Source organism: Macaca nemestrina, chromosome 10 (genome assembly GCF_043159975.1).
Source record: "Macaca nemestrina isolate mMacNem1 chromosome 10, mMacNem.hap1, whole genome shotgun sequence".
Classification (NCBI taxonomy): Eukaryota; Metazoa; Chordata; class Mammalia; order Primates; family Cercopithecidae; genus Macaca; species Macaca nemestrina.
The window spans coordinates 26,738,416-27,026,773 of NC_092134.1; the positions used below are offsets into that span (position 1 = coordinate 26,738,416).

The 288,358-nt window shown below is 41.5% G+C and overlaps 3 protein-coding genes across 9 annotated transcripts; 1 reads left to right on the plus strand and 2 right to left on the minus strand.

Annotated features, from left to right (window-relative positions):
* Positions 1-21,441: 21,441 nt before the first annotated feature.
* On the minus strand, positions 21,442-158,173 carry LOC105497691 (RNA polymerase III subunit B). 2 transcript variants are annotated; one of them, XM_011768973.3, is made up of 28 exons: positions 157,778-158,173; positions 151,793-151,825; positions 149,163-149,219; positions 149,013-149,077; positions 146,383-146,458; positions 146,048-146,148; positions 140,150-140,241; positions 138,238-138,355; positions 136,511-136,619; positions 123,575-123,697; positions 116,874-116,993; positions 111,981-112,115; positions 96,406-96,567; positions 93,270-93,470; positions 91,265-91,427; positions 89,873-90,026; positions 85,994-86,068; positions 85,351-85,449; positions 78,564-78,691; positions 70,587-70,796; positions 68,017-68,175; positions 65,894-66,011; positions 61,637-61,779; positions 35,667-35,770; positions 34,912-35,078; positions 30,450-30,563; positions 27,640-27,813; positions 21,442-22,211 (listed from the first exon to the last, which is right to left on the minus strand). In XM_011768973.3, the coding sequence occupies exons 1-28, from the start codon at positions 157,847-157,849 to the stop codon at positions 22,082-22,084; spliced, it is 3,402 nt and encodes a 1,133-aa protein (XP_011767275.1). In that variant the 5' UTR covers positions 157,850-158,173; the 3' UTR covers positions 21,442-22,081. The 2 variants fall into 2 exon arrangements, with proteins under 2 accessions (XP_011767275.1, XP_011767276.1); XM_011768974.2 differs by lacking the exon at positions 157,778-158,173 and adding an exon at positions 157,510-157,623.
* An 8,430-nt stretch (positions 158,174-166,603) lies between these two features.
* Positions 166,604-211,302, minus strand: LOC105497692 (t-complex 11 like 2). 6 transcript variants are annotated; one of them, XM_024797932.2, is made up of 13 exons: positions 210,496-211,302; positions 209,517-209,655; positions 206,028-206,116; positions 204,320-204,466; positions 204,031-204,222; positions 200,836-200,971; positions 197,148-197,268; positions 194,100-194,320; positions 192,158-192,294; positions 180,038-180,225; positions 179,651-179,832; positions 174,924-175,096; positions 166,604-169,655 (listed from the first exon to the last, which is right to left on the minus strand). In XM_024797932.2, the coding sequence occupies exons 5-13, from the start codon at positions 204,185-204,187 to the stop codon at positions 169,411-169,413; spliced, it is 1,560 nt and encodes a 519-aa protein (XP_024653700.1). In that variant the 5' UTR covers positions 204,188-204,222; positions 204,320-204,466; positions 206,028-206,116; positions 209,517-209,655; positions 210,496-211,302; the 3' UTR covers positions 166,604-169,410. The 6 variants fall into 6 exon arrangements, with proteins under 6 accessions (XP_024653700.1, XP_011767279.1, XP_070927297.1 ...); XM_011768977.3 differs by lacking the exon at positions 204,320-204,466 and having other exon boundaries at positions 210,808-211,302; XM_071071196.1 differs by lacking the exon at positions 204,320-204,466.
* A 55,671-nt stretch (positions 211,303-266,973) lies between these two features.
* Positions 266,974-277,115, plus strand: LOC105497693 (cytoskeleton associated protein 4). Its single transcript, XM_011768982.3, has 2 exons — positions 266,974-267,625; positions 274,644-277,115. Exons 1-2 carry the CDS (start codon positions 267,158-267,160, stop codon positions 275,967-275,969), a joined length of 1,794 nt encoding a protein of 597 aa, XP_011767284.2. The 5' UTR covers positions 266,974-267,157; the 3' UTR covers positions 275,970-277,115.
* The last annotated feature ends 11,243 nt before the right edge of the window (positions 277,116-288,358 follow it).

The window sequence follows — 288,358 nt, forward strand, 5'->3', positions numbered from 1 at the left end:
AGGAATATACCTAACCAAGGAGTCGAAAGACCTCTACAGGGAAAACTACAAAACACTGCTGAAAGAAATCATAGATGACACAACCAAATGGAAACATATCCCATGCTCATGGATGGGTAAAATCAATATTGTGAAAATGACCATACTGTCAAAAGCAAACTATAAATTCAGTGCAATCACTATCAAAATACCATCATCATTCTTCACAGAATTAGAAAAAAAAATTCAAAAATTCATATGGAATCAAAAAAGAGCCCATATAGCCAAAGCAAGACTAAGCAAAAAGAACAAATCTGGAGGTATAATACTACCTAATTTCAAACTATACTATAAGGCCATGGTCACCAAAACAGTGTAGTACTGGTATAAAAATAGGCACATAGACCAATGGAACAGAATAGATAACCCAGAAATAAACCTGAATACTTACAGCCAACTGATCTTTGACAAAGCAAACAAAAACAAAGTGGGGAAAGGACACTCTTTTCAACAAATGGTGCTGGGATAATTGGCTAGCCACATGTAGGAGAATGACACTGTATCCTCATTTCTCACCTTATACAAAAATCAACTCAAGATGGATTAAGGACTTAAATCTATGACCTGAAACTATAAAAATTCTAGAAGATAACATTGGAAAAACCCTTCTAGACATTGGCTTAGGCAATGATTTCATGACCAAGAACCCAAAAGCAAATGCAATAAAAACAAAGATGAATAGCTGGGACTTAAACTAAATAGCTTTTGCACAACAAAAGGAACAGTCAGCAGAGTAAACGGACAACCCACAGGCTGGGAGAAAATCTTCACAACCTATATATCTGACAAAGGACTAATATCCAAAATCTACAATGAACTCAAATAAGTAAAAAAAAAAAAAAAAAAAAAAGCAAACAATCCCATCAAAAAGTGGGCTAAGGACACGAATAGACAATTCTCAAAAGAAGATATACAAATGGCCAACAAACGTATTTTTAAAACACTCAATATCACTAATGATCAGGGAAATGCAAATCAAAACCACAATGTGATACCACCTTACTCCTACAAGAAAGGCCATAATAAAAAAATAAAAAAAACAATAGATGTTGGCATGGATACGGTGATCAGCAAACACTTCTATACTGCTGGTAGGAATGTAAACTAGTACAGCCACTACGGAAAACAGTGTGGAGATTCCTTAAAGAGCTAAAAGTGGAACTACCATTTGATTTTGCAATCCCACTTCTGTGTATCTACCCAGAGGAAAAGAAGTCATTGCATGAAAAAGATACTTTCACACACGTTTATAGCAGCACAATTCACAATTGCAAAATGGTAGAACCAACCCAAATGCACATCAATCAATGAGTGGATAAAGAAACTGTGGTGTACACACACACACACACACACACACACACACACACGCACACACAGTGGAATATTATTCGGCCATAAAAAGGAACGAAGTATTTGCAGTGACCTGGATTAGCTTGGAGACTATTATTTTAAGTTAAATAACTCAGGAATTGAAAACCAAACATCGTATGTCCTCACTGATATGTGGGAGCAAAGCTATGAGGATGCAAAGGCATAAGAATGATGCAATGGACTGTGGGGACTTGGGGGGAAGAGTGGGAGGGGGTGAGGGATAAAAGACTACAAATACAGTGCAGTGTATACTGCTTGGGTGATGGGTGCACCACTAAAAAACTTACTCATGTAACCAAATACCACCTGTACCCCAATCACTTATGAAAAAAGAACTCTAAAAAAGAAAAACTAGTAGTATTCACAATTCTATCACCCATTGTTGCTGTCATTATTTCACTTGTCTATATACTATAATCAACCAATAAATTACTATTCTTTAAAAAATTACTTTTTCAATCAATTAAGAAATATCTTTTATTTTACTTTCATTTATTCCTTCTCTAATGCTCTTTTCTTTGTGTAGATGCAAGTTTCTGAACTATATTATCTCCTTCCTGAAGAAATTCTTTTAACATTCATATTGGGCAGCTTTCCTGGTGATGAATTTCCTTAGATTTTGTTTGTCTGAGAAAGTCCTTATTTTTCTTCACTATTGAAGGATAGTTTTACTGAATATAGAATTCTAGATCAGTAGTCTTTTTCTTTGAACATCTGAAATATTTCATTCCACTCTTCTTGCTTGCACAGTTTCTAATGGGAAACCCATCGTAAGTCTTATCCTTGTTATTTTACAGGGAAGATTCTTTTCCCCCTCTGGATTCTTTCAAGAGTCTCTATTTGTCTTTATTTTTCTGCAGTCTGACTACAGACTATATGCCTGGGTGTAGTTTTTTGGTTTTTATTCTAGTTGGTGTTCACCAAATTTCTTGGCTCTGTGGTTTGGTGTCTGTGATTAATTTTGGAAAGCTTTCAGCCATTATCATTTCAAATATTTCTTTTGCTGTGTGCTGATATCTCCATTATGCATATGTTCAGAAATTCTGAAATTCTTTCACAGTTCTTGGAGGTTCTGCTCTGCTTCTTTCTTCTCTCTCCCCACTTCCATCTTTGCATTTCTTTTCTTTTTTTTTGAGACAGAGTCTAGCTCTGTTGCCCAGGCTGGAGTGCAATGGTGCAACTTTGGCTCACTGCAACCTCTGCCTCCCAGGTTCAAGCGACTCCCCTGTCTCAGCCTCCCAAGTAGCTGGGATTACAGGTGTCCACCATCACGTCTGGCTAATTTTTGTATTTTTAGTAGAGATGGGGGTTTCACCATGTTGGCCAGGCTTGTCTCGAACTCCTGACCTCAAGTGATCCACCCACCTTGGCCTCCCAAAGTGCTGGGATTGCAGGCGTGAGCCACCACATCTGGCCCATCTTTGCATTTCTATTTAGGAAGTTTCTATTGATCTATCTTCAAGTTCATTGATTCGCTCCTTGGCTGTGTTGAGTCTTCTATGAACCCAATGAAGGCTTTCTTCATTTATGTTAGTATATTTTTGATCTCTAAAATTTTCTTTTAATTCTTTCTTTGAATTTCCATCTCTTCTTCTTACATTGCCCATTCTTGTATTTTGGCTACTTTTTGCATTACAGCTCTTAACATGTTAATCACAGTTATTTTAAATTCTCTTTGTGGTAATTCCAACATCTGTGTCATATCTGAGTCTGGTTCAGATGCTTGCTTTGTTTTTTTCAGATTGTGTTTTCTTGCTGTTGGTGGGCTTGTAGGTTTTTGTTGAAGTTGGACAGGACATGTTGTATTGGGTAATAGGAACAGAGCCTTTACTGTGAGGATTATGTTAATCTGGTTAGGAGTTGGGCTGTGTGTAATGTTTGCTGTAGCTATAGGTGTCAGGGGATTCAAATTCCTCTAGTGTTCTTGTTTTTGTCTACTCTCTTGACTTTGGGCTTCCCTAAGTAGCCCTCATCAGAGAGTCTGTGTCTTGCAGTTCTTTCAGCTATAATCCACTGTGATTGTATCGGAGCCCTGTTGGAGTGGTGGTATGGTGTGGGGGAGGGGAAGCATTCTATAACCTTATGATTAAATCTCAGTGTTCTAGTGGGCTGCGTCCCTGACCTGTGACTGTCACAGGTGTTTCTCTATTGGCATAGATTTTCCCCTCTGAGTCAGAGGAAGTTAGAGGGAGCTAAAGAGGGAGGAATGCTCTTCCCCTCAAGTGGGATAAAGCTCTGGTATAGTCCTTTCCCTTGGAGAAAGGTTCAGGGTATCTAATTCTTCCTGATTTAAGCTAGAGGGTTCTTGGTCATGGAGAACACTCTAGTTGTATTTCACAATAACTCTTCCCCTGCCCCTGCCAGAGCCATGAGGAGATCCTTCTGGCATCTTAACCGTGGCAATCTGGTGGGCTTACTGGAAGTAGAGCCCACAAAAATGTGAGGGACTCCTAAAACCAAAAGCCCCAGAAACTTCTCTCTCTCAGGCTAGTCCACACTTCCCTTCTAGGAAGTCATGAAAATTACCATTTAAATTTTCCCATCCCTTGGTTTCTGCTCCAGGTAAGCAGATCTCAGATGTGTCTCTGCATTCGCCTATGTCTCTAGATTTCAGGATGGCAGTTTGCTCTACATATCGAGTTCTCTGATGGGCCCAAGAAAAATTGTTACTTTTCAGTTTATTCTGTTTTTTCTTGTTGCAAGAATAGAAATGACAGACTCTGTATTCTTTATATGTAAGAGCTGAATCTGAAAGACCCCTAATTCTTTTTAACACTTTGGTCACATCTGTGTCATGTACAGGATCCTAGATAAGCCAGCACAAATGTAGCCATTATACTGAAGGGACTGGGCTCTACTAAGTACAGTTAAAACTACTTTCTCCAGCAGTCCTTTTTTTTGTTGTTGTTGAGACGGAGTCTCGCTCTGTCGCCCAGGCTGGAGTGAGTGGTACAATCTCGGCTCACTGCAAGTTCTGCCTCTCGGGTTCATGCCATTCTCCTGCCTCAGCCTCCCGAGGAGCTGGGACTACAGGTGCCTGCCATCACGCCCGGCTAGTTTTTTGTATTTTTAGTAGAGATGGGGTTTCAGAAGTCTCTTTAGATCTGCTGTGGGCTAATTATTTTCCCAGCTCTGGATGAAATGTCAGGCAAGATTAATTGCTTTCTAGCCGGTATTAGATTAAAAAATTTTAAATCTAATTTGTATTTTCAAAGCCTTAAGGAAAGAGGTAAAGAAGCTCCTGCAGTATTAAGTGAAAAAAGGGAAAACAGTATGTAATATAGGATCCCATTGGAAGAGAGACCCACTTCTCTATATATTACTATAGTGGAGTCTCATGGATATAATGCTGGGTGAAGAAATCAAGGCGTAGTAGTATATTTCTGGTTTTCAAAAAGGATAATATATGCAAGTATTTTTAAAACAATAAAAATATTAACATAAAACAATTAAATGGTTACCTACAGGGTAACAAGGACAGGTATAGAAGCCAGAGTTGTTTCAATATGACTTGCATTATAAATTTAACTTTGAAACCACATAAATATTTCACCTTAATATAAAATTAAATAAAAATCAAATTCCTAAAAATCCAAATCAAATTAAACAAATAAACCTAACTTTATATACTATTGGTGATGACCTCACAGAGAACAATTCTAAGTCACTATACAACCAGTCATTTGACTATGTATCCCTAGTATGATATCTTGTAGAAACAGAATTGTAGCTTGGTGTGGTGGCTCTCGCCTGTAATCCCAGCACATGGTGAAACCCCGTCTCTATAAAAATGCATAAATTAGTTGGGTGTGGTGGCACGTGCCTGTAATCCCAGCTCCTCAGGTGGCTGAGGCATGAGAACCTCTTGAACCTAGGAGGTGGAGGTTGCAAGCAAGTTGAGATCACGCCATTGCACTCTAGCCTGGGCAACAAAGCGAGACCCTGTCTTAAAAAAAAAAATGTAAAGCCACAAAAATATTACACTCTCATTAGTAATCATATTGGTGGTGGTAATGCTGATATTGCTGTCCTAAGACAGTTATGCATATATTCTGGGACAGCAACTAAGTAATTATGTTGGTGGTGTTGAGAACTTGGTACTGGGAGTCTTATTGAAAGAGAAAGGGTAAATTTTGATTGTTTATAAGATTGATGCAATTAAGAAAACCTTGTAGTCCTGAATAAGAATGGGAAACATTGGTATGAACTTGATGTATTCTCTCTCGCTCGCTTTCTTTCCCTCTCTCAGCCAATTTGTGCTGCTACAACAAAATATCTGAGAAATGTACAAGGAACAAAAATTTATTTCTGACAGTTCTGAAGGCTGGGAAGTCCAAGATCAAGGCACTAGCATTTCGTCTGGTGAGGACTTTCTCTCTGTGACTTTGCATGACAGAATGCAGAAGGGCAAGGTCACCAAAAAAGGCATAAGGCTTCTTTTAAAGAGGCCTTAATCTCAATCATGAGGGAGCCACCCTCATGGCCCAATCACCTCTTAAGGGACCCACCTCTTATATCACATTGGCAACACTTGAATTTTGAAGGGGACACATTCAGACCATAGCTTGCTCTCTCTCTCTCTCTCTCTCTCTCTCTCATCTATCTATCTTAGCTTTAACCATCAAAAAGGTCTGGAACCAATTACCTGCTCAGCAGTACTGTTTCGCTAACACCTAGATTGTGGTCTTGAAATATTTCTCTCTCTCTCTCTCACACACACACACACACACACACACACACACACAAACACACACACACAAACTAGGCTCATTTAGAGAAAAGGTTGGGTTCAGGCCTGGGACAGGAAATGTACAATGGGAGACTGGAACATCATGTCATACTTGAAAGCAAGGAAATTTCCAAGTGCTACTGAGTTTGTATCGAAAGGGCTCAGGGGACATTTTGAACAGCTTGTCCTGGCCAAAGAGGGAATAATCTGAGCATCAGAAGAATAATAACTGCAATGGATTGGGATGATGCAATATGTTTAGTTCATGAGTTCACAAGGATTCCCCCCCAAACTCATTGGCTCCCACTGAAGGATGCTAGGGAACTAACTCATTATTTTGACAACTGGTGAGTAAAGGAAAAGAATAAAACATGTATCCAGCCTTTATTATATGAAATAAGCTTCTGGGTAGGCAAATAATTCATGAAAGGAAGTTTCTCTAAAAAGGTGTATCCTAGCTAATAAATGAAGAAATGATAGAATTAGCATAGCACCGTTTTGCACCCTCTATTAAATTAATGGAGCTAAGTATTGTGCATGAGTGGCTGCTGACATCACAAAAAAAGGAACAAAACATGCGTGCCTCCTGCGGGAAGGCCACACCCCCTATGAATGAGTCTTGTCACAAAAATCAAACTTGATCCAATTGAGCCTTTAGTTCTAACCGCAGACTTACAGAAGACACAGAATACAGAAAAACATGTTGAACTCTACTAAAGGAATGCAATTGGCAAAGTACGAATTATAGGAAACTTTTAAATCTATATGACAAAGGATATGGGTTCTTCAAGAAATAAACTGCAAATAAGAGGAGGAGATGGGGACCTGGGAGACAGAAGAGACCAGTACAGATTATAAGAGAATTCAAAGATTTGTTAACTAATGTTAATTATTTGGATTCCAGTTCTAACAAATATCTGGGAAAAAACATTTATGAGACGATTGGAAAATTTGAATACAAACTGGATATTTGATGACAGTAAGAAACTATTGTTAATTGCTATTATGACAATTATATTGTGAGGTTCTTTTTTTTAAGAGTCACTTTAGTGGTATATATTGAAATATTTATGGGTGAAATGATATTTGTAAACCTGGGATTTGTTTCAATATTCTAGGAGGAGAAGGTAGATGGGGTCATGGATACAAACCTAGCAATGAGTTGATAATCATTGCATTTGGGTGATGGATACATGAGGGTCCACTATGCCATATTCTCTAGTTATGTAAATATTTGGAATTTTTCATGGTTAAGGTTGAAAAGGTGTGTGTGTGTGTGTGTGTGTATGTGTGTGCGCCTGCATTTATATAACTATATATAGAAAAAGTTTTGGATGCCAATTTGCTTTACTTTTATAAAATATTTTACATTATAAAGTAATGCATATGTGATGTCATAAAATACAAAAATAAGTACATGAAGTAAACGTAACTGAACAAAAATGAAAACAAGAAAAGTTCTTTTCCTAAAGTCCTTCCTCTTCTCCCTCCCTCATCACACTCTTAACAATTTGTAGTTCAATCTCGGTGTATTTTTGTACCTTGCTGAATCTCTTTCTCCCCGCCTGTGTGTGTCTATCATCTGTCTCTTTATATATCTACCTACTTATGTACCCATCTACCCATCTTTTTTTTTTTTTTTTAATAAAAATGAGACTTTATTTCCTAAGTCTCTTTTTCCTTCCCACTGTGAAACTTAGAGAGTTTTCAGTATTACTAGGTAGGGCTGTGACTGTCCTCTGTGTAAAGCTGCACAGTACTCCACTGTATGGACTACACTGAAATGTTAACAATTGGTATTGGTGATGAGATTATGGGTAACTTGAATTACTGTCTTTCTGCCTATCTGCAGTTGGTCCACAATACCATGCATTTTTTGTAGAGTACTGTATTTAAAGCACCCCCTGCTGTGGGAAGGAATTATGGATCTCCATCACCTTGGTCTCAGAAGTTTGGGGTTTTCAAAACTTAAGGCACTTCTGTATCTAAGAATAAATCCCTAATACAAGAGATCTCCTCAGAATGGTCTTTGGCCATAAAACCCAGATGGTGGTCCCAGCGATGAGGGATCAACGGCCTTCCAACTTGGGTCCCAATGAAGATTTATCATTAGAAGCTGCTCCTGGAAGTCAGGGAGGTGAAAGGGTCAAGGAAATCTCTTGGCAGCAGCCGGGAGAGTATGAAAGCACATACACACATACACACACACATATGCAGACACACACATACACACACACATACATGAGACTGTCTTCCTAGACCTGCTATAAAAGGGATGACTCAGCATTATTTACAAGTTGCTTCCAGTTTAAAGTCTGCATCGCTGAAGAAGAATTTGAAGAATACCCGGATAGCACTGAGGCCATGGGTGGCATACCGTGTTTGGGTCCTTGAACACATTCTGCAGAACATTCCAGAGCTTTCTGACAAAGGGGGAGAGGTGGTAGAGTAGGCTTGGATCCAAGTCTGGCTCAGGCACTTACTACTGGGTAACACTGGGCAAATCACTCAATCTCACAAAACTGAGATAATATTTACCTCACAGGGCTGTGGTGTGAGTAAAATGGGATTGTGAATGCGCACCCTGGATCCTCCATAATCAGAGTGATTAATAGATAACCAGTAACAAAATTTTATCCTGCAGTGGGCCTATAACAAGCTTAGCTCAAAATTGATTTTGCATTTCTTACACATATGGAGAATTTTGTATTAAGACATTTCTCCCAATCACATCAGGTTAGAAGGGAATAAAATGGAGGAGAATAATGTCAACCTGGCAGGGTTGGGTGGTGGGATCCTCTATATAAAGGGATTAGCCCCTAGTACGTGCTCAGTAAGCTTAAGGTTCCTTCTGCAGCAGTATTGGTCAAGTTGGTCAAAGTCCAAACTGTGCAAGTTGTGGGGAGGACAGCATGTTCTTCTGTCACCCTCCCCTCACCATAAATCCCAAAGCCTCCATTAAGCGGGTGGTGAGGCGTGGGGTCTGCTCACTTTGCCTCTCTTTAGCTGCCCTTATCCCGCCCTCCTGATCCTCATCAATGTCCTCAGGGGCCTGAGAAGACAGGTTAGGGAATCACATTCATCTTGATAGGAATCAGGTGCGCATGAATGATCCTCCCAGGTGACTTGCACCAGCACACCGGAGGCCACACAAAGGCCAGTGGTGTCTTCTAGGTTTGTTTGCCTCTGTTAGACACTGAGTGGGCAATTAGGAGCGCTAAGGCACCATATTAAACAGCCTCCTGTTGCTCCCTCTTCTAGTGCCTTTAATCCCTGCCGCCTTCATGCCCTTGAATCAGCTCTCACAGCCTGGCGGGATCCACTGGACTTGCAGACTTCATCTTCCTGGTCCTCTTCACATTCCGACTCGTGACCTCCCTCCTACTTAGAAACCCTCTTCCCTTGGCCTCTGGACTCTGCTGTTTTCTGGCTTTCATTTGCTGCCCCAACTTGGACTTCTTGGAAGGTGCCTCTCTCTGCCCATCCCCCACATGCTGGGGTCCTCAGGGTTCATTTCTGGCCCTCTTCCCTTCTCCGGAGCAGGTGTGTGTGACATTCTTTCTGTGCCCACAATCACCGATGACTTCCCAATCTACCTGGGCAGCCCCTGCCTCTCATTTCCAGATGGGCCACTAACGCAGGGGTCCTGGAGGCACCCAACTCCGTATGTGCCACACAGAACATATTATAGCATGTCTGCCACTCGCTCCTTGCCTTGGGGGTTCACTACCCACTTGGCGGTCTAGGCTGTAACTTCAGAGTGCCCTTGATTCCTCTCTCACTGCCTGCAAAGTCCTGTCAGCTCTACTTTCTGATGCTCTCACTTCCAGACCCACCCAGGACCATCTGCCCTTGGCAAATGTCCACTCATTCTTCAAAAGTCAGCTCTGGCAGCCACCTCCTCTGGAAAACCTGCCCTGCCTGCACTGGAGCCCCCACTATAGGACACTTCAGGCAGCTTCCCCTCCTGTATGACACAGAAATCTAGTCTGTTATTTTCTACAGCAGGCATTTAAGCAGTTTCAAGTGAAAATCCCATAAAGTCAAAATCATCCTTGAAGATAACTTAAACAGCTCATAACTGGGACAGTGGCTATTTGTTTGGTTGAACACCCAGTGGGACAGTACTTTCCATTTAGGGTCTATAAGGTACAAAAAAACTCAAAACTATCCATGATCTTAACTCCAGAGATTCACACTAGAGCAGAGATGCTCGCGAGAGGCATGAGGAGACCGAAGACTACATTCCACTCAACCTGGGCTCAACTATGGCAGGGGTGTAGACGAGGGATGGCAGTGGTTTTGTCTGCCTTGTTTAAATACTACCCTTTTCCTTTTAAATGCTGAGCGTGTAATTGAATTTGCCAAAGTTACATAGATGAATGGCGGCCTCCTCTTGCTGGTAGCTTCTCTATCTTCTCTCCTAGTTCTGAGCACCCAGAGGGCAGGGACATCATCTAACTCCTTCCTATAGCCCCAGAACCTAGTAGAGCATCCCTTCCGAGAAGAGACACAGAGAACGTTGACTGAACGGATAAGTCATAAAACTTCTCCTTGAACCTCTCCAGAGATGTGGAACTCCATAGAAAATGGAACAACCCATTCTGTCATCTGAACAAATAAAGTGGACCTACTGGTTCAAGGTCTCTATTAGCTTACCATGATTCTAACTGGAATTAATGACAGGAAGTAGGGTTCCCAAAGAAGAGTTGGTTGGTAGATAGTAGTATTTCTTTGAAGACTCTCTTGTGGTTGGACCCAACTCATTGATGGGCTCTGGATGTGCTTCAATGGCGGGTCGGATTGCTCCTCTCTTCCCTAATTCAGGTCTAACAAGATGAGCCCCATTTAAAAAGGCAGGGCAGTTATCCTTTAAGTGAGCACAGTGACTCTTCACAGAAGGACTGATTTTAATAGCCCAGTGCAAGACCTCCTTTAAGGTACAGAATGATTCTGGCACATCAGTTAAGTGTTACACAAAACAGACGCGAGTGTTCAAAATCAAAGGCGTTTTTCACTCACGTGAAAAGGGATCAGTAAGCCGCATGAAAACTGGGGTGTGTAAAAGTCTCCAGGGCCTCTGTCCACAGCAGGAAAAGCTCAGAGCAGATTGGACACAGAGGGAGGCAACCTCAGCCGCCCATAACTCAAGAGATAGAAGGCAGTGATCTTCCTGCACTGCCTCTGTTTCATGTGCGGGCTCCTGCCTCTGATCTTATGGCGGTTGCCTAATTGCCAGTGACTGTTTCTGTGGACACGAGGGTCTGCTAAATGTGTAAGGCCTGCATTTTTCCAGGGGAGACTTTTTCCTTTGCACATAAGCCAAAGATTCCTTTATATACAAATTCCTTCTTATGCAGGTCATCAGATTCTTATGTGGGGAGCATTAATGCTGTGTTCAATGCACACAGTTGAATATAGACATTATATATAAAATCTGGTAATATGAGGCAGTGTGGACACTGGATGGGAAGACCAACAATGTCATATGCATGTCTTCAATTTCTTTCACACATAAGACTGTACTCCCTAAGTCAGTGCTAGGTAAATACTTTAAGCTGTTTTGTTTCTGAGAGTGGAGATTGCTTTACTTTCAGTCAACCACACCCTTTGACCCAGTCTCCATTGTAACCAAAAGTAAACATTTAGAAATTTTTGAACAAAAATTTAAACTTACTTCTCCAACAAAGACGAAACCCTACCCTTAGCATGAGAGGCTGTCCCACTTAGGTAACCAATCACATAGCTGGATTGAACTTAATCTAAAAAGAGGGGAAAATGCCATTATAGAGGGATGGAAATTACGTTTCATAAGGAAGCCACTTTCAAGTAATCATGATGAGAGCTGGTACTTATTGAGCTTTGTTATGTGCTCAATTGATTGATTCAATTAATCTATGAGTAGGTACTATTATTATTATGGGAGACAGCGTCTTGCTCTGTTGCCCAGGCTAGAGTGCAGTGGCATGATCATAGCTAACTGCAGCCTCAAAGTCCTGGACTCAAGTGATCCTCCCACCCTCAGCCTCTTGAGTATCTGGTACTACAAGTATATACCACCACGCCTGGCTAATTTAAAAAAAAAAAAAAAAAAAAGTGTGACCCGGCACAGTGGCTCATGCCTGTAATCCCAGCACTTTGGGAGGCCAAGGTGGGTGGATCAGGAGGTCAGGAGATCGAGACCATCCTGGCTAATACGGTGAAACCCTGTCTGTACTAAAAATAAAAAAATTAGCTGGGCGTGGTGGCAGGCGCCTGTAGTCCCAGCTACTTGGGAGGCTGAGGCAGGAGAATGGCATGAACCTGAGAGGCAGAGCTTGCAGTGAGCTGAGATAGTGCCACTGCAGTCCAGCCTGGGTGACAGAGCGAGACTCCGTCTCAAAAAAAAAAAAAAAAAAATTGTAGATGAAGGGTCTTGCTATGTTGCCCAGGCTGATCTTGAACTCCTGGGTCCAAGTGATCCTCTTACCTTGGCCTCCCAAAGTGCTGGGATTACAGGCATGAGCCACCATACTGGGCGAGTAGGCACTATTACCTCATTTTTACAGATGAGGAAACTGAGGCAAAATAATCTGCCCGAGATCATAGAAGTTAGCAGGTTGTGGAGGTAGGATTTGAAGGCAGCCAATTTGATTGCAGAGTTCTTGCTCTCGACCACAGCATGCTCCTGCCTCACAGCTGATGGGTTGTGGCTGTCAGAGCTTGGTGTTCAGGAGTCTGAGGTCAAATTCAGGTTTAGCACGAGAGACTGGCATGAGCGATTAGGGAGCCACCGAGAATGGGAGCACATATACGTGTATTTGCCATCTCCGACTTTATTTAAATCATAAAGTCCTATGACATCTGTACTATCAGAACTGTGCGTGTCTCATAATCTCTATAAATATTTACTCCTGGATTTTGGTAACATCTGACACTGAATAAGGTAATTAGAATAACTCTCCCTGCAGGCAGAGCAGGTAGTAAATCACAAATAGCCTCCTGTTTCATTGTCTGGACCGATGTTTCCATATTTCAGGTCCTGACAGGTTATAGACATACTTGAGACATGCAAGGCCCAGAGTAATGACAAAGGAAACCTTCCCGTAACTCACAAAGAGAGTTGTTGATGCTGAGATTTCTGTGCTGGGGACCCAGCTCTACTGCTGTCATGTTAAAATGCAAGCAGGACTTTAGTGTGCATGGAAGAGGACCCTCCCTAGGAGTTTCAAGCCCGTTTGTTCCCATAGGGCCATTCGAGGCAGAATTTTCAGCGCTGGGGTGAAGTGGGAGCTGAACAGTCCCTGCCACATGGCAGGCGGGCAGATGCAAGGCTGAGGGATGATTGAGTAAATGATGAAAATCAGCATATGTCCTTGACAAAAACAAAAAATAGGCTAGATTTAGGACAAAATCAAGCTGGGGGGCATATGTGAATGACAATGGAGATGATGACTGATCTTATTTTTAGGACTATAACATTATCAACAGATATATAAAAGTACAGTGTATAACAGGAATGAAACTTATTTAACTTAATGACCAACATATGATTGGCTGCAGCTTGAGCTGATGCCACGACAACTGATACATGAAGAAAAAACAAGGGTTTGCATTCATGTTCACATTTGTTAATACAGGCCCTCAATTATCCAGAAGCAGATTGGCTATCAGTTTCCTGAGCACAAATCTGCATAAGTACACTGCTGAGACTGTTCTCAATTGCTCTGGAATTTAAAACACTTTCATATGCATTGTCTGGTTCGGTGGTTCTAAACTGGGGGTGATTTTTCCCGGCAGGGAATGTTTGGCGATGTCTGGGGACATTTTTAATTGTCATGATTAGGGGATGTTACTGGCATCTAGTGAGTGGCAGCCAGGCATGTTGCTGAACATCCCACAACGCACAGGACAGCCCCACAACAGAGAATTAGCCAGCCCCAAATGTGAGTAGTGCCAAGGTTGAGAAACTGGCTTAGTTTGAAGTTTACACATAACAAAGAAAGAAAAGCGAATCTCTATCAAGTGTGTAGCATGGGGTAGGCCCTGTTCTAAGTGCCTCACTTAAGAATTAACTCATTTATCAATCACAGCAAACCTATGGGGTAGGCACTACTCTTACTCCTGTGTAAGCCCGCATAGGTCATTAGGTGGGGAGGTGTCACATACCCACTGAACAGATGAGAAAGTTGAGACTCAGCTTATTAGTGGAAGCACCTTGACTCCTTTGTTGGTAATACCACTGCCAACTCATTTTTAGGACAGCAGCCCTAAGGCTGGTCATACTCTAAAGCAAGCTTGTCCAACTGGCAGCCTGTGGACCACATGCAGCCCAACACAAATTCATAAACTTTCTCAAAACATCATGTTTTTTTGTTTTTTTTTTTTTTTAAGATGGAGTCTTGCTGTGTCACCCAGGCTAGAGTGTAGTGGCCCGAATATTGGCTCACTGTAACCTCTGCCTCCTGGGTTCAAGAGATCCTCCTGCCTCAGGCCTCCTGAGAGGCTGGGATTACAGGTGTGCACTACCATGCCCGGCTAAGTTTTGTATTTTTAGTAGAGATGGGGTTTTGCCATGTTGGTCAGGCTGGTCTTGAACTCCTGACCTCGTGATCTGCCCACCTCGGCCTCCCAAAGTGTTGGGATTACAGGTGTGAGCCACTGCGCCCAGCTGCGATTTTTTTTTTTTTTTTTTTTTTTTAAGCTCATCAGATAGAGTTACTGTATTTTATATGTGGCCCAAGACAATTCTTTCAATGTGGCTCAGGGAAGCCAAAGGTTGGACACCCCTGCAAAGAGAGGTGAAAAATCCCAGCACCAAACCACCTCTGCGGGCACCAAGGAAGCTGTGCAGCAACTAGAGCATCTCTGCTGACTTCAGGGCTTTGCTGTGGGAGAGGCAATGCTGTCCCATCCCTTCACGGACTTGGACAGCAGACTGACATGACCCGCTGAGACAGAAAGAGAAACTGGGGCCTTCTGAGTACTCGCTCAGAAAAGCCCCCTTTGAAGTGGGATATCTTTATGGGAGTAGCAGGGAGTGGAAAGGAAGCTAGAGGGAGAAAGCAGAAACCTCCAGCCCCAGATTGCTGATCCTCTCCCACAGATTTTCTGAGCAGGTTTGGGGAGGGGCCTGAGAATGCGTATTTCTATCAAGTTTCCAGGTGATGCTGATGCTGCTGGTTCAGCGACCAAACGTTGAAAACTACTGGCCTAGAGGCATCCCAGTTGAGCGTGGCTATTCCCCCACCCAAAGAAGCTCTCATCATTACTCAGCCAGAAAAGACATCATTCCACTTTCTTCAAATAGTGCTCCTAGGAGTCACCATTTGAAGTACAGCAAATTCACCAAACCACCACGTGAGCTATATTAAAAATGTGCCTGCAAACTTCATCCCAGCATCCAATACAAAAGATGTTGAATTCATCATGTTTTAATTGATTCACATCACACCTTGCCTCCATTAATGTGGATGATTGGGAGTTAGCCAGACTTAAAATTTATTATGCATGGAACAAGAGCTATTACATGAACTTGAAAAACACTTTGAGCATAGTGTGAGATGTTAGACTTGTGAGTAAAAATGTGAGTGTCTGGTTGTGCTGAGATTTTCTGTCATGACATCCTGATCACGACTTTGATCTGCTGAACCAAATCTCTTCATTGCTTCTGGAGCCTCTTTCTCAAACCCAAACTGGTAGCTTGGCATTGGTAATCTATATACTTCTAGATTGCTACTACTCCCTCCACCGCCCCCCATCCCCCATTTAAAACTGCCTCTTTAAAGCTTGGCATTAATTTCCCACCAATCTTATCCCTGTGGGCTGAAGTAGTAAAAGTCAATTTTTGGTCAACAAATGAAATAAACTGTTTTCAAGACACATATGGAGTAAATATGGATGGTAAAGAGGTGCTACTTTTACAGTCACTCTTCTGACCATCCGTTTCACAACGAAATTATTTACAGGTCTCTCCGAAACTGGCTCCTCTATTACTCAGATGGCCGAGAACCGATGGGCCCAGCCACCAGCCCTAATGTGCTCACCCTCATGTGGTTCATTACTGCAAATAAAGGTGTTGGCCAAAATGCTCTGAAGCAGCTGAAAACTATCCCATTATGTAGCACCCAATCAAGGACTTCTGTTTTTTTTTAATCCTTTACTTGACTCTCACCACATGGAAGCATTTTGAGAACGTTCTGTGGGCTTCATGAAACTATTCTGGGAGTCCCGCGCCGACAACAGGCCTCACTTTGATGTCAGTGCTAAATGGCTGTTCCAGGGAAGCGTGCTCACTAACTCTACCCCTTCTTTACGCCCGTCATTGTTAAACAGGGCAGCTTTCGCAAATCACTTTTGCAAAATCTTATGGTTTCTGCACTTGGTCCTAGTTTCCAAACTCTCTCTTCCAAAGGAAACTCAGGGTTTGCCTTTCCTAACTCTTGCCTGATGAAGTTTGTACAGTTGTACACTGCCAGTCCTGGCAGTGCTGTTAATAAGGTGGATATGATTATTACTGGTTATCATCAATGAAGACAATAACAAACATTCGTGAACACCTGTTTTGTGCGAGGCACTGTGGTAAGTCCTTTAGATGCATTATCTCATCTAATCTTAAAAAATTGCCCCAGGTGTTGGTACTATTACATTCTCTATTTTGAAGATGGGAAAACTAAAAGAACACACACACTATGTTATATTTGGGGTGAAATATCTACTATGTGAAGAGACTGAAACAGGTTTAGAGCTTGTATTCTTTTTTTTTTTTTTTTTTTGAGACGGAGTCTCGCTCTGTCGCCGGGGCTGGAGCGCAGTGGCCGGATCTCAGCTCACTGCAAGCTCCACCTCCCGGGTTTACGCCATTCTCCTGCCTCAGCCTCCTGTGTAGCTGGGACTACAGGCGCCCGCCACCTCGCCCGGCTAGTTTTTTGTATTTTTTTTAGTAGAGATGGGGTTTCACCGTGTTCGCCAGGATGGTCTCGATCTCCTGACCTCGTGATCCGCCCGTCTCGGCCTCCCAAAGTGCTGGGATTACAGGCTTGAGCCACCGCGCCCGGCCCTGTATTCTTAAACTCTTAAGCCACCTGGTAGATTAAAAGAATGATGTACATTCAGAAAGGTAAGAAGTCTTGAGTGAATACAGCTTAATGCATTTTCATAAAATGAACACATCCATATAATCAGCACTCAGATAAAAAAAATATTACCAGCATCCTAGAAGCCCTGCTCTTTGCACCTCTTAACCATTAGCCACCCACTCTGCACAGGAAAATCTTATGACTCTTCATATTATATGTTAATTTTGCCTATTTTTGAGCTGTAAAGGAACTAATATAGTGTTTCTTTTGGGCTTTTTTTTTTTTTTTTTTTTGAGATGGAGTCTCGCTATGTAGCCCAGGCTAGAGTGAAGTGGCACAATCTTAGCTCACTGCAACTTTCACCTCCCAGGTTCAAGCAATTCTCCTGCCTCAGCCTCCCAAGTAGCTGGGATTACAGGTGCCCACCACCATGCCTGGCTAAGTTTTGTATTTTTAGTAGAGACAGGGTTTCAGTATGTTGGTCCGGCTGGTCTTGAATTCCTGACATCAGATGACACCCACCTCCGGCCTCCCAAAGTGCTGGGATTAGAGGTGTGAGCCAGCGCACCCCATCTGGGCTTAACTTGTTTTGCCCTATATTTGTGAGATTACCTATGATATTATATGTAGCAGCAGCTCATTTTTCATTGCTGTAGAGTATTCTACTGTATCACTGTATTAGTCCATTCTCACACTGCTATAAAGATACTACTCAAGACTGCATAATTTACATAATAAAGTAAAGAGGTTTAATTGACTCACAGTTCTGAATGGCTGGGGAGGCCTCAGGAAACTTAAAATCATGGTAGAAGGGAAAGCAGGCAAGTCTTACATGGAGCAGGCAAGAAAGAGTGTGAGAGCACAGAAAAAAATTTACCGTTTATAAAACCATCAGATCTCGTGAGAATTCATTCACTATCACGAGAACAACATGGGGGAAACCACCCCCATAATCCAATCACTTCCCTCCCTCAACACGTGGGGGTTACGGGTCCCTCCCTTGATACGTGGGGATTCCGATTCGAGATGAGATTTGGGTGGGGCACACAGCCAAACCATATCAATGACCATACCACAATTTATTCTGTTGCTAATAGGCAGGAATTTTTTACAACCTGGGGCTACTATAAATAACGCTGCTAGAAACATTTTTGTACACACATACTGGTAACATACACATAATATATTTCTGCTGGCCCACAACTAGGAATGGAATTGCTGGGTATGTTTAGCTTTAATAGATACCGCCAAGTTCTATCCGTGCTGTTATGAATTGGCAAATGTCTTCAAGCGTATAATGGACTGAACTGTGTGTCCCCAAATTCATATGTTGCAGCCCTAGCCCCCAGCGTGATCCCATTTGGAGATAGGGCCTTTAAGAGAATAATTAAGGTTGAATGAGGACATATGAGTGGGACCCTGATCCAACAGGACTGGCATCCTAAAAAGAGACACCTGAGCTCACTCACGTGCTCCCTTATTGTGTACCAAGGAAAGGCCACGTGAGGGTGCAGCAAGAAGGTGGCCACCAGCAGCCAGGAGGAGAGGCCCACTAGACCCAACCCTGTGGACATCTTTTGTCTTGGACGTTGAGCCTCTTGACATGTGAGAAAATACATCTCTGTTGTTTAAATCCACCTAGTCAGTGATTTCACATTTTATCAGCTGGAGCTGGCAAATCCAGAGGAGTGGTGAAGAACCTGAACTCACTTCAGTGTACTTCCTTTCTATATGGGATCTTGGCCTCTCCGATCCTGGCAGCTGGGCAACTTTGTGCCTACAGTCTTGTCTCCCTAGCCCTTTGATTCTGTCAAAGCTCATGTCAGGGTCACAGACTCTTAATGGCTTTGTAGCCTCATCCTGTGCCACTTCCAGCCTGGCAAAAGACTGGAGGGAAAAAAGTGCTTTAAGGGTGGTCTGTAAAACGTTACTCTATCATTACTGGAAATGGAAATCTATTTATAGAGTAAATTAACTCTAAATAAAGTTTAAATAAACTCTTTAAATAAAAAATAACTTTATTTTTTAAAGTTATTTGTAAGTCAGTTGTTTTTAACTTACAAATAACTTGAAAAAATAAAACCGTAGTGGGACTAGCTTACCAAATCTGGCTGCTGGCTTTTTTTTTTTTTTTTTTGTCCCTAGACATGGGGTCTTGCTGTGTTGCCCAGGATGGTCTCAAACTCCTAGGCTCAAGTGATCTTCCTGCCTCAGCCTCTTGAGTAGCTGGAACTACAAGTGCCTGCCACCATGCCTAGTGTCTGGCTGCTTTTCATTAAAGTATTTCTCAGAGTCAAATAGCTATTCATTTGTGGTATTTGCTAATTTTTGAGATATCAATCTGATAGAATATTTTCCTTTAAGGATGTCTCGGTTTGAAAACCCATACTTTCTAGATCTTGTAAACTTAGAGAACTTATAATTTCCTAGACACTTAGAAAGGCGACTCCCCTCAGAAAGATTAGACTGGCTTGGAATGTTTTCCTAAGAAAGATGTTCATTTATAAGAGATATAACCATTCAAGGGCATCTGAATTTTTAAAAAACGATCACTTTTGATGGCTGTAAAACATAATCACAGATAAAACCAGAACAAAGCCCTGTATTTGAGAATGCCTGGTCCCGAGGCCCTTGCTGTCCCCCTTGTTAGCAGTGAGGCTCTGGGGAGTCACTTAGCTACGTAGGGCGTCAGTTTCTTCATGTATAAAGGGCATAATCATGCTTGTGAAGTGTTTCCAAATCTCCAGAGCACTGTTGGCTGCTTTGCCCCGGGCACTCCCTCAGCACTGCCGAGGTTAATCCTCAGCACTGACTGCAGGGCAGTGCTCCATGACTAGCACACACGTCTTGGCCTCCTCCACTAGACCATGTCCTTGGTCAGGCAGAGGCCTATCCTGTTCTTTTATCCGTAGTCCAGTGCCTTGTACGTGGCAGGTACTGAATGATGAACAACAAGTCCTCCTGCCAGCACCCAGCACACTGCCTTTAACTCTCCCGGCCTGACCCTCTGAATGTTCACTGAAATGGTGTGCCCCACGCTGATATATACACACACACACACACACACACACACACACATATACACACACACACACATATATACACACATATATATATATATATATATATATATATCAGGGCAACTGCATCTTTGATGGATTTGGGAAGTGGATTTGCTACACGATGTGAGATAATCAGTATCACCCTAGAAAACTCCTTTAAAAGCCCACAAAGTACAGTATGATTGTATATTTAATCCAGTACAATCCTTAATGCACCATCAATTTTGAGAACCATAAGCTAGGGTAAAAAAAGGAACTGGCATAGCAAAGATCTAGGCATTCAAACTCCTTTTTGAAATATCTGTTGAAATACACATTGAGACCAGGCGCAGTGGCTTACACTTGTGAACCCCGCACTTTGGGAGGCTGAGGTGGGTGGATCACCTGAGCCCAGGAGTTCAAGACCAGCCTGGGCAACACGCGAAACTCCGTCTCTACCAAAAATACAAAAATTAGCTGGGTGTGGTGGCATGTGCCTGTAGTCCCAACAACTTCGGAGGCTGAGGTGGGAGGATAGCCTGAGCCCGGGAGGTTGAGGCTGCAGTGAGCCGTGATCTTGCCACTGCACTCCAGCCTGGGTGACAGAGTGAGACCCTGTCTGAAAAGAAAAAAAATAAAAAAGATACCTATTGAGTCCCTGCCATGAGGGCTGAGGAAGGCCTGCTCGCCTGCAGTGTCCTTCATTCTGCTTTCACTGATACCTCTATGACTGCTGCACCTACGTGTGTTAGAGATTTTTTACTGTGAAGAAAACGAAGTGAGGCTGAGTTCTCAAGTCAACGACTAGCCTAGGTCCCTGGAACATCCCTCTTTTGAAACCCAGTACACATTAGCTTGGGATCTTTAAAGGCTTTGAAAAAGTCCTGTGGAATATTTACTTGGTTACCCCAGTTTCTCAACCTTAGTTTGACATAGAAGCTTGATTCTTCTTGGTATATGATACCTATTAATATTCTGTGGAACATCTTCAGTGGACATGCTGGGAATGAAGCCTTAGGCCATTACTCAAAGCATTTCTGACTCTGATTTTACAAACAATTCTTAACACAAATGTTTGGCTTCAGGGCAGCAGTTGAAAACAAATTAGAAATGAGTAAGGAAGCCTGTCAGATTAAAAAGAAAATGAACAGCTAGCATCCTGGCAGGTATGGAAGGGACAGAGTATGACAAAGCAGCCACGGGGTTAGATTCAGGTATTTAATGAATATTGTTGCATGGTACAATCATGGAGGTTCAAAATAATAGCAATTGAGTCCATAAGGGAAGATGACATTCTTGCTTGACAAGAATGTCATTATATTTCACCAAGACTAAAATTACAAAGTTTCGGTGTATAAAGGCAAGATTTAATTGTTGGGAAAATTTATCAGAGCCAGCCACAAAAGCCAGGCTGACCAAATCAAATGGATTCTTTACATCTTCCAAGTTTCCAGAAGAACCTTGAACATCGTTAGCCAGAAGATATGGTAAATCTGACCCCAGACATTCTCTTGAAGGAGTAAGGTCTTCTAATGAGTGAATGTCAAGACATCAGCACATAAGTAATGGTTTATTTCTCCTGTAGGTCACATCCATCTGTGAATCAAGCTGCCTTGCAGTCCACATGGTCAGCATCTCTCCCATGGCTCAAGGTTCACTGATCAAGGTTGTTTAGCCAGTCTTGTAGTATATCAAAAGCCTCTCCATTTTTTCTGTTTGTTTGTTTTAGTGACAGAATACACAAGGGAATTCTTCACAGGAGGAGTAGTAGTCCTAAATCCCTTCTGCTTTCCATTGTATTGGATGTATCGCTTGTTCTCTTTAATAATCATTTTTTTCTATCCTCATTCATTGTACTTGGACAGTTTTAACCTGGGGATAATGTTCATAGACTGTAGCTCCTGGAAGAGCAGCTTGCAGGCATATGGAATACGGAGGGAAGACACGTGGCAGGATGACTTGCAGTAATGGCACCTGAAACCCAAGTCAGCAAGTGTTAGACAGCAACTCGGAAACAAAGGCCTTCACGTAGGAAGTGAAAACGGTCTCTATAAAGTTCTATTATCATTCTATCAAATTATCTTTCTGTTCCTAAGTGTTCAGTTGCACTGTCATATAAGTACATATGTGCCCAGAAAAAAAGAAACATCCAAGGAAGCAAAAGAAAAAATGAAACAAACACCATTCCCTCCGGTGTTCAAAGCATGCAAGTTGAGTCAGTTGTTACCACACATCTAGCCCTTTCTCCTTAAAATGTAAAACATCTGCCTATACACTTGTTTTGAAAGAGCTCCAGAAATCTGAACCATTGGGAAATTTACCCAAATTTAATTTTTTTTCATTGTTTAAGGAGTTTTAAACTAATTCAATCAATTTCCATGTATTTGATAAGCATCTACTATACTAGCAGTATATTATTCTAGGCAAGGTGCTCAACAATTATAACTTGGTTTCTGTCATTGAGATACATAAAGTCTGATGGAAAAGACAAAACTTCTGAATAGGACAGTGGTATTCAATCAAATGGTAATCAGGCTTGGTTATTTCTATGAGTGTTGGAAGGTACAACATGTTGTCCCTTGTGTGAAATTAAGAAATGTATGTATGTGTGTATGTGCATATATATTTCCACTTAACCCTAACAACAACAGCCCATGTTCCTAACCAATTTGCCTCATATTCCAATTAGGACTTTATTTTCTCTTCTTTCCGGAAGAGCTGGTAAACTGAACTTAGTTCTTAAATCAATGGCTACAACTGTAGAAGGGTCCCTGGGGAGAAAGTGATTTATTCTTTCAGGTTTCAGATCAAAATAGGACCTTACCCTACTCCTCAAGGGTCCGCAGCAGCCGGGACAGTAGGTATCCAGTACAAATCCTGACTCTTAACAGGTAGAAAACTAGGTCCTCACAGTTAACGAGGAGGAAAATGAATCCAAGAAGAGTAGCAACTGAGGCTTGGAAGATCTGGTGCTGACCAGGAACTGGAAGAGGATTCCTTAGTGAACAAAGGATTGGCCATTCTGGAGGGCAGTAAGACAGTGTGTGTAAAAATGTAAATGTGCATATTCTTTGATTCTGTAATCCCAAAAGTGACAAAGGGATGTGTACAAGAATGTTGACAGCCACACTATTTGTAACAGCAGAACGTGAGACTATGCAAATGTCCACTGGGACATTTACATAGAAGACTGTGAAGCCATCAGACCTGCTGTTGTGGATGCACATTTATTGAAATGGAAGGTGTCCAGGACAAACTGTGAAGTGAAAAAAGCAGTTTGTTAATCAGCATGGTCCCAAGGGGGCCCTCAAACAGGTTTTGTAAGTGTATGGAGCCCCCAAAATCATATGTAAAATTTTAATTTTTTTGTGTGTATATTTGTATCTTTCTCCTCTTATCAGAATCTTGAAAGAGTCACCAAAATGTTAATAGTGGTCATCTCTGGGTGGTGGGAATTAACGTGACTCGCTTTATATTTGTGGTAACTTTTGAATGTTTTACAATGAGCAGGGATCATTTTTGCAATCAGTAAAATAAAGCTTGTATTATTTTAGAAAAGAAAAGCAAGCACTGAGGCTGAGAATGTACATGCGGTGCTGGTAACTATGCAGACAGTCTCCTGAGGAGGAGAATGAGAGAAGACCAACCCTCACAAATGCACAATTGATGCTATGACGAGGCGACGCAGGGTGCTTAACCTGTATTTCATCCGTCGACAGTACAAATATAAACTTGGTGAGTTACTTTTTCTTAAAAGATTATTTAAATACCTATTTAATACATTCGAGTTTAAAAATTATCTTTTTTTTTTTTTTTTTTTTTTTTGTTGAGACGGAGTCTTGCTCTGTCGCCCGGGCTGGAGTGCAGTGGCCGGATCTCAGCTCACTGCAAGCTCCGCCTCCCGGGTTTACGCCATTCTCCTGCCTCAGCCTCCCGTGTAGCTGGGACTACAGGCGCCCGCCACCTCGCCCGGCTAAATTTTTTGTATTTTTTTTTTTTTAGTAGAGACGGGGTTTCACCGTGTTAGCCAGGATGGTCTCGATCTCCTGACCTCGTGATCCGCCCGTCTCAGCCTCCCAAAGTGAAAAATTATCTTTTTAATGTGCTTGGGTGGATGTAATCTATCTAGGAATCATGTTCATGCTTTCATTAAATTGGGGAAACGGATTTAACGGGGGTAACTTTTCTCTTCTTCTCCTGACTAGTACATTACCCAATGACTCCAAGCTAATCTATTTTACATTTCCATATGTACTGATGCATATTCCAGAAAGCCCTTTAATCTTCTCTATTATTAAATATTTCTCCATCATTTAAAATGTTCCAGTGTGCATGTGTGTGTATAAAACCTGACCTTACCTTGTATCTGAACAATTTGCAAAGGTAGAAACTTGACCTGAACAACAATAAAATGAACGGATTTTTTTAGGGCAAAGGAAGCAAAAAGGGGAGGCTGTGGCTTCACATGAGAAATGACTGTCCAGTGAAACATCCTCTATGAGCTAATTATCTTAACAGGGATTTTCTTTTTCCTGAAGTCTTCCTTTTGGACCTTGCTTTTGTGACTTATACCCTTAGTGTCTTCTGTAGAACAACAGTCGTGCTGTAAACATCTCCATAGCAATGCCCCACTAATGTGCAAATCCCTGACAAAAGGCCAGTTTCAAGGTTCCGAACTGCTCTAATTACCCAGCCTCCATTGTGCCGCTCATTAAAGAGCAACTTCCTCCAACGATGCCCATGCTCCCTCCCACTCAACCCAGCACACATGATCAGGTAATGATGGGAAAAATGACAGCATCATTATGCTCCTCGGCCAGAAAGCAGCACCCGAGGCGGCGGCTAGACTACTAGAATGGATTAGGATTTTTTTCTGTTGGCAACAAGGGTATAAGTAGGCCACTCAAAATCAGACATACGGTATATATTGAGGTCTGTTTAATTACAGTAAAGACCCTCAAAGTGTATAACCTGACTTAGTTCTCTTTCAAAGGATTTCAAATACAATGCACACTGAACACATACGCTTCAAAATCAGACACTGCCATCAGATGCTCTCTAAATGAGACAGAAATGAAGCAGGAAAGAAGATATACATTTAGCAGAATGATGTTGAGGATCAATCACTGCTTACAGGTCTTCTTGCTTACATTACCTTCCCTGGGTAACCAGTGGCGGAGGGGGGAAGGTTCTCAAAGTGCATAAGTGAATCGGGTTGACTGTTTTCTTTTTTCTTTGGGGGTAGGGAGAGGGAGGAAGAATGCAAGGGGGAGGAAGAGAAAAGGAAACTCTTTTTGAAGTTCCATGACCTCTATTTTTAATGACATGATTCTTCTGTACCATCCTTTCGAAGTAAATTATTTAAAAATGCTTGTGTCAAATTTGAAGATTTAAGCATAGTGGAACGAGAATTCAGGCATCTACCTATTACATGATTTCTTTTCTTTTTTTTCTTTTTGGTTGCACAGCCCAGACTATAAAAAGCAAGCTCAATATACATTTCAAAAGACAGACATCTCAGGACTGAAGCAAACCCTCATCTCATTCATATAAGGAACAGCTAGGCTTATCCTCGGAGTCATGTCACCTCTTCTCTGCAACCTTATGAAAGATGAACTGCAAATGGCCGCCTCTTCTGTTAGTTTTTAAAGTGAAATCATCTCTTCACGGACAAAGAGTCTTCTACACCAAAATCATGAAATAACTGGCTAAAAGGTTTTGACATTTATCTGGCAAGGGATACACTGTGTTCTAAGAAGCCCACTTGTTCAACTTGTGATTGGCTTTTTTCAACTTAGAAATTAGTAGCTCAGGATGGCAAGAAGTTGAGACTCTGTCTGGAAGGAAACTACGGTGGGGACTCAATGGGGAAACGGTGGCCCACAAATTCCTCAAATTCCAGCAATGAATGTAATTTGGGCCTAACTATATCTTGGGGATGGCCCCTATCTAGAGAAATGGCACTCCAGGGAGGGCAGGTGAGGGACAATGAGGGGGTGAGGCTGGAAGCTCTGTAGCTTCTGCCTTAGATCTTGTTGGACCTTGCCTCTGATTGAAAAGTAAAGAACTCACTTTTGGCTGGGCGTGGTGGCTCATGCCTGTAAATCCCAGCACTGTGGAAGGGATCACTTGAGCCCAGGAGTTTGAGACAAGCTGGGCAACATGGTGAAACCCTGTCTCTACAAAACATACAAAAGTTAGTCAGGCGTGGTGGTGTGAGCCTGTAGTCCCAGCTACTCAGGGGACTGAGGTGAGAGGATCGCTTCAGTCTGGGAGGTTGAGGCTGCAGTGAGCCGAGATCACACCACCGCACTCCAGCCTGGGTGACAGTGAGACTCTCTGTCTTGAAACAAAACAAAACCAAAAACAAAATAAAAAACCCCTCGCCTCTGGGGAACTATGGATTCTCTTGCCCACAGGAGTGTTTTAGGAATAACCCTAAGCGAGCTTTTTGTTCTTCGGCGACAGAGTGGAATCATTACAAATAGGAAAGGTGGTGCAACTGCACAAAAACAAAAAAAAATCTAGTGTCATCTTTTAAGGTGACCTTTGTGTACCAAACTCTACACAGAAATTATAAACTTTACAAACAACATGATTTACTTATTGGCAATCCTACAAATGCAGGGTATCATTCAACCAGTATTCTTTCATGAAGCATCTACCAGGTCCCAGGCTGGAGAAATGAGGGTAAACATGACAGGATGCAATGAGAATAAAGTAGAAGATAAGCTCCTTGGGAGCAGCCATCATCTGTCTTGTTCACTGCTGCATTTCTGGGGCCTAGAACAGTGTCTGACACTTAGCAGATACTTACTAAATGTTTGCTGAATAAATTACTGAGACAGACCCGGTTTCTGCCCTCACAGAATCTACCGTACAAGTGTGAAGCAGCTAGCCTTGGCAGAGAGAGTACAGACAAGGGGGCAGGGTACCAGGTCGTCTTGGTCTTGGCTCTTGGCTCTGTCACCAATTTGCTGTAAGACCTGGGGCAGCATCCCTGGCTCTTTGGGTCTGAAGTTACAAATGAAAGCATTCAATGTAATCTTCCCTAAAGAGGTTTCTTTAACACACTGTGATTCTAACATCCAACAATGCATCTGCTAGAATTTTCACAGGCAAATAGTGTAATAAAAAGTACCTGAGATAATATTTAAAAGAAGATAAAGTTTGTACTCCTTGGGAGCTGAGCCTCTAGCTGTGTAGGAAGTAGATCACGATGCAGACAAATGAGACATGTACACAGAGTATCCCCAATGACAGGAATACATGCATGAGGGAGGGTATGTTAGTGATCACAGACAGAGGCTGGAGAATACGCGGATAGGATCCAGGGTCAATTCTTGAGCTGTGATTTAAGAGGCAAGAGGTGTGGTATGAGAGACATATGGTATCCACTTACCAGCCAGAATACCCCAGAAGTCCACACTGCCCACAGACATCAACCTCAAAGGCATCACTTGAAATCATTAGTCTCTCTAGCAAAAGCATACTGGCTCCATAACCGATTAAACAGTCACGTTCCATTTCCCCAAGACGCAAGCCACCATCACGAGACCGTCCTTCAGTGGGTTGCCTTTGAAACAAGTGATTAGACAAATGTGTTATTATTCTGCTAAACAAACAAAGAAGCAGCATCACATGCTGGCAGAGAGCACGAGGCTTTGGAGCAGGGCTCACCTGGATCCAAATCAATAACTGGACAGTGACCTTGAACATGCTACTCAGCCTCATCTGTAAAAGCACATAAGCACACCTATCCCAAACAGCCTCAATTGAGAAAAAATACTGATGGTTGTTATGGTTAAATGAAATTAATATATAATTACATAATCTCATATGATATAATAGCATACTAATATATAATCACAGAAAACACCATTACTATTACCATCACTATCATTATGATTAGAACTTAGCAGAGTTTTCAAATCAGGAAACAATGTCTTTGAGTATTTTCAAAGATGTCTCAGTATTCTATTATTTAAAAGCAGAAAAACTAAGCAGAACAGACTGGGGGGGAACCTGGATCCTCCAGTAGTTGTGGCCAGAGCTGTTAGCCTCTTGAATGGATTCCCTGTGGTTTGTGTATATGCTGGGCTTGAGAATACTTCAAAAGGTTCAGAATCCAGGACCCAGAGATGTAGGTAAAATCAGGGGGATCTGAACAATTTAGGTAACCCCATGTAGGTATGGATCACACAAATTATTTGGGGGAAAAAAAAGCAAGCTCCCTGGCAGGCTTCTTAAAGGTAATCTTTGAGCAGGGGTGACCATGCAACCCTTGTTTGCTGTATTCCATAGCATCCTTTAATCTTTGTTGTTGCTGCCATCTCCCAAAGAATTAAGAAGGTGAACACAGGGTATGCCAACACATACCAAAATTTTACGATTTTTAGAATTGTTGTGGTTTTAAGTTTCAATGTGAAATCAAAGAAGTTGTAGAATACTTGTTGAAAGGAAATATGCACATGAATAACTTACAAATAGGTCTAAATAAACACATTATAGTGGAAACTTCATAACTGAGCACATCGATACATTTTTATCTGCCAGTAGAAACACGAATGGGCAGTTGCTCCCTCCACCTGAGGTCAGTGAACAAGGTAAAGGTAGACAGACCACATGTGGACAGAATCCAATACTTGGATTTTAACCAACTAAGATAACTGACTACAGACAAATGCACTCGAGGCAGTATGGAAGGCACAAAAGTAATACCAAAGTAATAACTTTTTCTACACAACAAAGCAAAATATAGGAAATAACTGCTTTGACATTTATGTTACTCTGAAATAGTTTTTGGATGTTGTAACTGAAATGGAAGTTTAGGAGGGGACAGCATTTAGGGGAGAAACACATCTAACCCAATGAGGGTCCCATTGCTGAAGTGATTATTGTCTTGAGAATCTCAACTTCTCCTCCCTCTTTGCAGTTTTAAGCCCACATGTGTCTATCATTTCAACAGAAATGTGCAAGTGCTCAGTTTTAAATGGTCAAGGAATTGAGTCATCTACACCTCTCCCTTGGTTTTAAAAAAAATAAAACCCCCAGCATGAGCTGCCTCATCCTTGCCCCCTCTCCACATTGTTACATCCAGGCTGTGCTCAGTGAAAGTGGGGAGGGAACTGGATGCTTGCCGATGCCACCTGTGGATGGGCATTGTATACATTCTGTATTCACACTCTCGACATTTACCGGCACCTGTTAAGTAGGTATATTGTCTCCACTTTAAATATGAGAAATGCTGAAGCTGAGCATTTCATCAGACTGTGGTCATCAGTGATCTGTTCAAGGCTTGTGATGGAACGAAAAGGTGGAGATGAGAGCATAGCCTTGTCCGTCTGACTCCAAGGCCTGGGTTCCCTCCCTTAGCCCAGGGTTCCTCAACCTTGGCACTGCTGACATACTGAGCTGGGTGACTCTTTGTTGTGAGGGGCTGTCCCTATAGCATCCCTGGCCTTTCCCTACTAGATGCCAGTAGCTACTTCCCCAACCCCAAGTTGGGACATATGAAAATGTTTCCAGATGTTGTTAAATGTCCCCTGGGAGGCAAAATCATCCCTGGCTGAGAACCACTGCCCTCGACTATGCATCTCCAACTGGAAAAAATAGCACTAAGAACATGTGAAACTTAGTAGCTGTAATTCTCTTTCCCAAGAAATTTATCCATTCATTAACACACAGACACTGTGCTTGGGATCGAGGGTATACCTGTACGGGGTGCAGGTGGCCCCTAACCTCCTCTAGCTTACTCAAATAAGTCTGCAAGTGGAGGTGCCTTATGTTTCAATAACATTCGTTTTTAAAAACTCCAATTGTGGTTTATGCTAACAAATAATGTATGCATGTGTCTTCTGTGTACACAGAGGCATATCAGTGTGTGTGTGGGTATATACATACACATCTTCTTATATGAACCTTTATAAATAGGACCATATTTGCAGACATTTACACAGTAAATAGTTGTGTTAGGAGTCCACTGGCAAGACCTATGGTGGGTTTGCTCTTGCACTTGTGAAATATTTTTTAATTGGCTGCCACTTTTTCATGTTAATCATACATATATGATTTTCTTAAAGTCAAAACTTGCCAAATTTTGACATCTCAGGAAAACAGAAACTTTGTTGAGTCTGCTTTTTGCCATATCTGGGAAATACAAGGTGGGCTTGACTGCATTATCAATTCTTTTTATAAGTACTTTTCTCTTACCTGGTAAGGACAGCTCGTGGGCCCCGGGCCCGGGCATGCATTTTATCCAGCACCATGTGTTTCAGCTTCTGATAGTACACGGGGCCAAAATATATGTATGCTTCTAAGGGCTCACTGAAAGAAAGATCAAGTGTTGTGGGTTAAGAAACTAAGTTTGGGCTAACAAGAGACAGCCTTTGGACCCATCACTGGCAGGTCCTTACTCATTTATGACGGACTGGATAAGAATGATTTTCAGTCTGTAGTGAATGAAAAGAATAGTTCTAAAAATATGAAAAGTACCATAGCTATATTCAAAGATAAATAGTTTTACAAAGAAATAGACACTTAAACAGGTTGGGAAACAGTGTGTATGGGATGATCCCTCCTTCAGGGTGACCTCCCTGGTCAGGCCACCATCCTTTCTTGCTTGGGCTGCCACAGACAATCTTCTACTTAATCTCCCTGCTTCCACTCTAATTCCTCAACAATCTATTCTTTGCATAAAAAGTCAGGGGACTCCTTCTAAAATGTAAATCACAATAGGTCATTCTTCTGTCCTCAACTCACCAATGGCTTCCTATCATACTCGGAATCTGTACTGCCAACATTCTATATTATGGCCCTATGGTGAGACATACTCCAGTTCCTGCACACCTCACTATTCCTATTCCCGTGTCCCGACACTCATGCTACTCCAGCAACACTGGCCTCTTCATTACTCCTCAAATGGAGCAAGCCTGTTCCTCTCTTGGAGCCTCTGTCTTACTGTTTCTTTTGCCTGAAACACTCTCCCACCAGGTACTCACATGGCTCTGTCAAACATTTCACCTGTTCAGAGAGACTTTCCCTGAACATCTAAAGTTCTCCTCCCAACTGACATCACCACTCCGGCCCCATCTCAACCTGACCCTTTGGCGCACTTGCCCCTTTTGATACCGTGCTGTACAATTTATTATCTCTCAGATTATTGTCTGTCTTCCCCACAAGAAGTAACTCTGCAAGGATAAGCACTTTGTCTCCTTTGTCACGGTGGCTCCAGCACCTGTGACCCTGCCTGGCACACAACTCGTACTCAGTAAATGTCTATTACATAACTGATTCAATGAATCTTTAGAAAGGCTGTAATAAGAGTTTAAGAAGAGGGTGAATATACATGTACTTTGACAGAAGAAACCTTTTCTCATTAGTCTGGAGCAAGAACAACCAGAGCACTGATGTCTTAAAAAAATTTTTTTAACTGCCTCAAACTTCCTTCTTCAAAGGCAAGGAAGCATCTACCATGTGCTACTTAATCCATACAATGATCCAGGGAGGAAGAACTGTCACCTCTATTTTGAAGATGAAGAAATGGACACAGACAGCCCGAGAGGTCAGGTAAGAGCTGGTGAGTGGTGCAGTGGGGATTCAAATCCAGGGCTCTCCCTGCGACACTGGTCTCATTTGGAACAAGTAAACTCTGGGCTACAGCATGATGTAAAAGCAGAAAAAGCAAAGGAAACAACAGACACAGCAGAGAGGCAAAGAAAAAGCTTGGCCCCTGCTTGCTCCATGTCCCTGATCACATTCTCAGCATCCTAAGCCAGGGCTTTTGCAGTCATCAGGCCATTCTGCTAACTTCAGCACAACCTGGTTCTTGGAAGACACAGAATAGAGTGGAAGGCACAATGGAGAGGGTATTAAGAGACCCTGTCCTTGTCTCAGTTTTGTCACACAGTAATTACATGACCTCTCTAGCTGAGCATTCTTAGTCGTACCAGGCGGTCAGAACAAGATTCTTTCCAGCTCTAACAGTGAATGATTCTATTCCTCAATGGTAGGGTTGCTCATGGTAGAATTTATGACACTCAGTTACCCAATGCTATTCCATCATCCATAGAGTAAAGCCATATGCAATTTTTCCTCCTACCTATGTTCAAGAATGAACAAAAGGCGAAAGCTGGTGGTGATATGTTTAAATGCCCTAGGGAATTTTTAACTAAACGGTGCTTCTCAGATTTTGTCACTGAAATAAATGGCAAAGAATGAAAACACTGGCTGGGGGCATAGGGGAAGGCAGTGTGGACTGGGATATAGACTAACCATTATCTATGGCAAGCAGGATATAACCCATCCAATTCTTTCAGTACAAATTATGTTCATGAAGGTCCACCAAATTGATCCTATGGTTTTGCACTTTCTGGTCAACATATGGCCAAAAATGTGCCTTATTTCTGGGTGGAGATGTGAAGAGAAGGTTAATGAATTTAGCAATGACAACTATGTTTTCTGAAATGGTCACAATTATTTTATTGAACCATTTCTGAAATGGTCCATTGGTCTTTTCCTGTAATGTGATTTTCTATAACATCTCAGGAATGATACACCTAAGAAATCCATATTATTATAGTCTTAATAGGCAATTTTTAAAAGCACTCCAACCATTTCAATCACATCTGGAGAGTCTATTTGTAGCACTAAAATCAAGCGCTGTTCTTACACATGCTTCCATGCTGAGTGTCACTAGTGTTCAAGTGGTTTAAAACCTCAGGGCGCGGTGGCTCACGCCTGTAATCCCAGCACTTTGGGAGGCTGAGGTGGGTGGATCACTTGAGGTCAGGAGTTCAAGACCAGCCTGGCCAACTTGGCAAAACCTCGTCTCTACTCAAAATACAAAAAATTAGCCAGACATGGTGGTGCGTGCCTGTAGTCCCAACTACTTGGGAGGCTGAGGCAGGAGAATCGCTTGAACCCCTCGGGGAAGCAGAGGTTGCCGTGAGCCGAGACAACACCATTGCACTCCAGCCTGGGCAACAAGAGTGAAGCTCTATCTCAAAAAAACCCCCCAAAAAACAAAAAACAAAAAAAACCCCAAAACCAACCAAACAAAAAACAACACCTAGAAGAACACTATAAACACTAGGTCCTGGAGTTTTATCTGGCATAAAATACATAAGTGTGTATTAATTTAGGCAACTAATTTGATCCTTTAAAACCACGGGGATTCCAGCTTCAGAACCTTGTCATTCACGATCAGTGCAGGGATCTGCTTCTCACAGGTTAACACAACAGCTCCCAAGCCTGGTCGCCTGGCTCTATCTCCCCTCCACCCTCAACTCGGGCCGCCAGCACGGCCTCTTCACTGCACCGTAGCCAGGCTGGCCTCTTCCTGTTCCCTGAACTTACCAAGCTCTTTCCCTAGCAAAGTGTTAAACATAACTTTTCCTCTCCATTAAACACTCTTCGAAAGCCCTATCCTTGTCACCCTTTATCTCTCAGCTGAAATATCACATCCAATTCCTCACAGGGGCCTTCTCACCCACTCTGTCTCCATTTTGGTGAGAGCTATATGTACTTGTATTTATTTGTCTGCATTCCTTTTTTCAATAAATGTTTATGGAGTGCCTGCCGTATGTCAGGCCCTGTGCTATGCCCTGGAAATAGAACAATAAACAAAACAGACCAACCCTGCTTTCATGGAGGTTACGTTCTAGTTGGGGAGACAGGCAATAGTATTATTATGTAGTATATTTGAAAATGGTGAGTGCTACAGGGAAAATAAAGCAGCAAATGGGCAGTACGGGGTTATAGTTTTAAATTAGATGGTCACAGTAGGCCCTACTGAGAAGTTACCTTGTGTCTGTTATTTTTTAATGTCTAGTAACACACCTAAATGGTCAGCTCCATAGAACTGGGACCATGTCCACTATATTTATTGGTATATACTCAGTACCTAGCACATATTAGGTAGGTGCTTAGGACATCTTTAGTGAACACATGCACAAATGTTAGGCCTCGGTCTACCTGTCAAAGCATTTATTATTCTGATACTCATCACATAAATCCAGGGAAAGTTCAAGAGTTAAAGGAAAACTTTGCATTATATGTAATTGATGTGTTCCTTAAAAGTAGGTATAGGGTAGAAATCATATTATGGTAAATTAAATCTTTTCTACTTTATTTTTTTTGAGACGAAGTCTCACTACATTGCCCAGGCTAGTCTCAAACTCCTGGGCGATCCACCTGCCTTGGCCTCCCAAAAATCTTTTCTACTTTCTAAATTATAATCTTACTACTACAAACAGCACTCCACAATTGTTAGTTTTCTAAATTTACATTTTCTGGTATCCAGTTTCTTAAAAAAATAAAGCTTAAGGCATATAGCTTTAACGCTTACACCTTAAGGTGGGGTGTCCAATCTTTTGGCTTCCCTGGGACGTATTGGAAGAAGAACTGTCTTGGGCCACACATAAAATACACTAACACTAACGATAGCTGGTGAGCTAAAATTTTCTTTAAATCATGAAAAACTCTCATAATGTTTTTAAACAAAGTTTACGAATTTGTGTCAGACCACATTCAAAGCCGTCCTGGGCCACATGCCGCCCACGGGCTGTACAAGCTTGCCTGCAAGTATACTTAATAGAGTACACCTTAAAGCTTTGTCTCCCCTATCCTAGTAAAACCATTCTTTTTCTTTAAAATAGCTCAATCGCATGCTTACCCTGTGATGCCCGATGTAACATAGTCTTTCCCCAAGTAGTTATAACCGTGGCGAACGAGGTCCTCACACACATCCTTCACTTTACTGCCTCCAAACGCAGTGCCGTAGTGGAATCTGCCGTCCAGCACACCGGCCTTGCCAGCCAGCAGCTCAATGAGCTTCCCCACCTGTGGGATGTGAACAAATTAAGTGAGCACCTCCCTGCGGCACAAGCACTCTCTCTGCTTATTTATCTCCAGCTTATTTCCCCACGACCACTATTAATAACAGTGATAAATTAACAGAAGCAGTATTTAAGCTTGACATGTGTGATCTAATTTTATGACTCTCAATACCCTATGAGATAGGTCCTATATTTCTTCATTTTACAGATGAAGAAACTGAAGTATGGGGAGGATAAGCAACTTGTCCAAGGCCACACAGCTGGTAAGAGGTGGAGCCAGGATCACCAAAAATAATCACTGAAAGGGAGATCCATTTAGGTTCAATACAAGGAGTTCTCTTCTGCTGAGGGGCAAATTCATCACTCAGAAGACTCCACTCTCAAAGGGAGGTATAGACAAGCTCCTCATTCTTTCTGTACAGGAGAGTGGCCCACAATCGTCAGGGGCTGGAAGCCTGTTTATCTGGCAAGGGGCAAAAGAGCTCTACCTGAAAAAACAGCTTCAGAGTCCTTGTCACCTCCACTCTAACTAAACTAACTGCCTGCTTCTTCCTTAAAGGCAGTGCCTCTGAAAAACCTACAGGTCACTGACCGTCATTCGTGATGGGAAGCCGTGTGGGTTCATGATGATATCCGGACAGATGCCAGAATCACAAAATGGCATGTCTTCCTGGGGGACAATCAAGCCACAAACACCTGGGGGAGAGAAGATTTCATGCCACATAAAGCAAATCGGCAGAAAGGAAGAATACAGTACTTAATTGGGATTTCCCTGCTGCTATTTCTATTTCCACTGCTCTAAAATCTTCCCCATGGCCTCTATCAAGAGTAACAAAAGCAATTTTCAACAATCCTGCTGGACAAACAGTTCAAAAACGACTCTCCTTGCGAAAGGCAGTGCAGCCTTTCTGTGCTGCTGGCATGGCACACAATGGTGCTGTCAGGCTGCCTGCCCACCCTCCTGTGCCACAGAGACTGAAGAACAGCAGCTTCACTAGACCCCAGGCCTGTGGCCATCCCTGAAGCTTTAAGTCAGCAGCAGTTTTGCTCCTCATCAGCTAGTTTGTGATCTGCGGGGTTCTGCACCCAAGTTAAACAAATCCAAGTTCTCCGACCCCAAACACAGAAATGACTGGATGAGGGGCGTGCTTACAATGTGGTTTTAAAAAACAGTGACAAGAAGTACCTGTGTGTGGCTGATGTGCTAACAGGTTTACCTCTATATAGGCTGCAGTGCTCTGGCTGGTTGGCTGATTTTTGCCAGGGCTTCCCTGGCTGAGTCTAAACTGCCCAAAGGAATTTTAATTCCTATAGCTTACAACCCATTAGGAAAGTGATCTTTGATTGAACTTGTAAAGTTGAACAAGAAAATTAAATGCCAAATCGTTCTTGGAAAAAAAAAGGTTAGAATTAGAAATGGAATTCTAAGAATGAAAACAACAAAACAAAAATCTACCAACTCTATGCACTACTAATATTCTCTTAAATTAATTCCCTTAATATCATTCTAACCTATAGGGGATTTTGCTGCTAAATAGTTTTTTATTCCTCTGATTTCTTTTTCTTGGGAAGAGGAGTAGGAATAGAATTTAGATTGTTAACTACAATCTTCATAATTTAGAATCAGAAAACTAGTGTACAGTGGCATTGGATTAAGAAAACAAACGCTTTTACATTTGTAGTAAAAGATAAAATTCCTTTTCTCTGTGTGTAAAGTTATCCACTATCTGCCCCTATTGCAAAGAAACTGCTCTCAAATATTTCATTCAATTTGACTGTATGTAATTATTCAAACTATTTTAATAGTTTGTGATTTGTTATAATCACCAAGAGCTGAAGTCAAAAGAAAAAAGAATGCCATTTGCCTATGTAATACTGGTTATTAATATTCTGATTTCTTGTAGCTGCCCACAATATGGATATTAAGTTTGCGGAGTTGAATTCTAGAGCATGTAGTTAGTTTAAATTGGCTTTTGGGTTAAAATGGTATTGTTTATTATAAATATATGCTTTCCTACATGAAGAATAGAAACAATCATTCAGTTCACTTTATTTCAAATTCAGCTACAATGTGTTAGAATTTCAATCAAGCAGAGTGTGTGACCCTTCTTTCTTCCTTCCAAAAATCCATTTTATCCACACTGAAATTATCTGACAAAACCCTAGGGCTACTGGGAAATCTACTTTGAAAGAGATCAAATTGTAAATCTAGGTGCACCGACAACAACATTGTTCAGCAGTGAACAAAATGTTAAAAACGGCAATCCCTAAAGGGGCCGGTTCTGGGACCAGCTCAAGTGAGAATGGAATTTTGGCTGGTGAGGAGATGGAGGGTTCAGCTATACCCCTGAAAAAACCAAACCAAAGAGAAACCTCAGCACCCCTTAAGCAGCGGTTCGCAGGAGGAGGCCGGCGTCTGCTCAGGAGGAAGCTGCCTGTCCACCCTCCATCAAGAGAAGGTGGGAGTGAGGGCAGGAGGTGCAGAAACTGACCAAGGAAGCATGACGTACTTATATTGGGGGTGGGTAAGGAGAGGATGACTTACGTTTTGTGTTTACAGTTTGAATTGACATATTTAATTAAGCAAATGCAACTTTATTATGTTACTAAAATGAAAAAAGTGCTCGTTCCACTGAAATGTGAATCTCTAATACCTTTGCTTGAAATCTGATTAATCATATTTAGTGCAGAGCTTCCTTCTGGGGAAGCTGTTTTCTTATCAGCCCTCTTCTGACATTTTGTTAAAAAAATACACATAAGTAGCTTTTGGATCTTTTTCCTTCTATTATAGGAACTGCTTTGGCAATATCTGCACCAAGGGCACCTGTAAGTCAAAAATTAAATCTTAGCTGACTTAAAATTACTTTAGGCCCTGAAAACCCTTTTATATGCCAAGATGGTTCCCATAGCAGACAGCCCTGTGTTGTTTGTTTTGTGTGAAAGTGAATGATAAAAGATCCATGAAATCGACACAGAAAGCCAGAACAGCAGAAAGAACTGAGGGCTCTCCATCATTGCGGCTTCTACCCTCTGCTGACTTGAGGAACAATGGAAGCTACACATCCAACTGCAGATCTAACACAGCTGTGCATTTCATTAGATGAAGAGCACTAGTGACACAAGTAAATAATTAACTTATTCTGGTCCGCTGACTGTGCTTATGAGACCAGTCATAGCTGACAGATTTTAATACAAGTTAACACAAAGAGACCATAATGAGCTTAGAAGTTAAAACAAAATATTTAGACAGAATTTGATGATCTCGAATCTCAAATTAGACAGATGATTTTTAAAAGTTTGTATTTTACTGAATTCATTAGGGGTAGAAAGAGAGTTCTCAATCTTAGAACCAGACTTTTCTTTTTCTAACAGTATTTCTCTGTTTCAGAATTATTCAAATCCTTAATCACAGCGGGAAGGTTTCTTTTCTTATTTTCAAATGAAAGATTAAAACTGTTTTCTCCAGGGACAGAGGCATAAAGTCCATTCCAATATTTAGAAGTCTTAAAAGTTATGGTCATTTTCCCTTAACAGTGGTTTAAAATGTAAATGATATGCGGTGCGCTTCAGTGTGTTAACACTCCCCTGGATCCTTGAAAAGAGGATGGACTACAAATAAACCATATCTAATGGAAGCTGTTGTGAAACAATTACCAATTCATACCTTAAATGCTTACACAGCATTTCAGATTTTAAAATAAAATTTCATCCCCTGGCTCAAGCTGGTGTCTCAACCCCATTGTTTACAGCACAACCTCCTGGCAATAAAATGCAAATACACCAGTTTAACATGCTCAGGAACATTTAATGCACTCAGGAGGGCCGAATGGGAATTGGACCACAGACTACAGTATAGAACTTTTAACAAATGCAAATAGATAGTAAGAAAAAAAAAATAGAATCACAGAGCAGAAAGGAACTGCCGATACCCCAATCAACAAAATATTATTCCATCACCATCCATCTTAATGTCTAGTTGTAAAGGGAAGAAATTTAGGGAGTCTAAATCTGACTGCCCATCCACACAGGAGAGGCACTTCTGACATCCACTGTCACAGCTCTCTGTATCACGCTGCAGACACTGCTGGCTCCTACACCAATTTGTTATTTCTATTTCCAAGGCTTCACAGAACAACACAGTAATCATTTAAGAATAGGTTTGCTCAGGAAAAGTCGAGTTAATCTCAGGAATCATTTGGTTGTCTTTAAAAATATTTCTTTTTTCTTTTCTTGGACAGGGTCTCACTCTCTTGCCCAGGCTAGAGTGCAGTGGGCAATCATGGCTCACTCAAGTGATCCTTCCACCTCAGCCTCCCTAGTAGCTGGGACTATCACATCCAGCTGTGTGCCACCATGTCCAGCTAATTTTTATTTTTATTTTTGTAGAGATGAGGTCTCACTATGTTGCCCAGGCTGGTCTCGAGTTCTTGGACTCAAGTCAAAGGGCTGGGATGAGAGGCATGAGCCACCAAGCCTGGCTTAAAAAGTATTCCTAATTCTAAACAGCAACTGACTTATTCAAAAGTCATTTTTGGCCTTTAAAAAATACTGGTTTTAGTGTACTGTCTCTGTGTAAATGGACTACCTTAACTCAAACAGGAAAAAAAGAAAGGTAAGAAAAGAAAAAATAGTAAGAAAAATTAATGCATTCTAGTAGCATATGAAGACAGGAAAGCAAATGGCAACTGCAGAAGACAACTGTAATGCCATCTCTAATTCAAGAGATGTTTTTGATGTGACTTCAATGTGTTGAGACCTGATTAGTAAATTGTTTCAATTTTGTTGATGGCCAGTTCTCATTTTAATATCACAGTCTGCTTTAATTTTTACATTTTTATTTAGCAAGTCTATCTTCTAAGTGGAATCACACTTGAATTAAATTTACCTCTCTGAGGTTAATATATATTATTACTCTTCCTTTTCTGATTGAGGAAAGAGAAAAAGAATCATTTCCCTCAGTTGCTGGGGAAGTAGAGATTCAGGGCCTCAACTCCAGACAGGCGGAGGTAGCTTATGTTGAGTCATCTGAGTGAATATTGAAAACTTCATAAACATATTGTATACATTTATACAATTCAGCTTGCCACTTTCTAATGCTCTAAATGATGTGAAGCACATCTGGCAGAATGGTCTGCTGAAATAACCCCAATCAAAGTCTAAATTACCTCCTTTTACATTCTGCAGATACTCAGCCGTTGGACAAGACTATTTATTCTGCACAGTTTTACACTCTTTACAATGAATGATGAAATGATGCTGTGGTTTTTCTCCATCAGTCACAGTGCAAGAAGAGAGCCGTGTTTAGTAAGGGATGAACACTCAACCAGTGCCCAGTATTAGTGAGCTTTATAAATGTGGGCGAAATGCCGTCTGTAAAGAATTCATCACCCCTTGGACTCTTAGACCTATGTAGAGCAGGCGATCGAGGACTTGGGTGACTTTAATTTGACTCAATGCTTTTCCACTGATGTGTTACCTTGGGGGTGCGGGGGAAGCACCACTTTCTGGTGAGCCTTAGTTGTTTGCTCTTTGTAACGGGAATAATTAGCACCTATCTCATGAGGCAATTGTGTTAGAAGAACAGATGAGCTAATGTCTGAGAGGTACTTTAAGGTCCTTAGAGAAAGGCTGCATCTAAATACAAGGAATTATTATTATATAAGAAACCTAATTACTCTCAGCAGGAAGCAAACTAGCAAAGCAAAGGAGACCAACTTAATGAATAGAAGGAGCAGTTGCAGTTGCACTAACTTTGGCTGGAGAGGCAGAAAAGCAGATGACTCCTTCCTGGGTTGTGCAGGTCATTTAACATCATCAAGACACTGTCTCCTGATAACTTTCACGAGACCTGGGGTTGCAGATATCTATAGGGGAATAGTTTACCGCTGATGAACATGGTGGTAAATGGGGCCAAAGAAGCAGTAGGAATGCTTTCAAGTTTGACTGTTCCTATGAAGAAATGGTTTGCTTTGAGTAAACTCATCTCAATGAGCCATTATATATTCAGAAACGAAATCTCTAAATCAAAATGTTAAGGCTAACACAGGTGGTTATTCCTTTCTTCCCCTCCCCTTTTCCAGCTATCGAATTAACCTCCTTTTATTTTTCACACCACCACCTTAAATAATCCCCAGAGGGAGGGGAGTAGACAAAAACTGTTGAATCATATTGGCTTTGTTCTGTTGTTGAATCATTTCCAGATCTATCACATCACTTGCCATATCCCGGTTGACATAATTTTAATTCGGCTCTTCCTTACATGTTAACAGATAAATAATGCATAAGAAAACTTGATTAGCTTTCTTATTAAAACATCACTCTAAATGAGAGGAGGCGCTAGAAGACAATACAGTTTTTACACGGCTTTCCCATGAGCAGTTGAATGGTTTGATGTGATAAATTTGCATAGTCTGAAGCGCACAAAGGGCTGATTAATTGAAACCCTTACAATGCTTTTGCAAGCAGCTATTGTAAAACAATAACCATAGGAACTTTACAAAATACACACGGCTGAATGTGTCAAGAGCTTAATAAAATGTGTTGAGGCTACACTATTTGGAAACAGAATTGGAGATTTTTATTCTGGGCCATAAAACACTAAATACCCTAATTTCAAAGCTTTAGTTGGATATTTACTGAAAGGTCAGAGGGTTACTGGCGAGCTACTGAAGACCAAAATTTGTTCCTAAAAAAGCCAATTCGATAAAGTCTTCTTATAATAAAGTATCTGTGTGGAAGAAGAAACCCTGATTTCTAACATTAAAGTAAGAGCTGCTGGAGTTTTGGTTTTGGACTGAAACTCTGATGGATCGTTTGGCATCATACACCTTATGATGGGGCTCATACTGTGAGCACTACCAGCCTCCTTCTCCCCTCCCACTTAGAAACTTCCATTCAAACAGGATCAAGCAAAGTAGAGAGCCAAAGCTATCCAGACTGTTTAAAGCTGTGGACTTGCAGAGAGGATTTTAGACAGGCTCAAGTACTACATGAGTACAAGGTATTATTATTATTCTTACTTTAAATCGGGTTCTTTTCACTTTCTCAGTTTTAGAAAGCATAATACAGAAAAAAGGACTAACAAATGAAGGTCTAGCAAAATCAAACTTTTAAGCCAAACCTTGTTTAACAGATAAACTTTCTCCTTGGCTTTTCTGTCACACATGAATTACCATTTTCTTACTTCCCACAGCCTCTTTATATCTACTGTAAAAGGATTCTTTAACGTGTTGGAAACTCGGAGCAGGTTTTCTTTTCTTCTAAGAAACATTCAATCAAAATCTTAATAAATTAATTCAGCAGGTTATTGAATAACTTATTAGGGCAAAATGGAAGCAAGTGACCTTATAATGGAACTTTTTTTGTATAAGAGAGGGTCAAAGATGAATCTTCCAAACGATTTTATCCATATACGCATAATCCTTATCAATCACAGATAGGCAGACTAAATCATTAAGTGAAAAAACTATATTTTTATAAGACTAGACTTCTATTGTAAAACAAAAGTTGACTTCACTCCATTTAAACTAGTTGTCTGGTCCTTAAGGATTTAGGGAGCGTATGCCATTATCTCAGATTTGCAGTTATTAAAAAGCTTCTGTTTGCCAGGACAAACACTCTTGCTCAAATACAGTTTTTCCTCTTCTTAGGAGTACTGCTTGGTATTGCTGCCTGATGCTGTGATCCACAGGACCTTTGTTGGAGGTGCTAATCCTTTTTCACATGAGAGACTGAGAAATGTTCTTTCAGGAAAGTGATATATTGCTTTTTTTTTCTCTCTCTCCACATCAAAGGAGTCCGCTTTTTCCTCCTTCATTGTGAATGGCAGCAAAAGAAGAGGAAATCTGGAAATATAATAATTTGGTTTGCCTGAACACTGAAATGGAACTTAACTTGAGAATTCCTTGGGCTGTCAGATAATTGTGTTGAAGAATTTTTTTTAAAAAGGAGTAGTCAATCTTCTAATAAATGCACTAATCACCAGAGAAAACAAGGTTCAACATAAAAATATTTGCCCTTGATGAGTTCCCTCCATTAGAATTTACAACACAGTTGAAGAGGCTTACATATGTTATTTTGATTTTAATAGTCTAATTCCAAACATAATTTAAATCGGCATATGTGAATGTCTCTTCCTATCTTTAACTCTATCTATAAAAATGATTAGAATATACAGCGACACACAGAACATTCCACACCCATGTTCAGCTCTCTTTTCCCTTTGGAACATCATTATGCCTCAACCAGATAAGTCATGACTTCACTCAAAAATACCTAGAAGTCTAGACCACTTGGGAAAGGAGCTTAAGACTTCAGGGTTTACATATTTCTCCCCAAATAAATTTAAAACAAAACTAAACTTTCCTGCTTTTGTAAATAAACAAACAACAAATTCACAACTTTGGTGTATAGAAGGTTATTACTAAATAATTTCATTTTGGACAGCATTTTGCATACTACTAAAGGATGAACGGCTCTAGAGATTCTTGATCAAAGGTCCAGCTCTTTTGGGGGGCGCCGACTCACTTATCATTTATCATTTATCATTTATCACTTATCATTTACTGATAAGATATATAACTGACCTCACAATGCCCAAAGGAAGGTTGTACTTCATTAAGATTCTTTGAAAGTGTCAGTAGAAAACTGTATTGAAATGCCTTCATCGAAAAAGTACACTGTGAATGAATCCTGCCTGCCTCTGAGCCCACAGTAGTCTATGTTAATTGTGACGCCACCTTCTTTACAAAATATGGTTCCTCATTACTTGGTTCTCTGCTTAGTCCTCCTCCACTTTTGAGGTTACAGAAGGTGATGCTGCTTATTGACTCTGTCACATCTGTAACTGATAAAACATTTTCACTTCTCCAGTGGGCCTTCTCTGACCAATTGCATTCAATCTTTGCTTATCATGCAGCACTGATGTTGATTCCCAGGTACTCAGAATTGACTCCCTTATTCCAGTTTACCCATGCATTCTGCCCCCTTCAGTCTTCTCCATGAGCTGTGATCACATGCAGCACATAACTACCACTGTTCCGCCTCCTCTTCATGTTTGTTTCATTTAGCTACTAATTATCCTACCACCTTTGAAGTGATCAGGCTTAAGCAGGACAGATGCACATGTTCTGTGAAACTAAACTTTCAAGTCTCCTTTAATTGTTAGAGAGGGTATCTGAAGAGACATTGGGCACAGAAATGTGATCTACACACAATTAATGTAAAAAAAAGAACGCCTAACGACAGCTTTGTTAAAGTAAACTTTTAAGAAAAGACAAAAATCAGACAATCTGCAGGGCCATGTTACTTTCTGAACACCCAGAACAATACATTTAATGCTGTAAATGGAGAGAGAAAAAGAATGTGCACAAAGGTATATTAAATCAAAATAATTTTAAAATTTTCTCATAGATGATACATATGCGTCAACTTGCAGGAGATGCTACAAAAGAAAAAACAGGATTTCCAAACAATTCTACATCTCAGGATTAAAAACTAAGTTCAACTAACCACTGCTTTTATTCTGGCATGTATCCGGACCAAAACAGAAACAAACAAACAAACAAACAAATCTCTGCAGGAATCGTGGTGTGACACATATACCCTGAAAACTCAACACTTTGAAATTTTTATCAGCTCATTTCATGACAACTACAAATAGCATAGCTGATGTTGTGGACTACATTTTCTGTTTCGCTCACATTTTACTTGCCAATATCCAACTCCTTTAGGCCTGATGCAGTCCCCCTTTGGGCCCACACTAAGGGCTGGGTTATTGTGTGGCTCCTTACAGACACCTGCCATCTGTGCATCTGAAGGTTCCAAGTGCACTAACTGCAATCACTGTGGCCAAAACATTTTCTTCAAGTGCCCTCTTTTGTGGCTTTAACTATCACATCTAGCCAAATACATCGGGAGAACTGTCAAAGTTGAGGGCTCAAAAACTGACTTCCTTTTACAACTGTTTAAAATCCTGATAGATTTTGAATTTTATACAAGGCCACTAAAGCCTGACCAGAGGACCAGTTAAAGAAGGGAGTGGGGATAGTGTTTTACAATAAGCTGATTTTAGAAGGAAAGGGACACCAGAAAATACAGCTTTATTTTAGGAGTACATCTTAATATGGGGCCTTGGCAGGCATTTCTGTGACATGCTGTATGAGAGTAGTATTTATTCTGGATTTGTGGCAGCTGTAAAGCTGCTTATCCAGGAAGAATGGGAATTTTGAGAAGATGCCTATCTTAAGGAGGAGACAGAAAATAATACTAAGAAACAGCAGGATTCATCCTCAGGAAAGGTGGCGTCTTTCCAATGAGAAATCTCCGGGTATATGGCAATCTCAGGAGCAGAGTAAGATATAAGAAGAGAAAAGAGCCACCTTTAACCAGATTTAACCAAATGGGCAATATGCTTGGAATCAAAACCCTGGATTCAAATGTAGGCTCTGCCAGCACTAAGCTGTAGGAGGCATGCTACTCACCTCCCTGAGCCTCAGTCTCCTTACTCTTTATAGTAGGAATAACACCACAAACTGGAACTGTACCAGTTAAAGGATGAAATATAGATAAAAATGCTAACAAATGATCAATATGCCAAAAGTAAAATATTATAAATGTGGAGATAAACAGCATGCAAATGATTCCTCAATTTTTTCTCTAGCCCAAATCTCTCCCTGGAGCTCTAGACTCTATACCCAGTTGCCAACCTAATATCTTCACTTGGAGAAGACAGGCATTTCAACCTGAGGCCCAAACTCTCAACCTCTACCCTCATGCCAAAAAACTATTCTTTACCCAATCGATCCCATCTTGGTAAACAGCATTATCAGTTGCTCAGGCCACAGACTTCATCCTCAAATCCTGTATTTTCCTCTCACAACATCCATCCAAGCCATAAGCAAGTCCTTCTGGCTCTATCTCCAGGGTATGTCCAGAATCCAGTCACTTCTCTATATTTTTCCACTGCTGCTGTCCTAGTCCAAGTCACCAGCCTTTCTTGCCTGGACCACTGCAATGGTCTCCCTGCCCCCTTCCTTGCCCCTTCCAATCCACTTGTCATATAGAATCCACAGTGAGCTCTAGAAGTTGTAAGTTAGATCTTGTCACTCCTTTGCTTACATTCATTGTTACGGTTTGTATGTACCCACCAAAACTCATGCTGAGATTTAATTGATACGGGGCCTTTAAGAGGTGGTTAGGTCATAAGGACTCCATTCCCATGAATGGATTAATGCCATTATTACAGATGTGGGTTAGTTATCTCAGGACTGGCTTTGTTATAAAAGCAAGCTCTCCTGCCTCTCTGCCCGTCTGCCACGGGATGATCTTCTCCAGATGCTGGTGCCATGCTCCTCGACTTCCAAGTCTTTAGAACCATAAGCCAAATAAACTTTTTTTCTTTATAAATTATCCAGTCAGTGGTATTTTGTCATAGCAGCAGAAAATGGACCAAGATACCCACCATCCAACAGTTCTGTTGGTTCCCAGCCTATCTGGAGTAAAGTCCAATCTCCTTTCTTTTAGCCAAAAGGCCCTACAGGATATGCCACCATCCTCCTCCTCTCACCCCACAAGTCTTATACTACGCTCCTTGTCAGGCATATATGCCTGACCAGACTGGCCTTTTTTCTCTTCCTTGAATATACCAAGCTCATTTGTGCCTCAGAACTCTTACCCTAGTGGTTCTCTCTGCCTATAACTAAATCCTCCCAGACTTTTGCTTGGCTGGCTCCTTTGTATCCTTCATGTCTCAGCTCAATGTCGCTTCCTCCAATAGGCTGTTCCTGATCCTAATCTAAAGTACACACCCCCACCACTAAACCATCCATTCTTTTACATCATTCTTCATATATGGCACTTATCATTACCTTAAATTATCCTGTTTATAGTTTTCTTTACACATTTTTTTTCTTGAAATAGAGTCTTGCTATACTGCCCAGGCTGGTCTCAAACTCCTGGGCTCAAGTGATCCTCCTGCCTCAGCCTTCTAAGTAGTTGGGGTTTATATTTTTGTTTACTTCTTTTCTGTCTGTTTTCTCCCCCAGGAGAACACAAACCCTGGGAGAATGGAGATCCCATCAGTCTTGTTTACCTCTGTATTTTCAGTATCTAGAACAGTGCTTGGCACACAGTGAAAGCTCAATAAATGGATGAATTAATCAACAATATAAGCACTTGAGATGATTTTCCGTCATTGCATCATCTCAAGTCAATGAGACACAAATGCTTTGTGACTGGTGCCATCATTTACCAGGATTAAAACCACAGTCCCTGTGGTTTTTCTTCTTTATGCTGTCTTTATTTCAGTCAAGTCCATTGATTTGCTCTTCTCTGCTGTCCCCTGTTTTTCTTTCACATCTTTATCAAAGCCCTCTAAGCCTGAACCCCATCTAGTATCTGAAGCCTTCTTTTGCAAGCAGCCTGCAAAAGAAGACCCAAGACAGACCTGCCCGCAGCTCACCTTTACGGCCTGCTGCCTGTGCATCAGGCACTGCGTTCCCTGCTTTTACACATTAGTATCAAGGAGGCCAAGGCATAAAGGGACAAAATAGCTCACCTAGTTAGAATTCAAGACCTTTCTCTCTCTGCTATACTTTTCCTCAATCCAAGGGCTTTCTTTAAATACTGAACAGAGGGTGGTTGTGATGAAAAGGCAATGTGTTCATTCAGTATGGCCCACAAGACAAGGCAGGACTAACTGCAGTAACTTACAGACTCTTGAGCACTCTTACTAACTCTTGAGCACTTCTGACTCAGGAAAACCATCAGAACAGTGCTACTACAGAAGAGGCTGCCTCAGAAAATAGCAAGGGCCTCCCTTCACAGGCCACAATGAACATGGAAAACCATCTGCCAAAGATAATCTAAAAAGAACTCTTATACTAGAAGATGGATTTAGACTGGACTTCTAAAAGGACTTTTCAAACTCTAAGATTCTATTCCTATCTATACTAAACTCTAAACCTCTATATTTTTAGTGGTTTCTCCCATATAATTTAGCATGTAACTATGTAATCCTTCATATTGATCTTTTTGCTTCAGGTGTCAGTCAACTCCTCATGGGCATTAGTCAAGGGATTCATTTCCTTTCTATCCCCTAAAGTGCCCCACACAGTTTTGAGCCCACAACAGTGACTTAAATATGACTGAATAGGTTTCCCTGGGGCTGTCAAGGCAGGTTCTCATTTGTGCCTGGGGTGGACGTCGGGGGGCATGTATACAGTTGACCCTTGAATAACACAGGTCTTAACTGTGTAAGTCCACTTATATGGGAATTTTTCTTCAATGAAATGTGAATAGAAAATACAGCATTTGCGGAAGGTGAGCCCTTCTACACAGAGAGACAACTCTTCATATATTTGGGTTCCACAGGTCCAACTGTGGGACTTGAATATGTGCAGGGGTACTGGAACCAATTCCCAGCATATACTGAGGGATGACTATATTTAGTTATTATGGTTGAAGAAGCTTTAGTGGGCCTGTGTGATCAGTTAGGGTTGGGAAGCTATGAGTCTCAGGTGTTGAAACTCCTGGTGCCAGTTTAGATAAAAATGAGGCATCTCATTTCTGGTACTTACTAGGAAGAATAAATTACACTTATTCTGGGAGTAATGAGTTTGGCTTGTTATGTCAGTACAATTTCCAACAAGACCAATGAATATGTAAAATCCTTTATTTAATAAAGGATTCCTCAAACATCATAAGTGGATACCATGTTATATGCGAAGTGCTATGCTGGGTGCTTTGGGGTTAAGTAAATCAGCAGGGCATGTTTCCTAATCTCAATGAACCTAAAATATACAAATATACCTAAGTGATATGGTTTAGATTTGTGTCCCCACCCAAATCTCGTGTCAAATCCCCAGTGTTGGAGGAGGGACCTGGTGGGAGGACATTGGATCGTGGGGTGGATTTCCCGCTTGCTGTTCTCGTGATCGTGAGTGAGTTCTCACGGGAACTGGTTGTTTGAAAGTATGTAGCACCTGCCCCTTCTCTCTCTTCCTCCTGCTCTGGCCGTGTAAGATGTGCCTGCTTCCCCGTCGCTTTCTGTCACGATTATAACTTTCCTGAGGCTCTCCAGCCATGCTTCCTGTACAGCCTGCAGAGTTGTGAGCCAGTTAAACCTCTTTTCTTTATAAATTATCCAGTCTGAGGTATTTCTTTATAGTAGTGTGAAAATGGAATAATACACTAAGTTAGCCAAGAAGGTATTCTGGATATTTAACAACATATACAATTATTTTAACAAAACTATTAGTATCTTTGAATCTTTAGAATTTTATTAATAAAATTTCAAAAAATAGACTTTTGCTACTGTCATACCTCTGGCTTCAGATGGGTGACATTCAAGAAGAGGATCAAAGTTGTAGACCTTAGTTACAACAATGATCCAGAAAAAAGATAAGTTATTTTCAGATAAGAGCTGACAAACTATGATTAATGCTTCTCTCATGATTGTTAGCATTTATGTCATAATTCTCAGGGTGTGAGCTTTAAACATTTTAAAATTAATTTTCAATCTCGAAATGATTAAAGTAGACAAAAAAAAAAAAAAAAAAAACCCCGAAGAAGCCTTAGAGGCAAGGCTCTGGTCAGGAAACAAAAGGTTAGTGCTCTGAAAATCCTTCTCATCTTTTACTAAAATAATTTTCAGTTCTATAAGTTGCACTGAAAAAAATCAAGCATACTCACTAAACATTTTTGTGTTGAATATTCTCAAATGATAAACAGATTTCTAGTTAAACATGACAGATGAAACACGTGTTTATCAACACTGCTTCTCTAAACCTTACTGAGTTTTAAAACTTAAGGTGTAAACCTACGTGTAAGGAGAAAGAACAAGCACAGTGTTATCAAGTGGGCATGAGATAATTTTACAACTTTGAAGGCTGATAAAGAGAGGAGAGAAAAGTAACAGAAGAGTAATCCTAAGTCCCTGCAGATGAGGTGTGAAGAGGCGAGCTGATGCGGCCTTTGGTGCCACCCCCACTCACCCACCCGATTCCTGGGAAGGTTCAGAAGACAGAGACACGAAGTACTAGTATTGCAAAAGGCAGTGTGAGGTGCGAAGCTGAAAGCAAGAGGACTGAGTCAAAGCCGACCAACCCATCAGCAATTCCAGGAGGCTCTACTTTCAAAATGTGTCCAGACTCTGATCCTTTCTCACCAATTCCTCATCGTTATGCTTTTCCAGCCCACCTCCAACTGTCATATAGCTTTTGAACTGGCACCACTGCAGTTTCTTTGAACACAGCAGCCAGTGTCAGTCAGATTATCTCTCACCAGCTCAAACCCCTTCTCCAGTGGCTTCCCTCTCCCTCAGAATAAAAGCCAAAGTTCCTGCTGTGACCTGTGAGCCTCATGGCTGCCTCCTCACCTCACACTCTGCTCCAGCCATAGGGCCTCCTTGCTGGTCTTCTATTAGGTGAGCTACAGCCGCAAAGCCTTCACCTCAAATGCTCTTCAGCCAAAGAGGGCTCACCCTCTTACTTCTCTCAGGTCTTTACTCAATGCCATCTTTTCAACATGGTGTTGTTCCCCAACCACTCTGCCTAAACATTGAATCACTAACCACATGTCCTCCCCTGATATGATTCCCATCTCCCTTCCTAGCTTTCAATCTTTTCTTATCTCATGACACATCATTCCCTCAGCACTTACTATTTTCCTTCTTGCCCACAAGAACACAAGCTCCGCAAGGGTTGGAACTTTAATCTACTTTGTTTACTGCCTGTCACCAGAGCCTAGAATAGTACCAGACCTAACAAATATTTGTATAAATAAATGTCTATATAAGAAATTGTCAGTTCTCTGTATTCCCTAGCCCATACAGCCAGGAAACTACACTTCTCCCCCAACTCTTACTTGAGTAGTCACTACTTCAGTACTTGATCTGAGACCCAAGGGTAGCAAGTACAGCAGAGGGTGGGCTGGTCAAAAGCTTGATACAGAGGAATTAAAAGTCTATGCACTGAAGAGTAAGCTCCAGTCCCTGCCCCTGCCTGACTCCTGGAGGTCAGCTGACAGACTTAAGCACTGTCCCCACCCTCATTCCAGCTCCAACCTTCAGGCAGGAGTTACAAAGATCCTAGTATGTTGAAACTGAATGGCACCAATAATAAAGAGGTTCAGTACCTGACCACCCTACGATGATATTCACTAGTCAACAAGTTCTATCCACACAGAGCTTTCAAATGCTTTCTAGGGTTCAGAGGTATTCCAGGTATTAGAGGAAAGCCTCCAACAACAACAAATCAGATACTAAAACAAATAGGAGAGGAAAATCCTATCGAAAGATAGAAATGGCCAGGCACAGTGGCTCATGCCTGTAATCTCACAACTGTAATCCCAAGGTTCAAATGCCACTTTGGGAAGCTGAGGCAGGTGGATCGTTTGAGCCTAGGAGTTCAAGACCAGCCTGGGTAATATGGCAATACCCAGTCTCTATAAATAAAAAACAAAAAGCAAAAAACAAAAACAAACAAACAAAAAACCCAAAAATTAGCCAGGCATGGTGGTGCATGCCTGTAGTCCAGCTACTCTGGAGGCTGAGATGGAAGGATCGCTTGAGCCCAGGAGGTTGAGGATGCAGTGAGCTGTGATCATGCCACTGCACTCCATCCTGGGTGACAGGGCAGAGCAAGATACTGCGAAAGAAAGAAAGAAAGAAAAAGAAAGAGAGAGTGAGAGAGAAAAAGAAAAAAGGAAAGAAAGAAAATTAGAAACAGAAGAAAACTAAAAAGAAAAACCAAAAAACTAAAATTCAGAGACAACTAAAATTACATATTTCTTGCTATAAGAATATAAATTAACTTTAAACATTTAATTAGAAATTTAAAATATGATAGGTTTAAAAAATCTGAAAAATAACATTGATCAAATCTAAAAAGAAAAACAAGAAGAGGGCAAAAAGATAAGAAAACTAGAGCATCAATCTGGAAGTTCCAATATTTGACCACTAAGAAAACCAGAAAGGGTATGGGGAAAATGAGGAAGAGGAAATTATTAACTAAATAAATAGAAGAAAATGTCCTAGAACTGAAGGAACTTAAACCTCCAGAATGCGAGGGTGTCCAATTTCCCAGCACAAGGAATGAAAAAAGGGCCTATGAAGTTTCAGAATTTCAAGAAGGGAGGAAGATAGTAAAAGCTTCCAGAGAGAAAGGAATAAAGTAGGAGGGAGATAAGCAGGGAAAAAGAGAAACAGGGCACAAAAAAACCAGGAAGAAGAGTGACATTACAATTTACATGGAATCTAGATGATGATGTGGCAAGGCCACCAAAATCCTTAGGGAAAACAATTTTCAACCTAGAATTTTATACCTAACCAAAGTTGGGTCAGGAGGAGAGACAAGGACTGATGGGTTTTTTTTGTACAAAGAACCCCTTCTTGTTCTGTTTGACCTTTTAAAACAATGTGCATTTATTATTTAATAATAAAATTATACTTAAGAGAAATAAAAACTATGTCTAGTTACGAGTCCCATGTCAATCCTTCTATTACTCTGTTAAAGTTTACACTACCTACTTTTTGTTTGTTTGCTTGTTTTTTCCCCAATCTTTAACATAAATTTGATGAAGATGTAAGAGAAGGGACTATCAAGGGAATCTAGGCTAATCAGAAGGTTTTTACCCTTGGATTAAAAGCCATCTGGAAAAAAAAAGGAGCAAGACAAACTCCTCACTACAAGGGAAAGGTCAGCTAGACCCAGGAGGACTCCTTCAGTTTTGTAAAGAGACATACAAGTCAAAGCTCCCCTAAGATTAAACAGCTCTCTAAAATCTGCTGTTTCAGATCACTGCAAATTAGAAAGCATGCCTGTTAATGAACATTATACCAATCATATTAACAGTCTGAAAAAATGCTATAGCACAAAGACCTTCCTGACATTTTACCTAGATGTCTGTATTTTCAGGAGCTTACGAATTAGGTGTGTTGTTTTCACTTTTAAAAGCACTGCTTTGGCCGGGCACGGTAGCTCACATCTGTAATCCCAGCACTTTGGGAGGCTGAGGTGGATGGATTGCCTGAGCTGAGGAATTTGGGACCAGGCTGGGCAATATGGTGAAACTCCATCTCTATTAAAAATACTAAAAATTAGCCAGCCATGCTGGCGCATGCCTGTAGTCCCAGCTAATGGGGGATGCTGAGGCAGAAGAATCACTTGAACCCGGGAGGTGGAAGTTGCAGTGAGCAGAGATTGAGCCACTGCACTCTAGCCTGGGTGATAGTGAGACTCTGTCTAAAAAAAAAAAAAAAAAAAGGCACTGCTTTGTCTATACACATACACGTAATCACACATAGCAGACAGATTAAAACCTGAATAAAATCAATCCATCAACAGTAGAGAATCTACCCCCATCACTTCCCTACCTCCAATTTATTAATTCATTCACTCATTCATTCATATACATTGTGAACTCACCTATTATCTACTATCTATTAAGTGTCATGTATGAGAAAGGCCTTATTGGGCTTTATGGAGAATACAAGGACATGGCCTCTGTCTTCAAGAAGTTTAGTGCAGACTGGTTGTATCCAAGATGGCCAAATAGGAACAGCTCCAGTCTACACCTCCCAGTGAGACCAACACAGAAGATGGGTGATTTCTGCATTTCCAACTGAGGTACCTGGTTCATCTCACTGGGACTTGCTGGACAGTGGGTGCAACCCATGGAGGGTAAGCTGAAGCAGGGCGGAGTGTCACCTCACCCAGGAAGCGCAAGGAGTCAGGGGGTTTCCCTTTCCTAGCCAAGGGAAGCTGTGAGTAACTGTACCTGGAGGAGCGGTATACTCCTGCCCAAATACTGCGCTTTCCCCATGTCTTCACAGCCAGCAGATCAGGAGATCCCCTCCCATGCCTGGCTTGGCAGGTCCCATGCCCATGAAGCCTTGCTCACTGCTAGTGCAGCAGTCTGAGATTGATCTGGGACTATGGAGCGATGAGTGGGGAGGGTCATCCACAATAGCTGAGGCTTGAGGAGACAGTTCTACGCTCACAGTGTAAACAAAGCGGCAGGGAAGCTCAAACTGGGTGGAGCCCACCGCAGCTCAGCAAGGCCTACTGCCTTTCTAGATTCCACCTGTGAGGGCAAGGCACATCTGAACAAAAGGCAGCAGACAGCTTCTCCAGACTTAAACATCACTGCCTGACAACTTTGAAGAGAGCAGCAGTTCTCCCAGCATGGTGTTTGAGCTCTGATAACGGACAGACTGCCTTCTCAAGTAGGTCCCTCAGCCCCCTGTAGCCTGACTGGGAGACACCTCCCAGGAGGGGCTGACAGACACCTCATACAGGCAGGTGCCCCACTGGGATGAAGCCTCCAGAGGAAGGATCAGGCAGCAATATTTGCTGTTCTGCAGCCTCCATTGGTGATACCCAGGCAAACAGGGTCTGGAGTGGACCTCCAGCATACTCCAACAGACCTGCAGCTGAGGGACCTGACTGTTAGAGAGAAAACTAACAAACAGAAAGGAATAGCATCAACATCAACAAAAAGGACATCCAGACCAAAACCCCATCCATAGGTCACCAACATCAAAGACTGATAAAACCATAAAGATGGGGAGAAACCAGAGCAGAAAGGCTGAAAATTCCAAAAACCAGAACACCTCTTCTCCTCCAAAGGAACACAACTCCTCACCAGCAAGGGAACAAAGCTGGATGGAGAATGAGTTTGACGAGTTGACAGAAGTAGGCTTCAGAAGGTCGGTAATAAGAAACTTCTCCAAGCTAAAGGAGCATGTTCTAACCCATCACAAGGAAGCTAAAAACCTGAAAAAAGATTAGACAAATGGCTAACTAGAACAACCAGTGTAGAGAAGAGCTTAAATGACTTGATGGAGCTGAAAACCACAGTACGAGAACTTCGTGACTCATGCACAAGCTTCAATAGCCAATTCGATCAAGCAGAAGAAAGGATATCAGTGACTGAAGATCAAATTAATAAAATAAAGCAAGAAGACAAGATTAGAGAAAAAAGAGTGACAAGAAACGAACAAAGCCTCCAAGAAATATGGGACTATGTGAAAAGACCAAATCTACATTTGATTGGTGTATCTGAAAGTGATGGGGAGAATGGAACCAAGTTAGAAAACACTCTTCAGGATATTATCCAGGAGAACTTCCCCAACCTAGCAAGGCAGGCCAACATTCAAATTCAGGAAATATAGAGAACACCACAAAGATACTCCTTGAGAAGAGCAACCCCAAGACACATAATTGTCAGGTTCCCCAAGGTTGAAATGAAGCAAAAGTGTTAAGGGCAGCCAGAGAGAAAGGTTGGGTTACCCACAAAGGGAAGCCCATAAGACTAACAGCAGATCTCTCTGCAGAAACCCTACAAGCCAGAAAAGAGTAGGATCCAATATTCAACATTCTTAAAGGAAATAATTTTCAACCCAGAATTTCATATCCAGCCAAACTAAGCTTCATAAGTGAAGGAGAAATAAAATCCTTTACAGACACGCAAATGCTGAGAGATTTTGTGACCAACAGGCCTGCTTACAAGAGCTCCTGAAGGAAGCACTCAACAAGGAAAGGAACAACCGGTACTAGCCACTGCAAAAACATGACAAATTGTAAAGAGCATCGATGCTAGGAAGAAACTACATCAATTAACGGGTGAAATAACCAGCGAGCATCATAATGACAGGATCAAATTCACACATAACAATATTAACATTAAATGTAAATGGGCTAAATGCCCCAGTTAAAAGATACAGACTGGCAGACTGGATAGAGTCAAGACCCATCAGTGTGCTGTATTCAGGAGACCCATCTCACATGCAAGACACACATAGGCTCAAAATAAAGGGATGGAGGAAGATCTACCAAGCAAATGAAAAGCAAAAAAAAGCAGGGGTTGCAATCCTGGTCTCTGATAAAACAGACTTTAAACAAAAATCAAAGAGACAAGACCATTACATAATGGTAAAGGGGTCAATTCAACAAGAAGAGCTAACTATCCTAAATATATATGCACCCAATACAGGAGCACCCAGATTCATAAAGCAAGTTCTTAGAGACCTACAAAGAGACTTAGACTCCCATACAATAATAATGGGAGACTTTACCACCCCACTGTCAATATTAGACAGATTAATGAGACAGAAACTTAACAAGGATATCCAGGACTTGAACTCAGCTCTGGACCAAATGGACCCAATAGATATCTACAGAACTCTCCACCCCAAATCAACAGAATATACATTCTCTTCAGCACCACATCACACTTACTCTAAAACTGACCACATAATAGGGAGTAAAACACTCCTCAGCAAATGTAAAAGAACAGAAATCACAACAAACTGTCTCTCAGACCACAGTGCAATCAAATTAGAACTCAGGATTAAGAAACTCACTCAAGACCGTACAACTACATGGAAACTGAACAACTTGCTCCTGAATGACTACTGACTAAATAATGAAATGAAGGCAGAAATAAAGATGTTCTTTGAAACCCATGAGAACAAAGACACAACGTACCAGAATCTCTGGGATACATTTAAAGCAGTGTGTAGAGGTAAATTTATAGCAATAAATGCCCACAAGAGAAAGCAGGAGAGATCTAAAATCGACACCCTAACATCACAATTAAAAGAACTAGAGAAGCGAGAGCAAACAAATTCAAAAGCTAGCAGAAGGCAAGAAATAACTAAGATCAGAACAGAACTGAAGGAGAGAGACACAAAAAAGCCTTCAAAAAAAATCAATGAATCCAGGAGCTGGTATTTTGAAAAGATCAACAAAATAGATAGATTGCTAGCAAGACTAATAAGAAGAAAAGAGAGAAGAATCAAATACATTCAATAAAAAATGATAAAGGGGATATCACCACCCATCCCACAGAAATATAAACTACCATCAGAGAATACTATAAACACCTCTAAGCAAATAAACTAGAAAATCTAGAAGAAATGGATAAATTCCTGGACACATACACCCTCCCAAGACTAAACTAGGAAGAAGCTGAATCTCTGAATAGACCAATAACAGGTTCTGAAATTGAGGGAATAATTAATAGCCTACCAACCAAAAAAAGTCCAGGACCAGATAGATTCACAGCCAAATTCTACCAGAGTTACAAAGAGGAGCTGGTACCATTCCTTCTGAAACTATTCCAATCAACAGAAAAACAGGGAATCCTCCCTCACTCATTTTATGAGGCCAGCATCATCCTGATACCAAAGCTGGCAGAGACACAACAAAAAAAGAGAATTTTAGGCCAATATCCCCGATGAACCTTGATGCGAAAATCCTCAACGAAATATTGGCAAACCGAATCCAGCAGCACGTCAAAAAGCTTGTCCACCACGATCAAGCTGGCTTCACCCCTCGGATGCAAGGCTGGTTCAACATACGCAAATCAATAAACGTAAGCCATCACATAAACAGATCCAACGACAAAAACCACATGATTATCTCAATAGATGCAGAAAAGGCCTTCGACAAAATTCAGCAGCGTTTCATGCTAAAAACTCTCAATAAACCAGGTATTGATGGAACATATCTCAAAATAATAAGAGCTATTTATGACAAACCCACAGCCAATATCAGACTGAATGGCCAAAAACTGGAAGCATTCCCTTTGAAAACTGGCACAAGGATGCCCTCTCTCACCACTCCTATTCAACATAGCATTGGAAATTCTGCCCAGGGCAATCAGGTAAGAGAAAGCAACAAAGTATATTCAGATAGGAAGAGAGGAAGTCAAATTTTCTTTGTTTGTGGATGACATGACTTTGTATTTAGAAAATCCCATCTCAGCCCAAAATCTCCTTAAGCTGATAAGCACCTTCAGCAAAGTCTCAGGATACAAAATCACTGTGCAAAAATCACAAGCATTTCTATACACCAATAACAGACAGAGAGCCAAATCATGAGTGAACTCCCATTCACAATTGCTACTAAGAGAATAAAATACCTAGGAATATAACTTCCAAGGGATGTGAAGGACCTCTTCAAGGAGAACTACAAACCACTGCTCAAGGAAATAAGAGAGGACACAAACAAATGGAAAGACATGTCATGCTCATGGACAGGAAGAATCAATATCAGGAAAATGGTCTTACTGCCCAAAGTAATTTATAGATTCAATACTACCCCTCCCTCCCGCCTCAAGCTACCAATGACTTTCTTCACAGAACTGGAAAAAACTACTTTAAAATTCATATGGAACCAAAAAAGAGCCCACATAGCCAAGACAATCCTAGGCAAGAAGAACAAAGCTGGAGGCATCATGCTACCTGACTTCAAACTATACTACAAGGCTACAGTAACCAAAACAGCATGGTACTGGTACCAAAACAGAGATTTAGACCAATGGAACAGAATGGAGGCCTCAGAAATAACACCACACATCTACCACCATCTGATCTTTGACAAACCTGACACATACAAACAATGGGGAAAAGAGTCCCTATTTAATAAACGGTGTTGGGAAAACTGGCTAGCTATATGCAGAAAACTGAAACTGGACCCCTTCCTTAAACCTTATACAAAAATCAACTCAAATGGATCATAGACCTAAACATAAGACCTAGGACCATAAAAATCCTAGAAGAAAACCTGGGCAATACCATTCAGGATATAGGCACAGGCAAAGACTTCATGTCTAAAACACCAAAAGCAATGGCAACAAAAGCCAAAATTGACAAATGGGACCTAATTAAACTAAAGAGCTTCTGCACAACAAAAGAAACTATCATCAGAGTGAACAAGCAAACTACAGAATGGGAGAAAATGTTTGCAATCTATCCATCTGACAAAGGGCTAATATCCAGAATCTACAAAGGACTTAAACAAATTTACAAGAAAAAAGCAAACAACCCCTATCAAAAAATGGGCAAAGGATATGAACAGACACTTTTCAAAAGAAGACATTTATGCAGCCAACAGACACATGAAAAAATGCTCATCATCACTGGTCATTAGTGAAATGCAAATCAAAACCACAATGAGATACCATCTCATGCCAGTTAGAGTGGCAATCATTAAAAAGTCAGGAAACAACAGATGCTGGAGTGGTTGTGGAAAAATAGGAACACTTGTACACTGTTGGTGGGAGTGTAAATTAGTTCAGCCATTGTGGAAGATAGTGTGGCGATTCCGTAAGTATCTAGAACTAGAAATACCATTTGACCCAGCCATTCCATTACTGGGCATATACCCAAAGGATTATACATCATTCTACCATAAAGACACATGCACATGTATGTTTATTGCAGCACTACTCACAATAGCAACTTGGAACCAACCCAAATGTCCATCAATGATAGACTGGGTTAAGAAAATGTGGCACATATACACCATGGAATACTATGCAGCCATAAAAATGGACGAGTTCGTGTCCTTTGCAGGGACGTGGATGAAACTGGAAACCATCATTCTCAGCAAACTATCACAAGATCAGAAAACCAAACACTGCATGTTCTCACTCATAAGTGGGAGTTGAACAATGAGAACACTTGGACACAGGGAGGGGAACATCACACACTGGGGCCTGCTGGAGGTGGGAGGCTAGGGGAGGGATAACATTAGGAGAAATACCTAATGTAGGTGATGGGTTGACGGGTGCAGCAAACTACCATGACATGTGTATACCTATGTAACAAAACTGCACATTCTGCACATGTAATCCAGAACTTGAAAAAAAAAAAAGTTTAGTGGAGTTAGAACGCATTGCATAGCCACTGAAATATCTGCTAGTCTGCAACTCTTTGTATGATACCCTGACAGGATAAAGACATAAGGATTTGGGGTACCTTAGTCTTTTAAAGTGATTCAGAAGGGATATTCTCTTATGGTGTGCATTCTTGTGAAGCTTCCAGTGTCAATATTTTACAAGAAGAGTATCAACTTTGCTTTTGTCCAAGTAGGAGGCCAAGTAAGATAGAGACTACAAATGAGGTTAAGGTTACCCCACAATGACCTAGCAAATGAGGTTAAGGTTACCCCATAATTGACTCAGCAACTGTCAAGACCAAGAGAAAAGGGGAAATAGTTTCAATATACAGAATTTGATTTTTTACTGGCAAGCCATATAAAACGTTAGAAACTCAAGATACTTTAAAAAACACTCAAAGGGCATTAAGAGTTAGTATCTCAGGGAACTATATGAATTACAGGTGTCTCAAATTCACATTAACAGATGGAACCAATTATTTCTTAAAAATATTGACAGACTAAAATAATCTTGCCTCTGTCAACAGAACTAAAAATGATTTTGATGAACGAGTATCTTAGTCTGACATAGTTTCACTGGCAGAATGATAACTAAGGCTGGGTATACTTGACCAAGAGAACTGTAATATGGATATACTTGCTTGGCAAAGAAACTTAAAATCAGCAGAAACACAATGTGCAGTTATCTTCAAACCAATTAAAAATAAGAAGATATCGCACTAGTAATTTATAAGCAAATGTGAGAGTCAAGGTAGAAAAGTAGAAGTGATGTATTTTAAGTATATAGCAAAAGAATGATGGTCTTCTTGAGCACTTACTATGTGCCAGGCACATTGCTAACTGCTTAACAGTCAATGTGGCCTAGTAATTAAGAGCTAGGTCTCTGGAGCCAAGCTGCCAAGGTTCAAATGCCAGTTCTCCCATCAACTGTGTGACCTTGAGCAAGCTATTAATCTCTCTATGCCTCTATTTCCTCATCTATAAAATATGGATAATGATGCTACCTCCCTCCCAGAATTATGTGAGAATCAAATGAGTTAGCACCTGTCAAGTGCTGAGAACGCAGCCAGGCACACAGTTAGTGCTACAAAAGTGTTAGCTGCTGTTGTTCTTAAAGCTAAGCGACAGGCAGAGCTAAAATTCAAACCCCAGGACAAACTTTCCACTTTAAACACTGTGTATACTGACTAAACAAGACCTTACTGATAAATGAGTTAATTAACAGTGATACAGTGCTGTGTTTCTTGAAAATAAAACAAAACTACAAATAGATGAAAACTGTGCAGTAACCATCAAAGGAATGAGTGAGACTTGCCAATGGGATTAGATGTGGGAGACACACAAAGCACCCCTTGGGGTCAGGAGACCTAGGTTCTAACACCAGTTCAACAACCAAGTAGCTGCGTATCCTTGACTGGCCACTGAAAATGCGGGGTCTCAATTTCCTCATCTGTAAACAAGGGGACAGATAACTCTGAGGTGTCTTCTAGTGCTGACATCTTATGATACTATGACCCAACAGAACATATAGTAGTTTAAAGATGTACCTTTCAGAAAAAAAAAAAAGGCACTACTATTTATTTTTTCAACAGCTACATGTATCTCAACAGGTGCATCACCTAGAATGTAGTTATAATTCTGGGCATAGCAACTGCAGGAGAATGAAATAGACAGCACAGAGGAGCAAGTCTACCATATATTTTTAAATGCCATTAAAACATAAACAGGTTAATCTAAGAAATAAAACAAGAATAATTTTTATAACCATGTAATACTTTTCCAAAGTAAATTTTATAAACGGGGTAATTTTTTGTAAGTGGTTAACAAATCATTCATCTCTTGTTTTATAATCACGTTGAGAAATGATACAGTTTACCTTTTTGCCCATGACGACTGCTGAATTTGTCTCCAATTTCTGGGCGCCTTGTCTGTCTCAGCAGCATTTTGATCAGAAAAGCATCTTCAGCATTTGAAGATATCATCACTTTTTCAATGTATGAATCTGTGGCTCCTTTATAACTGGTGTTAAGAGAAAGTCACTAAAACAGAGTTTTCAAACTGCCCTTTGTGACCTTCTCACCCATGTTATATTTCATTTCACGCCTACCATAGAGTACTCTGACATTTTCATCTTGGGCTCTGAAAAATGACTTCCATTTTTTTAAAACATTAAATTCAAATTTCACAATTTCCCTTTTACAACACTACACATTTATTATGAGGAAGGCACAGTGCAATTTAATCCTCACGAGAGTCCATACTGTTATTCCCTTATTATAGATGAGGAAAACTGATGCTTAGAGGAGTTAAGTAACTTGTCCAAGGGCACATGACTCATACAAAGTGGAACTGGGATTTCAGACTCAACTCCTAGCTCTTAATGGTAATAGTACTTTTACTTACTCAGTTTTTCAATTATTAATTTTTTTTTCACATAACAAACATTATTAGAAATCTACCACGTATCAGATCCTGGTAGCCTTTGGACACCTAACAATTAAGGAGACACAGTTACTGCACCAAAGGAGCTCACAATCCAATCAAGGAAGAGACAGGTAAGTGCAGTAATGACATCTGGTGTGAAGAACAGGAGAGGCTCAAGGGAGACAGTCAATTCTGCTGGGAGTGGGGGATGACAGTGGTGGCAGGCTGTCAAGCCCTGCCACAGAAGAGGTAACCCTCAACTTGAGACCTGACCAGAGTGGGTCACTGGCAGAGTGGCAGCCTGAGCGATTGCACAAGGCCTAATTGAATTAGGATGGCACATTTTGGATAATAAGAGGTGATTTCCTAGAAACATACAGCTTAGTGTGTGAGGGGGAGGCCAGGGAGGTGTGCTGAGGACGACTTTCCCACAGGCGCCCCTGTCATTCATACTTTCACTTAACTTACTCAAGTTTCACTCTATTTATCCAAGAGAGTAACATGGCCAGAGGAGTAGTTTAGAAAATCACCCAGCCAGGCACGGTGGCTCACACCTGTAATCCCAGCACTTTGGGAGGCAAAAGCAGACGGATCATGAGGTCAGGAGATCGAGACCAGCCTAACATGTGAAACCCTATCTCTACTAAAAATATAAAAATTAGCTGGGCATAGTGGCATGCCCCTGTAATCCCAGCTACTCAGGAGGCTGAGGCAAGAGAATTGCTTGAATCCAGGATGTGGAGGTTGCAGTGAGCCAAGATTGCACCACTGCACTCCAGCCTGGACGACACAGCAAGACTCTGTCTCAAAAAGAAAAAAATCACCCTAGCAGTGATGCAGAGAGAGCCTGAGAGGTACCAGCCTGGAGGCAGATGGACAGTTAACAGGAACTCCAGGCAGAGCAGAGGGCCACAGCACAGACACTGCAGCAGGAAGGAGAGAAGAGAGCTGCTAAGATGACAGGAACTACAGGATTGGTGTGTGTGGCAGGTAAAGGAAAGGAGTCAGATTGTGCTGGTGACCAGCTGGCTGCTGGCAGCTGATGCCATTTACCAAGACAGGGATCCAGGAGGAGGAGCCTGTTTGGGGCCACTGTAAAGCTGCCCAAGTGCTGATAGGAAGCTGACACCAGGCAGATGTCTATATGGGAGTCATCAGCAAAAAGAGGGTGACTGGAGTGCTGAGAATTGGGGAGCTTGTCCGGATGAGGCTCAAGAATCATCCCGGCCAGGGTGAAGTCACCACAAGGCCAGGAAGGATGGGGGGCTAAGAGTGAGTGATTAGACCGATAGGGAGGGCCAGGTGAGAGCAGTGTCACAACACCAAGGGAAGGGAGAGGTCAGTGGCGTCAAATGCTATAGAAGGGTCATATGAAATTCATTCATTCATATGATAACTATTTACTGAATGAATACCCACTATACCCACTATGTGCCAGGTACTATGCCAGACACTAGGGGGTACAAGGTGAAAAAAAGAGACAAAGTCCCAGTCTGCAAGAAGATTCCGATTGAAGAGTCTGTCTGATTTGGCAAATTCGACTACACATGGGTTTTGCTTATTTCTTTACTTCCTCTCTTCCAGCACTGGGGTGTGATTCCCACAAAGACAGGTACTGCTGGTTTTCCTCCCTGCACTATCCCATGCGCCCGGAATAGTTCCTGGCATACTGTTAATGCTCAAAAAGTATTTCTTAAGGGCTGGGTGCCGTGACTTATGACTCCCAGCATTTTGGGAGGCCGAGGTGGGCAGATCATGAGGCGAAGAGTTTGAGACCAGTCTGGACAACATATTGTATTTTTTATTTTTGTAAAAATACAAAAAATTAGCCGGGTGTGGTGGTGTGCACCTGTAGTCCCAGCTACTCAGGAGGCTGACGCGGGAGAATCGCTTGAACCGGGAGGTGGAGGTTGCAGTGAGCCGAGATAGTGCCATTGCACTCTAGCCCGAGTGACAGTGCAAGACTCACTCTCAAAAACAAAAGTATTTCTTGAATGAAATGAACATATAGGATGTCTTTGGTGACCTCTTCTGGAGCTGTTTCAGGAGAATGAGGAGGTAGGTAAGAGGCCAGTTCCGAGGGTTAGGGAGTGAGCAGAAGGTAACAAAGTAGAAATGGAGATGACAGACGACTGCTCTGAGGAGCTTCAGAGTCAAAGGAAGAGGAACACAGTGGCAGCTAGAAAGGGACACAAAGACCAGAAAAAACTTTTATATTCCTTTACAGGTAAAAAGTATCTGAGCACATTTTCTAACCTGTAAAGAAGGAATCAATAGGAAACAGGTTGAAAATATGGGAGGATGAAAGAGAAGATGACAGAAAAAGGTCTCTGAAAAGAGTGAATAAAATTAAGAAACCAAAAGGAGAGATGAACTTTGCACAGAAAAAGAGATACCCTCCTTCAAGACAGGAAGAGAGCCAACCAGCACAGCCACCTCTGTAACTGTAAAATAGCTGTTCACCCTGTACAAGTCAGTGTAAGAGTCTGGACCATCCCCTAAGCACAGCTGCCCATTTTCTCCTTGGTGCTCCTCCTCCAGAGACAAATCCATGGCACCCGAGATAACTCTCTTGCTGTGTTTAGCACAATGGTCAAGAGAAGCGCTCTGAAGCCAGATTGCATGACTTCAAATCCTGGTGCTGCCCCTTACTGCTGTGTGACCTTGGTAAGTTACTTAACTTCTCCTTGCTTCCATCTTATCTTTCTAATGAGCCACTAAGAGAACACAGCTCCTAGGGTGGTGGTAGGATTAACTGAGCTAACACATGTAAAATGTCCAGAACAGTAACTGGTACAGTATAAATTCCCAATAAGCTATTATGATCACGGTCATTACCGCACTTTTTTTGTGTGGGGGTCTTTGCCAACTAAATACGACTCCTTGCAAGCAACGCCTGTGGCTTATTTCAGCTCTATATCACTGGCACAAGAGGCAGGGTGGCTGGCACACAGCAGGCCTCAGCTACTGTGTATTGAATACATTTGTAAAACTGCCATCACAGCTCAAGAATCCAGTTCTCCTATGTCACCCTCACTGCCACCTCCTAAACTCAGTTGGCCTAGTTCACCTTGGCTAGGTTAAATATCTCTTCTAGTTTGGTTTTTATATTACAATGTGGTGACTATCATTGGCCCTTCTCACTAGGTTCATACTTTATTAAATTTTAGAGCTTAGAAGAAATTTAGAGATTAACAAGTCTAACTCTTTCATTGTATTATACAAATGAAAAAACTGAAGCTAACAGAATTTAAATGCTTTACTCATGTAAGATACACAAGACAACCTGTACGAGAGCTGGGCTATGTTCTAGTATACTGTGATGCCATGCTGTGGCCAGTGTGTTTCACTGTTTAAAAATATGACTCTTATCATGTCCCTCTCTGCAGTATCAATTTCACAACCTAGCCCCAGCAAGCTGCACTGATGCTCAAACCCAGGCACTATTATGCCATGTACCCTTCATCCTGTTGTTAATTCCATCAGGAACCCCTGCCTATGTGGTCCATACCTCAAACCCAGTTTAGGGTCTATATGATTCCATAGACTAGTTTTATATTCTATGCCATGCTTTTTTCATGACAAGTAATGTTACCCCAAATTGCTATTTCTAGTTCTCCAACACACCAAGACCTACCTTCTAATTTCTCCCATTCCTTCCCTTTTTTCTAACCTTTCTACATATTATCAAGGCACAACCAATACATACGTTATGGGTACATCTTTGTACTGTGGTTGCTGTGGTACATTACTTCCTTCCAAAGGAATCTGAGTCACCGTGGGCATGGACTTATTTACAAGCACTTGTTTGTTTTCTACTTTCTCACCTGAGAAGAAAAGAAAAAGAAAAGTGTTAGGCATATTTTTATCATCTGTGTGGAATAAAGATTACGAACTAGGCACAGATGAACATGCCTGTAGTCCCAACTACTTAGGAGGCTGAGGTAGGAGGACTGCTTGAGCCCAGGTTGAGGCTGCAGTGAGCTATGATCATGCCACTGCACTCCAGCCTGGGCAACAGAATGAGACAGACAGACAGAGACACACACACACACACACACACACACACACACACACACACACACCCCACAGTGTATATAAAATTAAGAAAATAATTCAGAGGACTATGTTAACATAAGAAACATCATCTCAGTAAATAGCAATTTTATATATCTCTTAGGATGTTAAGTTTTGATCACTTATTTTTATTTACAGTTATTTCAACCAGTAATAAGCCACCACCAATTCAACTTGGGCAATGAGAAAATCAAAATATTTCTTTGGTTTTGCTGTTATTCCCATTTTTGCTTTGTATCTCTTCCTGGTAAGCTCAAAGACCAACTACCTGTAGTACTGTCATAGCGCATATTTTCCAAGCCATACTGACCAGTGTTAGGATGAGAAAAATCCTCCAAGAAACAAAGGCAGACAGAGGGAGGAGAAGTCACGTACTCTGTGTCTCTTTGGAATCACAGCTTGATAAAGCATTCACCACCCACAGGCCAACCATGACAAAGTCATGTGGATTTTCCTCCTAACAACTGGGTTCTCTCCACCTTCACCACAGCTCCTGGTACCAGGTCTACCTTCTATTTCAGTGCCCTTCTAATCCTTTTTCTACACTGTAGTCAGAATGATCATTTCAAAACACATATCTGAATATATCACTGCTTTTAGGATCATAATGAAAATAGTATCACGGGCTCAGCATGGTGGCTCATGCCTATAATCCCAGCACTTTGGGAAGCCGAGGTGGGTGGAGAACTTGAGCCCAGGAGTTCGAGACCAGCCTGGACAAGATGGTAAGACCTCATCTCTACAAAAAATACAAAAAACTAGCCAGGCATGGTGGCACGCGCCTATGGGTCCCAGCTATCCAGGAGGTTGAAGTGGGAGAATCGCTTGAATCCAGGAGGCAGAGGTTGCAGTGAGCTGAGATTGTGCCACTGCACTCCAGCCTCGGTGACAGACTGAGACCCTGTCTCAAAAATAAAATTAATAAAATAAAATAAAGACAATACTAACACAGTTGCAAGGACTTGCTTACTCTGGCACCTACCCCGCGCGTCACCCACCAACTCATGCGCACCATGCTTCCCTGCACTCTCTTCTTGTTAGCCGCACTGGTCTTCTTTCAGATCTTTCAACTACCAAGCTCCGGGACCCTTGCACAAGCTTTTCTTACTACTTAGAACATGCTCCCTGACCTTCTTCTTTAGTTAACTCTTCCCTATCCTTCAGATTCCAGCTCACTTCCTTGGGGAAGGCCATGCTGATCTTCCTAACTAGGTCAAATCCTCTTGCTATAAAATGGCCTCATAGCTACCTATATGATTCCTTAACCTGCGTTTGTGCATGATCCTCTGATCAATGTTAGTCTCCTGCACCAGCCTGTGAGACCCATAAGGGCAAGGACTATTTGTTTCATCAACAAAATGCATTACAAGTTTGGAATTATAATGGAGTCATACCTTTGCAGGGGGATAAAATTCTAAAGTAGTCTGTAAGCTAAATGCGTAAATGAAGAAATACCAGTGCAGATGCAGGGACACGAACTACTCTAAATATTTCCTTAAAGTGGCTTTTCTATTATTCAAAATCATAACTAGAAAATTACAGTTAGCATAGATTACTGATAGGTAAAAACATAGTGTATAGAAAAACAAACTGGAAGGAAATTCATCAAAAATGACCTCATTGGTTGAGTCTGGATAGTGGTTTTATAGGTTGTTACGTTTTTCTGCCCTTTTTGTCAAATATTCAGAAATATTATGGAATAACACATGATTTCAAAGGTATATATTAAAAATATTTCTTTCAAAAGGCTTTTACCTGGAGAACAAATACCATCTGCATCTAAGATTTCATGTCGCCAGATAGGTTTCCTTGTAGCAGCATCCAACATGGGCCCCATTACTTTATCAAAAGTCTGATTGGTATATCGTTTCAATGTACATTTAGCATTTTTATATACAAGGCAACGCCCAAAGCCTAAAATGAAACCAAAATGGGCATTAGAACCACCAGTAATCCAAAGCTATAAGAAAACATGGATTTGTGCTACTCAGCAATCCACTCCACCTCACTCTCCCCCAAATCCCAAAGCTTCTCTGTATTTGATCATAATCTGGGACCAGTACAAACCAAATAAAAATCTGATAATCTGAAGAAGTGGCACAGGACTTGTCCCCTATCTACTGTCTGTATAAACACTGGAATCTCTACAACCATTTTCTGCACGGAATACAACTGGAGAAGGGTGAGAGAAATCTAAGACTGGCACTGTGATTCTTTCAGAGGACAGAGCCATAGAATATTAGAATTGGAAAGGGCCTTAGAAATCACCTGCTTAACCTATCCCTTTCACAGGCACTAGGAGTGAGGTCCAGAGAAATTAAGTGGCCAAGGTCATCTAGCAAGCTGGCAGCAGAGTTGAGGATTGTGTTAAACAGCACAAGGCCACTGACTCCCGAGCCAGGACACACATCCTTTTGGTGCACAACTTCTGCTAACCTTCCCTGGAAAGTTTTTCTTTTTAAAATTTGGCATTTAGAGCAAGTTCTAAGCCAGCACGTAAAAACACTAATTTTCCTCCAGAGAAGAGACAGAATGAAAAAAGAACAATCAAATTATTTCAATGGGAAAAATAGTTCTCTGCCCTAAAGATTGGAGTTTAATGACATTTTTAGATTGCATTTATCTAGTGGATGAGGGAAAAGCTGTGAAGTCAACTAACAATCTGAACATTAAGAAAAATAAGCTGTCTACCAATGGATCCGAAAAATAAAAGGAAGAAAAATAAGCAAAAAGGACAGAAGAAAAACCTTTGGGTGGGGCAAAAAAACTCAACCACTGAATCCCTAAAAGAAAAAAATCCATGAGTTGTAGAGTTACCCAAAACAGCTGTCATTCCTTCAACACTATAATTTCCTAAGATTCTGTGGCTGCATTTCTTTCTTTTTTCCCTTTGGCCAAGCAGTTATTTTAAACTAGATTCTCTTACTAATCTCCTCAGGATATATTGAGCCATGCCAGAGTTCACTTAAATAAGAAAATGTCTCAGGATGCAATGCCAGTTATTACTGATGAAATAAATGCATGGCTGTAAAATCCTTCACTTAACAATTTTCCACCAAAAGCAGAAATCTAAGAATGTGACTTTAGAAATCAATCAGGTAAAAGTGGATTTATAAATAAAATCTCAGGGCTGTAATGTAATTTTTTAAATATGAAGGTGACTGTGAGATGAAGTAACAAATTTCTACAACTGGACGTCAGATGAAGACATTTGTGTCTTTAAGCAAGGCCGTAGTCATCATGGCTCCTAGGAAATTGTGTATGGCCATAATAAACTGGGCTCAGAATGCCAGCTGGTTTGGAAACATTTCATGATCTTGAAATTTCATACAGTAGCCATTAACTGCAACATGCTGGAGTGCAATGTGAATCTTAACTGCATGAAATCAAGAACTGTTTTCTTCAAAGTGTAAAGAGACATTTTATTCACAGGTGATAGCTTAAGAGCTAGCGGACAGTAAACTCAGATCATTAAATTGGGTTGCAGAGTTTCTGACAGACATCACAAAGTCTTCAGATTTCCACATAAATGTTACCAGTTAATCAGAAAGGAAAACATCTAGTTTTAAAGCATGGCTGTTGTCATTTGGAGGAAAAAAAGAGGCATAAATTAAGTGTGGCCAACATTAATGCCAAAGACACATGTCTAGGAGTACTATTATGGCTGCCTAGCAACTACAAAGAGGGAAGGGGAAGGCATAGTGGGTATGCCAGAAAGGAAAAAGAGAAATCGAGATTATGAATAGAGAAGTCAGACTTCAGATCAGGTGATGTCTAACAAATCACGAAGTGGTGACTTGCGAAAGTAATTGTCAAAAACAGAAAGAAAAGCAGAAAAACTCCACGCCAGAGTTTGCGGCCGTATATTTTTAACTTTCATCACTTGGCCAAAGAAGGTACCAAATTATGAGGTTACGCAAATAAGAAACAGCTTTTTACATCCAGATATTGCTACTGCCCTCTCAAACAGGTTTGTTAATAATATATATCACTAGATACAGTGAAAACACATATTTCATATATTGTAATTCCTGCTGTAAAACACATTCTTACGTTTTTTTTCTCTTTGAAGGACTGTCTCACGTAACCAATACAATAACAGAGAAGAAAAATATTCTGTAGTAGTATGTTTAACAAATTATCTCCATATACTATTCATTAAAAATGACAAGAAAGCCAACATCAAAACCCAACCATCTCCTGTTTGTATATCATAAAATTCAAATAACTTGAAATGACATTAACCAAGTGATCTCTACATTAATCATCCCTATATCTAACTCTGCAAAAAGCACCTTTGGCATTAGTTTTGAAAATTCACTTACCTCTGTCTAAAGAGGCCTTGTTTAAAACAAGGGCATCTTCAATATCATAGCCACTATAGCTCATCACAGCAACTGTTGCATTCTGTCCAGCTGGCAGTTTCTCAAATTCTATCAATTCAATGGTTTTTGTCTTAACCATGGGTTTTTGTGGATATGCTAGTAGATACATGAGAGTATCAATTCTGTTTCGCTGGTTGTATCCTATAGTACCTGCATTGATATTGAAGAAAACAAAATACAACATTCTATTATGTGAAATAATAAGGTAGTAATGAAAATAGAGATAAATACATTAACATCACTAATTAAAATGAAGAAACTCTTCAGGTTCAAAATTTCAAAAGCAATACTCTCATGGTGGCTTAACAACTTGTAAAAGCAACTTTTCTCACTAATATTTAAAGTTTTAAAGTCCTACAAAGAAGGAAAAATATACTCAGAGTATATCTTAATCTAAATAATTTAGACTTTTTGGATTTATATTATCCCATTTAAGGGATTTAGTTTCCACTGGTTAACTTCACAATCAACAATTCTTTATTCGGTTCTACCATGTTCCAGGCCTGCTGGGGAGAGGTAATGTAAGATAACGCCCAGTGTTCACATCCAAGGAGCTTATAAAATGGATAAACAGGTATATTCCATAAAAAGAAATAAACAATTACAAAAGTTCTAAATGAAAAAGAATACAGGAGAGAAGGGAAGAAAAAGAATGAACAAAGAGGAATTAAAGTGAGAGCAAGGAAGAGGGGATTATTCATTTATTTGATGATTCACTTATTAAGCAGTTAATAAACATCTACTCTGTGCCAAACACTGGAGATAAAATGGGAAAAGGCTTGGTCCCTTCCTTAAGAAATCTAGGGTACAGCCCAATCAGGGGTGGGCTCTTCCCTCCTTAGCAATCAGTCTTTCCACCTGATTGTTCCTCAGAAGGGTGTTATTGGGTCACTGTCAACTGAACATGAAATCAGAAGGTTAACCCTTTCTCTCATCCCTTTCTCTCATTTCCCCTCATAAACACAGTGGGGTTCATGGACCTGTCTGAAGAAAAGTCTTTTAGTCTCCTGGGCTTGTGGGCACAGAACTGATGCTACACAGAGACGTTAAATTTGGAAAACTCAGTCTTGCTCTACCGTTGAGCTTGAGTGTGGGCTACAGAGCCTCTTTAACTTCTCCTAGGTATCTCTTTTTTTTTCCCCCATGAATAGCTAAGAACAGATGTTAGTGTTAGAAAAAAGAAGCTAGCTTTAAGCCTCTCTCTCTTGCACATGCTTCCATAGTGACACATGCACAACACACACACCACACACACACACACACACTCCAAAGTACCTAAGTGCCATTTCACAGAGTTACACCCTAGGGTGTGCAGACACCAAAACTCAATATTCATTTCCTTTAACTTTTTCTCCATACTCATGTCATTAAATCAATGATGATTTCATTTTGGGGATGAAAGTAAGTTATTCAGGCTGGGCGTGATGGCTCATGCCTGTCATCCCAGCACTTTGGGAGGTCAATGTGTGTGGATTGCTTGAGCTCAGGAGTTCAAGACCAGACATGACAAAACCATGTCTCTACTAAAAATGCAAAAATTAACTGGGCATGGTGGTGTGTGCCTGTAGTCCCAGCTACTTGGGTGGCTGAGGCATGAGAAGTGCTTGAGCCCAGGATGTAAAGGTTGCAGTCAGCTAAGATCATACCACTATACTCAAGCCTGGGCAACAGAGCAAGACCCTGTCTCAAAAAAAAAAAAAAAAAAAAAAAAAAAAGAAGAAGAAAAGAAAAAGAAAATAAACCAAGCAGCAAAAATGATATGGTACTCCTTGACAATTACTATTGAAATAAATAGTAAATATGTAGGGAATATCTACTACAGTGACAGTGCCATGCTTATTATATAGATTATAGATGCTCAATAAATGTCAAGTGAATTAAACTGAAGAATCCCATTATACTTTTTATGACAGTATGTGCTTAAATCTCTAAAAATTTAACAGGATTCAGCTGAAAAACAAGTCGAACTGAACCTCATGAACTTTTTATCGAGTTTGCACTATAAATTGCCAATTAATTTATGCTATTTTAGTGCCAACTAATAAACTGGGCAGGATACCTGGCAATAGATCACTTACTGTTTTAGAAATAAGATTACTACTGCTGGGATTATGGTAAAGTTCACTGACAATAAGTTTGTCCTTTTATATGAAATCACTTAAAATTTATGTTGAGATTTCAGTTCCAATTGTATACTTTACTCAGCTGGAGACAAGGGTTTAGGCAATGTCCCACCAGGCTGCCAAACATGTCTTCTGAAACCTGAGACACGCATTATTATGCAGCAGGGAAACATAAATGGCTGCACCTCTAAACAATGGTGAAAGAGACTGGATCCTGCTATAAATTGTGCTAACAGGCCCAGAACATAATTCTCAGGCATTACAACTGACCACTGAATGGATGAACAACAAAATAGTTTAGCAAATGTTTAGTGCTTATGACATCAAAAAGTTTTCTCTAAAGGCTTTTCAAAAAACTTGTGATAGTATACATATACGTGCATTTTTAGCAGCACTGACTATGGGTGTGTAAGTTAAAATGTTAAAATAGGATTTATAAACTATTCTATGTCATAAAACTTCAAAATGCTATCAGATTCCCAAATTTTTATAAAAATAATGAATGGCTGACTAACCATTTTGCCAAGAAGCAATAGGCAAGCAAATGATAGGGCCTGTCTGTGTGCAGCACATGCTCAAACTCTGATTCCCCTATTACTATTTTCAGCTTCCTTAAAAAGGGAGACCACTCATATATGGATTTTCTTTTGCCTCTACTGCCCCTGAGACAGCAAGACCAATCTCTCCCTTCCTCTACACCTCAGCCTACTCAGTGTGAAGACGACGAGGACAAAGACCTTTATGATAATCCATTTCCACTTAAAGAATAATAAATATATTTGCTCTTCCTTATAATTTTCTTAGTAACATTTTCTTTTATCTAGCTTATTTGAATTGTAAGAATATAGTATATAATACATATCACATACAAAGTAAGTGTTAATTGACTATGTTATTGGTAAGACTTTCAGTCAACAGTAGGCTATTAGTAATTAGCTTTAGGGGAGTCAAAAGTTATACATGGATGTTCAACTGTGAGAGGAGTTGATGCTCCTAACCCCTGTGCTGTTCAAGAGTCAACTGTAACACTGGTTGAGCATCCTTAGCCAAAAATCCAAAGTCCAAAATGCTCCTAAATCAGAAACATTTTGAGCACCAATATGCCGCCACAAGTGGAAAACTGCACACCTGACCTCATGTGATGGGTTGTAGTCAAAACTTAGTCAAACTTTGCTTCATGTACAAAATTATTAAAAATATCATATAAATTATCTTTAGGCTACGTATATAAAGTGTATATGAAACTTAAACGGATTTCATGTTTAGACTTGGGTCCCATCCCCAGGATATCTTATTATGTATATGCAAATATTTCAAAATCCAAAAAAATCCAAAATCTGAAACACTCCTGGTCCTAAGCATTTCAGGTAAGGGATATTCAACCTGTAATAAATAACAGAGCCCCTGACTTAAAGGGGCTTATAATTTACATTCTACCAGAAAAGGCAGCCTGATCGTGATCCACAATGGACAGGAAAAAAATGAGAAAAGAAGTTAGTTTTGGTTGAGAAGAATTTTAGTAAGCTTTATAGGTAACATTACATAGAAGACATAGAAAACCTTTTATATGTTACTCAACAAAACTGGGATTCGGCTTCCTTGTCAGAACAAAAAAAAGTATGTATTATATTTCAAAGGATTATTATTATGATTTAAAAAAAAAGGGGGCTGGGCATGGTGGCTCACACCTGTAATCCCAGAACTTTGGGAGGCCAAGGCAGGCAGATCACATGAGGTCAGGAGTTCGAGACCAGCCTAGCCAACATGGTGAAACCCTGTCTCTACTAAAAACAGACACACACACACAAAATTAGCTGGGCATGGTGGCGTGCGTCTGCAGTCCCAGCTACTCAGGAGGCTAAGGCAGGAGAATTCCTTGAACCCAGGAAGTGGAGGTTGCAGTGAGCTGTGATTGTGCCACTGTACTCCAGCCTGGGTGACAGCAACACTCCATCTCAAAAAAAAAAAAGAATGTATGTATGTAAAGAATTTGGACACTCAGTAAGTGGCAACATTATTTATAACCAATATTAACAATATTAGTAATAATAAAAATACATATCTTATTACCCTATAATATCATTCATTCTACCTCCCACTCAAAGCTACATACTAAACTTAGAGTACTCAACTGTACCTCCGTATATATTCATTGCTAACATTCTAGTCTTAGAAAATACCACACAAGCTTATACCTAAAATAGCTACAATAATTAAAAAAATTTTTAACCAATAGCAGAATTTGAAAAATAATTTCCAGGGTAATTTGGCCAAAACATTTTTTGCATTTGTACCCTCAAATGGACAAAGAATAAATATGCTAAAAATCAAATCAAACAGAAAGGGGGAGGTGTAGGATGAAATAAAATTTTATGAGGATCTTTGTATATTGTGTTTTTAGTGTCTCAAAATCCTCCAGCCTATTTCTAGTACATCTCAGCCTACTGTAAAGTGGGGAACAGAAAGGAAGAAACTATCTACTTAGGAATAGAATCTATTGAAAACAAATACAAAAACAGAAGCTGCATTCGCTCCTGAGCTTAGAAAACAGTCCCAGTAGTTTGCAGTTGAAGCGGGAAGGGGTAGTGAGAAGGAGCCACTGTTGAGGTCTGCGAAGGTCTGTGCTGCATATTCATTAATTGAGCTGATAGTAACTGAATGATCCTTTTACACAGGAGAAAGTGTTCCACTAGAGGATTACCAACTAATGAATGGGCAGGATATGAAAGTGTGGCTCATGTGAACTTGGCATCGGGCGCCAATGAGATGACACAAAAGGTGGCTCCAACACATAGCCCTTCCTGGTAGTGCTGAGTGAGTGACCTGGAGATCCAGCCATTTCCAGATGTCCACCTGACTTTCTTGCTCTGAGCCATGTCACAATACACACACAGCCATATCCATGGAGAAGTGCTTCTCAGTGGCACAGTAAGGTGCTGTGTGGGAACTCGAACTTTATTAATAACTTAAAGCGCCTAAGACTGAAGAAACACCCTCTGCTGGTGTTTTATCATGGATTAGCTCCCTCTTACATACAAGGTAAGGCTTTCCATCTCTGTGGTTTGTGGGTCTCCTTCGTAGTAACAGAAAATGACTTTCATTTCTTCACTCTCTTGTGGGGTAGTGGGAGGGATAGTAGGGAATGGTAGAGAGCAAATTTTCCAGATTGGCTAGAATATTTAGTGAATTAATTGTGACCTACTATCTTCCATGTTATAAATGGACCAGACCAGCAGACAGATGACTAGCAACTAAAATATTATTTTAGAAAATCCACATAGAATCTCTGAATTTAAATAATCTTCAGCAATGGCTCATAGTAAAGACAGGATAGAGTGTGAGTTTTAGTTATCAGCTGTCAAGACTGCAAGGAATTAAACCGATCCAGAGAAGTCCTACTTAAAGTGCAAAGTCTGCATTACAGACCTGGGTATCTGCTGTGGGTTTTCTCCCTCTGCCGACCTTTTTCCTTTTGTCGTTTTGCAAGCAGACTTTGCTCAATACTTCTGCAGCTATTTCAGTGTCCACAGAGAAATGCTGCTGTGTTATATGCCAACTCTAAATGTACTTTTATCTCGCTGCTTTTCTTTCCAGTCAGGTGTTTTATAATAACAAACAGTAACAAAGGCTTTTTTTTATTACTTAAGATATTCAGTGGCTTTTGTCTTCCTAGCGTCAGCAGTAACGTCAGAGGATTGTATCCAAGGAGCTAAATGTGCAGGACCCAGGGTCAGAGCAGCTGAATACACCAACCTCAGAAAACACAGACAATGAATTGCAAATGACACTCAAAACAAAACGAGAAAAAAAACCTTCACACAGAAAACTACAAAAGAACTCTACAGACACTGAATTGGCTTTCTGTACACACTGATCCTGCTTAACTGTGTGTGGTAACTAACCAAACGTTTCAGATACTCATGGCCACATATAAAGGGTTTTTCTTTTCTTTTCTTTTCTTTTTTTGTGGGAAGCAGAGTTATAAAAATAAAAATATTATTTCTTTCTTTCAAGTCTATTCTTTATTTTTTAAAAAAGCTTCACTACATGGAGATAGCTGCAGCTCTCTCTGTTTCGATCTTCAAACACACTAAAGAGTGGCATTAGCGATGAAGTGATTAGTCTTCCGTTAATTCTGCTGAAGGTTCCACACAAAAGGTGTATTGTTTCAGCTGGGATTCACATCATGAAACAAAATGGTTTGGTAAACCCAATAGAAGTGATAGCCCTTTCATGACACACAGGGTTCAGTACTGTATATTTCAACTTGTTAGCAAGTCAGAAGCACAAGCGGGAAATCAGCCTACACCGCTGCTGAGGATGAATGGAAAGGCTAAATTGATGAGCTGCTGTTTAGATTTTCCCACTGGGAATGATTCTCAACTGTCCAGGCATTACATCATTCAGGTAAATACTAGCAGGATAAAATGCTTTTTATTTCTTGGTAGCTAACCAGAGGGCAATATAAAAACTTGAAAAGAAATATATCTACTCTCTATCCATAATGAAGAAATAGGGTTTCTTAATTGCCAAGCTATGGTCAGTTGCAGCTGGTTGTTGGTAACGGAAGAGCTAAATGCATTCCGGTTGTTACCCAAAGGCAATGCAATGCCTCCCTCTCTACATTTTTACAGTTTCTTTATGAAGCCCCTTGCATCATACTTTAAATCAGAGATGGCAATCATACTGGTGTCATGGGCATATATGAAAATAAAATTTATTAAATATATTAGGATTTAAATGATTTTAAAAAACATTTCAAAAAGCTTTATAAGTAAAACTTTTTTTGTGGCGGGTAAGGGGGCACCAGCATTCTCTCTGTATTACCTTCAAGATAAAACTCAAACTCCTCAACATATGGCACTTCCCTTTCACGCCTCTGTACCATGCTACACTAGGCAGCCACACCAAAGAACTGAGACCTCTTATGCCATACTTGCTCACACTTCCATACCTTCAAATATACTCAGTCTTCTAAGACTCAGCTCAGCTCTACCCTTCAGAAACAACCCACTCTTACTTTAAGTGACCTTCCTCCTCTAATTTTCTTAGATTTTGGTTTTCAAATACAGCATTTATTATACTAGATTGGGTTACTGTTTTATTTGTTGGTCTCCTCTACTAGACTCTGAACTCCCTGAGCACAGGACTCTGCCTCATCTCTCTATTTTCAGGCTCCAGCCTCATGTCTAGTCTACAGTTATGCTCAATAAATGTTACAAATGAATAAATAAATATATGAAAGGAAGAAAAAGAGAAAGAGGAAGCAAAATAAACTCAGGAATCAGTGTGACATGAATTGGGTAAGTTTTAGGAGATACATTAGCAATTGCAAGGGTATAATGGGTTCGGGGATTGTCAACCAGGCAATTACTAGGTACATTTGAATAGACATCGTACATCTTTATCTGTTTTTTTCTCCCTCTTCCTCCTTAAGCTTGAGTTTTTCTGCCCTTTCTCCCATCTCTCAAGGTTAACAAGTTACATCTTACAGGGCTTTTCTCTTTACATTTATCCCTCTTAATTATGTGACACTAATTATATATTGCTTTGTTTTCTTGAAGGAAACAAGTTTAGAGAGGTTTTCTCCATTTTTGTTTAAGCTTTAGACATGGCAGGGCACCAAGCCTTGCAGAGTTTCATACGTAACTCCCTGGGCTTGGTAACCCTCCGGTGTTCCCAGTGCCTGATTTGTTTAAACATATAATACTGGTGAAGCAGGAATAAAGGTGTAAGATTTTTTCCAAAAGTATTTCCAAGTATTTAGAACCAACTTTCAAGAAGGAAATCTTACCCATGGCTTGTTTCCCCATGGCACACTGGTAAGTGTTTCTCGGTGACTGGTTATGGTGAGGGTATGGGATCAGTCCAGCACACACGCCGAGAAGAGTGAAGGGCTCAATCTCCAAGTGGGTGGTGTCTCTAACAAGTTAAGTAAAAATCACATATCTTAAGCATCAAGTACAAAAATAAATTTCTCTTAAAGGGTATAAAAATATTGTTATTTAGGTCCTCAGGGGATTTATATGTCAATAAAATTTGATGCTAGTAAAACTGGTAAAATAAAAACATACTTAAATAAAATACAACAAAATGTAAGAACTTGTAATTCACACATAAATTACTATATTCAACATATAGAAATACATCAACAATATCCACATGGATGAGTAGACTGCTTTTCCTCATTCTTCTAACATATATCAATGAGCACATTGTATCACCATTTAAGAGTGGAATATACGTCCTTTAAGAATAGTTACTAGCTGGGCACAGTGGCTCACGCCTGTAATTCCAGCACTTTGAGAGGCCGAGGCAGGTGGATCATGAGGTCAAGAGATCGAGACCATGCTGGCCAACATGGTGAAACCCTGTCTCTACTAAAAATACAAATTAGCTGGGTGTGGTAGCGCGAACCTGTAGCCCCAGCTACTTGGGAGGCTGAGGCAGGAGAATTGCTTGAACTCGGGAGGCGGAGGTTGCAGTGAGCCGAGACCATGCCACTGCACTCCAGCCTGGCGAGACAGCGAGACTCTGTCTCAAAAAAAAAAAAAAAAAGAATAGTTACTATAGGCCGGGCGTAGTGGCTCATGCCTATAATCCCAGCAGTTTGGGAGGCCTAGGCAGGTGGATCACTTGAGGTCAGGAGGTCAAGACCAGCCTGGCCAATACAGTGAAACCCTGTCTCTACTTAAAAAATACAAAAAATTAGCCACGCATGGTGGTGGGCACCTGTAATCCCAGCTACTCTGGAGGCTAAGACAGGAGAATTTCTTGAACCCAGGAGATGGAGGTTGCAGTGAGCCAAGATCTTGCCATTGTACTCCAGCCTGGGCAACAGAGCAAGACACTGTCTCAAAAAAAAAAAAAAAAAAAGAATAGTTACTATAGACCCACAGGGACCAATACCATAGCCACTAGACACTAGATAACTGTGGCTACTGAGCACTTGAAATGCTGGGCTAGTGTGACTGAGAAACTGAATTTTTTTTATTTTACTTAATTTTAATTACTTTAAAATTTAAAACTCAAATTGAAATTTAAATAACTCAGTTCAGTTACACAAAACCTTTTATCTTGGAACAACTCACATTTATGAATCTTTTAAAAGTATAAATGTTATGAAATGAGATCTAGTATTTCTGATAAAAAACTGGCATCCAAATTGAAATGTGCTGTAAGCGCACACCAGATTTTGAGGACTTATAGTAGGAAAAAAAGTGTAAAGTAGCTCATTAGTTTTATATTAATTACCTGTTGATAATATTTTGGATATAGTCACAAATAAAACTATTATTTAAAATAATTTTACCAGTTTCTTTTTACCTTTTTAATGTGGCTATTAGAAAGTTTGAGGTTATATAGGTGGCTTGCATTTTATTTTACTGGACAGCTCTGCTATGGGTAGTATTGGACACAAAGTAAGATTTTACCTAGTAGATGTCAGAATCTTGGTTACTTTCACAATATATTTCTGTAGAAAATTCAGTTTTTTGGCCAAATGATGAAGCAACTCAGTTGTGTTAATACGAAAGAGTACTCAGGTTAATTATAGGTATTTGTGGAAAGTAACAGATGTGTCATCCAGGATCTGTGATCTCTATGGACCTACTATTTTTCCCTCAAGCGCTTGTGAAGTGTAACCTTAAAAATGTCAGTGGTTTACAGCACCTGTGGACCGAAGTGATGTCCAATAAACCAGATCCCAACCCATCAATGGAATGTACCTGGTAAAAGATCTCCCATTTATCCAGTTTTTCATCTATTTTTTTTTCCCAAAACACATGTATGAAATTATGTCCCTAGTTTGGTGACAGAAGGTGCCTTCCATGTAGTTCGTGAAGAGTACTGTTTTCACCTTATGACTTAACAGAAACCCAATCCTCTCAGACAAGCAGGAAGGGAAAAGACTTCCTTTGTCAAGCAGGAAGGGAAAAGACTTCAGGTTTTGTTTTGCTTTTTTCTTTAAAGAACATCAGCTTATAGCTACAGTTTATAGTCTAGAAGAAAACAGAGTTTCTTTTAAATATACTGCTTTGTTTAAATATTGGCCAAGTTGACATTCTCCATCTAAGTAGAAACTACTTTTACAGATGTTAAGATTGGATTGAGTTGAAAAATGAAAAGAAACATCTAAAGTTTTTTTCTTTTATGGTGACAACATGCATAAACTCATATGTATCTAATAATTACTAGACATCCAAACACTCTAGATCCTGATTTTACAAAAAAGAAAATCATTCTCTTTAAAAGCATCAGTTTAGAAACTGAACAGGAATTGGGAGATTTCTTTTTTCTTTTTTTTTTTGAGACGAAGTTTTGCTCTTGTTGCCCAGGCTGGACTGCAATGGTGCGATCTCGGCTCACCGCAACCTCCGCCTCCCGGGTTCAAGCGATTCTCCCACCTCAGCCTCCCGAGTAGCTGGGATTACAGACATGCGCCACCACATCCAGCTAATTTTGTATTTTTAGTAGAGACGGGGTTTCTCCATGTTGGTCAGGCTGGTCTCAAACTCCAAACCTCAGGTGATACACCTGCCTTGGCCTCCCAAAGTGCTGGGATTACAGGCATGAGCCACTGCACTCAGCCGAGATTTCTTATTCACTGCGTATAAAGCACTTAAATTTAGTTAGAATGAAAACTAAGTAACCTGTTGTTTATAACAGTAGAACAACTGGAAACTACCTAAATATTCAACAGTAGGGAACTAGTTAATAAACTAAATACGTGTAGGTAGATAATGTAATAACAAACGGCAATTAAAAAATATATATATTTATATGTATACAGTCACACACCACAAAACATTTTGGTCTACAACAGACTGCATAAATGATGGTGGTTCCAAAAGATTATAATACTGCATTTTTACTATACCCTTTCTTTGTTTAGATATGTTTTGATACACACTTACCATTGTGTTACAACTGCCTACAAAGTTCAGTAGAGTAATATGCTGTACAGGTTTGTAGTCTAGAAGCAACAGGCTTTAGCATATAGTCTATGTGTGTAGTAGGTGATAGTGTGTGACAGACACCATCTAGGTTTGTTTAAGTACACTATGATATTCACAAAATGAAATCACCTGACAACAAACTTCTCAGAATGCATCCCCGTCATTAAGTGACATATGACTGTGTATACAAATATACATGTATATAAATATATATACTAATATGGAAAATGTCCAGAGTATACTGGTTAAGTTTCAAAATCAAGGCACTGGAAATGTTTTCACTGTTTTATACACACACATTGTGTGGAATCATGTGTGTATGTTTATACTCAGAAAAAAAAATCTAGAATAATACATAAGAAATTATTAGCATTGGTGACTTCTGGAGGGTAGAGTCTGGTGGGATGGGAAAGGAAGGGAATTCATTCTTTGTGCTTCATGCATTTCTACATTTTAAAAAACGTAAGTATGAATTAAATAATATAAAAACTTCTAGATTTTTAAAATGAAATTAATTTGATGTATGGAATAGCTTGGTAATTGGGTAATGCTGAGAGTTATATTCATTTACAACAATGAAAAACCAGATGAAAATCCCTGCTTTCATGAAGCTTCTAGTGAGGGGAGATAGACAATATATAGATACATCAGTAAAATACCAATTTTACTCTATGGTAATAGGCACAAGAAGGAAAAAAAAAAAGTAGTAAAGAGGAGTAGATAAGATAAGAGTTTCTACTTTCAACAGAGTGGTCAGAAAAGTCTCAAGAGAAGGAGACACCTGAGTGAAGACCTGGAGGAGGTGAAGCAGTGAGCCATGTAGGTATGTGAGAGAGTGCTCCAGGCAGAGGAAGCAGCCAGTGCAAAGGTGCTAAGGCAGAGGCATGCCTGGAATATTCGGAGAAGAGGCCAGTGTGGTTGAAACAGGGAGCGGGGAGAGGTAGAAATGGGAGTGGGCAGATTGTGCAGGAACTGGAAGGCCTCTGTAAGGACTTCTGAGGGAGATGGAAAGCCCCTGAGGGATGTGAGAAGAGAACGGACATGCCCCCTCTACTCTATTAGGAAAAGACTGTATGGGAACAGGTGTCAAAATAGGAGGCTTTTGCAAAAATCCAGGTAAGAAATGGAAATGGCCTGGACTAGGTGATGGATTGAGGTAGTGAAAAATAGTTCAGATTCCAGATATATTTGGAAGGCTCATATGATGAGCTAGGGATTGATGTCGATATAGAGAAAAAGGGTCAGGATGGAAATAGAGGGTTTTGTTGGCTTGAGTAATACAAGGATGGAACTGTCATTTATGGGGCTACTATAAAATAGTTCTATTTTATACTCAGGATATGTATCTATATCTACATATTTTTTGAGTCAGGGTCCCACTCTGTTGTCCAAGCTGCAATGCGGTGGTGTTCCAAGTATAGCTCACTGAAGCCTCAAAGTGGACTCAAGTGATCCTTCCACCTCAGCCTCCCAAGAGCTGGGATCATAGGTGCACACCACAACACTCAGCTAACTTTTTTTTATTTTTAGTAGAGATGAGGTCTCACTGTGTTGGCCAGGCTGATCTCCAACTCCTGAGCTCAAGCAATCCTCCTGCCTTAGCCTCCCAAAGTGCTGGGATTATAGGTGTGACCCACCACACCTGGCCCTCAGTCAATTTTGAAATGAGGGGTACAAAACAGTACTTTGAGAGATTCACATCTTTAAGGAAGAAAAATTCTGACTAAAAAGCACTATTTACAAAGTGCAAAAAATATATATATTTGCAATATATATATTGGCAACAGGGTCTTGCTCTGTCACCCAGGCTGGAGTGCAGTGGCATGAACATGGCTCACAGAGCCTCCACCTCCTGGACTCATGCAATCCTCCAGCCTCAGCCCCCTGAGTTACTGGGACTACAGGCCTGCACTACCACATCTGGCTAATTTTTAAGTGTTTTGTAGAGACGGGGTCTTGCCATGTTACCCAGACTGGTAAATTGTAATCTTTTAAAAAGTAATATATTTCATTTGGTAGCAGAAAACAGAAAAGTTTTTCTTTTTCCTGTTTTAATACATAGGTTCTCAGCCAGGCTGGAGTGCAGTGGCACGATCATAGCTCACTGTAACCCATAACTCCTGGGCTCAAGTGATCCTTCCACTCAGCCTCCCGAGTAGCTAGGACTACAGGTGTATGCCACTGCGTCTGGTTAATGTTTTATTTTTATTTTATTTTTTTAGACATAGGGTCTTGCTATGTTGTCCAGGCTGGTCTCAAACTCTTGGCCTTAGGCAATTCTCCTGCCTCAGCCTCCCAAAGCACTGGGATTACAGGGGTGAGCTGCTACACTGGGTCAGAAAAGTACTTATTCTTGATTGAAGACATAAATAGTTATCAGGTGGTAGTATTAAACTCTCTAGCAATATATCTGCAAGAATTCCAATTTCAGGTAAATGGCACATCAGTCACATGCATCAGACAGCAGGTTATATAGATGTTCTTTAATGTACTCCAAATGGAACACAGACACTTCTAAAAATATTGTTCAAGAAGAAATATTGTGAACATACTATCAATTCAAGTGTATACTACACATAAACTTAGAGATAGTTTTTGAACAGACTATGTAGAGAACTCCTGTACTGACAAGAATTCAGATGTCCATGGACAAAATCATCTCTAAAAGAGGTAAGTATATTTTTATACAGCTTAATTCATTAGTTCAATTTTGGCAGTAATCAAGTATTAAAATCAGAGAAACAACTCCTTTTAAAAAAATATACATTAAGGCTGGGCATGGTGGCTCATGCCTGTAATCGCAACTACTCAGGACACTGAAGTGGGAGGATCGCTTGAGATCAGGAGTTTTAAGCTTCACTGAGCTATGTTGTACCACTGTACTCCTTCTGGGTGACACAGCAAGACCCTGTCTCAAAAAGCAAAACAAAACAAAAAAACCAACTCTCTCTCTCTATATATATATAGTTATCTATCTATGTATATGCATATATCTCTCTATGTATGTATGCATGTGTGTGTGTGTGTATATATATAAACTGTCACATGAATAGGAAGGATAATGAAATATAAAGATGACTTGTTAGCTGCTTTGTAATACTCTTCACTGGGATAAATGATGGGTTATACTCTGCTATAAAATTGTATATTTCTATATGGTACACACAGAAATATACAATATACTTATATACCATGAAATACTAAGCAGCCATAAAAAGGAACGAGATCATGTCCTTTGCAGTTATGTGGATGAAGCTGGAAGCCATCCTCAGCAAACTAACACAGGAACAGAAAACCAAACACCGCATGTTCTCACTCATAGGTGGAAGCTGAACAACGAGAACACAGGGACACAGGGAGGGGAACAACACACAGCGGGGGCCTGTTAGGGGGTTGGGGGAGGGAGAGCATCAAGATAAATAGCTAATGCATGCTGGGCTTAAAACCTAGGTGATAGGTTGATAGGTACAGCAAACCACTATGGCCCACATTTACCTATGTAACAAACTTGCATGTTCCAAAAAAAAAAAAAAAGATTGTATGTTTCTAACAGTTCCTGTCAAAAGAAGTTAGTTTCTATAGTCAGAAAAGGTTTTAATTACAGTTGCTATGGATTCTACTTACTTATTAATTGTGTGTTCGTACAGTGCAATGTTACAATCATTTTCTTCATTCACATCTAAATATTCAACCAGACTCTCATGTAAGAAATCTTCAAAATTCCTGGGAAAATATTGGTGAAAGAGACATCATTAAAAAGCATTTTCTGCAGTATTTTATATAACAACAGGAGATACCGGCTTTCATTTAGGCCCAAAGCACCTTTCTCTCCCAGAGGATATCATTACATTGAGATACCTGAAACATGTTATTCTCAGCTCACACAGTAACCACAAATTGCTGAAATAAAAACAGCAAAGTGTCTGTCTGTAACTCTTGTCAACCTAGTCCCCACTTCTTAAAAAAAAAATTCTGACCTTAGAAACCTCATGATGAGACCCACAGTGTCTACACTGACACATGATGTAAGTCCCTTTCTTACCAGAAACACTTGTGTACTAACTGACTTCAAGACTATGTAAGCCTTATGATCTAAATTGATGAATATTTTACAATGTCCAAGCAAGTTCACATGGAGCAAAATAGGTTTTTAACAGGCTGGTAATTTGATGGAAAGAAATTAAAACACTAAAATGAAAATACACTTTTCTTAAATCATGTATGTGGGTATTAAGGAGATTGGTAAGTTTTACTTTTGGCTACTTACCTGTACCCTTGGGCCAGCTCTTCCATATGTTTATTTGTGACTGCTGGCTTCTGTTTCTTGACAATTATGTAGGGTCTAGAACGGAAACAACAAAACCAAATTAATAGTAGTTCTAGGGAAAAATTACACTGGCAAATTAGTTTACCAAAGTGAGATGAAGGAAGATGTAAATACAACCAAACCTATTCCTGGATTGCTGAGTACACCAGGTATTTTTTGTATGTAAGAGCATGGTGTAGGGGCCTATGTTCTCTCTCACATATACACACATACATACCCAAGCCCATGTGCACATGTGAATATGTGTACACATAGTCATGCACACACACAGTGCTTCCTGCAAGTATCTTAGGAAACATTTGGTTTTGAACGAAAAGGCAACACAAAAATGATACTCAAAGTCTGAAAAGGAAACAAAACCTTTAATGTCATATTTTTAAAAACGGTGTAATGTATCAATCTAAAAACATCCCCTGATTTCACATTGGAAATATTTTGTATACTACTCACAGAGTTAACAGTCAAAGAAGCACTGTCACCTAGGGTAATAAGTGGCATTGCGTTATGAGGTTCTGATGAATATCCAGATGTTTAGAGTACTTTGATTTAGTCTAAACATCACTGAGCTAGGTTAGCAAGATACTTAAAGCTACAAGCGACCAAAGAGAGTGGCTAAAAGTTGGCAGAGAATAAAGCTTTCTTACTTTGTGGTTTTCAGCAACGTAATGGGTGGAAGGTGGAGAAGGCATTCTGGCAGATTAACCTGTAACTGTCAGTGGGGACTTGCCTCGGAGGGCTTTGCCACCATGAGGAAACCCCGACACAAAGGATGGCATGCGGCACTGAAACGTCAAGGGCTGTTGCTATTTGGATAAGCAGCTCTTACAGAGAGGAGCAAGTAACCACCAGACACTTGTACGCTCTACCCTAAAGTCCAAATAACTATTTGAGGACTAATGAGCACTTTTAAACAGTTAAGAAGAGGAGCTGCACAATTACAAAAGCGGAACACAAGTTGTTGAAAAATGAACTGGGTGAGCTTTTCATGGAAATCCACAGTACCTCGAAATTCTGGCTCCTTCTTGGTAGGGAAGCAGAGCCCGCTAATGCCTCATTTGAGCGCTGCAGTGGATTCAGGTTAAGCCTCAGATGAGACGACAGAAACCGGCGGAGGAGAGGGAGGGGATCACATTTAGCTGCCTCAGTTATCCTTACGTTAACTCAACACATTCTACTATTTTTTCCTGCTAGATCTGTCATGCCATTATAAAGTTGCTTCTATAAAAGAGTTTTCTTTTTTTTTGAGAGGGAATTCCTCTGCCACCCAGGCTGGACTGCAGTGGCCGGATCTCAGCTCACTGCAAGCTCCGCCTCCTGAGTTTATGCCATTCTCCTGCCTCAGCCTCCCGAGTAGCTGGGACCACAGGCGCCCGCCACCTCGCCCGGATAGTTTTTTGTATTTTTTAGTAGAGACGGGGTTTCACTGTGTTAGCCAGGATAGTCTCGATCTCCTGACCTCGTGATCCGCCCGTCTCGGCCTCCCAAAGTGCTGGGATTACAGGCTTGAGCCACCGCACCTGGCCCGTTTTCTTTTCGAATATATATTATGTCGGATGTAATGAAATCCTAAAAAAGAGTAACCTAGAAATTGTCACTGTTATTCCTGCCCTTAACTGGACCATGCTATTAATAGTTATAAATAAGCACCTAATGTGTGCCTGGCACTCTACAGAGCACTTACCACACCCTATATCAGCTACTTCTCAAGACAATCTTAGGCAGGCATTATTGTTTCCATTTTATAGCCAGTGAAACCAAGGCTGAGAGACTGAAGTAGTACACTCAGAATCACACAACTCAGTAAGTGGGAAGTCAGGATTCAAACACAGGTATATCATCAGCTAACCATTCTTTGGTTGCAAAGAAGAGAAACCAATTCTGGCTAATTTAAGCAAAAATGAAGTTTACTGGAGGCATTAAGAATTTACCGGTGCTGGGTGCAATGGATCACACCTGTAATCCCAGCACTTTGGGAGGCTGACGTTGGTGGATCACTTGAGGCCAGGAGTTCGAGACCAGCCTGGCCAACACAGTGAAACCCCATCTCTACTAATAACACAAAAAATTAGCCAGAGGCGGTGGTGTGTGCCTGTAATCCCAGCTACTTGGGGGGGCAGGGGTGGGAGGGGAGCTGAGGCATAAGAATTGCTTGAACCTGGAAGGTGGAGGTTGCAGTGAGACAATATTGTACCACTGCACTCCAGCCTGGGTGACAAACTGAGACTCTGTCTCAAAAAAAAAAAAATAAATAAAAAAGTTAATGGAAGGATAAGAATCAACAAAAAAGCTGAAATGCTCAGCCTCAGAAAGAAAAGGAACTAGAGCAATTCCAAGGATCCAGAAAATGAGGTGTTAATAGGCAGTCTCTTGCATGCAGCACTGGGAGAACGAATCAGGTCCAACCACTTCCCTCCCTTGATTTATTTTACCTGGGATTCAAATTCTCTGATGAGGGGGTATGACTGGCCTCATTTGGGTCATATGCCCAACCCCTGGCTGAAGAGAAGAGGGCACTGACTGGACTGACCATCCCAAGAAGCCTGCCAATGGGGAGGGGCAGTCCTCAAAGGAAAATGAGGTAGTATCATATGAAGGAGGAATGGATGCTGGACAGTCACTCTCCCAGCTCTGACAGACTTCCAGCTACTGCTAGCTCACTGCCTCGTGCTTCAACTCTACCCGAGGTATACACAGAATAACTACGGTAATGCTAGAAAAGGCTTGTGAAACAAGGCAATGTCCTCAGCTGATGTCTCTGCATATCCCCTCAAACCAGACACTATGTCACATTCATCTTTGTACCTCCAGCTCCTAGATAGTACCTGTGCACAACAGGCCCTTAATAAATACTTACTGAATGAATAAAAGGAACCTACTTTTCCATTGGGTCTAGTGTTATTTTATTTCTTCATGTCTCCATGTTTTCATTCTTGCCTTGTTTCAGCCTTTCTCCTCCCCACCTACCTCCAAGTTAACACAATCCTACTCATCCTTTAAAGCTCAGTTTGTAGCAACAGACTATAGTGGGCAAAATCATGCATCAAACGAATCCTAAGGACTTTGAAATAAAAAACAGACTCCACCACTCTTTAGTTTTCAATAAGTTACTCAGCCTCACTGAACCTCAGTTTCCTCATTTTTTTTTTTTTTTTTTTTTTTTTTTTTGTTGAGACAGAGTCTCGCTTTGTCGCCCAGACTGGAGTGCAGTGGCCGGATCTCAGCTCACTGCAAGCTCCGCCTCCCGGGTTCACGCCATTCTCCTGCCTCAGCCTCCCGAGTAGCTGGGACTACAGACGCCCGCCACCTCGCCCGGCTAGGTTTTTGTATTTTTTAGTAAAGACGGGGTTTCACCGTGTTAGCCAGGATGGTCTCGATCTCCTGACCTCGTGATCCGCCCGTCTCGGCCTCCCAAAGTGCTGGGATTACAGGCTTGAGCCACCGCGCCCGGCCAGTTTCCTCATTTGTTAAACGACAAGAATAATCCAACCTCATAGGGTTGAATGGAGTTAAAGCCTTACACATATAGTGCCTCCATTAAAATGACAAATAGTGGCTAGCATTAACTACTAGCACAGATGATTGTTATTAGTCATTTTTTCTGCCTTTCCCGGCAGACTGAGCTCTCTGAGGGCAGACTCTGTCTCCCATATTAATTTGCATCCTCAGTACCTAATATGCATATTCATAAAGTGTTTGCTCATGGAATTAAATTTATCTTCACAATGAAAGAGGTTAAAACAGTTTCATAAATAAAAACAAGTCTTTCTTTCAAGAATAAATATAAAGAGATTCTTAAAAACTCTTTTTAGTAACATATACCTGCATAGCCTTCCTCCATCAGAAGAAATATAGACACATCGATCTGTAAGATTTGTTGAGATGGAAACAAATTCATTGATATATCCTGCTCTTCTCATGAGTCGAAATGTATTCACCAGCTTTTTGTGGTCGCGAATGACACCCAAGATGTTACCTAGGCAAAAAGAAAGAATAGGTAAGACAGAAATAAAAAATAAACCCAACCTGATTTAATATATCCAACCAATAAAAATAGTAAGCAGCACTAAGCAGTTATTTGAAAATACTGTTATTAACACCTGCAGCCAGTCCACAAGGTTGCAGGGAAGCAACAAAGGAAGAATGGTTAAGGGCCAGTCCTTCCAGATGCTGACTGAGGAATACTGGAAAAGTCAGCTTCATTTTCCTCATCTTTCAGCACAGTGCTGGGGCATGAACTCAGGTCCAAACAACTTGGGTTTGAACACTGGCTCCATCACTTCCACAGGGTGGTAGTAAAGATTAAACGAGCTGATCATTTAAAGTACTGAGAATTCTGCTTAGCACCTACTAACTGCTACTATTAAACTGCTTCTTGTTGTAATCATCATCTGTGAAATGGGGAAAATGAACTTTGCTTCCCAAGGTTAGCGGGAGGATTCAAAGAGGCACTGGTTAAAGTGCAGAGTAAAAGCTCACTCAATGTTAGCCTCTGGGATATAATGAATGAGGCAGTCAGTTAACAGCTCTGCTGAGGCTCTGACCCCTTCCTCACCAGCCCATATAAAAAAGAGTTAATGCCTCCTAGAATGAGCAGAAGGGGGAGAGGAAGAGAGGAAAGACAAGTGATAAGGGATAAGCTCATGGAGCATACTAGTGAGAGGACAGGCACACACAGCAATAAATCAAAAGCAGAAAGGAAGAGAGCACACTTCCTGCTGAGTCTCTGGAAGACTTTGAAGGAGGTAGGAAGAGGTATATGAAAGAAGTAACTGGAGTGTGAGCCAGAGGAGAGGGATCCTCTTACCACAGGCTGCTGACATACTGATTATCAGACGGCTAGACAAAGTCAATTCATTATAAGAGCTGATATGATAATTTTTGCAGAATGACTCCAATATTTAACTTGTACTTAGAGATACCATGTTGAACCTTATTCCACTATGGATATGTCAGCAACTGCAAAAGGGCAGACAGCAGCCACTTTCTGCAATGTTACCCTTTAGCTCTGATAGCTATATCCTCTCAGAACCTTGGATAACCCAGCCAACAAAGTAACTATTTCTGTTATCACTGTATTTTCTACCTTTAAGTGAAGGTCAACCTGGGCCCAGAATTAAAGTCTATTTGTGCTTTACATACCAGGATAATAATGGATTCCCTCCCCCTCTTCATAGACTATCTAGGGCCAAGATGTCTCCATAATATACCCACCATTAAGAAACACAAGAAACACATTTGGGTAAGAGAGCTCTTCCCCACATAATAAATTCACATCTTCTACTCCCAAGTTACTGGCTAATTTAACAATGGGTCCATCTTCCATATCAGTTGTGATGTGTGTCATAAGGGCCAAGTTTTTAACCAAACCACATGCCTAAAAAACAAAAGACAGTCATTTCTAAGAATGAACATTAGTAATACAAAGTACAGTCTGCATCTGAAAATAGCTCACTACTTTGCTGGCGGCAATGCAAAGCAGTACAACTTTGTAGGGGATACTGTGGTGATTCACACAAATGTCTTTAAAATATATATATATCCCTTAATCCAGAGGAATTTATCTTCATAACAAGCAAGGATATAAAATAGATTTAGCTACAGAAATGCTCAGCACAGTACTATTTGTAATTGTAAATGCTGACGGCATCATAAATGCCCAACAAAATTGACTACATTAACAATTACTCCCAGACAACGAAACATTACAGTCATTATGATGATACTGTATAAAATAAGTAAAGGAAAACTTTAATAAATGCAGCTACATAAAAATATAAAATTTCTGGCCTGAAATGAGAGACTGTATAAAATAACTGGCCAGTACCCTTAAGTTTCTTGGTCATTAAAGGTAAATAAAGACTGAAAAACTCTTTCAGATTAAAAGAGACAAGGAGACATGACAACTAAAAATAATGTGTGATTCTGGAACAGAAAAAAGACAACAGTGGGACAACTGGCAAAATTTGAATAAGATCCATAGATTATAGTATTGTTCAATGTCATGAGGTTGATAACAGTGCTATGGTTACATAAGATGTTCACAGTTGGGAATCTAGATGAAAGATTGTGGAAAATCTTTGTACCAGTTTCATCACTTTTTTGTACATCTAAAATTATTTCAAAATGAAAAGAAAATAAATATTTTAAACATCTATGCAACCCAGTACAGTTCTAAAACAACAATACCAACAAGGACAGAATATAGTAAATAGAAAAAAATACTTAAGACAGGTGACTTGTAAGATTGTATCTTCAAGTCTTAAAACCATCTGCTGCGGTAACTGTACAAAATAGCTACTTTTTTTTTAGGTTAGCTGAAGCAATCTCTGGGAAATGAAATGTTTCAAAGTTGTATAAATTATACAAAATTTGACAAACTGGATAATTTTAGTGTCAATTTCCATATGGTTCCAGATAAATTAGATAAATAGTTTCTAAAAATCGCAGCTCTATACAGACTCCTATTTTCATCCCTTCCAAATAATGATAAATTCCTACACTTTGGAACCTGCATCTTTTACTTGTCATAATTATTAATTCAGCATATATTCATGGGGCCTCTACTCTAACCAAGGCTCTATGTTAGGAGCTTGAGATACAACAGTGAACCTTCCTTCCTCCAGAATTTTACAATTTAGAAGGAATAGAATCAAGTGAAACTCACAATGTTAACCCAAGGGAGAAAGGACCCTGACACAGGGAGGAGCGGGTGCTACAGAAGCAAAACAATGTAAACTCCCTGGCTTGGTGTTTAGGCAATTGCTTGTGTTTCCAATACAAGTGAGTTAGAATCCGCATTAGGTCATGGACTGTATACTCCTAATTGGCTGTGACTGAGCCTAACTAAGGACAATAAGGAGCTGCTCAAAAAGAGCCCCTCATGAGCATGAGAGGGGATAGGTCTTTCAATCTGCCTTCACAGTCTTATCCCCTCTGTGCATTATTTGATTTTGGGATAAACTAAAATAAGCAAGAGAAACATGGACTGTATTACTTTTAGCTAACACACAGAATCAAATGCTTCTGCAGGTCCTAGTTTTGGAATCATACGAATGTAGTCTCCTAAGCATGTCAATATTTCTTTGCCAGATAAATGATGGACAAAAGAAAGGATATGGCCTGGAGATGGGAACAGAAGCAGAACCCCCCACCCCACCCCATGCACAGACATAGGTATTGCCTCTGACACAGCATCAAGACTCCTCAGATTCCTTACCTCTCCTTCAGGAGTGTCCGAAGGACAAAGCATTCCCCACTGAGATGGCTGGAGGGAGCGAGGACCACTCACTTTTCTTGTTTTTTCAAACTGGGAAGAGATTCTTGTCATCATGCCCAGTGCGGATATATATGACAAGCGAGACAGCACTTGTGTTACACCCTGGCGGTCCATTTTAAATCTCTTTAGAGACCAATTTCCCTGTAGGGAGATGAAAGACGTAAGACTATTCCTAACCCAATCCTATGTTGTCTGATACTGTGCAGTCACTCCAAGAAGTTCATGGCAAGATCTTCATGCTTACGAAATTAGACCCATGACACATATTCAGAAATCAAAGTGTCACAATTAAAATGAAAGTTTAGTCAAGTCACTTGCTGGGGTTTTCTAGGAAGATAATGAACATTACTGTGTCTAGCAACCATCTCAGAATTGTTCGATGCATAAACTTACCACATCAGAGCTGTCACCTTCTCAGGAACTAATTCTATAATGAAGAGCCAGTTCAACCACAGATTTCCATGGGAAATCATAAGCTAACTGATAAAACACCAGCAATATCTATACACATTTAAGGGAAAACTAGTTTGAAGCTCAAAGAGATCATTTCATGTTGGAATGTGCTATTTGGATGTTTTCCAAAGTTAGTCTTAAGAACAGGAAAATGTAGCAACAGAAAAATAACTCAGGTATCATTTACTTAGGATAATGAACAAACTGAAGGCTTCTTAATTAAGTTTTAAGGAATCTAAAAATAGTATATATATTCATATTAAGAAACATATATTCTCTGTGGCCACTGTGTCATTATTAAAATAGATTCATATCAACTAAATCTTGAACATTAAATTTACTTTATCTTCTTATGCATTAAATATGTTGTATTATTTTGTAGTTGTATTAATTGTATACATTAAAAATATTCTCAAGAATAATTTAAAGATTAAGATTAGAAATTTTTGAAATTTAAATTCATGGCAACATGAATTAACAGTAGAAAACAGTATTCATCCAAAAAGCAAAGCAGGCTGGGTGTGGTGGCTCACACCCATAATTCCAGCACTTTGGGAGGCCGAGGTGGGTGGATCACTTGAGGTCAGGAGTTCAAGACCAGCCTGCCAACGTGGCAAAACCTCATCTCTACTAAGAATACAAAAACTAGCTGGGTGTGGTGGTGCACATCTGTATTTCCAGCTACTTGGGAGGCTGGCGTGGGAAGATCACTTGAGCCCAAAAGGCAGGGGCTGCAGGGAGCTGAGATCACACCACTGTACTCCAGCCTGGGAGTAAGACGCTGTCTCAAAAATAAAAAAAAAAGAAAAAGCAAAGCAGACAATAAGATGTGAACAAAATTGTTGACTCAAGTTTTCTAATTCTAAAGAGAAAAACTGCACCTGCCGTGGTTCTTCATTCCTCCTCAGAGGACCCAATAAAAGCTAGGAATGTTCTCTTGAGAAAAATGCACATAGAAACAAGAATAAAAATTTTACATTCATTTTTGGACTCTTGTGGATCCCAGGTTAAAAACCCTTGTAGCAGAAAATCTGCTAGGGTTTCAGGAAAAGATTAGGTGATCTGTTTGCATTAAAATATGTAACTTTGGGGGAGCTCCCTCACAAAGTACAGTTTGCTCACCATTATAGTGAAGATCGATCACTTTGGAACCTTGAGTTTCTGAAACGTGGGAAAGAGCTAAACTCTAAGAAACCCTATTAAAAGGCAAAGAAATAGAGCAACTATATATATCCCACAAATTAACCTCTCATATTATCACTTATTTCATTAACTCCTTTTATCCTTGGAGGCAGAATGAATCTAGTAAACTGACTTATGCCCACAGAGTAAGAGTAAATAAGGTAAATAAGTATTCAGCACACAGCTAAAATAAGGCAGCAGCTGTTGGCAAGTAGCAAGTAGATGGGAGTGAAGCCAAGATGTTCAGCAAGAGAATTTGTTCTTGTATTCTGTAGGAGTATTACAAAAGGGAGAGACGAGAAACAGACAAGAGGGCTAAAAATGCTCCTTTGAGAAAAATGTATTTGGTAAAAGCATTCTGCTAATAGCAACACTAAGAATTTTAAAGGTTCATCTTTTTCTGTTGTCTAGAGTGTGGCACACCTGTAACTAGGCCTGCTACTGATTTTTGTAATAAGCAGTTCTATCAGGGAGGTAAAGCAGTTTCCTTTAGGGGTAAAAGAAGTACTCAAAATAGCTCTTTTAACCTGAAAATCATGGGCGAGCAAGCAAGGAAAAGTAATTCTAACAGAAGCGTGTTCAAGCACTCTTTGGAGGATTCTCTTCAAATACTCAGGGATCCACCTCAGACAAGTTTGGGCCACTAGAGTTTATGTGCCTAAATAGGGACAAAGGCCTGGTTCACCTCAAATTTAGATGTAGCTGTCACTGTATGGGCCACTCACACAGACCCACTATAAAGTTCTAAAGTCAAGTATTGAAGCAAGTCTGCACTCTTTCATCATTAAGGGAATCAACATGGTAGATTATACTATGCTTTGTTGGGGCAAAATGTCATCCATAAAACTAATTTTATGTCTGGCATGCAAAACATGAACCAGACTTCATCAGATAGACCTATAGTTGTTACGCTTTAAGAAAGGAAGCAAAAACCTATCTGATAACCTTTTCTGAATAGCCCGAGACCCTGACTACACAGCTGCTGCCGAGAACTGAATTCATCCAGCACAGAACTCATTGCTTATGTGAGGAACAGCTGACAGGTCTTCGAAGAATACAAACCTCCTGTGAAATGAAACATTTTGTATTATTTTGAACAAAAGGTTGGTAATTAATAAACCTGCCTGAAATGTGTCAATTTTACTACAGAAGAAAATGGGGGGAAGTATTCTTTAAAAGCATGGTTATTAACAGTTAAATGAAGATTTTTCCTCTGTGTAAGAGTATCTATTTTCTTATTGCCTCATATAACAGGAACTATAATTTGGCAGGAAAGTTATAGTAATAAACACTTCAGACTTCCTTTCAAAGTAGAAATTTGTGCTTTGTAAACATTCCTTTCTATATTTCACCTGGATTCTCAAAGTGCTTTAAGTTTTTCTTCTACCAAATAGATTTACAACTAAATTACAAGACCCTAAAAGAGTGACTGAAGACTTACGGTAGAAATAGCGTTCACCATGCCATTGGTGATCTGGTCTTGGCGCATGTGTTTGACAACATCAAACTGGGCTGCTCTTTGCTTAGGAATCACCTGGTCGGCAATCTTTTTCATTTCAGAATTAAATTTTTTGAACAAGTCTTCAAAAAGAAGAGATAAAAGCTAAAAAAAAAAAAAAAAAAAAAAAAAGGTATATGGTGATTTTTCAAAAAGCACTGCTAGATTATTTTAATAAACTCTAGGTCTTAAGATTTTTAAAAAATAAGATGGAGGAACTGCTTAAAACAGAAAAAAAATTGGTATTTTCAAATTCAGTTTGCCAGATATGTACATAATTTTCTATGTGCTTAACACTGTGCTAGGCATTTAAATGAGAGCAAAGATGATGACATACTCACTGCATTCAAAGACATTTCCTTTAGACCAGTCACTTCTAGACTTTCAGATTTCATTGACCAATGACCTAATTTTTAATTTTACAGATAAAGTTATGCATTAAAACCAAAAAGGATGCAGAGGGAGAAGAATTACTATTAAAAACTCTGAAGATGCCCAAGATGTTTCCTGTATCATTGGTAAAGGTGTAAATTGGTACAATCACTTAGGAAACAGTTTGCCATTATCTACCCATCCCTATGCCCAACAGTTCCTCTCCTAGGTATACCTGCTATAGAAGTGGTTCTCAAACTTTAGCATGTACAGTAATCACTCTGAGGGATTGTTAAAACACAAACTGCAGCTGGGTACGGTGGCTCATGCCTGTAATCCCATCACTTTGGGAAGTAGGTGAGTTGATCACGAGGTCACGAGTTCAAGACCAGCCTGGCCAAGATGGTGAAACCCTGTCTCTACTAAAAATACAAAAATTAGCCAGGCCTGGTGGTGGGCACCTATAATCCCAGCTATTTGGGAAGCTGAGGCAGAGAACTGCTTGAACCCAGGAGGCAGAGGTTGCAGTGAGCCAAGATTGCGCCACTGCACTCCAGCCTGGGTGACAGAGTGAGACTCCATCTAAAAAAAAAAAAAAAAAGGCTGGGCACAGTGGCTCACGCCTGTAATCCCAGTACTTTGGGAGGCTGAGGCGGGCGGATCACGAGGTCAGGAGATCGAGACCATGGTGAAACCCCATCTCTACTAAAAATACAAAATTTTAGCCAGGTGCGGTGGCAGGCGCCTGTAGTCCCAGCTACTCGGGAAGCTGAGGCAGGAGAATGGCGTGAACCTGGGAGGTAGAGGTTGCAGTGAGCTGAGATCACGCTAGTGCACTCCAGCCTGGACAACAAAGTGAGACTCCACCTCAAAAAAAAAAAAACACACACACACACACACACACACACACACACACACAAATTGCAGGCCCTACCCTTACAGTTTCCAGCTCAGTAGGTCTAAGGTAGTGCCCACGAATATGAATGTCTGATCAACTCCCAGGAGATGCCAGTGCTGCTGGCAGGGGGAGGGCACTCAAGATACTTATACTAGCTATTTGTAGCAGCTAAAATCTGGAAACCATACAGATAATACGTAGACAAACTGTGGTATACTCATATAATGAAACACTATAAAACAATGAAAATGAACAAAAAATCACTAACCACAAAATCATGTCTGAGTATTAAAAACAAATACTCAGCAAAAGAAATCAGACACAAAACAATATACATATGGCACGATTCCATTTATATAAGGTTCAAAACCCAGCACAACTACATTATATTGTTTCGGAAGGTACAATTAGGTGGTTATACTTTAAAGATTAGGATGCACATAGTGTAATAGAAGAATCAGCTAAAATTTTAAGGACTTCTTAAAGGCCAAATGTGGACTGTCACACAAGTTCAGAGTTCTTCTGAAGCCCAGGCACAAGAAGTGTCCACACCCACTCACAAGTTCCTTTCCGTGGAGTGCTCATGAAAGGCTGCAGCGAGGCAGAAGACCTGAGAAAGATCCCTTTGCTGGAACACAGGCAATAAAACCCTACCTACCTACTTCCCTGGGCTTTCTTGCATAGGAAGCAACACCTAAGTCCCTGGGAAGGGGGCAGGACACCCTCCTGCCTAGCAAAGTCCCGGGAGGCAAAAATAACCTCTTCTCAGAGAGGGATAGAAGCAAAAGCTATCTGTCCCTAATCACCCCTGCTCTCCCAACAAGCTCTGCACCTACAGTAACTAGCAACAACAGTCTCCCCCTGGAAGAGGTCCAGTAAACCCTCTGATTTCAGGACAAGGTGCAATGCCAGAGGGAAGAGAAGGGAGAAGCATCTTTCCCTAGGGGAGGAACAGGAAACCTGGTTGGGCAAAGATCCTGCACTGATACACAGCAGGGGCCAGATCTGCAGGGAAGGGGCAGGAAACTGAAAGCTTTCCTTTAGAAAAGGGGGGAAAAAGAAAAGATTGCCCATTCTCATCACTCCTATTCAACATTGTATTGGAGGTGCCATTCAGTTCCATAGGACAAAATAAAAGATATAAATATTGGAAAAGAAGCAATAAAACTGTCTTTACTTGCAGATAATATGTTTATCCACATAGAAAATCCAAAAGAATCTAAGAAAAAGCCTTAACAGAAATATTACATGTGTTTAGCAAGTTTGCAAGATACAAGGCCAATAAACACAAAGCAACTAAAAATTACTGAAAGAAATTAAAGAAAACTTCAATAGGTGAGATGATAAGTTCATGGATTGGAAAGCTAAATATTATCTAGATAACAGTTCTCCCCAGACTGAACTACAAATTCAAATGCAATCTCAATGAAAGAGCTTGCAGGCTTTTATTATTTGTGAAAATGGAGAAGCTAATTCTAAAACTTAAGTACAAATGTTAAAATTCCTAAGTTTATAATAATACTCAGAAAAAAAAAAAAACCTTCACTATTCACTTCTGGAGGAAATTAGAGAACTAAATCATTATTCTGCAAACAGGCTTAAAAAAAATGTAGCAAGCATTTACCCCGCCTTTCCCACGTAAATTACGTTTCAGGGTAACGAAAGGGATGACAATGAAAGTACTCTGTATTAAAAAATTCCAGCTAATAAATGGACCAGGATGAAAATGTTAGAATATCATTATTTTGCATGCCCTAATGAGATAATGAATAAAGGAAATGATCATCATCAGATGCTAAATAAAACTATCAGGAGAAAAGTTGATGGGGAACTTAATGGATGAATCAGGGACCCAAACACCTAAACCCAATGATCAATTTCAATGGCACAAAAAGTGTATAAAATCAGACATACAGGATAGGATATACCCCCACCACCCATGAAGTGTTCTAGTCCCAAACCAAACCAAACCAAAATCGGAATACCATTTATCCTCTAGATTTAACTTCTGGTTTATAAGAAATTTAGGAGGGAGAGGAATATATATATATATATGTTAAAAGACACCATGAGGGCTGGGCACGGTGGCTCACATCTGTAATCCCAGCACTTTGGGAGGCCAAGGCGGGCGGATTATGAGGTCAGGAGTTTGAGACCAGCCTCACCAACATGGTGAAACCCCATCTCTACTAAAAATACAAAAATTAGCCGGGTGTGGTGGTGGATGCCTATAATTCCAGTTACTCAGGAGGCCGAGGTAGGAGAATCACTTGAACCCGGGAGGCAGAGGTTGCAATGAGCCGAGGTTGTACCACTGCACTCCAGCCTGGGCGACAGAGTAAGACTCCGTCTCAAAAAAAAAAAAAAACACCATAAAGATACGTGATAGTTAATTTTAGGTGTCGACTTGACTGGGTTAAGGAATGCCCAGAAGGTTGGTAAAGCATTATTTCTGGGTGTATCTCTGGGGGTGTTTCTGGAAGAGATTGACATTTCAATCAGTGGGCTGAGTAAGGAAGATCTGCCCTCAACCAATGTGAGTGGGCATCATCCAAACTGTTGAGGACATAGAACAAAAAAATCAGAAGAAAGGCAAATTTATTATCTCTTCTGGAGCTGAGACACCCATCTTCTCCTGGCCTTGGACATCAGAACTCTAGGTTCTCAGTCGTTCAGCCTCAGTCTGAGAGTAAACACCATCACCTCCCTGGTTCTCAGGCCCTTGGACTTTGACTAAACTCTACCACTAGCTTCTCTGGTTCTCCAGATTGCAGACAGCACATTGTGGGACTTCTCTGTCTCCATAATCACAAGTGCCAATTCCCATAATCAATTCCTTCCTATCTTATCTATCCATCTATCTAAAAAATTTTAACGTGTGAAAACATATGAAAAATTTTAAGGTGTGAAAAATTTTAGTCATGTCTTTTAGAGACATATTTTTAAGTATTTACAGAATGTTATTTGACAGCTGAGATAATGAAATGATTTGATGGCTACAATTTGTTTAAACAACACAATTTGGGGAATAAGGGGAGGGGAAAGAGTTGAGAAGGGTATAGATGAAACAACATTGCCTTCCACTGATAACAGTTGAAGGTCTGTGATGGATATATAGGAGTTAATTTTACTATTCTATTTTTGTGTATTTTGGAAAATGTTATTAATATTTTTATTTAAAATGTTAACCAAAAACCCTTAAAAACTTAGAAATAAATCTGAAAGAGGTGCAAGACTTTCATGAATAAAATTATAAATCTTTATTGAAAAACATCAAAGAAAACCAAAATAATGAAAGGAAAATATTCATGGATAAAAAGTCTACATATTTTAAGATTACAAATCTTCTCCAAATTGATCTACAGTTCCAATACAATGCCAATTAGAATCCCTAGAAGATTTATTTTGATGAAAATTGACAAAATAACTCTAAAATTTATATGGAAAAGGTAAGACCCTGAAATAGCCAAGATATTCCTAAAAAAGCTGAAGGTACTAATGAGTACATAGACAACCTGACCAATGGATAGATCAAAGAGTCCAGAAAAGATCTGCACATATAATAAAACTTGTTATATGATAGAGATGCATTTTGGATCAGTGAGGAAATGAAAGACTATACAATAAATGGAGCTGGGATAACCAGTTATCCATTTGGAAAACAAATGAAATTGGATTCCTTACTTCATTACAGATGAACAAAAGAACAAATACTAAACACACAAGCTTAAAAAATAAAGAGCACTGTATTAGTCTGTTCTTGCCTTGCTATAAAGAAACAACTGAGACTGTGTACTTTATAAAGAAAAGAGGTTTAATTGGTTCATGGTTTAGCAGGCTGTATAGGAAGCATGATGCTGCCATCTGCTCAGTTTCTGGGGAGGCCTCAGGAAACTTACAATTATGGCAGAAGGCAAAGGGGAAGCAAGTATGTCTTATATGGTCAGAGCAGGAAGAAGAGGGAGAAGGGGGCAATGCTACACATTTTTAAGCAACCAGATCTCATGAGAATTCTATCAAGAGAATGGCACTAGAAGGATGGTGCTAAACCATTAAAAACCACCCCCATGATCCAATCACCTCCCACCAGGCTCCACCTCCAGCATCGGGGATTACATGTCAACATGAAATTTGGGTGGGGACACAGATTCAAACCATATCAAGCACTATTAAAAGGAAGATAGCTGACAAATGACTGCAACTAAAAGCACAAATTAGTAGCATTTTAAAATACTATAAAGTTGGCTGGGTGCTGTGGCTCATGCTTGTAATCCTAACACTTTGGGAGGCTGAGACAGGTAGATCACTTGAGGTCAGGAGTTCAAGACCAGCCTGGCCAACATGGCAAAACCCCATCTCTACTAAAAACACAAAAATTAGCTGGGTGTGGTAGTACACGCCTGTAATCCCAGCTACCTGGGAGGCTGAGGCAGGAGGATTGCCTGAACCCAGGAGGTGGAGGTTGCAGTGAGCAGAGATCACACCACTGCACTCCAGCCTGGGTAACAGAGCCAGACTCTGTCTCCAAAAAAAAAAAAAAAAGTGTGTGTGTGTGTGTGTGTGTGTGTGTGTGTGTATATAGTTATTTAAAAAAGAATGTAGACTGGAAGAGGATATTTGCAACACATATAACAAAAAATTAGGATGCAAAATACACAAAAATCTCCATGAAATCAATAACAAAAATGGGAAAAACCCAAAAGACATTTCAAAGAAAACAGGAATAATCAATAAGTACATGAAAAGGGGCTCAACCTCATTAATAATGTAGAAAATGCAAATTAAGACCACAAGGAGAAGCCACTTTGCACCTATTAGACAAAAACTTAAAAGTTTTTGATACTAAGTCATGGGATGGAGATCATCAGAAATTCATATACAATGTAATGTAGAAATACCTGGGAAACCAGTTTGGCATTCTCCAGTTCAGGTAAAAATTTAACTTGACTCTGACTCCATGACTAGGTAATCCTCCTTAGAGAAACTCTTGCATATGGAAACCAGGAGATAAAAATAAGAATGCCAGTGCTGCTGTGGTTTTCTTTTTTTTGCTTTTTTTTTTTAAATGTCAAATGGGGAGAAACAATACAAAGTCCTTGATCAGTAGAATGAATAAAGTGGTATTCATCATACTGTATCACATCTTGACACAATGGAAAACAGAAATGAAAATGAACTACAGTGACATGCAACAATATAGATACATGTTAATGTTGAAAGAAGAAAAAAATTGCAGAGAAATTATATGGTACGGATCTATTTCTATAAAGCTCAAAAGTAAGCAAAGCTTATACTGTAATAAATAATTTTAAAACTTTAAAATTAAAAATGTAAATGATATAATAAATCAATAAATTAAAAAATGCAAAAGTTCAGGACAGTAGGGGAAAGTGAAGAACAGAGTAGGGGGTACATAGGTAAATGAAATGGTATTGGTAATAGTCTAGTTGTTGAGTAGTGGCTTTGAGGGTGTTCATTTTATTTGTACCCTTCATAACATATAAATGTAACATTTTAATTTTTATGTTAAAAATTACCTATAAATGCTATTAAACCACAGTGATATTTTAAAACAGTGAGATTATGGAAGCCAAATCAATGGGATGGAACAGTGATTCATGAAAACAGACTAGGTGGCTGTGTTTCCCGAATTGGTAGAGTAGGTCCTATCAGATGGATTCATCTGCAGATAATAATTATAAATTCTGGACAAAACATTTAAAAACTTTTTGAAGGCACTTGGGAGTGTTGAAAAGCAGGACACTGAGAGTGAATGGCACGGGGTACATGTCTCATTTTTAAGGCTTTTCACCTAAGGGTAGGCCACATTAATAAAAAGAGTCCAAGCCACATTGGGAAGCTGAAACTCAGAGAAAGACCAGCAGTCTTACTGGACTGGAGAAACAGAAGAAAAAGATCTGAACTACTGGATTTGAGTAGCTGGAAGGTGAAGGGGAATTCCATAAAGGAGAGAACGCAAGGAAGAAAACTCCAAATTATGTATATAAAGTTTGCCCAAATCTCTGGCTGATCCCTGAACTAAACATTGAGCAGTATGGCCCATGCCCACCCCTCCCCTGCGCCCCACTGCCCCACATCTGGGTGGGGACTATTTGACCAATAGAATAAACATAAGTGATGTTGTGACTTTCAGTCTAGGTCATTAAGGTCACACAGTTTCTTGTCTACAGGAAACATTTACTCTTGGATTCCTGAGCCATCGAATGTGACAACTCTGGAAAGACCTGAGCCTAGCTTTCCAGCCCTTCCTACCATCCTCTAGCAGAACACCAACCAACCAACCTCCATCAACACCATGTGAAACAGAAGAATCAAATAGCCAAGTCCCGCCTGAGTTCTTGACCCACAAAACTGTGAGGTATGTATAATAAAATGATTGTTTTAAGCCACTGTTTTTAGATAGCATGTAACAGAGTAACATAACCAGAATGCCAGTTATATCAAGTTCATAAAAAATAAAAAAGCAAAACTAAATAGCTGGCTCACTACAAATAAAAAACAGGCAGACTTCTTCAATAATATAACAGATATTATGAATACTAAATACCACTATAAAATTAATTTGATTAGTTTTTTCCCTTTGTACACATCTTTTTTCTTTGCAGTGGAAGAAAAAAGCCCAATATATTTGTGATCTAAGTTAAATAACAAAACATTAAAGTAATATGGGGGGCATATTTATACTAATTAATTTCTTAAAGAATTCTGAGGTTCAGTGAAATATGTTTAAGCAAGATTTTCCAAATTCCATATTGACTATATTCCTGCATGTTTCTGATAGGTAGTTTTCTGACTCAGAATGAAGAAGGTATTCAAAGCAAATGAATCTTCTCTAGCTAGTGCCAAAGAAGGAATTTCCTAAGTGGAATTGGATTTCATGCTTTTCCTTCTTTAAAGTTAAGACATGTCCTTCCACTTTTCTACTAAGACCAACTTTTCAGATAGAAAAGACTGGATCTTGAATTTGAATTTACTATGTCAGAAGTGTTCTAAAGAGAAAACTTCCTCCTCTGAGAGCTTAATCCTTTCTTACAGTGAGACCCAGCAGTTTCACTCTTGGAAAGAAAGAATATGGGAATGGAAGCAGGTGCAGAGGGGTGAGAGGGGATGAAGAAGCCCATTCCAGCAACTTCCTGTGGAAACTGGCAAAAGGAACTTGAATAAGCATCCTGAACAGAATCGAATGCCCTTAACCTAAACAATAAAAGCTCAGCTCTATTTTAATTAGTTCCTTACACTTAGACACTTTTGTCTCAAATTATGACAAAGTTTTTTTGGATCCCAGCTGAATTTATTGTAGCCCCTTGATTCAAACACAAGGAAACGTTCTGGTACTAAACAAGTAAAAAGTAAGAGCACAGTCAACAGAAATACTGCCTCATTATTAAATTTCCCCACTCCTAAAATTTCTGTTTAAAAGAAAAAATGCTGTCCAAGTTCACAGAGCAGTGAGAAACCACAAGGCCATCCACACAATAAACCACATTATTTAGGTCAAAAGTAAAATGACTAAAAGGGAAGGAATGCTGGTGATAATATTCAATACCTTGCTAGTATAAGGCCTTTCAGCCTGTTTAAGACAGGAGCAGTAAAGAGCAAATCATATTTCAGTGAAAAATTGATTTTCAATGAAAATGCTTAAAAAATTAATAAAGAAGTTAAGCTGCTGAAATACAGTTTCACCAATTAGCTTAATGTCAGAGAATTCTAATTAGGCGTCTTGAGATTGCTATTTAGTGTTTAAGCCTTCGGAGTGCCAAATTCTCCTTTTCACACAAACTGGTTGCAAAATTAAAGACATTAGGCAGCCTTAATTACATTATCAGAACAGCTGGGATTAGGCAATCTCTGAAGTCAAGACGGCATTCTTTTGTCATAGGGTGGAAATCCCTGGCTTTCCAGGGTGCCGGATTTTGGTGCCATTCCATATCTCACCCATACAAAGCAAGCTGCATTAGAAACAAAAAATTTGCAGACAAAGAATAGAGTAATGCTCAGCAAATAATGAACACATTACCGAAAAAGAAAAGGTAGGTGAAAGATTAAGCCTGAAATCGGTAGGTTTTGCTAACACCTCTACTGGCGGCTGGCCTGCCAACCCTCTTGTGGCAGCAAGACTGAGGGAAAGCTCTGTGAACCTGCTTGGCCAGTGGAGACAACTCTGTTATCTAAAGCTGAAGCACATTTATGCTCCCTCATCCCATGGGGTGTGAAATTAGCAGCTATTGTTTTTACACATTTTTGCCAACACAATGCCTTTTGTGTCTTTACATTGTTTATAAAGCTATGTTTTCTTGCACATGGGAACCCTCTTTTTAATTCTAATTTTTTAAGCAACAGGATCAGCTCTCCTTTCCCCCCTTGTTACTCCATTCCTTATTCCTGTAAACAATCAACTTTTTTTAATGAACTCATTTAACACCATGATTTTTCCCAAGTAAAAAACAGTAAAAACGGGATTGATGGTGAGGATACCCATAATTCCTTGCACAGTGGTCAATCTGAAGGTGGCCAAAAACCTAACTGCTAAGTAGTGGCCATTAACCAAACAGAGCTTCCTCAGTAGTCCAGATACTAATTTTTTTTTTTCCAAAACCTAAAATTACTATAATTTCAGAATTCTAGTTTTTAAATTTTAGTTGTGGTACTATCTGCTATCTGCTATGACCATCCCAGCCCCACTATCTCTCATCTGGAAAACTGCTACAGTTTCTAGCCAGTCCACTCTTGGCCTGTTCATCTCCACATCAGATCTTTCTAAACTAAAAATCAGATCGTGTCACTTCCCTGACTAAAACCCTTCAATAGTCTTCTGCTGCATGTAGAATTAAATCCAAGTCTCTTTTCATGACTCACAGGGCCCCAGATAATCCGGCCTCCACATGGGTCTCCAGTGTCATTTCTTACCATCCTGACACCTCACTCACTCCAGTCACACTGACCCTCTATCAGTTCCTCCAGTCCCTAAACTCATTCCTGCCTTAGGAGATGTGAACTTGGTTGTGTCTCTTGCTGGAATGCAGTTTGCAAGGCTGCATGAGAGCAACTTCTCCTTATTCAAATATCAGCCTGCACATATGTGGAAATAACGAGATGAATATAAATGGTTCCTGTCCTCAATGAGCTTACAACCTAAAAGAGGGAAGAAGCATGGAAGTAAAGAATTATATGTTAATTTAGCATGCAAATAAAGACTTGAATAAACTGCTACTGGCCTAAGGAAGACAGAGCAACTAACTGCACCTAGGAGGTTATAGTTACAGTTTCAGAGAGGGCTCAAATGATGAATAAGGAGGAGCTCCTCTTTAGAGAGAGGGTGAAAGGGATATGAGGGAGGCGCAGCTTCGGTAAAAGGCATAACTCAAAGGAATGGAGTGATAGAAGAGCATTATGGTATGTTTGAGAAGATGTAAGTGGCTCACTTTGGCATGAGAGGAGGCTGGAAAGGCACAGAGGGGCATGATCATCGAGGATCCTACAGGCTCTGTGAAAGATTCTAAACATTCTTCTACAGAGGAGACTGTGCTTATGAATTCCATGGAGGAGTTTCAGGGGAAGGGGAAGGAGGCAGAGAACCCCTCTGTCCCACCTCAACCAGAAAGGCTCAACTTTTATCTGTTTTAATATTGGGATTCCAACTAAGAGTTCATGCTTGAAAAACTCTGAAACCTACATCTGAAGCTCAGGTCTGCTGCGGATGCTCCTGGGAAAAGGACGTGTGCTTCACCTAATCACACAGAGAATGCTCAGGAATGTGTTGGGATTGCTTGGTACCAAGTGAATAGGCAGGCACATGGCCAGAGCCTCCAGACAGACAGATGGGAGGGGCAGCCAAGAACAAGAGAAGGCACATGGAGGATTCAAATGTATTGATGCTGTGTTCATTCTTAAATTGAATGGGAATATATAAGTATTTGCTTTATCAGACTTAATGCACACATTATATATAGTGGTGTGTATGCAATTTTTCATAACTAAAAAGCACATACACAAGCAGGTATATGTCAATTTCTGTAGCAACAGACACATTTAACTGATTAAATTCCCCCTTAAGTCAAAGGGCTTGGCAGTAATGGTCAAATAACATTCTCGGACATTACTGGTTTGAAAATCTGTTTCAAAGTAATGACAGCAAACTGTTCCTTTATATAATTTCTTTTGAACTTGCAAAACCTGACTCCAAACTTGCCCATGACAAAAGTCCTCAAGGGAGCCCCACTAAGCATAAATTCACACAGAGGCCTGAATAGTTTTCAGGGCAAGAGTTTCCAATGGTTTAACTTTAAAATGCCAGTTAATAAAGACATTTGTATATGCATAGAGTGTCTCTGGAAGGATAGAGGAAAGTATAGGAAAAGTGACTTTCTGGAAAGGAGAACTGGGGAATTCAGTCAGATGGAAAGGAGGGTCACAGGTGGGTCACTTTTCACTGCAAACCTTTTTGCTTAAAATTCTTTGTGCTATGCTATTTTAAAAAAAATATTTGCTAAGAATGACTCCCGCTATTTTACTATGTTTATTATTTTTACTGCCAACATTATTTTTTTTAAATCATAACACTTTTTTTTTAAAAAATTAAAGATATTTGTTTAAATTGGTAAAATAAATGAACAACCATCAGAATAACAAAAGAAGTGTCTTGGGCTCTGCAAAACCTCATTCTAGGCCGGGTGGTATCATTCATGGATATATATCTCCTGGGAAAATTCCAGGGGACTCAGGAAGTAGTACCTCTAATTAGGAACATGCCAGCACTTTATATAACCATATCCCTAAGTTACCATATCTTTAGTTATTATGGAAGCTTGGCATCCTCTTCTTATCAACCATACAATCATCCCTCTGTGACAACCACACAGACTGATCTCCTAAGAATTGTCACCAACAACAGACTCTACATTCCTAAAAGATGATTTGGCTGACACATTCCCTAACTTGGCATCTTCCATTAACCACATCGCATCTCACTGTAGTGACCTCACTGCTTTCAGAGGGAGCCATTCAAACAGCCTAAGCACAAGAGTGAGAAGATCGTATTTGTGTGTTTGAATAATTTTGTTAGCACTGTGGAAGATGAATGGAGTTGGGGTGAAGCTAAGAACAGAGAGGTTCGTTAGGAGGTTACACTGAAGTTGAAGGCCTGTGCTCTAACAGTTACACTGGAGATAAATTAGAGATGCATTTAGGAAATGGCACAGGCAGGATTTGATGATTTGACAAACCTGACGTGTAGACTGAAGGAACAGGAAGAGTCTGGAGTGACACAGAGGTTCCCAGCTCAGCAGCATGGGTAGATGGCACTGCTAACTGATTAAGACAGCAATGAAGAAAGAATATCAGAATTCAAAGGGGCTTTAAAGTAAACTATTTTAGAACATGTAATTAACTGATTCATTACTACAACAAATATGTGATGACACTATATCTGGGGCATCTTATTAGTTGCAAAGTTTAGTAAGATGAACAAGAAAGATGCAGTCTCTGTCCTCATGAAGCTTCAAGTCTACCGTGAAAATGAAGGGACCTCTGCTGCTTGGAGCACACTGGGTTAGATTCTCTGAGGAGTCTGGTTACTACAATATGACTAGATTCTGGATAAAATATGCTTCTCACATACTGCTGGGCTTGCAGGAAGAATAAGAAAATTCCAAGGTACCCTCTCCCCTAACCACCCCTTAGCTCTCCAAGAGTCACAAGATTAAAAAATGAGGTGAAGCCACGGTAGGGAGTAGGGAGCAATAAGCAAATCCAAATGGCAGAGTTGCCCTGAGAATAAATACTGATATCAGCTTAGGGACCTGGAGACTAAATCAAAGTTCAGTGACAAGATGAAGGAGTGAGCCTGAAACTCAAAATCCTCAGAATCATGTAAGAAGACTTAGAAGTTCCAGGTCAGCACTATTCCCTGCAAAAGAAAATACATATTCCCAAAAGAAAATATCCCTAGTATAGCACCCAGAATCTGAGCTCAATTAAATATGAGTTCATAAATAAAGATCGCTGAACTTACAAGGAACCAATCTACCTTAAGAGTAATCAAAAACAACTAACTCAGCAGCTTTAGAACATTAGATACTGGAATTACTATATTTCACTAATTGGAATTTTTTTTTTTTCTAAACATGGGATACATCTTAACACTTAGGACTGTGTCATAATTTAACCGGTGATGTGTTTTGTTTCTTAGTAGAAATAAAAATAGTGGTCCACCTTACAATTAATGGCATATTAGATTCTAGATGCTAAAATAGTTTTCTGATATGAAATTTAAAAAGCTATGTAAATCAATGAAGAAATAAAAATACACACAAAATAAGATGATCAAAATCATTCTAACTTTTCTGAATGTTTGAGAATTTTCATCATAAAATGTAAAACCAATAAATTACCAAAAATATATGAAAAAGCCTTCTATAAAAGTAAACAACAAAAAACTCAATTACTGAACATGGCTGGATAGAAAATGAACTAAGAGCTAAATTAGAAAAACAATCACACAGAATGCAGTAAAGGAACAAAGATAATAGAAAAAAGAAAACAGAGGTTAAGAGATATGGAAAAAAATGAGAGTTTAAAGCACACTTAATTGGAAAATCTGAAAAAGAGAATAGAAAGAAGAGAGGATAGGCAATATTTGAAGAGATAATAGCTGAGAATTTTTCTGAATTGATTAAAGACATTAATCCAGGGATAACAGGAACACGCACATACCAAGCAAAATAAATAAAAGAAATTCACACCAAGGCATATCATAAAGAAAACTACAGAATAACAAAAGTCAAGAGAAGATCTTAAAAGCACCTAGAGAGATAAGACAGAACATCTATGAAGGAATTACAATGGTTCTGTGCCATTCAAGGTACGGTATACATCATTCATCTAATCCCATAACAATCCTATAAGGTACATGGCATGAACCCCATTTTTATAGACAGGGAACCTGAGGCAGAAGGAGGTGAAATATTTGCCTAAAGTAAAAAAACAAAAACAAATAAACTAGTAAATGGTGAGAGATAATAAACATCAATCTAGAAATGTACATCTAACAAAACTCTCACCTAAACTAAGGCCTAAACTTAAGAGCTAACACTATAAAACTTTTAGAAGAAAACATTCGGGAAATCTTCCTGACACTGAATTTGTCTATAATTTCATGAATATGACACCAAAAGCACTGGAAAGAAGAGAAAATAATAGACAAATAGGACTATTTCAAAATTAAGAACCGTTGTGCATCAAAGGGCACCGTCAAGAAAGTGAAAAAGCAACCTACAGAATAGGAGAAAATAATTGCAAACTATTTCTGGAGCTTTTTAGATACTTGCTAACCAAAGATTTGTGGATGCTTGCTAGCCATTTGAAAGATACACACACTCTTGAAATAAAATGTCATTTATCAGCTAAGACTTAAAATGAGGTTAGCGATATCCTCACTAAACTACCTCTACCATGTCACCAAAACAATCAGGGAATTGTTTCCTTGATTATTGTCTGTCTCCCTCCCACTGAGACTACAAGGAGTAAGAGAAAAGAGGCTTTTGTCTGTCTCACTTCCTCTAATATAACTAGTACTTAGGAGTATGCCTAGAACATAATAGGTGTTTAGTAAATATTTGTTAACTGAATAGATGATATTACTTAAAGTCATACTTCACTTTGTATATTATACAGAATGAGGGTAAACATCCCAACAAAAGATATAGGTCATGTACTATTAACATTTAAAGAATTAGACTGGGCGTGGTGGCTCACACCTATAATCTCAGCACTTTGAGAGGCCGAGGCAGGTGGATCACCTGAGGTCAGGAGTTCAAGACCAGCCTGACCAACATGGAGAAACCCCATCTCTACTAAAAATACAAAATTAGCCGGACATGGTGGCACATGCCTGTAATCCCAGCTACTTAGGAGGCTGAGGCAGGAGAATCGCTTGAACCCAGGAGGCGGAGGTTGCAGTGAGCCAAGATCGCACCATTGCCCTCTAGCCTGGGCAACAAGAGCGAAACTCTGTCTCAAAAAAAAAAAAAAAAAAAAGAAAGAAAGAAAAGAAAAAGAATTAATGTTTTTACAGTTAAAGGAATTATAAGAGATAATAAGTCAGGCATGAAATGTTTGCCTTCAAACATGCAAACTGTATTTCATTCAGATGTTTCTTCTTCTTACGTGAAACGAAAACCAAATTAACCTTCATTAAAGACAGATTTTTGACATAAAATAATTAAATCACCTGTCCTGCCAATTCCAGTCGCTTGTTCCCATAATAATCTCTGTCATCAACTTTATTATCTCCTTGGGCCAGAATTACTCTTCGCACCATCACTGCAGTATAGATACATTTGGCTCGGAAATTGAATTCCTTAACCTGTAAGTCAGAAATTGGAGAAAAAATTTGAGAAAATGGACACTAAAATTTAATGTACCTCATGAAAAGTATCAATATAACAACATTTAAGAAAATACTGAATTGTTATGATTCTCTCCATTCAAATAAACTCAAGTAGTCTGGAAACTTCCTGAGTTGAGATGACTTTTCATCGTTGTCCTCAGTACCTGTGAGTACCTTTGTGTCAAAGATGACTACTATCAACTCCTTCCCTTCCTATAAACTTTATGCCATTTCTTCATTAAAAGTGGAATCTGTCACTCCCTTGGGATTGGCCTATAATTAGTTTAACCAAGAGAATACAGCAGAAATAATACCAGGCCAATTCCAGAATTAACCTTTAAGTCAACTGGCAGTTTCCTTTTCCTTTCTCTTAGAGTCCTGAGACACTACATGAGAAGTCCAAAACACTCTGTTGTGCAGAGACAGAGGCTACATTTCATTTAGTAAAATCCCAATGAAATGGAAAACCAAGAAGAGGTCAGAGATATGAGTGAAGATGCCATCTGGAATGTCCAGCCCAGGTGACCTTCCAGATGACTCTAACCTCAGCTGCTATCTGTCTGCAACTTTGTAAGAGACCTGAAATAAGAACTCCCTCCTCCACCTTAAGTTAAGCCCAGTCAAACCACAGAATCACCAGATATACAATAAACAGTTACATTAAGCCATTAAGTTTTAGAATGTTTATTATGCAGTGATAAGAACTGTACTACGATATTGTCTGGTATGCAACAAATACCTGCTGAATGAACGAACAGAGGAATGAATTTGTAGCAAATGTTCTAGTCAATCTTCTCTAGCAGAAACACTGAAACCCATATGAATGAATGGCTCAATCAGTAAGTTGACTCAGAACTGATAAAATAATTGCACTGGTTTGTTTGGAGAGGCAAAAAAACTGAAGTAGATCCTTTCACTACATCTAAAAAGGCAAATTTTGAGAATGTAGCCTGAGCTTCTGCCAATTCCAAGGAGTATTTATAGGCTTTTCCACAGATGATACATACTATTATAAAATTTCCTTTTTACTTACCTTAATCATTTAGTAAAATCCCAATGAAATCTCTTTTATTAAGTTTATCACTATGACAATAAATCAATAGATTGCATTAAAAAAAAAAAACAAGCATTCTCCTTCATACATTTTGTTGTTGCTGCTAAGTAATTCCACTAAATAATGTAGGATGTTAGAATTCTGTATGTGTTTCAAAAACTCCATTTTCCTTCAAAGGAAGTTTTATTTCTTCTCTAGGTCAATTTACTCTCTTTCTATTACTGAGAACTTTGGAATATGTTAAAAGAAATGTGTTTGGATGTGGTAAAAGAAAAAGTGGACCTAAAAGCTACTTTGTTATCTTGTACCCACAAAACAATTACATCAATAAGAAGGTATTTAAAAAGAAAAGTCTCTTGGCCATCCTCAAAAAAAAAACCTCTACAATCCTAACACCAGTTACCACAATACCAAGCAGAAAAACTCAGTGTCCGGGCAGCTATAAGTAATTTACATTTTCAATTGCTATTTCGAAAGCTGTGTGGTCCTCCATTTAAGCACATCTAATTTACATTTTATTGTTCTAATCTTAATGTGGTAAATTACATGGAACATCTAACTCTTCTAGTTGTAGTTATTTTTCTTGTTAATGAGAAAAATAAAGCAAACTTTCATTAACAAAATTTTCAATTTCTTTTGCATAAACACTGGTAGATTCTCCCAAGACATTTGTAAGTAGAAATAAATATGGATATTTATGGAAAATGCCCCTACTGAACTATATAATGCCACTTCTTGATTAGAGGTGCAGTCCATCACCCCCTTGGGACTGAACCCTAACTCACTTCACTCCCCTTTTTAATGACTATATGCTAGAAAGTAAAACTCTAGGTCTAAATTGAAATGGGTTAATACTTAGCACTGTTCCCACAGTCATATGGTGAGTGGGGATCCTCTCAATCCAGCAGCTGGTAACACTGGGAGAATGCTAAGAGTAGTTCAGATACTCCTTTGTGGGATACTAACCTGCGGATTATCTGAAAGAGGGGGAGAAAAGAGGACTAACAAATGAACTCGGAATGATGAAACAGAATTGTTGCCTGTTTCAGAACTCTGGAGACCTTTTAATACTACATTAGAGGAAAGAGTGATCTGGAACTTAGGCATCTTGGAGCCTAATCACCCTTAGAGCAGTGGTTTCTAAACTTTAGCATGCATAATCATCTGGAGGGCTTGTTAAGACACAGATTACTGGGACCCACTCCTAGGGTTTCTGATTCAGTAGGTCTAGGGTAGAGTTTAAGTATTTCTCACAAGTCCCCTGTGATGCCGATGCTACTAGTACATGGAATGCTCTTTGGGAACCACAGTCCCCAAGGAACTGAAAGGCCAGGATACCAAGACAAAGGCCTTTGGAGGCCCGCCCCCAAGGACAAGCACTGAGAACTAGTGAGTATCTGCCCATGCTTTTTCCTCTACACAGACACACCTAAACAATACTTTCCAAATGCTAGTCATTCAAGTTCCACCATCACAAATATCTGTTATACATATTTATGTAACATGTTTAATCATCTTTAAACAACCAATTTTAAGCTAAGCTTCATCCTATGCAATAATACCATAAAATCACACGTACCACACCAATGGATTTGATGCTAGTTGTATTCTTTCTAATAAGTACATAATTACTTACATGAAAAAATGACCCTGTATCACAAAAATCATCCTTTATATCACACTTAGGTAAATACTGTCCAAAACAATTCTGGAAAACGAAGATCTTTTCCCTGATCCATCTATTCTGACTTTATTCCTCCCTGGATTATGTATAACCAAGCTTTTAAAATGGTAATTTAGGTTCCATGCAACCACAGAAAAGTATAAATTTTGTTGTTTTGTTTTTTTTTTCAGTCGGAGTTTCACTCTTGTTGCCCAGGCTGCAGTGCAATGACATGATCTTGGCTCATCGCAACCTACGCCTCCCAGGTTCAAGTGATTCTCCTGCCTCAGTCTACGGGGTAGCTGGGATTACAGGCATGTGCCACCATGCCTGGCTAATTTTGTGTTTTCAGTAGAGATGAGGTTTCTCAATATTGGTCAGGCTGGTCTTGAACTCCTGACCTCAGGTGATCCGCCTGCCTCGGCCTCCCAAAGTGCTGGGATTACAGGTGTGAGCCACTGCGCCCGGCGTGTCTTTATCAGTCTAACTAAACAAGCGTTAATATCGGCAGGACTCTATCAACTAAAGCTCTTTAATTAACCCAACATTCTTCTCAGTTATAGTATGAAGGTAAGCGTAGCTCCTAATAGCTACATGGGGAGCTGTGGAAAATACAGAGCTTTACGTATATTATATCTCTGAATCATCATAAGAACCCTGCGAGAAAGTGGGAATTACTTTTATTATACAGATGAGAAAACTGAAGCTTAGAAAAGTTCGGATTTGCCCAAAGTTCATCAGTTAGGATGTGAGAAACCAGGATTTGAACAATTACGTCTCAGACTCCAAAAGCCCTTGTTGTTTCTACTATTCACTTCCGCTATTTTAAGTTTCAGACTCTTTCCAATCATCCAAAAGAGCTTAAAATTCAGTTCAGACCTAGCTTTAACATTCAAAATTTTCTAATTCTTAAGATTAAATCAACGACATGCACAAATGGTAGCCAAGGGGCAGAAAGAGAGACCTGTATTATTTGGATTGAAGGGTGTTTTAATACAGGAAAATCAGATCTGGATGCATTCAGGTGGTTACTCTCGACTTCCACAGATCCCTTGACCTTTCATTATTTTACAGTCAGCCTCTGAAGGTCGTGTTTGCAACCCTTGAATAAGATTATTCATGGATGGAACACATGGTAACTCATTACAAACCAGACTATTTAGTTAACAAGATAGTCTAACAAATAGTAATTCTATAACTTAGTAAAACATATACATTAAATGGGAAGAAAATTGAGGGCTGCTGCTTGCCAACACCCCACATGCCGATATGGTTGATCTCTGTTTAATAAGTTAATAAAAAGTAAATACTACATACTAGTCCAAGGTCAGAAGATAGGTTCTAGCCCTTACTCTTACCGCTAACCAGCTGGGTGACAACGCAAATCATCTAGCATGTTTGGATCAGAGAATCTTCACAGTAAGTGAAGGAGGCTGGATAATGTGAACTTTAAAATTCAAGGTCTAGAAGATGAACTCATTCAGTAAGCATTTTTAAATCTATCTGCTGTGGGGATGGTTGTACCATAGTGTGAATGTACTTAACTCCAGAAAATTGTACATGTAAAAAGGTAAACTTTATGTTATGCATATTTTACCATGAAGCATATTTTACTATACAATAAGCATAAGCATATTTTACATAAGCAATTTTACCATACAATAAAAAATAGGTATGGACAAGGCACTGTAAGCTTATTTTAATTTATTTATAAAACATGTAACACATCATCTTTGTCCTTCAAAATCATGAAATCTAGTAGCAGCAGAAATCTAGTACTAATATATGTATGAACATAAAATAACAATATTTTAAGACTGAAAGAATAACCACAAGAGAACAAACATGATGATGGCGATACAGCTAACATTCTCTGAGTATAAATAAACTGCTGATAATGGAAGGTTATTTCTGGTGGGGCAGTACAGTCCTCTTTAGAATTTTCTCTTGAGGAATTAGACTTTAAATGAGGTAAACTCTTATCACAGTCCTTATTCACAGTAACAGTGTTACTCACTGGGACATGGGTCAGAATGGTGGAAGCCAGGAGCTCTCTTGCTTCTTCTATTTTGGTTTTCTTTGGTCCACCTCCCCACATCCTTTGCCTTCTTACTTTGTTCCCTATATATTTTAATGCCTATAAAAAACAGATTATAATAACATTTGAATAACATCACTGGAGGTAGTTTAGTAAGCACCTAACCACACGTATACTATGAGCAAAAGAGATAAAGACCCTGGTTATAGAGAAAGCTTTACTGGGTCTAGTCCAAAATCTACATTTATCATAAATCAATGACAAAAAGCATAGCACACTGCCTAATACACTGGTTCCCTTTTTATTTTTTGTTTTCTTACTAAAAAAATTGATACACTGTCATTGTAGGAAATTTAGAAAATACAGACATAAGTGTGTGTGTGTGTGTGTGTGTGTGTGTGTGTGTGTGTGTAGACATACAGCAGTCATCAGTCCTTCACCCAGAGAAAACCACAGGTAAATTTTATAGTAGTACTTTTTTCCTCTCAAAAATGAATCATACCATGTAAGACCTCTACATTGAAAGCTACAAAACAGTGCTGAGAGAAAACAAAACCTAAATAAATTAAGGGTCATGACATGTTCGTGGACTGGATGATTCAATGGTATTAAAAGTGGCTTAGTGTTAAAATTCTCTCCAAATTGACCAATACATTCATAATTGTTAATTATACCCTTAGCAGGCTTAAAAAGCAAGAACTGACTAATTCTAAAATTCTACATTCTAAAATTTTAGATTCTAAAATTTACATGGAAATGCAAAGGACCTGGAGTAGCTAAAACAATATTGAAAGAAAAAAATTGGAGTATTATATTACCTGATTTTAACTATAAAGCTAAGTAATCAAAATAGTGTGATACTGGCACAAGGATAGACAAATCAATGAAAGAGAATAAAAAGTCCAGAAATAAACACATACTAAAAGATCAGTTGACTTTTGACGAAAGTACCACAGCAATTCAATGAGGAAGGAAAAGTCTTCTCAATAAATGTTGTTGAAACAACTACCCATAAAGTGAAAAATTAATCTTGACCCCTACCTCACAACAAACACAAAAATTAGTTTAAGATGGATTTTAGATCTAACCATAAAAACTATTAATAAAACTATAAAGTTTCAAGGAGAAAACATTGAAGAATATATTCCTAACCTTGGGGTAGGCAAGATTTCTTTAAACAGAACACAGAGAGCAATAAATGTAAAAGTGAAACAAATAAAAAAAACCCTAAGTTTTTTCAAAATTAAAAAATAGAATTAAGCAAACAAATAGAGAGGGAATGGACTGGGAGAAAATACATAATGCTGACAAGGAAGTTAGTTACATCCGGGATTTGTTTTTAAAAGGACTCTTAAACTCAACAACAACAAGAAAACTCACTAAGGAAAATGAACATTTGGCTTACACTTCACAGAGAAGAAAATACAAATAGCCAATAAACACATAAAGGTTCAACATCATTTGTTATCATAAAAATAAAAACTAAAACCACAATGAGATACCACTATACACCCATTAGAGTGGCTAAAATTAAAAAGACTGACAACACCAGATATTATGAGGACATGAAGCAATCAGAACTTTCTATCAGGCTGGGTGTGGTGGCTCATGCCTATAATCAGGCAGGCAGATCACCTGAAGTAAGGAGTTCAAGACTAGCCTGGCCAACATGGTGAAACTCCATCTCTACTAAAAATACAAAAAGCTTAGCCGGGCATGGTGGCGCACAACTGTGGTCCCAACTACTTGGGAGGCTGAGGCAGGAGAATCGCTTGAAGCCAGGAAGTGGAGATTGCAGTGAGCGGAGATCACGCCACTATACTCCAGCCTGGGTGACAGAGTGAGGCTCCGTCTCAAAAAAAAAAAAAAAGAAAAAAAGAACTCTCATACACTGCTGGTGTAAATGCAAAATGATACAATCATTTTGGAACAAGGTATATATAAAAGTTATATACATATCTGCTCTCTGATTCAACAATTCTATTCTTTGGTACTCATTCATGAGAAATGAAACACGTCCACATAAAGATTTGTTTATACAGTCTTATTCATAATTGCTAAAGACTGAAAAACACACCAAGTGTCTATCAATAGGAAAACAGATAAACTGTGGTATATTCATACAATGAAATACTACGTTGAAATAAAAAGAAATGAACTACATGGATAACTGAGATAAAAAGGAACAAAAAGAAACAACTTGGATGAATCTCAGACAATAAGCTCAGCAAAAGAAGCTAGACACGAAAGAGTATATATGGCCTAATTCCATATACATAGCTCTAAAATAGGTAAAACTAACTTATGGTGCAAAAATCACTAATTTATGATGCCTAATTCCATATATAAAGTTCTGTAATTGGCAAAACTAATCTACAGTGCAAAAATCAGAATAGTGGGGAAAAAATCAGAGAGTAGAGGTGAAGATTGACTAGAAAGGGGCATGAGGGAACTTTGTGTGATAAGGAAATATTCTGTATCTTGTAAAGTCATACAATTAAGATTTACATATTTTAGTGTACATAAATTTACTTAAAATAACCAAGTAAGAGTGTTGACAACTTCTGAAGGTAGGCCTTGGATACATGAACATTTATAACACTATTATTTGCACTTTATATATGTTGAAATTTTTCCGAATCAACAGTGTTTAAAGAAGAAGAGTATGTGGTTCTTATTATTTTGGAACAACAATATACCTTTTTTTTTTTTTTTTGAGACAGGGTCTCACTCTGTTGCCCAGGCTGGAGTACAGTGATGTGATGTCAGTTCACTGCAGCCTCAATCTCCTGGGCTCAGGCAATCCTCCCACCTCACTCAGCCTCCAAAGTAGCAGAACTACAGGCACATGCCACCATGCCCAGCTAACTAAAACAACAACAATAACAACAACAAAAAACCTTTGGTAGAGACAGGGTCTCATTATGTTGCCTAGGCTGGTCTCAAACTCCCAGCCTCAAGTGATCATCCTGCCTCGGCCTCCCAAAGTGGCAGTATAATAGGTGTGACCCACCGTGACTGGCCAAGAATGAACTTAAAAAAATAAATAAATAAATAAAAAAGACTTTCAGTTTAGCAGAAGAAAAGGCTGGGATCTTTGATTCTTTATCTTGGAATTCCTGCCCAATTACCTGCTTGGGGAAGTCCTTTCTCATGCTTCAAAACCTAGATCAGGTATCACTTCCTCCTCGAAGGCTTTCCTAACCCCACTCCTCTTTCTCTGCAGTTTTAATTCCTTGTGCATTCAGCATTGCATATTTTAATTCATGTTCATATCACATTATGTTTTAATGATCTATTTACATGTATGTTTTTCCTACTAGACTTGGTGGGTGGGAATTCCGTCATCTTTTTCTTTGACTCCCAGTGATTAGTACAGTGTTTGGAATTGAATGAAACTCCATCCCATGATAAGATTTGGACTTCAAATCTAAATCTTTCCCATTAAAAGGCCATTAGAGTATAAGATAAATTAAAACCCTGAAAACACTTGCTGCAGTGACCTAGTAGTAAGTAGTAACTAAGTAAATGAAGAAAGCAGGTCAGTTGGCAGGAACCGTGAGTAGACAGGCAGTTCAGTTTTCCCCAAACTAAGCTGTCTTCAATAAATATTGACCTTCTAGTTTCCTTGTGAAAAAGCTTACAATTTTTCACTTGTTTGAGGGGGAAATAGAGGAACACAGGTGAGGAGGGTATCCCTTGTGATGCATAGGCCAAGATGACATGCCTAGTGCCTCTTATTCCTCACTACAGCTAATACTTTCTTCTCTATATATTAGAGCCCAAGACAACGATGGTGTAAAACATACATGACCAACACAGAAAGAAGGCTTCAGGAACAGAAGAAATGTGAGAGAGACTACAAAGGGAGGCATAAAAAAACAGAGTCTCGCTCTGTTACCCAGGCTGGAATGTAGTGGCACAATCTTGGCTCACTGCAACCTCTGCCTCCTGGGTTCAAGCAACTCTCCTGACTCAGCCTCCCAAGTAGCTGGGATTACAGGCACCCACTACCATGCCCAGCTAATTTCTGTATTTTTAGTAGAGGCGGGTTTTCACCATATTGGCCAGGCTGGGTCTTGAACTCCTGACCTCAAATGATCCGCCCACCTCGGCCTCCCAAAGTGCTGGGATTACAGGCATAAACCACCGTGCCCGGCCAAAAACACAAAACCCCACAGGTTTTAAGCAATCCATTAAAGTGCCACATCTTCCAAAGTTCTATTATATAAAACAAAGTGTGATATGCTTTGGATCTGTGTCCCCACCAAATCTCATGTCAAATTTTAGTGCCCAACGTTGGAGGTGGGGCCTGGTGGGTGGTGGCTGGATCATGGGGATGGATTTCTCATGACTGGTTTAGCACCATCCCCTTGGTGCTGTCCTCCTGATAGTGAGTTTTCCCAATCTGGTTGTTTAAAAGTGTGTGGCACCCCCTCCTCTCTCAAGCTCTCTTGCTCTCAATCCCACCATATGAGACGCCTTGCCCCTTCCTTTGCCTTCTCCCATGACTGGAAGCTTCTTGAGGCCTCTCCAGAAGCAGAGGCCACTATGGTTCCTGTACAGGCTGTAAAACCATAAGCCAATTAAACCTCTTTTCTTTATAAATTACCCAGTCTCAGGCATTTCTTTTTTTGAGGCAACGTCTCACTCTGTCGCACACGCTGGGGTGGCACAATCATGGCTCACTGCTGCCTTGATCTCTCAGGCTCAAGTGATCCTCCTGCCTCAGTCTCCCAAGTAGCTGGGACCACCAGTGCATGCCACCACGCCTGGCTAATTTATTTTTATTGTTTGTAGAGATGGGGTCTTACTATGTTGTCCAGGCTGATCAGGTGTTTCTTTATAGCAATGTGAGAACAGACTAATACAAAGTGTACTTACTACATTTTCATTTAGAATAGCATAGAATATTCATATTTTCGTAACTGGTAATATATGTTCTACATATCAACTATTTTGGATTACTTGTATCTCTATATCCTTTTATCAGTTTCAATAGCTAATAGGTGCCTAAATCCAGCATACAGAGTACAAGCACTTTCAAAGTTATACTTTCCTTTCGAGGAAAAGGAACTTTTGTCTTTTTATGTTAACTTCCCTCCATCTTTTCCTGCCATCTTTTCACTAATCTGATCTGATTTAGTTAGCTGAAATTTTCTGTCAGAACCTATTTAACAGAAATAAATGAATGATTTTCCAACCTACTGTTTGGGCTCTGCTCAGCTTTACAATGCTAGGGTTATTTGACCCCAGTGATGATGTTTGAAATAAAATGCATAATGGATTTCATTGAAGCCACTGGGAAACCATTAAGGTAAACTGCTCTTGTAGGGCACTACACAGCATTAAAAAATAGGGTATCTCCCAAAATGGAACCAAATATTCCTGTTTGCAGGGTAGATTCTACATTTTCTGCCTCCTGGATATTTCTTAATGTTTTCTCTTCATGTTCTTGGAACCCTTGGACAATATAACTTCAGTGTATAACAAAGATTCATGTCTATCAAATATTTCATTTTTGATAAAGGCCAAAAATAGAATCTCCTAAATCCAAACCACTATTCCTGGTGCTGCCTGCCCTGTAACTGCAGTCAACTACTAATTAACTGTTGAAAAAGAGGAAGGCAGTGATGAGAATAATCCTTACTGATTTGTGCTTTGGAATTATATATATACTGACCTATTTCAATCTCTCTAAATATCTAGTGTAGTTACAAAAATATCAATACTGATTTGATTTCAGAATACACACTAACAGATATAAGCGGGAAATGCTTTCTCTACAAACATCCTGGGCGAGGAGAAAAAAAACAGGCTGGAGTTTACATATGTCATACGTAACCCACAGAACAGACAATGTACATGTGGATAGGTAAGAACTGTTTATTGTGATTCTATAGTAGGGAATTCCCACCTCCCAGGATGGCTATGAGGGATGTTACCTTTGATTTATACTTAGGAAAGCACTTGCAAGTATGGGACTAAAATCCTAAGTATGGCTGCTGGGGCTCCCTCCATGTGGGAAGGGAAGTGCAATTATTTTTATTATGGGGGGTGTGTGGGTGTGTGTGTGTGCGCGCGCGTGCGTGCGCGTGTGTATTTCTCAATCTTCATCTTTGAGTCTTGTCCTAAAATTCCCAGGGTCCAACCAGGAGTGCCTGAGCAGGTCAATGAAGGCTCTGCAGCAGTAAAAAGGACTGATCCCTGGTTTTCCTTGCTGTCCAAAGTAGCACTGGGAATTCAGGAAAAGAAATAGAAACCACATACAACTGAATGCCTAAAGCAACTGAAGTAGGGAATAAAAAAAGATATGAAAGAGAAATGCATGCACACACACACACCCCCTTTACACGAGAGTTGCCATAGTTTAAAAAAATATATTATCACTCAGGCAAATAAGGAAAAATAAAACAGTACTTGCTATTATATCAAAATAAACACCTCTTGGCCATATATCCCTATTCTAAGTTAGGCACCATAGGCTCCTAATTTGTCTGAGGAAACTCCTTCCTCCAATCCTGACAAAAGTGAGTTAAAGAAACTTCACTCTTCCCATCTCCCCAATACCTTTCCCACATCCATGAGCCCAAAGCCATCACATCCGATGAGCTTTATCAATGAGCGGCATTAAGTCTCCAATTCCATTTCATGGCAAAGGACGACATGAAAAGACACACCTGCATCTGTGTGAAAATCTGAGCTTTCTGGCACTCTTCCAGACTGGGCCCAAATGCAGCCATCACGTGCTCCTCTGTTCCAATCATCTGCACAATTTCCTGGTCACTCTCAACACCCATGGCCTAGGAAGGAAAGAAAAGATAGAAAGAGTGTTGGCTTTGTGTTAACTCACTGACATTTGCTTATGCTAATTTGGCATTGTTTGTGGGTATTACTTCTAAGCAAAAGCTAGCTCTTCTCTCAGAAACGGTGCCATCTGGCATTGGCAGCCTTGCCCAAGCTGCAGAAAAACCTGAAACAGATATTTTGATTAGAAAGTGGAAAACAAACATTCGCAAACATTTTTTGCATGTGTACTATCTGCTAAAATTTTTAAATATTCTAAGAGTTTCATCACAAAAAAAGGAGGCTGGGAGGTATGGTAAAGACAACTGGTCATGACTACAAAGGCAAACTGTAAAGACCAACAGCCAAAGGGCAGTGAATCAGAAAAGATGCATTGCTGAAAATAAGCAGAACCCCAATCAGTCTTGTCACAAAATCAATTTTTCTGAGCACTGTCAAATCATTCATATTTAGGCTAAAAGAATTTTTCCTAAAACATGTTTTACCTCACTATCCTAGAGATATCGCACCAAACTTCATGCAGGTTTCAAAGGAGACTGTTAAAAAGTCGGAACACACGGGCCGGGCACGGTGGCTCACGCCTGTAATCCTAGCACTTTGGGAGGCCAAGGCAGGTGGATCACCTGAGGTCAGGAGTTCAAGACCAGCCTGGCCAATGTGGCAAAACCTCATCTCTACTAAAAACACAAAAATTCGCCAGACGTGTTGGCACGTGCCTGTAATCCCAGCTACTTGGGAGGCTGAGGCAGGAGAATCGCTTGAATCCGGGTGGTGGAGGTTGCAGTGAGCTGAAATTGCGCCACTGTACTCTAGCCTGGGCAACAAGAACAAAACTCTGTCTCGAAAAAAAAAAAGTAGGAACACACTTAAGAGGTTTCAGAAACCCACTTAAGTGTTTCAAGGTGGCAGCAGTAACGTAGGTCTTTGTAGATTCCATATGGTACTCACTCCTTCACACATTTGCCTGGAATTTTGCCATATCAAGGAACACAGCATAATCTCACTAAATCTCTCTTGGAAGAGTAATAGTCTGCTTCTTAGAAGTGAGGGGAAAAGTTATGTTTGCATTAAAATTCTTCCTTCAGCTGTAGAGAAGACAAAACCAGAGGATAATTGTCTGGTTAGTGTTGATGCCCTAGTTCTCAGTTCTCCACACAAAAGAGAAAGGAAGGGAAAATCAAATCCCAAGTTCCAGGGCAGAACATCCAGGACATTATCCTGAGGACAACACAGGCATCTATCTAAAAGTCCAGAGATCTGAGGTGTTCATCCTAATATAATACCAACAACAGACACAGACATTACAACTACCACTGTCATGCAACCTCTTCGCCTCTGTTTTCTCATTTGCATAAAAGAAAAACCAGATCCCTTCCAGCTCAAAATTCTGTGATTCTACATTTGACCTTCAGTGGTCTGCATTCTATAAATCTGATTTGGATACTTTGGGATCCGATGTAAACTTATAGAAAGTTTTGAAGATTTGGGGGGAATCTGAATAGATCCCATGTCCCTTTTAGGCCAACTACAGTGGTTTTAAAAACCTTCATAGATTCTTTGACACTCCCTTCAAAAGGTGGAGACTAATTCCCCACCCCAAGTGTAGGCTAATGCCTCACCTCTATAGAAAAAATGTGAAGGTGGCACGTATGATGACTTTGAAGGACTGGTCACAAAAGGCACTACAGCTGCCTGCTTGCTCTGAGAGTGCTCTCTCTGGGGGAAGATTGCTACCATGTCACGGAAACACACAAGCAGTCTGTGGCAAGGTCCAGTGGTGAGGAACTATGTCATCTTACCAACAGCCAATGAGGACCTGCAGTTTTCTGTCAGCTGCCCTCGGGGTGAGTTATCCTGGAAGTAGATCCTCCAGCCCACTTCAGTTCGGCCTTCAGATAACTGCAGCCCTGGCTGATATCTTTTCTTTTTTCCTCTTTGGAGAAGGGGTCTTGCTTATGTTGCCCTGGCTGAAATAGGTGGGTATTCACAGGTGCAATCACAGTGCTCTACAGCCTCAGGCTCCTGGGCTTAAGTGAACCTCCCGCCTCAGCCTCCTGAGTAACTGGGACTACATGCACATGTCACTACACTTGGCTTGTGGCTGACATTCTGGCTCATGAAAGACCCTGAGCCAGAACCACCCAGCCAAGCAAGTCTTAAATTCCCAACTAACAGAAACTGTGCTGTAATTTGTTATACAGTGCAGATGGAATTAAATTCACTATCTGAATTTAAAACAATTCGTTTAAATGTACAACTTGTTTTGTTCCTTTTTTTGTTTTTTGTTTTTTTTTTTTAGCAAACAAGTTCTCAGGATGCAAACCCTTTTCCTATAGTTTTTGCAGTCTTTTTTTTTTAACCTCCAATTTGATATGGAAACATTTATTCAAATGGATACTAGAAATAAGCTCCACTATTTAAAAATTATACAATTTCATTAAAACACTTAGCCTTCCATGGATTAAAAGATAGGCATCCTAAAAAAAAGTATCGGTTCTAATTTTTAAACAAACAAACAAACAAAACTAGATTATTCTTAGCTCAAGCACACTGGCTTACATTTACTTTGATGGTGATGGCATATATGTAAAACCATCTGCACTTTCTCTTTGGTCTGCAAGTAGCCAGTCACAAATATTAGAACAGAATTCCTTTCTTTGGTGTTTAAATAACACAGGTTAAGTTTCCCTAATCTGAAAATCCAAAATGCTCCAAAATTTGAAACTTAAAAAAAAAAAATTAGGGGGAGAGAGTTTTTTTGGTTGTTTCTTTTTTGTTTGTTTGCTTTTTTGGAGACAGAGTCTTACTCTGTCGCCCACGCTAGAGTACAGCAGGGCAATCTCAACTCAGTGCAACCTCTGTCTCTTGGATTCAAGTGATTCTCTTGTCTCGGCCTCCCAAGTAGCTGGGACTACAGGCATCTGCCACCACGCCCAGCTAATTTCTGTATTTTTTTAGTACAGACGGGGTTTCGCCATGTTGGCCAGGCTAGTCTCAAATTCCTGGCTGCAAGTGATCCACCTGCCTCAGTCTCCCAAAGTGCTGGGATTACAGGTATAAGCCACCACACCTGGCCAAAGCCACCACACCCAGCCAACTTTTTTAAAAGACAGGGTCTCACTGTGTTGCCCAGGCTGCAGTGCAGAGGCCACTCACAGTCACAACTGCAGTGCACACTATCGCCTCAAACTTTTGGGCTCGAGCAATCTTCCTATCTTACCCTCTAAAGTAGCTGGTACTATAGGCACAGGCCACCATGATCAGCTTTCAAAATCTGAAACTTTCTGAGTACAGACATGACATTCAGAGGAAATACTCATTACAGCATTTCAGATTTTGGATTTTTGGATTTGAGATGCTCAACCACAAGGATAAGGATAATGCCAACATTCCAAAATTTTTAAAAACCCTGAAATCCTAAACACTGCTTGTCCCAAGCATTTCAGATAAGGGATGCTCAACCTGTAATGAAAAGGTCTTTCCTCATTTGACGTATGGATTGCCACTTCAAGTTGTCCTGGTGCTGAACCTAAGTGGTAATTTTACAACTGCATAAAATTCTCAAATGTCCTAACAGGGATATAAACAAACTGCTTAGGCCTTCCAAATATTTCTAAGCTATGAAACAAAGATATGCCAAGCACATGGTAAATGACACCATATGTGCAGAAAGCATGACTACTGCCAAAGCTTTGCTCTAAAAGGACTAAACTCTTCCTATATCAAGTCACTAAATACAGGGGCGATAACTCAGTCAAGTTATCATCAAAGCACACCAGCTGCAAAGACCGAACTGACTTTATGACTATTTAGCCTTCAGTAGTCACAGCCACAAATAAATGACATATTGCTATGGAAACGACAGCAAAATGCTGAACCATTTTACTTTAAAGACATAATTTAGACATCTGAAAACTGGCTTTATATGGACCTCTTGGTACTCCAGATATCTGAAATCATTTTTCCTAATAAGTCAAAAGTAAATCCTACATAATAACCTTATGAAAAAATAGCAGAGATAATACATTTCAGCAGGTCCCCTACACTCCAGAAATCAGCAATACCACTGAACGAAAATAAGGGGAGGTGCACTATAAAAAGTGGCATGAAGTCTTTTTAGATATCTACAAGGTGTGACTTTTAAAGACAAAAACAAAGAATACTAATGAGCAGAAGAGACTGATACACACACTAATGGTAACAGGTTGAAATATACTGTGTGAAGGCGGGAAAGGAAATAACTTCTTAAAATATCTACTATTCAGAAATCTCTAATGTTTCTTTAAAGTAGACCAAAATCAATCTATTATTACTCACAGTAGTCCCAGCAGGTAATAAGAGAACTGTGATGGCCCTCTCTAACTTTGTGACTGTTTCTCTTTAAAGAAGATAAATTTTGGCCAGGAACGTTGGCTCATGCCTGTAATCCCAGCACTTTGGGAGGCTAAGGTGGGCGGATCACGAGGTCAGGAGATCAAGAATATCCTGGTCAACATGGAGAAACCTCGTCTCTACTAAAAATACAAAAATTAGCTGGGCGTGGTGGTGCGTGCCTGTAATCCCAGCTATTTGGGAGGCTGAGGCAGGAGAATCGCTTGAACTAGGGAGTCAGAGGTTGCAGTGAGCCGAGATTCTGCCACTGCACTCCAGCCTGGCGACAGAGCGAGACTCCATCTCAAAAAAAAAAAGATAAATTTCCATATAAGTTAGTTTCCAGGAAACACTGCCCACCCTTGAAATCTGATCACCTTTTCTGCAAAATCTTTCAAACTACAGATGCCATCATAAGAACAGGCTGCATAGTTGCGAATACAAGACGTAAAGTGAGGAAGATTCATGGGCAGGAGAACCTTTGTAGTGATTCAAGTCCATAAATAAGGCTGATCTATGTCTTAAAAGCTTTCTCCATCATATTCAGACTCAGCATGGAATCTGGAAACCCTGCTGCTCCTGTCACTTTCAGCCAATTGTTGGTTACAATCAACAACCATCAAGTCCTAATGACTGTCAAGGTCTGTGTTAGGGCCACACAACACTCAAAGAGAAATGATGTGTCTTTTCTGGTATCCCCGTTTGTCTTCCCAGGGTTTCTGACTAAAGAGAACTAAGGAAAGCAAAAGAGCACTCCCCTTCCGGGACTTTTCAAAAAATACATGATCCTGTTTGCTCTTCACGGCAACTCTCTTAAACTTCTCACCTTAATAGATGAGTTATCCAAGCTTCAAAGAGACTGGAAATTACGCCCAAGGTCACATAGCTAATAAGTGCAGATGCTGGGATTCAACCTAAATCTGTCTGATTCTAAGATACCCAATACTCTATGCTGCCTCCCAGATGGAAAAGTCTAAACAGTGGTTATCAAACAAATTCCCATCAATTTATTAAAACATACCTATTGTGGGAGACCAATAAAAGTGATCATTCATGACCAAAATATTTAGCTCATTTATCCAAACTAAAAATTTTAAAATATTTACTGATTAGAATGTAGTGAATATGTTTCAGGAAAATAATTGGCAACATGTACCAAGTTTTTTAAAAAAAATTCCGATCTTAGGAATAAAGTCTCACAAAACAATCAGCAACGTGCACAAACAGGTATGTATAACAGTCATCCTACGGTTGTATTTAAGAGGAAAGCCTTCGGGAAAAAAAATGACACCTAAATGCCCCACTAGAGGAAAGTGGTTAAGTAAATTCCACCACAAGTATGCAACTTCTACACAACAGTCACTAAAAACAATGATGCAGATCCCTAACAGGGAAAGCTATTCATAATGCATGGTTAAGTGAAAAAAATAAAAATTTATGTGTATATCACAGAAGCACAGGAAAATGATCTGGAAAAATATATCCAAAAATGTAGATATACTTTTAAGTGGCTTTCTAACTTTAAATAACGCAAGGAATATCTTTATAATCAGAAAGGGAGAAGTCTGAAACCACAACTACTGGTTACATAAATATGCATAGTGTTAATTTACAGCCCTATTCTAAAAAGGATTTAAGTCAGCTGTGTGTATGTAAGCATATGTGTGTATAGATGTACAATATAAATGTTAAACAAACTTGACAGAAGAAAGCCTTTTTTTTTTTTTGAGACGGAGTCTTGCTCTGTTGCCCAGGCTGGATGGAGTCCAGTGGTACGATCTTGGTTCCCTGCACGCTCCGCCTCCCGGGTTCACGCCATTCTCCTGCCTCAGCCTCCCGAGTAGCCGGGACTACAGACACCTGTCACCACACCCGGCTAATTTTTTGTATTTTTAGTAGAGACAGGGTTTCACCGTGTTAGCCAAGATGGTCTTGATCTCCTGACCTTGGGATCCACCCACCCCGGCCTCCCAAAGTGCTGGGATTACAGGCCTGAGCCACTGAGCCTGGCAAAACTGTCTTACTAAACTCATCACCTAGCCAAAAAGCAGTACTTAATATGTTTTCTGATTTTAATGTATGCATGGGTCTAGTCATGCATTTTCCATGAGTGATAGAAGATTATATGCATTATAATTAATTTATAATTTCTGGTAGAAAGAAAGCAGTACTATGCATCTTCAAGGGTCTATAAAACCTTCTAAAAAAAAAAAAAAAGTCCTTTGGATGCATGGGAACATACTGCCCTCTGCTGGAGATGTAATTCTACATCGTTAGATAAAATTGTCTTTTTTTTTTTTTTTTTTTTTTTGAGACGGAGCCTCCCTCTGTTGCCCAGGCTGGCGTACAGTGATGTGATTTCGCCTCACTGCAATCTCTGCCTCCTGGGTTGAAGCAATTCTCCTGCCTCAGCCTCCCAAGTAGCTGGGGCAGGCATGAGCTACCATGCCCAGCTAGTTTTTGTATTTTTAGCAGAGATGGCGTTTCACCATGTTAGCCAGTCTGGTCTTAAACTCCTGACCTCAAGTGATCCACCCGCCTTGGCCTCCCCAAGTGATGGGATCATTGGCATGAGCCACTGTGCCCAGTCCCATTAGATAAAATTTTCAATATTCATCACTATGTACATAAAACACTGCATTGGACACTGTGGGATCCCTATAAGAAAAGCCAAAATTACTTTTGTGCTTAAAAAATGCAAACCCTGAAGAAAGAAAAGAAAAAGCATATTTAAGAATTCTTCCTGGGCCCTCTGATATGGTACTGCTACTATGACTATCATCATCATCATCCTGAAAAGAAAATGGCTCCATCTCATTTATAGAACTCAAAAGCACATTCGGCTACAATAAACATTTTTAAATTTCCTAAAACTTCCTTCACACAATTGCATTTAGAATATGGATGCTTCCTGAGTTAAAGAACCTGACTTGTCAACATCCATTCAATACTTATGAACCATCAGGGGTTCTCTCCCTAAATCCCAATCATCAGATTGATTTGAGGGCTACTTTTCTCCCTGACTCCTACCCTCTGTCACCTGGTTACAACTTTAACAGTAAAGACTCAATCCTTTCTTTCTTACTCCTCTGAGGTTTATACCCAAAATACTTTTCCGTTTTAACCAACTTAGTTCAACCTCAGAGGATCTCTTCCTTTGTTTTCTCTAATTTTGACTCAAAAATTATTTCCACTATCATACTATTGAAACTGAATAAATATTATACATTTCTAAAATTATCTGAAGCATCCAGTATCTCCTCAAATAATCTGAGCTCTTCATTTCAACTAAACTGGTTATCGAGATTCATTTTGTACCTATATATCGGTTATCATTATCCACGGTAGTTATGTTCTATCAAGTTGCTGAATCATACCAAATACTGAATAGTAAATACTGAACCATTGTTCCAGGAAAAATACAGGGCTAGGTTCCTGTGAGCCTATGGTTACATTTTCCTCAACTAATCAATACAGAATCTTATTTTCTGTGTGATTCTTTTAAAAGATATTTAAGGCCAGGAGCTGTGGCTCACGCCTGTAGTCCCAGCACTTTGGGAGGCCAAGGCGGAAGGATCACAGGGTCAGGAGTTCAAGACCAGCCTAGCCAACATGGTGAAACCCCATCTCTACTAAAAATACAAAAATTAGCTGGGCGTGGTGGAGGGCACCTGTAATCCTAAGCTACTCGGGAGGCTGAGGCAGGAGAATTGCTTGAAACTGGAAGGGAGGTTGCAGTGAGCCAAGGTCGCACCATTACACACTAGCCTAGGTGAAAGAGCAAAACTCCATCTCAAAAAAACAAAAAAAGATATTTATCACTGATTCATTAACTTTGAAGTCAGCCAACAGCACTATAACTCATGCCTGAACAAAGCTTATCTAACACATATTTCCTCCAGAAGGCACATCACAGCCTATTTGTCCTTTGGAACACCTTGACGGAACTTTAGCATTACACTAGGGGGCCATCTTATACTGCAAATCAACAAAGCACAAAAATACAAAAAATACGGCACTAAATAGACTGCAAAACAGACACTTGATTACAACATAAGGGCTGAAACAAGAAGGCGGAGTGTTGCCTTGTTCAGTCTCAGCTGGGAATATGTGCGCTGGGTGACTTAAGTTTTTACCACTCCATATCAGTGCATATCTGTAAATAACCACAAAAGCACCGCAAGTATTGATTCTGGGGTTATGTATAAATTTTAGCAAGTAAGTGAATTCACAAACAGGGAATTTGCAAATACTGAGGATCAACTAACTGTATCACACAATGCCAACTATTTTTTTTATTTTGCTTGATAACTAATACGACAACTTAACTGTTCACTGAATGTATATAGTATTTATGTCTTAGAGCAGGTTAAACGGGTCTCTGTGTCACTATAGGTACATATCATTTTATCATGCTTTGCTTTATTGGGCTTTGTAGATATTGTCTTTTTCCAAATTGAAGGTTTGTCCCTGCTTGCAGACTGACCCTGCTTCAGGCAAGTCTATTGGTGTCATTTTTTCAACAGCATGTGCTCACTTCATATCCCTGTGTCACATTTTGGTAAATTCTTGCCATATTTCAAACTTTTTCACTGTTATGGTGACCTGTGATCAACGATCTTTTTTTTTTTCTTTTTTTTGAGACGGAGTCTCACTCTGTTGCCCAGGCTGGAGTGCAGTGGCGAAATCCAGGCTCACCGCAACCTCCACCTCCCAGGTTCAAGCAATCACCCTGCCTCAGCCTCCCAAAGTAGCTGAGATTACAGACGTGTGCCACCACACCCAGCTAATTTTTATATTTTTAGTAGAGATGGGATTTCACCATGTTGGTCAGGCTGGTCTTGAACTCCCGACCTCAAATGATCCCCGCCTCAGCCTCCCAAAGTGCTGGGATTATAGGCGTGAGCCATTGCGTCCAGCTGATCAGCGTTCTTTGATGTTACTATTGTAACTGTTTTGGGGTGCCACAAACTGTGCTCATAAGAGATGAAAAATTTAATCGATAAATATGTGTGTTGTGACTGCTCCACCAACTAGCTATTCCCCCATCTCTCTCCCTTCTTGAGCCTCCTTATTCCTTGAGACACAACAATAGTGAAATTAGGCCAATTAATAATGCTAGAATGGCTTCTTAAGTATGCAAGTTAAAAAAAGGGTTGCATATCTGTCACCATAAATCAAAAGGTAGAAACGATTAAGTTGAGAAAGAAAGGCGTGTCAAAAGCTGAGACAGGCCAAAAACTAGGCCTCTTGCACCAATTAGACTAGTTGTGAACACAAAGGAAAAGTTCTTGAAGGAAATTAAAAGTGCTATTCCAGTGAACATATCAACGATAAGAAAGGGAAACAGGCTTATTGCTGATATGTAGACGGTTTTAGTGGTCTGGATAGAAGAGCAAACCAGCCACAATAAGTTAAAGCATAATCCTGAGTAAGGGCCTAACTCTCTTCAGTTCTATGAAGGCTGAGAGAGGGGAGGAAGGGGCAGAAGAAAAGTTGGAAACTAGCAGAGGCTGGTTCATGAGATTTAAGGAAAGAAGCCATCTCCATAACATAAAAGTGCAAGGCGAAGCAGCAAGTGCTGATGGAGAAGCTGCGGCAAGTTATCCAGAAGATTTGGCTAAGATCACTGATGAAGGTGTCTACACTAAACAACAGATTTTCAATGTAGATGAAACAGACTTCTATTGAAAGACTTCTAACATGCTGTCTAGGACTTTGACAGCTGGAGAGGTCAATGCCTGGCTTCAAAGCTTCAAAGGACAGGCTGACTTTCTTGTGAGGGTCTAGAAAAAGTTCAAGTCAGTGCTCATTGACCATTCTGAAAATCGTAAGGCTCTTAAGAATTATGCTATATCTACTCTCCCTGTGCTCTACCAATGAAGCAACAAAGTCTGGATGACAGCGCATCAGTTGACAGTATAGTTCACTGAATATTTTATGTCTACTGTTGAGAACAACTGCTAAGAAAAAAAGATCCTTTAAAAACATTACTGCTCATTGATAATGAACTCAGTCACCAAGAGTTCTGATAAAGATGTACAAGATCAATGTTTTTGTACTTGCTAACACAACATCTATTCTGCAGCCCATGAATAAAGAAGTAATTTCAACTTTCAAGTCTTATGGCTATAGCTGCCATAGATAGTGATTCCTTTGATGGATCTGGACAAAGTAAACTGGAAACCTTCTGGAAAGGATTCACTCTTCTAGATGCCAATAAGAATATCTGTGATTCCCCTGAATACGAGAGACCCTAATAGTTAGGCAGGAATATCATCATTCCTATTCAGCCTGAAGAAGTTATGGAAGATGGGTCTTCATCCTTCTACGAACCTTAGGACTAGGGTTGTCTTATAAAAGGGGAAGAGGGAAATATGTCAGAGGTGTTCGAACCACAGTGACTCTCTCTTGAACAGGGGCTGAGACCAAGTGGGCTGCATTCCAAGGAGGTTAAGGCATTCTTAGTCACAGGATGAGACAGGAGGTTGGCACAAGATACAGGTCATAAAGACCTTGCTGATAAAACAGACTGCAGTAAGGAAGCCAGCCAAAACCCACTAAAACCAAGATGGCAATGAGAGTGACCTCTGGTCGTCCTCACACTCCTACCAGCGCCATGATAGTTTATAAATGCCATGTCAACGTCAGGAAGTTACCCTATATGGTCTAAAAGGAGGAGGAAACTTCAATTCTGGGAACTCCCCACCTCTTTCCCAGAAAACTCATGAATAATCCACCCCTTGTTTAGCATATAATCAAGAAATAACCATTAAAATGGGCAACCAGCAGCCCTTGGGGTTGCTCTGCCTATGGAGTAGCCATTCTTTCGTTTCTTTACTTTCTTATAAACTTGCTTTCACCTTAAAAAAAAAAAAAAAAAAAGAATGTCTATATATCTGTGACTCATGAGAAGAGGTAAAAATATCAACATTAACAAAAGTTTGAAAGAAGCTGCTTCCCATCCTCTAGGATGACTTTGAGGGGTTTAAGACTTTAGTGAAGAAAGTAGCTGCAGATGTGGTGGGAATAGCAAGAGAACTAGAAGTAGAAGTGGAGCCTGAAGATGTGACTGAATTGGTGTAATCTCATGATATAACTTGAACAGGTGAGGAGTTGCTTCTTAATGATGAGCAGAGAAAGTGATTTCTTGAAATGGAATCTAATACTGGTGAAGAGGCTGTATATATTGTTGGAATAACAAAAAAGGATGTAGAATATTACGTACACTTCATTGACAAAGCAGCAGCAGGGCTTAAGACAAGTGACTCTAATTTTTGAAAGAAGTTCTACTGTGGGTAAAATGCTATCAAACAGCATTGTGTGCTACAGAGAAATCTTTCACGAAGTAAGAGTCAATAGCTGTGGCAAACTTCACTGATGTCTTATTTTAAGAAAATGCCATAGCCACCTTCAGCAACCACCACCCTGATTAGTCAGTAGCCACCAACACTGAGGCAAGACCCTCTACCAGTAAAAAGATTCTAACTCACTGAAAGATTATGACTCAGATAATTGTTACAATTTTTTAGCAAAAAAGTATATTTTAATTGAGGCATGTATTTTTTATACATAATGCTACTGTACACTTAACAGACTACAGTATGGTATACACATAACTTTTGTATACACTGGGAAAGTAAAATATTCGTGTGACTCACTTTACTGTGATATTAGCTTTATTGTGGTGGTCTGGAACAAAACCAGCAGTATCTCTGAAGTATGCCTGTATCTAAGAACACTATACCATTTCAATATTGTTTCTATGGAAAATGTCTTTTGCATTCTAGGCCAACAATTCACAAATAAGCTGATTTTTTTCTTTAGTTTTGAGATAGGGTCTTGCTGTATTGCCCAGGCTGGAGTGCAGTGGCATGATCATGGCTCACCGCAGCCTTGACTTCCTGGGCTTGTGTGATCCTCCCATCTCAGCAACCCAAATAGGTGAAACTATAGGCACACGCCACCAAGTTTGGCTAATGTTTTTATTATTTGTAGAGATGAGTTCTCACTATGTTGTCCAGGCTGGAGCAGAGTGGCACAATCTCAGCTCACTGCAACCTTTGCCTCCCAGGCTTAAGCCATCCTCCCACCTCAGCCTCCTGGGTGGCTGGGAGTAGAGGTGCACACCACCACAGCCAGCTATTATTATTATTTTTTTTTTTGGTAGAGATGGGGGTTTCACCATGTTGCCCAAGTTGGTCTCAAACTCCTGGGCTCAGGCAGTCTGCCCATCTTGGCCTCCCAAAATGTTGGGATTTCAGGCATGAGCCACCATGCCCAGCCAGCTTTCAATTTAAAATACATCATATGACTGACAACTTACATCACAAATCTTTCTACTCCAAAAATTCCTTACCTTCCAAATCTCTAATTATATATGTAAATAAACCAGAGAAAGAATTCTTATAATTTTCAGAAGAGAGCTGCAGCTTTACCTTAAATATGATGACAATGGGTATATCTTCTGACAAAGTATTATGCCTCAAATAAAATCGTCCTTGTTTCACAGCCATATTGGTTCTGCTTTTTTTCTCATGGGTAGAGCTATGAGTAAATACAAGTTGGTTAAACTGCATCCCCACTGAGTTTCAAGCTAATAACATGCAATAGCAATGATCATTAATCAACAAGGGTCAACTGATCAACAACAATGACAAGGTCCTTTCTAGTAAGTACTTTAAAAAGACAATCCCTTTCCTGCCCAGCTGCCACTTCTGTGAACATTTAAAAACATGATAAATTTTTCTTTGACTTTGAGATTATGATGGAAGTTCTGTGTGTGAATGAGTGACAACTACTTTCTGACCAACTTCACTTTGACTCCACCTGAATTACTTTGATCCAGTGTAGAGCATATATACAAGGCCAATTTTATAATATGGGCCTTAACCATAAAGAGGAAATTAAAAAGAAATGAATTTATGTGAGTTTTTAAACTAGTAATTCAACAAAACATACCCACAGTCTTGGTATATAGTAAAGCCAAAAGAAAGGAATATCCTTCTATTGGTATCTGTGTTAGTTATAAAATTTCTAATGGATTTCAAAGCATTTTAAAAGCTCTAATCAACCACATTAGTAACACACACAGATTACCTGCTACTATGCATTGTTACCCACGTTACTTATATTAGCTCTAATCTTCTACATAGTCAAACTTTGAAGTATTATCTCAAAATCACATAGGAGGAAACCAAGACTTAGAGAAGTTAAGTAACTGCACGTTCCAGTGCCTCATATCTAGAAAACAAAGGCTTTAGGATTCAAACTCAAATTGAAATTGCCCTGGCTCCAAAGTTTAGATAGTGGGAAGACATGGACTATAGAATTAACTATATCTGGGTTCAAAGGCTATCTACCCCTTACAGTCAAGGTACCCCTGAGCTTAAGGCCTGTTAGTTGTAAAATGAAGATGTTAACAGTACCACTTATCTTGGAAGACTGAGGTGACAAATAATATATCTAGTATTTTGCCTGGCTGCTGGTAAGTACTCGACGAATGACCATCATTGTTAACTGCCTCTCCATCAGAAAGAAAAGTACAGAAACTCTGAGTTAATCAGTTCGTTGTAGGTTATCAAACGGGAAACTACTACACTCTGACATCTTATCTATGCCACAAATCTTTCTATTCCCAGAACTCATTAACCTCCACATTTCAAATTACATGTGAAAATAAAAAGTTACAGAAGCCTCGAAAGGGATACTGTTGTAAAAATGAGTACACTGTGAAAGAGGCTGGTCTAGAAAACTAACAATAGGGTGTTAAGTCCATAATATAGGTCATTTAGTATTAAGGGTCAAATAGTCCCTGATCATACTGCTGCAGGAATATACAAATAAATGGTAAAAGGCTGAAAAGGAGCATGAAAAACTTAAGAGTGGTTTTATATTTTTTCTCTTTAAAAATCTCCTTTCATGTTCTATAAGCTAAGATAAAATTCAGCTTAAACAGTGACTTTTCAAACGATGTCTCAGACTCCCATCACTGAAATTTTAAAATCAATACCCTATGCTTACAGACTTTCATAATAAATTGAATGCAGATAGCTTAACTATTACAATGCCTGCTTTTAGAGGTAATAACTGGCTCCCTCTGTATTGAAAGATAGCCATTTAGGACTAATTGAATGACCAATATTTTTTAAGGACACCATCTTACCTGGTAACTGAAGCTCCAACGGCTCCTTTTCTATCAGCCTCCACGATGATCCTGTTCTTAGACAGCTGCTCTTGGATAAGAATAACTTTTTCTACTCCTTTAACAATGAAGTAGCCACCTACCCAAAGGAAACAAGAAAAACTTAATCATTTATTCCTCAACCAGTGTTGATTTAGTAATGGCAAGAATCTTGTGAATCAGATTACCTTTTCTACTGCTTCATGGCACTGGCTAACACTTGATTCAAAGGGGTTTGCTGATTTTATTTTTTGAGAAAGGATCTCCCTCTGTTGCCCAGGTTGGAGTGCAGTGGCACAATCATAGCTCACTGCAACCTTGAACTCCTAACCTCAAGTGATTCGCCCGCCCCAGTCTCCTGAGTAGCTAGGACTACAGGCATGTGCCACCACGCCTAGCTAATTTTTAAATTTCTTCCAACAACAGGGTCTCACTATGTTTCTCAGGCTGACTCGCTGTCTTAAGCCATCCTCCTGCCTCAGCCTCTCAAAGCGCTGGGATCATAGGTATGAGCCATTGTGCCCATCTGATGTTGTTTTATGGACTGAAGATCAGCACATTATTTTATACAAATGAGCTATATTTGTATAAAATCTTGAGGACAGGAAATATATCTTATTGGTCTATGAATCACCAGGCCCTGACATATGTAGAAAGTGAATGAAAAAACAAGTTAAATAAATTAGATGTCAGAGCTCTTAAGTAAAAGTGTAACTGACAATTTTCAATATAAACTGAAATTTACTTTAAGTTTTCTAACAAATCAGTGATAATGGTAGATTAAGATTAGGTTTCCAAATAATATTGCATATTCGAAAAAATTCATGCATCATCATTTATTTTTTTTTGCACACAATTCAGAGTAGGATAAAGTAATACTTCATTTTATACCTGCAGAATATAAGCAAAAACAATACAACATATTCGACTTATGCAACATTCTGTTACAGTCTAGTAAAGTCACATTCTTCATTAACTTCTTTCCAAAACTTCTGAGATTCTACAACAATGTAACTTTACAGGAATAAGATTAAAGCAACTATAAGTTCAAATAAATCAATGTGAAATATGAGTTAAAGAATTAAGATAAACTTCCTGTTAAGTTCTAAGTTTGAAATTTTACAAAAGAAATTGCCTAGAAATAGGCACAAAAATAAAACTTTTCAAAATGTAAACCAAAAAATACTTTCATCTTCCCCTGGCTTTACTGCATTTAAAACAGCCTGAAGTGAAATACTTGAGCCTGAAGTGAGATACTTGATTTTTTTCAGCGAGGCAAGGCCAGTAACTTTGGAAGATTATTCTTGAATTTTTAGGCATACCAAAAGAAACTGCTGGCCAAAGATAGAAAAGACTGACAAATCATGGCAATAAACAAGAATGTGGCATATTAAAGTCTTAAGTCTGAAATAAAAGAAGAAACAGTATGTCTTTGAGAAATATAGACTAATAGGGCTGGGCACAGTGGTTCACGCCTGTAATCTCAGCATTTGGGGAAGCTAAGGTGGATGAGTCCAGGAGATCAGCCAGGATGACATAGCAAAACACCATCTCTACTAAAAATACAAAAATGAGCTGGGCATGGTGGCACAAGCCTGTAGTCCCAGCTGTTTGTGAAGCTGAGGTGGGAGGACTGCTTGAGATCACACCACTGCACTCCAGCTTAGGTGACAGAGTGAGAGACTGTCTCGAAAAAAAAAAAGAAAAAAAAAAGAAATACAGACTAATAGCATAAAGCTAGATAAAGCTAGAGACAAATTTCTGGGTGTTTTGTGAACAAGTTCATTATAAAGTAGAAAAGTTGGCACTGTTTTTGAGACAAAATGTTAAAACAACAGCAGCAGCAGAATAAAAGAATAAGGAAAGTGGGGCAAATCCAAGACTTCACACATACCTGGATCTAAAGGACATTCGTTCAGTTTGGCAAATTCTGCTGGCGTTTTTCCAGTAAGAACACAGTTTGAACTACGTAGCATTATGGGCATTCTGTATAAAATAAAAGAAAAGAAAATATCACATGTAGGCTGTCAATGGTAAACGCTGCAAAAAATACAAAACATGCAGTGCACACCACCTCACCAAGGGTCTGTCTATGCACTATGTTAGAAAAGGCAGAGAAATAGCAACTGCATGGAAGCCAAGCAAAACGAAGTATTTTCTCAGGCATGCTGCTCGTCTAGTACAGACGATAAAAACTCAGGCTGGGTGCAGAGGCTCATGCCTGTAATCCCAGCACTTTGGGAGGCCAAGGTGGGTGGATCATATGAGGCCAGGAGTTCAAGAGCAGCCTGGTCAACATGGTGAAACCCCATCTCTACTAAAAATACAAAAAATTAGCTGGGTGTGGTGGTGTGTGCCTGTAGTCCCAGCTACTCAGGAGGCTGAGACAGGAGAATCGCTTGAACTTGGAGGTGGAAGTTGCCATAAGCCGGGATCGCGCCACTGCACTCCAGAATGAGGCTCTCTTAAAAAACAAAACAAAAAACCAAAAACCTCAAATGTTTGGTTTAAACTTTGCGTACAGCTTTAGTGAGAGTCAGAAATGACAGCAATACTTCCTTCATGGAAGACAAAGTGATTCTCATCAGTTACTTGGCAATAGCATGACGCATCCAAGTGTAAGGAACAACAGGCTATGAAAACTAACCAGGCAGTCTGGAAAAAGAACTAAGCAAAACTTACTAGAAATGGAAATTTTAAGCACTGACTTAAAAATGTAGAAATAGGTTGGATAATAACAGATTTGATATTGCTGAAGATATAATTACTGGGCTGGAAAAGACATCTGAAGAAATTACTGAGAATGTATCTCAGAAAGACATAGAGATGGAAGATATGAAAGAGAGTTTAAGAGTCAGGGAAGGATAGAGAGAGAGTGACTAATAAACATCTAATCAGACTTCTAGATGGCAAAAATACACAGAATGGGTGAGAAGTCCTATTCAAAGAGATAATAGCTGTAAAGTTTTAAAGATACATGAAAGACACAAATCCTCACAGTAACACCTGCACAAGATAATAAAAAGAAAGCTACACCTAAGCATATCACAGTCAAGATACTAAACACCAAAATTAGAGATCAGATTTAAAACCCAGCCAGAAAAAAAGGGAGGCTACCAAAAAGGAAAGGATACACAATAACTTCACAACAATCAATGACACAGAGCAATGTGCTCAAAGTGCTCAGAGAAAGTAACTGCCAACCTCAATTTGTGTATTCTGCTAAGTATTCACTCAGAATGAGGTCAACATAAAGATATTTCCAGACAAAAACTGAGAGAAGTTACTAATGTACTAATAGGCCCTCACTAATAAATTTGTAAAAAAAATTCATCTTCAGGAAGATGGAAAATGAACACTAACCAAAAGTCTGACGTGTAAAAATATTCAGTGAGCAAAGAAAATGGAAACTAACATGTGCGGATATAAACAAATATGAACTTCGTAAGACAATAACAATTTCTAATTCATAGGTTAAAAAACATGACAGGGAGGCCAGGCGCAGTGGCTCACGCCTGTAATCCCAGCATTTTGGGAGGCCGAGGCGGGCGGATAACAAGGTCAAGGGAATCAAGACCACCCTGGCCAATGTGGTGAAACCCCGTCTCTACTAAAAATATAAAAAATATTGGCTGGGTGTGGTGGCGCACGGCTGTAGTTCCAGCTACTCAGGAGGATGGGGCAGGAGGATCGCTTGAACCTGGGAGGCGGAGGGTGCAATGAGCCAAGATCACGCCATTGCACTCCAGCCTGGGCAACAGAGTGAGACTCCATCTCAAAAAAAAAAAAAAAAAACATGCCACGAATGGTGGCTCACGCCTGCAATTCCCAGTGCTTTGGGAGACCGAGGCGGGTGGATCACTTGAGCCCAGGAGCTCAAGACCAGCCTGGACGACATGGCAAAACCCTGTCTCTACAAAAAATACAAAAATTAGCCAGGTGTGGTGGTGCACTTACAGTCCCAGTTACTGGGGAGGTTGGAGGTGGGAGGATCACTTGAGCCCAGGAGGTTAAGGCTGCAGTGAGCCTCAATGAGTACACTCAATAAGTGTACCACTGCACTCCTGCCTGGGTAACAGAGTGAGACCGTCTCAAAAAGACCAAAACAAAACAAGATAGAACAAAAATTTGGTACAACAAAAGCATATAAGTCAAAGTGATTGATTTGATCCAACTTAAAAGCTTTCTAAAGTCTTTGTTCTTGCCAGGAGGAGAATAAAGATATTGTTTATTTTTAAACTTTGTTAAGTATACATTTCAAAATTTCTAAGATAAACATAAACAATCAGAAATACTGCATATGACTTTTAAATCAATTGGGGAAGGGTGAGAAAAAAAAATCTTCCATTATCCAAAAACAAAAATGGAAAAAACTTGAAACATGAAAAGCTAGACAGCTTTAAAATATAGAATAAGTTGACAGATATACATTCAAATATATATGTATATATGTATGTATATATATAACAAATATAATTGAACTAAATTCTCAAGACAATTTTTTTTAAAATGTAGCCATATGCAGTTTACTTCAACTAAACTCAAAACGTAAGGACATTTAAGAGATTTTTTTTTGAGATGGAGTCTCGCTCTATTGCCCAGGCCAGAGTACAGTGGCATAATCTCGGCTCACTGCAATCTCTGCCTTCTGGGTTCGAGCAATTCTCATGCCTCAGTCTCTCAAGTAGCTGGGATTACAGATGTGCACCACCGCGCCCAGCTAATTTTTATATTTTTAGTAGAGGCGGGGTTTCACCATGTTGGCCAGGCTGGTCTCGAACTCCCAACCTCAGGTGATCTGCCCGCCTCAGCTTCCCAAAGTGCTGGGATTACAGGTGTGAGCCACTGTGCCCAGCCCATATAAAAGATTAAACAGACAATAATTTCTTTAATGATATGCCAGAAATATAACCAAAAGAAAGCAAACGTGGCTACGCTAAGAGCAGACAAAATAAGATTCAAGGCAAAGAATATTACAAGAGATAAAGAAGATAAATGTATAATAATCAAAGGTTCAATTTACTAGGAAGACTTAACAATTCTAAACTTCTATGCACCTAATATCACAGCTTCAAAAAAGCAAAAATACACAAAACCATAAAGAAAATGGACAAATCCACCACCACAGAGGGAGATTTTAACATACCTATTGTAGTAACTGATAGAACAAACAAATCAAAAAGCAATGCAGATACAAAACATCTAAACAACACAATTAACAAGTCCGATCTGAAGGAAAAACACAGACAATGGCACAAAACAACTGGAGAACACCCCTTGTTTCCAAACAAACACGAAACATTTATAGAAACACGTCTCTACAAAGCTCCAAAAATTGACATAAAGCACCAATTGGGAAATCTTAAGTCTTCAAAATAACTTACATTCAAAAGGAAATAGTAATGGGAAGATAGAAATAAGAATATTGTCATTTTACATCAAGGGAAATGAACACACTGACTAAAGTTATGTAATACGACATGAAGATATAAGAATATTACAGTTACTACAGTAACCAAAAAGAGAATTAAAAACAAGAAGGAAAATTCGGGAAGAGGAAGGGAGAAGCAAAGTAGGTGACACAGGTAAGCTAAGCCACATCCCATATATCAGGAGGCAAAACATAATGTTTACAGTTAATGTATCAAGAAATAGAGGTCAAAGCATCACATTTAAAGTTACGGATATTGGCCATGCACGGTAGCTCATGCCTGTAATCTCAGCACTTTGGGAGGCCGAGGCGAGTGGATCACATGAGGTCAGGGGTTTGTGACCAGCCTAACTAACATGGTGAAACCCGTCTCTACTAAAAATAAGAAAAAATTAGCCAGGTGTGGTGGCAGGCACCTGTAATCCCAGCTACTCAGGAGGTAGAGGTGGGTGAATCACTTGAACCTGGGGGGCGGAGGCTGTAGAGAGCAGAGATCATGCCACTGTACTCCAGCCTGGGCAACAGAGTGCGACCCCGTCTCAAAAAAAAAACCAAACAACCCCGCCCCCTGCAACACACACACACACAAAATAAAGTTATGGATGTAACAACCCCCAGAAAAAATAACAGAAATAGTCACGAAGTTGGGAATGGGATGAAAAGTGAGGAAGGGGAGGGAGGTTACTGTTTTGAATCAAATGTTTTTATGTACTGTTTGATTTCTAACCAAGCACAACTATAATTTGGATTAAACTAAAATCTTTTTACTCCAAAAAATAAATGAGATTCTATATGTAATTTAGATAATGCATAGTACACATAAGCATTCTAATGACTAGAGGTCATTTTTATGAATGCGAGGCTACCAAACAACACTCCCTATCACAGTATGGCACGAAGCAGGTATTCAACAAATGCTAGTTACATGGCCCCTCTTTAAACCAGGATTTAAACCATCAATCTTACGAATTTATGTTTTCCTCCAGTCTCTCTTGCCTTTTCTTCACAACAGTCAATCTAGTTCATAATTTAGCTATGGTCCAAAATTTAACTGGACACTAGTATGGTCCATGTATAAGAAAGAGAGACGTTCTCATCTTAACGCTGATAGGCCAGGTGCGGTGGCTCACACCTGTAATCCCTGCACTCTGAGAAGCCAAGGCGGGCAGATCGCCTGAGGTCAGGAGTTCAAGACTAGCCTGGCCAACATGGCGAAACCCCATCTCTATTAAAAAATACAAAAATTAGCTAAGTATGGTGGCACACGCCTATAATCCCAGCTACTCAGGAGGCTTACGCTGGCTAATTACTTGAACCCAGGAGGCAGAGGTTGCAGTGAGCCGAGATCACGCCACTGCACTCCAGCCTCGGTAACAGAGTAAGACTCCGTCTCAAAAAAAACAAAAACAAAATCAAGAACAAAAACACTGATAAACAGTCCTGCTAAAACCAAGGTGAATATTTTAATGTCTTACTTATTTTTCTAATTGAAGAATGAGGAGAGAAACAATACAAATTACCCCTTCCTTTGAGGGAAGTGTAGGAGAAGGATTTGTTAAACCTGCATGTTCCCATAAAACTCTGGACTTCTAGACCCCTTACCAGATGGTGCCATAATTACATATGCCAGTCTTCCCTGACAGCTGTGAATGAAGGTAGCCAATAGGAACTATATTCTGTGTATCTTTTACTCACCTAAGTACTCAGCATCATACATAAGAAGTGATAGGCGGTTGGTATATATTTATTGAACAAATGGATATTTGTTCAAAAGTGCTCTTAGCACTTTTGAGAGGGGGAAAAACACTTGAACAGAAATTATGTGGACTAAGTTTAAAGTCTAATATCATTATTCACCTCATAATATTGTGGGTTTTGTCCATTTCTAAAAGGAGAGTCAATGTATTTCCCTAATCAGGAAAGGCAGATTGCAAAAGCACAAGTGGATGCTATCATTCCCAAACTTGTACCAGGCAAGTAAGTAATTTCTCCCTTAAATACTTGTAGATGAGAAAAAGTTAAATTCCAGGAAAACTCAATCTCAGAATATACCTGGAATCCACCAAGGCCTGTCCAGGAGAGTTCACGGAAATGCTATCATACCTAGTGTTTCCCTAGCAGCTTAGAGTTACAGTAGGAAAGGGAAACATTTTCCTCAACTTTTTAGAAAAGGTTTTACAATTAATAAATGGTAACGACCACAACTATATGCTGGACATTATTCTAAGTGCTTTACACATGCTGACTCATTGGACCTATGAAATAGGCAGCATTTCTTGCATTTTTCAGATGAGGAAATGGGGTCACATCATGGGGCTGGAATCCAGGCAATGTGGCTCTAATACAGATTTCATTTCTCACCTGCCGATGGGTAAGGCATTGCGGATGATCCTCTGGCTGCCTCGGGTATATTCAATATCCACTGTAATAGGGGCAGAGTATGTCATGTCTCTCAAACGGCACTGAAAGAGAATCAGGAATTTGATAGTTACTGCTCCTTCTCTCTGCAACAGGGTCCTGACCACTTCAAAGTGCTCCTTCTGTAGTAGAAGTATGGCCCACATTGAACTTTAATCCCTTTTTCTCAAAAGAATGTCCCCCCCATCCTGTTTTTAAATGATCTTTTAAGAGTATATATTAAGGGCACACTCTGAGTTAAAGCAAACAAGTCCAGTTAAAGTAAGGTTCGTAATTACCTCATGAGGGGACACTGGTCTAGTTACATTGAAGCTTTCTTCAACATCAGGAAGCCCAACGTAGATATTAAGATATCTGAAAAGCAAATTAGTGTACAAATTATACTTCTCCAAAGATCATAAAAGCAAACAAGCTATTTTCCTTCCAAATACAAAGATTATGTTTTGATATATGCTTATCTTGCTAAGGACAACCAATTAAATATTAAAATTGGAGATCTTCTTGAACTGATAGTACATATAGCTTTACAAAGAAGGGAAATATTATCAAAGTATCTTTTAAAAAAATTACAAATCTCTTAACAAAAATACTGGACATACAGCTCCCTAAAAACGATACTTAATGAAAGAGCAAAGTGCAAAGAGTACTGATGATATGCTATCATTTGTAAAAGAAAGATGAGGCCATAAAGGCAAAAAAATAAATACGCTCATTTGTGCAAAAGAAGGATAAAAAGGATAAAGCGAAAACTAATGAGAATGGTTACCTATGGAGAGTGGCTGGGAACAGGGTGGAAAGAACTGGAAGTGGAACAACTATTTTCTGAATATACTTTTTTGTGCAAGTCTAACTCTTAAACCATAATGTTTCACATACTGAAAAAATAAAGAAAAGAACTAAAGTAAGTAACCCTGGGAGACAATATTGTGACTGGACATTGAGAGGCTAAAGATAAAAAGGACAGTGCACAGATCTTATACTCTAGTAAATTTTATCTCACAGAGATATGAGTTAACAATTCTGAAACTTTATGTATAGTCTAGGATTGAAAAAAAATTTTTTTTAAATATTGCAGACAATGGGAGCCAGATTTCTCATTATTGGGATAAAAGTTAAGGAAAGGAAAAAGGTTAGAATGAGTCCTGCAGTGCTGAACTGAAACTGGAGGTATCAGTCTGCATGGTTTTTAATATATGTAAAAATGGATAGGATAAAGAAATATAGATGTGTCTGCATGTATGTGCTCATATACATACACATATTTCTGAGCTCTGCCTGCTGAAATCTTAGTGTTCATATCTTGGATTCTAAGTACTATTTTCCAACAAAAGGGAGACTCTGGGGCTCCTTGATTCCAAATCTAGGACAGGGGCATACCAGATGAACTACATCTTACAGTGTGAGAAAGCAAAGGAGTGCTCAAAAAATAATGGTGGCATCATGAAAGGACACAGGAGTCAATCTGAAGGGTCTCCCTATGGTCAAAGCTGAAACAGTCTGAACAACAGAAAAATGACAGTACTGGATACATATATGATAGTACTCATAGAATAAAATAAAACATCCATGAGTCCAAATTGATATAAATTAATAATATAGAGAGATAAGTGAGGGGAAGAGGAAACTATTCCATATAGAATTCCAGTATCAATGCAGAAGGAATGATAGAAATAAAGGTTCACCCTTAGGTAAGCCCACAATAATAACTGTTATAGGTAAGAATCATCAATGTATGCCAAAAATTGTTGGTGAAATTATGATGAGAAAGGGTAGTTGCATAGTCTCAAAGAATCTCCCTATAAGATACTTATTAACTACAAAAGGAAAAATAGTAACTTTTCAGTGGAGAAATCTGGAAGATTCTACCTTAACCAAGTGAACAAAGTTAAAATCATCAGTAATAAAACATACTGGCATCTGTAACCCCAATATGAATCAGTGAGAACACAAAACATTGCTTCTGTGGTATTCTTGCCAAAAAAGTAAAACCCAATCTAATAATGATCACATGTCATACAAACTCAAATTAAAGGAACTTCTACAAATACTGACTAGATTGTTCAAAAGTGTCAATGTCATGAAAGACCAAGAAAGATGGAGGGACTGTCAAAAATTGAGGAGACTAAGGATACAAGACAACTAAACATAACACGGAGCTCTGGACTGATTCCTACACCAGAAAAAGAACATTTGTGAGAAAACATCAAATAAGGTCTACAGATTAGTAGACCACATCATATCAGTGCTGACTTCCTGGTTTTGATCATTGTGCTATGGTTATGTAAGATGTTAATATCAGTGAAGGCTTGGTGAAGAATATTGAAGAACTCTTTGTACTATTTTTGCAGTTTTTCTTTTAAGCTTAACATTGTTTCAAAATAAAAATTTAAATATATAAAATCTAATAGTTTCAAAAATTTCCCAACCATAACTCATTATAATTTGCCAGTTAAAAATTTAATTTGAGCACTTTATAGTTAATAAAAGACAATGATTTCTTTTTTCTTTTTTTTTTTTTGAGTCGGAGTCTTGCTCTGTCGCCCGAGTTGGAGTGCAGTGGCAGTCTCAGCTCACTGCAATCTCCCTGTCCCAGATTCAAGTGATTCTCTTGCCTCAGCCTCCTGAGTATCTGGAATTACAGATGTGCACCACCACGCCTGGCTAATTTTGTATTTTTAGTAGAGACAGGGTTTAACCATGTTGGCCAGGCTGGTCTCGAACTCCTGACCCCAGGTGATCTGCCCACCTTGGCCTCCCAAAGTGCTGGGTATTACAGGCATAAGCCACTGCGCCTGGCCAAGACGATGATTTTAAAAGAGTTTTGATAGCAACTTCACTCACTTTAAAAAATGTTAGATGTAACCCACATAGATCTAACATAGCACATTAGGAATAGTTGGTTCCTTACTTTAAGTACCACATAGGGTCAGCATCACTTGTAACCTTTTCATTGGCTTTCATTATCTTCTTTATCTGCAGTGGAAAATGCAACATTAGTAAAGACTCTGGCTTCCAATTAATCCTTAGTTTATGTCTATTTCTAATGTCTGATGCTTACCTCTACATTAATGAAATAGTTAAATGAATCTATATGCTGTTTCACAAGGCCTTTCACCTAAACAAATAGAAAGAGAAAGTAAACAGGTTAGCAACAAAATAATAAATCATATAATGGAATCTAATAATAGGTGAACATCAAATTTTTATCAAAACCAAAGTGAGAAAAAAAATCCATGAATTTTATTTAGTAAATTTTTTCATTAGTGTGTTCTCATTCCATTTCTGCATCATCTTACTAGTATATCCTCAACAGTTTTCCTTCTTGAGAAGTAATCTGACTTTCGGAAATCAAAATATGAGTATGTGAATATATGGTAATGTGCCACATAACACTTCATTCAACTATGAAGCATATATCTGACAACAGTCCTATAAAGATTATAACGGAGCTGAAAAATTCCTATCGCCTGACGACTTACGACTTGATTTGATTTCATAGCGTGTATTTCTGAAAAGAGTGACCCCCTCCTCAAGAAGAGCCTCCGGCGGGCCCCTCAGGAAGTATTCTAGAAGTAAGCATTGTTATCCTAGAAGATGATAGCTCCATGTGTGTTATTGTCCATAAAGACCCTCCAGTGGGACAAGGCACGGAGGTGGAAGACAGTGATACTGATGATTCTGGCCCAGGCTAATGTGTGTATTTGTATCTTAGTTTTTAACAAAAAAAAAAAAAAATTTTTTTTGAAGACAGTCTCGCTGTATTGCCCAGGCTGGAGTACAAGGGCGCGATCTTGGCTCACTGCAACGTCCGCCTCCCTGCATCAAGTGGTTCAGGTGCCTCAGCCTTCTGAGTAGCTGGGATTACAGGTGCCCGCCACCATGCCCAGCTAATTTTTGTATTTTTAGTAGAAACAGGGTTTCACCATGTTGGCCAGGCTAGTCAATCTCAAACTCCCAACCTTAAATGATCCGCCTTGTCTCTTCCTCCCAAAGTGCTGGGATTACAGGTGTGAGCCACTGTGCCCAGCACCTTCTTCTCCATTTATGTGCAGCTCCTTTTAAAAAATAACAAAAAGCCGGGCAAGGTGTTACATTCCTATAGTTGCAGCTACTCAGGAGGCAGAGGCAGGAGGATCAAACTCAAGAGTTTAAATCCAGCCTGGGCAATGTAGCAAGACCTGGTCTCCTAGAGGAAAAGAAAAATTTATTGACCTTACGACCATTTTATTTGATTCTTGGTCAATCCACTACTTAGAAACTCAATAGCTTCCTATGGCTTTTAGAAGAAAAGCAAAATCCTTAACATGGCTTTCAAATCTGATCAGGAATCTGGCCCCGACAACTTTCCCAGCCTCATTTCCCAGCACTCTTCCCTCTGCCCATAACACCCAACTGAATTCTAGAGTAGAGTTCAAAATGAGTAGAGACAAAACTCTACTCATTTTTCTTTTTTTGAGACGGAGTCTCACACTGTCACCAGGCTGGACTGCAGTGGTGCGATCTTGGCTCACTGCAACCTCTGCCTCCCAGGTTCAAGCGATTCTCCTGTCTCAGCCTCCCAAGTAGCTGGGATCACAGGGGCCCACCACCACATCAGCTAATTTTTTGTATCTTTAGTAGAGATGAGGTTTCACTATGTTGGCCAGCCTGGTCTCAAACTCCTGACCTCGTGATCTGCCCACCTCAGCCTCCCAAAGTGCTGGGATTACAGGCATGATCCACCATGACCAGCCTCATTTTTCAAGTCTCCATTCTTTCACTTAGCACAATGCTTTCAAGATTCGTCCATGTTGCAGCAGGTAATATACTCAATTTATTTTTATTGCCAAATAATACTCTGTTGTACAGATATATCGGATTTTGTGTATCCATCCAGCAGCTGATGTCCATTTGGGTTGTTTCCACTCTTGGCTATTATGAATAACACTGCTATGAGCATTTGTGTACAGGTTTCTGCATGGACACGTTTTCACTTCTCTTGGGCAGATATCTAGGAGTGGAATTGCTGGAGGATGTGGTAACTTTTTGTTTAACCATTTGAGAAACTGCTAGCCTGTTTTCCAAAGTGGTTATAACACTTTACGTTCCTACAGTGGACAGTTCCCATTCCTCCACACCCTTATTAACATTCTATTTTGATCATAGCTATCCTAGCGGGTACCAAGTGGTCTCTCGCTGTGGTACTCACTACTTCTTAGCATAAGCTCTTGGAAATTGAATTGAAGCCTGACACCACATCGTATCACATTCAGCAACTCCTCTTGACTGGTCGCTGTTTCCTGCAGACCCTGTGGAGGCTCCTCTTGAACACCTTGATTAAGCCATACTCTCTGCACCCAGCTTTCAGCTTAAACCTTCTTCTCTTAAGATGTGGTTTATGTCTCACTTCATTTGGGTGGCCCTCTCTGACCATCGCTCTTTTGCTGATAGCACTTTGGTTTTCAATCATGTGCCATGCTACTATGCATGTACTACTACTTCTCTCTAAAATTAGACTACCATTCCCCAAACCAGCACCTTTCAGGCAGGGATTTTACCTTATAATTCCTTGTATTTCCAAAACCTAGCAACACAGCTACACAAAATCAAAAAATGTTGATGACAAAAATTTAATCTTTAAAAAATGGCTTATTTCTTGACCTTTTCATCTGAAAAATAACCAATTATTATTAAATGTGAAACAATTACCTTTAAAAATGCTGGAAGCAGCCTCCATTTTTCCTGTGAGCCAAAACAAGAAGAATATCAGAACTCTGTACCAACAACAGTACATTCATGTTATTTTAATGTACCAAAATAAGCAAAGGAAAGTAAGTCAAAACAAAAAGAACAATTTTTAACATTTTTATGGCAATCACATGTGTGCATATGCATATAAATATGTATATACATACATACATAACACTACAGATTTCTTAAACAGAATATAACTTAATCCCTTCTTGATGACTCAATATTTTAAGCACTTTTCAATCCTTTCTTTTATGCTCATGACACTTCCTAAGTGAAGTCTGCCAGTTTGAGAAAAGGAAAATAAGGCTCAGAGAATCTGGTGGGAGAGCTGGTTCTCAAGACCCAAAGGGAGTTCTGTCTCCCTCCCACTCTCTCTCAACTACTGTCTGGTCAGAGCTCATCTCAGGGCTACAGAAGGATGGCACATATGGTGATAGCTTCCTACACTGCCTGAGCAACTAGAGGGACAGAGTTACAATTGATGGAGATGAGGAACACTGTAGGAACAGCAGGTTTAGGTGTGGAGGGGCTACCAGAAGTTTGGTTTGGGTATGTTAAGCTTGCATTAGACATTCAGGTGGAAATGTCAAGGAGGCAACAAATGAGACTGGAATTCGGGAATGGAGTGGCTGGGAGATATAAACTAGGGAGAGATTAACAAGTGGATGGTAATTAAAGGCATGTGATAGATGAGATCACCTATGAAGTGTGGATGAGAAGAGTTCCATAAAGTGAGACCAACCAAGAACATTCAACAATTAGAGAGGAGGAGCAGAAGGCAGCTCCAGCAAAGGAGACCGAGGAGTGGCCAGGCAGGGTGGCAGACACCTGGATATAGTCAAAAACATTTTCCAGAAGGAAGGCAGGCAAAGCTAATCTATGATGACAGAAATCAAAAGGTGGTTGGGGGGATAGACTGAAAAGGGTCATAAGGGAACTTTCTGGGGTGATGCAAATGTCCACATATAGCACATAAATATAAAACCAATGTAACCGAATATCTAGTATCCATACCTTTTATTATATAAATTACACCTAAATTTAAAAATAGAAGAATGACAATGATATAGGTTGAATTGTGTCCCTCTCAAAATTCACATGCTAAAGTCCTAACCCGAAGTATCTCAGAATGTGACTGCATTTGAAGATGGGGTCTTGACAAAGGTGATTAAGTAAAATGAGTCATTAGGGTAAGCCCTAATCCAATACAACCGGTGTCCTCATAAAAAAGAGAAATTGGACATAGAGATGCACACAAGGACAATGCCATGTGAAGATGAAGGTAGAAGTCTCGGTGAAGCTTCTGCAAGCCAAGGGAGGCCAAAGATTGCCAGAGTTTTAAACACCTATAGTGGGGGAGAGCACAGAGCAGATCCTCTCTCAGAGCCCTCAGAAGGAGCTGGCTCTGCTGTCACCCTGATCTCAGACTTCTAACCTCCAGAATTAGGAGAAAATAAATTTCTTTTGTTTAAGCCACCTAGTTGGTGGTTACTATGTTATGGCAGCCCTATGAGCTAATACTCCCACATCTTCAAATTCCTTTCTCTACACCCCTTCTCATGCTCGCTTCCTCCCATTTCAAAGGAAGGACCATCCATTCCTTGGTCTAAGTCTAACCCTTCTGCCATGAACACAATCCTGCCAACCTTCTCCTGAAGACTGTAAACCTTGCCCCAGTTCAGTCGTTGATATTCAACCTGTTCTATTTAAAACTAGTAAATTATTCAAATCTTCCCATTTAAAAAGAACAAAAAAAAATTTAAGACCCAGCAGCTCCTCTAACTACTTTCTTCCCTGCCCTTCAGCTTATGACCTCTCCCAAATTACCCCATATTTAGCTTCTCGTTCCTCGCTTCCCACTCCTTCATTCCATTATAGTCAGGACTCTGACCTACCTGCCAGTGAAACAGCTCGACAGAGGTCACCAAGGCTGTGACTTCAAAAGACCTCCCTTGATGCCCCCTCACATTCCCTTTCCACAGTATCTGGCCATGCCAATCACTGTCTTATAACGACCTGTGACATCATTCTCTTATGTCTTTCCTTCCTCTGGCCGGGCCTTCTCACGTCTCTTTTCCTCTGCCAACCTGTAAACGTTGGTGTTCTTCAAAGTTCTATCCCTGGCAATGTCTTTTCTCATTCTCAAGTAGGGTTGGGAATGGAGGATTTCAAACAACACTGTTTGAAAGTGTTGTTTCGCTTTCCCCATCTCATCCCACAGCCCCCCATTTCCAAATGTGGGCTCTTTCAAAGGCAGTGACCCTGTCTATCCTGTTTACCACAGTGCCTGGCACATATAAGACTCCAATAAATACTGAAAGAATAAATAAATGAGTGAGTGAATATCACTGCTGCAGTAAGCTACTGGGTATGGGCCTGTCGCCTCCAACTATTGACTGCGCAGTGATACCTTACAGCCTCAGAGGCTACTTAAACTCAGTACATCCAAAATTAAATCTTCCCCCAGCTCCATTCCCAATCTCAGTGAATATCACCATTTATCCTAGTCAATCCCAAATTAGATACCCGGTAGTCCTAACTTTCTGACTTCTCTTAATCGACAGGAAAACAAAAATTCTACTGAGTTGACCTCCTTGTAACCTTCCTCGCATTTATCCTCTGCTCCTGTGCCAGTTGAGGCCCTCGTAATCTTTCACCTGGACTGCGGCAATACTTCCTTTCTAATCTTTCTGCTCATCCCTTTCAATGCTAACACACTAAAGCCAGTGTGCATGTCCTCATGTGCACAGCTGAGCACCTCATTCTCTACACCTCTTCAGTGCCTCCCCACCCTCTTCACCATGTCTCGAGCCCACAGTGAGGCATACATCACACGCTGTGCTTGCAGCTGTACTTGTGCCCACGCCTCCTCCTTCTATCTGGAATGCTTCCCCACCACCACACTTCATCCACATCTGGCAAACTCAGTTCAGGCATCACATCCCAGCTACATTTGTAATACCAATACACCCCTCGCCTACTTGTATCACAGTACCTATTGCATGTTATTCCACCTGCTTACATGTCTCTCTCTATAAGCCTATAACACACTGGGAGGCAGAAAACACATTTTTTGAACTTATATAAACCCTGTGAATAATACACCACCAGGTAAGTACTCAGTAATACTGATAAATATTTATTCAACAAATAACTGATTAATTGGCTCCAAAGCTTGTGTTATTTCTACCATACTACCGTGCTGCTGTACTACCATAAGCACAAAAAAATACACACCAGGCATGGCCAGTTCAAGTAAAACTGAGCTCTTATCTAGAAAAAGTTTTAGAGAAAACACTGAAGTTGGAAAGTTTAAGTAAATATTTTAATATCTCAATTTAAAAGGAAATGGCAGCAAGTAGTAGAGATCTACCATCTTCTAGGAGACTCAGGAAAGGCCTTCCTAGGGAAGTTGTATCATAGATATGTGGGATTTAATCTACAAATAGGAATGGGAGAGTGATCCAGAAGGAATTGTACGAGCAGAGTAGAAAGATCTCAAGGGAGGGAGAGGGGAGAATCATGGGAAAAGACGCTAGAGAAGTAACTACTGGTCAGACTGAGGAAATTTATTACAAACATGGTAAACACTAGATTTTGCCCTAAAAGCAACAGAGATGGAAGAATTTTAACCAAGGGAGCAACATAACCATGTTTGTGTGTTTAGATGGACAGCTCTGGCTGCAGAGCAAGGAACAGACTGGATTGGGACAAGTCAGGTGCCAGGTAGGAGAGTTAGGATGTAAGAGAGGAGAGTGGTTCTGGGCTGGAAAACAGTGGGAATGAAGTTTCAGATAAGCATAGATTAAGAACTCAAGACTTTTTAGAGGTGATGGTGGACTGGATCCAGAGAGCAGGAAGAGGAACTGTTATTCTTGAATCAGAAGGCTGGAATTATAGCACTGATCACTTCATAGCTGTGTAAATTCACACAATACATAGAACTCTCCCAGGCTTATTTTTTCAGCTCTCTGGAGAAGCAATCCGATCAGCAGTTAGGGATGAAGACTAGAGTCAGACTGACAAGAGTCAGATTAGCCACTTACCAGGCTTCTAATGCAAGGCTATTTACTTCACATCTCTGGGCCTCTCTGGCAAAATGGGGGTGAAAATAGCACTTATTTCAGAGGATTAAATAACATAACGCATGTTATGGTTAAACAGAGCCTGGTACATTAGCAAGTGCTCAGGGAATGCTGGCTCCTTGATGTTTACTTTTCATGGTTAAAATACAGTTTTGCGGCGGGGCGCGGTGGCTCACGCCTGTAATCCCAGCACTTTGGGAGGCCGAGGTGGCGGATCACGAGGTTAGGAGTTCGAGACCAGCCTGGCTAACACAGTGAAACCCCTTCTCTACTAAAAATACAAAAATTAGCTGGGGATGATGGCGGGCATCTGTAATCCCAGCTACTCGGGAGGCTGAGGCAGGAGAATGGCGTGAACCTGGGAGGCGGAGCTTGCAGTGAGCTGAGATCGTGCCACAGCACTCCAGCTTGGGTGACAGAGCGAGACTCCACCTCAAAAAAAAAAAAAACACACACACACACAGTTTTACCTGATGAAGATCAGCAGCCTATTGCATGCACTCATAGACTGAATCTGACGAACTGCTAATCCAATTTCCTTAACTTGTCAAATTATTATAAAGAGGTTTTGTTTTCTTTTCCTCAAGACAAGGTCTCATTCAGTCACCCAGGCTGGAGTGCAGTAGCACAATCACAGCTCACTGCTGCCTCGACCTTCCAGGCTCAAGTGATCCTCCCACCTCGGCCTCCTGAGTTGCCGGGACAACAAGTGCACAGCACCACACACGGCTAATTTTTGTATTTTTTGCAGAGATAGCGTTTTGCCATGTCGCCCACGCTGGTCTCAAACTCTTGAGCCCAAGTGATCCGCTCGCCTTGGCCTCCCAAACTGCTGGTATTACCGGAGTGAGTCATCACGCCTAGCCAAGGAGGTTCCTATAATCCGACAGATTTACTGATTATATCACTTTCCTGCTTAAACCCTTCAAAAGCTCTGCTCCAAGACAAAGTCCAAGCTCTGTCAGATGTTTATTGAAACTTTTCATAATCAAGACCCTTACTTAACCCTGTCTTTTATCTCTCCTCCTCTATTTTTCTTCACTCTAACACTACTGGATTTACTTTCCTTCCTCAAAAACATCCAATGGTCTTGCCGAGGAGGTTTCAAGTATCTTATTCTCTCTCCCTGAAATCTCTCCTTTGCTATCTTCTCCGGCCACGTCTCCACTTCCCTATTCCACGTCAGTGTAGATTTTGAGGCTCAGAGAGGTTATGATATGTGCCTTATCAGATAACAAAACATGTCGACAGCCATACTTCATTGGGCAGCTCGCTGTGAGACAGCTGTCCTTAACTTCTGAGAATTTGATGAAAGCTATGGACTCTCTCCCTGAGAAAACACACAGGCAAATTCTTTAGTAAATATTCAGGGCGTTTAAAATTCCCCTGCAACCCAAACTTGAACTTCAGGTTAAAAGGCAAGATGACTAGCTTGGAATTCAGACGATCTGGTTTCACCCCCACAGCCAGCTGCGGTGCTTCATGCAAGCGGCCTGAGCTCCCTGGCCCCCAGTGTCCTTTGTAAGACTGCAAACATGCAATACGTCCCCCACAGTAAGTGCGAGGGCCAGTCCTCCCCACGCACACCTATGCTGGAAGAGCTCCAACCCGAGAGCCAGCCGCGGGGCTTCTCGACCCCTGCAGCGGCTGACAGCTCCTCTGGGCTCAGCCTTCACTCGCGCACGCGGATGCCGGCTCTGGAAAAAGACTGGCACGCGCGACGCTCTGAGCATGCGCAGATGCCCGGTGCATGCGCACAAACCTCCAGCCCGCCCCTTAGCGGCCCGGCACTCCGGGCAACGCCCCCTCAGGGCGCATCCAGGCCCCTGACGCTCCATGAGTGCCTGGCACTCACCTCTACAGTCGGGATCGGCGCAGCCAGCTGCTCCGGAGTCAGGTTCCCAAACTCCTCCGCTAGCACGTCCATGCTGCTCACGAAGGAGGAAGAAGCAGATAGAACCTCCGCGCCCGCCTTCCCTGCATCAAGCGAACTGCAAGACTCCCGGAGAACGGTGCGCGGAGGCCTAAACTGTCCCCGCCGTGTTAGCTAGAGACGCGGTAGAAAGGTTCCGCCTGCTCCCTGCCCGAATCTGCGGTGGAACCCGGATGTGGCCGAGGCCGAGTAGGGAAACTGCGCCTCCTGGTGTAGCTCAGAGGTCTGGCGCGGGGAATCCTAAGCCCCAGCTGTCAGGTTTCTTGCCAATTCTCTGATAATTGAGACCAGGAAAACATAGTGGTTGTCATTTTAAAAGTAATCCGAAGAAAAGTGTAAACGCATAATTTACCCAACTTGAACCACTGAGGCAGAGAATTGTTTAATGTAGTCCAAAATTATATGCGTTGTTTAGTATGGAAGAGCAGGAAACGTCCCAAATGCCTACTAATAGGAGATAGATTAAATAAATGATGGTACATGCGTGTGATGGAAGAGTGTTCAAAATTCTCAAAAGCACTGATGGAAGATGTAGGAGTAAATACCAGTGTATGGAGAAATTTAGTATGAAAAGATGACATTTACGTTAGTAGGGGAAGGATGGCCTGTCCAGTAAATAATGTTTGAAGAGCTGATTACCCATTTGGGGAAAACACATGTAAGTGAAACCTTTGTGGATTAAATATTTGAAATGTTAACAAAAACTTAGAAGAAAATGTAAGTGCAGATATTCATAACGTTGAGATGATGAAAGTTTTCAAGATAGCAACACTCAAGTCATAAAGGATTTCATAGTATAATTCTAAACACGATTTTATGATTCCACGGAAAATTTTTAATTTTCTGAACAGAATTTTTAAAATCGCCAATGAATAGAATTAATAAAAAAATAAATTGGCAGAAGACAAAGGGCTGGTCTCTCTAATTTACAATGAGCTCATACAAATCAATGGAAAGAAAAATCCTATTAGAAAAAACAAGGCAAAGTGCACCAATTAATTAATGGGTACGGAGTTTCGATTTGGGAAGATGCAAAAATTCTGTAAATGGATAGAGGTGATGGTTGCAGAACAATGTGAACGTATTTAATGCTGCTGACCTGTACATCATTTTAAAGGGTTAAAATGCTACGTTTTATGTATATTTTAGAACAATAAGAAAAGCTATGAAAATTTGTAAGTACATGTATGCTTTCCAATTTCTCCCTCATAAAGGTAGAACCCTTGCACCAGGTTAATTATTCTTATTTCCTAAAGAGCTACTTAAATTTCAGTACTTGTATTTTCTAAGTGTTGCACTGACATCTGAAATATGAGAAGAATGGGAAAAAGACCAAAAGTAGAATCAACCCTGCCTTTGAAGTTCTTACAATTTACTTATTATGGAGACAAGATACAACTTGTGTCTCATCCTTGTGCATTACCAGATTGCAACCGATTTAGCATCTAGCCTGGAAAGGACTGCGAAAGTGATTTATAGATGGCAGAGGATCTCAAGGTTGGCTCAAGTGTGTTGGTTGTCTATGCCAAAGTCTTCTTTGCTTTCCATTATCAAGGTGGTTCTCCAACTTTAGGGTGTATTAGAATCACCTGGAGAGCTTGTTAAACCATTCTCAGCTTTCTGATTGGTAAATTGGGGCTGAAAGTTTGCTTTTTTTTTTTTTTTGAGATGGAGTCTTACTCTGTCATCCAGGCTGGAGTGCAGTGGCATGACCTTGGCTTACTGCACCTTCCCAGATTCAAGTGATTCTCCTGCCTCAGCCTCCCGAGTAGCAGGGATTACAGGCACGTGCCACCATACCTAGGAAATTTTTTTTTTTTTTTTTTTTTTTTTTAGAGACGGTGTTTTGCTGTATTGGCCAGGCTGGTCTCAAACTCCTGACCTCAGGTGATCCGCCTGCCTCGGCGTCCCAAAGTGCTGGGATTACAGGCATGAGCTAGCGTGGTCTTGGCTCACTGCAACCTCAGCCTCCGAGGTTCAAGCGATTCTCCTGCCTTAGTAGCTGGGACTACAGGCATGTGCCACCACACCCAGCTAAACTTTTATTTTTAGTAGAGACGGGGTTTCACCATGTTGGCCAGGCTAGTCTTGAACTCCTGACCTCAGGTGATTCACCTGCCTTGGCCTCCCAAAGTGCTAGGATTACAGGCATGAGCCACCACACCCGGACTGCAAATTTGCATTTTTAGTAAGTTCCCTGCTGCTGCCTTCTAGTGATTATGCATTGGAAATCACTAACCTAAGACTTATCACTCAATGCCATATCCTCTTTTTATGTGTCTAATTATCCAGACTGAGCTCTTGGTACAGGAACTATCTTGTTTGTCTTTGTATTTCCAACTTCTAACCCATCAGTTGTTCCTGAATATATTTGTGTAGAGTAAGTGAGTTGAAAGAAAAAATTGCAACGGGTGATGTTTGATATTATACTCACTTTTTAAGAATCCGGATTGCTTCTAGTTTCTCTTCAAAAGCAGGAGGCTCCTGTAGCCATGGTCCCAAAGTCCTATATGGCAACAATTGGCTAATGCTGAATGGTGTTGGCCCTTAGACCATAGCTGCCACAGTCCCTTACAGTCCTTCCCCCAGGTCAAATCTATAACTTCTTCCTGATACCCTGAGGAACTGGAGTTTTGAAACCAAGAAGCCAGGAACAGTCTCATGATTTCTTTGTTTTCTGCTGCCATGTCATTTTCCTGAGGTATTAGTACAAAAAGACCAGTGGTTTGAATAGAGGGGTGAGAAATTAGGGAAAAGAGATCACAAGGCCGGGCTCAGTGGCTCACGCCTATAATCCCAGCACTTTGGGAGCCCGAAGCAGTGGATCATGAGGTCAGGAGTTTGAAACCAGCCTGGCCAACATGGTGAAACCCTGTCTCTACTAAAACTACAAAAATTAGCCCGAGGTGCTGGCACGCACCTGTAATCCCACCTGTAATCGGGAGGCTGAGGCAGGAGAATTGCTTGAACCTGGGAGGCAGAGGTTGCAGTGAGCTGAGATCGCACCATTGCACTCCAGCCTGGGCAACAAGAACTAAACTCTGTCTCAAAAAAAAAAAAAAAAAGAAAAAAGAGAGATCAGATCACAGAGGGAAAAATGGTTAACATCTTGGAATACTATCTTATCACTTAATGTATAATGGCTTATGGTAGCCAGATGAAAAATTGACCATTGTCATGGAGGAATAGGGGATCTTGTTTAAGGGAGAGCAAGGAAAAAGGAAAGGCAGAGGTATACAATCTGGGCCCTGAAATACTAGGGAGAACTTCTGTTTACAGAGTGTTTACTCTTTGTCAGGCATTGCAATGACCACTTGATGTGCATTCTCTAAGTAAGTGTTCAACCCCAGGGGATGAATATGATTATTGCCACTTGACAGGTAAAGAGACTAAGGCTCACAGGGGTTAAGAAACTTGCCCAAGCAGAGCTGGAATTTAAATCCGTAATTATTTGACCCCAGAACCCATGCTTTTAACCACTCTATCATAATGCCATACCAAAAGCATGGGGTAGCGGAAAACATTTCAAGTAGAGAAACACAGCATGAGCAATGGCATGAGGGCATTAGAGTACATTATACCACATCCTGACAATTGAATGTGGTTCTCACATAGGGCTTTTCAAGGGACGTGTCTGTAGATGACACTAGAAAGATCCACTGGAGCTGTACCATCACAGACTGTTATGCCCTGTAAAAGAAATTAGACTGTGTTCTGAGAGGCTTCAACATGAAGATGCCAGAGACAAAAGAAAAAGATTATCCTCCCTTCTTGACACCTTGATGCATTCAGACTGGAAAAAAGAGATATATGGTTGATTTCTATGTCTCAATTAATTCATAATAGAACTAGAGAAGACCAGAAACAATGTCAGAGAAAGAATAAGGACTCTTCAGTCTCAAAAGGCAAGAGCAGAGGGAGAACCCTTGAAGTCAGAGAACATTCTGCATTTTAAGCAAGACTGGATAGTCCGAAAACTTTGAGCTGCCTGCCATGCCCCCAGATCTTTCTTTGTGTGATGTGATCTTATTATCCTGTCAGAACCAATAGGGCCAGGTACCTGCCCAAGACAGCTATGTGGGCTGGATTTAAGGGATGAAGTGGCTTATCATGAGAACCCTATCCAATGTGGGGTTTGAGGGTCATCTAAACTGATGCATGGCGAGCAAACTCAATCACATTCACTCTCAGGACACTTTTAATGAAGACACCCCAAAGGGGAGGGCAGCAACAGAAGCTGAGAAGTAAATGCCAAGTCAGCCTTTGGTATCAGCACCACAGAGATACCTTTTTTGTTTTTTTCAGATAGGGTCTTGCTCTGTCACCTAGCTCACTGCAGCCTTGAACTCTTGGGCTCAAACAATCTGCCTGCCTCGGCTTCCCAAAGTGCTGGGATTACAGGAGTGAGTCATTGTGCCTAGTCTGAGAAATACTTTTCTTTTTTTCTTTTTCTTTCTTTTTTTTTTTTTTTTTTTTTTTTTTTGAGATAGCATCTCACTCTGTCGCCCAGGCTGGAGTACAGTGGCGCAATCTCGGCTCACTGCAACCTCCACCTCCCAGGTTCAAGTGATTCTCGTGCCTCAGCCTCCCAAGTAACCGGGATTACAGACCTGTACCACCACGCCTGGCTAATTTTTGTATTTTTAGTAAAGATGGGATTTTACCATGTTGGCCAGGCTGGTCTCAAATTCCTGACCTCAGGTGATCCACCTGCCTCAGCCTCCCAAAGTGCTGGGATTACAGGCGTGAGCCAGCAGGTCCGTGGCCCTGAGAAACACTTTTGAAGGATGGCACACATTCCAGAGTGAGACTCCTTGGGTTCAAATACACTTACCAGCTCTGTGACATTGTTCAAGTTCCTTAGCCTCTCTGATTCTCATTTTCCACATATGGAAATGAGGGAGCCTGCCTCCCAATGTGCTGTGCAGTTATATGATATCTACATAAAGTGCTTCGGGTAGTTCCTGCCATAGGGTAAGTGCTCAGTGGCTATTAATATTTTTTTATTATATTCTGAAAGAGAATAAAGACTATATTCAGGTTCACCACATCTACAAATACAGCTGCTGAGACAAATTCCTGGATTTCCTTTTTTCTTCATAAAAGTTTACAATAAATCCCTCTGTTCCTTTCCCTTGAAATCTGAAAGAAGCTAACATAGTAAGTTTAGAAATGAAAAGGTAAAGCCTCACTCTGAAAACAGAACAAGAGGACACAAGCTGATAGTACAAATATACCTTTCGAAAGATTAAAGTAAATCGTAGAGGATAATGTTATAATTGATTACTAAATGGAATTAGAACATGTTGGATTTTGTCGCTAGCCTTTGAAGTTGACATCAAGGACAATAACCGCAGCCTTCTGCGTACCCTTGGGTTTCTCCGCCAATGACAATATTGGGCTTAATGAACCATGGTTCTGATGAGATACGAAAATTTTTGTTCTTATGTACTTAAGTATTTGATCATCACATCTCCAAATACTAAAACCCCTTGAAGCTTGAAAGAGATTTAGGACTCATAAATTATAGTTATTATAATGTATTCTGGCTACATTGTGCTTTAGAGTTTGCAGACAATTTCAAATATGTCTCATTTTATTTTCACAATAACTGTGAGGTAGGCAGATAGTAGGGTAGGGAAGTAGGGTGGAAAATTGAGGTTTGGCGAGATTAAAAGACTGGCTCGCGTTCATATAGCTGTGAAGTAGTAGGAGTGAATTCAAACTAAGTTCTTATAACTCTTAGTCCCATGCTTTTACAGAACAATTAGTGGAAAATTTTTGGAATTGAACATCCCCAGAGGTAGAACAGGCTGAACTTCAGTCTTGAGAAAGATGCGACTGAAAAGTAAAAATATGTTGCACAAAGGAGGCACTCCCCATTCCTATAGCACACTTAGCCAATCAATCACAGAACTCATTAGTGATTCTCCTGGGTCTGACTTGCAAATCCTCCCCTTTCTCGGGAGTTACCACTGAAAGATCAGGCACATGATTTTAAACCTATTTTCATAAAGAGAACGTTCACTGGCAGGGACCTGAAGTGGAGACAGCTAATGCTTACCAACAATATCCATGATCGCCTTTCTCCTGGGCACTTTTTCCAGCCTCCCTTGCAGTAAGGTGAGGTCACATTATTGAATTCTGGACAATGGAACATGAGTGGAAGTGGGCAGTCTTTTTCCTTCCCTATCAGCTGAGCGAATGAAGACTTAGAGGACAGTGGAGTCATGACATGGATGGAAGTTGGGTCTCTGGATGGCTGAATGGAAGACCCATCCCCCAACTCCACCCTACCCCCTGCTTTGAACTGTGCTTTGAGAATTTAGCTTATGAGACCACTGAGACTTGGGGGCTGTTTGTTCAGCAGTTCGCCTACACTTATTAAGAAAGGGTGACTTCTTGTAACTACGCCTTTCCTTAAATCATCTTTTGTATAATTCTCAGAAGCACTGCTGGTTTGGGTGGTCTCCTGACACGTTTCTCACATACAAATTTTAAAGATTTCATGAATGATCATTACAGTGGATTTATTTTTCTCTTTCTGCTTCTCAGCATGCCCTCTCAATTTGGGAGAAATCCCTAATTGGATGACTTTGGTGGGACCACAGGAGTGTAAGGATCATAATTCCCCTCCCTCACTCCATCCCCTGCAAATTAGAGCCTGGGCACTTGACTTAAGACTCACTCAACTGAATTTTCATATGTGGGACTTTAGATATTAAGCAAATGAGGCAAAGAAAGAAAGACAGTTGAGAAATCAATATCTGAAGCCGCAGCACTGATTCTAGAGTGGCTGCACTCCTGCAGCTTGCGTCACCTTGGTTCCTGTCCATTTTCCAAACCTGGTTCCTCTCTGATTACCTAGATTCTGTGAGGTACTTCACGCCCGTCCAATAAACTCCTTTTCTGCTTCAGTTAACCAGAGTCCATTTCAGTTGCTGCTATCATGTCTTCACGTGTGAGTACATGTAAGCATACATACACTAGACATAGGAATATTTTAGCATCAACAAGTGTTGTCAGGGCCATCTTTCCAAAGCATAGATTTGTTTGTGACCTTCTCCTGTTTCAAGAGATGCAATGCTTCTTTTTCCTTTTCAGGACAACCCCTGCCCCCCACCCAAATTTTAGCATGGCATCCGATAACCTTTTCGTCTTTCTTGTTTCACTTCTCATCACTTTTTTTTTTTAAAGACCAAGTCTCCCTCTGTCTGCAGGCTGCAGCGCAGTAGCACGATCTCGGCTCACTGCAACCTCCGCTTCCTGGGTTCAAGTGATTCTCCTGCCTCAGTCTCCTGAGTAGCTAGGATTACAGGTGTCTGCCTCCACGTCCAGCTAATTTTTGTATTTTTAGTAGAGAGATGGGGTTTTACCATGTTGGCCAGGCTGGTCTCCAACTCCCGACCTCAAGTAATCCACCCGCCTCAGCCTCCTCAAGTGCTGGGATTTCAGGTGTGAGCCACCGTGCCTGATCACCTCTCATTCATCACTTTCATTCTTCCAACTTACTCTGATCCCTGGCTCACCATTTCTCCATACTGTTGTACTTACTGTGCACTTGGTCTGTTGTGTTTTTTCCTTTTGTGGCCTCTTGGCAAGTTCCTATGTATCTCTCGTGTTTTAGCTAAAGAATTATCTTCTTTATGAAATAGAGTTTGACCATTTTCTATCCCGGCCCGCGGGATAGTCGAAGCAGGCCCTGGAGGAGGGGGTGGGAATTTGGGGAACAAGAGATACGAGAAATGGAGACAAGACAGTGCTCTGATCAAGTCTCGTTTAATGGCGGTAATGCAGTGCCTTATATACACTTGGAGCGGAAGGGGTTGGGCCAAGGCGAAAATGATCTCATAGTGGAGGCGTGGCCAGATAGGTATTGGTTTCTCTGGTCCAACGTCATGTTGCACCTGCGCTGTCAGGTAGTAATTTTCGCGGGCGCGGGAAAAATGGGTGAAGAAGAAGCAGGAAGAGCGCCATCTTTTATGAGGTATTAATACAGGAGAAAAAAGGCAAAGATAGGGAGAAGGTGTGGGGTGGAAATGAATATAGCTCAGGCATTTTTAATCGTCAGTTATTATTCGCTATGGCCGGGGCGTGCAGCTCCGGACAATTTTCTCCCTAGCACTATGCTTTTTTCTTTTTTTTTTTTTTTTGGAGACAGGGTCTTGCCCTGTTACCCAGGCTGGAGTGCAGTGGCGCAATCTCGGCTCACTGCAACTTCTGCCTCCCAGGGTCAAGCGATTCTCCTGCTTCAGCTTCCCAAGTAGCTGGGATTACAGGCATGTGCCACCACACCCGGCTGATTTTTGTATTTTTAATAGAGACGGTGTTTTGCCAAGTTGGCCAGGCTTGTCTCGAACTCCTGGCCTCAAGTGATGCATCTGCCTTGGCTTCCCAAAGTGCTGGGATTCAGGCATGAGCCATTGCACCCAGCTTTATTTTTTAACCCTCATTAGACTTTATTGTAACTGTTCACAAGTTTGTCCTTCTCACTAGATTACAAAGTTCTTGAAGACAGTGTTTTATCATCTATGTATCACAACCACTGGGATACTTCTTGGCAGGCACACAGCACATGCTCAATAGGTGTTTGTTGACTCAATGAATGAATTGTGAATAAACATGACTTGATGTCTGTAAGGCTCTGATGGTCAGCACAAGAATCATTCTAAAGACTATCCAATAAAGACTATCCAATATTCCAGTCCCAGGCTACCCAGAAGTGGTTTAGAAAACAGAGACACTGGCTATCTCGAAATAATTTTTAATGTTTTAAAATTTAGTAAGTGCACACAATACATGTTTTAGCAGAAGAATGAAAATGTGTGTATGACATTTAATACAAATTTACATTACAAAATGAGACCGTGTTAGGAAAACATTAAAAGCAGAAGTAAACATTTAAGTAAAAACCAAATAAACAACATGCTAAGGGATACAATTTTTAAAATCCTAGTAAATGTAGTTGCCTAAATCCAGACTTGAAACACTGAGATTTACTTTGCCACTTAAAAAAAAAAAAAAAAAGCAGAATGCCCTTCATTTTAAATGCATTTTAAAAAATGTTTGTACATTGTTTTCCTGCTGGCCACTGTAGTATAATCGAGTATATAAAAGAGGATCAGCTGGATCCAAATCCGGTAATAAAGAAGTACACCACCTGTTAAGTATACAGTTCACCCCAGAAAGCAACAACAAAAAAATCACACTACATATTACCTTTCTACTGTCAGATTCTCCCTGATGCCCATGCCCCAAAGACAGAACAGCTGAGAACTCTTTCAGCTTAAGAGAAAACCAAATGTCTTCAGCACCTTATAGTTTCTGTGCATAGGAAAACGTGGGCAGAAGAGGACTGCAGGAAGAGAAAAAAATAGCTAAGACCAATGGTGTACTCTTCAGTAAAACTCCACTTGCATGCAGCAGCTTCCGTGGAGACAATGGCTAATGTATTGGGCATTGTGAGAAAAAAAAAACTGACGTTCATAATTTCCTCAAATTTTGGCAGATTTCCCCAAATACAAACAATGGAGACAATTTATTCACACAATCACTTCCTAAAACTTCATAAAATAACGAAGTAACACCGTAATGGTGAAGGTTGTAGTGAGGAAAAGAAGGTTGGGGAAGAAAGGAATACTCCCTTTCATTTTCTACCCACTCTACCTCACCAAATTACTAGGGCTCAATTGAGTCCTTAGCAAACAAAACAATCAAAAATGTATTTTATGCAAATGAAGCTCCTTTCAGACCAAGTACCTCCCAACTGTAGTGCTTCCCTCAGCACTCCAAGAAGAGTAATTCCAGGATAAGCAGATTTCTCTAAAGTCTCAGTGATCACTAGTGCCCAACTTTGCAAGGTTTGATTTAATGCTCAAGAATGGCAAATGAGGCCAGGCGCGGTGGCTCATGCCTGTAATCCCAGCACTTTGGGATGCCGAGGCAGGCAGATCACGAGGTCAGGAGATCGAGAACAGCCTCACCAACATGGTGAAACCCTGTCTCTAGTAAAAATACAAAAATTAGCTGGGTGTGGTGGTGCATGCTTGTAATCCCAGCTACTTGGAAGGCTGAGGCAGGAGAATCACTTGAACCCAGGAGGCAGAGGTTGCAGTGAGCCGAGATCGCACCATTGCACTCCAGCCTGGGCAATAGAGTGAGACTCCATCTCAAACAAACAAGCAAGCAAACAAAACCCACAAAACAAGAATGCAAATGAGGCTGGGCTCGGTGGCTCATGCCTGTAATCCCAGCACTTTGGGAGGCCGAGGCGGGTGGATCACGAGGTCAGGAGTTCAAGACAAGCTTGGCCAACATGATGAAACCCTGTCTCTACTAAAAATACAAAAATTAGCCAGGCGTGGTGGCAGGCGCCTGTAGTCCCAGCTACTCGGTAGGCTGAGGCAGAAGAATTGCTTGAACCCAGGCGGCAGAGGTTGCAGTGAGCTGAGATCATACCACTGCACTCCAGCCTGGGTGACAAAGTGAGACTCTGTCTCAAAAAAAAAAAAAAAAAAAAAAAAGCAAATGATAATGATCCTTAGAAGAGCATCTTGGTCATAACACAGTAAAGCTTTCATCAGCACAAAAGACATCTGCTAGTTAAGTCATATGGGTAAGAAATCCAAAGTTTAACTGTTTCTTTTTCAGATATGAACTTCATGGAGAACGGGTATCATTGACTGCCTTTCTTCTTCTTACAAGTAAACCAAATGAGCCCTGCCTCACATAAAAATATTAAATTCTTATATAAACCTTATCAATGGCCTGAGAAATGCAAGGACATTCACTAAGAGATTTGTGCAAAAATTGTTTTTCTTGGAGAACGGGATAAATTGTAAGAAGAAACAAACTTCTAGAATACTTTGAGAAGGGAGTTGCTTCTATTTTCACTAAACAAACAAGGGAGGTTTTATCTAAAGTTTGTATGTAGCATAAAAATGTACTTAATACATTCAAATTCTAAATAAATACTGACCATTGGTATTATAAAGTGTGATTTGGTACATTTGTGTAATTTGAGGACTTACTTTGTAAGTTTCTGTTAACACATTAATAAAATGTAATTGTACATTTCAAATACAATTATGTTTACTTCACATCATTTATTCAGAACATCAATTCCCTCAGTTATTCTCACAACCTTCAACCCTTTAAGGAGTTGTACCAAAATAAATCATTAGGTTTGATAATGACAAGTGAGAAAAACAGCTCCTTATGGGTTGAATGTCGTAAGCCAAATATAAATGGTTAAGAAAACATTTACAAGTATTATATAGGTAATATAGTTCATTACAAATTGTTTTCTGTTCATTACAAATGTCTGTTTTAAACTTGAAAATGATGCACAAATAGGGTCTATGTGATGTTTGTGTCTTCTGAGGGTCTATGTGATGTGTGTGTCTTCTGTAATGCTAATATTACCCATTACACAGATTTGGGCTAATACTGCACCACAGTACTGAGAATGTGCTGGATCTCTAATGCCATCAATGGAAGTGGACTGGATACCAAAGTGCTGGATTTCCAATCTCTCATCCAATGTCAGTTCTTCTTTAGTTAGTAGGAGGTGAAGCATCTACCTTCCCCATGGCTTCCTCATTGAAGAGCAGCTTTCGAAGTATATTTGCATAAAATGGTCCATACACTTGTTTGTTGAGATTCACAATGTTTGCATATTGACAGCCTAGGGCTTCTAGCTCCTGCTGAATGACAGCTAGGCCTCCTGGCATAGGAGGCATGCATTTTTGAGGGCTTGGAAGACAAAGTAGGCTTTTCATGTAAAGCTTAATTCGTTTATCTGAAGGAAAAAAGAAAGATACCTTTATCTGTCCATTATTAAAGTACGTACTTTTTAAAAACAAGAACAAGTAAGTGTAATAGGTTGACTGCAATAATGTTTCCAATTCTTTACCCCTCCCTGTACCCATCCCCTTTCTAAGGTAGCTTTGCAGCTCCTCCTATCAAAGGCTGGAGTGTTTTCCCCATCCTTTTTATCTGGTTGGCTCTGTGACTTACTTTGGCCAATACAGAATGCGGTGGAAATGCCAGAGTACCAGTTTCATGCCTTGGCCTCAAGAGGACACTCTTGTTCATGTCCACTCTCTACCTACTACGGCCATGAGAATAAGCCTGGGCTTGCTGGAGGATGAGAGATCAAGGAGAGGGAAACCCAGCTGTTCCATCTGAGGCTATCCTAGACCAGTGCATAGCCGACCAGCATTCAATCACCTGAGAAAGTCCAGCCAGGATCAGCAAAGCTTCCATCCTGAGCCACAGCTGATCCACAAATACATTAGTGAATACAGCAACACCAAAAGAGTCATCCGGTTGCCTCACAGACTGGTGAGTAATAATAAATGCTTATTTTTTTTAAGCTTAGGAGTTTTGTGGTATTTTGTTTTGCAGCAATAGCTGACTGATAAAAAATGCAGAGCCCTATTTGGGGGGAATCTTTTACAAGTTAATCCTAAATGTTCACGATTGTAATTACATACACTAAAGCTGAGTTTGTAAACTGGCATTGCCAGTCTGGCTCATGCAGTGTCTTTTTTAAAAACAGAAGCCATTTAAAATCAGAAGATTTCACATAGAAATCCACATTTCTGCTTTCTCTTGAAAAATCTAGAGATCTGGCAAACTAGGGGGCCCAAATTACCACACGGCAAGGGGGACCACACATGTAGGTTTCCTCAGGACAGTCAAAATTTACACCTGTTTGGCATAATTTTAAAAAGAGACTCTCAAAAGTACCCTGGTGGAACAATAAATTGCATGGTGCCAGGCGTAGTGGCTCACACCTATAATCCCAGCACTTTGGGAGGCCAAAGTGGGAGGATCTATTGAGCCCAGGAGTTCGAGACCAGCCTGGGCAATATAGTGAAACTTCGTCTCTACAAAAAAACATTAAAAATTAGCCAGGCATGGTGGTGCATGCCTATAGTCCCAGCTACTTAGGAGGCTGAGTTGAGAGGACTGCCTGAGCTCATGAGGCTGCAGTGAACTGTGATCATGCCACTGCACTCCAGCCTGGGCAACAGAGGGAGACTCTATCTCAAACATAATTAATTAATACTAAATAAGTTACAGGGCACTTCACACATGGCAAAGAATCAGGAGACACTAAGGAAGGGCCACCCCAACTAGCACACCATTGTGCCACCTTCCCCGCCCTTCCTGCATCACTGCCTCGAAGTATCTGAGTTTGACACGACTACACAAAAGCACAGAAATGCATATGGAAATCAGGCTGCAATAGCATGGGACAACTATTAGTAATACCGGACAGAAAAGACCTGCTATAGCTCAGGCTGCTCCAAGGGCTTTCTCTGGCTTTGGGAGCAGAAACCTCACCAATAAGAAGGTTTACTAAGGAAAATATGCCACATTGAATATGGACAACTATGATACTACTGAAATTCCTATCACCCAAGAATGCTCACAAAGATCATACATTCCAGCTAGGTGTGACTTAGAACTTAAGTTTCCAATGTCCATGTCTTAGAATTCTTTCCTTTTACTAGAATGCCATGCCATGCCATCCCACCTCATCTCATCTCTGCCCAGAATCAAAGGCATCCTTCAATGTTGTGCCAAAAGTTACCTCCTTTCTGTGACTTTCCTTAGCATCTGTTACCAGACTATCATGACATACGATTGTCAGTTGAGAAGGTGTCTCTCTCCCTTCTTGGACAGTGGACTCTTTGAGTGTGAGGGTTATATCTTTTTTCTCTTTATATTCTTGGTCTGGCATGTGACAGACACATTGTAAATGCTGACTGAACGTAAGTGAGAATGGACTGAAAAGGGTCTATAAAGATAAATAACAAACTGAAAACCATGGCAGCCAGGGGTAAATGGGGACAGAAGAAGGCAAACAAAGGTGACTTAAGCCTTATCTGTAACTTTGTTCTTTTTTTTATACAGACAGGGTCTCCATCTGTTGCCCAGGATAGTCTCAAACTCCTGGCCTCAAGTCATCCTCCTGCTTTGGCCTCCCAAAGTGCTGGGATCACAGGCATGAGCCACTGTGCCTGGCCTTTGTCTGTAATTTTTCTACAAGGAGAAATTATTCTGTATCACCTATACAACTGAAATTACTTGTTAAAAATGTAGATGGCAGGCAGGGTGCGGTGGCTCATGCCTATAATCCCAGCACTTTGGGAGGCCATGGTGGGCAGATCATGAGGTCAAGAGTTTGAGACCAGCCTGGCCAATATGGTGAAACCCCATCTCTACTAAAAATACAAAAAATAGCTGGGCATGGTGGCATGTACCTGTAGTTCCAGCTACTCGGGAGGCTGGGGCAGAAGAATAGCTTAAACCCAGAAGGCAGAGGTTGCAATGAGCCAAGATCATGCCACTGCACTCCAGCCTGGGTGACAGAGCAAGACTCCATCTCAGAAAAAGAAGTAGATGTAGGCATGCAAATAATTTACACAGCAAGTAATCCATAATTTTTACTTAGTATGTATTTGAAAGAAAAATCCCTTTCTAATATCTTCAAAAGGTTAAGAATTGTAATGGGAATTGGGGATTGTAATCCCTTCAGTAAATAAATAGCGCATCAATGAGAACAAAAGAAAGCACACTGTGGGTACCCTGAGCAGAGGAAAACCATGGCCAACACTGATGAAGCCCTTCTCATGTTCCAGGAATCTCTCTGTTTAATTTATTCTCACTCTTCTGCAGGCATACATTTAGAGTTAACTGTGTACTACTTTCCCTTTAGAATAGTTGCCTGACCCTCAGAGGCCCGGGTATATATCATCACAGATATGATCCAAACACTTTCCCTTAAGAAGGTTTAAAGAATGAAACCCTTTCAAAATCGTTCTTAAGTCAGCAGGTGGTTCTGTCTCTCCTGCCTCGTTTGCAGATGAGTCCATTTTTAGGCAAAGGCTGAAGTGACAGGAGTGTTTGTCCAGTTAGGAGCAGCCACACGGAGTCCCTGCCAAAGGCGTGTCCTAGGCTTCCAGGGTCGAAGGAGAGACGCTCAAGTGAGTCACTTAAGTTGCTAGGGCAACAGTACTTTGAATGAGATTTAAAATGCTTTCAATTTGCAAAAGGACAGGCAAGTTGGACTGGGGAAAGCTGGGTGGACAAAAGTTGCTTTACCAGATTTTAAGAGGCATCTCCTGGCCCTCAGATTCCTTCTGATACTGCAAGCATTTCCCTTACCCAAAGAAAAGGCACAGAGTACACTCGGACACTCTGGCCACTCTGCCAGCACGCAGCAGGGCTCCAGCTCTGACTGAAGTGCCATTCAGAGCAGTGAGGAACATGAGCTCTGGAGTCAGACAGGCTGGGGAAGGATCCCTACTCCACCCCCAGCTCGTTATGGGACTTTGAGTGAAAGTTCCTTAACCTCTCCAAGTCTCCTATGCATTCACCCATTTCACAAATATTTATTAAATATATGTGTGGGTGCAGCATTGCACAAGAATACAGCAGTGAACAAACCCGCACACCATCCTCATGAGGACTGCACACTACTGGGGATTTGGCAGTTGGCTGCAGAGACTGCTGGACAGTGTCTCAATCCCCACTCTATCCCTCTTCCTCCTAGAACACCATCTCTCAGGTTTTACCTGTTCAGCTGGGACGGCATGCTCTGAGGACAGACACATGTCAGCACGTGAAGGTATATAGATAAGGGCTTGGTCACAGGTGATCATGGTCATGCTCTGTTTGTTATTGTTATTAACTGTCCCCTCTCAGGAGCAGCCTCCCCAGCAGCCTACAATGTTGTATACACCGACACTGTTCCTTTCTGGGGGCAAAGTTGAAGCTCTGAACCACTGAAGTAGCCTGTGTGGCCTGGATCCCCAGCATTCCGTGTCCCCAGGGATAAGGATGAACAACACTATTTGAAAGTCTCAAATTAATAGTATCTTAGGGCAGTCCATGTTGTACTTTGAAAATCTGCAGATTAATCCTAGCAGGTTAGTACATTCGAATTCTACACTCTTCTACTTTTGGTTTTCATCCTCGAACCTCTGCAGTAGACAACTGCTTTGTACCACACAGCAGCTTCTCCCCTTCTTTATGGCCACAATACTCTGATTTAGTTTCGGGGTAACCATCTCCTCCCTACTCTCATCAGGTGTTACAGAGAAAACTGACTCCTCCTTGGCTCCAGGAGGTGAATACGTGTCTCAGGCTTAACTTTCTTCCCCTCAGGCCACCATGACCAATTCAAGAACGGGACACGAACTATAGTCAGGCTAACTGGAGCCACTGAGACTCAAAGATGGGGTCACTGTTTGAGCTAACAGGGAGGCAGATTCTTTGTTTTTCACTTAAATATGGAAGGTTGTAGGCTGGAGCTAAAACCATCTTGCTGTTATGAGAAAAGTCTGCCTGTGAAGGCAGCCGGCCCAGGAGAAGGTAGTGTTGAGAGTTGGAGGCAGGAAAACTAGTGCCAGTGACAGCTGGAACTCTCATTAGGCTGTACCAGAAGCCAGCCCTACCCCTGGTCTTTTCAGTTAGATGAGAAAATAAATGCTCATTTTGTTTAAGCTAGTTTAGAAGTTTAGATTCTTGTCACAGGTAACAGAAAAGTCCTAACTGATACATTATCCATTTTCCCAACTCACCAACACAGCTTGACTTTGAGACAATTTCCTGGCCTACCATTACAAAAAGCCTGCACACTATGTCTCCTGGATCCACGCGTTTTCAGTCTTTGTCTCTTTAAGCCTGACCAAGTTCCTTCAGAGCTGCTCACAGCAGAACTGATATCTACTATCTGTGAACATACTGCCAGCTGGTTTGAATTACTGCATTGATCTAGGATTTTAACATTACCCCAGCACTCTGTTATTCTCGTCATAAAATCTATTGGCTGAATAGATAATAGGTCCTGAAACATCCCCCCACTCCACGACACACAGAAGCAGCAATGAGTCCCAGGCCCTTGAAAACATTATTTCTTGACATTTTCAATACTTATCCTCCAAAAGCGGGTAATGTGTTTAAGACAAAAATTTGACTGACTTAATAATTAGTCAAAATCAGCAAGTTAAAGCAAATTGGAATTGAAGCAGAAATCAATAAAAGGACTCACCAATCAAGGACCAGATAGGATTGTCCTCCTCTTCAATGCTTGAAAATTGACCTATAAGATTAGCTTGAATCTCAGCACTGAAAGTGGGTAAACCTCTCTCCATCAGGGTCTTGTTAACCTCAGCACAAGTCTGAACACCAATAGAATTCAGGACTTCCTTCAAGTTAAAGGTCCTGTGAAACATAAAATGAAATTCCACCAGGGAAAGTTTTTGTTCATCAAGTTACTATTTTGAATATACAGACTTGTTTTAGATGTCTACCAGTCTTCTCTTATACCGACAATAATAACCTCTATTAGAATGAACTTATAAAATAGTAACTCCTCCCAACCACCAACCTTCTTATGTAGCAGATTTTTAAATGCTTAAAATCATTAAATTGTGTAGCAGTGTTTAAGTAGAAAAGCATAAGCAGAAAAATATGGTCCCCAAAAATGCACCTGCAACTCCCTTTATATTACAGGACTATCAGAAAGGGACAGAAAACACCAATTTGCTTCTTAAAATAAACTTGTTGGTTTGAGTGGATTCATTCACACATTTTAAAAAATGCACTTGATAAATGAAGTAGACTGAATTCATTTATCTATGCCTAAGTAGTAAATCTGTAACACCAATCAAAAACAACAAATAAAGATATTCAGTGGTCAAATACCTAAAACTCTTGGCTGATCATGACCAAAGATAATAAGCTCCTTCCCATTATTCAAGTAACTGATAAATAATCTCCAATATATAGAGTCCAGAAAGTTGTAAAGGTAATTAAAGAGTGAGTTATTTAGTAGGTAAGGAAAAATAGGTAATTAGAAAAGGCATTTGTTGGGTCTGCACTACTGGGAAAGATGACTGAAAATTCTATCTCACTATCCAGAAAGGGTCCTTAAGATAACTCTGCAAAATGGCAATTAAAGGATGAGAGAAGGGCTCAATGATAGGAAGCAGTATAATGGAGTGAGTTGGAACATAAGCTATGGTATCATGTGGAGCTGGGTTCAAATCCTGGCTCTACCACTGAACTTCTATGTGTCTAATATTTAGCTCTTAGCAGATTATCAGGCACATGGAAGAAGGAAAAGAGAAAAATAGGTCATCGTGTTGATCATCATTAACAGCAATAAGAAATGAGTTCTTGGTGTTCTGCCTTACTGGAATTTGTTATAAGCCCACATTGGACCTGATGTTGGAATTCTGTAACCCAAGGATAGACTGATTGTAATAAAATTATTACCTTCTGACTTTTTATCCACTACAATGTACTGCCCTAGTTTTTTCTTGCTTTTAATCAGTGAGTTCTTAGGCTAAAGGGAAACTGGCTAGCCATATGCAGAAAACTGATACTGGACCCCTTCCTTTCACCAGATACAAAAATCAACTCAAGATGGATTAAAGACTTAACTATAAGACCTTTAAAACCCCTAAAGGAAGACCCAGGAAGTACCATTATGGACATAGGCCTTGGCAAACGTTTCATGATGAATTATTCAAAAGCAAATGCAACCAAAACAAAAATAAACAAGTAGGACCTAATTAAACTAAAGAGCTTATGCACAGCAAAAGAAACTATCAAGAGAGTAAACAGCCTACAGAGTGGGAGAAAATATATGCAAACTATGCATTTAACAAAGGTCTAATATCTAGAATCTAAAGGAACTTACAACCAGCAAAAAACAACCTCATTAAAAAATGGGCAAAGGACATGAACAGATACTTCTCAAAAGAAGACTCACATGTAGCCAACAAGCATCTGAAGAAATGCTCAACATCACTAATCATTAGAGAAATGCAAATCAAAACCACAGTGAGATACCATCTCATACCAGTCTGAATGGCTATTTTTTCTTCTTTTTTGAGATGGAGTCTCACTCCATTGCCCAGGCTGGAGTGTAGTGATGCAATCTCAGCTCACTGCAACCTCCGCCTCCCAGGTTCAAGTGATTCTACTGCCTCAGCTTCCTGAGTAGCTGGAACTACAGGCATGCGCCACCACGCTTGGCTAATTATTTTTTGTAGAGACAGGGTTTTGCCATCTTGGGCAGGCTAGTCTTGAACTCCTGACCTCAAGTGATCCACCTGCCTCAGCCTGCTAGAATGCTGGGATAACAGGTGTGAGACAACGTGCCCAGCCTGAATGGGTATTATTAAAAAGTCAGAAAATAACAGATTCTGGCAAGGTTGTAGAGAAAAGAGAGCGCTTATACACTTCTGGTGGGAATGTAAATTGGTTCAGCCACTGTGGAAAGCAGTTTGGAGATTTCTAAAATAACTTAAAACAGAACTACCATTCAATTCAGCAATCTCATTACTGGGTTTATTCCCAAAGGAACAGAAATCACTCTATCAAAAAGACACATGTACTCATATGTTCATTGCAGCACTATTCACAACAGCAAAGACATGGAATCAACCTAGATGCCCATCAGTGGTGGACTGGATAAAGAAAATATGGTATATACACCATGGAATACTATACAGCTGTAAAAAGAATAAGATAACATTCTTTGCAGCAACATGGGCAAAACTGGAAACCATCATCCTAAGTGAATTATCGAAACAAAACCAAATACCACATGTTCTCACTTATAAGTGGGAGCTAAATACTGAGTAAACATGGACACAAAGGGGAACAACAGATACTGGGTCCTACACCTAAAAGGTGGAGGTCTGGAGGAGGGTGAGGGTTGAAAAACTAACTATGCTCACTACCTGGGTGATGAAATCACTGGCACACCAAACCCCAGTGACCCTCAACTTACCCATGTAAAAAACCTGTACATGTGTCCCTAAACCTAAAAGTTGAAAAAGGGAAAAAAATTAAAAATCAACCAATCAATAAATCCTTTCAGCTCTTCAAAAAAAGTTGTCTTAGCATAAGCCATGCCTTCCACTCACAATGAAGAGGGAAAACTGTTTCTAGTTTTCAAGATGCGTCATCAAACCAAATATAAACGACATGTTGGTCTACTATTTAGTACTGTCCCTTTTTTTATACTATGAATGCTATTGCCCCGTCCATAATGAGGATAATTGAGAATTGATTGTATTCATTTCCTAACACCAGGGAAAAAATTAAACAATAAAACAACCAGATACAATTATAAAGATGATGATTTAATGGCTAGTTATTAATAGCTAGCATTCATTGAGTACATATTATGTGCCACACACCTGTACATGAATCATCTTAAGTTCTCACAACTCCAAGGTAGATATTAATATAATTATTATTCCCTTCTTACAAGTGAGGAAGTCAGGCTCATAGTAATTTGAGAACTTATTCAAGTGTTCATAGTAAGTCAATAGCAGAGCTGGGATTTAAACCCTGGTATGTCTGACCCAAAAGCCTGTCTTCTTAGTAACCACCTTCTGTATACTTTATATTAACATTTCAGCAGCACTGGGTGTTCTCTAAAGGCTTAATAAATAAAAGTTTCTGGAAAGTAATGATTACCCGTGCAGGGAAATGGTAAGATAAGACCAACTGCAAAATCAGAGGTTTCCTTTCATTATAGGTCTTGGGTCCTGGAATATTAATGAGCATCAGAATCAGGAGAAAGTTCAGATCAGGGCTCAGTCCTTGGTCTGCCCTTTTCTATCTGTGCAGCCCAAGGCAAATTCTACTCTATCTCTAAGCTTCAGTTCAAAATGAGAAGTTGGATTCTATAACTACTTGTACTCCTTTTGGCTCTTAATAGTCTAGGATTTCATCAAGTAATTTACATGCTCTCTGAATAATAGGTGGGAGGATGAGAAGACAGGTGCATCTTCCTTCAATTACAGGAATAAAGAGGACATGCCTCTGAAGACACCTGAAAGGGAACCAGCAGGAGAAGCTGACCCATAAGAGACTCACAGAACCATCTGGCCATTCACCAAGACTAAGAATTTTCTGACTTGGATAGGAATTCCTACTGGATGATGTAAATGCAAAATCTAAATGGGATTCCAGCATTCATGAAGGTATAATACTGGAGATAAATTTAGCAAAAACCAAAATCTTCACTGGACTTGTATCACATCTCTGAAGGGCAGAACTGTCAGCACTTCTGAAGACTTCGTAGCAAGGTGGATTTGTGAAGTCAGTAAACAATTCATTGCAGAAAAATGATGAAGTCAGAACAAGCAATAGCACAATTCTAGGGAGGCCGAGGTGGGTGGATCATGAGGTCAAGAGATCGAGCCCATCCTGACCAACATGGTGAAACCCTGTCTCTAGTAAAAATACAAAAATTCGCCGGGCGTGGCAGTGCACGTCTGTAGTCCCAGCTACTCGGGAGGCTGAGGCAGGAGAATCGCTCAAACCCAGGACACAGAGGTTGCAGTGAGCCCAGGCTGCGCCACTGTACTCCAGCCTGGTGACAGAGCAAGACTCTTTTTTTTTCAAAAACAATTTGCACAATTCTAAACACTGAGCTTGGCAGATTTCTGTGTTTCGCTTATTTTTCTTCCAAAGCACTGTCAAAGAAAAGCTGTTGTACAAATTCATTGTAAGTGGAAATACTACACTCACCCTGGCACTTGTCATGGAAAACATCTCTCCCTTCCTATGAGAGGACATCTAAGCCTTCAGAGAGATTAAAGGAAATTCTAGAAAAAGAAAGTGTAAGATAAGCTTCTCTAAAGCACAGTCCTGAATCTCACATCCAGATGTCCAAGGTCATTCTTGTTCTCTGAGACGCATGCAGAGCCTTAATACAAGAGGGAGCAGATGCAAAAATCTGGAACTTACTCTTTGTTCATGCCTTCGAGTAGAACAGCTGAAATCCTTTTTAACCTGTTTGCAAGCTCAGGCAGGCCTCCTGTAATAGCACCCACCATGTTGTTGGTAATTAGGGACAGGCAGGCAATAATTTTCAATTGATTCAGCTTTTCTGTCAGTTCCTGAAGACGTGCTCCATCTGTCATAAGTGTCTAACATATTTATTTAAAATATAAAAATAGAAAGGGTAGCTCAATAGCATGAAAATACAAAATAGGCAATGTCATTTCCAAATTCCCATTTTTATCTGATTTTTGCAAAATCATTAAACCACACGAAACACAGACCAGATGATTCAAAGTTAGAACTTAAGAATTAAAATACTAGGAAATTTGGGGGAAGAACAAAATCACTCACCTCTGGTAATTCTTTTTTCTGATAATCCCACTGTAACAGTTTCAAGTAACTATTATTTAGCACCAAAGTAGGGCTCAGGCTTGGCTTGGAGGTATTTTCGGCCCCAGGAGTTAAAGCACTCTCAGAAAGAGAAAACAATTCTTCATTTACAGATTCTTTTATCCATTCTGTAGTCTGATCAAGAGCACCTAAGAGTGAAGAGGCCACATATTTGTTCTACAGCTGATTGATCCCTTCACTGGTGTATTCCACTTGACAGATGCTGTGTTGGGTACTGGGCATAAATGAAAAGACACAGCCATGCCCTTCAAGGAGTTTATAACCCATATGGAAAGACAGATCTGTAAACTAACAACTATAACACAGTACAATGAATGCTGGTAATTGTGGGAGAAGAGGCTGTCCAGGAAATAATCTAAGAGGAAGAGCTCTGTAAGTGCTCTGGAAAAGACAGCATATGGCACATTCTAGATGCCACATTCTGGATGCCACAAACAAATCTGTATTGCTGGTCCATAAAGAACTAGGGGTAAGAGGGTTGTAGCAGATGGCATTGGATGGGTGGTTAGAAGCCAGCCTTGAGTTTGTGCAGAGAAGGTATTTAGAGTAAAGTCATTAATTTTCACACATTTTTGGTAAAAGGTGAAAGATTTATACAATCTGAAGAGAAAACAGAGTATAATTATTACACATTTTTGGGTCTTAGACCGCCTTTAATATCTAATTAGAGATACGCCTTTCCCAAGGTGAATGTGCACACTCACATGCACGTGTCCACAAACAATTGTCATTCTCTCTTACCAGATTCATAGTCCCCAGGTTACAAACACCAGCGACGGGAATGGGGAGTTTTGGATAATATTATTTTCTTTCTTTCTTTTTTTTTTCCAGACGGGGTCTTGCTCTGTCACTCAGGCTGGAGTGCAGTGGCGTGATCTCAGCTCACTGCAACCTCCACCTCCCAGGTTCAAGCGATTCTCCTGCCTCAGCCTCCTGAGTAGCTGGAACTATAGGCGTGCGCCACCACATCCAGATAATTTTTGTATTTTTAGTAGAGATGGGGTTTCACCATGCTGGCCAGGATGGTCTTGATCTCCTGACCTCATGATCCACCCACCTCGGCCTCCCAAAGTGTTGGGATTACAGGCGTGAGCCACTGCACCCGGATGAATATTATTATTTTCAACATGGAACCCATATGATCAGATATGTATGTTAGAAAAATTGCTTGGAAAGAAAGACTGAATTAGTGGAGGGAGAGTAAATTGTTGCAGTGGTTCAGACAAGAGAGTGAATGGATAAGGCAGTGGAAGTGAGGGGTAAGGAGGAGAAAAGTGACAAATATTTAGGGGGAGCACCCACACGTCTTGGTGACCACTTACATGTAGAGAGTAGGAAAGGAGTATTATAGGATGACTCCCAGATTTGTACCTTGGACACCTGAATGAATGCTTGTGCCATCTACCAAGATACAGAATATAGGCCAAAGAGGTTCTGAAATAAATCTTTCCCATAACCTTTCTAAGGCCACCACCAATCTCCTGGTTATCAAATCCAACAAACATGTCCTTCCTATTTTTTTTAAACACCTCTGTAATACAGACATCTCTTAGTACAGCCCTCCAGAAACTCTTTCCCTGGCTTTTCTGATACCACTCTTCCTTAGTTTCCCCTAGCCATGCTTCTGCATTTCATACCTGGGTTGAGAAGACAGGATGAGAAGATAGGTACATCTCCCTTCAATTACAGGAAAATGTTCCTCTGCCTGTTCCTTAAATGGTGATGCTTCCAAGCACTCTACCCAATCCCCATTGATTTGGTACTCTTCAATCTCACTAGACCATCTTACTCGTTTCTGTGGTTTCTATTTCCACCCATTCCCCATAAGGCTCCCAAATCTGTATCTCCAGCCCTCACTTCTCTCCTGAGCTTTTGATTTCCTCATTTGTAGAATGAGCAAGTGGGAGGAGAGTTACTAAATATGAAGTTGAGCAGAGATGCCCAGTATAGTACACTGCTACATAGTGTTTCCATCATCCAGATATAACAGGTACTTTATACCTGTTATATGTACCATCTTGAGATTCTTTAATGTCAAGACTATAGATAATAGTAAGATAATTTGGAAGTGAAGAGTTTTTAGTATTTGTTTTCCTTTACTTTTTATAATTATTATTTTGTTTTTTCACACATATAAATATGTTTATATTTACAGACATAATAAATTCGTACAAGAAAATGTTCAGTTCTTAAGTGTTCAGTTTGGTGAGTTTTGACTATTCTATGTACCTGTGCAACTACCACCTAAAACAAGATATAGACGATATCCATTACCCCAGAAAGTTCTCTCGTCTCCCTTTCCAGTCAATGTGCACCTCACTCAACTACTTTTAACTCCTAACTGCATGAATTAGTTTGCCTTCTAGAAATTCATATAAATGGAATCATAAAGTACCTAGCATAGTGTTTCTGACATTTATCCACATTGTCTTATATATCACAGTTCATTACTTTTTAGGGCTTTAAAAATAACTTTTAAATTTTGAAATAGCTTAAACTATTTCAAAATAAAAGACTTAAAAAGTTGTGAAAATAGTACAGACAGTTCCTGTATACCCTTCACCCAGCTGCCCCCAAGGACAGCATCTTAAATAACTACAGTATATTGTCAAAATCAGGAAACTGACATGGGTACAATACCATTAACTTATACTGATTTTACCAGTTTTTACATGCATTCTTTATGTGTGTAGTTCTAAGAAATTTTATTACATATGTGGATTCCTGTAACCATCAGGATACTCAACTATTTCATCACTGTAAAATATCTCCTCATGTTACCTCCCAGTAGTCACACTCTCACCTCAACCCTAACTTCTGGTAACCAATGATCACCATAACTATGTCACTTCAAGAATGTTATGTAAATAGAATCATACAATATGTAGCTGTTATGGACTGTTTGTGTCCACCTGCCACCCAAATTCCTATCATGAAGCCCTAACTTCCACTGTGATGACATTTGGAGATGGAGAATTTGGGAGGTAATTAGGGTTAGATGAGGTCATGAGGGTTGATACCCTTAAAAGAGGAGACAAAAGAGGAGACTCTCTTTCCATCTGCACACACTGAGAAATAGGCATGTCTATAGTGCCAGGTGGAAAGCCCTCATCAGGAACCAAATCAGCTGGCACTTTCATTTTGGACTTTCAGCCTTGAGAACTATGAAAAATAAACTAATAATGTTGAAGCTACCCAGTCTGTGGTACTTCGTTATGGCAGCCTGAGCAGACCAGTAAAATGACCCTTTGAGATTGGCTTTGTTTTCTAAGCATCCATCCAAGTTGTATGTATCTATAGTTCATTCCTCTTTATTACTGAGTAGTATTCTATTGTATGGATATACCACAGTTTGTTTATCCATTTACCAGTGGAGAGTCCTTTTGGTTGTTTCAGTTTGGGGTTTTACAAATAAGGCTGATATGAATATTTATGTACAGGTTTCTGTGTGAATGTACGTTTACAATTCTTGGGGATAAAGACTCAGTATTGCAATTACTAGGTTGTAAGTGTGTTTAATAAGAAATTGCCTAATGATTTCCCAGAGTTTTACCTTTGTTTTTAATATAATATATTTAATTGTAAATTTATATAATTTAATTTTTAGTAATGGGTATGTTTACTAGCTCACAAAATTCCTTCAAATATAGCAAATGGCTCCCAAGTCTGTACCAACCACTTCCAGCCTACCACTGACAGTGTCCATTTCTAAAATTAATTATGTCAAACAGAGCCCAGTATAATTGGGCAGACAAGTCTTTTACATTTATTCCTTGAAACAGATTTGACAAGAACACAAACAAAAGTTGCAGTGCAAAGAGACTCATCAGCAACAGTCTGTTCCGCAATAGGATTTAGAAAGCACGACAGAGAATGAAGCAGCAGCTTGACTGGGGAGTCAGCTTTGCATTGCAGATGAATGAATCTTAACTTAGAGCAACCTAATATCAAAGCAATCAACATGTGACTAAGAACTTGTGCTAGGCTCCCACCCGTGCAGTAGTTGGGAGCGCGGGACTGAGCCAGGCAGTCTCAACTTCGGTGTATGCTTTGGGCAGGTTACCTAACGTCTCCTCAGTTTCCTCTGTCTGTGAACTGGGGATAATAGTATTCCTCCTGAAGCTGTGGTAAAGATTCAACAAACTAGTACATACAAAACACTTGGAACCATTTCTGGCACAAAGGAAATGCCCCTAAGTGTTAGCAATTGTTACATTAGCTCATTTAACTCTGTAAACAACCTTTAAGGAGGGGGATTATTGTCTCTAGAGGGCTCCTCAGGTTCTCTGCCTGATACATGACAGCTGCCTTATTAATGAAGTTACCTCAGACACAGTGATCACCTGTGGAAGAAGAAGAGTGAGTAGGCTAAGCAGTGGGTTGGTTAAAATGAGCTTTTTTGGGAACTTGACTTTTTCTGTGTGTGTAAATACCAGTTAGTGTGCTAGCATGAGGGAGCAGAATCTAGGCAGGTGCCCTTAAAGAAAAGCCAATGCTTTAAAGGAGATGTTATCTAGAAAACGTGCAGACACTGAAAATCTAGTTTATGCAGTATGATCCCTGGTATTTGGCAAGGGTTATTCCAGAAGGCAAGATGGGAGAGGGAGAAGGAAGCAGTGAGGAAGGAAGAAATCACTGAACTTCAGTGTCATACTTAATTTGACCTTAAAGACTATGACCTTAAAGACAATGTCCAGTTCAATTGTCCTTCCACTTTAGACAAGTTTATCAAGTTCAGTTCTTCTGGATAAAAAATATGTATCACTGGAAATGAGGTTTTTAACTTGAATTCATTTCATTTTTAAGCATATGGCACTTAAATATTACTATAATATAGGTTATCAGGTGCCTAATAGTTATTATTAGCACAGTTCCCTTGATATTAACAGTTTCTATGACAAACAACTCACACAGAGTTGCTCCAAAAGGTGCCTCTGCAGGGGCTTGCTTCTGCAAGTGGCAATGGCTCCGTCTAGACAATGGAAAGAAGGCAAGAAGCAGCAAGCACCCACCATCAGCCATGACTAGCTGCAATGAGACTGATTCCACATACAAAACAACCCCCAAGTGCTCAACAGCCACCGGACTTCCTTGCTTATTGAAGCCCAAATTTTCCTGGAGCATGAGATGGTTCCTTGGGTCATCATGAAATGGATTCATTCTGATTCTTTATTTAGGGTGTCTCAACCTCGGCACTATTGACATTTTGAACTGGATAATTCTCCATTGTTGGGTGCTGTCCTGTTCACTATACAATGTTTAGCAGCATCCCTAAGCTCTACCTACTAGATGCCCTTCCTTAGCCTCCCACCCTGCCCTGTCAGGATGGGACAGCCAAGTGTCTCCAGACATGGCTAAATATTGTGGGGCGGGGGCAGTGGCAGTGGCAAAATCACCCCTAAGAGAACCATGTTGAGAACCATGGACTTAGATGACAAATAGTATTTATTTACTTTTGCTCATAAGTAGTTCTTCTAACTTTGAATAAAATGTCTCTTACATCATGAACTAAATGAAATTTGACATGCCAAGGCTATTCCAGGAGGCTGAAAGTTTGGAGGCAGTAATTCTCTACTGGGCCTGTCTGCCTTAGGGCAAAATTCACTTTATTTTGCTTTAGACCCAGTTCTAAGGTTTCCCACTAGAAACAAATTGCTTTTTATACCACAGTTCTTTTAAAATTATATATTTGGTAGAATTTATAAGGTGACAATTGCCAAGAAATACAGCCTGAATACAGGTGCAGATTAGAGAGGGAGAGTGAGAGTGAGGGAGAGCGAGAGCGAAAGAAATAGACTGAAATTCTTCCTGGGACCCAGCACTTGAGTAGGGATAATTTATGAGTAGTTCTGTTTGCCACACTAAAGCAACACCACCCCCAGAATTTCGCAACTCTTGTTTCTCCTCAGTTGGCAAATGTTGTTTTTGGTTTGCTGGTTCTGTTTTATAAAGATGGAAAAGACTTGCAGTCTTTCATTTAAGACATCCAACTGAGAAAGCACGAGTGGAAATCATCATCGTGAATATAATTACAATGTGGCAGTAATAAGCACTTATACTGCAAGTTTAATCATTTACAGCTGACACATTTAAGAGCCCATTTAGTTACCTTGAACAAAAGCAACAGTGTGGCATAGTGGTTCTCAATCCTGGCTGACTTTAGAATCACCTGGGGAGCTTTAAAACGAAAAAACTGTTCATGGGCACAGCTCCTGGAGACTTTGATTTATTCTGTCTGAGGCAGGGCTCAGGCCTCTGTGTTTAAATGCCCCAGATGATTCTAACTTGTAGTCCGACTTGAGAACGACTGGTAAAGCAGAAGGAGCATGCGTTTAGAGAGAAACGCTGGCTCTTCTCTCAGGGATCTGCAGAGACTTCACTCTCACAGGCTGGCACGGTGACTTCTCTGTGGCTCCAAAGCAAGGTCAGCCTCATGAGGCACCTGCAACCTCGGCTTTTCCTGGGGACAGGATTAAGAGTTTTTCCACTCATTCGTTTATTCGACGAAAACTACTGGGTACCTACTTAGTCCCAGGTATTGTACCAAGTACTGGGGATTTAAAGGTAAATAAGCACAGTCCCTGCACTCAAGAAGTTCCTAGTCTGGTAAGAGGGAGAGACAGACACCAGAATAAGCAATGGTATTACAGGTGCTTCTACCCCAATTTTCAGTTGGAAAAATGTAGTTTCCTTATCCACGACATCTCTTTTTTGCCTGGCAACATCTCACTTTCCCTTCTTTTGGTGCTGGTTTTCTCTGAGAAACCATTTCCTCTGGTTCTATGTTTTCTTTTGTGAGTCTCAATTCAGAGGCCCTATCTTCCCGACCAGGGGCTGGCCGAGCAGAGTCACGTGCCCAGCAGAGCCGACTCCTTCCCGGGATCTGAGTGGTGACAGTGTTCAGGGATGGCCCATGTTTATAGCCCACATCAACCATCGTGACAAGGGAGACTTGCTATCCCTTGGTTATTCTTATCCAGATTTGTGACATTCTTCTGATTTCTGACATTTTGGCTTTTCCTTTGATTCTGTGAACTTCCTCCATCCTTCTATTCACTTCCGTTTGGCTAAGTCAGCTACAGTTGGTTTCTGTTGCTTGCAATACAACTCAGTTGTATTGCAATATAACACAAAACTGAAAAATTCAAAGAAGGCTGAAAAAGTAGCAGCTTGGTTTAGTCTGGACTTGGATTTGGGAGACCTGGTTTCCAGTCCTAGCTCCACTGTTTTTTCTGTTTTTGTTTGATTTTTTTTTTCTGAGACAGACACTCGCTCTGTTGCCCAGGCTGGAGTGCAGTAGTGCAATCTCGGCTCGCTCTAGCCTCTGCCTCCCGGGTTCAAGTGATTCTCCTGCCTCAGTCTCTCAGTAGCTGGGATCACAGGCACACGCCACCACACCTGGCTAATTTTTGTATTTTTAGTAGAGACAGGGTTTCACCATGTTGGCCAGGATAGTCTCGATCTCCTGAACTCATGATCTGCCCGCCTTGGCCTCTCAAAGTGCTGGGATTACAGGTGTGAGCCACTGCACCCAGCCTCCACTGTTTACTTAGCTGAATGACTGAGTCTAAGGAGGTCGTCACTGAGCATGTTTGCTCTTCTTTAAAATGTTCCATAAATATTTCTTGAATGCCTCATGTGACAGATGAAGAGAATCACAATAGAGTTTCATATATTCTGAAAGAGATATTTATGTCCCGCAGAATTTTTTTAAAGAATAATATGAAATAAAGTTCATGAAAACATTTGATCAGATATAAGATATTGTCTAAAAAAAGCCTTTCTTTCTGGGTATCTTCAAAATTACTTATGGCCCCCACCCAGGGATCATCTCTTGCTCTTTTCACAGATAATTTACATGTTGGATCTAATGTTATCTTGTTGCTACTTACTTAGTACAAATAATCATTCCTAAGGTTTTCCTGCCTATATTTAAAATAGGCAATTACATAAAATCTCCTCTTAGGCAAAAGAAAATATTTTCCTGGAGCCAATTCAGAAATCTAGAGTACTTCTCTGTATTAATTTTCTAATAATTCTTATATAATCATGTGTACACAAAAATCCAACACTTTTGTCCTTCTGTATGATACTATGAGGCTCTTATTTTGATATTAGGGCACAGGGGCCGACTTTTGGCAGAGTGACTTGGGGACATAATTAACAGCTGACATACACTCTGCTTCTGGGACTCTTGATTTCTCTTGCTAAGCAATAATGACCTATATGCAAAGCTGGGTTTGCTCTATTCTTAAATCTCTGAATATATCCGAGTCAATAGAAAAGTTGCAAATGGATTACAGGTCACTAAGCCTGGGTTTTAAAAAGAGAAGCAAGCCAGGTGCAGTGGCTCATGCCTGTAATCCCAGCAACTTGAGAGGCAGGAAGAAGCCAGTAGTTAAGAGACCAGCTTGAGCAACACAGTGAGACCCCTGTCTCTACAAAAAGTTTTAAAAATTAGCCAGGTGTGGTGGCACATGCCTATAGTCCTAGCTACTTGGGAAGCTGAGACAGGAGAATCCCTTGAGTCCAAGAATTGGAGGCTACAGTAAGTTATGATCATGCCACTGCACCCCAGCCTGGGCAATAGAGTGAGATTCTGTCTCTTAAAGACAAACAAAAAAACAAACGAACAAAAAACAGAAAAAAAAGAGGCAAATAATTTGAGATGAACAAAATCATAATTCACCCTATTAGGGAATTTGCTCAAGATTCCAAGCTATCTTGATTAAAGATATGCGTGCATTTGCACATGTGTTTACATACACAGGTACACAAATGAAACCAACCACTAAGTCTCAGGAAAATGCTGCTGTGGACAGTTGCCACAGTTCAGGTTTCAGATCCAGGTTCGACATAGCATTCTACTTCACTTTACTCCCTCCCCTTTGAAGCTAAAACAACATAGCCCTTGGAGTCATAGAGTTTTGGTTGTAGAACAAAACTTAGAAGTTATCTGACTAGATAACTGGCTATCCAGATGACTAAATCATCTGCCAGATGATGTGAGAGATCCCTCTGCAATATCCCCTACAGCTGATAACTTGTTTGAAGAGACAGGGTTTCACAGTATCTAAAGCACATGCTTTGAGTCAGAGACACATCTGGGTTACCCAGGCTCTACCCCTTACTAGTAGTCATCTAGGCTAAGTACCTTAACTTCACTTCCCTCAGTTGTAATTAAGGGGTGATAACAGTACCAACCTCATAGGGCTACTGTGATGCCTGAATAGACTACTTAAGCGGTACAGTAAGGACTTAGCATGTAGTAAGTGCTCATACAAAATGTTAGCTAGCACTGACTACTGCTGTAATAGGCCCATTCCAAAGTTAAAACAGCTCCAACTATCAGAAAGGTCAAAACCAGCTGTCTGCTTCCTCCCTCTCATGAATCCTAGTCTGCCCTACAGAATTTCACCAGTCTCTGAGTCACTGGCAACAGAGAGGGTGGGTGGGGCCATGGCCCACCTGAGTCTCCTTGTTACCAAGCAGAACATGCCCAGCTTCCTCGACGGTTCCTCATGTGGCCTCCATGATCAATGTGTTCTCCTCTGGACGTGCTCCTGCCTGCCAGGGCCCCTTTAAATGTGGCACCTGTTTTGTCTTTTTTATATAAGGCCATTGTGTTGATTATTTGGGCAGAAACCACCTAACTCAGCCTTAAATAGTGGTTAATTAAACCCCAGAGGCTTGTGTCAAAAGTTTGCCAAGAGCAGTTAGCCAGCTTCTTGCCAGCTGTGCAACCTCTAGCATCTCAGTTTCCTTGCCTGTAAGATAAAGGGAATAACAGTACCTACTTCACTGGGTAACTGGTAATTGTGACGATTCCATGAGCTAAGATTTCTTCTACTCCTATTCTTCCCTGATCCCCCTCCAGTCTGGTTTTTGTTTGTTTGTTTGTTTTTGAGACAGAGTCTCACTCAGATGCCTAGACTGGAGTGCAGTGACGCGATCTTGGCTCACTGCAACCACCATCTCCCAGGTTCAAGCGATTCTCCCGTTTCAGCCTCCTGAGTAGCTGGGATTACAGGCACCCGCCATCATGCCCGGCTAATTTTTATATTTTAGTAGAGAAGGGGTTTCACCATGTTGGCCAGGCTGGTCTTGAACTCCGGACCTCAGGTGATCCGCCCGCCTCGGCTCCCAAAGTGCTAGGATTACAGGCATGAGCCACCATGCCCTGCCCCGTCTGGTTTTAATGCACACAAATCCACTGAAACCACTCTCATCAAGGTTACCGACCATCATCATACAGTCAAATCCAATGGTCAAGTTGGCCTGTGTCTTTCTTGACCACTTAGCAATGCTTGTCATATCCAATCATGCCTTCCTTCTCCAAATACCTTCTTCACGTATCTCTTACAGGACACCCCCCTCTTCTCACTGTCACACTACCTCTCTGGCTACTCCCTCACAGTCTCCATTGCTAGATCCTCCTCCTCATCTCAACTTCAGCTTCTAGCTGCTTGACTGCCCCATGTCAGTTTCTTTCAGAGTCCATACTCACTCCCCCTAGGTAGTCTCACCCAGTGTAATATAATGGATAGGAACATGGACTGTGGAGGCAAGCTGCCTTCCTAGGTGGACCCCTATACTTTTAAGTTGTGTTATATAGGCCAGTGACTTAACCTCAAGGTGCCTCAGTTTCCGCACCCATAGAATGGGGGGTAACTTCATATAGTTGTTGCAAGGATTAAATTAGTTCATACAGGTAAAGTACTTAGAATGTGATAAGGATTTTCTAAGTGTTAACTAGTACCCAGTTCCATGGCTTTCTATATCACATATATACATCTACTGATTATTCCCAAATGTATATACACAGTTTCCATTATTCCTCTGAACTCCTCATTCATATCTAAATGCCTACCTGACATCTCCACATTGATGTCAAATGAAATCTCAAAAGTTCATATCACCAAAACTGAACTCTTGATTCCATGTCATCTCCCATCTTCTTTCCCCTAGTCTCCCCGGTTTCACTCAAACTGTATCACCATTCACCCAGTTGTACGGGCCAAAAACCTTAGAGTCATCCTTAACTCTTTTCTCCCTTATCCAACCTTCAGCAAATCTGATTACTCCACCTTCAAAATGTATCCAGAATCTGGTCTCTCCTCACTCCTTCCACCACTACCATCTGGAACAAGCCACCATCATTTCTTGCCTGAGCAACTGCAATGCCATCTAATTGGTACCTCTGTTTCCCTCTTTGTTCCCACATGATCTATTCTGTAGCCAGGAACAAGAATATTCTTCAAAAATGAAAATCAGATGTTGCTCCCCTGATTAAAACTCTCTGATGAGTCTCCACCACATGTGGAATGAAATCCAAACTCCTCTCATTTACTAACAGTGCTCTAAGTGATCTGCCTTTATCTCCTTTTCAGCCTCATCTCTTACCACTCTCCCCTTACCTACTCTACTCCAGTCATAATGTCTGCCCTGTGTTTGTCAAACTCATAAGCAAGTTTCTGCTTCAGAGCCTTTGTAATTGCAGTCCCTCAGGCTAGAATGTTCTTTTCCCCATCTTTACATGCCCCTTCCTCATTTCTTTGCAAACTTTACTCAAATGTTACTTATAGAGACCTTCACAGTCCATCACATCTAAAAAACAACCTGTCCTCACTTCTGACCCTTACTGTACCTTTATCCTATTTTTCTTCGTAGCACTTAATAATACACATATGTTTATTTATTTGCCCAGTTATACATAAATAAAGACGTTTATTTATTTGTCATGCCTACTAGAATGTCAGCTCCTTGGGGACGGCAACTGTATTCCATTCTGTTCTCTGCAGTATCCACTGCACCTAGGCAGTGTCTGAAACACAGGAGGCACTCAATAAATATATCTTGAATGAATGAAGAAACAAATAGTGCTTAGCACAGCTCCTGGACAGAATAAACAACTGTAAGTTTGTAATGTCAATTTTCGAAGGGAAAAAAATGTTTAATAGAAAGGCCAAAATTCTTTAGTGATACTATATATGATGTCAAAAATGAAAACATCACATTTTAACTTAATTTCAATATAAATACACATTATATTATACTCACTTGGAGTTTCTTCTAAAATTTCCTGGAACTTGGTTCTCTCATATTCCACCAACTGGCGTTGAAGGTGTGGTCTGAGACTCATAATTGTAAAATTGGCCATGTCCATTTTCATGAGGTCCAGGACATGGAATATTTGTCTAAAAATTTTAGAATTAAAATGGAGAGATGATTAAGAAGTGAAGCTGAAATTCACTAACAATGATCTATGTTCCAGGCCGAAAACAATAAACATCCCCAAAATGGTTTTAAAGTTTCAATTGCCATTTGGTAGGGTCATGTTTCATAGAAGGTCATATGTGTGTACTGCAAATGTGTTCTTCCACAGATCTCAAGAGTAATTATTTGAAGCATAAACAATCTTAATGATGTAAGAAAAATTCAAGAAGGAATTTTCATTTGAAAGCCCCTGAAATTTTAAAGAGCCTGGACACAGGGCATATGGCTTCTATTCCTTAGGGAATAAGAAAAATTAAAAAAAGAAAGGACAAGGCAGTGAGGCACTGAGGAAAAATACTTCCTTTTAGAGTTAAGCAGCCCTGTGCTCAAACCCAGCTTTGCAACTCACCAGATTTGTGGGCATATACACAAGTAAATCAGTCTCTCTGAGCCTCAGTTTCCTCATCTGTGAAAGAGGACAACCTCAACCTTGGAGGGATGTTGTGAACAGTCAATGAGATAACAATCGTAAAGTGCAAGGGGCAGTAGCATCCAGTAGGCGCTCAACAAATGACCATGATGAACATCACAGATTTGAGATTGTACTAGGGTAATAAGACAACTAGAAGCAAGGATCCCATAACTGAGGAATTACAATCTGCCAGAGCCAAGCACGACTCTAAGGGTACCTAACACCCGTTCGACAGAGACTGTCACTTTGAGAGTCGATCAACCTGCCCAAGATCACAAAGTAAATTACCCACTACATGCAGACTGGTCTTTCTCCTACCTTTCCAAAACATTTACATCAAACTCAATTCTCAATGTGGCCACCACACACAAAAAAGAAGAAAAGTCCACTTCAATGGCAAAAAGTGTGGCAGACTCTTCTTTCCTCTTAGATCACAAGGAAGTTGTCATCTATGTGGCCAGATGAGATCCTCGTGACATAATATGCACCCCACTTCCTCAGAGAAGCTCCAGCAGACGTGGCTGGCTGACCACTAAAGGCCCGTGCTCCCTCCCCGCAATGCAGATTTGTGGCTGTGAAAAGTCTTTCCAGGCTGTGACTACCCTTCTCAACTCCCCTTTCAATCTAGGTGGGATCATGTGACTAGTCATAGTCAAAGGGAATGTGTCACTTCGGGGCTGAGGTGGCTATATATTACATATGTCTCCCCCATGGTCTCTTTCCCATTTGCCAGCCGAAAGGAGAGGACTCTAAGGACCTGAGCAAGGGTAGAGCCAAGCAAAGGAGGTTGGGTCCTTGGATGAGATGTGAAGAGTTGTCTGATCAAGGACCCCTGAATTGGACTGCGACATCAGTGAGAAACAAACTTTTATTGGATAAACCACTGAGAATTTAGAGTTTACATGTTATAGCAGCTAGTGACCGTAACTAATAAAGAAGCCTCGACCAGATTAGGTCCCTTGTCGGAGACTCTGTTAAGACCCTCTACCTCCCCTTCCACTTATCACAACTGTAATTAATTGTTCAAGGTCTCTCTCCCCATTAGACTCCCGGAGTCAGGGATTATATCTGTCTTTTTCATCACTGCATCTCCAGGGCCCACTATGTGCCAACTAACAACCTTGTCAGATCATCCTATGTGAAAACTCTCTGCATACAGTAAATAATTGACATGGTCTCTGCTTATATGGTTTTCTTCTAAGGTCAGTAATTTATTTGGGGTACTAGTTGTTATTCTGTGTTCACCGATGCCCAACTTCCCTTCTGAATGAACTCAAAGATACTCTAGGAAATGCAAACAGCAAAAGTGCTAACCTCAGCACCTCCACGATGTTGCCAGTAGCCTTTAACTCTCTGATATCGTTATCTCGCACGGGAGCACACAGCTTTCCCATCGTACTGATGACATAGTTGGCCAGGCCTTGGATGTCAACAGCACTGTGCTCAGCCTGCTGCCTAATGAGGTCTGTGTCCAAAACTTCACAGATCTGGTTGCGAAGCCGGTTGCCACCGGGAGTCAGAAAAGAGAGAAGAATCTACAGAGAAACAAATAAAAATTAACAGCATCATGATGTGAATAAAAGCTGTCACTTTTCACCTCAGTGTCTAGATGACCAAGCCCTTTGCCCACATTTTAGTGCCTTACATGCCACAGAAGTTGACACTGACTGCATGGTGGATCAGAGGAGCATTCCAGTGTCTCAACTCTAAAAAGAAAGGTCTATCTTCTGAATTAAAGTGCCCTCACCATGGGAAATTCCTGCTCCTGTAAGAATAAAAACAGCTAGCAAGGAAGCAAGATTATTGAAAGCACAGTAAGTCCTTACTTAACATTGCTGACAGGTTCCTGGAAATTGCAACTTTAAGTGAAATGATATATAATGAAACCAGTTTTACTATAGGCTAATTGATATAAACAACGGTTAAGTTTCTATGGCATATTTCTGGTCACAAAAAAAAATCACCAAACTTCTCAATAAAGACCCCAAACACTTCTAATATTAAACACTGAGATAAATGTGAGCTATACATACAAGAAAAATTAATAAAAACAAGAGAATGATTTACCCAATTTTTGGTGAATCAATGAGTGACAGCTGCCATGGTGGTACGTTAAATTGGGGAAGAAATGTTTGCAAACAAAAACTGTTAAGGAATACCACCTACCACCACACAGTTCAAAAATAAATAGTAATTATGACAGGCTCACTGAGCACTTTCATAGCACATTGTTTATTGTTGTGCATCTGTATGATTATCGAATACTTTATGAATTTTTATGTTACAATAACTTGTATTCATGCATTTTCCAACCTGCTTACTCCAGTTCAGGGATGCAAGTGGCCGGAGCCTACCATGGCAGCTCAGAGCATAAGGCAGGAACCAGCCTGGGACAGGATGCCATCCCACTGCAGGATGCACTCACTCACACACCCACACTCACTCAGACTGAGACCATTTAGACTTGTCAATGAACTTAACATGCATATCTTTGGGATGAGGGAGGAAACCAGAGTACCCAAAGAAAAGCTATGCAGACATGGGGAGATCATACAACCTCCACACAGACGGCAGCCCCAGCTAGGAATCTATCTTTTTACTTTTTCTTTCTTTTTTTTTTTGAGATGGAGTCTCACTCTGTCATCAGGCTGGAGTGCAGTGGCACGATCTCGGCTCACTGCAATCTCCGACTCCCAGATTCAAGCAATTCTCCTGCCTCAGCCTCCTGAGTAGCTGGGATTACAAGTGTGCACCACCACACCCAGCTAATTTTTGTATTTTTAGTTACAGATGGGGTCAACATGTTGGCCAGGATGGTCTCGATCCCCTGACCTTGTGATCCGCCCACCTGGGCCTCCAAAAGTGCTGGGATTACAGGCGTGAGCCACCGCCTGGCTAGAATCTATCATTTTGCTTATCAACATTGTAAAGAAAAAACATTGAACAAATCAATAGGATGCGAGGATCTGCTGCATTTCAAAACGTCTACAGGTAAAAGTTCAGGGAAAAAAGAACAAGTTGCAGACCATAGCTCTAAAAGAACTCTTTAAAAAAAGGATAGATGAAAATATCCCATAGGGTCCATTAAGTATATTTTACACATAGAATATTTATTATATATGAGCAGCCTATTTATTGATTATTCAGTTAACAGACGACACTGTGCTTATCCACACAGCACATGCTTAGGAGCCTGCGCTCTGAGCCAGTGTGGCTCAGTTCAAGTCCCTCTCTATCCCTCAAAGCTGTGTGACCCTGCATGAGTCAGAAAACTTGTTTTTTTTAATAAATAAGAATAACAGGAGCAACTACTGCACAGCATTCTGATAAGAAATGAACACTGTAGTACAAGTGCCTTGTAAATGTTGGCTAGCATTACAACTGTCACCTCATTTAGTTCTTATGACTACCCTAGAAGTACTCAGGAAAGAGAAACTTAAAGAGGGAACCTATCACTAAACCAGGACAACAATCTAACTCTAGAGCCTCTACCCTTTAGCATCACCCTAAGCTGTGTCCACAGCACTATTTTCCCAGCCTTCACTCTACTCCAGGAGGCGCAGGGGAAACCCTGTCAGTGAACTTGATCCTTTTTTGAAAAAAAGTGGCCAGTACTAAAGGACATACAACAATCTTTGGGGGAAAAAAAACTGCTATACTTTCAATATTTGTGTTTTCCTCTGTCCCCAAATTCGTATGTTGAAACCCAATCCCGAATGGAATGGTATTAGAAGGTGGGGCCTTTGGGAGGTGATTAAGTCATAAGGGTAAGGTCCATATGAATGGAACTGTACCCTTATAAAAGAGACCCTAGGCTGGGCGCGGTGGCTCACACCTGTAATCCCAGCACTTTGGGAGGCCAAGGCGGGCAAATCATGAGGTCAGGAGATTAAGACCATCCTGGCTAACACAGTGAAACCCCGTCTCTACTGAAAATATAAAAAAATTAGCTAGGTGTGGTGGCACACACCTATAGTCCCAGATACTCGGGAGGCTGAGGCAGGAGAATCACTTGAACCTGGGAGGCAGAGGTTGCAGTGAGCCGAGATTGTGCCACCGCACCCCAGCCTGGGCAACAGAGTGAGACTCCGTCTCTAAACAAAACAACAACAAAAAGACCCTAAAGAGCTTCTCTGCACTTTCTGCCATGTGAGGACACGGCAAGGAGGCACCATCTATGAATCAGGGAGTGAGCCCTCACCAGATGCCAAATCTGCTGGTGCTTTGATCTTGGACTTCCCAGCCTCCAGTACTGTGAGAAGTAAATTTCTACTGTTTACAAGCCACCCAGGCTATGCCAGTCTGTTATGGCAGCCCACCTGGAGCAAGACGCTAACTGACACAGACAACACAGCAACTTGCCTCTCTGATTTCTTCAAACAGTTTGATGGCATGTTCAAACTCAGGAGGGTCAGCATTTAGTTCTGAATCCAAGACGTCCCAGAAGGCCTGGTGAACAATGTGCTTCACTCGACCAGCCAAACTATGGCAATAAAATGAATTGTTTTTTAAAATAAGCATCATTTTTTGCTGATTATAAAAGAAATATCCTCATTGTAGAAATCTTATAAAATGTAAAAAAAAAAAAAAAAAAAAAACCAGAATTGTCCTTAATCCCATTATTAATCTTTTAATATTTTTCTTGTTGAATGCATTATTTTAACATAGCTAAGCGCATATATGCAAAATATATACTTTTCATTTAACATTCTGTCCTGTTTCCCCTAGACCTTGAAAATGCTTTCAATAACTTCATAAAATTCTGTCCTAAAGAGATTTCATAATTTATGTAGCTACCCTTCTAGTCAGATCTTTAGACTTGTTCTACATTTTTGGGATGAGATGGCAAAGTTGCTCTTCCTCACCAGCTGAAATTTCATGGCATGGAATAGAACAGATTGGCCCCAAGGGCACATGCATTTGAATGCCTGCCAACTTCAGCTTAGGTGTCCCATTTAAAGTTAGCCAGACCAAACTGCCGAAATAGAAGCCTTCTGAGGAAGCGCTCACAACAGAATAAGTGGCCACCTTGCTTCACCCCTTATGTCAATCCCTTAAAATAGGTGCACATTAAAATACACATTCCTACCTCACTCCTATACCATTTAGCAACAGCTTTTAGAAAACCACATCCCTCCACTGTAATTACTGATGAGGCTGTTTTCCCACAGAGCTATATACCTTTCCCAAGCAGAGGCCATAAGACCTTCATGTAGGTACTTACCATTGTGCCTAGCACAGTGCCTGATATATAGTGAGTGCTTGACAAATGCATGGTGAATGAATTCATAATTTGATAATTATATCTCTTTTTTTTTTTTTTGAGATGGAGTCTCACTCTGTCGCCCAGGCTGGAGTGCAGGGGCGCAATCTCAGCTTACTGCGGCCTCTGCCTCCCAGGTCCAGGTGATTCTCATGCCTTAGCCTCCCAAGTAGCTGGCATTACAGGCGTGCACCACCACACCCAGCTAATTTTTGTATTTTTAGTAGAAACAGGGTTTCACCACATTGGGCAGGCTGGTCTTGAACTCCTGATCTCAGGTGATCTGCCCGCCTCAGCCTCCCAAAGTGCTGGGATTACAGGTATGAGCCACCACGCCCAGATAAAACTTTAATAAACAAAGGCAATGTGTCCTAACTCTGTACTTTGTTTCCCTTGCTCACATTTTCTAGCCACAGCAGAAACTGAAGGTAAGAGAGATTAATATTTTTCATAGTATCAAAGTATTTATGTGCAAGGCACTTTTATGCTAGTGAGCATGCATTTGAAGTGAGTAGTGTAGCCCCCACCTTGTTCTTGGGAAGCATGAGGTTCAGGTATGGTCTCAGCAAAGCCAGGATTCAAACCCCAGGGTCTGTCTGAGCCTAAAGTGCCTTCACTATGGCCTGTACTCGCCACTTTTGAATTTAAAGTACAGATATGCCCTGTCTTTTGCTTTACTTCATACAAAATACAAATTTTAACTTTAAAATGAGACTCCGTCTCAAAAAAACATTCATTTGTATTAGTCAATAAATGTTTATTGAACGTCTAATATCTGGGAAAAGAACATTCAAAAAGGAGAAGTCAGAGGAACAAAGTTTCTGAGACAAGATCCAGGTTGGTGAACCCTGAGGTCAGAAAGGAAGCCAGTGTGGCTGAAGCACAGCAAGCAGGAGAGACAGCACTGAGACAGGGTCAGGGGAGTGGGGCCATCCAGGCCATACGGAAACACTTAGATTTTTAGTCTCTGAGTAACTGAAAACCATTGAAGGGTTTCTGGCAAAGAAATCATCTAATATAGCTTATTCTTTAAAAAGATCATTAAGGCTACTGTGTGGGTATGGAAGATGAACTGTGGGGGGCTAAGAATGGAGACAGGGCAACCAGTTAGGACTGAAAGGGTCCAGGCCAGAGATGATGGTGGCCTAGCCTAGGGTTGTAGCAGTAGAGCTGGTATCAAGGGTCATGGAGAAATGCAGTTACCAAAGGAAACCAAACAGATATGCCCACGATAGATGGCAAGCTTAAAAAATGTTCATATTATATGAACAACATCCTCAGGAGGACTATGATCCACTTTTTAAAGAAGAAAAATTATTACATTGACTTCCTTTACTTTTCCTGCTTTAAAACAAATGAAAAAGTTCTGAACGGGACCAAATATTCTCAGTTGTCTTAACTGATCGAATGCCTCAGGATTCATAATTGGTACTGCGAGGCTGAAAATTCAATCTATGAACCAACTTTGCTTCTAAAGATGATTGATCTGTAATAATAGTCTCAAGCCTCTTCTCCTCTTTGTCCCAGGAAACCTGTGAGCCACTGACTCTAAAAAGGCTGAAGTAGGATCCAAAGGGGTGGCTCCAACTAGAGGTCCGAGAGCGAGGTTAACCAGGAAGTACCTCTTGCAGCTTGACTCCCATTTCCAGACATTTCTGGATTGCCTACTTTTAGCACTTTGACCGTTCAGGTGCATTTATTTATTCTTCAGAACCTGAATATCAGTTTTCAATAAATCAATCTGCAAATATTTCTTGAGCCTGTACTGTATGTCCGGCACTATGCTAGACAATAAGGATACAGCAACAAACAGTACAGACATAGCTCCTCCACAAATGATGCATTTCAATCAAGTGGGGAAGATGGACATCAAACAAAATTATAAGACCTCTTAACAAAAGGGAGGCAGCAAGGGCCACAGGTGTCTCTAGCAAAGGGATTAATTGTAGTCTAGGGGGTTCAGGAATGTCAGAAAAAGTTTCCCTCAGGAAGTGACATATAAACTGAGTTCTAAAGATTATGGGTAATATGTATCCTCGGGGAATTTTTTTTTTTTTGAGATGGAGTCTCACTCTGTCGCCCAGGCTGTGGTGCAGTGGTGCAATCTCGGCTCACTGAAATCTCCAACTCCTGGGTTCATGCAATTCTCCTGCCTCAGCCTCCCAAGTAGCTAGGATTACAGATGCCCCACCACCATGCCCGGCTAAGTTTTGTATTTTTAGTAGAGATGAGGTTTCACCATGTTGGCCAAGCTGGTCACAAACAGGAATTTTTTTTTTTTTTTTTTTTTTTTAGATAGGGTCTTGCTGTGTCACCCAGGCTGGAGTGTAGTGGCATGACAGCTCACTGCAGTCCCTAAACTCCTGGGCTCAAATGATCTTCTTGACTCATTCTCTTGGGTAGCTGTAATTACAGGCTCATGCCACCATGCCGGATACTATTTTTATTTTTATTTTTTGTAGAGATGGGGTCTTGCTTTGGTGCCCAGGCCAGTCTCAAACTCCTGGCTTCAAGGAATCCTCCTGCCTCCACCTCCCAAAGTGCTGGGTTTACAGATGTGAGCTACCACACCCAGCCAGAATTTTTTTAAAACAAGTATAAGAACCTTGTTAGAGAACTAAATGTTTACCCCGAGGATATTATACAAGAACTTCCAGGAATCAGTGTGAGTATGTCTCTCTCTCTCTCTCTCTCTCTCACACACACACACACACACACACACACACACACACACACACACACACAATCTTCAGCACAGTTTACATATAACAAATGTCCCCAGGTTACCTGTTTTCTGGGAGGGCCTCTTGTTTCAATTGAAAATTCTCATTTACAGCAATCTCGTGAGCAAGAGTCAAGTTTGATAAGTTCCTTGTTGCAGCCATCACTTCGTCAAATGTTACAACTCTTGGAGGGCTTGTTGCTGAAAGAAAAAAAAAAGCCAGTTAATGTTGTGGAAGAAAAGTTGTCATCCAATGAAGCCTCCTGATGCAGATAAGGTTTAATTTATCAGAATGTACAGACTTCAGAGTTTTATAAGTAAGGAGACTATATATTAAAAGAGGTGAATTCCCTCACTTAATAAAGGCTTCAAAAATTTAAGAACTCCTTCAATAGCTTCAGTTACCATATTTGATAACATTGTCTCAAATATTTCTGAGACCATCTTATTAATATAGGCCCATTATAAGTTACTTTCAAAAATTAAATTACCAGGCCGGGCGCAGTGGCTCACGCCTGTAATCCCAGCACTTTGGGAGGCTGAGGCTGGCGGATCGTGAGGTCAGGAGATCGAGACCATCCTGGCTAACATGGTAAAACCCCATCTCCACTAAAAATAGAAAAAAATTAGCTGGGCGTGGTGGCGGGCGCCTGTAGTCCCAGCTACTCGGGAGGCTGAGGCAAGGAGAATGGCGTGAACCCAGGAGGCGGAGCTTGCAGTAAGCTGAGACTGCGCCACTGCACCCCAGCCTGGGCGACAGAGCGAGACTCTACCTCAAAAAGGAAAAAAAAAAATTACCTCATTTTTAGTGCCCATTGAAACCTGCACTTACATGTATTATATAGGAAATTGATAAAATTATTTTTATTCTATAATTCAGAAGTCTCATTAAGTAGACTCAATATGAAATAACTGATTTTTAGAACTATAATATTTATTTATTTATTTATTTGAGATGGAGTCTCACTTTGTTGCCAGGCTGGAGTGCAGTGGTGCAATCTCAGCTCACTGCAACCTCCACCTCCTGGGGTCAAGCGATTCTCCTGCCTCAGCCTCTCAAGTAGCTGGATTACAGGCAAGTGTCACCACGCCTGGCTAATTTTTGTATTTTTATTAGAGATGGTGTTTTGCCATGTTGGCCAGGCTGGTCTCGAACTCCTGACCTCAGATGATTCGCCTGCCTTGGCCAAAGTGCTGAAATTACAGGTGTGAGCCACCGTGCCTGGCCAAAAACTGTAATTTTTAAATGTATAGGCGGTATAGTATAAATGCTCAGGTTCACTCTAAGTTTTGCCAATTGGTATTTATCATTGGATTTCACTGAGGCATAGCCTTCCTCCTCACGGCGTTGGCCTGAGGTGACTGAATGAGATAATTTAAGAAAAAAGTAAGAACTCAATAAATTTACATAATTAAAAGTAAAATAGAATAAATCTGAGAAGCCGGATATTGTACTTCTCAGTAGGAAGTAGTAAATGAAGAATCTGAGTTATTTCTAAAGATTATACTAAGAAACTATTCTAATAAATTATGTCTTTTTAAAATCACTGTTGGAAATCTTAGGTTCTTTTAATTAAAATCATAATGTCAAACAATAGCAGTGACAGGAAATACTTTACTACCTAATTTATTATTTTTTCTCAAGATGGAGTCTTGCTCTGTCACCCAGGCTGGAGTGCAATGGTGCAATCTTGACTCACTGCAATCTCCACCTCCCAGGTTCAAGTGATTCTTCTGCCTCAGCCTCCCGAGTAGCTAGGACTAGAGGTGCATGCCACCATGCTCAGCTTATTTTTGTATTTTTAGTAGAGATGGGGTTTTACCATGTTGGCCAGGTGGTCTTGAACTCCTGACCTCAGGTGATTCGCCTGCCTCAGCCACTCAAAGTGCTGGGATTACAGGTGTGAGTCACTGCGCCTGGCTACCTAATTTTTAGGAAATGAGGAGGAGGATCAGGGAAAGAGGAGGAAGAAAAGAAAGGTGATGCACAGAATTGGTAAAACCCTTCTTCAGGATGTCTAGGTACCCCGGTGTCAGATGTGCCAACCCCACATACAGTATAAAGAGTGAGAAAAGGCACAGAAACCTGGGGTGGCTGCTGTTAATTTCTTTTGCCAGGTCTGACTCAAGATTCTCCTTAAAAATGTCTATATACTTTGGTCCAATAATCCAGTGATATCCAAAAGACTTTCCAGAAAGGCTTCATGAACTAAGATATTCATAAAGCACTATTTGTAACAGCAAAAAAAAAAGGAAACTAACTAAATGTCCAATGATGAATCAATGGTTAAGTTTACCGTATATTCACTTGATGAAGTAATAGGTATTCATAAAACCAATGTTTCAAAAACATGTAATCATGAGTAAACGTTTTAGTTATAATACTAAGCAAGAAGAGTCCACACATATATACATACATATGTCTATGTGAAGGATAAAGATACGGCAAAGCACTGCCCGCTGTCGTCTTTGGGTGATATCATAGGCAATGTTTTCTTTTCTCTATTCTTACGTATTTTGTAAGTTTTAAAAAATAAAAATGTAAAAATTTAAAACACAAATAAAGCAATTTGTAAGAAGTGGACAGTTCAGCATATTAAACATTAGTTGCTTTTTCCTGCATTTGCTTTGCCAGTTAAAGGTGTTATACTTACTAAATAAAGCGCCAATTAAAAAAAAAGCCAAACACATCTGCTTTACACATCTCTAGTTTCTACACCCAAAAACGGGAAAAAGATATCTCCTTTTGCTGTGACCTCTCTTTTAACTCTTTCTCACACCCCTAATGTAGTAATTCTCCTTGTGGGTACCTTCCTGGGGTGATTTGCACAATATTTTTTGAAATCAACATGAAACCCTTTAGATTATTTCACTTCCTTCCTGATCTTTCAATGAAGACCAGTTTCCTTCAGTGTAAATCAGGAATACTCAGAAAAGACCAATTTGAATTTATCCTTGAGCGGGGATCTAAGAAGTAATCTCAAGGAGAAAAGACAGACGAGGTTGAAGTCCTGCTTTATCGTCAGACCGAAGCAGATCGGAGGCAGTGATCAAAATAAAAATCAGCAGGTTGTAAACTTTAGTGGCTATTTATTTCTGAGCATGTGTCCAGGAAAGCTGCAGTGCCCCTGCAGCGCTATTCTGGGGCATCTAGAAAGGAGGGGAAGTCTGTTGCTCTCAGGCATTTCTGAGTTTTCAGATCCAACACATATCTAGAAGTAGCCCCGCCACCCTCAACCCCTGCTCCCCCATTGACTCACAAGCAGGAGAGCTGGATTTGCTGGAGGAGTCACTTGTAAAGCTCTGCCTGGAGCACTCACAGTCACTGAGCGAAGCCATGCTTTCGGAAAACCGGGAAGAATCAGAATCGCTTGGCTGGTCCTCTCCCACACACTGCTTCTCGCCATTGAAGGGCATTTTGGGTCACTTAAGTGTGGGTAAAAAGGTAGCACCTGCACAGACAAAGAGACCCTGCATCAATGTTCTAGTTTGCTTTCTCTCTTTGCCAACATTTGATGTCCCACTGATGGCATTTCTTGCAAATGCTACCTTCTCCAGGAAGCCTTGCTTTTAGCCAAAGTGAACAGCACTCCTCTTGGGATGTCTGCAGCACATCTCCTGCATTTCCAGGTGAGTACTTAGCTCCTTGTATATTAGTCCCTTGTTATTTTCTTCCCATGGCTACTTCTGAATCTCCTTAATAAAGCAGAGATTGTGTCTTGTCCACGACCAGTGCCAAGTATATGACAAGTATTCATTCAGTGTCAGCTAAATCAGAATCCCTGAATCTCATTTGGTAAGCTTCAACCAGAACATTTGCAAGCTGATATCACGACACGTTAACCAGCCTGGTACTGCCAAAGCCCAAGCCCTAGAGCAGAGAATTTACTGCTTAAGCCTATCTTATTAGATTTAAACGTCAAAATTCCCAGTTCCCTGTCATGCTCTTATTTGAATATCTTAAAGTTTGTTTCCACTTTAAGTTGTCTTTTTTTCCCCCAGTTATTCCCCTGTAATATAACAACTGTGCTATGCATGCTCTGCTCTTAATTTTTCTCTACTACAGTTGCCTCAAATGAGCTCTGGCTGCTTTTCCAAGTGAAAATGAATAAGAGCTTCCAGCCATGAGAATTTATGAACTAGCTTAATAGTTTTAACTGTCCATTTCATTTTTCTACTTTAGCTGGATAGCACACTTGGTTTTTTAATTGTATTTAACAAGGCAGAAAAGTGCAAAGATTAAAATAATTGGGAGTCAGGAGTCCAGGGTTTGTGACCTGAGTTCATCATTAATGTGCCGTGTGACTTTATGCACATTTTTCTGAGAGGTTGGGCCAGTTATAAGGTTTCCCTCAGCTAGGAATATAAGATGCTCCAAACCCAGAGTTCCATGAGGCATCACTAGAAGTTCTGAGAAATTAAATGTGCTTATGCCAGGCATGCTTAATAATGTGTAACTATACTTGTAACTGTACTTTCTTCCAGCAATTCACTGGAGGTAGAGTTCCTGACACAGGGGCTGCAATGGAAAATTTTAAAAATGTTTAGAAACTTGTTTAGTGGGTATACGCCTCCATATTACAACTGGGCCTTAGTGTATCCAAGCAGAAGCCTGTATTTGAAGCCAAAATGTCCATTATGACTCTATTAAAAAATTGTCTGTTTCCTCATACAGGCTTACTAAGAATACCTAATTCATAGGGTTGGTGTGAGATTTCAGGTACTCAATACATGCAGAGTGTTTGGAACAGTCACTGACACAGTAAACAGTATACAAATGTTTTCTATTATTTGCTTTTTCTTGTTAATATCATTGCCTCAGGACTTAAACACTCTGGAGGGAAGAACAGTTTTAGGTCAGGATAACACCATGTTCTTCAACAGACAAACAAGGCTGGTAGTTAACATGGAACAGAACTCTTGGCACTTGTTTGACAGACAAAAGCCAAGAGTGAATGGCCCATCACTGTGTGAATGTTCTTCCGTGAGTTCCTTCATACCTGCTCTTACCTTTCTCGGTCTTGAGTTTCCAAGTAAGTCACCTGGGGACAAAGCTACTCGATTCAAAAGGCACTGAGGATATTTAGACTGCTTTAAAAACTATTTTGGATTCTCCCTTAGACTGATGATCATGAAACCAGGCTGTTTCTTTAAGAAAGGTAATACTCCTTATGCAAACTTAGATCTACCTAACTTTTGACACTGCAACTCACAAGTAAATCAAACAACTTTTCAGAAACATCACATCTCATCATACCTGGAGAATTTAATCACTGGTCAAAGGTAAAGTCAACAGAAAAGACTGAAGATGACTCCAAGTAAAGCCTCCAACACGATAGCAGGTCACTATTCAAAGAAAATTAAGTACTGTCATATTTGCATTTTTTATTGTATTATTCCATCACTTTGTGATAATAGATACAATATTATGTCATTTCTTCTGAAACCAATCACTGGAATGCAGCAAGCATTCAAATATTTATTGTTGAATAAATGAATGGTAGTAAGACTACTGACATTCAAGAGGTGTGAATGGGTACAAGGACTTGAAGGGGCTAGTACTGTATTTCACTATAGATAGACAGGAGATTGGTTTTTTTTTGTTTTTTTTTTTTTTGAGACGGAGTCTCGCTCTGTCACCCAGGCTGGAGTGCAGTGGCCGGATCTCAGCTCACTGCAAGCTCCGCCTCCCGGGTTTACGCCATTCTCCGGCCTCAACCTCCCGAGTAGCTGGGACTACAGGCACCCGCCACCTCGCCCGGCTAGTTTTTTGTATTTCTTAATAGAGACGGGGTTTCACCGTGTTAGCCAGGATGGTCTCGATCTCCTGACCTCGTGATCCGCCCGTCTCGGCCTCCCAAAGTGCTGGGATTACAGGCTTGAGCCACCGCGCCTGGCCGGAGATTGGTTTTTAATTTGCTTGTGATTCCTCAGCTTGTGTCCAGCTTTACTTCCTTATTTCCTTTCTGCAGCAACTCTGTCTGCAAATAGTTCTGCACTGGTTCAGGATTGCAAAGATACACTGATGATAACACACGTCACTGAAGTCGTTAAGAACATTGCCTCTGGAGCTAGGTGGACTGGGTTCTCAATCCTGGCTCCTCTTGATTATTTACTGACTAGAAACAGAGAACTTACCATTTGTAAAATGGGGACAATAATAGTATCCACCTTTGTAGAAGTGTTGTGAAGATTAACTGAAATAGTATCTGTCAAGTTCTTAAGCCCCTAGTAAGTGCCTGACGGATGTCAACTATTATTTTATTCTTACAAAAGAAGTTACAAGTCCCGAAAATGTAATGTCATAAAAAACAAAGAAAGGTTGAGAATATGTTCCAGATGAAAAAAAAGAAGAAAAAAAAAAACAAAAAAACACTTGATAACTGAGTGCAATAGGTGATCCTAGAGTGGATCCAGTACTGAAGCAAAAATGCTGTAAAGGACAGTATCAGTCAATCAATAACACTGTTAACAATATTTGAATCTATTGTCTATTGTCCAATGTTAAATATACTGAAGTTGAAATGTACTGTGCTTTTCTATTTTGGAATAAAGGGCCATGACATAATACAACTTTTTCTCAAATGATTCAAATGAAAGAGAAAGAGAAAAAATAATAAAGCACATAGGGCAAAATGTTAATAGGTGCATCTGAGTAAAAGGTACACAACACGGTATTCCTTGTATTATTCTCGCAACTTTATCTGTAAGTTTGAAAGTATTTCCAAATGAAAGGTTAAAAGAGAAGATGATGGGCTGAACTGAAACTTCAAGATTCAAATTCAGAACAGTCCAACCTCTTGCAGTTTTGAAATTTTGATTGTGCCCACCGCTGTGATAACTTAAATACCACTCTATTACAAGAACTCTTCTAGACAGTCAAACTTGTCCTGATGTCCTTCTTGAACAGTGCCCTCCAGAAGAGGCAAAACAGATAATCCTTTTTAAGAGTTCATCCCTAGGTGGGTTCCCTTTTCCTAAGTCTCTGGGCCATGGTTTACGACCCTCTGTGATCTCAACTCTGCCCATCTCATTCTGGAGTGTTCTCCCACTAACCCCTCATGATCTTCTTTGGGTTCCTCAGACATGCCAAACTTCCTATTTCAGGGCACTCACACCTGCTATTCTCTCCCTGTGAAATGTTCCTCTCCCTGATCTCCTTGTGGTTGGTTCCCTGTTGTCATTCAGATTTGAAATTTAATGTCACCAACTTCGAAGTAACCTTCCCTGATAGCTACACTCACTGCATCTAAATGAGCCAGCTAGAGCTTAGAACACTGCCTGGGCTAGAGCAGGAGCTCAATGAATATAGTTGCATGAACTAATTACGCCACACTCCTATTCATAAGACAGACACCTTGAGTTTTCCTTCTTTTCTGCCTCACTCACATTACTCATATTCCCATTATGCAGTCACTTACAGTACTACACTTGTGTGCATATCTGTCTCCCACTAGATTTTAAGCTGCTGGTGGAAGCTGTGACTCTCCTCTCCAATTCCCAGTGCCTACTTCAATGCATTTGCAAGGCACCAAAAATTCAAACTAGCAAAGACCCACAGTTCCAGGAGCTTAAAGAAACTCACGTGTAGCAAATAATAACAATTACAGCTAACAGTCACTGAGTGCTTATTACTACCTCAATAATAAGCCATCAATAACTGCTCTATGATAAGTTCTTTATATATTTTATCTCCTTGAATCCTCATTATAACCTTGTTAGCTAAGGTATCATTCCAATTTTATCATAAGATCCTGAGGCCCAGAGAGGTTGCATTACTTGCCCAGTGATTCACAGCAGCGTAGAGGCACAACTCAAATCCAGGAAGCAGATCCCTGAAACCCATGCTCTCTACCACTCCAGGATGGCTGGAGAAAATTTGGTGTGCTGCTCACTCTTTCCACTCCCACTGGCAAATCGATCTACCCATCACCATGTGGACCCTCGCACACGTGGTAGCAAGCTGATCTTATCCTGGTATGGCTGCTCAAGTGCCATTCTGTGAAGGGCATCACCGAAGGAGTTCGTCACCCAAAACAATTCACCACCACCCCGCTACAGTGACAGAAAATCCTCTAGGAGGGAGCCATTCTTTATGCACCACAAAATCCCTAGTTAAACCCCACGTTAGCAAAAAGGTTAACTGCTTACAGTCATAAACATTTTGGAGTGAAATATTCAGATTACCCAGCAGGGCCTTGAGGAATGGAACCCATCCAATTAAGGTTAGCTCATGTAAAAAAGAAACTTCAAGAAACATCTAGTGGGTACCATCCTTTAAGACCAAATCAAGGTCAGATGCAAGGACAAGCCTTCGCATACGTGTAGTAAAGGGAAGGGAGTCAGAGGACTAAGTCTGGGCTCTGAAGAAAAAAGTTGCAGATGATGTGAAAAATTTCCCTCTTCTGCAAAATGCTGCTTTAGAATCAGTCTCAAATAGCAGTGCTAAAGTTATTCATCCACAGCAAAGCAAAAACCATAGAGCAGAATAAAGTTATTCATCCACAGCAAAGCAAAAACCATAGAGCAGAGGGATAGGGGCCTACACCATTCATCTAGACAATACTGGTCTTCATCAAGTTAGAACCAACAAAGAGCTAGATAAAAGTCAACAAGCCAGTCACCGTCTACAAAGCAGATGTTCACGTTACATATGGCATTACAGCATCAGGGAGAAGGATTCCTAGGCACTTTTCATATTTGAAAGCACTCCTCCCACACTTGCTGGTCTGTTTTCTGTTAATACCTGTGCTTCCCCTTCTGGGGCCCTCAACCTCTCACAAAATGGCATTGAAGCTGCATCCACACATGACTGGGTATCTTTGGTCCTGGGCCTCTTCAAATCAGGCAATTTCCACTGGCTGTCAGGGTGATGCATGAAATCCCTAGAGAAGACAGGAAAAGGACCACAGAAGGGAGCCTCCTCAAGTGGGAACCACTGAGATAAACTCATTATCCGTTGGCAGGTAAGAAGAGCAAGGTCCCTGATTGGGCTGGTGACCATGGGTGCTGAGACGCCCACTGGGGACAAGGACAACTTGTTCAGTTTCTTCACAGTTAAGGTAGCAGGACAACCATCTAAGATTTTCCCAAACTGCAGTCATATGAGTACCACTCTTTATGACTATTTCTACATCTCCCTCCTTACCTATGCTATAATTTACTAACCGTGTCTCTTTATCTTAGCTAGATTTTTGCATTTAAATGTATTTATTTTAAAAGGAAATTCTGTCATTGTGAAACTGCTTACTTAATGGGACAGATTTTCTTAATAGTAACGAAAACAAGTAACCATGTTCATCCATGTGCCACCTTAAATCATTGCTATTACCCCCACTGGTGCCACCTACAGTAGCAGCTTTGGGAAGCACAAGCAACCCCTGAGGGTTCAGCGTTCCAGCCCAGGCCCGATCGGCATTTCTCCACCTCTTCCCCTTAACCTAAGGTCCCGGCAAGGGGACGCAGCAGCAGTCTGCACGACCTCGCCCACGTCCTCTGGCCGCCCCTCCCCTCCAGCAGCACCACGTTTCCTGTCAAAACAAACCCTTGGAGGAGGGGACGGCGGAGGCAGAGCCGAGTGCCCGGGAAACCACGGCAACAAACTCCAAACACAGGCGGCCGGGCCCGCCCGGCCTCTACCCTGGCTCAGTTCCCCACTCCAGCCCGGCCGAGGGGTGCGGGGGAAGGGGGTGCCCTGGGCAGTGATGGCGGGATGCCGCTGGTACCTGTCCAGCAGGATTTAAACAGCGGCGAAGCGGCCTCCGGGGCCCGAAGTCTGTGTCCACCCCGACACGCGGGGCGGCCACTCGGTGCCCCGCTCCCCGCTGCCACGCGGGACGGCAGTTCGAGGTCAAACAAGGGGACGTGGAGTGGTGAGACAAGAATTAGGAGACCAGCTTGATGGCCCCTGCCCCGCCGTCCCAGCATGGAGTTCCGAGATAGGGCGGAGGAGCCTTCGGGCTGCAGCAGTGTCCCCTCCGTTGGCCCCGGCCGGTCACCTGCGAGCCGGCAACGCCTTCCCCGTGAAGGATACGCACCGGGTCCAGCACGTAGACAAGAGGAGAACGGCGACGGAGTGATCCCGCGTGAGGGCTCTCTGGGCGTCCCCTCACCGAGCACAGCACTATCACCTCGAAAACTCACCAGTCCAACAACCCCCCCAACCCCAGCGTCCCCCCCGCGCAACGCGGTATTTAAAGGGCCCTGAGGGACTCTAGGGAGGCAGCCACGGCGCGGCCATCACAAAATCGGATAGCGGGGGGACGACGGCACGATGGGGCAAGGGGATCCAGGGCCCTTCAGGCTCCGATAGCCGAGCGCTCACAGACTGAACCTATTAGACAAACAGTCTTCGTCATGTTTAAACCAGAGAAGCCGAGGACAGCTCGGATGGGAGGGTGTTTCGGATGCGAGACGGCACGGTCTCCCCGCGCGGCAAGTGGTGCGGTCCGGGCTGCCGGGGGCGGGGAGAGAAGTGTTTACGGAACTGAGGCCGCCGCACCGACGGGAGCGCCGGGCGTTGGGGGCGGGGCTTGACGGAGCACTGGGGGCGGGGCCGAGCGGGGGTGCTGGGGTCGGGGGGCCGAGCAGGGGCTCTGGGGGCGGGGCGAAGCCGGCGGCCGAATTTCCAGCGGAGCGCGGAACGGATCCCCTGGGCTTCCGGGCGCACCCGCGTGGACTGCACCGCGAGCTCCCAGCCGTGCGTGGAACATTGAGTGCCCGTACACCCCTGTCTAGACGGGGCGATCCAAACTGGGTGCCCACCACAACACTGTCCACACTTACAGAGACAACCCAACTAACAACGCTGCTGGTGAGCTTTCCCACGGACGTCAGCAACTAACCGCGTCATCTCCAGTTGCGTCTACACCTCCACATAAACACGGATTCAGATTTGCACCTGCACGGGACAGTTAGCTCCTGGGAGTCACACCCATCCAGGCCCTCTGAAGACTTGGTGTGCGTGCAAAAGATAAAGCGTCTTACTTCCTCTGGGGATCTTGGCAGCACCTATCTCCGGAGAAATTTCGACCTTGGTTAATGTAAATAACCAGTCCCAGGAGGGCTCTGTGCCGTCTGGCCTGCTGCTCCGCTCCTGCTGTGGGCGTGCTTGAGGGTGTAGAGAAACAAGCTTCCCCCAACTGCTCACATCAAAACCATGCCCTCTGCCAGGTGTAAATCGGTGCTGTATTACTTGGGAAATAGTTTCATGCAGGAACTACTTACATGAAGTTTGTATAGACTGAAGTATTTCTGTTTAGTGCCGAAATTATGTCTGGATTGTGGAGGCAAATTGGCCACCACCATTCAAAAACAACAACAGCAGCAGCAACAACAACAAACAACAGGCAACATTTTAAAGCAGGGTAGAAAGTCAGTTGTTTAGTGGTTACAACACAGACTACTTTATGGTTCCAATCCTGGCTCTGACATTCACTATGCATGAGATCGTGGTCTCTGGGGATAACAATGATAGCTATTTCATTGGGTTATTGTGAGGATAAAGTGAAATAAAGCTTGTGAAGTGCTTAGCTGGGTACACAATAAGCATTCAATAAGTATTAACTATTTGGCAAACCACTGTGGCCAAACTTAGCTGGTGATCTGTATAAATTTGTATCTGTGCCTCCTTTTGCCACTTTCCTCTCTTCTCCTAAAATATACAACCTAATAATACAGGTTCAGAGATTAAATAGAAGGTGCTGTCCCCACCGGAGTTCTTCCCTACAAACATGCCCTTCTTTATGTCATTTGTTGGATAAATGATCAGGATGACAGAAGCCTCCAATTTCAATTCTTGCCAAATGACAGCCACCACCCAACTGCCATCACCACCTTAAAAACTCCACAATAGAAAGATGAACACCCAAATCCCCCAAACTTCTGGTAACTCTGTGACAATGACACATGGCGACATTACTTCCTTTGTTAGCTTTGTAAGGATTTAAGTACTGTTTTGTGCTATGACACAAGTTGGAGCAGGTGACCATGAGTCAGGGTGGTTGTCTCTAATACCTGAGTGACCAGCTGCCTGACCCTAGGCATGACACTTCTTTTAAAGTTCAGATACATAGCTCTCAAAGCCACCAGGAAGCAGCTTTTGTCAAAGCAAGTTTCAACATGTGCTGGTGTACAAGCCTTGATGTGGAAGTGGTGGGGGTAACATCAGAGACCCAAGCTGAGATAAGAAATGATGCTGGAAATACTATCTTCTGTTACTTTAATGTTAAATAACTTGCTATCTGAAAACCCTTTGGTGAATTACCTGACCAACTGCCCTTGGCCTGACTTGTGTATAAAAGCACTTTGGGCCAGGTACGGTGGCTCAGGCCTGTAATCCAAGCACTTTGGGAGGCCAAGGCGGGTGGATCACAAGGTCAGGAGATGAACCATCCTGGCTAACATGGTGAAACCCCGTCTCTACTAAAAATACAAAAAATTAGCTGGGCGTGGTGTAATCCCAGCTACTGTGGAGGCTGAGGCAGGAGAATTGCTTGAACCTGGGAGGTAGAGGTTGCAGTGAGCCAAGATCACGCCACTGCACTCCAGCCTGGGCGACAGTGCAAAACTCCATTTCAAAACAAAAACAACACTTTGAAAAAATGGAGTGCTGTAAAATATAAAGCAGTTCCCTCAAAAATGAGCCTTGTATCACATTGTTGCTCAGAGGGCTCAGACAGTCATAACATAAAATCTTCCCTGCTCAGGTTATGTTCATGACTTTCTGAGAAAAAACAAACAGACAAACAAACAAAAAAAACCCCAAAGTCTGAAAAGGCAACCTCTTTAGTAAGTAAAACAATTAGCATTTTATTTGAAGAAGACATATTATTACACGTAGTTTTTCTAACTTACCTTTTTTGAACCACTTGGAGAACTGACAGTAATAACAGTTTGTTTTCTCCCTATAAATTACACGGTAGACCAAATGTGGTCTATCACTCTTGGCAAAAGACTAAGGGCAGATAAAATTTTTGTTCGATGAAGAAATAGAAATACTCATTTTCTTTTTACACTTCTGAAATCTGAGTTTTAACTTATAATAAATCATGGACAAAAATCCAAAAATGTACTTACAGTTGGATTTGCAACCTCTCAGCCTTATAACTTTTCTAGTGGAGTTGCATCTTGTACTTTAATGTAATGCAAATTTAGCTATACGGGACTCATCTAGGACAGAATATGAGGAACACAAGAGAATAACTGAAATACTTCCAGTGATCTTGTCCCCTATTTCTCTCCATAGGAGTTTGAGGCTTCTCTTCCTGTGTTGATCAGAGTTTCTGAGCTTCTCATTATGTTCCAAACTTCTTTCCCATGGCTGGCTTCATGGGCGTGCAGTCTGGGCAGTCGCACAAGGTCCCACCCTTGGAAGAGCCCTGTGCTTGGTTTAACACTTTGCTGCTGTTATGTTGAGATTCTTAATATTGTGCTTTTTGAAAGAGGGGCCTTGCATTTTCATTTTGCACTGGACCTGGCAAATTATGGAACTGGTCCTGATCTCCCCACACAGAATATGAGTCTAGTGGTTAAAGACACTTATTTTCCTGCCCCTAAGTGCCGATCAATTATTTCAACTAGTGCTCAGTCGAAGAAACTTATGTCTGTTTCAATGCTGGAAGAAAAGAAATAGCCCCAAACAAACAAAAACAACAAAAACTTGGTGTATCCCAGGTCTTATGGATCATTTAAAAATTTTCAAGAGTAATTTTCACTGCACTTTGATCTCATGGTCTTCCTTAAGAGCCTAATCCCTCATGTAAGATGTGAGTCCATTGTAACTGAAAAAAACAAAACAAAACAAAAAAATGGGCCGAACATGGTGGCTCATGCTTGTAATCTCAGCACTTTGGGAGGCTGAGGTGGGTGGATCATCTGAAGTCATGAGTTCGAGACCAGCCTGACCAACATGGTGAAACTCCATCTCTACTAAATAGAAAAAATTAGCCAGGCATGGTGGTGCATACCTGTAATCCCAACTACTTGGGAGGCTGAGGCAGGAGAATCACTAGAACCCTGGAGGCAGAAGTTGCAGTGAGCCGAGATTGTGCCATTGCACTCTAGCCTGGGCAACAAGAGTGAAACTCAGTCTCAAAAAAAAATGGCCGGGCATGGTGGTTCACACCTGTAATCCCAGCAGTTTGGGAGGCCGAGGCAGGAGGATCACTTGAGGTCAGGAGTTTGAGACCAGCCTGACCAACATGGTGAAACCTCGTCTCTACTAAAAATACAAAAAGTTAGTTGGGCATGGTGGCACACACCTGTAATCCCAGCTACTTGAGAGGCTGAGACAGGAGAATTGCTTGAACCTGGGAGGCAGAGGTTGCAGTGAGCTGAGATTGCACCATTGCACTCCAGCCTGGGCAACAGAGCGAGAGTTTGTCTCAAAAAAAAAATAAAAACTAAAAATTAAATTAATTTTTTTTTAAAGGAATCCCACTTTTTTCTCTCCCCTGTCCATCGTCAGGTGCTACAGAAAGGGCCAAAAATCAGTGAGGGGGAAAATACAATAGAAAGCAAAAAGAAGAAAATGAATTTGGCTAATACACATACTAGAGAATTAGGCCCTGAATGTTCAAAAAGTAACTGCATACCTCCTACTCAGTTTTACTGTGAGCTCTAAAAATAAGGTCTATTAAAAAAAATTAACCATACCTTTTAGGCAAATTTTTTTGTTCTATATACTTTCATTTGGAAGATAAGGTAGATCTAGGCAATCGACCAGTTTTGACTATTAGCTGATGCTTGAACAATTTTCCAAAGCACCAAAACCAGTTTTCTTTTGACTCCACTGAACTGAATGAGTAAAAGATTAGCAGTTATTTCTCATTTCAATTGACTGTACCTTCACATTTAGGCACTGCCCAGTCCCTGACCCTGTCACATACTAAAAAGACAAATATTCTTAGTAATCCCTACACCCCTCCCTGGGCCCCTTCCTCTTACCTGGGCACCACTGTTGTCCCCTGGGAAGCAGAAACAGAATGAAAACAAGCAGTGAAGACAACTCTGGGGCAGGAAGTGGGAGGGGCCAAAGAGAGTTGAAGCTCAAAGGAGCACCTATGGGAGGCCAAACAGGTGATGGCTCAGACCTCTGACCAAGCCAGTCACTCTCTTTAGCCCACCTCCAGGCCAGCAGGCGATCAACCATTTTCTAAATGATTGCTTTGCTAAAGTGTTCGTGGATGAACACTTAGGCCCTCAGTTTTAAAATAAAATGAAATAGCCAAATGGGCATGAGGAAGAGCTACTAAAATAAGATGCAATCTCCAGAAGACATAAAGGAAGGATTAAGAAATGTGACTCTTTAGATACACGATTCAACATGAAAACATGAGTTGCAGAACGCTGATTATGGAGTGACACGATTTATGCTAGCGAGAGCTTACACTAGAGACAGCACATATGCATTGTGCATATATGAAATACATAGAAATGGACTAAAAAGAAGCTGAACTGTTTAGGAGGCTACTTAGGCAAGTTAGTTCCTCGTTTATTCCGTATTCATTCAAACAGCTTATTTCTTTTGCAATGAGAATGTCATTCATATATTACTAGTCTATTTCACACTGCCATACAATGCAACTACTCTTATCATTGTATGTCCTCCTAAATATACCTTAGTGAAGATAGGCTATGATACTGCACAATAAGCAAATTTCCCATCTCTTTTTTATTCATATTTAAGAAAGCCATGACAATAAATGGAGCTTTTCATATAAAGTATATAAAAGAACAGATTTGCAAAAAGTCCCTCACTATGGTATGTCAAAATTATTAATGCTGGGTGGGGGAATATTGATCCTTACTTTTTAAGTTCTTTTTCTCAAGCCCTATTCTTCGATAGCCAAAGTGCATGCAGTTTGCTTTCATTTTCAACATGTTTTTGCCCCAAACTCTGACCTATAAAACCTTACCTTTCTTTGATGATAAACTGGACAAATGTCCTTTCTCAAAGTGATATGGGACTTAAATAATTACACTACCTTTTCTTTTTTTTTTTTTTTTTGAGGCAGAATCTCACTCGGTCAGCCAGATTGGAGTTCAGTGGCGTGATCTCGGCTCACTGCAACTTCTGCCTCCCGAGCTCAAGTGATTCTCTTGCCTCAGCCTCGTGAGTGGCTGGAATCACAGATGTGTGCCATCACACCTGGCTAACATTTTGTATTTTTAGTAGAGATGGGGTTTCACCATGTTGGCCAGGCTGGTCTCAAACTCCTGACCTCAAGTGATCTGCCCCTTGGCCTCCCAAAGTGCTGGGATTACAGGCATGAGCCACCACATCCAGCCATACCTTTTGAAGATAAAAAATTGAGAGCTCTGAACATTCAGATGCCTGTACAGTAGCTTTTACCTGAGTTCCAGGGCATTCTACAGGAAGGTCGTATACTAGGGCACTAAGGATTTATGTTGACTAAAGAGATACTCAGCAGTGACTCACTCAGTTGGCAGGTCAAGAATAGAAACCAGAAGAACTCACTTCATGGCTTCTCTCCGCAAATACACACACACACACGTGCAGTGTCACATGCAAAGTATTACCCATTGGCATAATTATCTAATTTCCATAACAACATGTCAACAAGCATACCAGCTCTGTACCAACTAAGTGCCCAAAGTATTTATAATCACATTCCACTACTCTTGAAGGGTGCCTGGACCAGATACTGGGGTGGCTGTGCCTTCCAGAAAGCAAGAATGGAATGCTGCTTTATACAAAAATATGAAGCTGTTTACATAGATATATATTCACATCACCCCCCCCCCCCCCACACACACACACACACATGAAACATTTCTGGCCAATTCCCTCAGAGGGATCCCAGGCCATGCCGTTATTTATGTTACATGTACATCTGCATGTACGTTATCAGTAAGTTCCTGAAAAGCTCAGTATAGGCCAGGAGCAGTGGCTCATTCCTACAATCCCAGCATTTTGGGAGGCTAAGGTGGGCGGATCACCTGAGGTCAGGAGTTTAAGACCAGCCTGTTCAACATGATGAAACCCCATCTCTATTAAAAATACAAAAAATTAGCCAGGCATGGTGGCACACTCCTGTAGTCCCAGCTACTCGGGAGGTTAAGGCAGGAGAATCACTCGAACCTGGGAGGCAGAGGCTGCAGTGAGCCAAGATTGCACCACTACACTTTGGCCTGGGCGACAGAGTGAAACTCAGTCTCAAAAAAAAAAAAAAACCCCAAAAAACCCCCAAAAAAACACCTCGGTATAATTATACAAATAAATTTTAATAAATTTTAATGTTCAAGCTGAATTCTTTATTTAAAGGAAGACCTCTGTGATTATACATGGACATTTTAAAAAATGGCTTTTTAAAAGTTGTAAGCATTACATAGATCAAAATTTTCAAAGAATCAACTGAGGTACAAAATCATTGTATATAATGAGGAAATGTGGTATGGTGGAAAGAGGGTGGGCTTTGGGTTCAGACAGACCAGAGGGTTGACAACTGAGTTCCACCACTCATTATACATATGTCCTTATCCCTACAGGTATAAAACGGGGATAATAATGTTGTGGGGGCCATTTGTCATTTTGGTGATCCAGCTTCCCAAATGGTAAACTGTTATTTATGATAGAAGCCAGAGAGGGGATGATATGCTAATCCCATTCATACTTTACTGCTGGAGCTGGAAAGGCATTCCGTCTTCCCAGACCCCGGCGGCTGTAGCATGGGCATGGGACCTACGCATGTTCTATCAGATGCTGACCACCACAGGTAGATAAGAGTGATTCACAGAGCTACAGTGGTGGTGCCCAATGCTGATGACACCAGCTATGGCATCCCTAGCATGGTCTTAGGTATACCTGGCTTCCTTTAGTTCTTTCCCAAGCTTGGTTCTTCAGTCTAAAATATGTTAGAGTCACTCACTAGCTACTTCCGTGAGCTCCCAAGACCCTCTGGTCTCAGTTCCATGAGCTACGAAGACCCTTCTGGTCTAGTCAGACTAGGGTGTATTATTTGCCACTAAGAACCTTGCCTAGAACAAATACCCCATAACCCGTGGGAGAATTAAAAGGAATAATGTATATGAAGAGTTGAGCAGAGTGCCAGGGACATTGTATGGATCAGTAAACTGTAACTACTATTATTATAGTAGTTATTTTAATGATTTAATATTTACAGTTTTGACAGGTGTTAGGCAACTTGAAGGTCTGTGACATGTGATAATTTAAAATTCTGCCAAGGAGCAAATTTGAATCCAATAAGTTAGTGGTACAACAGTCATTTATTTAGCTAACAAGTGAGCCTAACACATCACCCAGTATCAATATGAGGATTACTATTCTCCACTCATTAGGCCAGTAAGTCAGGATCCATTCAGGAAAATAATATAACATTATATAGTGTTAAGAACAATGATCCAAAAACTTGGATAATTATCCAAATGTTATCCAAAGGCTTGGAAATAGGCAAAAGGGATTGATGGATGTCCTTTAGTAGGGTGCTGTGTAGTGCTGTGTAGTAGCAGACTCGTGCAAGGATTCATGCATTATCTAGGACTGTGTACCTTTGTTGGACTTACTACTCATTATTGGTTCGGATATTTCAGAACTTTGTAAAGGCAAATGTTACTTTATTAAAAACTGATAACAAAGGCCCAGTGTAGTGGCTCATGCCTGTCATCCTAGCACTTTGAGAGGCCAAGATGGGCAGATTGCTTGAGGCTAGGAGTTGGCGACCAGCCTGGGTAACATAGAGAGATCTTGTATCTACAAAAAAATACAAAAATTAGCTGGGCATTGTGGCATGTGGCTGTAGTCCCAGCTAATCAGGAGGCTAGAGCGGGAGGGTCCCTTGAGCCCAGGAGTTCGAGGCTACAGTGAGCTATCATCACGGCACCTCACTTTAGCCTGGGTGACAGAGACGGTGGGTCAAAAAATCAAAACCCAAAACCCAAAACAAAACAAAATACCAAAAAATTGATAACAATGCCAATTATTCTTGTCCATTTCTAATACAAGTAAAATCATTTCTGTTCTATAGAAAAGATAAAATCTTACTATTTATTACCTTGTAAGAAATTAACCAATTTTGTATCTAACCTAGTAAGATACAAATCTTATTGTAAGATTTTTAAAAATGCGTTTCTTGATGGGATATATAAACCCCTATTTCTCAAATGTTCCTTAAATCAACTTTACCATTTTACTGGCTAACTCTTTAATTGATGAAATAAATATTTTTTTAAGCCTGTGTTTGATCTATTTCATATAAGTCATGTTTTTAACTTGTTGAAAATTATATTTTGACAAACAGAAGTCAATCCAAGGGGCCACGTAGAAGGAGCATGTAATCCAGAACTGACAAGCCCCAGGTAGGCTTCTTAGAGAAAGGAGGAGCCAAGCAGAGACATGGACAAGAAGTTCTCAAGTGATCTCAATAAAGCAGACTCAGGCCCCTAAATCAGTATTTAGGTAAAATTCGTGGTTGAAAAATAAGGCTGATATGAGCTTAACTGATAAGGAAGAAAATTGGAACTGCTTAGCTAAAAATCTGGATTGATTTAAACTGCTTCAGTGTTGCTTTTATAATTTTCAAAAATGGCAGCAGATAGTTCACTTTGGAACCACAGGTACATGCTAACTGTGGTAAATTCACCATTCTTGCCAAATGAGGTGAGGAACTCAATTCACTTTGTAAATCTACATAGATGGTTCTGCGCAATTTCTTCAGGAGCCCAGAGCTCAATCATAAGCTTGGTGTAGAGGGCATTGCAATGAGTGGCTTTCAGCCCACAGGCGGACTTTGAATTTGAATGCCACAAGCCCACCTCTCTTATGTGTAGCCTACTTCATACATGAATCACCTAGTTCTTTAAGCATTTTTGCCATCTCCATGAAGAAAAGTAGGGCCCTTAGCATTGTTTTCACCCATGAAATCTGCTATGCATGACTAGATACAAAAAAACAGACCTCAGGAAAGCTTTTAAATGTGCAGCATGTGTCACACATGTCCTGTGATTATTGGAGGATGTGAAAGGCACTCACTTTAGACTGTGAGGAAAATCTAGATAGTTCCTTGGGTACAAGGAATGTCTTCTACTCATGAACACAAGCAATTTAACTGTCTAAGGGCTGAACTCAGAGGCTCGAATTACCTGACTTTGGACTAACAAGGGTTTCAGGTTTTTTTTTTCCTTTTAGCAGGAGGGGTTGTGCAAAAATTAAACTTCTCCTGAGCACCTAAAGTCTCCAGATGCTGGGCAGGTAGTGTTTACCAACAGTCCCCTCAATAGCTGCCTCTTATTCTCAGGCTACCTGATGGCTGAGACCATGATGTCTGTTTTGGGCAAGGTCATTCTCATACTTGCTCCATAAAAGGGGAAAATACAGGCATGGGAGCACAGCTCTGAGGCACATGCAGCTATGCCCTAATCCAAATGCACCTCTTGGTCGTGGGTGATGAGAATAGGAGTACTTCTGCCTGTGCATTGGAGCCTAGAGTGAGCAATGCTTGCTTGTGTTTGCCCCAAACCCTTTTTCAGACAATAACTCTTTATATCCACCTTTGTTTCTTCATTTTTTATTTATTCATTTATTTTTTTTTAATTTGAGACAGAGTCTCACTCTGTTGTGCCCAGGCTGGAGTGCAATGGCATGATCTTGGCTCACTGCAACCTCTACCTCCCAGGTTCAAGCGATTTTCCTGCCTCAGCCTCCAGAGTAGCTGCGATTACAGGTGCCCACAACCACACCTGGCTAATTTTTTGTATTTTTAGTACAGATGGGGTTTCACCATATTGGCCAGGTTGGTCTCGAACCTCTGACCTCAGGTGATCCGCCCACCTTGGCCTCCCAAAGTGCTGGGATTACAGGTGGGAGCCACGGTGCCAGGCCTATATCCATCTTTTAAATTAATCTATGTTCTTTTGCACAGTGCCTGTGACATAGTAGTTTCTCAGTGCTGTATATACTGATTTTTAAGAGGACATTAAAGGCACACTTCTAAATACTGGCTGGGAGTGCAGGAAGTTAGTCGGCAGGGACAATCACTGATTAGGAGGGAAATTAACTCTGACGAACTTTGACTATAACTTTCTTTTTCCTTTTTTCTTTCTTTCTGCTTTGCCTGAAAACCAGGAAATAGACAAGGTAGAGCGGTCAGAGAGCTAATCGTGAAAATTAAGAAGCAAATATATTCCCTTATCTCTGCTTAAATTACAAAGGGATCTCTGTGTCCCTTTAAAGAAAATCAAAAGCTATATGACCACAGAGGCTCTTGAGGAAAATCTAGATCGTTTTTCTGGAGACGCAATAAGCTGAAACAAACCCCAGGCAAACCAAGAAAGATGAAGAATCATTTAGGACTACCCAGAATTTTGCAAAGTACGGTGATTAAGCAGTGTTTCAAACAATTACAGTCACGGTTGCTTAATGATCAGGATACACTCTGAGAAAAGCATCATTAGGTCCTTGTGCAAACATCATAGAGTGTACTTACACAAACTCAGGTGGCATAGCCTGCTACACACCTAGGCGGTATGGTCTAATCTATTGCTTCTAGGTTACAAACCTGTACAGCGTGTTACCATGCTGAATATTGCAGGGAATTGTAGTAACACTATGGCAAGTATTTCTGTGTCTAAACATATCTAAACATGGAAAAAGTACAGAAAAAATATGGTGTAAAAGATAAATTATGGTACACGTATTTAGGGCAGCTGACTGTAATCTCATGGGGCCACCATCATATATACAGTCCACCGTTGACTGAAACAGTTATGAGGTGCATGACTATATAATTATTTACAAAGACTCATAACAATATAAGCATTTCTTTTGGGGAATAGTAGCAGGGTTGGGAAAAATAGCATACAGGCAGTGGAAAGAGGGTAGATTTATTTTTAAAAAATCAACCTTCCTAAATACTGAAGGATTTTAGGCAAGCTGCGTAACCTTTCAAAGTCTGAATTATCTTATCTATAAAATGAGAATGATCAGGCCTAACTAATCAGGAATCCTGTGAAAGTAAAATGAAATGAACATATGTAGGCTATGTGCCAGAGAGTGACTTATCTACTTCTTTTACCTGCTGGTCACACAGCCTCCCTTATGGTTAGATATTGACATACTACGGGATTTACTGGATTCTGGCCAGTGAAATAGGAGGGAAGTGATGAATGGATTTTCACTCACTTTCTTGGGACTCCAGATTCATTTTTTGTGTGTGACAGGGTCTCGTTCTGTCACCTAGGCTGGAGTGCAGTGGCACAATCATAGCTTACTGCAATCTTGAACTCCTGGGCTCAAGATATCCTGCCTTGGCTTCTTGAGAAGCCGGGACTACAGGTACATGCCACTGTGTCCAGCTAATTTATTTTATTTTTGTTTAGTTTAGTTTTGTAGAGACAAGGTCTTGCTTTGTTGCCCAGGCTGATCTCGAACTGCTGAGCTCAAGTGATTCTCCTGCCTCAAGCCTTTCAAAGTGCTGGGATTACAGAGGTGAGCCACTGTACCTGGGTGCCCTGGATAAAGTTGTACCAATAAAATCGACACCGTCACTGTTTCATTTATATATCTGGTTACATCTGTTCATCCCACTGGACCCTGTGCAGATAGGGAATCTTCTTCACGACTGTCTTTCTAGTGCCCGGTGTGGTGTCTGGTACAAAATTTGGTTCTTCATAAATATTTTGTAAATAAATAAATGAATGAGCTACCCCAAAGCTGAGTCTTGAGGGGTGAGTTAGCTAGAAGAAGAAAGGGAGTCAGAGTGTTCTAGGTAAGGGGACAGAATGACAAAACTCAAAGAGATGAGAAATGGCAGTGTGTACCTAGCGGGGAAAAGTCAGACTTAAAGAGCAAGAGTGATAATACATTTCACATTATTTAGTTGATTTCTTTTTGTATAAGTCTCATCAATCAATTTTTTTCTTAATCCCATTGAAAACGAGGGGAGGCTGGGCATGGTGGCTCAAGCCTGTAATCCCAGCACTCTGGGAGGCTGAGACGGGCGGATCATGAGGTCAGGAGATCGAGACCATCTTGGCTAACATGGTGAAACCCCATCTCTACTAAAACATACAAAAAACTAGCCGGGCGAGGTGGTGGGCGCCTGTAGTTCCAGCTACTCAGGAGGCTGAGGCAGGAGAATGGCGTAAACCCGGGAGGCGGAGCTTGCAGTGAGCTGAGATCCGGCCACTGCACTCCAGCCTGGGCGACAGAGCGAGACTCCGTCTCAAAAAAAAAAAAAAAAAAAAAAAAAAAAAGAAAAGAAAAGAAAATGAGGGGAGAAAAAGGCCAGGCGCAGTGGCTCATGCCTGTAATCCCAACACTTTGGGAGACCGAGGCAGGCAGATCACTTGAGGTCAGGAGTTTGAGACCAGCCTGGCCAACATAGTGAAACCCTGTCACTAATAAAACTACAAAAAAAAATTAGCTGGGCATGGTGGCTCATGCCTGTAACCCCAGATACTTGGGAAGCTGAGGCAGGAGAATCACTTGCACCCAGGAGGTGGAGGCTGCAGTGAGCCAAGATCGTGCCACTGCACTTCAGCCTATGTGATAGAGCAAGACTCTGTTTCAAAAAAGAAAAAAAAGAGAGGAAGAAAAGAGAAAACTAGCTTTTGGTCTAATATTCAGGTCCTGAAGCAGTGGTCTTATACATTGGTAGATCTTAGATTTTCCTGCACACCATGCTTCTGTTTTCATATTTCCCAGGATTTCCCAAGGAGACGAGAGAAAGCCACAGAGACCAATGCTTCTGTGTCCATACCACTTCCCTGGATCATGGACTCCATATCTTGCTCTCTTCCTCCTCTCATCGTGTGTCGTCATGTCACACACCTACTCAAAAACCATCAGTAGCTCCCCATGACTCCCAAGTAAAACCCAAACTTCAAGGCCTTCATTGATTGGGAAGCAACCAATTCTTTCTTCCTTATCTTCCAGCAAGCTTTCTGTAGTTATTATGATTGTGTAACAAATTAGTCCCAAAACTTAGTGGCACAAAACAACCTTTCATTATGCTCACAGATTCTTGTGTATCAGGAATTTGAACAGGATTCAGCAGGGAAGGCTTATCTCTGCTCCACAATGTCTGCCACCTGAACTGGAAGACTTGAAAGTGGAGAGTAAGAGTCACTGGAAAATCTCCACACTTGTGTGTGGTGGTTGATGCTGGGAAGACTCCAGTAGCTGGGCCTATGGGGCATCTCTGCATCTCACTATGTGGCCTTTCCACATGGTCTCTCCAGCCCGGTAGCTTCAGGGTAGCGGGAATTCTCACACATGGGTTCCCAAGCACATGTCATGAGAGAGCATGCCAGGTAGAAGTTCTATCACCTTTCCTAGCCTGGCTTCAGAAGCCGTGAAGTGGCATTTCCATTACGTTCTCTTAGTTAGAAGCCTGTCATTAGAATCGGCTCATATTCAAAGGGAGGGGCATTAGACTCTACCTTTTGTAGGAAGTGTCAAAGCATTTGCAGACATGCTCTAAAACTACAGCAGTTCCCCCTTATCTGTGGTTTCACTTTACAAGGTTTCAGTTACTTACTGTCAACTGCAGTCTGAAACTATTACATGGAAAATTCCAGAAATAAACAATTCATAAGTTTTAAATTGTGTGCTGTTCTGAGAAGCATGATGAAATCTCGCCCCATCTTGCTCCGACCTGACCAGAACATGAATCATCCCTTTGTCTAGCATATCCATACTGTATACACTACCCGTGAGTCACTCAGTAACCCATTTGATCGACTGTGACAGTATTGCAGTGCTTGTGTTCAAGTGACCTTTATTTTATTTAATAATGGCCCCAAAGCACAAGAATAGTGATCCTCACATACTGTTATAATTATTCTATTTGATTACTAGTTATTATTATCAATCTTTTACTGTGCCTAATTTATAAATTAAACTTTATCATAGGTATGTATGTACAAGAAAAAACATAGTCTGTATAGGGTTTGATGCTATCCATGGTTTCAGGCATCCATCAGGGGTCTTGGAATGTATCCACCACAGATTAGGAAGGACTACGTACCACAAAACCCCACCATATTTGGCATACTTTAGGAATGCTAAGACACTCATGGATTCCTAAATTTGGGGTCCTGGTTTTACTTACACACTACCCTTTTCTTGCAATATCTTTCACCCCATAAATCCATCTGTCTCCCAAATTTCTACTTGCCATTTAAGATTCAGCTCAGATGCTACCACGCTACCTGCATCATAACCTTCCACGGCTCCACCTTTGGAAGTAATTACGCCCCTCTCTGTACTCCCTACAGACCTCCATTTCAATTTCCTCTGAGTGACCTGAATACATGTTTGTTGAATGGATAAATAGAATAGGATAATAAAATCTCAGGTGTGAAAGTGACCTTAAGTGCTACCGAGAACATCCTTTTTGAGTTTATTTATTTCTATTCACGTCTGTTCCTCCTTTAGATTTTTAGTGTCTGGAAGGCAGGGACCAAATTTCACTCACCTCTGTAATCACCCCTCAGCCCAACCTTTAGTTCTTCCAGCAGTGATTTGGCCTCATAAGTCTTCAAAGAAAGTCAGGTAAAGGAAGAAACCTACCTCCCAACACACACCCCCCGCAATGCACATTTGACTAATTTGCTATTTCTTTATTAACCAGGTAATATTTGGTTCAAGGCAGGTTGGAACAGTTGGAAAAGATGATCTCCAAATGCTCTTAAACCACAAGAAGCCACAGGTCAGAATTAATAGTCTTTATCGTGGTTGCCTTCCACCAACAGCCACTTTTCTGGAGAAGATTGATGCTATTGTTCTAAACAGACCCGTGAAGGATGACAGGTTGTAGCCTCATTCTCAGCCACCCTTCCTAGCCCCTTATCCGTCTTATTTTCTCTTCTGCAAAAGCAGAAATTTCTGGGCCACAGCAAGTAGATGAATCAAGATCATTTTGTGTATAGTCAATATCAGCACTAAAAAAAAGCAACCCACTGTTGAGCAATTTATGAATTTTTTTTTTTTAGATGGCATCTCCCTTTGTTGCCCAGTTTGGAGTGTAATGGCACCATCTTGGCTTACTACAACCTCTGCCCCCAGGGTTCAAGCGATGCTCCTGCCTCAGCCTCCTGAGTAGCTGGAATTACAGGTGCCTGCCACCATGCCTGGCTAATTTTTGTATTTTTAGTAGAGACAGGGTTTTACCATGTTGGCTGGGCTGGTCTTGAACTCCTGGCCTCAAGTGATCCACCCACCTCAACCTCCCAAAATGTTGAGATCACAGGCGTGAGCCATCATGCCCGGCCCAATTTATAATTTATAAACAAACGATGTCCCAGTAATTTTCAAGGATTCTTGGCAAGAATACCTGGTTACACATAGGAAACTTAGTTCCTTAGGTGGCTCATAAAACACGATTCAAGCAACAATGTCTTTGAAATACCAAATAGTTAAGCTGGGCGTGGTGGCTCACACCTGTAATCCCAGCACTTTGGGAGGCTGAGGCGGGTGAATCATGAGGTCAGGAGTTCGAGACCAGCCTGCCAAACATAGTGAAACCCTGTCTCTACTAAAAATACAAAAATTGTCCAGGCATGGTGGTGCGTGCCTGTAATCCCAGCTGCTCAGGAGGCTGAGGCAAGAGAATTGCTTGAGGTGGAGCAATTCCTCCACCTGGGAGGTGGAGGTTGCAGTGAGCTGAGATAGCACCACTGCACTTCAACCTGAGCGACAGAGTGAGACTCCATCTCAAAAAAAAAGAAAAAAAAAAAAAAAAGAAATACCAAATAGTTGCAATGAAAAAAAAAATGATGCAATGCCAGTAATTGAACAAACCTGAAAACAGTAAGTATAGTTTTTTGAAAGAACTTCTTCAGCATGTTGATGTTTGGGGGGAAAGCAAACTGAAGAAAAGAAAAATAAGAACATAGTTGGAGAATTTGGAGGTACATTTACTAACGACTCTTTGATTCCATCCATGATTTTGATAGTTAATTTACCTGGTTCATTTTTATATCTAACTCAGATTTTCAACTCATGTTTTACTCCTGGTCTCAGTCCACACAACATTGTGAGTAGAAAATGAGGTCATACTTCCTTTTTGTATTCAAATTATGATGGCATGAGTGCGTACTAGCTGTATTGCTAGAAATCAGTCTTCTTTAAAGCATCCTGCAGTTAGTTCTGAGCACTCATGCATGCCTCTGAGTTTACAAACACTGCATGCCATTAACCTTGTTTGTCCTCTCTTACTTGGATTCTCGCATGTACAGGTTTGCAGTGCATAGAGATGCTTAGACACCTCTGCCACTGTGAGCAACATGACAGCCAAGACTCATGGCAGACAATCTCTGGATACTTCCATAGCTTCCAAAACTTGTGCTGGGCTCAGTGCAGAAGTGGGAAGCCAGTCCTCTCCCTGACCCCGTATGCACTCCTGTTTGCTTATGCTTGGAGCGTCGTGATGTCTTCCTTAATCAGTTCTGACATAGTTTAGCCTCCTGGAGACAGCTCTGTTAGTGCTTAGCCCAAGAACTTTGGCAGTTATCAGATTATTAATCAGACATGGCTTTGTGAAAAATTATATATATGTGTGTGTATATATATTGTGTGTATATATATTATATATAAAAATATACTATAAAATATATATTATAGGCTGGGCACGGTGGCTCATGCCTGTAATCCCAGCACTTTGGGAGGCCGAGGAGGGAGGATCACGAGGTCAGGAGATCGAGACCATCCTGGCTTAATATGGTGAAACCCCATCTCTACTAAAAATACAAAAAAAAAAAAAAAATTAGTCGGGCGTGTTGGCGGGCGCCTGTAGTCCCAGCTACTCGGGAGGCTGAGGCAGGAGAATGGCGTGAACCCAGGAGGCGGAGCTTGCAGTGAGCTGAGATCGCGCCACTGCACTCCAGCCTGGGCGACAGAGCGAGACTCTGTCTCAAAAAAAAAAAAAAAAAAAAAAAAATATATATATATATATAAAAAATATATAATAAAATAAAAAATATATAAACGTATATATATATATACACACACATATTTAAATCAGGGTACTGAAAAGGTTAGATGGAAGCAAGGCTTTCCCAAAGATATGAGAATTAGAGGAGCGGAGAAAAGGAAGAAGAGGCTTTAAAAGGGTGTGGGTCTGTGTGTGAATGTCCTCGCTAGGCCATGGAGTGAGGTGGAGTCTGTCAGGTTATCATCAATTCATTCAGAAAATATTTATTGAGCACCTACTAGGTGCCAAGCAGTGCTTAAATCTGGAGAACCCGAGAGTGATCAACACAGGAAAAGTCCTTGTCCTCAGGGAGCTCACATTTTAGTAGGGGAGGCAGGCGGCACAGAAATCAAGAAATTGATCCATGTGATCATTTCATATATGACAAATACTATGACAACAGAGAGGGGCTTGGGGGCCTATTTTAGGTAGCTTGGTCAGGTAAGGCTGCAATGCTGAAGTTACATTTGAGCAGAAATCTAAACAAAGCAAGGTCGTTAGCCTGCAGATGTCTGGTGAAAGAATGTTCTAGGTAGCAGGAATGGCAGGTGCAAAGGCTGGAATGGAAGAAGCTGGCATCCTAAAGGAACCAGCACGGGCAAGTGTCACTGAAGCATGGCGAGTAAGGAAGAAGTTTGGCAGGAGAAGCTGGAGCTAACCCAGGGCCAGATCATGCGGTGTCTGTGACAGGAAATTATTGGAGGGAAATGACAGGATGTGATAACTCTTTTAAAAGAATCACCTTGGCTGCTGTGAGGAGACTAGTTGGAAAGATGTGGCAGTGATTCAGGCTGGAGGTGAGGGTTGTTGAGCTGGGGTTGTGCAGGTGGCCTGGTCCCCGTGGACAGAGCATGCCCTTGAACAGCAGTTGCATGTTGATCCTTTTGAATCCCATCCTGGGGGTACACTTTGAGGTGCAGCTTTCTGACTCTCATGCTTGACAATGAGAAGGAGATTAGCTGGAGTGGAAATAATTGACTGGTAGGTGACAAAGAATATAGTGTCATCAGAGGCTCTCAGGAAAACCCTCAAATGAGAACGAAGACTCTGGCATCTCCTTGTAATTATTTTTCCTTGCCAAGGGAACAGATGGGACGACTGGATGACAAAGACTGCTCTTAAGGAATGCATGCCAAGGTGGCTCTCCCAGTTTAGTCAGGGTACTTTCAGCTTCAAGGAACAGAAATCCAGTCTAAACTGGCTTCCACAGTGAGGAAATCACCTCACATAGTCGGAAGTGCAGAATTCAACCAGGAAGTTCAACTCGGATTCCGCTCGCTTGAACACTTTTATGTGCATCTCTTTATAGACAGAGCGCCCTAACCTGCTCGACGTTTTCTTTTTTTCCCAACACTTGTCTTCTAGCATATGACGCAATGTATTTATTTATTCTGTTTATTAGTACTGTATTGTTTATTCTCATTAGAATTAAGCTCCATGGGTGCAGGGATCATTGTTTTGTTCACTAATGGATCCCAAGTGCCTAGAAAAGTGTCTGACACTCAATGTTTGTTGAATGAAAGAGTAAAAGGGTGAAACATCTTCCTTTGGATCCCAAATGAGGAAAAAGGAGGGTCACCATGATCCTACAATTTCTCGATAAAAGGAAAATTCGATAAAATTCGATAAAAGGAAACTTCATTTATTGGAACAATATCCTTATGGACCCCAAAGGAACAAGACTGTAAGCTGCAAACCAAACCCCTTTGTCATTTGTTCCGCAACCACTAATTGAGAAATACCAGGTTCAGGATGGTTCAAATGACCTTCAGGTTTGTCCAAGTGGTGGATGTTACTTGACAGTGTATTTGATCAAGATTAAGATTAAAGAGTGTGTGGTTCCTGGCCGGGCATGGTGGCTCACGCCAGTAATCCCAGCACTTTGGGAGACTGAGGTGGGCGATCACCTGAGGTCGGGAGTTCAAGACCAGCCTGACTAATATGGAAAAACCTCGTCTCTACTAAAAATAAAAAATTAGCCAGGCGTGGTGGCTCATGCCTGTAATCCCAGCTACTCTGGAGGCTGAGGCAGGAGAATCACTTGAACCCGGGAGGCAGAGGTTGCGGTGAGCCGAGATCATGCCATTGTACTCCAGCCTGGGCAACAACAAGAGTGAAACTCCGTCTAAAAAAAAAAAAGTGTGTGCTTCCTTTGACTAGTCTGAGGCCCTGAACTTTGTGCCTTGACCACAGCATTCCTAACTCTGGCAGGCCCTATGAACATGGAAAAAAGAAGCACGCAGTACCACACCCTTGAGACTGTGGATGTAGTTAGCTCTTTTTCTTTCAATATCTGCTTATTAAACCTTACTTTACTGTGTTCTGGGCACTGTGGAAGATGCTGGAGAGAGGATAATGACCAAGAGACAGTTCTGGTCCTCAGGTTTAGTGATGGGGTTTGGGGAGGCAGCCAGTTAGTACAGGAGACAAACATATAAACAGATAATTATAATCAAATGTTATGGGTTTGGTATTAGAGATACAGTAGGAAGAGAAGAGTTATCAACTCCATGTGAGGGAAAAGGCAAAACTGCAGAGAGGAGGTGGGGGGTCTGCTAAGTAGGGTTCTAAAAGCTGAATAGGAGTTTGCCTGGCAAACATGGAATGGGAGTAGGCAGAGTGACACTCCAGAGAGAGAAAATAGCAGGTGGCAGTGTTACAGCTCTTTTACAATTTATGTGGCAGGTTTCCCAGTTTTTACCAGAAAAAATCTAAAGAAAAGAAAACAACAGGTACAAATATATGGATGTAGGAAGCAGCACTGTGTTTAACGAACTGCAATTGTTAAGTATTTCTAGGGTACAAAGTGCTAGGAGGAGAAAATTGAGGCTGGAGAGGTGGGCAAGGGTCAAAATATTCCTGCTTTGCATACTCTGCTTAGAGATTTATGTTTGTTTTAGGTGATGCGTTTTCATCATGAGAGTGAGGAGATCAGATTTGTATTTAGGAAGATCACTCTGGCTGCCAGGGACAAGATGGATTTGAGAAGGGCAAACTAGAGACCAAGAGACTCTGGAGAGAAAAATACTAAACCTAGATAGTATCTCACATTAACCACCAGGTGGAGCAAGTAGGCCAGGACAGCTCGGTTGCAGGCTGCTGGGGTAAGCAGGAAGGACAGGGTAGGAGAAAGCGCCAGCATGGGACTGATTCGTAAGTAGGAAGCTTCTTAGTTCAGTGTTCATAACTCTGGAAAGATCCATAGTGAAGCACAAACAAGAAGCCACCTAAAGGTCCACAAATAGAGGACCCACTAAATATTACAAAGCATTCACGCACTGAATTCCCAGGTTCCAGCGAGGTAGATCTGTACGTATATACATGAAAACAAGTCCAAGTGACAAAAGCAAGTTATAAAATACTGTGTACATTATGACCCCTGTTGCATAAATGTCTAGAAAGATGATCATAATATTGATATCAGTGGTAACTTTTGGAGAGGATTTTGGAGCTATTGTGTGTGTGTGTGTGTGTGTGTGTGTGTGTGTGTATTTGTCTTGGTCTGTTAGAGCTGCTAGAACAAAATATCAGAGTATTAGTGACTTATAAATGCTAGAAGCTTATTTGTCACAGTTCTGGAGGCTGAGAAGTCCAAGATTTGGCATCCAGTGAGGGCAACTTCCTGGTTCATAGAGGGCACATGCTTGTGGTGTCCTCACATAGCAGAAGGGCCGATGAGTCTCTTTTATAAGGGCACTAATCCCACTCATGAGGACTCCATCCTCTTGACCTAATTATTTCCCAAAGGTCCCAACTCCAAATATCACCTAGGGGGTTAGGAATTCAACATACACATTTTTGGGGAACATAAGCGTTTAGTCCTTTGCTGTGTGCGTGTGTGCACGTGTGTGTTGAATTTCATCAAAATATAGTTGACATACAGTATGCTGGATATATTTAAAGTGTGCAGTTTAATACACATTTTGACAAATATACACACCTGTGAAGCCATTGCCACGATCATGATAATGAATATATCCATCACCCCCAAAAGTGTCTTTACTGTACTTGAAAACCCTCCCTATCATTCTTTTCTGTCCTCCATCCCCAGGCAGCCACTGGTCTGCTTTCTGTCACTAACAGTTTGCATTTTCTAGAGCTGTGTATAAATAGAATCATTCAATATGTACTATTTTTGGCCTTGTGTCTTTCATTCAGCAATATTAATTTGAGGTTCATCCACATTGTTAAGGGTATAAATAATTAATTCATTTTAGTTGCTAAATAGCATTACATTGTATGGTTGTATCACAATTTGCTTTTCCATGTATCTGCTGATGGACGTTTGGATTGTTGAGGGTTTGGGGCTATTATGAATAATGCTGCTCTGAACATTTGTGTACCAGTCTTTGCATTTGCACGTTTTCATTTATCTTGTGTAAATATGTACCCAGGAGTGGAATGGCTAGGTCATATGGCAGGTATATATTTAATTTTTTAAGAAGCTGCCAGGCTGTTTTTCAAAGCAGTTGTACCATTTTACATCCCAGCAGCCGTATATGAGTATTCCAGTTTTTCTATATACTTGCCAATATCTGACATGATCAGACTTTTAAATTTTAGGTCTTCTAATGGCAAAGTTTTATTTCTTTAATGACTGATGATGATGTACAGTTTTTTTATATGCTTATTTGCCATCCATAGATCTTCTTTGGTTAAGTGTCTATTCAAATTTTTGTGGGCTATTGACATTTACATTTTGCTTTATACTTCCATAAAGTTATAGCATTTTACAATGAGCATATGTCTCTTTTATATTTAAAAACAACAATTTAGGCCGGGCGTGGTGGCTCACGCCTGTAATCCCAGCACTTTGGGAGGCCGAGACGGGTGGATCACGAGGTCAGGAGATCGAGACCATCCTGGCTAACACGGTGAAACCCCATCTCTACTAAAAAATACAAAAAACTAGCTGGGCGAGGTGGCGGGCGCCTGTAGTCCCAGCTACTCCGGAGGCTGAGGCAGGAGAATGGCGTGAACCCGGGAGGCGGAGCTTGCAGTGAGCCGAGATCCGGCCACTGCACTCCAGCCTGGGCGACAGAGCGAGACTCCGTCTCAAAAAAAAAAATAAATAAAATAAATAAATAAATAAATAAATAAAAACAACAATTTAAAATATCTCAACCCAGAGGACATCAATAACTACAATTTGAACTTTAAACTTACTAGCAGTATATTATGCTAAGGTGAAGGCAAATCTTGATTATATCATTAAAAGATAAAACATTTGATTTTGACATCTGGCTTCAAATTATTAGAAATAACCTCAAAACCAATGCAATTTTTATTTCCATGGATTATTACGTTTGAGAGATATCATGAGTTTAGACTCAAATGAACCTGGCTTCAAATTCCAGCTCTTTTACTTATCAGCTGTGCAATCTTGGGCAAATTCATTTTCAAATTCATCAAGAAGCAAGGCCCAAAATAGTACACATTGAATGGTTCTATTTATATATAATTCTGGAAAACGCAAGAGCTTCCATTTTCTTCTTTTAGAAATCTGACATATCATTTACTGCATAGGTTCATTTTGAGGTTTAAATTGATATTATATTTAACCAGTCAGTGCAACAACTAGCATGTAGTATGTACTCTACAAATATTAGAGCTTCTATGACAAGACAGTTTGATTGTCTTGACAACCAAATTGTTGCATGCTCAAAATTCAAGCTGGTCGGTGAAAAACAGCACAGTCACAGCATTTTGTAAAGGAACTGTTGAAACCATTGTCAAGGCAGGCAACATCCTCTGTGATAACAGAGATCTCTCCCTTACCCCCATTTATTTTTAAAGACTCTGAAAGAAAAGCTCTGGTGTGCATTTGGTTTTAAGGAAACAATAACAACAAAAAAACAGGAACAGGAAACTTAGGTTGAAATGGACTTTATTGAGCATCTTAGCACATTTTGGCTTTCTTTGTGGAACCCTCAATATCCTCTGTTGCTCAAACCACCAAATGATCTTGCAGATGCTCATGGTACCCCACAGGATGGTTCAGAGGTAGTGCAGAGCTACTGTTTTACACATTTCAAATTGGAGTTATTGTCAAGTTAGTGTTATTGGGGATAGTGTCATTATCATTCATAAATGCTGTATATTACATAATGCAGTGGAAAGAATCATGGCAGTAACAGGAGCAGAAGGCAGAGAAATTCTAGAGAAACAGGGGTGGGTCCCCAGTGAAACCCCACCTTCAAGCCAAAAAAACAGCCTGAAACCCATGGCCCAGAGTAAGAACTTCTATTCCTGTTTGTCTGCTCTTTCCCAATTGGCTCTTTCTGAATAATGCCTCTTAACCAATCAAATGTTGCCTTTTCCAATACTACCTCCGGCCTGTCTCACCCCTATCCTTTGCCTATAAAAACCCCAGATTCAGCCACAATGACACAGACAACCTGACTTTGGGGAAGAGATGATCTGACTTCGGGGAAGATGACCTGATCTCATCCCCTCTCCAGCTCTCTCTGCTGAGAGCTGTTTTTGTTGCTCAATAAAATTTTCTGCTATCATTACCCTTCAATCGTCAGCATGATCTCATTTTTCTTGGATGCTAGACAACAGCTCAGGACCCACCGAGAGCAGATACCCAGAAAGGTGGTCACAGTGGCCCTTTGCCCTCCCTGGCGGAGGACAGCAACCCCATGAGATGGGGCCAGGGGCCGACTGAGCTGCTAACATGCCGCCGTCTGTCAGGCTGTGGATGGCAGAATTAAAAGAGCTAATTATCCCACTAACACCCCCTCTGGGGTTTTGGGGTTGCAGGCATCCCAGCCTGGGTATCGCCACATTCCCCTTGGGGTAACATGCCTGGTCTGGGCACTGGCCCTGCACAGAGCTTGCTCCGGTGTTGGTGCTCAGAGTGGCTGGCCGAACCCCACACTCACTCGCTCATGTGCTCCCTCCTGCAAGGGGCTGAGCATGGTGGGCCGAGTAGACCAGGTGCCCCTTGCTTCGAGTCCAGCAAAGGAGCCGAGAAGAATCCTGCATCAGCAGTTACACCCAAAATGAAGCTTTTGAAAGGGAGACATGAGGAACACCAGCTGAACACATGGCTAAAGAAAGGAAATCAAGACAGCTGCATGTCAGTCTCTTGAATTTCTAAGGGGTTCCAATCTACAGGCTGTCCCATCCCCTTGAGCCCCATGGTTATTTGCCCTGTCTCTATTATAGCATCAGTGACCTGGCATGGGGTTATTTGTTCCATAAGCTGCAAGTTCCTAAGGAACTTAAGGTTTACATTCTTAAAGATTGTTGCTTGCGTATTTTTCACTTTTGTATATCACTAGTATCTGGCACAAAGAAGAGTCTCAATTAAGTTTATATATTTATGTATAACAGAAAAAGATAAAAATGTTTGCCATCCACAAACAGCTGCCTTGTAAGAAGAGTATGTTCTGCTTCAATGAAAGCTCTTTTTATTCAACTGGGCACCTGGGAGGGTTAGGAGCTGAGTCTAGAGGTTGGGGCTTGCGTGAGCTGAATGGCTGTGCAGAGTGGAGAGAATTTGGAGTTCAAGTACAGCAGCAAGGTCAGGGGAGACCACGGGGAGGGAGGGAGAGTGGGGATCCAATGAGATACTACATAGAGCAAAGTGGCCCTAATACATCTTCATGGCTGGGTGACCAAAGAGTTTTGTTTTGTTTCATTTCGTTTTTACAAAGATGTCAAAGTTCATGTTGAAGTTCTTTGAATTTCAGCAGAGTAAACCCCTCCTTGGGCCTCCAATGTCTTCAGTAAATTCTGCACATGCGAATTGCCTTGTAAGTGTGGGCTTTCCACAGAAACCAAGGAAGGGGTTGAGTTTTCGTCTGGGTCAGAAACAGAAAGACGAGACTTTTCATGAATGAAGTAGCTTGGTAGAGTGTTAGGCGTTGGAAGCAGAAGAGGCTATAAGAAAATAATAAAACAAGCTCCTGGGGCATTTGGAGGAAGTCTTGGGTAAGGCATTTAAACATCCGCCTAGGACATGAATTTGGAAGTTTCTAGCTCATTTTATGTATGATGTAGTAAGATTGCCGCTGACATCTAGTATACAACAGGAAGGAAAGGGTGTAAAAAAAAGTAGAAAGAATAGAGTGAGGGGAAGATGCCCTTCCCACTGTTGATGAAGAAAGCCAGACTCCATAAATATTTGAAAAGGTTTATTCTGAGCCAAATATGAGGCCCATGGCCCATGACAGCCTTAAGAGATCCTGAGAATATGTGCCAAAGATGGTTGAGTTACAGCTTGATTTTGTACATTTTTAGAGAGATAGAAGCTACAGGCAAAGCCATATATCTATATATGTAAGGTATACATTGATTCAGCCTGGAAAGGCAGGACATCTTGAAGATCTTGAAAGTGGAGCGACTTCCAGATCATAGGTAGATTAAAGATTTTTCTGATTGGCAATTGGTTGAAAGAGTTAAGCTATGCCTGAAGAGTTGAAGTTGGCCTAAAGAAATGCTTGAGTTAAGATAAGGGGGGTTGTGGAAGCCAAATTCTTGTCATGTAGATGAAACCTCTAAGTAATAGGTTTTTCCGAAATAACAGATGATAAATGTCTCTTATTGGACCTTAAAAGGTGTCAGATTCTCAAGTAAAGAACTAGTAAGGGAAGGAGATTCTCTACAGAATGCCAGTTTCTCCTACTGGAGATTGCTTCGCAGGGCCATTCCAAAATATGTCAAAGAAATATATTTTGGGGTAAAACACTTTAATGTCCTTCAGGGCCTGCTGTCTGTCATGTGATGCTATGCCAGAGTCAGGTTGGAGCTGGGTATCTTGTTTCTACAAAGAGTTTGTTTTGGTCAGTTCTCTATTTTATGATCTCTATTTTAATGTTAATACCGGTCAGTTGGGCCTAAATTCCAAAGGGAGGAGGGTATAGCAGGCACGTCTAACCCCACCTTCTTGTCATGGCTTTAACTAGTTTTTCAAGTTTCTTTGGGATCCCCTTGGCCAACAGAGGTTCCATTCAGTCAGTTGGGAAACCCTCAGGCTTTCAGGTTATTTGATAGCCTAAATCCTATATATAAGAAAAGAGAGACAACAACATAGGACAATGTAAGAATGAATGAAGGGAGCAAACAGGAGCACAAGGGTTTAGGAATGGAGCAGAAGTTCTCACCTAAGAAGTAGCCTTGAAGGATGGATCTACTGCTTAAGTTTATTTTTTCTTTAAGATGTAATTCTTTATATGTAAAGTCATATGTAAATTACTTACCTATTTTTTTCTCCTGTTGGGAGGGATGGGTGGATAGTAGGCTTTGGTTCTGAAATCAAACAGATCAGCTGTTAAATCCTGGCTCCTCTACCAATCGGCTGTATGATTTTAGCCAAGTTACTTAAGCTCGCTGAGCCTCATTTGTAAACTGGAGATAATGAAAGTATCCAACTCATGGGGTTGCTATGAGATTAATATTTTTTTTTAATTTTTTTTTTTTTTTTTTTTAGAGAGGGCTTCTCACTCTGTTGCCCAGGCTGGTGTACAGTAACCATTCACAGGTGAGATCATCATGCACTGCAGCATCAAACTCCTGGCCTCAAGTGATCCTCCTGCCTCAGCCTCCAAAGTAGCTGGGATTACAGGTATGTGCCATTGTGCCCAGCTTGCTGGGAGAGTTAAACAAAATAATCTACAAAAAGTGCCTAGCAGAGGGCCTGGCACATAGTACATGCTCAGTAAACTGGTATCCATTTTTATGTAAGTTTATTGAACACCACTTGCAAAACATGGAGAAAAGCAGAACTGAAAAGCATCAATAGTTCTACTGCCCAAAGAAGAAAACCACAGTTAACATTTTTGAGTATGTTTTTCCAGTTTTCAGCCAATGCCTAGTTTGCCTTTCTTTCCTTTTTGTGTTACCTGTCATTCTGAATACAAAATTTATATCCTAATTTTTATTTAGATAACATAAGAATTTTTCCATCTTATTATAACCTTTACAAAACATTTTTCATGACTGCAATGCATTACATTGAGTTAATATATTGTAATTTACTTAATCATTCTCCTATTGTTAGACCTTTGTGTGGATTCCAATTTTTTTCCTCGTCTAAAAAGCTCAGTAATAAACCAGTCTGTGCATAAACATTTTCCTTTATTTTGTATTATTTCTTTAGAAATGATTTCCAGAAATAAAGAAGTATGGACAATTTTAATGTTCCTAGTGTCGCCAAAATAATTCTGAAGTCATGTGGAGAAAGGGCTTTTATCTCCTGTTGCTTCTCTGAGCCCCTTTGTTCTTTCTTCATTTCCAAATGAAGGAAGAGGAAGAGGATGAATATGATCAACCAGAGGCCCAGGTACTTGTTGGGTTACCTTTACCATGGGCAGGGTCACTGGGCAGAAAGAAGTCTGGAGACGGATACAGTGTCTCCTTTTTCCGCCAATCTGTTGAATGCATTCCCAGATGAAAACTGACCCAGAACATGGACCCCTAAAGGAAGCCCGAGCATTTCCTTGGCTCTCTTTTCTCCCATGCAGCAAGTGGGCCTGACTCCTGCCTGGGTAGATCCTTGCTAAGCTCAGAGGCAAATGCACTTTCTGCTGAGGTCCCTTTCTCTGTGGCTTCATTGCATACAGCTCTGACAAATGTGCACTGTGTCATTTTTCTCTGCAAAATGGCCCACCCAAGATTCAGTTTAGGGGAGAAGTTGAAACTTTATATGTCTAGCTTTGGCTGTGCAGAACAGTTTCACACACCAGAATTCTGCTTTGGGGTTTGGGGCCTAAAGCCCAGCTAACAATAAGACTCCCTTTGGGTGTCACGTCCCTTTGGGACGGCCTAGGGGATGTTTCTTCATTTGTGAAAACTAGAGATAATGAAAGTCTCAGGTGGGATTTAGGTGTTCTCAGGATCTCTGGCTGCATCGTCCAAAATACTCTGGATTGTTGGTGACAGAACTGCTGCCCAGTTACCTTAAGGAAAGTTGGTAAATATTTAACAACTCGCTCTCCAGGGGGAAAAAAAAAGGCCTGATTTGTAGTGGGTAGTGTTTGCAGAGTTCCATGGGCTGGAAACGCCCATCAGTAGACTGAGAGTAAATACTTCCACCAGAGCTGATTTTGAGCTCCCAACCATTTAACACTCAGTTAACAAAATTCCTGAACATTTAACAATAGGCTGTTGCAAGCCAGAGAAGCCCACTCTACCACACTCAATGAAAAATGTAAAAAAGCGGAAAATGATTCACTCACTTCTGCAACATGTAGAAAGAGCAGGGACACAGAATGTGACCTCAGGAAGGAAGAGAACCAGGGAAACGAAGGCCAATAGGGTTCTCTCTGCAAACCAACCTAGTTTTTCCCGACTAGTTTTCCCGATCCATTCTCTCCGTGTTTCAAGAGACGTGGATGCCAGCAACTGCCAGAGTTACATCCTCACCAATTCCCAACCAGAGAAGGAGGGCTTCGGTGCTGGTTTGAAAAATCCCAGTGCCGGGTTGGCCAGTCTTTAATTGTGTACGCTCCCCTGGGGTCAGAGGGTAGGTGCACTGCCTGAGGATCATGGGGTCTGTCAGGAGGTGGGGAGGGAGGGTTGCTGGTCGGGAAAAAACCACTAATTCCCATTACAGGGACCATCTCAATGCCATCGGAACCTCGTTCCCATTTCTGCTAGTCTCCAGAGTGGCTGAATCAAGGATAGCAAGAAGGAGCTGTTTCACCTGTGTTTTGGCATTATATGTCACAGTTTTCTTTTCTATTTTTGAGATAGGGTCTCACTCTGTCACCCAGGCTGGAGTGCCACGGTGAGATAATAGCTCACTATAGCCTTAAACTCCTGGGCTCAAGCTGTTCTCCCACCACAGCCTCCCAAAGTGCTGGGATTACAGGCGTTTTCTTTATTGTTTTTGATCTCAGCTAATTTCATAGGCAAAAATAATAATCTATTGGTATTTTAAGTACTTCTCTCTTTCTTTTCTTTTCTTTCTCTCCTTCCTTCCTTCCTTCCTTCCTTTCTTCCTTCCTTCCTTCCTCCCTCCTTCCCTCCCTCCCTTCCTTCTTTCTTTTTTTGATGGAGTCTCGCTCTGTCGCCCAGGTAGAGAACAGTGGTGTGATCTCTGCTCACTGCAATGTCTGCATCCCAGGTTCAAGTGATTCTCCTGCCTTAGATTCCTGAGTAGTTGGGACTACAGGCGTTCACCACCATGCCTGGCTAATTTTTGTTTTCTTTTGCACAGAGATAGGATTTCACCATGTTGGCCAGGCTGGTGTTGAACTTCTGGCCTCAAGTGATCCGCCCACCTCAGCCTTCCAAAGTGCTGGGATTGCAGGCATGAGGGAGCCACCATGTCTGGCCTACTTCCATTTCTCACATCACAAGTGAGGTTAGCAATATGTTCCTAAATGTGAAGTAATTGTATTTCTTCTCTTGTGAATGTTTGGATCCTTTGTTCATTTACCTTATGGATAAGTTATTTTTAAATCTCTTTATTCAACAAATATGTACTCATTTGCTGTTATAGGTCAAGCATTTATAGATGCAGAAAATATAATAGTAAACAAGGCAGACAGCATTCCCATGTTTGGAGTACTTACCCTCTATTTGTATGGCCTGTTTAGAAAATAATATACTAAGTCTTGCTTGTCATATTCACAATGAATATTTTTCTTATAAGCTGTTTTTATTCTTCCATACAGTAGTTTTACATTTTTATGTGGTTGAATCTGACCTACTTTCCCCTTTTAATAAAATATTTTTCTTCCATGCTTAGAAATTTCATTTCTCAGCAAAATTTTAAGATGATTCATTTTTGTTATTTCTGATTTTCCTAGTCATGAAACTTTTGTGTTCAATTATTTAATTTATTTATAATTTATCATAGTGTGTGGGGTGAGCTGAGCATCTACACTGGTTATTTTTTCCAAACATTGAACACTTACTGAACTGTACCTTTTTTCATTGATTTGAACAGATGACAATAGGCAGAACATCGATCAGTGGAGAGGTGAGATAGGGGTTGTTGAAGGGCAATTGGAGTTGCTCAGTTTAGGTAATTTGGTAAGGGAAATGGCAAGGAAATGGGTACACACAAGGCATTAACGCAGGCAGAGTTTGTCTGGAATAAAAGGTCCATATGTTACAGTGATTCTTAACCAAGGATGGACAAATCTGTTGACTGGGGAGCTCTAAAGACATCCTTACGCCTGGGCTCTACCATTAGGAGGTTCAATGTAGAATTGGGACTCATTTATTTATCTTTTGGAAACAGGGTCTCACTCCAACACCCAGTCTGGAGTACAGTGGCACGATTACTGTTCACTGCAGTTTCGACTTCCCAGGCTCAGGTGATTCTCCTACCTCAGCCTCCCTAGTAGCTGTGACTACAGGTGTGTGAGCCACTACGCCCAGCTAATTTTTTGTATTGCTTGTAGAGATAGGGTTTTGCCATGGTGTTCAGGCTGGTCTCGAATTCCTGGGCTCAAGTGATCCTCCTGCCTCAGACTCCCAAAGTGCTGGGATTACAGGTGTGAGCCACCACTGCTGGCCAACTCATCTGTTATTTATTTATGTATTTATTATTATTATTATTATTTTAGACAGAGTCTCACTCTGTTGCCCAGGCTGGAGCACAGTGGCGCGATCTCGGCTCACTGCAACCTCTGCCTCCTGGGTTCAAGTGATTCTCCTGCCTCAGCCTCCTGAGTAGTTGGGATTTACAGGCACGTGCCACCACGCCTGGCTAATTTTTGTATTTTTAGTAGAGACAGGGTTTCACCATGTTGGTCAGGCTGGTTTTGAACTCCTGACCTCGTGATCCGCCTGCTTTGGCCTCCCAAAGTACTGGGATTACAGGCATGAGCCACCGTGCCTGGCCAACTCATCTGTTCTTTAAAAGCTTCCCAATCACCACTAATGTGGGAAATTGTGGGAGATAAAGCTAGTCTGATAAGTAGGGAACAGATTGAGAGAGATAGCGATGCCAAGCTGAATCTAATTGTGGGTTCAGGAAGCCTCTGAGGGCACAGCTGAAAGAGCATGAACTTTGGGCTCAAGCAGATAGAGGTTTCGATCATGTTTTTACCAATGTCAGGCTATGTTATCCAGTTTGCAGGTCCTCTCTCAGAGTCTTGTTTTTTTCTTTCTTTTTCTTACCTTGAACAAAATTAATAATATCTGCTTAACAGGTTGTGATGAGTCAATGGGAAATCAAGTATAAAATACCTGGCTCAGCACCTGATGCATGAATGAATTCTGCCTTCTTCCTCTTGAATGAGCCTTTGGCCTATGCCAGACCTGCCTCATAGTTGCCTTTGGGATGAACTAATGTAAGACATTTCCAGAGAAAACATGCGAATATATGTCAAGTTGATAAATGGAAAGAGATCCAAGCTGTCCTTTAATCCCAGAGGTTTCCAAAACCTTCAAAGAGGTTGTGCCTTTTAGGAGAGGAACTCTTCTTCCTTAGAGAAATGGAGAGAAGCTTTGAATTTCCCAAAGGCCTTGCCTTCATAGCTTGACAAAGGCAAAACTTGGCTCCACTACAAGCCACCTCAGCTCAGTTGCAAAGATAATCCTAGCCCCTGGAAAGCTTAGCCTGGGAACCAAGGTCAGCTGTTATGAAAATAACACAGCCATAGTCATTTTTATAAAAGAAAATTCCTCATTCAAATCTGTTTACAGAGCAAATAATCTCCTTTCTTGAAGATGGAAAATACTATTCCTTCTCAGGAGATCCACCCTCCTTAACTTTGTATCATTGATATTCATTCAGTGATTTGACAAATATTTATTGATGTCACTTCCGTTTGACAACTACTTTAGAACTGGCCTCTATACAGTAATAATTTTAAATCAATTTCCCATGCCTCCTTGTATTATAAATTGACACCAAATATTTATTTTGGGATTGGGTACTAATCAGCATTCCTTGGAGGTCACCCAACCAAGAGGTACTGTGACTGGAAGAAAGGGAGAAAGGTTTAAAATCAGACACACATGGTCTCAAACCTTGACTCTTGATAGGGACAAGCTGTGTGACTTTAGGCTAATCGTGAAGACACTGTGACTCAGCTTTATTTTTCTCTAAAATGAGAACAATGTCTTTCTCACTCCAAAGCCAGTTTTCTCTTCTTTCGAGTGGCATTCGGTTGGGTGGAGAGGAGGAAAGAGCTCATTCATCCCAGAAGATGGGAACCGGTGAGGTACCAGAGGGACAGAAAGAGAGCAACCAGCCTGCCCAATAAATGGAGAGGGAGGTGCATTTGGGAACAATGAGAGGTTACTTTGGAACAGTGGAAGAAGAGCCCTTCTGCTTGATACACAGATCACAAAAGCCCAGATTTAGAATAGGTGTTGTGGAAGTCCCTGGGCAATGGTGGGGCTTGAGCTGCAGAGGATGAACACATTGAGACAATTTGCAGCTGAACTGAAAGCCTCCTAAGAATGGAGGGTTCTCTTCTGCTCTGCTTTTACTGGATATCAGAGAAATAGATCAAGAGAGAATGGCTTTTTGTGTGTGGGTGTGTGTGTGTGTGAGATGGAATTTCGCTCTCGTGGCCCAGGCTGGAGTGCAATGGCGCAATCTCGGCTCACTGCAACCTCAGCCTCCTGGGTTCAAGTGATTCTCCAGCCTCAGCTTCCCCAGTAGCTAGGATTACAGGCTCCTGCCACCATGCCTGGCTAATTTTTTGTATTTTCAGTAGAGATGGGGTTTCACTGTGTTTGGCTAGGCTGGTATCGAACTCCTGACCTCAGGTGATCCACCCGCCTTAGCCTCCCAAAGTGCTGGGATTACAGGCCTGAGCCACCATGCACTGCCGATGGCATTTTTTTTCACTTGAAGAAAGAACGAGGAGACCTAGGCTTATTGAAACAAGAGGGTCTTAAGTTAGATAGTAATACTGACTTTCTCACTGTGAGAAAAGTACAAAATTATCTTCCTTCACCAAGGAGTCTCCTGTCTAAGAGACTTGAAATCTCCCAGCCGGCAGAGGCTCAGAAGGGAGTTCTTTTTTTTTTTTTTTTTTTTGAGACGGAGTCTCGCTCTGTCTCCCAGGCTGGAGTGCGGTGGCCGGATCTCAGCTCACTGCAAGCTCCGCCTCCCGGGTTCCCGCCATTCTCCTGCCTCAGCCTCCCGAGTAGCTGGGACTACAGGCGCCCGCCACCTCGCCCGGCTAGTTTTTTGTATTTTTTTTAGTAGAGACGGGGTTTCACCGTGTTAGCCAGGATGGTCTCGATCTCCTGACCTCGTGATCCGCCCGCCTCGGCCTCCCAAAGTGCTGGGATTACAGGCTTGAGCCACCGCGCCCGGCCTCAGAAGGGAGTTCTTTAGCAACTCTCAATCTGTTTCATGTACAGCAGGTCTTGAATAATGTCTTTTCATTCAATGTGGTATTGTTATAAAGCTGATGAGAAAAAAACAATGGATTCCCAGCTGGGCCACTGTTGGTATGGAGTTTGCAGGTTCTCTCCATGTCTGCGTGGGTTTTCTCTGGGTACTTTGGTTTCCTCCCAAAGATGTGCAAGTCAGTTTCACTGGCATGTCTCAATGGTCCCAGTATGAGTGAGTGTGGGCATGGGTGTGCATGTGAGTGTGCCCTGTGATGGAATGGCATCCTGTCCAAGGTGGTTTCCAGTCTTGTGCCCTGAGCTGCTGGGAGAGGCTTTTGCCACCTACAACCTTGAACTGGAATAATTGGGTAAATAATTATCTTTCTTGTTTTTATTAATCTTTCTTAAATGTATGTGTAGCTCACATGTATTTCAGTGTTTACTATGATAAGTGTTTTGGTCTTTAGAAGTTTGGTGACACTTTTTTTTTTTTTTTGAGAGAGAGTCTTGCTCTGTCACCCAGTGCAGTGGCATGATCTTGGCTCACTGCAACCTCTGCCTCCCTGCTTCAAGCAACTCTCCTACCTTAGCTTCCCAGTAGCTGGAACTACAGGCGCGTGCCAACACATCCAGCTAATTTTTGTATTTTTAGTAAAGATGGGGTTTCAGTATGTTGGCTGGACTGGTCTCTAACTCCTGACCTCAGGTAATCTGCCTGCCTTGGCCTCCCAAATTGCTGGGATTACAGGCTCACATGAGCCACCATGCCTGGCCTGTTTGGTGATACTTTTGTGACCAGAATAGGGTGTAGAAACTTAACTCTTGTTTATATCAATTAGCCTATGGTCAAATTGGTTTTGTTATATATTATTTTGCTTAACGTTGCAATTTCCAAGAACCTATGAACAATGATAAGTGAGGACTTAAGCATACTAGATACGTCTACTGAGTTATTGCAATGTCACTGTGGTTGAAAGTTTCCTGGTGAGCTCTGGTTCCCTCGCTCTCAACTACCTTCTTTTTGGCAGAATCCCTTCAGAGGTGAATCTGCATTTTAAACAGCAAGCTCCTCGTTCTGGCTGCTGGGTCCTGCATGATACTCCAAAGCCATGGAGATGCTGGGCCTGGTATACTTGCCCTTCCCTCGAGGGATCCTGCTGGTCATGGACCTATACAATGAAGGGATCCAGGGGACTGATTGGAAGTCAGAGTCCAAACACTAGACTCTATCATTTTGAAGGTAGAGGAATTAAACTAAATAAATACACTACTGCATTTATGTACAATTCTGGTACCACTTTAAGACCTGATGATTTTTTAGAGCAAAAAGCCCAATGTAAGGAAACAGTAAGTTTCCAATGCAGCTAAATCTCAAAGGATAACGAAGTGGTCATGGTTAGGGACAGCAGCCTCCACAGGATAGTGAGATTCAGTTTACTAAGCAGCTTCTGGGCTCTTACTAGGTGGCAGGTCTTGTGCTGGGTACTGGGTGATGGTGGTGGTGATGGGAGAGATACAGAGATAATAGTGGTAATGACATTGATAATAACATCACATGTGCTGAGAGCTGATTACGTGCTGGGCATTGTGCTAATTTATCTGTTAATTCAATAAACAGTTAGGGCAACATAAATACTTGCCGAATGAATTGCTCGCTTGCGCCAGCTCTCCTGGCCTCCTTTCTGTTTCTTGGATGCACCTCAGGGCCTTTGCATTTGCTCTTTTGTTCTTCCTGGAAGGCTCTTCTTCCATGTATTTGCTTGGCTGGCTCCTCACTCCTTCCGGTCTTTCCTCCAATGTCACCTTCTCAGTGAGGTCCCTGAACACTTAATCTAAAATTATAACCCCTGTCCCAATTCCAGGCCCTTTCTGTTCCCATTTCTCCACTTCACTTTTTCCTTTTAGCACTTAGTACTACTGTATCTAGGATGCTGTCTTTAACTTTTTTGGTTTTTTTGATGGAGTCTCACTCTGTTGCCCAGGCTGGAGTGCAGTGCCATGATCTCCAGAGTGCAGTGGCACAATCTTGGCTTACTGTAACCTCCACCTCCTGTGTTCAAGCGATTCTCCTGCCTCAGCCTCCCGAGTAGAGTAGCTGGGACTACAGGTGTGCGCCACCACACCCGGCTAATTTTTGTATTTTTAGTAGAGATGGGTTTTCACCATGTTGGCCAAGCTGGTCTCAAACTCCTGTCTTGAGGCGATCCACCCACCTCCGTTTCCCAAAGTGCTGGGATTACAGGCGTGAGCCACCATGCCAGGCCATGCTGACTTTTACTAATGTACTATTTTCTGTCTCCCTTGCTAGCCTGCGAGCTCCATGAGGGCAGGCACTTTGGACTGCTTTGCTCACTTCTGTAGTCCCTTGGCCTAGGTCTGACGCTCAAATTTGTTCCATGAATTGAATAAAAGATATTCTTTCTTAGTTTTAGTTATGTGCTCCACCCAACAATTAGCACCAGGATAGTGCAGTGAACAAGGCAGACAAGTTTGTTCCCTCCAGAGGCCTATGGCCTGTTAAGGATAAGATACCGAACTAACTACACAATCATCTCCATTCTCCTGAAATAGAACATGCTGGGTGCCTTACTGATATCATGTCACTGAAACCTTACCACAACCCTAGGATGTGGGTACTGTAATCCCTAGTTTACAGATGCTATCTTTGTTTTTCTAGAGTTGAAAATACCCAGATAGCCTCTGAGTTACAGAGAGAATGGACTTAATAAAGTCCATTAATAAAGACTTAATAAAAACAAAATAAGTTGGCACGTATTGAAGATAACTATATATGTAACTTACAGTTATAATGGCCTTTTTTGTATTTACTGCTTCTCATAAATACTGTTAAGAATTATCCTACTTTATAAATGAGGAAACTGAGGCTTAGAGAAGTTGGATAATTTACCAGAGCCACACACCTCCTAACTCTTCTAGATGGCATCAGAGCCAATTTGTATCCTTAAAATTCTTCTCCATTATAAGGAATCAAAATGATGGGGGCACTCGTTGGACAGGGAGGGGTAGTCAGGGACTATATTCCTCTAGAGAAGGAGACCACTGGGACTTACAGGTTGTAGGACTAGGGAGAAGAGCTTGAACAACAGACAAAGGCTTGCACGTGGCTGCAGGGCAGGGAGTGGTAGGGTGAGTAGAATCCTGGGTGGGTGAGGAGGCATAGTTTCCACACTTCCAACCCTAACCCCCCACACACTCCTGGCCATTACGGTTTGATTCTAGTAAGGAGATATGGCAGATCCCTGAGCAAGGCAAGGGCCGGATGAAATAGGGCTTCTACAGCTATTTTTTCATCCTACTCATTTAGAAATCAATTATGTCCATGCACCTTTTCTATTTTCTTGGTTAAATTAGCAACATATATTTATAATGTATTATCTGAACCTATCATAGAACATTGCATTTGTGTATAATACCCTCTTCTACTAATCACTTTCAAAGCTTTGAGACTTTCCCAACATTCTGTCCACCTAAAGAATGGGTACTCTGGGCGGGGCACAGTGGCTCACCCCTGTAATCCCAGCACTGTGGGAGGCTGATACAGATGGATCACGAGGTCAGCAGTTCGAGACCAGCCTGGCCAACATGGTGAAACTCCATCTCTATTAGAAATACAAAAATTAGCCAGGCATGGTGGCGTGTGCCTGTAATCACAGCTACTCAGGAGGCTGAGGTAGGAGAATTGCTTGAACCCGGGGGATGGAGGTTGAAATGAGCTGAGATCGCCCCACTGCACTCCAGGCTGGGCAACAGAGCGAGACTACATCTCAAAAAAACAAAAAACAAAAAACAAACAAACAAAAAAACAAAGCCTGACAACACAGGATGCTGAGAATCAGAACTCTAGCATTCTTAAATTTTTTTCTTATTTTTAATTTTCGTGGGTGCATAGTAGGCATATATATTTATGGGGTATATGAGATATTTTCATACAGGCATGACTTGTGTCATAATCACATCATGGGGAATGGGGTATCCATCATCTCAAGCATTTATCCTTTGTGTTACAAACAATCCAATCATACTCTTTTAGTTATTTTACAATGTACAATTAAATTATTATTGACCATAGTCACCCTATTGTGCTATCAAATACTAGGTTTTATTCATTCTTTCGAACTGTTTTCTGGTACCCATTTGATGTAGTGTGGATATTTGTCCCTACTCAAATCTCATGTTGAAATGTAATCCACAATGTTGGGGGTGGGACCTCGTGCGAGTTGTTTTGGCTTATGGGGGCAGATCTCTCATGTCTTGGTGCTGTCCTTGCAGTAGCAAGTGAGTACTCACAAGATCTGGTTGTTTAAATGTGTGGCATCTCCCCACAACTGTCTCTTGCTCCTGTTCCTGCTGTGTGAGATGCCTGCTCCCCCTTCACCTTCTGCCATGATCGTAAGCTTCCTGAGGCTTCCCTAGAAGCAGATGCCAGCACTATGCTTCCTGTGTGGCCTGCAGAACCACAAGCCAATTAAACCTCTTTTCCTATAAATTACCCAGTCTCAGGTATTTCTTTACAGCAATGTAAGAATGGACTAACATACCATTGACCATCTCCACTTCCCCCTTCCTCACCCACCCACCATCCCATACCCTTTCCAGCCTCTAGTAACCATGTATCTCCATGAGTTCAATAGTTTTAATTTTTAGCTCCCACAAGTAAGTGAGAAAATGCCAAGTTTGCCTTTCTGTGCCTGGCTTATTTTACTTAACATAATGACCTCTAGTTCTATCCATGTTGTTGCAAATGACAAGATCACATTCCTTTTTATGACTAAATAGTACTCCATTGTATATAAATAACACATTTTCTTTATCCATTCCCCTTTTGATGGGCTTTTAGGTTGCTTCTAAATCTTAGCTATTGTGAACAGTGCTGCAACACACATGGGAGTGCAGGTATCTCTTTGATATACTAATTTCCTTTCTTTTGGGTGTATACCCAGTAGTAGGATTGCTGGATCATATGGTATCTCTATTTTTAGTTTTTTGAGGAACCTCCAAACTGTCCTCCATAGGGTTGTACCAATTTCCACTTCCATCAAAGGTGTATGAGGCTTCCCTTTTCCCCACATCCTTGGCAGCCTTTGTTATTGACTGTCTTTTGGATGGAAGCCATTTTAACCAGGGTGAGATGCTATCTCATTATGGTTTTGATTTGCATTTCTCTGATGATCAATGATGTTGAGCAAATTTTCATATAGTTGTTTGCCATTTGTATGTCTCCTTTTGCAAAATGTCTATTCAGATCTTTTGCCCATTTTAAAATCAGATTATTAGATTTTTTCTTAAAGAGTTGTTTGAGCTCCTTATATATTCTGGTTATTAATCTCTTGTCAGATTGATAGTTTAGAAATATTTTCCTCAATTCTAGGGTTGTCTTCTCACTTTAGTGATTGTTTCCTTTGCTGTGCAGAAGCTTTTAAACTTGATGTGATCCCATTTGTTCATTTTTGCTTTGATTGCCTATGCTTGTGGGGTATTACTCAAGAAATGTTTACCCAGTCCATTGTCCAGAAGAGTTCCCTCAATGTTTTATTATAGTAGTTTCATAGTTTGAGGTCTTAGATTTAAGTCTTTAATCCATTTTGATTTGATTTTTGTATATGGTGAGAGAGAGGGATCTAGTTTCATTCTTCTGCATAAGGACATTCAGTTTTCCCGGCACCATTTATTGAAGAGACTGTCCTTTCCCCAATGTATGTTCTTGGCACCTTTGTCAAAAATGAGTTCACTATAGATGTATGGATTAGTTTCTGGGTTCTGTATTCTGTTCCATTGGTCTATGTGTCTGTTTTTATGCAAGTACCATGCTGTTTTGGTAACTATAGTTTTGTAGTGTAATTTGAAGTCAGGTAATGTGATTCCTCCACTTTCGTTCTTTTTGCTCAGGATAGCTTTGACTATTTTGGGTCTTTCATGGTTCCATATAAATTTCAGGATTTTTTTTTTTTCTATTTCTGTGAATAATGTCATTGGTATTTTGATAGGGGTTGCACTGAATCTGTAAATTGCTATGGATGGTATGGAGATTTTAACAATATTTATTCTTCCAATCCAGGAACGTGGAATATCTAGCCATTTTGTATGTATGTCCTCCTCAATTTCTTTCACCAATATTTTATAGTTTTCACAGTAGAAATCTTGGTTAATTCCTAGGTATTTAGTTGTATTCATAGCTAATGTAAATAGGATTGCTTTTTCAATTTCTTTTTCAGATTGCTTGCTGTTGGCATGTAAAAATGCTATTTATTTTTATATGTTGATTTTGTTTTATGCTTTTGTTTGCTTTATTTTGTTTGTTTGTTTTTGAGACAGAGTCTCGCTCTGTCACCCAAGCTGGGGTGCAGTGGACAGTCTTGGCTCACTGCAACCTCCGCCTTCCAGGTTCGAGCAATTCTTCCTGCCTCAGCCTCCCCAGTAGCTGGGATTACAGGTGCCCTCCACCATGCCTGGCTAATTTTTGTATTTTTTAGTAGAGATGTGGTTTTGTCATGTTGGCCAGGCTGGTCTTGAAATCCTGACCTCAGGTGATCGGCCCACCTTGGCCTCCCAAAGTGCTGGGATTATAGGTGTGAGGCACTGTGCCTGGCCTATATATTGATTTTGTATCCTGCAACTTTACTGAATTTGTTTATCAGTTCTAACAGTTTTTTGGTGGAGTCTTTACGTTTTTTCAAATGTAAGATCATATCATCTGCAAATAAAGAAAATTTGACTTTTTCCTTTCCAATTTAGATGCCCTTTATTTATTTATCTTGTCTGATTGCTCTAGCTAGGACTTCTAGTACTATATTGAATAACAGTGGTAAAAGTAAGCATCCTTGTTTTGTTTCAGATCTTAGAGGAAAGGCTTTCAGTTTTTCCCCATTCAGTATGATACTAGCTGTGGGCCTACGGTATGTGACTTTTATTATGTTGAGGTATGTTCCCTCTATACCTAATTTTTTGAGGGTTTTTTTTTTTTATCATGAAGGGATGTTGAATTTTATCAAATGCTTTTTTGGCATCAATTAAAAGACTCATATAGTTATTATCCTTCATTCTGTTGATTTGATGTATCACATTGATTGATTTTTGTATGCTGAACCATCCTTGCATCCCTGTGATAAATCCCACTTGGTCATGATGAATGATCTTTTTAATGTGTTGTTGAATTTGATTTGCTAGTATTTTGTAAGGATTTTTACATTAATGTTCATCAGAGATATTAACCTGTAGTTTTTTTTTTTTTTTTTTTCTATGTCTTTGGTTTTGGAATGAGGGTAATACTGGCCTTGTAAAATGAGTTCAAAAGTATTTTTTTCATCTTTATTTTTGGAATAATTTGAGTAGGATTGGTATTAGTTCTTCAAATGTTTGGTAAAATTCAGCAGTGAAGCCATTAGGTCTCAGGCTTTTCTTTGGAGATTTTTTATTATGGCTTTGATCCTGTTACTTATTATTGGTCTGTTCAGGTTTTGGATTTCTTCACGGTTCAATTTTGGTAGGTTGACCATGTCTGAGAATTTATTCATTTCTTCTAGCTTTTCCAATTTATTGGCATATAATTGCTCACAGTTGCTTCTAAAAATTATTTAAATTTCTGCAGCATTGGTTGTAATGTCTCCATTTTCATCTGTGGTTTTATTTATCTGGATTTTCTCTCTTTTTATCTTACTCTGGCTAAAGGCTTGCTAATTCTGTTCATCTTTTCAAAAAACCAACTTTTTCATTTTGTTCATCTTTTGTATTACTTTCTTCGTTTCAATTTCATTTATTTCTGCTCTGACCGGTATTATTAGTTTTTTTCATCCACTAGCTTTAGGTTTAGTCTTCTTGCTGTTCTAGTTCTTTAAGATGCATTGTTAGGTTGTTTATTTGAAGTTTCTCTTCTATTTTGATGGAGGCACTTATGATAATAAAATTCTCTCTTAGTACTGCTTTCACCATATGCCATAGGTTTTGGTATGTTGTGTTTCCATTATTATTTGTTTCAAAAAATTTTTAAGTTTCGATCTTAATCTCGTCATTGACCCACTGGTTATTCAGGAGCATGTTGTTTAATTTTAATGTGTTTGTATAGTTTCTAAAATTTCTCTTGTTATCGACTTCTAGTTCTATTCCATTGTGGTCAGAGAAGATATTTGATATTATTTCATTTTTTTGGAATGTTTTAAGACTTCTCTTGTGGCTTAACATGTGGCCTGTCTTTGAGAATGATCCATGTGCTGAGGAGTAGAATATGTATTCTATGGCCTTTGGATGAAATGTTCTGTAAATATTTGTTAGATCCATTTGGTCTATAGTGCAGATTAAGTCCAACATTTCTTTGTTACTTTTCTGTCTGGATAATCTGTTCGATGTTGAAAATGGGGCGTTGAAGTCTCCAGCTATTATTTTATTGAGGTCTCTCTCTCTCTCTTTGGCTCTAAAAATATTTTCTTTGTATATCTGGGTACTCCAGCGTGGGGTGCATATATAGTTACAATTGTTATTTCCTCTTGCTGAATTGACCCTTTTATCATTATATAATGAACTTTTTTGTCTATTTTTACAGCTTTTGCCTTGAAATCTATTTTGTCTGATGTAAGTATTGCTGCTACTACTTTTTTTTGGTTTCCACTGGCATACAATAATTTTTTCATCCCTTTATTTTCAGTCTATATGTGTCTTTATAGGTGAAGGGTGTTTCTTATAGGCAATAGATTGTTTTTTCAAATCCATTCAGCTACTCTATGTCTTTTTATTGAACAGTTTAGTCCATTTACATTCAATGTTACCATTGATAAGTAAAAGCTTATTCCTGTCATTTGTTTCCGGTTGTTTTGTGGTCTTCTCGTCATTCTTTCCTGTCTTCTCTTTAGTGAAGTTGATTTTATCTGGTGTTATCTTTTAATGTCTTTTTATTTTTTGTGTATCCATTGTATATTTTTAGATTTGATGTTACCATAAGGTGTGCAAAAAATATAACTCATTATTTTAAACTGATGACAGCTTAACAGTGATTGCATACACAAACAAGCAAAAAAACCCCTAACAGCTCTATGCTTTAATTTTTTCTCCCCACTTTTTAACTTTCTGTTGTTTGAATTATACCTTATTGTACTGTCTTGAAAAGTTGTAGTTATTTTTTATTGATTCATTTACTTATGATATGAATTTCCACACCATAATTACAGTGTTGTAATATTCTGTGTTTTTCTATGACCTGACTATAACCAATGAGTTTTGTACCTTCAGATGATTTCTTGTTGCTCATTAGCATCCTTTTCTTTCAGATTGAATAACTCTTTATAGCATTTCTTGTAGGACAGGCTTGGTATTGATGAAATGCCTCAGCTTTTGTTTGTCTGGGAAACTCTTTTATTTCTTCTTCAGGTTTGAAGGATATTTTCACAGGATAAATTATACTAGGATAAAAGTTTTTTTCCTTCAGCACTTTAAAGATGTCATGCCACTCTCCTGGTTTCCACGGAAAAGTCTGCTGCCAGACATAATGAAACTCCATTGTATGTTATTTGTTTCCTGTCTCTTGCTGATTTTAAGATCCTTTCTTTATCCTTGACCTTTGGGAGTTTGATTATTAAATGCCTTGAGGTAGTCTTATTTGGGTTAAATCTGATTACTGTTCTGTAACCTTCTTGTATTTTAATATTGATATCTTTCTCTAGGTTGGGGAAGTTCTCTATTGTTATCCCTTTGAATACCCTTTCTACCCCTATCTCTCTCTCTATCTCCTCATTAAGGCCAATACTTCTGAGATTTGCCCCTTTGAGGCTATTTTCTAGATCTTGTCGGCATGTTTCATTCCTTTTTATTCTTTTTTATTTTTGTCTCCTCTGGCTGTGTCTTTTCAAATAGCCTGTCTTCAATCTCACGAATTCTTTTTTCTGCTTGATCAATTCTGCCATTAAGAGACTCTGATGCAGTCTCCATTATGTCAATTGTATTTTTCAACTCCAAAATTTCTGTTTGAGTCTTTTTAATTATTTTAATTTCTTTGTTAAGTTTATCTTATAGGAGTCTGAATTCATTCTCTGTGTTATCTTGAATTTCTTTGAGTTTCCTCAAAACAGCTATTTTGAATTCTCTCTGTGAAAGGTTTCATACTTCTATCTTTCCAGGGCTGGCCCCTGGTGCCTAATTTAGTACATTTTGTGAGGTCAGTAATGCTTTCCTGGATGGTCTTGATGCTTGTAAACATTTGTCAGTGTGAGCCAGATGCAGTGGCTTATGCCTATAATTCCAGCACTTTGGGAGGCCGAGGAGGGCGGATCACCTTAGGTGGGGAGTTTGAGACCAGCCTGACCAACATGGAGAAACCCCGTCTCTACTAAAAATACAAAATTAGCTGGGCATGGTGACACATGCCTGTAATCCCAGCTACTCGGGAGGCTGAGGCAGGAGAATCACTTAAACCTAGGAGGCAGAGGTTGTGGTGAGCCGAGATCACACCATTGCACTCCAGCCTAGGCAAGAAGAGTGAAACTCTGTCTAAAAAAAAAAAAAAAAAAAAAAGTCAGTGTGTGGGCATTAAGAGTTAGGTATTTATTGTAGTCTTTGCAGCCTGAGCTTGTTTGTACTCATCCTTCTTGGGAAGGCTTTCCAGATAATTAAAGGAATCAGGGTCTTGTGATCTAAGTTTTTGGTCACTGCAGCCATAACTGCATTACGGGAAAGCTCAGTATTACTGTAATTCTTGCAGACTTATAGAGGTACCACTTTGGTGGTCTTAGATAAGATCTAGAAGAATTCTTTGAATTACTAGGCAGAGGCTCTTGTTCTCTTCCACTACTTTCTCCCAAGGAAATAGAGTCTGCTTCCCTCTGTGCTGAGCTGCCTGGAGCTGGAGTAAGGGTGACATGAGCACCCCCGTGGCCACCACCACTAGGACTGCGCTGGGTCAGACCTGAAACCAGCACAGTGCCAAGTTCCCCTGGGCCCAGAAAGGTCCACAGATGCTGTCCGGGAGCCAGAGCCTAGAGTTGGAAACCCTAGAAATCTACCTGGTGTGCTCTATTGTTTTGTCGCTAAGCTGACACCAAAACCTCAAGACAAAGTCCTTCCCACTCTTCTTTCCCTTTTCCCCAGGCAGAGAAGTCTCTCCCCACGTCACCACCACCACAGACCCATGGGGATTACTGCAGGGCACCAGCGTTGTTCACTTAAGGCGCTAGGGCTCTTCAGTCCGCTTGTGGTGAATGCTGCCAGGCATGGGACTCATCCTTCAGGGCAGTGGGATCCCCTCTGGCTCAGAGTAGGTCCAGAAATGCTAAGAGCCAAGGCCTGGACTTGGGGACCCCAAGAGCCTGGTTGGTGCTCTTCTCCACTATGGCTGGGCTAGTACCTAAACTACAAGACAAAGTCCCATTTATTCTTCCCTCTTCTTTTCTCAAGTAGAAGGCATCTCTCCTCATAGCCACCGCAACTATGAATATGATGGGTCACTCTGAAGGCCAGCGTGTCCCTGAGTCTCACCCAAGACCCACGGTGTGCACTACTTGGTTACTGCTGCTGATTATTCAGGGCCCAAGGGCTCTGTTGTCAGCAGGTGATGAATCCTGCCAGGACTGAGTCCTTTCCTTCAAGGCGGCAGGTTCCTTTCTGGTCCAGTGTGTTATTTGGAGCTAGAGCCTGAAATGGGGGCCTCATGACTCTGCCCGGTGCCCTGTCTTACTGTGGCTGAGCTGGTATCCAAGTTGCAAAACAAAGTCCTCTTTACTTTAACCTCTTCTCTCCTCAAGCGGAAGGAAGTTGTCTCTTTTGGAGCTGCAAGCTGTGCTGCCTGGGGTTTAGGGAGGGATGACAAAAGCACTCCTTTAGCTGCCCCAGGTGGTGTCTTACTAGTCACGTGTCCCCCAAGTCCACTATCTCTGAGCCCAGCACAGCACTAGGATTTGCCTAGGAGTTGCAGTCCTTGTGGCCTAGACTGCTTTTCAAGTTTATTTTGAACCCCACATCACTTGGGCTCATGGTCGTGAAACTTGCCGGAACTCAGGTTCTGACCACTGAGATGGGCGAGTCCCCTCTGGCTGGGGCTTGTCTATATGCTCCCTCCATGGGTGTCAACTGATTTCTGCCCATTGTTGGCAGCACTGTGTTCCAATGCAAAATTCCCTAATTGCTGTGCTGCCCCTCCCTCAAGTGCACAGATTCTCTCTCCACACCACAAGGGCACTGCCGGGGAATAGGGAGAGATGGAGTCAACAATTCAAGACTAACTTTTCTACCTTCTTTAGTGCCTCTTTCAGTAATATGAAGTTAAAACCAGGTACTGTGAGTGCTCACCTTAGTTTTGGTTCCTATGAAGGTGCTGTTTTGGGTGGCTAGTTGCCAGATTTGGTGTTCCTGTGGGGAAGACAATCAGCAGAGGCCTCTGTTCCACCATCTTGCTCCACCTCCTCCAGAAGCCTAGCATTCTAAGTCGTATCTACCCATTCACCAGTTATGGGCTGAATTGTATACCCCCAAATTCCTTATGATGAAGCCCTCTGGTACCTAATAATGTGACTACATTTGGAGATAGTATCATTAAAGATAGTATCCATCCATCCATCCATCCATCCATCCATCCATCCATCCATCCATCCATCTAAACATCTATCCCTTCATCTATCATATATTGAGTGCATATGCAATATATCTAGCCAACAATCTAGGCAAGGTGCCTCATATTGGGACAAAAAAGGAACAGATTGGTCTCTGCCCTGAAAGTTCTAGTGTGGATGATAGTAAGTAAGCAGCAGTAAACACAATTACAATACATTGTGATAAGTGCCATGACACATCTGGGGGCTGGGGATGTACCAGGATGGGACACCTTATCCAGGTTGGGGATGAAGGCAGGAAAAGGGTCAAGGAAGGTGAGTTCCACAGAGAATATGGCAAATTACGGCAACTGCAGGAAGGGTCAGTCTGGCTAAATGTATAGCTAAAGGGGTAACTTAAAATTAGGTCTTTAGGGTGAACCCTAATCCAATTTGACTGATATCCTTATAGGAAGGGGAAATTTGGACATACAGAGAGACAGTAGGGATGCATCTGCAGAGGTGAAAGACCATGTGAGGACACAGTGAGAAGGTGGAAGCCAAGGAGAGAGGCCTTAGAAGCAACCACACCTGCTGATAGATATCTTGATTTTTCACTTCTAGACTCTAGAACTGTGAGAAAATACATTTCTGTTGTGCAAGCCACCCAGCCTGTGGTATTTTGTTACGGGAGTGCTAGCAAACTAATATATAATCCATCCATCCATCCATCCACCCATCATATGTTGAGTGCCTATGCAACATATCTAGGCAACAATCTAGGCAAAGTGTTGGGATAAAAAAGGAACAGATCAGTCTTTGCTCTGCAAGTTCCAGTGTGGATGACAGTAGGTAAACAGGCAATTGCAATACATTGTGATAAGTATCATGACCCATCTGGGAGTTGGAGGTGTACCAGGAAGGGACACCTTATTCAGGCTGGGGGTGAAAGCAGGGAAAGGGTCAAGGAAGCCGAGTTCCTAAGAGAATATGACAAATTAGGGCAATTGCAGGAAAGGTTTTGTATAGTAGGAAGGGACTCGGGGGGGAATGAGGCTAGAGAGAGAAGGTTTGAGAAAGGGATTTTTTTTCAATGTCATGTTAAGGCAGTGTTCCTCGTAATTTTTTTTTCTGCCTATAGCATACCTAAGGGATGACTCATGTCCATCAACAGCATGGTGAGAGGGAACAGTTGCAGAGGTGAAATACCAGTGTCAGGTTGAGATATGGCCCTGCCTTCCCCTTCACAGTTTGAGATTCATGATGCTTAGTAAGAATCTGGATTTTATCTGAAGGCTGAATGATACTGGCTTTGTCACTTTATCACACTAGGCCTTCTGTTCTTATCTCTTACCTGTTCATATGCTAGTTGAGAGTGTGGGCTTTAGCATTAACTGCCTGGATTCTACTCTGTCCCCTACCATTCTCAAGCTGGGTCACCTTGGATAAGCTGTCCACCCTCATCAGCAAACTGGATCAATACTACTGTGGTGCCTACATCAAAGATTCGCTGAGGATGAAAGGAGGTAATGCGTGTAAAGCTCCTGGCATAGTGTTTGGCATACAGTAATGCTCACTAAATGTTAAAGATCACAAGGGCCTGTGTGATTGCATCTCCCCTGCAGCTGAACAGTGTTAGTGATCAAATTCTCACTGTCATTATAGTGATCATTGTCTTTGTCATCATCCTTGCCATCCCATCATCATCCTCATATTGCCATCGTCATCAGCATACCCATCCCCACTATCACCATTGTCATCATCACCATCACCATTTCCATCATAATCACCATCATCATTGTCCTCCTTCTCATCATATCGAAGCTGTCAGAGGTCATTCCTCACTGGGTTCCTTGCTTCCAGTCTTCTTCCTTGTGGTTGTCTTATGAAAAAGAAGGCCCTACCTAAATTTTTATGATGTGATATTCCTAACATTTATTGGGCTCCTACTATACATCAGACATTTTTCTGGGCACAAAGGATACAGGGGTGAGCTAAATAAAATTCTCACTTGTGGAATTAGGTTAATGAGAACAGACAGACATAGACATATTGTCTGTCTCTTCTCATTAACCTAATTCCACAAGTGAGAATTTACAATACTACAAGGATTGACATTTATTTTCCTTTGACATACTACATGTGTCCTTGTAGAGTCTGACATACTACAAGGAACTATGTAGTATGTCAAAGTAAAATTAATACTGGAGAGAAAAATAAAGCAGGGAAAGAAGTTTCTGGGGTTGGGCAGTTGCCATTTTTATTTGGGATGGTTAAAGAAGGCTGATCTAGAGGTGACATTTGAATTGAGGAAGGGAAGGAGGCCCCACGTAGATACCTGGGGGGGGGGGGGTGGTGCAAAGGCCAGGAACAAAATTATAAAGGCCCCCAGGCAGCAACATTCCTGGCATGTGAGGAGCAAAGAGGAGGCTAGCGTGGCTGGATGAAAGCTAGGAGTAACAGTGGATAAGATCAGAGAAGCAGCAGGGGCCAGAACATGGGGACCAGGTCATTGTAAAAACTCTGGCCTTTACTCTCATTGACTTGGAAAGTCATCAGAGGATTTTGGAAAGAGGTGTAACACGATCTGACATATTCTAATGGAGTCACTCTGGCTTTTGTGCTGAAAACACAAGACAGGGCGACAAGTACTTAAGCAGAGAGGCCAGTCTGGCTTATTTCAGTAACCCAAGTGTGAGCTGCTGGTGGCTGGAATCAATGGAATAGCTGTGGAGGTCATGAGAAGTGGGAGATGCTAGATATATTTTGAAGATAAAGCCAGCAGGATTTTCTAATATACTGCATTGAATATGGAACAGGAGTGAGAGAAAGAGACAAGTCAAGCACGATTCCTGAGCAGCTGAACAGATGGAACTGGCATGTGCTGGGATGTGGAAGACTGTGAGCAGATGTGGAGGAGAAAATCAATTTTATGCTCATATTGTGCCTGTAAAGTAGGTACTATTGTTATCTTCCGTAACAACTGGGACTCACTGAAGTGTTTTGCTCACGGTCACGTAAGTGGCAAGAGCCAAGATTTGAACCAGCTCTCCCTGATTCTACAGATTATAATCCTATAGCAAAGCCAAGTTCACAGAAGCCCTGGTCTTGACTTCCTTAGACCCGGGTTCCAACCAACCTCTTAGTCTCAAGGCCTTTACCACTGACCATCAAGGGTTACACTGATGGCTCCCACTCAAACTAAAAAGGTCCCTCTTCTCCACAGGAGTGAAACTTAAGCACATGAAGGCTTCCCTTCCTCCAGAGAGAACACTGGAGGCCACTGACCTTCCAGACCACCAAATTTAACATCACTCATGCCAGCTGGAGGAGGCCCCAGATCCCTTTGGCCAGTGAAGTTTTGGTTGGTGAGTGAAATTCTAACTCATTAACTTGAAAATGAATGACCTTCAGTGACTGTTAAGGCACCTCGGACTGAGCTGTCTGATTTCCATTCCAACTCTGGGCGAGAAGATTTCTCCATCCTTAGCCACCATTTACCCATTTCAGCCCTGGCTGGGCCTGCTAGGATTGTAAGCAGCTAAATGGTGCCTAATAGCAGGGGCTCTGGAGTCAGTCCACCTGGGTTCAAATCCTGGTTCTACCACTTATTAGCTGCGGGAACTAGGACAGGTATCTTAACTGTTCTATGCTTCCCTTCTGTTTTATCATTGGTAAAATGGGGAGAAGAGTAAGTCCTTCACAGGGTTGTTGTGAAGTTTAAAAGATATAATGGGTGCACCACGATGTCAGAAATCACCACTAAAGAACTTATTCATAATCAAACACCACCTGCTACCCAAAAACCTATGGAAATAAAAAAAATTTAAAAATATATGCAGAGTGCTTAGTACAATGACCACACATAAGCAAGACCCAACAAAAGTTTGCTATTAATTTTATTATTATTTTATTAGGCATTTATTTTGTGCCAGGAGCAGTCGCTCACGCCTGTAATGCCAGCACTTTGGAAGGCTGATGCAGGAGGATCATATGAGGCCAGGAGTTCAAGACCAGCCTGGCTAACATGGGGTAACCCCATCTCTATTAAAAATACAAAAAATTTAGCCGGGTGTGGTGGCACAGGCCTGTAATCTCAGCTACTCAAGAGGGTGAGGCAGGAGAATCACTTGAACCCAGGGGGCGGAGGTTGCAGTGAGCTGAGATTATGCACCACTGCACTCCAGCCTGGGTGACAGAGCGAGACCCTGTCTCCTAAAAAAAAAAAAAAAAACCACCCCAAAAAGACTTTATTTTGTGCTCACTGTAGTCGTCATCATTCTTGTCGAGACTTCACTGCTTTGTATATAGCACCAAAATGTGCCCCACAGAAAATACAAGTAAGCAATCGTTTAGCACCCTGTAGTTTACAAAATATTTTCATGGGCATTATCAACTGATACCACCTGAGGACATGGATGTGTTAGCTGGAATTTAAAGGAGGGTGTAAGGTCAGTTCATATCATTCAGTCAATTTAATGAAGTGGCATCAAAATGTAAAACCATTTTATGTTCGCAAGTAATATGAACAGTAGGCCTTCCTTATCCTGTCCCCCATGCCATCTCTCCCTCAAGTTCACGTTAGAAGGGCAGGGATGCTACTGAGCACTTATCTTAGGACTGTAAAAACAAGTAGAAAGGTGTTTATGTATTGATTGATTGTGACAGAGCAAGACCATCCCCACTATCACCATTGTCATCATCACCATCACCATTTCCATCATAATCACCACCATTATCCTCCTCATCATCATATCGAGTGTAGGCTGGAGTGTAGTAGCGTGATCTTGGCTCACTGCAACCTCCGCCTCCCAGATGCAAGCGATTCTCCTACCTCAGCCTCCTGAGTAGCTGGAATTACAGGTGTGTGCCACCACACCCAGCTAATCTTTTGTATTTTTAGTAGAGGCAGGGTTTCTCCATGTTGGCCAGGCTGATCTCGAACTCCTGACCTCAGGTGATCCACCTCTCTCAGCCTCTCGAAGTGCTGGAATACAGGTGTGAGCCACTGTGCTCGGCCTATTTTTAAAGTAGCATCAAAATGTACCCACACGAAAATGTCACATACTCATTCCTCAACCAAGAGGTGCCCCAGCTGGGCCCTTCCTCTTCTGCATGGAGGTACAACACCTGGAAGTAGGGAGCTCCTGAGGATGTGCACCCCTGAGGTTGAGAAAAGTGGTCCTAGCTCTCCAGAGCCAAACTATAAAGAACGGCCCCTATCCCTAACACGTACTCAGTTTGCAGGGCATCCAGGCTCATGCCTTGGCCACTGGGGGCCTTGCCAACCTGGAACAGAGAAGAGGCAATCAACATTAATGGGGGCTTTCTATTTAGGCATTCTAACCAACATGCAGAAAGCCAAGAGGGCTGCAGGCTTACAAAGCTCGACCTTATAATTTATGGTGCATGTGGTACGAGGGAGTTCCGAGGCATTTTTACACAAGCTGGATGAAAGGAAGAGATGTCTCCAGCTCTCCCTCTTCTCCGCCCACATTCCTGACCGTCCAGCACAGTTTAGCAAGGAAAAGGGATAGAGGAGACAAAACCGGGAGGAAAAGCAGAAAAGAAACTCCCCTAGATGCATGCTGTGCTCAGAAACTGGGGTAGGAGAATGGAAGTCTCCAGGAAGAGCTGTTGATCCCTTCCTGCCCTGGAATATGTGCTTCCATGACTGCCCACCAGCCTCCTCCTCTGGGTGTAACTGAACACCATGGTGGAGCCACACTTCAGAGAAACGCACTGCTTGCTTTTAACGTTAAACACATCCTAGCCTGTGGTTTGTAAGCCATATAGGGTCCTGGGAGCCCCAAGAAATAATGATGAAAGAAAATCGTTGGAATCTGGACACAGAGGCTCTGTGAAGCTATACTTTCCCTCAGTGACTCTGCAACTTGTATTAGCTGTCCAATATTCACTGAGCATTGCCACATGCCCAGTATCATATGGTGTCTCTCATCTAATCGTCGTAACAGCAAGGTTTTTTTTTTTTTTTTTTTTGAGACAGGGTCTTTCTATCACCTAGGCTGGAGTGCAATGGTGAACAGGGCTCACTGCAGCCTTGACTTTCCACGCCCAAGTGATCCTCTCACCTCAGCTCCCCAAGTAGCTGGGACTACAGTCACGCTCCACCATGCCTGATTTGTTTTTGTATTTTTTGTAGGGACAGGGTTTTGCCATGTTGCCCAGGCTGGTTTTGAACTCCTGGGCTCAAGTAATCCACCTGCCTTGGCCTCCCCAACTCCTGGGATTTGGGGAGAACTACCTCACTGAGCCACCAACCCTGGCCCAGTGAGGTAGCAATTACTCCTGTCTTATAGCTGAAGATACTGAGGTTCAGAGAGGTCACACTCCAAAGTCAGTCATGGACCTGAATTTGAACCCAAGTCAGTCTATTCTACAGCCTATGTCTTAACCATTATATGTACTATCTCCCAGAGGAAAAGAATGAGAGGGAAATGCTGAAAATATTAACAGTCCCCTCGTCCTACTGTACATTCATTCAGTGCTCAGTAGAGGCAAAAATTGAGAAACTGTCCATTCTCATATCTGACCTACAGTCTGGGTGTTTTTTTTTTCTTCCTGAGACAGGGTCTTGCTCTGTTGCCCAGGCTGGAGTACAGTGGTGTCATCATAGCTGACTATAACCTTGAACTCCTGGGCTCAAGCGATCCTCCTGTCTCAGCCTTCTGAGTGCCACCACATCCAGCTAATTTTTATTTTTATTTTTGGTGGAGTTGTGGTCTTGCTGTTATCCAGGCTGCTCTTGAACTCCTGGCCTCAAGTGATCTTCCTGGCTTGGCCTCACATAGTGTTGGGATTATAGGTGTGAGGCACTGTACTTGGCCTGGATCAATTTTTAAGAATTTAAATATCACTGAATTATTTTTGATAAGTATCAGATGACTATTTCTCTAAGAAACAGATGAACAATAAGAAAGGTCCTTAAAGATGCACTTACAGAAAGGGTGACTCTGAAATCTAGAGAGGAGTTTAGGGATACTTCTCAAGGTCACACACTTTGGTAGTAGCCCTAAAGGAGTAAGGAGTAGGGCTCTTGCTTCCAAGGCCAGATCTTGGCAGCAAGCCACTTTACCAGTTATCACTGCCTCTGCCCCTAACATGGAGAACTGCTTGAAGGGAGATAACCTCTTTTTGTGCACTAGAGATTTTAACAACACAACCCAAACTTAGCTGAATAGTTTTTAAACAAGGTTCTTGGGATGAGTGAGTCTTCTGATTTCCTCTGCTGTCTCCCCGCCCCACAGGTCAGAGACCTATGCCCTGTTGAACCAGGAGGCTCCTACAATAGCTCCTGGTATTTAGCTGAAGTAGGTATGTTCCTCTCTGACTGGGGCAGATGGTTACATTTCTAGTCCAGAACCTGCTATAATTTACTCTTGTCCTCCCACACTAATAGCGATTCTTCTATCTGCCAGCTTGGCCTCTACAGCCTTCTGCAATCTGGACCTGCTCCACCCAGTTCGTCTCTTTCTTCTCTACATGTAGAACACACCCTCATGTCCAACAGGTGTCCTGGGCTCACCCCATTTCCGCCACAGAAATATCCTCCCTGCTCTCCTCATATGCAAATCATTCTTCAAGGCATTGCTCAAGGTCTTTCTGCCCCCAAAGCCTGCCCATGTACAGCCCAATGGTTTGCTTTCCAAATCTCTTTACATTTATATTCCCAATTAACCGAAGTTAGCCCTTAACAGGTTTTTGTATATTTCTCCAAGTGTAATGCAGGCTCCTTGAGGGCAGGCACACAAATGTTCATTCATTCACTAGAGGCTTTTAGCAGCACCTTATAAAGCGAGAAAGAAGGAGAAATATAAACAATGGTTGCTTCCAGTCCTCAAGGAGGGGAGACATACCTGGCACTTAGTGGGCCTTGAACAAAGGTTTGCTATATTGAACCAACATATATGCCTCTCGTTGCAATTACTTGCTAAGTCCCATGAGAGGTATGAAGTGGTGTTACAGGGAAAGTACCATCAAAGAGGTGGCATTTGAACCCTATAGGCTTTAAGGGCAGGGCATGGTTTTGTCTTTGTTAACAGAACCGGGAGAAGGTTACAGACAGAAGAAACAGCATTCCTACCACACACAGTGCCAGGTGCACACAGTGCCAGGCACACACAGTGCCAGGCACACACCACTCACCAGGAATTGGGGAAAGCAGTGGAATTGAGTGAGTTCTGTCCCTGCCCCAGCACCGACTAGACTTAGTGAGTGGGCAAGTTGCTTAACTTCCCTGGGCCCCCGTTTCCTTCCCATTTTGAAGTGATTCAGCTGCATAGACTTCAGAAAGAAGCGGACTGAGTGAGGTTCGAATGATGACTATATGTGACCTTGGGCCAATCCGAAGCCGGCTCGCTCAGTCTCAATTTCCTCCCTACAAAATGGGTAAAATAATTTCTACCTCACAGGGCTTTTGTGAGGTTTCGAGAACATATGTGAGTCGCTAAGCACACAGCCTGGCAACACTAGATTTCCTTTTACAAAAGTAGGGGTGACAACCCTGATCTGCCTCTTTCTGTGCGGCTGCTGCTGGCTCCACAGCACCCATCCCAGAGGCTGCCCGGAGTAGGGGCCGTGGACAAACTTCATGACCCCCAAAGGGAAAACAGAGCTGAAGGGGCTTCGGGGGGAAAAAGTAAAGAGCTGGCCACAGCAGGCTAACTTGGCTAACGGGGACGCTTGGTGAATGCGTCCCCTTGAACAGACTTACCGCAGTCGAGAATCTTTGCTAACTCGCATCAAACATGCCTCCGAAGCTGGCTGGATTTTGGACAGCCCTTTGTGCCTCCGCCTTCAAACCCAAGGCAAAGGACAAAGCCCAACCTCATGGCGGGCTGGGAGGGTGAAAGCAGGGGGATTCCCCCAATTCCCGGCGGAAAGGAAGGGTGATCTGTTCCCATCCGCTGACTCCCACTCCTGGGGCCAGGGCTCCTTGGGCGCCCCCTTCATTTCTCTCCTCTCCGCACAGGTCGGGAAGGGAAGGGGTCGCGCTTGGCCCGCGGCGCAGGGTCACCCCGGCTTTCGTGCCTCCGACAACGCCTGGCCGCCCATCCCCGGCCCCCGTCGACCCTGCTGGCCCGCACGGCTGGGGTCGACCTGGCCCTCCGCCCCCGTCCTGCATGGAACCCCCCCGGCCGCCAGCCCCACCTCGGCCGCTTCCCCTGCCCTCCGCTCCTCTCCTCTCCTTTCCTCTACCCTCGCGGCCACCTCGGCGCGCGCCGCAACCTCCGCAGACCCCGCCGGGCCCCCACCCCGCGCCTGGCCGCCCCCGCGCCGGCTTCCCGGCCCCCGTAGACCCCGCCCGGCCCTCCCTCTCTGGGGTCGTGGCGACGGGGAGGAGGGGCCGCCGGGCCGGCGTGCGTGGCAGGCTCTCCCGGCTCGGCTCGCTCGGCCTCCCTTACCGGGAGGCGGGGTCGGCGCCGCAGCGGCGGAGGCAGGCCCCCTCCTCCCGCCTCCTCGGCCCGGCCTCCCTTCCCCGGCCGCGCGTCCTCTCGGCCGCTCCGACGCCAGTAGCGCCCGCGTGCCGCTCGCCCAGTCCCGGGGGAGCCCCAGCAAGTTTCCCGGGCCGCGCGCCGCGCTCGCTCGCCTCCCAGCTCGCGGCCTGAGCCGCCGCCGCGCCCGCCATGCCCTCGGCCAAACAAAGGGGCTCCAAGGGCGGCCACGGCGCCGCAAGCCCCTCGGAGAAGGGTGCCCACCCGTCGGGCGGCGCGGATGACGTGGCGAAGAAGCCGCCTCCGGCGCCGCAGCAGCCGCCGCCGCCCGCGCCGCACCCGCAGCAGCACCCGCAGCAGCACCCGCAGAACCAGGCACACGGCAAGGGCGGCCACCGCGGCGGCGGCGGCGGCGGCGGCAAGTCCTCCTCTTCGTCCTCCTCCTCCGCCGCCGCCGCCTCGTCCTCGGCGTCCTGCTCGCGCAGGCTCGGCAGGGCGCTCAACTTTCTCTTCTACCTCGCCCTGGTGGCGGCGGCCGCTTTCTCGGGCTGGTGCGTCCACCACGTCCTGGAGGAGGTCCAGCAGGTCCGGCGCAGCCACCAGGACTTCTCCCGGCAGAGGGAGGAACTGGGCCAGGGCTTGCAGGGCGTCGAGCAGAAGGTGGGTACCCCCGGCCCCCCCCCACTGGCCCCATCGACTGCGGCCTCCGGACCCACGGCCAGGCCCCTTCCTGCTGCCTGCCCAGGCCCCGAGGCGGGAGCCGGTCGCTCCTCCTTGGCGGGCCCTGGCCTAGACACCCCCTCCATGCGGCCCCCTAGTTCTGAGGCAGTCCCCAGACCCCCTTTGTTAATGGCTGCGGAGGAATCGGCCCCGAGGGATGGGCCGCCGCGAGGATGGCCAGGCTTGCCTGGCAGGGTGGGCCAAGGGCCTGTCACAGGGCATTAGCGGTGACCTGTAAGGAAGCCGGCAGGCTCCGGGGAGCCCATTCTTTCTGGATTAGGAACCGCTGAATGGGCAGAGTTGTCTGAAAAGGAGGTTGGAAGGGAAGCCAGCGCATCCCTGGAAGCCTCAGGCAAGGCCCCACCTCAGCTCTGCCTGTGGAAGACATCCCAGCGGGGTTTTTAATAGACCCGGAGCTGGCATTCTTACTCATTTGCAGGTCCAAATGAAATACCATCTATCTTTAGTTCCCTTGTCCTGTACTGGACCAGCCTGCCCAGGTGGGCCTTTGACGTAGTCCTCATTCAGCTTTTTTGGGGTTTTCTTTTGAGAGGGAGTGTGGCTCTGTCGCCCAGGCTGGAGTGCAGTGGTACGATCTCAGCTCACTGCAACCTCTGCCTCTCAGGTTCTAGCGATTCTCCTGCTTTAGCCTCCTGAGTAGCTGGGATTACAGGATTACAGGCATGTGCCACCACGCCTGGCTGATTTTTTATTAGTAGTAGAGACAAAGTTTCACCGTGTTGGCCAGGCTGGTCTCGAACTTCTGACCGTAAGTGATCTGCCTGCCTCGGCCTCCCAGAATGCTTGGATTACAGGCATGAGCCACTGCGCCCGGCCCTACTTCAGCTTTAGGGGAAGGGAAGGGCCAAAAATACTAGATCATACTGGTGAATAATACTTCTAGCCACATTTATATGGTGTTTAGAATGCTTACTCACATATTACCTAATTTTTATAGCCACCCTGGGAGGGAGGGAGGACTAACAGTTTTGATTTCATTTTCCAGAGCAGAACATTGAGGTTTAGACAGAGCAGTGAGTTGACAAAGTCCCCAGCTGGTGAGTGGCAGACACATGCAAATGTCTAGTCCACTGCCCTGTTCGTTAAGGGTCCACAGGGGTTCATTTCAGGTATGGACGGACCCAACTCTCAAGGCGAAGGTGCTTAGCTTCCGCCCTTCTGTGATTTTTCCATACCAAGTACGGCCCCTTTTATCTCATTCGCTCTTCACTATGTCATTGCTCAATGAAAGTTGGTTGCAAGACTGAAACAAAAAATCCCGCCACTTCTGGTCCCGGAGCCGCTGCCTCCTTTTCCCAGCATGCTGTCTGTCCTGCCAAGTTGCTCTCTGCTTTTGTTGAGTGTGCAGGACTAGGAGTTTCCTCTTAAGACTGGCAGAGCACGGCCGGGCGTGGTGCCTCATTCCTGTAATCCCAGCGCTTTAGGAGGCCGAGGTGGGCGGATCACCTGAGGTCAGAAGTTTGAGAGCAGCCTGGCCAACATGGTGAAACCCCGTGTCTACTAAAAATACCAAAATTAGCGGGGCGTGGTGACGCATGCCTGTAGTCCCAGCTACTCAGGAAGCTGAGGCAGGAGAATTGCTTGAACCCAGGAGGCGGAGGTTGCAATGAGCAGAGATCCTGCCAGTGCACCCCAGCCTGAACCATAGAGCGAGACTCTGTCTCAAAAAAAAAAAAAAAAAAAAAGACTGGCAGAACAACTGGAATGAGTCAGCCTGCTAAACGCTGCAGGCCAAGGGAGGTGACTTTTCTAAGGGAATTAAGTAGGCAGTGCTGCTTTGCCTATCCTGAATGTCAAACCATTCTTAAAAAATAGACATACTGCTGGAGTATAATCACTAGCCTCTGTTTCTTCTCTTTCATCCACCTACTTACTAATCAATCATAATATTTATTAAAGTCTGACAGTTGCGGGGCTCTGTGTAGGCTTTGTGGGAGGGTATGAAGGAGCAAAAGACACCAATCACTTGGGCAGCACATAAGGAGGTGTCAGTCGAGGGTAACTCCCATGAAAGTTCAGAAGAGGGAGGGTGTGGAATTTCGCCTGTATCCTGGTGGCCAGGGTAGTGCCAGCCATCTAGCCGGTGATCGATAAATGTTGAGAGAAGGAGTGTGATCAACACCGTGGCAGGGGCACTATTTTGAGCATGTTCGAGAGAGAGGAGGTGGCTACCATGCCAGTGGCAGAGTCACATTTAGGAAATTGTGAGAGAGGGGAGGTTGGAAGTTGAGGCCAAAATAGGGAAGGTCTTGAATCCAGGTTAATTCTCTGTGCTTCTCCCTGCCCCTCCCTTAGTCTCTTCTTTTTGCTTCTTCACCCCCTCTCCATCACAGCTATGTATATAGATCACTTGCTTCTTTGGGGCTCAGTTTTCCCTTCCACACAATGAGAAGAGGGCTCCATCCAGACTTTTAAGAATCCTCATGGCTCTAAAATCGTTGAAATAGTGACTTCTCTTTTTTTTATTTCATATTTTATATTTCGTAGAGACAGGGTCTCCCTGTGTCACCAAGCTGGGGCATAGTGGTGTGATCATAGCTCACTGCAGCCTTGAGCTCCTGGCCTCAAGTATTCCTCTTGCCTCAGTCTCACAAGTAGCTGGGACCAGAGGCACACACAAGCACATCCAGCTATTTATTTTTTAAATATTTGGTAGAGTCAGTGTCTTGCCGTGTTGCTCAGGTTGGTCTCAAACTCCTGGGCTCAAGCAGTCCTCCTGCCTTGGCCTCTCAAAGTGCTGGGACTACCGATGTGAGCCACTGCGCCTGGCTGACCACTTTTCTTTTAATTTAGTAGTGTAATAAAACTATTATTTAATGTGTCATATTTGTGGTGCACTTATTACGTGCCAGGCACTATGCAAAGCATTTGAAAATGCATCATCTCCTGACTCTCACAACAACCCCAAGAGGTAAGAACTATTATCAGCCCTCTTTGACAGAGGAGAAAAATGAGAGGCTAAGTGACTGAGCGGTTATATAGCTAGTAAGTGGCTGGGCTAGGATCCAAACTGTTGTCTAACTCCTAGAACACTATTAACCACTCCACTATTTAGCCTAGTACATAGTAGGTGCCCAATAAATGTTTCATTGACTTGAGACTCAGAACATGGCCAGAACAGTGTTAGGATTTGCCACAGAATGTGGCCACCCTGTCTGCATCTTTGGGGTGGCCAGGAAATAATTATTTTGCATTGAGGAACCAGTTGTGTTTGGTTCTCTGACATCCTGAGTTTGAACCCCTTTATAACTCTTGGTGACTTATTGGGGGGTGGAGTTTGGTTCATAGCAGGGAAGTACACTTACAGTATAATTAGTGTTCACTGTCAGTCAGCCATGCTATTAAATGCTTTATAGTCATGATTTCTGTTCTTCCAGCCACCCTCTAAGGCAGGTATCATTTAGTGGCACCATTTTGCAGATGGGGCAGCTGAGGACTGGCTGTGTCACTCGTTCAAGGTCACACACAGACCATAAGTGGTGTAGCTGGAGTTGGGTGCCCACCTGTCTCTTGTCCTCCAGCTAGATATTCTTGTTATTGGAGAATGACTCAAATCTTCTGAATGACTGTAGCACAAGCAGAGAGGCTGGCCTGTCCTTACCCAGAGGATTCAGCAGGCACAAGTGAGTCCTGGGCTTCAGAAAGTGTTGGCAGTTGATCTTTAGGCCTTCTGAAGAGCTGTGTTGCCCTGGCAGATCCAGCGTGATATAAAGAATGGTAGGCCGGGCGCAGTGGCTCATGCCTGTAATCCCAGCACTTTGGGAGGCTGAGGCGGGTGGATCACGAGGTCAGGAGATCGAGACCATCCTGGCTAACATGGTGAAACCCCGTCTGTACTAAAAAAATATAAAAAACTAGCCGGGCGTGGTGGCGGGTGCCTGTAGTCCCAGCTACTCGGGAGGCTGAGGCAGGAGAATGGCGTGAACCCGGGAGGCAGAGCTTGCAGTGAGCCAAGATTGCACCACTGCACTCCAGCCTGGGCGACAGAGCTAGACTCCATCTCAAAAAAAAAAAAAAAAAAAAAAAAAAAAGAATGGTAGGAATAGGCTTAGACCTGGTAGGGACAGTTTAATGAGACTAGGACCTATTTGTGGAAGCGTGAGTTCCCTGTTCATATTTCTTTGTTTTCTTGTCTAGATTCTCTGGCTAAGGAGTCAGGGCGTCAGGAATTGGCAGCCTCTCTTCCAGGTACTCAGAGCACTTGGAAGTCAGTGCCCCTGTCTGAGCATATCACATAGTGGTTAAGAGCTCAGGTTCTGAAATCAAGCATTTTAGGATTTTGACATTTGAGCCTACCACTTACCAGTTTCCTCATTAGTAAAATGGAGATCATTGGGAGCCACCAACTCATGAGATGATGATGAGGGTGTAATGAGATGATGTATCTGAAGTCCTTTGTGTAATTATTGGTCCATCATAAGTGGCTGGTTGAATGTCAACCACTGCTAACACCCAGTCCCCCCACCCTACGGTGTAACCTTGAGGGCAAGCATCCTAGCCATTATTTCATCTCTGGCATCTTGCCCACTGCCCACCACTTAGTGGGCATCCCACATTTGTTGGGGGAACAGATATTTCCTATGCATATTGATTATAATGAGTTATTTTCACATAAAGATGCGCAACTCATAGTACCCTCAGTAGGGGAACACCATGTTCTTTTTATAGTGTTGGGGGTTGGGTATAATTTCTGTTCTAGTCTCCTTCCTAACCATTTGTGAAGAGCCAGCCCAGGTCAGGACTGGCAGGGATCAGAGGAGACATGGGCCAGCTCATCAGGCTTCGCTTAAATTTCCTCATTCTGTGATTCCATCAAAAAACACTGGAAGAAAGCCTGCCATGTTGAAGGTACCGTGCTCACCTGCTCACACCTCTGTTCTGAGTGCTATGCTTAGAACAGGCAGACACTGTGATTTAGTAACCTAGTTTCAGAGATGGGCTCTCTCCAGTACCTTCACGGAGTGTCCTTTAAGACTTGGGTTGTATTTGGTTGGGCAGGGAAATTGTCTAGTATTCTGGAGCCCCTGAGAACCTTACTCTAATCTGCCTTAAAACAGACCGATGGAGCTAGACAGCACTTTAGAGACTTATTTGCTACTGGATGATGAGCCTGGGACTTGGAAAGTGAACGTGACTCTTCGTGCTTACAGAGCTGGTTACTGGTGGGGCTGGCACAAGAGCCGAGGTGTGCTCTTCACATTCCGTTTCAGTTTATCCTCCTGCCTTTTGGCATTGGACTGAAGATAGTTCTAGGAATCTGCAGACTCACCAGGTGCTTCAGAAGAAACGAGAAATAATCACGATGATGATAGCTGCCATGTATTGAGCGTTCACTATGTTCTGGGCACAGTTTAAGTATTTGATATATTATTAATTCACTTAATCCTCATACAGAGAATCATATGAGTCTGGTACTGTTTTCTTATCCTTCAACTGAGGAAACCAAGGTACAGATAGGCTAAATAACTTCCCTAAGATCACACTGCTGGGAAGTGTTGAAGCGAGGATTTGAACCTAGGCAGTCTGGCTCAAGAGTCCATGCCAGTGGACGGACTCTTTTTATTTTTTAACTTTTTATCATGGCAGTGTTCAAGCATAAACAAAAAAGCAATATAATGAACCCCAGTTTCAAGAATTACTGATGTTTTGCCATTCCTTTTTCATTCCATCAGCACACCTGGCATCTGCTTTTTTTTTTTTTTTGGCTGGAGTTAGAAGTCTGATTCTGAACCACTCTCTTGCCCTATGGGTGCCCAACCTGGTCTCCCTTGTTCTCCAGATGCTGTTGCTGTTGAATGGCCATAACATAAGCAGAGAGGCTGTCCTGTCCTGAAGCCAGAAAATTTACTGGGCGGAAGTGGGTCCAGGGCTTCAGAAAATATTGGCAGTTCAGCTCTAGGGCCTCTGAAGAGCCTATGTTGTCCTGGCAGATCCAGGGGATAGTGAATTAGGAATTAGTTTTAAAGTGAATCCCTGGCTGACATTCTTAGTTTACCCAAAGCATTTTAGGATTTATTTCCAACTGATAAGGGTTCCTTTCCTTTCCTTCCCTTTCTATTCCTTTCCCTGTTTGTTTTAACAGAACACAGTATATCATACCTAACAAAGTTTACAGTATTTCTTGAATGTCATCTGACACCCAGTCCAGAATCACAGTTCCTTGATTATTTCAAAAATGGCTTTAAAAAATTTATTTATTTATTTTTAAATTTTTGTGGTGTTTTAGACACAGGACCTCACTCTGTTGCCCAGGCTGGACTTGAACTCCTGGGCTCAAGGCAACCTGTCACCTTAGCTTCCCAAGTAGCTGGGACTACAGGTGGACACCACCAGGCCCAGCTCAAAGGTGTCTTTTTAACAGTTGGTTTGTTCAAATCAGGATCTATGTAAGATCCACACATTACACTTGATTGAAAATTTTCCTAAATTTATTTCGGCCTGTAAGTTTCCTGTCTTTCCTTCTTTTAAAATGCCACTTAGTTGTTGAAGATCCTGGTTCTTTATCCTATAGAATTGTCCACATTGTGGGTTCGGCTGATTGCATCCTCATGACATGTCTCTCCTGCGTGATGGTTAGACCGAGGGACTTGATAGAGTCAGGTACTTGTTTTCTGTCTTTTCCTTGTTTTTTTTGCAACAAAGTATTAAAAGTGGCACCATGTGCCACATCAGGCTAAAACCCAGGTTATTAATCATTGTGCTGTCCAGCCTGATTAGTCAGGCCTGGGTTATAAATCATCCCTGGAGCACTAGAAGGGGGCCGTAGGGTTGGTCCTCAAAACCATATGGACTATGTGTGGAAGGATGTTTCTCCAAAGGAAAATTGTGGTGCCATTCTGGGAAAAACAGGACCTGGAGGCTGGGCAGACAAAAAAAGTTCTATCATGTGAAACTCATCAGGTCTTCTCAGCAATTAACGTCTGGATTTTGATTACAGGTGCAGTCTTTGCAAGCCACATTTGGAACTTTTGAGTCCATCTTGAGAAGCTCCCAACATAAACAAGACCTCACAGAGAAAGCTGTGAAGCAAGGGGAAAGTGAGGTCAGCCGGATCAGTGAAGTGCTGCAGAAACTCCAGAATGAGATTCTCAAAGACCTCTCGGATGGGATCCATGTGGTGAAGGACGCCCGGGAGCGGGACTTCACATCCCTGGAGAACACGGTGGAGGAGCGACTGACGGAGCTCACCAAATCCATCAACGACAACATCGCCATCTTCACAGAAGTCCAGAAGAGGAGCCAGAAGGAGATCAACGACGTGAAGGCAAAGGTTGCCTCCCTGGAAGAATCCGAGGGGCACAAGCAGGATTTGAAAGCCTTGAAGGAAGCTGTGAAGGAGATACAGACCTCAGCCAAGTCCAGAGAGTGGGACATGGAGGCCCTGAGAAGCACCCTTCAGACTATGGAGTCCGACGTCTACACCGAGGTCCGCGAGCTGGTGAGCCTCAAGCAAGAGCAGCAGGCTTTCAAGGAGGCGGCCGACACGGAGCGGCTCGCCCTGCAGGCCCTCACGGAGAAGCTTCTCAGGTCCGAAGAGTCCGTCTCCCGCCTCCCGGAGGAGATCCGGAGACTGGAGGAAGAGCTCCGCCAGCTGAAGTCCGATTCCCATGGGCCGAAGGAAGATGGAGGCTTCAGACACTCGGAAGCCTTTGAGGCGCTCCAGCAAAAGAGTCAGGGACTGGACTCCAGGCTCCAGCACGTGGAGGACGGGGTGCTCTCCATGCAGGTGGCTTCTGCGCGCCAGACCGAGAGCCTGGAGTCCCTCCTGTCCAAGAGCCAGGAGCATGAGCAGCGCCTGGCCGCCCTGCAGGGGCGCCTGGAAGGCCTGGGGTCCTCGGAGGCAGACCAGGATGGCCTGGCCAGCACGGTGCGGAGCCTGGGTGAGGCCCAGCTGGTGCTCTACGGCGACGTGGAGGAGCTGAAGAGGAGTGTGGGGGAGCTCCCCAGCACCGTGGAATCACTCCAGAAAGTGCAGGAGCAGGTGCACACGCTGCTCAGTCAGGACCAAGCCCAGGCCGCCCGTCTGCCTCCTCAGGACTTCCTGGACAGACTTTCTTCTTTAGACAACCTGAAAGCCTCAGTCAGCCAAGTGGAGGCAGACTTGAAAATGCTCAGGACTGCTGTGGACAGTTTGGTTGCATACTCCGTCAAAATAGAAAGCAACGAGAACAACCTGGAATCAGCCAAGGGTTTACTAGATGACCTGAGGAATGATCTGGATAGGTTGTTCGTGAAAGTGGAGAAGATTCACGAAAAGGTCTAAATGAATTGTGTGTGCAGGGCGCGGATTTAAAGTCCAATTTCTCATGACCAAAAAATGTGTGGTTTTCTCCCATGTGTCCCCCACCCCCCAATTTCTTGTCCCCTCTTGAAGAGCAGTTGTCACCACCTGAACACCAAGGCATTGTATTTTCGTGCCCAGTTAATTTATTGACAATGTTTTAAGTTCTCTGCTTCAGAGTTTGGTTAGCTTCCTGAAGCGCAGCCCCTGTGAATAACAGGTGGCTTTTCATGGATGTCTCTAGTCAGAGAAAAATGATAAAGGCTTCAATTGAGGATTAACAGAAGCAGATTAACCTCAAAAATCCTGTCTGGCTGGCAGATTTCAAGTAAAAAAAAAAAGGTGGTTTTGGGGGACACTTTTATTTCCAGTTGTCTTTAAGGAAAATTAATTTTACTTTTTTTTTTTTTTTTTTGTACTTCTGGCCGAAATTTTTATGAGCTATCTCTCACTTGTCTTCCACTTTGAACCGGTTAAAGCTCATAGCTGTCAGCTCTGAATGAGGAGGGGAGAAGCCCCTGGGTCTGTCTTTGAAAGGAATCCGCTGCTTGAGGGCCGCCTTCCCCTGTGGTGTGTGGGTCATTTCTCTTCCTGACGCATCTTATGATATCAGAGGTAACTATGCAAAGCATCCAGACGGTTCTGAATGTGAAGCACTCCACCCAGCAGAGTCCCGGTGTCCTCTGTCCCCGCTGCCGGCCCGTGTTCTCTCTCAAGAGGTCACCAAGGAACACAGAGGTTTAGGCTCCCAGAAAGGGGAGTCTTTGGGTTCTTTCAAAAAACGCATTAGGAGAGCTGTCCACAGTGGAATGGGGGGTCTCCCTGGGGAATGTAGGCCAGGTCCTTTTATTTTAACATGATGTCCATGAAGAGGTTTGCTGCCTGGGCAGCCCTGTCTGTCGGCAAGGAGCGTGCATACTGCGTTTCTGTAATTGTTTGCTGTATCTCCCTTCCCTCTGAGCTGTATTGTTCTTTAACGGCTGTCTTGCCCTTCCAAAAAAAAATTGAAAAAAAAAACAAAAAACCTGAAAAGTACAAAAAAAAAGGTTTTGTTTAGTTTACTGTGAAATGAACTGTATGGCTTATTTACAGTATTTTTAATTCTTAATAAACACTTGAGCTTTGTTATGACTTTTCCAGAGTGGTTGCATTCTGAGAATTTCGTAATTATGATGTGTTTTATTAGCATGTGGTATAAACGATTAGCAAATAGGTAAGTTTACTATTTTAAAGCTGTTTTTTCTTTTAATTCTGAAACCAAGATGGCCTCACTCTTGGGCTGGGGGCCTGCTTTGATGGACTGTTAGCAAGTGTGTTCAATGATTACTTGTCTCCAGCTCTGTTGTCTTCAAGCATAGGACCTCAACCCTCACTACCTATTAGAATCTTCCTGGGAGCTTTAAAAAATGCCTGGGCCCTGCCCCAACAGATGCCGATTGAATAGGCATAAAGAGTCTGGCACTGGCATTTTTATTTTTTATTTTTATTTTTTTTTTGAGACGGAGTCTCGCTCTGTCGTCCAGGCTGGAGTGCAGTGGTGCGATCTCAGCTCACTGCAATCTCTGCCTCCCAGGTTCTGGCCATTCTGCCTCAGCCTCCTGAGTAGCTGGGAATACAGGCACCCGCCACCATGCCCGGCTAATTTTTTTTGTATTTTTGGTAGAGACGGGGTTTCACTGTGTTAACCAGGATGGTCTCAATCTCCTGACCTTGTGATCCGCCCACCTTGGCCTCCCAAAGTGCTGGGATTACAGGCGTAAGCCACCGCACCCAGCCAGCACTGGTATTTTAAAGGTTCCCTCTCTGATTCTAATGTCCAGCCAGGGTTGAGAACCAGTGTCTCAGACCATCTGAGTGACCTTCAGCCCTAGTGCACACCTGGACATGTTTTCTTCCCTGGATTGCCTTCCACCCTCCACCCAATAAAAACCACATGCTGTTTATTGAGTACCTGTGTGCCAGGTCTTGTGCTCAGCATGCGTAATAACCTGTTATTCCTCCTTATAGTCCCCCGAGGTAGGCGGTATCATTTCCCATTTCACAGAGGGACAGCAGGCTGAGAAGCTTCATACAAGATCATTCATTAGGAAGTGGCAGGGCTAAGCTTTGTACCTCATCCTTGCTTTAACTGGGACAGCATCCTCTACCATCCACTGACACCAGTGGAGGTCCATTTGGCCTGTGGAACATCTGTCCTGTTCCAGAGCCCGAGGCTGCAAGAGATTTCTTCTTTCCCACCTAGGGAGTAGAGGGTGGCTAGGACCTGAGGCCCTGTGGCTTGTTGTCCCCCTTTCAGGCTGGAGGGCCCGTCATCTCTGAATTGCTGTCAGGCACTCTGGATCCCTCAAAGCTTCACAACTCGGAGCTGGAAGTTTTTCCCAAAGCAGTCAGCAAATCAGGACAGGCTCTGTAAATCATTTCTAGTTTTATTTCAAAACCATTTTGCTTTTTATTTTAAAGTCTTAAGTATTGACACGTATGCTTTAAATGGCTACTTTCACCCACTTGGGGAGGGTGCAGAACAGCGTAAAGTCGCATGCATGGAAAAAATTAAATTCATTTCCTTCTCAGGCCAATTGGTTGCATTGAGTGTGTTCTTGCTCTTTCTCCTGCCACCATTTCTGTGGTTGTTAATCTCTGACTATGGAGTGGTTTAATAGATTCTCATTAATATTATAAAAGAAAACATTGACAAGTGTCTGATAAATATAAATTCAAGTGGTGAAAATAAATAAAAGGAATATATTAGGAATTCACATATTTCTGGTGGTGGGGCAGTTAGAGTTCTTAAACCAAATAATGCAGCTCAGTCTTGTTCATTCATTCAATAGTGTTCATTCATTCAACAAACATTCATTGGGCCGATAGCCAGGCATTTTGCTAAGTATCAGTGAATTAAAATGTACAGGACTAGCCCAGTGGGGATGACAGTCATGTAAAATGGTAGGTATTATAAAGAAACAGGTGCTATAGTTGGGTGTATTGGGCCAAGAGGAAGGAGTGGCCAGTTGTGCCATGGTTGGTCTAGAGGTGGTTAGAATGGGTTTTTGAAGGCGTAGGGGAAGTACCTTGGAATGCTTTCATGAGTAATGGGAACCTTCAGGAAACAGGTTGTTCTGCCCTTTGAACAAATAATTTACACAAGTTACTGAACATGTTGGTTGAATTGCAGATCCAGCACCAGGATAAGAGGCTGCAGTGAAACTTCTCAGGCAGGACTGACAGCACCCTGGTGAGGAGACTACTATACCACTGACAGTGTGGCCTTGGGCAAGTCACTTAGAATGGTGATGGTGTTAATAGAGATGATGGTGGAGATGGAGATGACGGTGGTGGTGATGAAGATGATGTGATGGAACAGGGTGGGTGTGAGGACTGAATGAGGTAGCGTGTTGAGAGGGGTTAGCTTAGCACAGAATCTGGCACATCATAAGTGCATCAGTGATCATGCATGCACGGATCATACCAAAGGTTAAAATATTGAAATACTTTTGTCCTAGTTGGTGAATAGCTTCTGCCCTGAGCGCCCTGCATGTCCTCTCTCTGGACCACTATACCTCTTTACAACCCAGCATCTAATAGGTTAATATTCTAGTATAGCAGAGACCACGAGACTCTGCTCCAGCCCCAGGGCCTGCATTTGTTCTGATGGGTGGGTGCCCACACTTTACCAGTGATAACATATTTTGAAATTATCCTTCCTTGTGAGCTCAAAAATTGGTGTGTGTGTATGATTTGTTTTAAAGAAGTGTCTACATAAAGAGGTGGTAAAACTTGAACCCAGTTCTAAAAATAGGGTGTCAGGTACCAAGCAAAAGGTACTGGGTTTGAAGTGGTCAGGAGAGTTGAGAGGCTGAGCACAGTTCTTGCTGTTGGAATAGAGGAAGCAGAGGTGGGCAGTGGGGTGGAGATGGGGTCAGAGGGCTGATGGGGCCAGGACCTGGAGGCCTTGCGTGTCATCCCGGAGACTTTGGATCTGAACTATGAGGAATAAACAAAAGGGTTTAAGTGGGGCGGGGGAAGTAATCATGGTCAGAACTGGGTTTTAGAGTGCTCCTGCATTGGCAGGATTGGAGGAGAGCAAGAGGAGGGCAGGTGGACATTGGGAAGTAGTGGTCCAGGCTGGGTCCGATGTGCCCTGAGGATGAGGGTTGCAGATGGATGTCAGAGACGTGCCAGGTTGGATGCTGCTGAATGCCTGTGGGGTGAGGAAGGGAGAAGCCTCCAAGACAATGGCCCTCCCAGATTGGGAGAGGATATAAGAAGGTGACTTGTGCTCATATGGCCTGTACAGACAGACCCCATGGGCTGGCCAGGTCTGGAGCTCGGTTGAGAGGCCTGCTTTCAGGATTACTCATCCATACTTACTATTAAATTAAGGAAGTGGATGAGATTGCTTAGATAACTTAAAGGAGATGTGAAGGAAAGGAACCCATGAAAGAATGATCAGAGAGGGAGGAGGAAAACGAATAGGGAGTAATGGTAAGGAAAGGAAAGGCCCAGGAGACCAGTGGCTTAAGTAGTTCACCACACCTCATTAGGTCACAATTCTGCACGCTGAAATTCCCCTAATTCAATTACTCACTTAATTTCTGTTTCCTGAAGGGACCCTAACTCATACAGAAGGCCTCCAATGGGTGAGACATTTTTTGATAAAGAAAATGTGCTGTCCTTCATGGTTTCCAGCAATGCCCATGCCTTACTTCTGAGACTGACATAGCGCCCGGCTTTCAGCAGACGCCTAAGAAGTTGTGACTGAGATGGCATTGCAGAGTCAACCCCTTGAAGACATCATTTCTTCCTGATACCACCACTGCAGTGAAGGTAGCTACCTCTATTTAGGCTGTGTAGCTTGATCTTAGTCTTTCTTCAGATGTCTGGATCATGTCCTGTTACGGCCAATGTGTGATGTCAGGCAAGTACATCTTTTAGTTTCTCTGTATCTCATGTTCCTCATCTGCAAAATGATGGCATTGGGCCAGACTAGTGACTCTCACATTGTAACACGTATCAGAGTCACCTTGAAACCTTGTGAAAACACCGGGCTGGGCGCGGTGGCTCATGCCTGTAATCCCAGCACTTTGGGAGGCGGAGGTGGGTAGATCACGAGGTCAGGAGATCGAGACCATCCTGTCTAACACGGTGAAACCCCGTCTCTCCAAAACAAAAACAAAAACAAAAAATTGGCTGGGCATGGGGACACGTGCCTGTATTCCCAGCTATTTGGGAGGCTGAGGCAAGGGAATTGCTTGAACCCAGGAGGCAGAGGTTGCAGTGAGCCAAGATCATACCACTGTACTCCAGCCTGGGCAACAGAGCGAGACTCCATCTCCAAAAAAAAAAAAAAAAAAACCTCCCCCCCCCAAAAAAAAACCCCCAAAACCAAAACAAAACACTGATTGCAGGTCCCAGAATTTCCAAGTCAGGAGGTTTGGGGAGGGACCCAAGAATTTGCATCTGTAACAAGCTCCAGGTAATTCTGATGCCACTGGTCAGGGGGTTACACTTTGAGGACCACTAGGCTAGAATTAGAGAGTAAGACTAAAATTCTGTGGTGCCAGGTGTATTTATTTCTACCTAGAGGGAAAAAATGAAGCTATAGCCTAAAAAGAAATATCACAAGCTGGAGGCTATAGCCTAAAAGGAAATATAAAAAGTGTATTTATGAGTGTCATCTCAATTTTTTTTTATAACAAGGATGGGCGTGAATGAATGCATTAAATCACTTTTTATTTCAACATTGATGCCAAAACGATGCAGGCATTTTCTAGACTTTTATATGCATTCATGAAATTTGCCACCTAGATAATAATAATTCCTAAATCCCTCTGCCTAGTTCAGACCATACCTCTGAGCTACTCATCTGTTTTTCCAGTAACATCTGGACACCTTGCTGCACCCCCCACACCCCCAGAAATCTCACTGGGATCCAAACTGAAGTTGTTTCCCCTCAAAGTAAATGGTGCAGCTGACCCCTTCCCTGCTTAAGTCAGAAGCTCAGGAGTCACCCGTTGTTTCTGTGTTTCTCCCCTTTCCCCTCCCTCCACATCTCCTAGGGTTGAAGCCTTGACACATCCACCTCTGTCCCCTCCTCCCAGCCTTTTGGGTTCCAGCAGCAGCCTCTCCCCATGGTGCTCTCTGCTGGTCAACTGAGATCAGAAATGCAGTCCATGCACTCAGTATCCATTCAACAATATTCAGAGAGCACATACTCTTTGCCAGACTAAGGAGATGACTTTACAGATACGGTTCCTGCCTTCATGGTGCTCATGAAGCAGCGGGGAGGAGACATTCAGAAACAGGCGGGACAATGTATTATACAGATTGCAGTATATGCTTGAGGAATGGGTACAACCTTCTAACTGGTCTCCCTGTCTCTAGCCTGGCTCCCATTCAGGAAATCCTCCACGGTGACCAGCATTCTCTTTCTCAAAAGCAAATCTGCCTGCGTCCCCTCCCCACTAAATCCCTCAGCTCTCCCCTTGGCCTCAGGAGCAGCCTGGCTCTAGGTTGTGGCCAAGAAGGAGCTTTTCCCTTGCTCTGTCTTCCTGCCCTCCAGCCTCCTCTTCTGTGAACTCTGTAGCTGCCCTGATTGCTTAACCACCCCTTATGCAGCCCCTGATTCTGTCACTCTTGGTGCCTTTGCACGTTCTCTGCATCCCTCAACCCAAACCACAGGCTGAATTTGGGAGCTCCTCCCATGACAGCTCGCACTCCAGGCTTCTTGTCAAAGCGCTCTTCTGTCTGTATCATAACCGCTTGCTTCTGGTGTGTTCCACGTGAGAATAAGGCTCTTTCATCTCTGTATCCACAGAGATCATTGTGCTTGGCCCACATCAATAATAACAGAAAAAACTAAAGTTGATTGAGCATTTACTATGTGCCAGACACTGCTCTAGAGGTTTTACAAAGATTATCTCATTAAATCATTATAATAGTCCTAAGGGTAGGTACTATTAGCCACTCCATTTTACTGATGGGGAAACTGAGGTACACAGTGATTCAGTAACTTGGGCAAAGTACTTCCTAGTTATAGCTAGTAAGTGGGGTAGCCAGGTTGAGAACCCAATAGCTTGAGTTATTAGGTTGGTTCAAAAGTAATCGCTTTTTTGGCATTAAAATAATGGCAGGGCCGGGCGCGGTGGCTCATGCCTGTAATCCTAGCACTTTGGGAGACCGAGGCGGCAGATCACAAGGTCAGGAGATCGAGACCATCCTGGCCAACATGGTGAAACCCCATCTCTACTAAAAATACAAAAAAAAGTAGCTGGGCATGGTGGCGCCTGTAGTCCCAGCTACTCGGGCAGCTGAGGCAGGAGAATGGCGTGAACCCGGGAGGTGGAGCTTGCAGTGAGCTGAGATCATGCCACTGCACTCCAGCCTGGGCGACAGAGCGAGACTCCGTCTCAAAAAAAAAAAAAAAAAGTAATGGCAAACCATTACATTTTAATGGTAAACCATTAAACTTTTGTACTGCTGTAGAACTGGTTTCTTTTCTTCACTTAAAAAGACATTATTGTTTGGGATTACTTTTTGTTAAGGTATAATGTTGGTGCTTTAAGGCACACACATCTGAAATCTACGACTGAATGAATTTCTGCACACGATATCTCCATGTGCTCACCACCAGATCAAGATATTCAGCGTTTCCAGCACCCCAGGGGCTCCCCCTGCTCCTCAGTCAATACCCTCTAACCTAACCACTATTCTGACTGCCATCACCGTAGACTACTTTGCCCATTTTTGAATTTTACAGAGATGAAATCATATAAGACTTGGTATTTCTTTTAAAAAACGACAGCTTTACTGAGATAAAAGTCACATACCATAAAATTCACCCTATTAAAGTGTACAGTTGTGTCCAGCATATTCACAGAAGGCTGGAAACATTCCTATCTGGATGAATCTTGCCCTGCCATATATAAACAAAATGTGTGGGACATAGTAGGTGTTCAATAAAGAGCAGCTGTTTGAGAACATACGGATTTCTGAACTGGACAATGCCTTTGTCCTGATGGTCAGTAACTTGGAGAGAAAAAGAGAGGGTGAGGTGTAGTGAATGTTTTCTTCGTCTTACCCCTCTGACTTGGTTTGCAGAGGGAGGAACTAAAACCTCGGAGGCAGACGGTTGAATTGCCCTTCCCCCTCTTCAGGATGTGTTTGGTCCGGGGATTGATTCCTCCCACTGTCATTTATTATAAACCGGGTGCTGAGCTGCATTTGCTCAGGGGAGATGAAAGATGAGGTCTCCCTCTTTGAGTGGTTCCCAGCCGAAAAGGGGACACAGACATGTAAATGGCACCATAATCAGATGCAGGGTGACCTGTGCAGCGGTCAAGGGACCACATGAGGACTGCTGGGTCCTGGACATGTGTTGTTGTTGCCTGCCCAGCATCCAGTCCTCCTTCGTTTGGTGACCACTTGTCTGTTTTCTGTTAGGGAATCACCCCTTCTCCACTCCCAGTCCATTTGGCTTCTATGAGACTGCCTGGGCTGAGTGCATGACCCAGGTTTGGCCAATCAGAAATCTGGTCTGACTTGTGCAGGAGGAACACAGGTCGCCACGCGGTCCCTTGACTACTGTTGGAACTTTCTGGAAAGGGATGCCTTCTGCCCACCAGGACTGCCAAGCTGGCCAGATAAATGCTCAGGGCTGCTAAAGGCCACCACATGTGCAGAGGCCACTGAGAATGAGGCCAGCAGAGAAGAAAACAGAACCAAGAGTTGGCGAAGTACAGGTTCCTGAGGACATAGTTTGAACACCCGGGTCACCTGTGCTAGGGGCCATGTGTGTCTCCACAGAGCACCTGAACACCACTGTGCCCCCTTTTCCGTGCACAAGGCGACATGGAGCCGTGGAGAGAATGGGCACAGCAGCGCCGCTTAGGAAGAAAGAAAAGTGGAAACACCGAGAAAGTAGCTACAAGATCAGTAAATCCACTATGACTCGTTCATACAACAGACCTCAAAATGACAACAAAAAGGAAGAAATCCTAATCTCACACATCGTGGGGATGAATCTCACAACTAAAATGCCAGGTCAAAAAACAAGCTGCAGACAAAATACACAGTGTGACACTGCAGAAATTCCTTAATTCTTAAAACTAAGACATTTTACCATGTAAAATAATACTGTATATTGTAGTAAAAGTACCAAGAAATGACCAGGAGACTGAATATCCAAATTCAGATCATTTGATTTCTTAGGCTGAGTGGGGGCTACCTAAGTATTCATGATATCATTCGTAATACTTTTTTTCTCCTTTCAGTATTTTATTATGAAAATTCAAACAGCAAAGTTGAAAGAATTGTCCAGCAGACACTCATATATCTACTACTTAGACTATAATGAACACTTTGCTATGTTTGTGTATCACATATATACCCATCTCCCCATTTTAAAAATTTTTTTGAACACTGTCTTGCTCTGTTCAGAAAAATAAAAAAATATGGGAAGATGGTACATATAGGTGACGTATATACACCCAGGCTGCAGTGCAGTGGCCGATCTTGGCTCACTGTAGCCTCTACCTCCCCAGCTCAAGTGATTCTCCCGCCGCAGCCTCCCAAGTAGTAGCTGGGACTAACAGGCGTGCGCCACCACACCTGGCTAATTTTTGTGTTTTTGTAGAGACAAGATCTTGCCTTGTTGCCCATGCTGGTCTTGCATTCCTGGGCTTAAGTGATCACTCACCTTGGCCTCCCAAAGTGCTGGGATTACAGGTGTGAGCCACCATGCCTGGCCTCCCCATATTCCTGATATCTTTTCATAGGTCAGAAATATTTTGTAATTAAACTTTTTTTTTTTTTAAAGGGGAAGAAACACATAGAGAAAAGCTTATACTTTTAATAGTTAAACTAGTACAGATCAGAAAACAAATGACGCCTACATATGTTACATGAAGTGCTGCATTTACGCATGATTAATTACTTTTCATAGTAATGACAGCTAAATAGCTGTGTGACAGGCCTTAGAAAGCCAAGGCTGAGAGGATGCTCTAATCTAATTCTGTTGTTTTACAGATGGGGAGGTTGGGCCTCAGAGACAGGAAGTTGTTCACCCAAGCTCAAACACTAACTGGCTAAGAAGACAGGGGCTAATTTCTTCTCTTATCACCCACAATCTGTTGTGGCTCCACTCCAGGTCTGAGCACAGATCCCAAATGCTCAGAAGTAAGCGGAAACTCAGGGCAGTTGAGTTGCTGGAGGCGGTCAGACCCACTCTTGGCAGGAAGGGGTGTGGCAGCCTGGCCTTGCTGTGCAAGCCCCCGCGTGTGGCAGCGGACACTCAGGAGCAATACCTGTTGGGTCACGGGCCTGTGGGGGAAATCCCAGCCCATCTGTGTTCAAATACCTAGTGATGTTGTGTTGAAAGAGGCATTTCCAGTTGGGTGTGGTTGCTGGTGTTAGGACACATCCTGCCTCCCCGAGTCCTTCATGGAAACTCAGAAACCTAGGTCTATTCTGTTTTCTTCCATTCACTGGTTTGATCTTGGTTTGCACTCCAGGGGTGGCAAGAACAGCAGGGATGGAGGAAGTGAGTGACCTGGAATCAGGACTCTGATCCTAATGCTGGCCTGCCAGGCTGTGCTGCCTGGGATAATTCACTTTCCTTCTCTGGGCCTCCATCTGTTTTCCTATCTGAAAAGCGAGGGGAGATAAAGTCATCTTCATGTTCTCTTCCAGATCCAACTTTCCTTGACTTTAGCCATTGCACAAGATTCTTTTGGAGCCTCGGCTGGGCAGGAGGAGGCCTGAGGGAAAAAGGACTAGACGGTGAGCAGATCTCTAGGGGCCAGGGTGGCTTCTGTCTTACCCAACGGTCTATTCGTGGCTCCCATGGGGGCCAGCACACATTGGGTCACAATTAATGTTTTCTCATTTGTTGGGGGTGAAATGGGGAGAGTTGGCCGGGCCGGGCTGACATCTTGGATAACCTCACTTGAAGACTTCACTTTCAGGAGATGCCGGGATGCACCAGTAAAAAATCCAAAGCAGGTCAAGCCCCTGAACTTTCAGCTGGGGAATAGCCCCAAATCGGTCTGACTGGCAGTAGGAACCCAGGGAACATAATTGAAGTGTGAATTTATCGCCATCTAGTGTCTGAGTCAGGGATCACAGGAATGATTTCTTCATTTTTAGCACTTGTTTCAGAAAAGGGATAAAATCCAATTGTACCATTAAAAATACCAGGAAAATCCACTATTTAAAAGATCTATGTGTGTATTTATCTGTGACATGAATGCTTTTGTAATGTGTATACTATCCTACTAATTAGCCTCTTTTGAAAACTTAGATAATAATAAAGGGTTTTGTTTAATACGAATCTTTTGTTAGAAGTTTAGATACCTAAAGACCTTTATTGTTCCTACGTCCAGCTAGTTAAGAAGTGCGCAGTGGCTCACGCCTGTAATCCCAGCACTTTGGGAGGTTGAGGCGGGCAGATCACGAGGTCAGGAGATCGAGACTCTCCTGGCTAACACCATGAATCCCCATCTCTACTAAAAATGCAAAAAATTCGCTTGGCGTGGTGGCACCTGCCTCTCATCCCAGCTACTCGGGAGAATCACTTGAACCTGGGAGGTGGAGGTTGCAGTGAGCCGAGATCGCACCACTGCACTCCGACCTGGGAAACAGAGCAAGACTCTATTAAAAAAAAAAAAAAAAAAAAAGAAGTGCAGGTGGCACCCTTTAAATCAGGCAAGTCCAATGTTGGATGCTTAGTCCTTAACTTAAATAGTAGCAACCCATAACTGTGTTTTGCGTTTGATGTCATGCCTTAGGTGGAACACATTTATCATCTCACTTATCCTGACGATTATCCCAGGGAGTAAAAATGGTTGCCTCTGATTTACTGATCAGCCACTGCAGCTAAGAAATGGTCATTAACTTGCTCTGGGAGCACACAGTCTGTGGTAGCAGCAGGACTCAGACTCTGTCTCTAACAAAGCCTGCTTTTTGTCCATAAAACCATACTCCCTTTCCCATAGTAATGAAATCGCTTCCCATAATGTCCCAGGATACAACTATGTACTTGTACTGTGTATATAATACTGGTGGTTAAGAAACTGGGTTCTGGCCGGGTGGAGCGGCTTGCGCCTATAATCCCAACACTTTGGGACGCCAAGGCAGGTGGATTGCTTGAGCCCAGGAGTTTGAGACCAGCCTGGGCAACATGGCAAAACCCCATGTCTACAAAAAATATAAAAATTAGCCGGGTGTGGTGGTGCACGTCTGTAGACCCAGCTATTCAGGAGCCTGAGGTGGGAGGATTGCTTGAGCATGGGAAGTCGAGGCTGGATTGCTTGAGCATGGGAAGTCGAGGCTGCAGTGACCCGTGATGGCAGCACTGCACTCTAGCCCACGTGAGA

Bases quoted from the DNA above. Each gene is read 5' to 3' on its own strand.
- LOC105497691 (XM_011768973.3), bottom strand. From the start codon at position 157,849: ATGGACGTGCTAGCGGAGGAGTTTGGGAACCTGACTCCGGAGCAGCTG. The intron at 116,994-123,574 runs GTGTGTCTTTTC...TGTTTTTTATAG, and splicing joins AGATTTTCACACAGATGCAG to GCATTAAAATATATAGGGAA. The intron at 70,797-78,563 runs GTAAGATTTCCT...ATATCAATGCAG, and splicing joins CATGGGGAAACAAGCCATGG to GTACTATAGGATACAACCAG.
- LOC105497692 (XM_011768976.3), bottom strand. From the start codon at position 204,187: ATGCCCTTCAATGGCGAGAAGCAGTGTGTGGGAGAGGACCAGCCAAGC. The intron at 197,269-200,835 runs GTAACCTGGGGA...TTATTGCCATAG, and splicing joins GAGGCCCTCCCAGAAAACAG to TTTGGCTGGTCGAGTGAAGC. The intron at 169,656-174,923 runs GTGAGTCCTTTT...TTTTTCCTTCAG, and splicing joins TCCTATCTGGTCCTTGATTG to ATAAACGAATTAAGCTTTAC.
- LOC105497693 (XM_011768982.3), top strand. From the start codon at position 267,158: ATGCCCTCGGCCAAACAAAGGGGCTCCAAGGGCGGCCACGGCGCCGCA. The intron at 267,626-274,643 runs GTGGGTACCCCC...TTTTGATTACAG, and splicing joins TGCAGGGCGTCGAGCAGAAG to GTGCAGTCTTTGCAAGCCAC.